General features: G+C 42.4%; 1 protein-coding gene and 1 long non-coding RNA gene across 4 annotated transcripts; one reads left to right on the top strand and one right to left on the bottom strand.

The window, feature by feature from the left end:
- Positions 1–2,104: 2,104 nt before the first annotated feature.
- LOC137630641 (uncharacterized) lies at positions 2,105–89,768 on the top strand. Its single transcript, XR_011041744.1, has 3 exons — positions 2,105–2,400; positions 59,761–59,902; positions 89,619–89,768. It is a non-coding gene; the product is annotated as an uncharacterized lncRNA (long non-coding RNA).
- LOC137630640 (uncharacterized) lies at positions 53,683–207,719 on the bottom strand. Of its 3 annotated transcripts, none has more exons than XM_068362250.1 (25): positions 206,835–207,719; positions 192,061–192,206; positions 172,234–172,323; positions 159,519–159,612; positions 155,022–155,083; positions 154,514–154,550; positions 150,213–150,325; positions 149,560–149,701; positions 148,889–149,025; positions 142,594–142,803; positions 142,229–142,393; positions 140,904–141,101; positions 140,682–140,777; positions 139,858–140,002; positions 134,872–135,044; positions 134,489–134,550; positions 124,774–124,951; positions 124,363–124,503; positions 113,851–114,033; positions 110,038–110,145; positions 109,736–109,847; positions 106,842–107,070; positions 104,157–104,344; positions 89,550–89,789; positions 53,683–59,787 (listed from the first exon to the last, which is right to left on the bottom strand). In XM_068362250.1, the coding sequence occupies exons 1-25, from the start codon at positions 207,691–207,693 to the stop codon at positions 59,741–59,743; spliced, it is 4,155 nt and encodes a 1,384-aa protein (XP_068218351.1). In that variant the 5' UTR covers positions 207,694–207,719; the 3' UTR covers positions 53,683–59,740. The 3 variants fall into 3 exon arrangements, with proteins under 3 accessions (XP_068218351.1, XP_068218353.1, XP_068218352.1); XM_068362252.1 differs by having other exon boundaries at positions 53,683–59,784; XM_068362251.1 differs by having other exon boundaries at positions 149,560–149,698.
- Positions 207,720–243,743: the final 36,024 nt, after the last annotated feature.

Raw genomic sequence — 243,743 nt, 5'->3', positions numbered from 1 at the left:
TATTTATAATAAAATTAATTTACCCCTGACTTGTCTCTCAGAGTACTACAAGTACTCTGAGAGACAAACCAATTTTCTTATCGAATTCGCAATATATATAGTGCGATAATGTTTAACTGTTTAATTGATCTATCATTAGGAAGTAAAGGTCTGTATTTTTTGGCATAGGAAAAGTGCAAAAAAAAAAAATCGTAAGAAATTATGCATTTATAAACTGAAATAAATCAGTCACCCTATTTAGCATTACATGGCCCAGAAGCAAAATTATTGACGATATTGTCTTTAAAATTCATTAAAAAAAAAACAGGAAAAAGGTTATTTAATCCACAATTATGGGGAAATTTTTTTACCCTTTCTGGCATAAGCCTAGGAAATAGATAAAACTTACGAAAAAATATATTAACTTGAATATTTAATTAATTACAGCTCCTTTAGGCTTTGGAAGTAATGATGATGTTTCTTCTTTACAAACTCAATATCAGGGACTTTTATGCCATTGCTACTTGGATGCTGCCTTCAGGATGCAGCCAGTTTCTGTATTTTGTTTTTAGATTTACAATGGTAGAAAAACATAGTTAAAAAAGCTAGGTTGTTGCAAAAGGTAGAAGCATTTTAGTTGCTTCCAATAGTGCAGTTTTATGAGCATTTTCAGCTTTTGACATCCAAAAATTTGAGAGGTCATCCTTGGTCTCAAATTTCATGCTAGTTTCACTGATGGGACGAAGTTCAATAAGCTTTTCTGCCAACCCTTCACGCTTTTCAGGCAAATCAGCCAGTTCACATTCGAAGGGATATACTGTACAACCCAGTTTATAGGATGGGAATCAAGTTATGGAAAGTAGTTGCAAAACCTATTCCTAAGTTAAGACAGGTGCCTTATGACCAATTCCTACATGTCACAAAGACTGCAAAAACTTTGCCAGGTTTGGAAAGACGGCAGTGTTATTGGCATTTACTTTTTAGTTTCAATGCTAAAGCTCTGAAACAAATGCTGAATTTTTTTTCCGTTGCTAAGATGAGATCAATTTTCTTTACTTGCAATACCTTATTCAGCTCATTTACATGTCCAACATATCGCAGCTAAGTATGCAAGAAGAGCTAGTCAAGTTGATTTTCTGAACTTGTCTGCAAGTTTGTGTTTTTGATTAATCAGAAACATTTCAAATTCGGTTTTAAAAACCCACACTATATCTTTTTAACTACGATGTAAAACACGTAATACTAGAGTAATAGACTTATTAAACAGGTTGAATATATTTTATATAGATTATTGAATATTATAATATCATATAGAGGAAGTAGTAGCATCTGATATCAAACAGTATTTCTCCATTTCTGTAGTTCTTTAGATTCGGGGCTCCTAAGTACATACTTTTTCTCCAATTTTCAAAATCGTTCAATATTACCCCCCCCCCCAAAATGTCTAAATTACCCCTTTTGGGGTAATTTACCCCTGTTCCCCGACCACTGGTCTAGACAGTACTACATTGGATTATTCTGTCTGGTACTGGTCATTTTCCCTTTGCCTACACATACACCGAATAGTCTGGCATATTCTTTACATATTCTCTGTTCTCTTACACCTGACAACATTGAGATTACCAAACAATTCTTCTTCACCTAAGGGGTTACTGCACTACCATTGTTCAGTGGCCACTTACCTCTAGGCACGGGTAGAAGAGACTCTTTAGCTATGGTAAGCAGCTAAAATCAAACCATTGTTCTCTAGTCTTGGGTAGTGCCATAGCCTCTGTACCATGGTCTTCCACTATCTTGGGTTAGAGTTCTCTTGCTTGAGGGTACACTCGGGCACCCTATTCTATCTTATTTCTCTTCCTCTTGTTTTGTTAAAGTTTTTATAGTTTATAAGGGAGATATTTATTTCAATGTTAATTTCTTGAAATATTTTATTTTTCCTTGTTTCCTTTCCTCATTTGGCTATTTTCCCTGTTGGAGTACCGGGGCTTATAGCATCCTGCTTTTCGAACTAGGGTTGTAGCTTAGCAAGTAATAATAATAATACTAATAATAATGTAAGAGATTTAAATTTCACTGTAACTACTGGAGCAACTGTCATTTAAAGGTGACTAAAGAAGAAGTGAACTGCTGTGCTGTATGTCGACTCAAATGTCAAGTTTGAGTGACTTCTTGTTTTGATTTGTCAAATTGTTGGTGTGACTTTAGTAAGAAGGTGGCCAGTTTTCTTGTACTAAGTATAAACGGAATATAAAACGGGTAATTTGAGATCACGCTCATTTAGATGATACGTTTAAATTAATCAACGAAGTATCCTTTGCTATTTGGATTGTGGATGGAAGTTTAGAAAACATGACTATTAGAGGCCAAGGATGCTTGGAACCGCCTTTGCACATTGGAAGAAATTCTTATGAGGAACCAAAGGTAATTTATATTCATTATTTGTCTGTGATAAAGTAAGCATACAATTTTTTTTTCAGGTACTCGTAAATGCAAAGCTTCCATTATAGAACCGTGCAATATTATTTAAGGTTAAGTTGTAGTTCTTGTCGGGAAAACCATTTCTAATAGAAAAAAAAAACTGTTTTCCCATCATCCTCCCTTTCTAAGGGTACGAAAATATCAATTTCAGGATTCATACGAAAGGTAACATCGGTAAAATTATATCAACGGACAGGGAAACATTTCGAACAGAAACTTTTTCCTGTAGTGATTAACGTGATTTAACCATATTTAACCATTTTAATTGCAAACAAACAGAACAATCAAGAAAACGGTGGGCATTTCTCTAGAGGGAAAAGTTGATTTTTACTAGGAAAGTTTTCTCTGTCCGTAACTATAATAAAACCAACAAATCTAACCACATCTCACCTAACTTGACCTAGTAGTTCTGCTTCATTTATAAAATGCTGCAGTATTAGTTAGGATATTGAAACTTGCATAAATGGATAGATCTTCTCAAATACCTGTACACTGTTTTCAATACCATATACTAATGGCAGAAAGCACTATTAACAAAGTTACAGATTTTGATAAATACCCGTTTTGCTTCTATTGTCGTCATAGCACATATCGTAGGAGCCTGCTTTCTCCCGGTAGTTCAGAACACTGATAAGTGGTGCTTCTGCCATAAGTTACTTGTATGAACAGAATAAAGGGCTCATTGTTTTATATTTTAAACCTTATTTATTTTCAATATTGAAGTATGCAACATATCCTATCATAGCTTTTATTTTATTGATCATGTTAATAACAAAAGGTTAGAGAAGAAAGGCACATTTGATATTTTTCAATATTAAACTTAGCCGGTGATCATATAAGCTGTCAGCTCTGCTGCCCGACAGAAAAACCTAAGGACAAAATACGCCAGCGATCGCTATACAGGTGGGGGTGTACATCAACAGCGCCATCTGTCGAGCAGGTACTCAAGTACTCCATGTAAACACAGAACCAATTTTCTCTCTGTCGTGCCACCGGCAAGACCTACTAAATACGCTGTTGCTTACTGGATTGATTTTCACAGATTTTGGTGAAGTACTCATTTCTAGTTATTAGCTTTCGCTTTGCAGAGGATATCTTCAATACTTCCTTGCATTCTTTGATTGAATTTTGGATTATTTGTTGACGACTTGGATAGATTTTGAATTCCCCTTTGACTAATTCAAGATGGCTGACCCTTCTCAAGTCCCTAAATACAGGAAGTGTAGTGCTAGGGACTGTTCAAGGCGTCTTCCGAAGGCCTCTATCGATCCGCACACCATTTGTTCCAATTGTCGGGGTAAAACCTGTCAATTGGAAGATCGATGTGAGGAATGCGTTGGGCTTTCGGAATTCGATTTTCTCGAATTCCTGAAATATTCACGTAGGCTAGAGAGAGATAGAGTCAGGAGGAGTTCATCTCGCTCAGTTGATTTTTCCTCTCCCCATGCCCCACAACCTATTCCTTCCCCTGTAGTGGTTGCTCCTGATCCCCCTTCTAGCACTCAACAACCTTCGATGGCAGATATGATGCGTGCCATCCAGGCTCTGGGTGAGAGAGTTGAGTCATTGGCGAGTGACCGTAACCAACTCATGGCAGACGTCAGGGAGTTGAAGGGTAAGAGTGCAGTGGGTAGTGACAAAGTGAGTGGTAGTGTTGTGGAAAGTGTTAGTGTTGCGCTTGAGGGTGCGTCTGTTCGTGCCTGTCGTCCTCCCAGTCCGGGACCTCTTGCAAGCTCCCAAGGCCAGGGGAGAAGCAATGTCGTACGACCAAAGGGTTCGACAGGCTTTAATCAGCGGACAGACGTTCCCTCCGTGGTTTCGGACGTATCTTGCCAAGATCGCCCCACCCAAAAGAAGACGAGAGAGCCCGTTTATTCCTCGTCTGCGGAAGATGTTTCTCGGAAGAAACAATGGACCAAGGTCTCACGACCTCTCAAACGCAAGGTCCCTTCCGCGCAAGTCCAACGGCCCAGTTGTAGCCACTGGGTCAGTTCGGACTCGCTGCAGTCTTCAGATGACTGCACACCTCCTAAGAGAGGCAAAGCGGTACCGCAACAGGCAGTAACACCGTCTGTTGCCGCACCTGCTACTGTAGACCCTAAGTGGGCTTTGCTGCAGACCATGCAGACACAGTTGTCATCTTTAATGCAGGACTTTCGTGCGGAGAAGGTTGACGCTGCTCCCGTTAGCCTACAACCAACCACGGTTGTGCGTCCAGTTGACGCTGAGGCTACCTTCTCCCGCACTCCAGCTGTGAGAGTCCCGCCACCCATGCGCACTGTACCCTGCCAGCCGCATGTTGACGTTCGCCGACGCACGGAACCCTCCGTTGACGTTAACGAGTTACAACAACAACAACCTAAGTTGTTTTGTTTTGACGCGGTGCGTCAACCTCCGCAACCCACTGTGGTTACCCCTACTCGCCCACAGCAGACTAGACAGTCGGGAGTAGACGCTTTGCGCCCCCGCGCAGCTATGGTTGTTGCCAGTTCACAGACTGACCAACAGTTCCATGACGTTGCGTCCAGTGCAGTCACGCATGCACCCGTGCTGCCGGACTCAGCTGACCAGCCAATGCCTACTCCTTTGCCGCTTCCTCCTCAGCATTCAGACGATGGACTCTCTGATGATGACGACGCTGCACACCTTGACGACCCGCACACGGACATCGACGAACCCAAGACCACGCCTCCCTCCTTGGACTTTAGGAAAGTACTTGCACTGTTCAAGGATATGTATCCCGATCAGTTTGTTTCTGCGGCCCCACGCTCACCTCCATCTGAGTTCGCTTTAGGCACGCAGTCATCCGCGCCTGCCTTTACGAAACTCGTCCTCGCCCGCTCGTCCAAGAGAGCTTTAAGGGTGTTTGGAGATTGGATGCAGTCCAAAAAGCACCTGGGGAAGACAGCATTCTTGTTTCCCCCTGCGAAATTCGCTTCCAGATCGAGCGTCTGGTATGCCACGGGAGAAGTTCTCGGCTTGGGAGTTCCTGCCTCTGCCCAGGGCGACTTCTCAAGTCTAGTAGACTCTCCCCGCAGGCTGGCCATGAGACGCTCCAAGATTTGTTGGACTCCTTCAGATTTAGATCATCTGATGAAAGGAGTGTTCAGAGCGTTCGAAGTGTTTAACTTTTTGGATTGGTGTTTGGGAGCGTTGAGCAGGAAGACCTCCCCTTCTGACAAGGAAACTTCCATGCTCATTATGTCCTGCATGGACAAGGCCATACGGGACGGTTCCAGTGAGCTTGCGGCTTCGTTCGTTTCCGGGGTCCTCAAGAAACGAGAAAACCTTTGCTCCTTCTTGTCAGCTGGAGTAACACAATGTCAGAAATCGGAGCTTATGTTTGCTCCTCTCTCGAAGTGCCTTTTCCCAGAGGAGTTGATCAAGGAGATTGCTGCCTCCTTGATTCAAAAAGACACGCATGACCTAGTTGCGTCATCTGCACGCAAAGCCACCCCTTTGCCTTCCGTGTCTAGACCCAGAATGGATACTCCAGCGTCAAGATTTATCCCGCCCTTTCGTGGCAGAGCCTCCAGCAGAGGAGGTGCTCGTGCCGAAGGGAAACGTGGGAGCAAGAAGAAAGGTACCAAGTCCTTTAGAGGCAGAGTCTGACTGCCACCTTCTTCAGACAGCAGTGGGAGCCAGACTCAAGAACTACTGGGAGAACAGGGGCGCAGATGCACAATCTGTGAAGTTGCTCAGAGAAGGGTACAAGATCCCATTCTTGCGCAAGCCCCCTCTAGCAACGACTCCCATCGACCTCTCTCCCAGGTACAGAGAGGAGGACAAGAGACTAGCTTTGAAGCAAGAGGTGTCTCTCTTACTAGAAAAGGGAGCGGTAGTCAAAGTCCGGGACCATCAATCCCCGGGCTTCTACAACCGTCTCTTCTTAGTGGTAAAGAAGACAGGAGGGTGGAGACCGGTGCTAGACGTCAGTGCTCTGAATGTCTTTGTCACCAAGCAGACGTTCGCCATGGAGACGACAAAGTCTGTTCTAGCAGCGGTCAGGAAGGAAGACTGGATGGTCTCTTTAGACCTCAAGGACGCTTACTTTCACGTCCCCATTCACCCAGATTCCCAACCTTTTCTAAGGTTCGTTTACGGGAAGGTTGTCTACCAATTTCAAGCCCTGTGCTTTGGCCTAAGCACGGCGCCTCTTGTCTTTACGAAACTGATGAGGAATATTGCCAAATTCCTGCATTTAGCAGACATCAGAGCCTCCCTCTATTTGGACGACTGGCTTTTAAGAGCTTCGTCCAGTCGTCGCTGTCTGGAGAATCTAAAGTGGACTCTAGATCTGACCAAGGAATTGGGTCTCCTGGTCAATATGGAAAAGTCCCAACTGGTCCCATCCCAAACTATAGTGTACCTAGGGATGGAGATTCACAGTCAAGCTTTTCGGGCTTTTCCGTCGGCCCCCAGAATAAGTCAAGCCCAAGGATGCATCCAGAACATGCTAATGAAGGACCGATGTTCAGTCAGACAGTGGATGAGTCTGATAGGGACGCTTTCATCACTGGACCAGTTCATTGCGTTAGGGAGACTGCACCTCCGTCCCCTTCAATTTCACCTGGCTGTTCACTGGAGAAAGGACAAGACGCTAGAAGCGGTCTCGATCCCTATTTCCGAGAAGATGAAGTCATCACTGACTTGGTGGAAGGACAACATCAACCTCAGAGAGGGTCTGCCCCTGGCTGTTCAGACCCCCAACCACGTTCTCTTCTCGGACGCATCGGACACGGGCTGGGGTGCGACATTAGACGGTCGGGAATGCTCGGGCACCTGGAACTCGGAGCAAAGAGCGTTACATATCAACTGCAAGGAGCTACTGGCAGTTCATCTGGCCTTGAAAAGCTTCAAGTCCCTCCTTCTAGGCAAGGTGGTGGAGGTGAACTCCGACAACACCACGGCCTTGGCGTACATCTCCAAGCAAGGAGGGACCCATTCTATGAAGTTGTACGAGATCGCAAGGGACCTCCTCACCTGGTCAAGAGATCTAAACTTGTCTCTAGTAACGAGGTTCATTCAAGGCAACATGAATGTCATGGCGGACCGCCTCAGTCGGAAGGGTCAAATCATCCCAACAGAGTGGACCCTTCACAAGAATGTATGCAAGAGACTTTGGGCCACATGGGGCCAACCTACCATAGATCTCTTTGCAACCTCGATGACCAAGAGGCTCCCAAATTATTGCTCGCCAATCCCGGACCCAGCAGCAGTTCATATAGATGCCTTTCTACTGGATTGGTCCCATCTAGACCTTTATGCATTCCCCCCGTTCAAGATTGTCAACAAGGTACTGCAGAAGTTCGCCTCTCACGAAGGGACAAGGTTGACGTTGGTTGCTCCCCTCTGGCCCGCGAGAGAATGGTTCACCGAGGTACTGCAATGGCTGGTGGACGTTCCCAGAACTCTTCCACTAAGAGTGGACCTTCTACGTCAGCCACACGTAAAGAAGGTACACCCAAGCCTCCACGCTCTTCGTCTGACTGCCTTCAGACTATCGAAAGACTCTCTAGAGCTAGAGGCTTTTCGAAGGAGGCAGCCAGGGCGATTGCTAGAGCAAGGAGGACATCCACTCTTAGAGTCTACCAGTCGAAGTGGGAAGTATTCCGAAGCTGGTGCAAGTCAGTATCAGTATCCTCAACCAGTACCTCTGTAACTCAAATAGCTGACTTCCTTTTATACCTGAGGAAGGAAAGATCTCTTTCAGCTCCCACGATCAAGGGTTACAGAAGCATGTTGGCAGCAGTCTTCCGTCACAGAGGCTTAGATCTTTCCAACAACAAAGATCTACAGGACCTCCTTAAGTCTTTTGAGACCTCGAAGGAGCGTCGTTTGGCCACACCAGGTTGGAATTTAGACGTGGTACTAAGATTCCTTATGTCAGAAAGGTTCGAGCCGCTACAATCAGCCTCCTTTAAAGATCTCACTTTAAAGACTCTTTTCCTCGTCTGCTTAGCAACAGCTAAAAGAGTCAGTGAGATACACGCCTTCAGCAGGAACATCGGATTTTCATCTGAAACGGCTACATGTTCTTTGCAGCTTGGTTTTCTAGCCAAAAACGAACTACCTTCTCGTCCTTGGCCGAAATCGTTCGATATTCCAAGCCTTTCTAATTTGGTTGGAAATGAACTAGAAAGAGTCTTGTGCCCTGTTAGAGCTCTTAAGTTCTATTTAAGACGAACTAAACCTTTACGAGGACAGTCAGAAGCTTTATGGTGTGCTATTAAGAAACCTTCTTTACCTATGTCGAAGAATGCAGTTTCCTATTATACAGTATTAGACTGTTGATACGAGAAGCTCATTCCCATCTGAATGAGGAAGACCATGCTTTGCTGAAGGTAAGGACACATGAAGTTAGAGCTGTCGCAACTTCAGTGGCCTTCAAACAAAACAGATCTCTGCAGAGTATAATGGACGCAACCTATTGGAGAAGCAAGTCAGTGTTCGCGTCTTTTTATCTTAAAGATGTCCAGTCTCTTAACGAGAACTGCTACACCCTGGGACCATTCGTAGCAGCGAGTGCAGTAGTGGGTGAGGGCTCAACCACTACATTCCCCTAATTCCATAATCTTTTTTAATCTTTCTCTTGAAATGTTTTTTATTGTTGTTTTTGGGTTGTCCGGAAGGCTAAGAAGCCTTTCGCATCCTGGTTGATTTGGCGGGTGGTCAAATTCTTTTCTTGAGAAGCGCCTAGATTAGAGGTTTTGATGAGGTCCTTTAGTATGGGTTGCAACCCTTGATACTTCAGCTCCTAGGAGTCGCTCAGCATCCTATGAGGATCGCGAGGCTCAGTAAGGAAGACGTACTTAAAAAGGCAGAGTAATTGTTCAAGTCGACTTCCTTACCAGGTACTTATTTATTTTATGTTTGTTATTTTGAATAACTGCTAAAATGAAATACAAAATACTTAGCTCTTAATAATGTAAACATGTAATGCTGGTCTCTACCCACCCCCCTGGGTGTGAATCAGCTTATATGATCACCGGCTAAGTTTAATATTGAAAAATGTTATTTTTATTAATAAAATAAATTTTTGAATATACTTACCCGGTGATCATATATTAAAGGACCCTCCCTTCCTCCCCAATAGAGACCCAGTGGACCGAGGAGAAAATTGGTTCTGTGTTTACATGGAGTACTTGAGTACCTGCTCGACAGATGGCGCTGTTGATGTACACCCCCACCTGTATAGCGATCGCTGGCGTATTTTGTCCTTAGGTTTTTCTGTCGGGCAGCAGAGCTGACAGCTTATATGATCACCGGGTAAGTATATTCAAAAATTTATTTTATTAATAAAAATAACATATTTAGTCTATATGTAAACAGATTGTGGAGTGCAAAGCTACTACTCGTTGTTCGTAAAGTGTGTATTTACCCCTCTATATTTGTATAATTGATAATTAACGCCAAAATACTTGCCCACGGGGCTAATGCACCCAGTGAAACATAGTCTGCTTGCCAGAACATAGGAGTACAGTAGTGAGATAATGTTTCTTCATGAGCAAAGCAAGTATATGGCAGAGTAAAAAAACGATAAATCATTAACTCAATTAAGTAACAAGGTATTTATAATATGAACACTGCTATGAACGACATCATAGCAAATGGCATGGAAAAACAAATTTTCTGTGTCTTAATGTCCTGGCAAACAAAAGCTCCAGTGTTTTGACAGTGTTTCATTACTGTTACTATGTTTTGATTACGATAACTTTTTATTATGATGACTTTTTATGATGATTGACGGAAACAAATTTCAAGAAAGTTAACTTAAATATTAACACAATTGGACAAGTACGCTATATTTTAAGATGTTTCAAACATAATAGATAAAAAAAGCATATTGCAGAGTCATGGCTTTTCAGTTATTTCTGATAACTATGGATTTCCATTAGGAATCATTATCAAAAATGTTCAAAACACCACAAAATACATTACAAACCAGTCTTCTTTTCTACAAACCTTTTGTTCTACCATTCTATAATTTTGTCGTAGTTCCCAGCTTACAGGCCTAACAAGGCCCCTCTATTCAGGTCACAAACATACCCATGTCACTAGCCTAGCCCCAGGGCAAACCCCCACCCCCCTACCCAGGCCACATACCCTAAAACTAAATTACATATAATATCTTAACTTGTAATTGAGACATGGAGAGTTGGGGATTATCAGGGTTTCCTGCTGGTCCCTAAGATTGTTGTGGAGGGTAGAGGTGACTGGCTTAAAGTGGTTAATGTGTATCAAGGTATGTACACCCGAATGAAAAGGAGAGTATACATGGGAATCATTGAATGTTAACAAACAAATGAGACATCTCAGGTTAGCCTGGCGGTAGGATGCCGATATTTTGTGTAATTTTTCCTAGATTTATTATGCGGCCTATAGAGTAGATAAGGTTAGTTATGACATTATTTGTTGATTCTCTAGTAAATTTTCCGCACCCAAAACTCCCGATTCCCAATTGAGTGGCCCCTCTATTGTATTAGGATACATTAAGGTATTTCTTACTAACTGCTAATTTGTTATAGAAATAAAGGTCATTATCTAAGAAAACGTTATTGTTTATACAAGAAAATTTTATTTTATTAGGAAGGTTTTCCCGACAGGAACTATAATACCTTATTTGGACATTGAAAATTGCATAATTGAATAGATCTTTGCAAATACACTATTTTGAATCCCATATAGGCTTACTACTGGCAGAAACCTCTATTAGTGAGGTGACAGATTTTAATGAAAAAAATGCTAGTTTTGCTTTTTGTCATCTTAGCTCAAGTCACAGTAGCCTCTGCCGGAAGTTCAGAAAACACTGAAAGGTGGTGCTTATATCATAAGTTATTTATTTGAATAGTATAAAGGTCCCAATATTTTATATTCTAAATCTCTTTGTTATTTGTTTTGAACTTTGGAATATATGACAATTTTTGGGCTCAAGCCATGTCGTCCTGATGGAAGGTTCCTATAGGTAGCTTTCTAAGGGATATTTGGCTACAGTGATATTCCCAGAGAATTTACCTTTAGGTCTCCCGAATTCTAACTCCTGGAACGAATATCCTTAAAATTTCTTAAGGATATTGCATAAAATCAGGGGACGTATATCTTGATACGACACATGGCAATCTTCACCCCAAATAGCGTGTTTGCTTCGAGGGGGAAAGTGGCGAAACTGAAGGGGAGCCGTTATCAAGGTTACCCTTCCTCCCATACTATTATATGGCTTCAAGATGGCGCTCATTCCTTATTTGGTAGCGATGTCACACGGTGGTTTTCCCTGTTGATTAACGTTCTTGATCGTTTTTGAGAGGATTTAATATGCAGTCTCCAGCATCTTCTGCCTCTGGAAAGTTGAGTACTGTATTTAATCTTTACAATGTATAATTTTTAAACATAAAACTTACCCGCTGGTTATATAAGAATGGCTTAAGTCCCTGGACGCCCAGCAGAAATATTCAAAATCTCGCGGCTATCGCAGATATGCTAGGTGTATACTATCGCCCTTGCTGTAGACAGGCCGAACTAATCCAACCACTTCAGATCTTATCTACCGCCATACTGGCTAGAACATTGGAAATTCTCTCGCAAATTACTTTGATTTGGTGATGTACTCTGTCTTTTTGTTTTTGGCTTTCGCATTAGTGATTTCTCTTTCATATTTTTTGAAATCTTTATTGTTTTGGGTTTATTTAGCTAATTTTGACCCTTGTTATTTTTTGGATCTCTCTCGTAACTTTTCAATATGGCCGACCCTTCCCCTGTATATAGGAAGTGTATTAAATGTTGTCATACTCACCTTCCTAAGGGTTCTGTTGATCCACATACAATTTGTGTAAAATGTAGGGGTAAATCTTGTACTTTTGGGGATCAGTGTGAAGAATGTTCTTCGCTAACTGAAAGTGAGTGGGTAGCTTATGAGCATTATACTCAGAAATTAGAGAGAGACAGGATTAGACGTAGTTCTCCCCGTTCTGCGGAATTACCTGTATCTGATGTCATTGATCCTATTCCTTCCCCCGCAGTGGTAGAGCAGGAGCCGAAAGAGCCTACGATGAAGGATATGTTGTCCGCTATTCAAGCTCTCGGTGTGAGAGTTGAAGTTTTAGTGGTGGACAAAAAGCAAATTATGTCTGAAATTAATTTACTTAAAAGTTGTTGCACTGGCGACCGATCAAGTGTAAAAAGTTCGACTAATGTGTTCAGTGTTGTGGAGGGTGCGTCTGCGCGATCCTGTCGTTCGTCTAGCCTAAGACCTCTGTCAAGCTCCCAGACCCAGGGAAGAAGTTATGTTGAACGGCGAAAGGGAACGAGAGGCGTCATCAATCGCACATACGTCCCCTTGAGTGTTCCTGCTGTCGTATCACAGGTCGCTCACCCTTACCGTAGGAAAGGTGAGGTTAACGCTTTATCTCCTTCTTCGGATGAAGGGTCACGTGATGAGATTGGGCATCAAGCCTCTAGACCGCCTAAGAGAAAAGCGCAGACAGTGGAACAACGGCGTGATTCCTCTCCGCAACAGCTAGGTTGTAGTCATTGGGATACACCGGAACGTTTTCGGTCCCTTGATGAGCGTTCGCCTGCGAAGCACTCTGACGTGGGTTCCGATATGGATAAAGGTTTTATTCAGTCAGATGCGGAGCTAATTCCTGGTTCGGGTGTTATGGTTTATACTCCGCCGCTTCCATCGAACTGTTGCTCGTCTCCCGAAAGCGGGGAGCGGTTTGGAAACGATGAGGAAGGCGAATTCGCTTTGGAAGAGGCGGCGCAAATATCGCCTCAAGGTGATCCCAAGTGGTCTATGTTGTTGGGCATGAAACAGCAGCTCTCGTCGCTTATGCAGTTTTATTGGCCTGCTGTTGACAGTGCGGCTGGGCGTCAGTCTTCCGTTTTAGACTCGTTGTTGCACAGGCGGCCTGTTGTCTCTGGTACTGACGTGCTATCGTACAGGCGGTTTCCCAGTCGCAGTGTTCAACGGCAGGTTGAGGTGGATGTATCTCGTCAGAGCTCTGCTTTGCAACATCTATCGATCGTGCATACAGCTGATCGTCAGTTTTCCAAACGTGACGACGCTCGCCAGGTAACGGAGCGGGCCACTGAGCGGCAGGATGGGAGCGGGCGCGAGACGGAGCGTCAGCATCAGTGGCAAGCAGACGCTAAGCGTCAGCGTGACGACACACAGCAGTTAACCCATGACGCCGCGGAGCGTCAGCGTCAGCGGCAGCCAGACGCTAAGCGTCAGCGCGACGACACACGCCAGTCAACCCATGAGGTGGCGGAGCGTCACCGTGAGCGGCACGCAGACGCGGTTCGCCATGACGTGGCGGAGCGTCAACGCCAGCCAGATTCTACCCATGGCACCATACGTCAAGCTACCCGCGACGGTTCTCGGCAGTCAATCCATGACTCCTCACGCAAGCCAATCCATGACTCTACACGGCAGTCGACTATTTTCGCAGTGCGTCAGTTTGATGCTGTTTCACAAACCGATCGTGACAGCAAACGCAAGGCTAGTGATTGTCAGTCGGATGGGAATATTGAACAGCGCATGTCAGCACTAACGCGCCTGCACAGGAACGTCGCCTTTCTGATCCAGGCACAACTCCAGCGGCTGAATTGTCGGAGGAAGATCCGGATGAGGTTTTCTCTCGGGAGGAACATTTGGATGACATTTCAGAGGGAGAAGAGGATAAGCCACCTCAACATTCGGTGGACCTCAAGAAACTAATGCTGGTCTTCACGGAGTTGTTTCCTGACCATTTTACTCCTGTTGCCCCGCGAACTCCTCCTTTGGAATTTAGTCTCGGTAAAGCAGCAAGGACATCCTTTTTCACAAAAAAGGTTCTCTCCCACTCCTCTAAGAGAGCATTGAAATTAATGGGAGTGTGGATGGATTCAAAGAAAGCGCTTGGCAAGACATATTTCGCTTTTCCGGCAGCCAAACTAGCTTCCAAGTCGAGCTTTTGGTATGAGACAGGGGAAGTCTTAGGTTTGGGAGTTCCTGCGTCTGCTCAGCGGGACTTCTCGAGCCTTGTGGACTCTTCTCGTCGTCTAGCCATGAGGAAGACTAAAGTGTGGTGGTTAATGTCGGAGTTTGACCATCTCTTGAAAGGTTTGTTCAGGGCTTTTGAGGTGTTTAATTTTCTGGACTGATCTCTGGGAGCCTTGGGTAGAAAAGTAGCGGAAATGAAGGGCACTGTCACGAGTAACCTTATCCAACTTATTTCTTGTATGGACAAGGCAGATAGAGACGGTTCTAAGGAATTGACTGCCCTGTTCACTGCAGGAGTTGTGAAGAGGGCAAATTTTTGTTCCATCCTCTCTGTGGGAGTCACTCCATGTCAGAGATTGGAGTTACTTTTTGCTCCCATGTCTTCTGCTCTATTCCCGCAGGATTTAGAGAGGGAAGTGGCTGCAGCATTGACTCAGAAGGCTACTCATGATTTGGTTGCCAAAACAGCTAGGAAGGTGTTGCCTACATCTTTCCCTACCCGTAGAGCGAAGGAAGGGACGTCATATTCCCAGACTGCTCAGCCCTTTCGTGGTAAGCTTGCCGGGAGAAGTAACTTCAAGCCCGATGCGAAGAAGTCTAAGAAAAGAGGAGCTAAGTCCAGTCGAGGCAGGGTCTGACTGTCCTCGCCTTCAAGCAGCAGTGGGAGCCAGGCTAAATTACTTCTGGCAAGCCTGGGAGGTAAGGGGAGCGGACCCTTGGTCCGTTCGTGTTCTAAAGGAAGGATACAAAATCCCATTCTTATCAAAGCCTCCTTTAGCCACAGATCCTGTGGATCTCTCTCCTAAATACAGGGAAGGACTGAAGAGGCAGGCCATGCAGCTTCAGATGTCTCTCTTGCGGGAAAAAAGAGCGATAGAGAGGTTGCGGGACTTGGAATCACCAGGGTTTTACAACCGTTTGTTCCTGGTTCCCAAGAGTTCAGGGGAATGGAGACCGGTTCTGGATGCAAGTGCCCTCAACAACTACGTTCAGAATTCAAAGTTCACCATGGAAACTCAGAAAACCGTGCTGGCAGCAGTAAGGAAAGGTGACTGGATGGTATCGTTGGACCTCCAGGACGCTTATTTTTATGTCCCAATACATCCAAGTTGCAGACGTTACCTGAGGTTCGTGTACGGGAAGGAGGCCTTCCAGTTCCGGGCCTTATGTTTTGGTCTCTGCACAGCCCCTCTGATATTCACGAAGATCATGCTGAATGTGGTGAGCATGCTGCACTCAAGAGGCATCAGGGCCTCCCTGTACTTGGACGATTGACTCATAAGAGCTCCCTCAGCCGATCGCTGTTTGAAGGATCTTCAGATGACTTTGGATTTGGCAAAAGAGTTGAGACTCTTAGTGAGTTCAAAGAAGTCACAGCTGACTCCATCCCAGAAGATTCTTTATTTGGGGATGGAGACTCAGAGTCAGGTTTTTCAGGCTTTTCCATCTCCTGCAAGGATTCAGTCAGCGCTCCTAAGGCGATTTAGGTAACCGAGATCTTGCCCTGCACTAGGCTACCTAGCCTAGGCACTTTAGTATACTTTCATACATTATCCCCGTTTACCCTCGTGTATTGTTTTATCAATTCAACAGGAGATAGTATATCTCTTAGAATTAATTATATAACTCGTTACTCGTCTCCTGTGGAGATTTAAGGGTAATCTCTCCTTCCCTCTGAGTGTCGCCATGGGCGACAACCCTATCTTAGTCTCGCCATAGAGTAGTACACTCCGGCTTGACTAGGCTAGTGTTTCCTGTCTCCCACCCTTGCCGGCGAGTATCCCGGCTTGGGTTTTCGACAGAACCTCAGAGTATTCAGTCGTTATGCTGGTGGCTGAGCTGCAGGGTGAGTAGTCATCCCCCTGCCAGCTTACAGTTGCCGGCATAGGAGGTTTAGCCTCCCTAGACCGCACCTGAGATGGTAGCATACTGCCGCCACCTTCTCCCCTGCAGTCTAGAAGACAAGTCTTGTTTCGGCAGACCCTAGGCAAAAATAGATATTCTTCTGCCGCCTAGGATGGCGCCGATATTGAAATGAAGTTTCACTCTGGTTTGGAAATGGAGGCAATCCTGCCGCCATCTCCTAACACTTTCGGAAGACCCTAGGCTGAAGAGTAGATATTCTTCTGCTGCCTAGGATGGCGCCGATATGGAAACGAAGTTTCACCCCTGTTCGGAAATGGCGGCAATCCTGCCGCCATCTCCTAACGCTACATACAAGACCCTTTCCCTGCCCCTCTCTGTCCTTTTACGATAGCCTAGCTATCGAAACTCTGTGGCCGTTGTCCTACATTCTCCCTGCTTGCCGGGTAGATTGTAGTTCCGGTCGGGTTTCTACTTAGGCGGCTTGATAACCACTCCGACCTTCCCCTACGGACCAAGGCTCCGGGAAAGGTTATGCCGGCTGTGACGGCTGCCGTTGTGGAGACCCCTTTGTCTTTGAGTGTTCTTCAATCCTCCCTTGGACTGCCTTCCACATCTCTGAATCCGGCAGTGCCGGCAACAGAGTTTGTGGATGGGTAGAAGCTTGAATGATTCATTCTTCCCTTCCATTTGAACCCTCATTCGGGAAGAAGGCAGTAAGGTTATATACCTACACCCTTATTCACTGTACAGTACATACATTAATAAGGCAGCCCTTCATTCCATGCTTTCTCTCTTTCTGTCGGCTAGTGCCGCCAGGTACTAACTCAGCCGGCGGCATGTCGGCTGGATCGGTGCCTCCAGGTACTAACCCAACAGTGCAGCCAGGTGCTAGCCTAGCCAGCAACATGCTGGCTGAACTATAATATATGATTACACAGTAGCCAGTATTTTTAAATATTAAACTTAGCCGGTGAATATATAATAGCTGACGTCTCGGACGGCTCGACAGAAACCCAAAAACTCGCGAGCGATCGCCGTGAAGGTTGCGGGTGTGCCCACCAGCGCCGACTATCGGCCAGATACCGCATATACATGTAAACAGCTCCAGTTCTTCTCTGTCGGTCTCATCGACAAGTTGATTCCGCTCGCTGTTGACCTTGAGTTTTCGTCATTTTTGGTGAACTACTTCTTTTTGGTTGTTTTGAGCTTTCGCTGTGACGGGTGTTTTTCTCTTCAATTAAAACTCTTGAACCCTTTTTTGGATAGTGTTTATTGTTGATGACTTTGGATTTGTTTTGGATTTTCTTTGACTGTTCAATATGGCTGACCCTTCTCCTATCCCTGGACCTAAATTTCGCAAATGTAATGCTAGGGATTGTAATAAACGTCTTCCCAAGGCCTCTCTCGACCCACATACCGTGTGTTCTAATTGCCGGGGTAAAACCTGCCAATTAGGAGATCGGTGTGATGAGTGCGTGGTCTTGTCGGAATTCGACTGGCTTGAGTTTGATAAATATTCTCGTAAGCTGGAGAGAGATAGGGTGAGGAGAAGCTCCTCTAGGTCGTTGGAATTTTCCTCCTCCCATGCCCCTGAACCTAATCCTTCCCCTGTAGTAGTTGTTCCTGAACCCTCTACTAGCACTCATGAACCGTCCATGCGGGATATGTTGCTTGCCATTCAAGCTTTAGGCGAGAAAGTTGAATCCTTAGCATCGGACCGTAACCAACTCATGTCAGATGTGAAATTATTAAAGTGTCAGAGTGCCAAATCAGAAAATCGTGATAAAGTGATAAGTGCGCAAAGTGTAATTAGTGTTGCGACCGAGGGTTCGTCTGTACGTGCTTGTCGCTCCCCTAGTCCGAGACCTCTTTCAGGCTCCCCTGCACCAGGGAGAAGTAATGTCGTAGGACTTAAGGGGACGAGAGGCTTTAACCATCGTACAGACGTTCCCTCTTTGGTATCGGGCGTTTCTCGTCAAGATCGCCGCTACCATAAGACGAGCGAGGCTGTTTTCTCCTCGTCATCCGAAGGCTTTCCGCAAAAGAAACCTTGGCGCAAGGTTTCTAGACCCTTGAAGCGGAAGTCAGTCCCTTCAGGACAGGTCCAGCGTCCTGGCTGTAGCCATTGGGACAGCTCTGACCCTTTGCAGTCGTCGGAAGACTGTTCTCCTATTAAACGTAAGCGTTACACGGGGTCCGAGGGTCTCGGTAAAGGCAATGTTTTGCCTTCACAGACGTTACCATCGTCTCGGCCCGTTCCGACTCCCGTTGATCCTAAATGGGTTGTCCTGCAGGATATGCAGACTAAGCTTGCCTCCCTTATAGGAGAGTATAAAGCTGAGCAGGTTCACGATGATCCTTCGCTCCGTTACGCTGATCGAGACTCTGGCCGTCAGCCGCCCAAACGAGCTTTTACTCGCCCTTTTGAAGTTACCGCTTTGAAACGTGATGTCGGTAGTTTGTCACGTCAGTCGCGTGACTTGGATCCTCCCTCGCTGCAGTCCCGTGTTGACTTTCAGCCGCTGCCGCAGTCTCTTGTTGACGTTCAGCCGCTGCCGCAGTCTCGTGTTGACGTTCAGCCGCTGCCGCAGCCTCGTGTTGACGTTCAGGACGTTCGCCAACCAGCTCGACTTGACGTTGAGCGTCAATTACCGCAGTCTAAGGTTGTTTTGACTGCTCAGTCTAGGCAGTCAAGGCAGTTCCTACATGACGTCGAGCGTCCATCAACTCCTGTTGTTGTTGTTGATCAGTCACGAGGCTTTCAGTCCTTTCAGCAGCGGCGTGACGTCGCTTCCTCTACTTCTACTGCTGCTCCTTTGCTAGTTGACATTGCTTGTCAAGCATTGCCGCCGCGGCAGGTCTCTCCCTTTCATGAGACTCGACAATTGTCGGACGAAGTTCCTTCAGATGAGGAAGTTGCTGATCCTCTGCCTACTGATTTTCCTTCGGGCATTTTATCAGACGGAGAAGAGCCTAAAGCTGCTCAACCCTCTATGGACTTTAAGAAAATCATGATGATTTTTAAGGATCTTTTCCCAGACCATTTTGTTACTTCTGCTCCTCGTTCGCCTCCGTCAGAGTTTGCGCTAGGCCTAGCTGCTGCGAAGCCTTCTTTTACTAAGCTTGTGCTCTCTCGCTCTTCTAAGAGGGCTTTACGTTTGCTAGGGGACTGGTTGATCACCAGGAGGAGTTTGGGGAAGACGGCCTTTGCTTTCCCTCCTTTTAAACTAGCTTCTATAGCGAGCGTCTGGTATGACACGGGAGAAGTTCTCGGCTTGGGAGTTCCTGCCTCTGCCCAGGGAGACTTCTCAAGCCTCGTAGACTCTCCCCGTCGCCTGGCCATGAGACGCTCTAAAGTTTATTGGTCCTCCTCGGACCTTGACCATCTCCTTAAAGGGGTTTACAGGGCCTTCGAAGTTTTTAACTTCTTAGATTGGTCTCTAGGAGCATTAAGCAGGAAGATCTCGTCGGCCGACCAGGATGTTTCCGTGCTTATTATGTCCTGCATGGACAAAGCCATCTGTGACGGCTCCAATGAGCTCGCCGCTACCTTTACGGCTGGAGTCCTGAAGAAGAGGGAGACTCTTTGCTCGTTCCTTTCGGCAGGAGTAACTCCCTGTCAAAGGTCGGAGCTTCTCTTTGCCCCCTTGTCATCTGCTTTGTTTCCTCAACAGTTGATCAAGGATATTGCGGCTTCGCTGGTGCAGAAGGATACACACGACCTGATGGCTACTTCTGCTCGTAAGGGTGCTCCTTCATCGTCTTACGTCGTGAGACCCAAGATCGATACCCCAGCGACTAGGTTTATCCCGCCCTTTCGTGGCAGAGCCCCCAGCAGGGGAGGCGCTCGTGCTGACGGTAAAAGAGGCAAGAGGAGAGGTTCTAAGTCCTCCCGTGGCAGAGTCTGACTGCCCACGTCCTCAGACAGCGGTAGGGGCCAGACTGAACAGCTTCTGGCAGGCCTTGGAGAAGAGGGGTGCAGACCAAGAGTCTGTGTTGTTGCTCAAGGAGGGGTACAAAATACCTTTTGTACGCAGACCTCCTCTAGTAACAGTTCCTTTAGACCTCTCTCCCAGGTATCGAGAGGAGTCAAGGAGACAAGCTCTACATCAGCAGGTGTCTCTGTTGCTAGAGAAGGGAGCGGTGGTGAAAGTCTCGGACCTTCAATCACCGGGATTTTACAACCGTCTCTTCCTAGTACCAAAGCATACAGGAGGTTGGAGGCCAGTGCTGGACGTCAGTGCGCTCAACGTTTTTGTTGTAAAAACAAAATTTACGATGGAGACCACGAAGTCCGTCCTAGCTGCGGTCAGAGAGGGAGACTGGATGGTCTCTCTTGACCTGCAGGATGCGTACTTCCACATTCCTATACACCCAGATTCTCAACCGTATCTGAGGTTTGTTTACAGGAATGTGGTGTACCAGTTCCGAGCACTGTGCTTCGGCCTCAGCCCTGCTCCTCTCGTGTTTACGAGGCTCATGAGGAATGTGGCAAAATTCCTTCATTTATCGGGAATTCGAGGCTCCCTGTACCTGGACGACTGGCTTCTCAGAGCATCGTCCCGCCATCGCTGTCTGCAGGACCTTCAATGGACGTTGGGTCTGGCAAAGGAGTTGGGACTGTTGGTGAACTTAGAAAAGTCTCAACTGAATCCCTCCCAGACGATTCTCTATTTGGGGATGGAGATTCGCAGTCTAGTTTTTCGGGCTTTTCCGTCTGCCACCAGGATAGAGCAAGCCCTGCTCAAAGTCCGCCTCATGCTGAAAAAAGACCGTTGCTCAGTGAGAAGTTGGATGAGCCTCTTAGGGACTCTGTCATCCCTGGAGCAATTTGTCTCACTAGGGAGACTTCACCTTCGCCCTCTCCAGTTCCATCTAGACTCACACTGGAACAAGAGCAAGACTTTGGAAACTGTTTCAATCCCGATCTCCGAACCAGTAAAAATGTGCCTGAACTGGTGGGACAGCAACATAAGTCTACGAGAGGGTCTGTCCCTGGCGGTCAAGAACCCAAATCACGTGTTGTTCTCAGACGCGTCGGATTTGGGTTGGGGAGCGACTCTGGACGGTCTGGAATGTTCGGGTCTTTGGACGTCGGATCAGAGGAGTATGCACATCAACTGCAAGGAGCTGTTAGCGGTTCACTTGGCCTTGGCGAGTTTCGAGAGTCTTCTACGAAACAAAGTGGTAGAAGTCAATTCGGACAACACCACAGCTTTGGCGTACATCTCCAAGCAAGGAGGCACTCACTCCCACACACTGTTCGTCATCGCAAGGGACCTCCTCATCTGGTCAAGAGATCGAGGCATCTCCCTGTTGACAAGATTCATCCAGGGGGACTTGAACGTCTTGGCGGACTGTCTCAGTCGGAGAGGTCAGGTGATCCCCACAGAATGGACCCTCCACAAGGACGTGTGCAAGAGTCTTTGGGTGACTTGGGGCCAACCCACCATAGACCTCTTTGCCACCTCGCTGACCAAAAGGCTCCCGACCTATTGCTCTCCAGTCCCAGATCCAGAGGCGGCCCACATAGATGCTTTTCTACTGGACTGGTCTCACCTGGACGCGTACGCATTCCCACCGTTCAAGATCATCAACAAGGTACTGCAGAAGTTCGCCTCTCACGAAGGGACAAGGTTGACGTTGGTTGCTCCCCTCTGGCCCGCGAGAGAGTGGTTCACAGAGATACTTCAATGGCTGGTAGACGTTCCAAGGAGTCTGCCTTTAAGGATGGATCTCTTACGACAGCCCCACGTAAGGAGTCTTCATCAAAGCCTCCCCGCGCTTCGTCTGACTGCCTTCAGACTATCGAAAGACTCTCAAGAGCTCGAGGATTTTCGAAGGAGGCAGCCAGAGCGATTGCGAGAGCTAGGAGAGCTTCTACCATCAAGGTCTACCAGTCGAAGTGGGAAGTCTTTAGGGACTGGTGCAAGTCATCATCCATTTCCTCTTCCAGTACCTCTGTAGCCCAAATTGCAGACTTTCTCCTGCATCTGAGAAATGTTCGCTCCCTCTCTGCTCCCACTATTAAGGGCTACAGGAGCATGTTGGCTTCTGTGTTCAGACATAGAGGCTTAGATCTGTCCAATAATAAAGATCTCCAAGATCTCCTTAAGTCCTTCGAGACCTCTAAGGAGCGTCGTATGGCAACTCCTGGATGGAACTTAGACGTGGTCCTAAGGTTCCTAATGTCCGACAGGTTTGAGCCATTACATTCAGCCTCCCTGAAGGATCTCACCCTCAAGACGCTTTTCTTAGTGTGCTTGGCTTCGGCTAAAAGGGTCAGTGAGATCCATGCCTTTAGTAAAAACATCGGCTTTTCTACAGATAAAGCCACATGTTCGCTTCAGCTCGGTTTCTTGGCCAAAAATGAACTGCCTTCTCGTCCTTGGCCTAAATCTTTTAATATACCTTGCCTATCAGAGATCGTAGGCAACGAGCTTGAAAGAGTACTGTGCCCAGTAAGAGCTCTTAAGTTTTATTTAGCTCGTACCAAATCTTTACGAGGTGGATCTGAGGCCTTATGGTGCTCAGTTAAGAAGCCCTCATTGCCTATGTCTAAAAATGCTTTATCGTATTTTATTAGATTTTTAATCCGAGAGGCTCATTCTCACTTAAGTGAAAAAGATCGTTGTTTACTTAAGGTCAAGACGCACGAAGTAAGAGCGATAGCAACTTCCGTGGCCTTTAAACAAAACAGATCTCTGCGAAGTATTATGGACGCGACTTTCTGGAGGAGCAAGTCGGTATTCGCTTCATTCTACTTAAAAGACGTCCAGACTCTTTATGAGGACTGCTACACACTGGGTCCATTCGTTGCGGCGAGTGCAGTAGTGGGTGAGGGTTCTACCACTACATTCCCTTAATCCCAATATCCTTTTAATCTTCTCTTGAAATGTTTTTAATATTGTTTTGGGTTGTACGGAAGGCTGAGAAGCCTTTCGCATCCTTTTTGATTTGGCGGGTGGTCAAATGTCGTTTCTTGAGAGCGCCCAGATTAAGGGTTTTGATGAGGTCCTGTTGTATGGGTGGTCGCCCTGGATATAACAGCTCCTGGGAGTCTTTCAGCATCCTGAGAGGATGGCTGGGCTTCGTGAGGAAAGCGGACTAACAAGGCAGAGTAATCGTCAGAGTCAGCTTCCTTACCAGGTACCTATATTTATTTGGGTTTTGTTATGATATAACTGTCAAAAACTCTAAGCATATACGCCTTTATTGTATTAATACTGGTCTCTACCCACCACCATGGGTGTGAATCAGCTATTATATATTCACCGGCTAAGTTTAATATTTAAAAATGATATTTTGATTATAAAATAAATTTTTGAATATAGCCTACTTACCCGGTGAATATATAAATTAAAGGCCCTCCCTTCCTCCCCGATAGAGACCCAGCGGAATGAGAAGAACTGGAGCTGTTTACATGTATATGCGGTATCTGGCCGATAGTCGGCGCTGGTGGGCACACCCGCAACCTTCACGGCGATCGCTCGCGAGTTTTTGGGTTTCTGTCGAGCCGTCCGAGACGTCAGCTATTATATATTCACCGGGTAAGTATATTCAAAAATTTATTTTATAATCAAAATATCATATTTGCAGTATAGTACATACTGCAGACAGAAAACTATAGTATAAAGTATACAGTAGTTACTTTTCCAACATACCCTGTGTATCCTTTCACAGTCTATTGTTGAGACCAATTCTATATTGAAAGGAAGTATTCCTTCAATGCACTGATAGTAATCAGTCTTATAACTTACCCCACAATATTAAAACCTTTAGAGAAAGGTTAGTGTTAGTATACACTTGTTCTATCCCAAGAGGTTAGAACCCCTTTCTTTTGAATTTCCTTAATAAGAAAATTCTAACATTAATATTGGGGGAAGGTCACAGCAATTGGCTGGATGGGAGACACAAGTATGTGTCTTTCCTATTTCCTTTCTAGCTTACTATCCTAAGCTATAATGGTTCAAATATTAATATTTTGCATAACCTGTTTATCAAAAGTGATAAACAACTGCATACTCATTTATTTTTCCTTTCGTTACAGGAGGAACACAAAATGAAGTGTGAGGTGATCTGTAACCACAGAAGTAGGACTTCTGTGGTCACAAGATGTGTAGGTCTCATGCCGCCTGCACCATTACCACCGAAACCTTGCGGTACTGGGACCCCCAGAACTGCAAAGTCTGCTTGGCCATGGTGGCCGAAGGTTTCGACGAGACGGAGTCGAGGGATGCAGCACGAGAAAAGCTGCGCAAATGGGTACGAGGATTCCAAAAGAACTCTCCGGGACCGTACCTACCTAATGACAGGATGCGTAACTTGCTGTTCCTTAAAGCAGGTAGTGAAGCTGTCGTGCTCCCAGCACGACCTGGACCTCCCTATGTCCAGATTCCCATCGAGACGGATCTCAGTGAGGCGTTGCAAGGCATGGACATCCACCAGGAGGAAAGGATGTCTGAAGTGTCTTCGGACACCGAGAAGGATTTCCTTAGGGAGGATCCAGAGGAGGAGTCTACCCTACCTCCTGAAGAAGAAGATGAGGCCGAGTCGGAATCCCTTCCGCCTGTGTCGGCACTAGAGCCGACACCTTCTATGTCTTCTGCTCCAATTCCTCCATTGGACAACATGAGCCAGGCAGTTTTGACTCATATCACGGCACTGATGGAGAACATTCGCAAGCAATGCGAAGAAAGGGAAGCAAAGCTTGAAAGAGAGCTCTGTGAAGCACGGATCACCGCCTCCCGAGGGTCATACAATCGACTTAGAGTCCAAGACCTCCAATCCTGCTCCGAGACGAATCCCTGGAGACACCCGGAGTATATGCCGATCACCAACGGCAAACTCTACATCTCTGAGAAGATGGGAGCCGTACCCTTAGACGACATTCGGTTCTGGCCAAGCTTCAATGCTTACCCTGATTGCTTCATTCGACTGAAGCATGAACTAGCGCCAAAAGAGGAGACGGAACCGAAGGTCGTCATGGTTTTCGACCATGATAAGGCACAGGCTCTCTTGTCGAGTAGCCTGAAGAAGGCGGGCTATTCAAATTCGAAGGTGTCCGCCTTGAGCAAGAAACACCCTACCTTTCTTGCTCCTGCTTCAATAGCCTTCCCCTTTACGTCAAAGGCTTTTAAAGCTGTTGCCAAAGCAGTGGAGGCAGGCAAACCATGCCCTGCACTAGAGGAGTGTAGGCCTCTGTCGTTAGCCCTGCCCATGGAAGAGAAGGAATGGAAGGAAGTCCACCTAACCTTCTCAGTAGGGAAGCTGGATGCAGATATCGCGGGAAGACAGTTCAGCGAAAATCTCCCTAAACTATCTGACTTTCTCTTGCGCAGGCAACAAGAGACGAAGGAGAAACTTGCTGCATCCTTATCCCTACAGAACTGCATATTGATGTGGGCAGGCCAAAAAAGCACCCCAGACATGGTCATGGTCCTGGCCAAAATGCCAGACCTGTACGCTTTCATGAAGGCTAGGAGAGCCTGTAGAGAGTTTGTTCGCTGCAGCAACATTGAAACACGAACCCAGGAAGCTGATATCTTCCAACATCTGGCGTAAAGACCTCTTCCCGAATGAAGCGGTCAAAGAGGTAGTAGAGAAAGCGGCCACGGAGAATAGGAATCTTCTCCAGAAGTGGGGTATCTCGTCAAAGAGGAAGTCTTCCCCGGATGCGGGTCCCCAACCTAAAAGGAAGACGAAGAAGCCCTGGTCTCAGGGGGTTAAGAGTACCAGGGACAAGATCGCTGTACAGCTCTCCGAGTTGTCCTCCTCCAACAGTTCCAGTGCCGGCAACAAGTTTCTCCCACCTCCTTGCGTACAGCAAAGGAGGTACTTCGAGATCTTGGAGGAGCCTTGTTTAGCTCTTCCTCTCCACCATTCGTTGGAAGAGCTTACTAGGGGAGTCCCTTTTGAGAGACTCTCCCACCGGCAGGTCTCATTCTCGGCAACCGAGATCCTTAACCAGGAGAAGGTTGCGAAGTGTGCTATGCAAGCCACTTCGTGGCTTGACATCTGGTTAGGCACCTTAGGTATCCTGATACGCTCTGAGGATTTCTCTAAAGAACGTACCAGGAAAGCTATGGAGACGTTCTTCCTCTCAGGCACTCGCACGATCGAGTTTCTGGCCCACCAAGTCTCGAACTTGTGGGCAAACACCATCCTGAAATGTCGGGATGCGGTGGCTGAGAGGTTCCATCAGAAGGTCCCTAGCACCGAGATCAATAGGCTCAGGCATTCTTCCTTAGAAGGAACGAACCTGTTTGAGCCTAAGGATGTGGAACAGGCCGCTGAGAGGTGGAGGAAGTCTCACCAAGACTCCCTTCTTTATAGGGCTTTGACATCTAAGCCCTATAAGCCTCCAGCACCCCAGCAGTCCCGTCCGACCAAGACCACAAAACCAACGGCAGCAGCGAAGACAGTGGTGTCTAAGCTCATTCCTGTCAAGGATAGGAAAGGCAAAAAGTCCTCCAGAGGAGGTAAGAATCCTAGAGGGAGCAGCCGAGGCTGCAAACGCTAGGATTGGCAGTCCTCCTGCATGTCCACCAGTGGGGGGATGCCTGCAAAGTTGCGCAGACAGGTGGCAGCAAATCGGGGCCGATTCCTGGACGATTTCCGTAATCAGTCAGGGATATCGCGTCCCGTTCACAACATCTCTACCTCCCCTGACGACGAATCCATTGTCATTGAGCTCCCTTGCCATGGGATCAGCAAGGGGACAAGCCCTTAGAGCAGAAGTCTAGACCCTGTTGAAGAAGGGCATTCTCCAAGAGGTCCTCGACGGGTCCCCAGGCTTCTTCAGTCGACTCTTTCTTGTAAAGAAGGCGTCTGGAGGCTGGAGACCAGTCATCGACCTCTCGGCCCTGAACAAGTTTGTCAAACAAACTCCGTTCAGCATGGAGACAGCAGACACGGTCAGACTAGCAGTGAGACCACAAGACTTCATGTGTACACTGGATCTAAAGGACGCGTACTTCCAGATCCCAGTCCATCCGTCTTCAAGGAAGTACTTAAGATTCAGCCTAGACAACAAAGAGTACCAGTTCAAGGTGCTGTGTTTCGGTCTCTCCATAGCACCACAGGTTTTCACCAGAGTGTTCACCCTAATATCTTCGTGGGCACACAGGATCGGCATCCGTCTCCTCCGTTATCTGGACGACTGGTTGATCCTAGCAGACTCGGTGTCATCCCTTCTTCAACACCGGGACAAACTTCTGAGACTTTGCCAGGATCTGGGGATCATGGTAAATCTCGAGAAGTCCCCTCTGCTTCCCACTCAAAGACTGGTATATCTAGGCATGATTATAGACACCAATCTCCACAAAGCCTTCCCATCAGACGACAGGATAGCAAGGCTGAAGAAGGTCGCAAGCCCTTTTCTCAGACGAGAAGAACTCCCAGCCCAATCGTGGTTACGTCTCCTCGGTCACCTTTCATCACTGGCTCGTCCAGTTCCCAACGGTCGCCTCAGGATGAGATCCCTCCAGTGGCGACTCAAGTCCCTGTGGAATCAAGGTTACGATTCCCCGGACGTCCTGATCCCTATGGGACCTGCGGAACGGACGAACCTCCAGTGGTGGGTGACAGACGAGAACCTACGAAGAGGAGTGGATCTTCTCGTACTCCCCCCGGATTTGATGCTGTTTTCGGACGCTTCATAGACATGACCTCAGGCCTGTGGTCAGAATCAGAAAAGTACCTCCATATAAATCTCCTAGAGATGAAGGCCATCTTCCTGGCCCTTCAACAGTTCCAACAATACCTGGCGGGTCACTCTGTGGTGGTGATGAGCGACAACACCACAGTAGTGGCTTACATCAACAAACAAGGAGGTACCTTTTCGAAGCAGCTATCCCATCTTGCAGTAGAGATACTGAGATGGGCCGAAATCCACTCGATTCCACAATCGGCACGCTTCATTCCAGGCAAAAGGAATGTGCTCGCCGACAATCTGAGCAGAGCGTCTCAGATAGTGAGTACCGAGTGGTCTTTGGATCATCTAGTAGCCAACAAAGTCCTGACTTTGTGGGGTTCTCCGACTGTGGACCTCTTCGCAACGGCCCTGAACTTCATGCTTCCGCTGTACTGCTCCCCAGTCCCAGACCCCAAGGCTCTCTGGCAAGATGCTTTCCAACAACGGTCGGACAACATCGACGTACATGCCTTTCCCCTGTTCTGTCTGATGAGGAGGGTGCTCAACAAGACCAGGACATCGGTCAATCTCTCAATGACCCTCATAGCTCCGCTATGGCATCACGCGGAATGGTTTCCAGACCTTCTGCAACTCCTAACGGAGCTACCGAGAGAACTCCCTCCACGGCACAATCTGCTCAGACAACCACATGCCAACATCTTCCACAAAGCCATAGCTTCGCTACGACTTCACGCCTGGAGACTATCCAGCATCTCTCTGAGAGAGGATTTTCACAAGTTGCAATCAGGGTGTCTGGACACCTGCGAAAATTATCAACAGGAATCTACCAGGCAAAGTGGAAAGTCTTCTGTGATTGGTGTCGTGGAAGGGGTATCTCTCCACTCGATGCCACTATTCCAGCAATAGTGGAGTTCCTCGTGTATCTGCGGGAAGAAATGCTCCTTTCAGTCTCGGCAGTGAAAGGCTATCGCTCAGCCTTAAGTCTAGCTTTCAGGCTGAAAGGAATGGACTCTTCTTCATCGCTAGAACTTTCTCTACTCATACGTAGTTATGAACTTACCTGCCCTCAGTCGGAAGTGAGACCTCCTCCATGGATCGTGGTTCGAGTTCTCAGGTCTCTTAAGAGACCTCCCTATGAACCATTACGCCAGGCATCAGATCGCCACCTAACTAGGAAGACGGTGTTCATGCTAGCTTTGGCTTCGGCCAAGCGTGTTAGCGAACTTTATGGTCTCTCGTATGACATCGCCCATTCAAGGGGATGGGGGGAGGTAACGTTCAGCTGCATCCCTGAGTTTATTGCTAAGACTCAGAATCCTGGAGTAGCGGATCCTCGGTTCGACTCCTTCCAGATTTCTAGTCTCCGTTCTGAAACAGATGACCCAGACCATCTCCTACTATGCCCAGTAAGGAGTTTGAGGCTGTATCTTAAAAGAACAGCTGCAGTTTGTCCTCATGTGCCAGCATTATTCGTCAGCACAGGGAGGACTAAGAGGAGAGTCACCAAGAACACCATCTCGGCATGGATTCATAGGGTAATTCATCTGGCCTTGAATCCAGATCCTCCTCTGTCATGTCGCCCTAGAGCACATGAAGGTCCCTGGCCTTCAAAAGAAATTTTTCAGTGACGTAGTTTCTTCAAGCTGGGGTGTGGAAGCGTCAAACAACCTTCACAGCCCACTACCTGCAAGATGTGACCCACAGGAGGCTTGATACGTTCTCTATCGGTCCTGTGGTGGCTGCACAACAGCTGGTTTAAAACCTCAAGCTCCTAATTGGACAAGTAGCAGAAGGTTGAGGGCATTGTTACCCGGTTTTAGTCTGCATGAATGAAAAGGTTTGTCTGGCCCTTATTCTTTTTTTCATCATCCCCTCTCTTGGGGAAAGCAGCATCCTGGGTTCTCTGCATAGCTGACCTCAAACTACTGCAGGTAAACCATATTCCCTTGTGTTCCTAGTATTAAGTTGATACTGTCACGTCCCCATACCCTGACGAGGTGGTATTGGGAAAGTCCTAGCCTACAAGTTTCCATCTTAAGAACTTCAAATCAACTTCCTAGGACGAGTCACACTTCGTTATACCTTCACACACAGCTTGCGTAGGCCGCAGTCCTTGCGTAGCAAGGTTCTAGCGAGGTGCAGGGACTCCTTATTTCTTGGGTGCCGACACACTCAAATAACGCGTCCCCTTGCAAAGCCAAAAAGCCAGTACTGGCTGGGACGTCCACCCTTCCTAATGGGTGAGTCACCCCTATTAAATAGCGTGGTTTATATTTCAGTTACGGAACAAATGACATTCGTAGATAATTTGTATTTTTCCTAACTATATAAACCTTAGCTATTTAATCAAACTTGCCCGCCAGCCCTATCCCCCTTGAAGTCCTACCTCCAAGCAAAGTGAGCTCAAGCACATGTGTGTGTGAGGGTGGGGGTGGGGGGGATAGCAAGCTACCCTCCCCTACCCCTGCTAACTAGTTCGTCATTTCAGCTACGCCGAAAGTAATACCCCTATTAAATAGCTAAGGTTTGTGTAGTTAGGAAAAATACAAATTATCTACGAATTTGTCATTTTAAATCTCAATGCAATGAGACTATATTTTTAAGGTATTTGGAACATGATTGATGACGATACCTAGCGCAAAGCCATAGCTTTTCATTTATGTAGTCGATGCACCATAACTAAAAAACTCTTGATTTCTGCCCAGAATCATTATAAAAATGTTCAAAGCACTACAAACTATTTATTGAACCATTCTATAACTTTACCAATGCAAAAACCCCATAACATGTATCATAGCCTAGCATTTTCTAACATAATTTTCAAGCATTTTCTAACGTATAATTTTCAATTGAGTATTATCAATCAGGATACTCTTGGTCGCAGTTTTGTGACATGTCTTATTTTACACACAAAAGCTTAAAAGCTGGTGTGGGTTGATCTGTGTCATAAGTATGGCTTAAATCATAATTATTCTCGTTTGAATCGAACCTTAAAATCATACTTCCAAGAATAATGGCCAATCGGTCGACCACCAATCTTGTTTGTTATTTTGGTAAGCATATGATACTTTAATTTCCGCCCAAATACATGAACCATATATTTATTCCTACGTGGATACAAACTTCCAAGTCATTTAATGGGGTTACATTTGGTTTCGTTTTCTATGGCCAGACAATCAAAAATAAATTTGGTAGATTGCCCATGCTGGGATGCTGGGCAAGTGCTCTGCATGATGGCCTACACTTGTATCAAGAGTTTCCTCACAACACTTCCGGCTATGGAGGCAGTCGAACGTTCCTGCCTTCGCTCTTATTATCAAACAGCTGCGTTGCCTACTCTTCACCCTTTTAGTGCTTGTGCACTTGTCTTGTGTCTTTGGCATTTCTTGTGACCTGCATATTCATTATTTGTGGATTAGAGTGTGTACTTTCAACTAAGTCGAATTCTATGCTTTCCTGCCTGGTTAGTATTGATCGTCATTGTGGAATCTTTATGAGCGGGGTAGAAGTAGACCATCATCCGGTATGTCCGTTGTCCATCGTGCCGAGGGAAAAGATGTGCCGTGGAATCTCCATGCGAGTATTGTAGGGAGTGGTCAACTTCCCAGAGGGATTTAGACATTGTTCTCCTATGATCAGACAGTCGCATCGCCCACTCTTCACCATTTTAGTGCTTATGTCATGTATCTTGGCATTGCTTTTTACTTGTGTATTCCTTATATGTGAGTTAGGATGTGTACTTTTGACTATCAAATTCGATGCGTTTCTGCCCAGACCGTAATGGTTGCCACTGTGGAAACTTAATGAGCCGGGTAGAAGTAGACCCTCGCCCAATATGTCTGTTGTGCCAAGGGAAAAGATGTTCGGTGGAATCTCCATTTGAGGATTGTAAGGAGTGGTCATCTTCCCAAAGGAATAGATATTGTTCTCGTTGGAAGAAGCGAGCCGAGAGAGATCGTTCTCCTCCTTATGCTTCGATGAGTAAGATACGTAAAGTAAGTTTGGCGATGAACGTCATCTCCCCACCCAGTTCTGTGTCGAGAACCATTTTATTAACATGTTATCTCCTCGTGTTAATGTGCAGCATGAGATTGATCTTGTTCTTATCGTGGATCCCTTGGCTACAGTAGCTACACTTCCTGAGCCAGATCCACTTGATGCTTCCATTCCAGATTATTCTATTATTAGTTCACTATGCATGTTGCATAAGATTTTTAAATATTTAACTTAGCCGGTGAATATATAATAGCTGCAACTCTGCGGCTCGACAGAAAACACACTCAAAAAACTCGCGAGCGATCGCTATGAAGGTTGCGGGTGTGCCCACCAGCGCCAACTGTCGGCCAGATACCACTCTTGTATGTAAACAAAACCTTCAATTCTTCTCTGTCGACGTTGACGACAAGACGTATCAATACTCGCTGTAGAACCTGGAGTTTTCTCAACATATTTGGTGAAGTACTTCATTTTGGTTTGAGCTTTCGCAGTGCAGGTGTTTTATCTTCATCTTAAATCTTGAACTCGTTTTTGGATAGATTTAATTTTTGATGACAAAGAGAGTATGGACTTTCTTTGACTTTTAAATGGCCGACCCTTCCCTTAGACGGAAGTTTCCGTGTGTTTAGGCTTTTAGCAATTATCTTATCACGTTATAAATTAATTATAGATTTTCCTCTATATATTTTATATCTCACCGCCTTTATTAGGCCTCTTCGATTAACTTTCCATTTATAATAAACATCAAAATAAATTTTAATGATTTGTTTATATGCGACCTTTCCTGAGAGTAGGCGGTCCTAACTTGGAAACCGAAGTTAAACAACGTTGAGCCCTTTCAATCGTAAATAGCTTTTAAAGAGCTAATGATTTAAAACTTTTTAAATGAATATTTTTTAATAGATATTTTATGAAAGATTTTCTTTGAATAGTCTTCGTACTGTTTCAAAGATGAACTAACGTTTAGTTTATTTATGCTACGCAGTTTGCGCTCTATCGTTACGATAGAGAGAGAGAGTATCACATTTTCACTTTGCAGAAAGAGTAAATCGATTTTGACGTTTTGTTCATTCTTCTTTCAAAGCTTAAATGTTTTAAATTCTATTTTAAAGGAACTTTTTAATTGAAAAACCTTTCAGTTTTTTCCTTTGGTCAAATAACATGTTTTTTTGACGAAACGTAAGTGGGCTCTTCTCTTAGGTGCGAAATCAAGAGAGAGAGAGAGAGATAGAGACGGAGGGAGAAAGAGGAGAGAAAACGTTCCGTTCAAGCGGGTAACGTTGTTCTCGAGTTACTCTCGTCCCTAGTCTCTGTACGGGGAGAAAGGATAAAACGTTTTTAGTTTTTTATTCTCGTCCCCAGGCAATGTACGGTGAGAGATTGAAAACGTAGTTTTGAATGAACTAGTGTTTAGTCTCTTCCCCAGCCACTGAATTTTTTATCTTAAAATATGTTTACTGTTTTTTGCTGGTATTAATGTGCTTGCATTATACGACTGATTTCGCAATTACAACCTTTTGATGAGGGTAGAATTGCGTGCTTCAGGTAGAAATCAGTTTTATTCATACCTGATGTGAATTGTTAAAAGATTCAATTTCAGTGAAATAAGTGCAAAACGGAAAATCGTAGTGATAAAGTGATATTGCGCAAAGTGTTATCAGTGTTGCGACCGAGGGTTCGTCTGTTCGTGCCTGTCGTTCGCCTAGTCCGGGACCTCTTGCAAGCTCCCAAGCCCAGGGGAGAAGTAACGTCGTACGACTTATGGGTTCGAGAGGCCTTGATCAGCGAACAGACGTTCCCTCTATGGTATCGGGTGTATCTTACCAAGATCACCCCTACCATAAGGCGAGAGAGACGATTTTCTCCTCGTCATCCGAAGGCTTTTCGCATAAGAAACCGTGAAACAAGGTTTCGAGGTCCTTTAAGCGAAAGTCAGTCCTTTCAGGACAGGTCCAGCGTCCTGGTTGTAGCCATTAGGACAGCTCTGACCCTATGCAGTCATCGGAAGACTGCTCGCCGCCTAACAAAAGCGTAACACAGACTCCGAGAGTCTTTTTGTAGGCAAGGTTTTGCGGTCACAGACGTTACCCTCGTCTCTTACCGCAACCATTCCCGTTGATCCTAAATGGGTTGTACGGCAAGACATGCAGAATAAGCTTGCCTCCCTTATGGAAGACTATTCTGCCGATAAGTCCGTTGAGCCTAGCCGTTTATCTCATCGAGATCCTGGCTTTCAGCCACCCTAACGTTCCTTTGTGCGTCCTGTTGACGTTGGCGTAGCTAAGTCACGTCAGTCAGGTTGTTTAGAACCACACTCGATGCGGTCTCGTGTGGATTTTCAGCCACATTTGGACGTTAGGCCACTTGCTGATGCTCCTGTTGACGTTCAGGACGTTCGCTAACAATCGGAGTTGACTTGTTTTGACGCTGAGCGTCAACCTCCGCATTCTAGAGTTGTTTTGACTGCTCAGTCTAGGCGGTCAAAGCAGTCTCGAGTGGACGCTGTGCGTCCTCACGCACCTGTTGTTGTTGACAGTTCACAGACTGTCAAGCAGTTACATGACGTTGCGTCCTGGTCTCTCGCACCTGTTGTTGTTGACAGTTCACAGACTGTCAAGCAGTTACATGACGTTGCGTCCTGGTCTCTCGCACCTGTTGTTGTTGACAGTTCACAGACTGTCAAGCAGTTACATGACGTTGCGTCCTGGTCCGCTACTAATGCACCAGTGCGTGTGGACTCTGCTTGTAAAGCATTGCCACCACGGTAGGTCTCTCCCTTGCTTGAGACTCGGCTATTATCGGACAAGGTTCCTTCAGATGAGGAAGTTGCTGTTCCCCCTCCTACTGATATTCCCTTGAGGACTCTGTCAGACGGAGAGGAGCCTAAAGCTGCTTAGCCCTCTATGGACTTTAAATAAGTCATGCTGATTTTTAAGGATCTTTGTCCGGATCTTTTTGTAACTGCTGCTCCTCGTTCGCCTAAACGTCAGAGCTTACACTAGGCCTAGCTACTTCGAAGCCGTTGTTTTATAAGCTAGTGCTCTCTCGCTCTCCTAGAGAGCTTTACGTTTGCTAGGCGACTGGTTTATCACCAGGAGGAGTTTGGGGGATACAGCCTTTGCTTTCCCTTCTTTTAAACTGGCTTATAGAGCGAGAGTCTGATATGACACGAGAGAAGTTCTCGGCTTGGGAGTTCCTGCCTCTGCCCAGATAGACTTCTCAAACCTCATAGACTCTCCCTGGCGCCTGGCCATGAGACGCTCCAAGATTTTACAGGTCAACTTCACAGCTGTTTTCGAGCCTTTGAAGTTTTGCTGTACAATTATGTCATGCATAAACAAGGCTTTCAGGGATGGCTCCAATGATCTGACAGCCACGTTCTCTGCAGGAACAAGTCTCTCAGGGATGGCTCCATGATTTGGCAGCCATGTTCACTGCAGGAGTACGTAAGAGGCAAGTGCGCTCAATGTGTTCATTGTCAAGACAAACTTCATGATGAAGTCTACCAGGCTGTCTTGACAGCATTTATGGAAGGCGACTGGATGGTCTCTCTCGACCTTCAGGAGGCATACTTCCACATTCCTATACACCCGGATTCCCAACCGTTTCTGAGGTTTGTTTACAGGAATGTGGGGTACCAGTTTCGAGCCCTGTACTTTGGCCTCAGTCCTGCGCCTCTCGTGTTTACGAGGCTCATGAGGAATGTGGCAAAATCCCTCCATCTATCGGGGATCCGAGCCTCCATGTACTTGGACGACTGGCTTCTCAGAGCATCGTCCAGCCTTCGCTGTCTGCAGGATCTACATTGGACGTTGAGTCTGGCCAGGGAGTTGGGACTTGTGGTCAACCTAAAAGTCCCAACTGATCCCATCCCAGATTATTCTATTTTTGGGGATGGAGATTCGCAGTCAAGCCCTGCTTGAAGTCCAACTAATGCTGAAAAGAAAACGTTTATTCAGTCAGGAGTTGGAACAGTCTCGTAGGGACTCTCTCATCCCTGGAGCAGTTTGTCTCACTAGGGAGACTACCCCTTCTGCCTCTCCGGTTCCATCTAGCCTCTCACTGGAACTAGGACAAGACATTAGAGACGGTATCATTCCCAGTCTCCGAACCAATAAAGGCATGCCTGAAATGGTGGGACAGCAATATCAGTCTGAGAGAGGGACTATCCCTAGCAGTCAAGAACCCAAACCACGTGTTGTCCTCAGACGCGTCGGGTTTGGGTTGGGGTGCGACCCTGGACGGTCGGGAATGCTCGGGTCTGTGGACCTCAAGTCAGAAGAGCATGCACATCAACGGCAAGGAGCTATTAGCAGTCCACTTGGCCTTGATGATATTAGAAAGCATCTTCGAAACTAAGTGGTAGAGGTCAACTCAGACAACACCACAACTTTGGCGTACATCTCCAAGCAAGGAGGCACACACTCCTTCACGCTGCTCGAGATCGCAAGGGACCTTCTCTTATGGTCTAGAATTCGAGGCATCTCCCTGTTGACGAGATTCATCCAGGGGGACTTGAACGTATTGGCAGACTGTCTCAGTCGGAGGGGTCAGGTGATACCCACGGAATGGACCCTCCACAAGGACGTGGGCAAGAGTCTTTGGGCTTCTTGGGGTCAACCAACCATAGACCTCTTTGCCTCCTCGTTGACCAAAAGGTTACCAATCTTTTGCTCTCCAGTCCTAAATACAGAAGCAATCTACATAGACGCGTTTCTACTGGATTGGTCTTTTATGGACTTATATGCATTCCCACCATTCAAGATAGTCAACAAGGTACTGCAGAAGTTCGCCTCTCACGGAGGGACAAGGTTGACGTTGGTTGCTACCCTCTGGCCCGCGAGAGAGTGGTTCACCGAGGTACTTCAATGGCTGGTAGACTTTCCAAGAAGTCTTCCTCTAAGGGTAGATCTGTTACGTCAGCCCCACGTAAAGAATGTCCATCAAAGCCTCCCCGCTCTTCGTCTGACTTCCTTCACACTATCGAAAGACTCTCAAGAGCTAGAGGTTTTTCGAAGGAGGCAGTCAGTGCGATTGCAAGAGCTAGGAGAGCTTCTACCATTAGAGTATACCAGTCGAAGTGGGAAGTCTTTCGAGACTGGTGCAAGTCAGCATCTGTGTCCTCGTCCAGTACCTCTGTAGCCCAAATCGCAGATTTTCTTTTACATCTGAGAAAGGTTCGCTCCCTTTCAGCTCCCACGATTAAGGGCTACAGGAGCATGTTGGCTTCGGTCTTTCGACATAGAGGCTTAGATCTTTCCAACAATAAAGATCTCCAAGATCTCCTTAAGTCTTTCGAGACCTCTAAGGAACGTCGTTTGGCAACTCCTGGATGGAACTTAGACGTGGTCCTAAGGTTCCTCATGTCAGATAGGTTTGAGCCATTACATTCAGCCTCCCTGAAGGATCTCACCCTCAAGACACTTTTCCTAGTGTGCTTGGCTTCGGCTAAAAGGGTCAGTGAACTTCATGCCTTCAGTAAGAACATCGGCTTTTCTACAGAAAAAAGCCACTTGTTCACTTCAACTTGGTTTCCTGGCCAAAAATGAACTGCCTTCTCGTCCTTGGCCTAAATCTTTTGATATTCCTTGCTTATCAGAGATCGTAGGCAACGAACTGGAAAGAGTATTATGTCCTGTTAGAGCTCTTAAGTTCGATTTAGCTCGTACTAAGTCATTACGAGGGAAATCTGAGGCATTATGGTGCTCAGTTAAGAAACCTTCATTGCCTATGTCAAAGAATTCTTTGTCATATTTTATCAGATTTTTTAATACGAGAAGCTCATTCTCACTTGAATGAGAAAGACCGATGTTTGCTTAAGGTTAAGACGCACGAAGTTAGAGATATAGCAACTTCCGTGGCCTTCAAGCAAAATAAATCTCTGCAAAGTATTATGGACGCGACTTTTTGGAGAAACAAGTCAGTGTTCGCGTCATTTTACTTAAAAGATGTCCAGACTCTTTATGAGGACTGCTACACACTGGGTCCATTCGTTGCAGCGAGTGCAGTAGTGGGTGAGGGTTCTACCACTACACTTCCCTAATTCCAATATCGTTTTAATCTGTCTCTTGAAATGTTTTTAATATTGTTTTATGGGTTGTTCGGAAGGCTAAGAAGCCTTTCGCATCCTGATTGATTTGGCGGGTGGTCAAAGTCATTTCTTGAGAGCGCCCAGATTAGGGGTTTGATGAGGTCCTGTTGTATGGGTTGCAGCCCTTGATACTTCAGCTCCTGGGAGTCTGTCAGCATCCTAAGAGGATCGCTGGGCTCCGTGAGGAAGACAGACTTACAAGGCAGAGTAATCGTCTAAGTCAACTTCCTTACCAGGTACCTATTTATTTTGATTTTGTTATATTGATAGCTGTCAAAATGAAAAAACTCTTAGCTTATACGCTGTAAACATAATTAACTCTGGTCTCTACCCACCTCCTTGGGTGTGAATCAGCTATTATATATTCACCGGCTAAGTTAAATATTTAAAAATGATATTTTAATTATAAAATAAATTTTTGAATATATTAATTAAATGACCCTCCCTTCCTCCCCAATAGAGACACAGCGGGACGAGAAGAATTGAAGGTTTTGTTTACATACAAGAGTGGTATCTGGCCGACAGTTGGCGCTGGTGGGCACACCCGCAACCTTCATAGCGATCGCTCGCGAGTTTTTTGAGTGTGTTTTCTGTCGAGCCGCAGAGTTGCAGCTATTATATATTCACCGGGTAAGTATATTCAAAAATTTATTTTATAATTAAAATATAATTTTTCATAACTCTGACCATCCTTTACATTCTGATCTCCCTGGACAATTCTATCCTGTTCATAATACTAGGCAGGCAGTTAATTCTAATAGCCAGGCCTTCTCCATCACGAGGCTCAATACTACGCAGTACTCTAGAAGTTTTATTCCAGCTGTTACCAAGTTGTGGAATGATCTTCCTAATTGGGTGGTTGAATCTGTAGAACTTCAAAAGTTCAAAGTTGGAGCAAATGATTTTTTGTTGACCAGGCAGACATGAGTCTTTTTATACTTTATTTATGACATATTTGTTTTTGATGTTGTTAATAGTTTATATATGACATGTCTGTTTTGACGTTGTTACTTATTTTAGAATGATTTATTGTTAATTTGTTCTCTTCATTTATTTATTTCCTTATTTCCTTTCCTCACTGTGCTATTTTTCCCCTGTTGGAGCCCCTGGGCTTATAGCATCTTGCTTTTCCAACTAGGGTTGTAGCTTGGATAATAATAATATGTCTAAGATCCCCCTCACCACCCACGAGCGAGCCGAGTGGGGATCTGCATCTTTCAAACTATGCAGACAAGATGTTCACCCTTATTAAAGCGTCTCAAGATTTCAAGTACTGAACTGGCAAATGTGGAGGTAGCTGCATGGTAGCCATTCATACCTGCTCGTGGATAGATCACCAAGTTCCGTATGGAGTTCCTCTACCAGAACATTTTCCAATGAAGAAATTGTGTTCTGAAGAGGCACGACACTGTCCTATTGAAATGCTCTAGGCAGCTGCCCTCTAGAGACGCTACTGTACAGTGCTTAGGAACTCTGATCTTATCACCTCTCCTTATCTCTTTCCGTCCTTGGACGTAGCTACAGATATCGGGAAGTTAGAGAGACTGGAACAGAACCCTGTTGTGAGCAGAGCAGCAGAACTTATAATGCCCACTCTCAGAAACAGGCGAAGAACTTGCATATTAGTTCATCCCCTCAACAGACGCCTTCTCCCTTCCACTAATGAACAGCAGCCTGGGAGGCAGAATCCTAGACATAACTTTCTTGGAGAGGCCACCTCTCCAGTCAAAGAAGACGTGGTGGCAGAGGTTCACGCTAGGGAGGGCTTGTCCCTAAGCTTATCACCAGTGGGGGGATGCCTACAACGCACTTGGCAAAGGTGGCATGACTTAGGGGGCTGACTCTTGGATGGTAGGAGTCCTCCTCTGACCAGGAATTGGATCTAACCATAGTATATGAAAGGGTTATCAAAAGACCTACTGTACTATTAGCAGAGAAAGTCTACAAGTTACTAAGCAAAAAAGCAGTAGAGGAAGTCTTCACGCCTCTCCAGGCTTCCTCAGCAATCTGTTTCTGTTAGAGAAGCCTACGGGAGGTTGGAGTTCCATCGTAGACCTCTCCCTCTTAAACCTCTCTATTTTGCATACAAGGTTCAAGATGGAATCTCCATCCTTCGTTCTCCAGGCCATCAGGAAGAATGACTACTTTCTGACCATAGACCTGAAAGAGGCTTACTTTCAGGTCCCTATCCGTTCTTCCTCGAGGAAGTACCTAAGGTTTCCCTTTCGTAACAAACTGTTCCAGTTCAATTTGTATTCTGATGTGGCTTGCTACTCTCGCAAAGTAAACCTAACTTCACTGGGCTTCTGTTCTGACAGGCAGTACATGGATGTGCTGCACATACCATCCACATAGGTCATTATTTCGGGGATATACAGTGGTACCTCTACATACGAATTTAATTCGTTCCACAACCAACTTCGGATGTAGAAAATGTTCGGATGTAGAAACGAATTTTCCCATAAGAATACATGGTAATTCATTTAATTCGTCCCTCAGCCTAAAAACCCATAATAAATCCTTAATAAATGGCTACACATAATTACACATAACAATAACATAACTGCATAATATAAAAGAAGCATGTAAAAAAGATAATTATAAAGAAATAATAAATAAAAAATGTGTTTTATTGCCACTTTACCTTAGAGACAGGCCAACGCAGGTGTAGGATTTGCTACGCCAGGAGGAGACGGACGATCGGCGAGAAGGTAGACATGGTGTTAACATGTTCTTTAAATAAATAACTCTCTCTCTCTTGTTCTTCTTCACTGTTAGTGTTAGAGACGTCTATTAATTTTTTCTGAGAGAGAGAGAGAGAGAGAGAGAGAGAGAGAGAGAGAGAGAGAGAGAGAGAGAGAGAGAGAGAGAGAGAGAGAGAGAGATTAAACAAAAATGTGGTGTACATATGATTTTTAACAGCGTTAACGAGTTGAAAGACAGTTAAATGTAACTAAAAAAAACAATATTAGCGAATCTGAATTCCTTTATTAACTAAAACAAATTTGTTCCGTAACCGAAATACAAACCACGCTATTTACAAAGGGTTACCTTTTAGCGTAGCTGAAATGGCGAGCCATTAGAATTTAACGAGGGTGTATTACCCCCGCGCTAGTTAGCGGGGGGGTAGGGGAGTGGTAGCTAGCTACCCCTCCTCCCCCTCACACACAGGTGAATCCTCACTTTCACTTTTGGCTCGGACTGTGACAGACGTCTCTGTCTTGGTCCTCTCTTGGCAGCCATTGTTTGTTTTGTCTTTACTTAATCGCTTACTTTTCATTTACTCAATATATATGTAAACATGTTTTCATGTTTGTATACATATTTGAGTATAGGAATCAGTAAGTTTCCTTTTCAGATTTGTGTGTGTAGTGTACTTATCCACGTGGTGTCCTCGGCAGTTGGCCGCCACGGCGCTATGGGTGGCGATCGAGTTTGACTTATGTCTTTCTCTCTCTCTCTCTCTGAGGTCGTTCACCCTTTTACTACGTGTTACTACGCCCTTGTAGCTTCCTTTCCGTGTGGGGGGGTTGCTACGCCGTACGTTTGTCTCAATTAGTTTATGAATCTAATTGTATTTGTTGATTTTCAGCTTTGTAGAACGATTCCTTTCGGGGTTTTCGTTCTTTCTTTAGTGTTCATTCATTTTTTTTTTTTTACATAATTACATAGTTACATAATTATAATTGTTATAATTCTGTTTTGGTTACAGCTCTCCTTCCGTGAGTGTAAGTGGTTGTGAGGGCACGTGCCTGTTGTGTAATTCTTGTTTCCTTTCCCTCAGGATTCCTCTTCGGAGCCTTCCCGGGGGAATGAATGTGTACTAATGTTTTTTTTGTTTTATTTTTTTACAGTTACCGATCTAGTTCGTTTCTGTAATATGGCAACGGTGTGAGCTGTCTTGTTGAGTCCTGGGGATTCGGCTGTTGCTGCCTCCCCCCTTGTGTTTTCGTCAGGGACGTGTCTCCTTCTACTGGAAGTACTCCCATGACAACGGACAGCTCTCCAGTTCTTTTTAGAACTCTCAGGAGGCTTGCCTCCTTGGGCAGGTAACTTTCCTTCCGAGGGAAGTTTTTCCTGTCCAGGCTTGAGTTTTTCCCCTTATGGAGGGTTCTCCTCTTGCCTTTTTTTCATGGGACTATGCTCTTGGTGCTGAGTGGTCACACCTGCAGTTTCGCTCAAGGGGCTGGGCAACTGCAGGAGCTCCTCTTCGGAGGATTGCTCCTTTTAGGTCACTGCTGACCAGTCTCTTCTACGAAGTGTTTCTCTTTCGTTCGCGAGAGAGTACACTCATAGAGACTCCTCTTCGGAGGTTTCTTCTGTTGCTGTTGCTGTTGGCCTCCCTCGCCGTAGGCCCACCGTCCGCCTCGTCGTAAGGGCCTCTCTTCTCCCTATAAGGGTGCTTGAGGCGCCTTTTTGAATCTCCGTTTGCAGCCTACAACTCCTTTTTCTCGATCTTCCGCCTTGGTGCAAATGAACAGCAGTCTGATCTCGTCTTCCGACGGGCAACGGTCTTCCCGACGGACAACGGTCTTCCCGACGGACAGCGGTCTTCCGACGGACATCAGTCTCCCGGCGGACAACGATCCCTTCGGGGCAAAGGGTTGCCTCCCACGGGGGTTCTTCCCTTGCGTGTCAGGGTTTCCCTGCGCGCCCTTCTGCTGTGTTCTCTCCTGCTCCTGCTCAGTGTTAACGCACAGGCGCTCTTCTGCTCATCAGCGCTCTCCTGTTCGTCAGCGCTTTCATGATGATCATCCCTGCTGTTCCTGTTGGTTCCTGTTACGCGCCCTGTGCGCCCACGTTCGCCCTCGCGATCTAGAACTTCAGTTCAGGTCGGGGTCAAGGACTCTTCTTCTATACGCAGGCTTCCACGCGTAGCCTTCTGCTCGTCAGCGATCATCAGCTCGCCAGCGATCATCAGCTCGCCAGCGATCATCAGCTCGCCAGCGATCATCAGCTCGCCAGCGATCACCTGTCTCTCGGCGATCTCCGGTTCGCCCACGTGTGTTACAGCCGGCACGCCAACGTTCTCTAACTCTTCTGAAGGAACATGGTTCGCCAGCTACTAGCTCACCTGCGCATGCTGATCGCCATCGCGCGACCCTCAACTGCGGATGCTGATCGCCATCGCGCGACCCTCAACTGCGGATGCTGATCGCCATCGCGCGACCCTCGACTGCGGATGCTGATCGCCATCGCGCGACCCTCAACTGCGGATGCTGATCGCCATCGCGCGACCCTCGACTGCGGATGCTGATCGCCATCGCGCGACCCTCAACTGCGGATGCTGATCGCCATCGCGCGACCCTCAACTGCGGATGCTCATCGCCATCGCGCGACCCTCAACTGCGGATGCTGATCGCCATCTCGCGACCCTCAACTGCGGATGCTGATCGCCATCGCGCGACCGCACACCTGCGGATGCTGGTCGCCATCGCGCGACCCTCAACTGCGGATGCTGGTCGCCATCTCGCGACCCTCAACTGCGGATGCTGATCGCCATCGCGCGACCCTCAACTGCGGATGCTGATCGCCATCGCGCGACCCTCAACTGCGGATGCTGATCGCCATCGCGCGACCGCACACCTGCGGATGCTGATCGCCATCACGCTACCCTGCGCATGCTGATCGCCATCGCGCTACCCTGCGCATGCTGATAGCCATCGCGCGATCGCCCACCTGCAGAAGCTGCTCGCCATCGCGCAACCGCCCATCTGCGCATGCTGATCACCATCGCGCGATCGCCCTCCTGCACATGCTGCTCGCGATCGCTCACCTTGGCATATTGCTCGCCAACGCACGATCGCTCACCTACGCATGCTGCTCGACCATCGCGTCGGCATAACACAACGCGCCATCGCCAACCTGCGCGTTAGCGCTCACCAGCTCACCACCGATCGCTTGTTGATCCATATCGCCAGCGGTCTTCCTCGCCCACGCGGCAGCGCGTTTCCTCGCCATCGCGCTAACGCTTGCGTTCGCCGCCTCGGACTCGCGCTCATCCACCTGCCCACCCTCACGACCGCTCGCCCGCGCGACCGCGCGCCCGCGCGCCCACACGCCCACGTGCCTGCACGTCTACGCTCATGCGCATCCGCGCCCAGGCTCTCCAATGTTCGCCCACGCGCGAACCAACGGTTTTCCATCACTCGGACGGATGGTGTTCCGTCGCGCAAACCTACAGTGTTTCTTCGCACAAACGTCGGCTTATTTCTTGCAGTATCCATTGCTCGTCTATGGGTTATCGCTCGCCGACCACCAGCTCTCGCCCTTCCTACCACGCTCGCCCTCCTTCTGCGCTCCTTAGCTCACCTTCGTTTGCGTTACCGCGCATGGGCGCTTCCACGTTCGCCCACGCGAAAAATCTTTGAATTACCGTCGCGCGAGCTCCAGGGCGATTGCGACCACGATTCCCAATGGGGTTTTCGCAGCATGGCCAGCCTGGCGAGTTCTTCTGGAGCGTATTTCCAGAACACGGCCTCACCCCGTAAACGCAGAGCATGGCACTTGCAAGAATAGGAGAAACTTACGGGAGATCTGAGCAACACTCCTCTTTCCTGAACCTGGTTAGCCCTTCCCCGTCATTCCCTGGAAGGATTTTTGGCGGGGGGGGGGGGGCTTTCCGTTTGAGATTTCTCCATCGGACAAGGGGTGACTACTTACCCCTTCCTCTGGGAGCTTACCAGGTTCTTTCCCTCCTCGGTTACGGCCCGAGGTTTGGTTCAAGGAAGCTTCAGGAAGAGCATGGGTACTTTCCTCCTCTCGAGCTCAGGCACCTTGGCCTTTCGTCGTTAAGTATCTAACTTGCGGACAAGCTCGATGTTGTACCATCTGGACGCGCTGACTGAGGGCTTCCTTCGGGTGTCTCATCTGTGGAGGTCGACGACCTCAGACACCCTTCCATCCTTGAGAAGAGTTTGTTTGTGCCCAAGGACAGAGACTTTGACAGCGGCTGTGCGGAGGAAATCGACTTCCGTTTTCACTCCTCCAAGGCGCTTTCTTCCAGACTCTGCAGGGCTCCAGCGCCCTTTTCTTTCAATCACGTCGGCCTAAGTTATCGGCTTCGACAACTGGGACAAGGTGTCCAATTGCAGTTTCCTCCTGTCAGGAACAGATGGCACGGGAGACTCCCCCGGGGGGGGCTTTGTCCTAGAAGGAGTTCACAAACTCTAGGATTGCAGGTTTTTCTCTGGGAGGATGCTTAAAGTTAACTCATCCGAATGACAGCTTCCTGATGCCCATTCCCGCACAATCTCTGTGATCAGCCAAGGATATCACGCCTGCCGTCTCTGTCAGCGAATTCAGTGTCTCTGAACCTCTATGCCATAGCGTCAGCAGAGTTGCCCGGTTGGGCAGAATGATCCATACCTTAGGCGAAGGTCTTCCTTAGGATCATCGACGGCTTCACCCCCGGCCTCCTCAGTCGATCCTTTCTTGTAAGACAGGATCTGAGAGGGGATGTCCTTAGTCGACCTCTCAGCCCTGATCAAGTTTGTCGAACAAACTTCGGCCAGAGTAGACCAGCAGAATCGATCAGACTGGTAATGAGGCGACAGGACTCCTTAAACCCTGGATCGGAAGGACGGGTACTTTCAGTTTCCATTCCTTCCATCTTCCAGGGTGCTCGTCGAATTCAGCCTAGACTGCAAGTATTCCTGCTTATGATGCAGTGTGGCTATCCCGCCGTGGCATAGCAGGTTTGTTTACCCAGAGAACTCTCCCTGCCTTCCTCTTGGCCGCTCAGGTGCAGGCTTCCGCCTCCTCTGCTGTTTGGAGGGCTGGTCAACTCTGGTAGGCTCGGGTTCGACCTTCTTCAGCGCCGGGACAAGCTTCCGGATGCTTACCACGAGTGTGGGCTCATGGTATTTTGCTTGGAGCCTTCTCTTCCTCTGCCTCAACATCTGGAGTATCTGGCCATGATATTGAGTCAACGGCCTTACCACGTTGGAAACCCCGCTTCTCGTCCGTCCAGCGAGGTTAAGCAACGTCGGTACTTGGATGGGTGACCACCTGGGGACGCCAGATTCTGTTACCACATCCTCCGAGCCTTCCTTTCGGTTGACTGTGGCAAGACTGAGGAGAGTCGCAGTACCTGTTCTCAGTCAAGCAGAGCTTTCAGCCCTACCTTGGAACGTTTCCTAGTTCTCCTTTCCTCATTGACCCGTCTATAGTCCGAACGGTCGCCTCAGGATAAGTTCCATGTGGGGCGATCCAAGTTCCGGTGGCTTCAGGCAATGTTTAACCGGACTTCCTGGCCCCTATGGGACCAGCGGAACTATTAGACCTGCAATGGGTGTTGACCTATGGAGCCTCTTGATGGTAGTGGATATTCTCGTCCTTTCCCCACATTCTTGATGCTGTTCTTGGACTCGTCAAAGGAAAGGGGGGGGGGGGGACATGTTCCGGTCCAGGCCTATGGTCAAGACCTGAAGGATACCTCTCCATCATTCAGGCAGGCTTAGGGGCCTTAGTCTGGCCCCTCTACAGATCCTACAGCTCCTGCCGAGTCGCCCCGTTGCGCGTCGACTTCATGATTCTGGCGTATTCTAACCAGAAGGGGACGCATTTTCACACCTTCACATCTTGCAGTAGAGATACCGGGATGATTGAGATTCTCTCAATACCACCTTCGGCTCTCTCATTCCAGGCAGGGGAATGTTCTCTCAGACTATCCGAGCAGAGCCTCGTAGAGAGAGTGTACCCGGGGGTCTTTGACCTTGGGTAACCAGCAAGTACTGGTCTGGGGGACCTGATCGCGACAGCTTGGAACCTCAAGCTTCTGCTATTCTTCCCCCCAGTCTCAGACCCCGAGACTCTGGCAAGATGCATTCCGGTGATGGTGGGACAACTTCGACGCCTGCATCTTCCCTCCTTTTTGTCTGTGGACAATGGTTCTCAACAAGACCAGGTTGTCTGTCAACCTTTCAATGGGAGAGCTCCACTGGGACTATGCGCAGAACGGTTTCTGGACCCTCTGCTTCCCCTGACGGAACTCCCGGGAGAGCTTCTCCCACGCCGCAGACTACTCAAGCAACCACACTGCGACATCTCTCCCGAACCGGGGCGTCGCTTCGGCTTCATGCCTGGAGACACTACGCTTCCTCCTCAAGAAGAGACAACCCGCTACAGTCGCGGTACGGAGGTCGCGTCATCTGCGATAGTCATCCACAGGGGTCTCCCAGGCAAAGTGAAGAGTCTAAGGTGGTTGGTGCCGTGGGAGATATACCTCCTCCCTTGAGGCCTCTTCTCCAGCAATAACGGTCTTTTTGCCTTTCGGCGGGAGGAAACTCCTTTCCGCTCTCGGCAATGAAGCCTGTCGCTCAGCCTTTCCCTGACCTTCAGGCTTAAAGGAATAACTTTTTCCTGCCCGCTGGATCTATCCTCGCTCATGCGAAGCTACGATCGTCCCTGCCCTAGTCGGAGGAAGACCTCCAACTTGGAGCATGGCTCGGACTTTTAGTCCTTTAAGAGATCTTCTCAAGACCCTTTACGACAGGCCTCGAATTGTATTCCGCCTTGGGTCTCCTGCTCACTCTGGCCACGGCCAGTGTGTAAGCAATCTTCTTGGTCTCTTACTACTCCTCCCTTTCTAAGGAAGAGGGGAAGGCAACATTCAGGCTCGCTCCTGAGTTGTTGGCTAGACTCAGAATCTGGGGGTCCCGGCCCTTCGGTCCGATTCATTCAAGATTTCGAGTCTCCATTCTGTATCTGATGTCCCAAGACCTTCTCTTTCTTGCCAGTAAAGGAATCGAGAGGTTGGCGCTGGGAACAGCTGCAGTTTGTCCTCAGTTGCAGCCGATTTGGGAGCACAAGGAGGACATGGGGGGAGAGTCACCAGTATACCTCTTCAGCCCGGACTCAAGGACATTCATCTCGACCTGTCTCCAGACCCTCCCCCGTCACGTCGCCCTACAGCACGATGTTGGATACATCGCAACGTCCCTCGCCTTCGAGTAATACTACTCTGTGACGCAGGTGCTACAAGCTGGAGTCTGGAAGCGTCTAATGACCTTCGCAGCCCGCTTCCTGCAGAGTGTGACCCACAGGAGTCTCGATACGTTTTCTATCGCTCTGTGGTGGCTACACAACAGCTGGTCTAACCTCAGGCTCCTTTTTGGACAGGTAGCAGAAGGTTGAGGGCATTGTTATCAGGTTTTAGTCTGCATGAACGAAAGAAGTATGTCTGGCCCTTTCTTCTTTCTTCATCATCCCCTCTACGGGGAAGCAGCATCCTGGTCTCTGCATAGCTGACCTCGAACCTCTGCAGGTAAACCATGCTTCCTTGTGTTCCGAGTATTGAGTTAATACTGTCGCGTCCCCCATACCCTGACAAGGTGGTATTGCGAACGTCCTAACCCAGAGTTCCTTCTGGAACTCCAGGTCAACTGCCTAGGACGGGTCACACTTCTTCCTTCACACACTAGCTTACGTAGGCCACATGGTTCCTTGCGGAGCAAGGAACTTGTGAGGTGCAGGGACTCCTTTTCTCGAGTGCGACTCACTCGGATTCTGAGTCCCCGGGTAAAGCCAAAGCCAGGATGGCTGGGGACTTTCCACGCTTCCTAAGGGGTAAGTCACCCTTTGTAAATAGCGTGGTTTGTATTTCGGTTACGGAACAAATGACAAATTCGAAGATAATTTGTATTTTTCCTAACCATACAAACCTTAGCTATTTACACATATTTGCCCGCCAGCCCTGTCCCCCAAGACAAGTCCTACCTCTAAGTGAAAGTGAGGATTCACCTGTGTGTGAGGGGGAGGAGGGGTAGCTAGCTACCACTCCCCTACCCCCCCGCTAACTAGCGCGGGGGTAATACACCCTCGTTAAATTCTAATGGCTCGCCATTTCAGCTACGCTAAAAGGTAACCCTTTGTAAATAGCTAAGGTTTGTATGGTTAGGAAAAATACAAATTATCTTCGAATTTGTCATATTGATACAAACACACTCGTGTGCGTATGTGGAAACACACACACACGCACGAGGAGACACGATCGGCGAGGAGGTAGAGATGGTGACTGCGATAACATACCGTAACTTACACTACGGAAATTTTAATCTAAATTAGCTTATTTATTTTTTTTTTATTTTTATATTTCATATTTTTTACATTTTTTTTTCTTTTGATTTTTTATTTTCATCACTTTCAGTGACGAGTTACGGTATGTTATCGCAGTCACCATCTCTACCTCCTCCCCGACCGTCTCTCTTACTGCGTAGCAATTCTTACACCTGTGTGTGTGTTTGTGCATACGCACACGAGTGTTTGTATCAATATTTGTTTTAGTTAATAAAGGAATTCAGATTAGCTGTTATTACTTTCTTAGTTACATTTAATTGTTTTTCAACTCGTTGACGCTGTTAAAAATCATATGTACTCTAAACACATTTTTGTTTAATCTCTCTCTCTCTCTCTCTCGGAAAAAAAAATAATAGACGTATCTAACACTATAACAGTGAAGAAGAAGATGAGAGAGAGAGAGAGAGAGAGAGAGAGAGAGAGAGAGAGAGAGAGAGAGAGAGAGAGAGAGAGAGAGAGAGAGAGAGAGAGAGAGAGAGAGAGAGAGAGAGAGAGAGAGAGAGAGAGAGAAAATTTCATTTGCTTTAGTTTTGTTAGATCGCTCGTGCGCGAGTGTGTGTTTGTGTGTGCGTGTGTGTTTGTGTGTCCGCGGTGCGCTCCGAAGAACAAGGATAGTTAGCGAATGATTGTTTGTAGTGGGAAAGACTGTCGGTATATTTGAGGTTGTTTGTTTACCTTTTTAGCTAGGTTAGGGCGGTAATGAATGTCTTGGGCGAAAGCATTGGATATTTGACTGTAGCAGGAGTCGGTTATGTTTTTTTGTTCTTTGAAAGCCGGCTGTGAAGTGATTTTTTTATATTCTGAGTAAGTACAGTTTTGTTTATCTTTGCTTGTCGTGATTGTGAATGATAGGAACAATTTATTATTTATCTTTGATTATAGTGCGATAGTTAAGTTAGTTAGGAGTGTTCGTAAGTGTTTCTCTTTTTTATTTTGGCAGGCCGTGATTCCTCCTTTGGAGAGACTTAAATTTTTGGAAAGTGGATATATTGTTGATGACCTGGCCTGTATTAGATTGTATTAAGACTGCTCTTGGATTACGCAACCGTTGATGACCTGGACTACGATTAGGATTAGGATTTGATTGCACTGAACGATTTTCTTGATTTTGATGCCATAATGACCCAGCCCGTTTGAAGGATTTTCCGTTTGGATCACTGATAATAAGGATTGTGATGATGATGATTAATGCAATTATGAAATAACATTGGTCAGTCTTACGGTAGCTAGAGAGCTGTGGTTGGGCTGTAAAAGGACAGATGGCCCTTGTGTGGACAAAGACGTCCACACATAAACAAATATTGGTTTTGGTGTATGGGATAATTTTAAGTCCGTTAGGGTTTTTGCGGGTTATATGAATGGTGCTTTTGGTTATTATATATTATGTTATTTTGTGTTGAGTTTTTGATTAGTTTTAAGTGTTGATAATTTGAATGTTTATGGTTATTGATTTAGTTTTAAGTTTTGAGAAATATAGTTTTAAGGTCATGTTTTGTTTTTGTTGCCCTTCAGTCTAAGAGTCCAGTTTATGATAACGTCAGGGGAAAGTTTGTGTTGCGGAGACAATTGTCAGAAGTAAGATTCAAGGGTGTGGGGGTTGTTTTTGTTTAGATCCCGCCACAAATCAGAGTGGGAAAAAATGACTTGTAGAACAATATCCCGGAACTTGTGCATAAATATTTGGAAGCTCTAAATTGGTTAAAAAATCCAGGTAATGATTACATCTTACATAACAAAAGCAAATGCAAACAATGCATGGGCAGTAACTCATAATCAGTCTCCCAAAAGTAAACAATCAGTCCATTTCATGTAGTGAATTCCAGTTTTGCTTGGAATTGTATTATGTATTAATCCTTTGATTTCTTGCCAAATACACGAACCTTATATTTTTTCTACTTGCTATCTTGTGTTTTATATATTTCTGACCATGATTATTATCCACTGGGTGAAGGGGGGCTTAGCCCCCATGTGGCAACTCCTTAGACTCTTGTATCCTTACCTATCCTCCCCTTACACTGCCTTATGGTTACCTACTTTCCTACTTCCCCTAGACTGCAGTATCCTTACTTGCCTACCGTGGGGAAGAATCTCCTTTTAGACTGCCGTATCCTTAACTTAATCCCAAGACCAGGTCTCAACCCTGCGTTTGCTTACCAAATGGTTTCACTCACGGCAAGGTAACACTAAATCATAATTTGTTCCTTCACTAACAAACCTTACCTTATTTATAGGGATTATCTTTTGGCAAAGCTGGAAGGTTAGCCATTAAGACTTCTAATGCGAGGTGGCAACCCTACTCGACCACTATAGGGGGCGGGTTACCCAGCCACTTACAGTATATCTACTCACTCGTCGGTGAACTACGTCACTTTGTTCTTATGGCTTGTAGAGACTGGATGTATCCACTCTTTCCTCCTCAAGGCTTGGCCATACTGACTATCGCTTTATGCAAATTCCCTTTTCTTTTTCAGGTGTGACTTTTCTCTCTTTGACGCTTTCATGTATGCCTGCCTTGATCGCGAAGGGCGCTTGTGTGGCATCTTCATGTTGTTGGCCGAGACCAACCCTCATTTGCTGTGCACAACCTGCAGGAGGCGTCGTTGCAATTTGCCCTGTAAAGAGCGTAAGGAGGGGCCTTCCTCCTAGTGGGAGAAATTTGAATATCGTAGGAGGAAGTCGATCGTAGGAAGAAGTCGAAGAGAGATCTCTCTCCCCAGGGTCGTCCTCAAGGGCAAAAAGACCTAGTGCTTCTTCCTGCACACCTGAATATCTTTCCGAAACTCCTCCTCGCTTGCCTTCCTCCGGAGGACAATCGCATAGGATCACAGACCAGTTAACTTTATGGCAACCTTGGGGTATGGGGGTGGTTGTTGCTTCCTCTAGAAGAGTACCTTCACCTCCAGCTACTGAGGAGCCTTTCTCCCATTTAGATTTGCTGCAGTTGTGGCCATCCCTGGGAGTGCCTGCACCCCCTTCTAAGGAAGCTCTCATTCAGCTCCTTCAGCGTGGGTTGCGGAGAGACCCTTCGCTGGTTGCTTTGGCAGCTGACACCCTTGAGGCTCCTACATGCGTGTCCGTGATCAGCGCTTTCGTTCGCCCATCCAACAGCGTCCTTACTGCCGACGAGTCTTCTCGCCATCTTCAGACTACGTCGTCACCTAACCAGCATCCTCTTATATCTCCCCACAGGCAATGTTCAAGATGAGACAGATGATCAACCTGTGGCCAGCGCTCCATCTGCTCGCTGATTGCCAAGACTAGATCAGTCATCCTCTCTTCTTTCTAGACGATCTCCTTCAGTATGTCGTTCGCGACGCTCCAATGATCATCATTCATGAGCTAGAAGCTCACGATGAGATAGACACTCAGGATCACGAGCAAAACGCTTACAATCACGAGAAAGACGCTCACGATCACGAGAAAGATCCTCACGATCACGAGCAAGGCACTGACGATCACAATCAAGATGCTCACAATTACGAGCGAGGTACTCATGATCATGATCTCATTGACATATGGCCCCTGAGAAATCTCTTATAGTTTCATTTCTAATCCTGTCCTACCATTTAACTCCCAATATTCTTCTGAGGGCCTTGTTCTCAGTTCTACAAATTTGTTGGATAGTTTCGTTGTCATACCACAACCCGTGGCCATACAGTAACACAGATCTCACAAAACTGATATATAGCCTGATATTTCCAAATTTTACCTAACCTAGCCATGTCTGATTTGCTTTTTCAATCTTTCATTAAACTCCAATTCTAAAAACCCTGTATTAGAGATCATAGTTGCTTAAGATTTAAATGATTCCACCTCATTAATCCTTTCTCCTTCCAAAGACATTTTATCTTCCATTGCATGAAAATTTCTTTGGAAGGAGAAAGGATTAATGAGGTAGAATAATTTAAATCTTTAGCAACTATGATCTCTATTACAGGGTCTTTAGAATTGGAGTTTAATGAAAGATTGAAAAAGCAAATCAGACATGACTAGGTTAAGTAAAATTTGGAAATCAAAATCAGGCTATATATCAGTTTTGCGAGATCTGTGTTACTGTATGGCCACGGGTCATGGTATGACAATAAACCTATCCAACAAATTTTGTAGAATTGAGAACAAGGCCCTCCGAAGAATATTGGGACTTGAATAGTAGGACAGGATTAGAAATGAAACTATAAAAGATTACTCAGGGGCCATATGTGGATGAGATCATGGTAAGGGGTAGATGGAGATGGGTTGGACATTATCCTTGCACTCCCCAAGAGAGATTAGTTCACCAAACTTCCAACTGGGCTTTACAAGGCACTAGAAGAGTTGAAAGACCCAGGCCTACATGGCTGAAGACTATGAAGCGTGAAGTAGATGATGATTGGAGAAGTATCAAAATAGAGACGACTGGCAAAATCTAACTGGGGCCCCTTTGTGTCAATAAGTGTTGGAAGAGATGATGATAATGACAAAGCAGTAAAGTTTTAAGGATACACAATGTAAGTCCTCTAAATACTATACTGATTGTAGTAAATCCTGCTGTCAGTTAGGGAGACAAATTCAACTAGCAATAGAAAATGTTTTAATTTAAAATGTACACATGTATACCAGCAACTATACAACTTGGTACAAAAAGAATAAGCTAAATCTATAAAATAAACTCTGTAACATAATTGGAGATATCCAAGATCTGTTAAGAAAAAAAAGAAAAGCTTTAATACATTTTCAAGAACTATTAATAACTGCATATGGCTAAACATTGAGTGAAACACATTATGCAATCAATAAAACTGTCTTTTCCACAAATCAAAATCACTTGAGGTTACCTTGAAAGAAATATGAAAATATTCACAGATATGAGACAAAAATACACACTTTTGCTTTGAATAGAAAGTATATACGACTTCTTTGGGAGTTGCAATATCAAATTACAAAGACATTTTTGCAAGGCTTATATACTCTCTCTGTACACTTGTTTAATAAAACCAGAACTTCTTAGGTCTGGTTACTTGCCAGCATCACTACATGTATGAAATATAGTAGAACTATTACAACAAAAATTTGCTCATTATCTTAGTATTCGATCTACAATATAACTACATGTAAAATCTACAGTAATAAATAAGCAAAATTTTTACTTGTGGTGTTATCTCCAGGAAGAAATATTAAATCAGAGAGGATTTCTCTCCTTTTATTTTGACTTACTACATTTAGACTGGTTTCTTGAGGGTAAAAAATTAAAATTCTTTTACCCTTCCCAATGGCTTCTACAAATAGTTTTCAGTAACAATTACATATATGCTATTTTTGTTTGTAGATAAAAAAAAATTAAATCCAGGTAGTTAAAATTTTGAGTCTAACTTCAATAGTACTACAGCATGTACTTGTATTTCTTTACATTGTATTAAATATCACATCCTCCGACATGATTTCTTATGTTCACTTCTGCAAATAATATTTTTCCTGTCAAATATGAACATTGAAGATGAAAAAATCTTGGAACCACGTTTTTACTACAAAAATTGAACACTTATAACAGTACAAGTCTGTTTTTTGTTTTGAGTATGGAAGAGAATGGAAAAGGATAAGGTATGCATCATTTCATCATAACACTACCACTTATTAGTGTAAACATGGTGATATAGAAAAAAAGTGCATGATATTGAAAATCGTCACCATCTAACACAAGAGCTTTCAATTATCTTGAAGCTTTCCAAGAGCAGGATGTGCTACAGATATATAAGTTCTCTGTCTGTTTTCACCTATAATAGAATTACTCTTACATTACTGTATTTACACACACAGAAGCAGCCATTTTTAAGTAAAAGAAAAAGTGAAAGTGGAAAAAACTGTCTCCCCTTGATTTTCTTGTGAGCTGGACATTTTTACTAATCTCAGAATCTGATTTCACATTCAATACACCTGGTATGAATGTGGGAAAATGTATAAATTTATACACAAAATACCAGAATAACTCATCACACAATGGAAAATTAGTATCAACTACTCACTTTTAGTAGAATCCTTTTACCTCATGGGCTACCATATATTAGTGTTCTTTCGATAACTGATGGCAATGTACTCATAATAAGAAAATACCAGTATGAACATAGACTGATATTACAAACTACTGAAGTAAAATTTGATATACAATTCTATTTGTTATGTTCACCTGACACAAAACCAATTGTAGGTGTGATATTGAACTCCATAGCACTTTAGTCTTATACATAGTACAGTACTCATGATTTTAGTTTCTATATTTTATTGCACAAGGTAATATGACAAACTAAAGTATATTGCTGATACAGTAATGTCCTGCATTTTGTTAAAAAAGTGGCCATAAAGCTAATTAACATTTTGTGATAAAAAGAACTGCCCCCTTTTTTTTAATCATATTAAATTATGGGCTGTATAATTGTGATAACTGAAGAACCAACTTTTACATTCCTCTCTATGTATGTCAAAATAAACTAAAACTAAATACTAGTCTAATCTGATTAGTGCTTATAAATGTAAGCACATAATCAGTACTGTATTATTCAAAGTATCTGTTGAAACCTACGATAGGTAAATACAAGAAATATTTACCAAAAAAGAATGTAAGCTCCAAATACTCAGATTGAAATAAAATACTTTTATTCACCTACACACATCCATGTGCCAAAGTAAGAAATTTACCAGCAAACAGCTCAATTTAGAGAATCATAAACAAGGGTAAGTGAAGAAATAGATTTTTTAATAAGTTCATCATCAAACATGGTGATTCCAAAAGAAAATCATGTTTTCTAGAGCTGAATCAAATGTGTGGGCATTTTTCAAAAACTAATAATATTACTGGAATGTTGAAATACTAACAGAAACATAATTCTTAGAATAAGGGATACTGTACAACTGTAGTCTTAAAACAAATTCTAATTTTTTTGAAAATAACCAAAATATAAGAATTATAGTACAATACTAAGCCATTCAATGTCATTATTGAATTTCTTTTATAAATTTACCTCGCCAGATGGTCTCCCTTGACTGCAGTCAACAATACTTATAACAGAAAGACATTAACATGCTAGCTTCCACAGTTAAAAAATTCATATGAACAAACTTGCTTCTGAAACCAAGGATATATAATTGGCCTTTTTATTCACTTGGATTATTTTGTTTGAAAACTTCATTTGTACACTTTTCAGAAGCACTTGCAATACAGCAAATTTCTGACTTCCATCAGAGAAGGAGACTATGATGTCATTCCTCTCAGAAGTACCTTCACTTCTTTCTCGCCTAGTGTTTCGGACAGAACAGTGTTCCCCATGTTTAAAACAGACACTCATTCGCCAGGGGAAGGCTGTAGGACTGCAAGTGGTCCCTACAGCCTTACAGAGCTAATTGGCTTCTTACTTAGTGAAGCGCACCGGGAATCAACCTATCGGCTAAACAGGAAACTCCCAGTGATCTGTTCTCCCTTTCTTAAGCCATGAGAAGTGTTTGAGATGTTTTCTGACATCCATGGGATTACAGGACGCCTGTGGCTTTCTTTATTTCAGCCTGATCAATATGGTTGATCATGCCATGTATCAGGATGATCCTAGTGGCTCCCAGAAGGACACAACCTGAGTGTTATCCCGATATGTTGGCACTGTAAGTCTAGGCCTCAAGAGAGATATACCCTGGATCATGTCTACCAGTCATACTTTCACCTGCAACTCCAACCATGAAGTTGCTTGGAATTCACAGTTGAAGACTATCCAGCATCTCCTCGGAGTGAACAGCTTTTTGCAAGGGACTGCGCTGACAATAATCTGGGTACTTACAACAGTTCTCTGCAGCTGTCTACCAGGGGTAGTGTGCAGTTTTCAGCAATTGGTATTATAGCCCTTGCAGTATATGATAGTGGTCCATTTTCAGCGATTGGTGTTATAGCCCTTGGATTATATTATTTGTATCCCATATGAGCCTTTGAGAGGATTGTCAGATAAAGGTCCAACTCTCAAGTGTCTTTTTGCTAGCCTTAGCATTGGCAAAGAGAGTTGCCGTTTCTCAGACTGTTTAATGTGATAACTTGCTCCGAGGATTGTAGGGAGGTTTCCTTTAGTTTATTACTGTAATTTGTAGGCATAGGATTATGTACTTTGAAGCAAATAAACTTTTCCTGGGCTTCAACTAAGATGTCCAAGTAGAAATACAGCAGTGGTGCATGTATGCCTATATACTTGAGGGGTTCATTGTAATTTTGTAAAGAGGTATAAATATGCAGTGCTGGAGTTCACAATATCTTTTCAAGTTTTTTCTTAAACTTAAATGCCAACCATTGCCCCTAGTTTTTTTTATCAGTGTGGCTTTGAAGCAGATCATTTTGATATTGAATTTACTTTAAGTTAATAGTGAATTTTTTACGCTAGTTTGTTTGAGCATCGTAAAAGAAATTAATTTACATTCATATTTGGCTAGCTCTATGACACATATGTTTTGTTACTGTAGATTTAAGCATTCAATGCTGATCTGGAAGAGAGCTTTGATGGTACTCAGGAGTGCTCAATATTTTGTGGAATATTTATAATCGTGATGTGAATGAAGTACTGTATGGAGATATTTATTTCTGCACTTTATCACTTTTATTCTTTTGCATTTTAATTTAATCAATTTGTATATACAAGATGTAATATATGCATTTTCATACCAACTGCGAGCACAGTTTCACCTTTTTATACTTCTAAATTTTAGTAAAGCATAAAATTCTTAAGTAAAGGAGAGTGGAAGGAAAAGTTACTTGTAAACTAGGATTCAGATCTTGACAAAAGATTTTTAAAAAATTATTTTAACATAAAAGATACCCAAGAATCTGTTTTTGCAAGGTAATACTGTATTTTTCTTTGGGTATACTGTACTGATATACATCCTTATGCACATTCTTGAAATGTATTTCAAGAATCACATAAAACAGGTAGCTTTTCAGCATATGAGGAGTTTAGTAGTACTGTACTAAAGCATTTGTCACATACAAAATAAAGGGGGAGATGCAACCCTAGTCATCAATTTGCAAGAAGAAAACTTTGTAATGAGTTTGGTTTCCTAGTTTCATGTACTGCATATACAGTATATATATTCTATTTTGTAGACCGTTTTAATCCTAAAAGAAATTTAATTATACAGTAAAATACAATACAAGTCAATAACCAGTGAAATATCTTGGCAATATTCAATACATTTCCACAAATATATGCTTTGTAAATCAGAATTTTTTTCAGCGGTATAGAAATGTTAGAGTTATTGTAGATGTGAGAACTCCAAATCTATAGTTGAAATTTTAGTTAGAGTGAAATGAGAAGCTGGTAATCGTAAATTATAAAGCAACATTCAAAATCTGTAACCCCCAAATAACTGCTAAATGCATGACATGAATGCAATGCTGTGTTATGAAACATAGAAGTTACCATAAAGCAAAGCAAAATATCAACAAACACTAAACCATAATGACTAGCTTTAGTCACCATTTAGTTCTAAAACAATCCTATAACTCAATTGTGAGATATGAAACCAGTTGATATTAGCTTGCCGACACAAACGATAACTTACGATAGTTGTTAAGCTATCAAAATTGGTTCAACATGCCTGCAACTATCACAAATCACAATAGCAGGAAGAATATGTTATTTACTAAAGAGAGTGACTGTTCCAACACCATGTCATGCCTTTGATGATGAAATTAAAATGAACATATTAAGTCAGTCTAGTAAAACTGTAATTATTAATGAGATTAAGTATAGATGGTAGAGTTAGGGCTCTCTCTCACAGCATGCCAACATGAAGCAACACATTTTCCAGTGATTGTAGCAACATACAGAAATGTAATTACAATACCTTCCACACTTGTGTTTTAAGAAACAGTAGTAGACTTTCTAATCAAACAACAGTTGTAAGTATTTGAGCAAAATACAATTGTTTGTATTGTGTGGAGTTAAAATAAAGCACCAGCAAAAGAAAATCATAAGTTGCATGATAAAGAATCACAAGGAGAGATAGCATATTAAACATTCTTGAAAGAATCTTTGACTGCAGACTATGGAGAGTTCCAGTTATGAAAAACATAAGTTACGTGTATGTCAAGGTATTTGGTCAGAAATTAAAGACAAAGGGTAAAAAAATAATGTCCTACACATATACTCAATGAACTTTGAAATTAATACAAGACTCATTTTAAAGATACTGAAACAAAGTCTGGCCTTTTCCATTTCTTATTGATATTCTGTATATCATTACCATCATATAATATAAATAATATCTATAATAAAGTATGTAAACAAAATTTTATTTGAATCCTCTTAATTTTGAACCAAATAAATTTTTAAAAATTAAATGCATTTTAAAGTACAGACGTGATAAAACAGATTACTGTATTAAAATGGGTGAATTCTCTTACCTGATCTAAAACTCAAGGTTTTAAACAATATACAATATATTAATTTACTCCCTTTTTTTTTTATTACTCCTAAGCACAATGGACATTAATCGTCATCTCCAGCTCATGCATGAATTCTGTAAAGTGGATTACAATTAAAGTAGCATACAGAATTTACTAACACTGTAAAGTACATATCCTTTCAACTCTGATCCTCTCTTGTTAAACTTATTATTCATTTAATTCAACAGATACTGGAATCATGGGTGGATCATCTTCTGAAAAAAAGGGGAGATTAAATATAAGCATTCAGGATATAAACACATCAAAGCAGTAATTAATACCTTGGGTTATGGGGGAGGAAAATACTGTACCATATTTGAATACTTGCAGGTATGTGAATTTCTTAGTTGTAATATTTTTGGGTATACAATACTATAGTAGGATTCACATTTATATAAAAGTACATAGAATAGGATTCACAATTATTTGAGTAAATGTGTCTTAACTGGAAAGAAATAAATTACACTATTAGAATACACAAGAGGTTGAACATTTAACTTGTTCTCCCTAGAGAGCTCATTAAGAAATTGTTATATAACACCAATTATAAAATGGTACTTTTACCCCCAGGCTATTTGGAACTTTCCAACCCTTAACCCCCAGGGGTTATTTTTTTTTTTTTCAAACACATTTTGCAGTATATATTTTTTTAAATTGCTCTAACAGCCTTAATTTTTGTCTTAGAGAGGTCAGGTTGGTCTCATTCTCTTGGAAAATGCCTGAAGTTTCTCAAAAAATTATCAAAAATATGTAAAAAAAAAAAAAAAAAATGTAAATAACAGTTTTTTGCAAGGACTTACCGGTATGTCCATGGGGGTAAAGGAATGAGTTTTGTGAAACGTACCAGTACATCCTTTGGGGGTAAAAGGGATAAAAGACCTAAAGGCAGTAGTAGTCACATTATATATGAGCAAATGCAGAGCAGTATTTACAATTATTAGAGGGGGAGTTGAGGAGATTTGACCATGCTGCCCCTGTGTAATTATGGGTTTTTATTATCTGTAAAGGTGATGCTCTTATTTGCAATTATAAAAAGTGAATGATTTCCAGCATTTGGTGTTATATAACTATATATACTAATGCTTTAGTCTTTTCTAGTATATCCTACGAAATGCTATAGGACATAGTTGTCTATCACACACAGTTCACACTTGAGAAATTTCATTAAAAAATCTCCTCCTCTTTCTACAGTTAACCAATGAGTCTTTGGGATTTTAACCTTTATTTCCTATTGTGTAAGAGCTATTTTAGTCTGTTTTTATGTTGTCATATCAAATCACACCTCTCTCTCTAGCCAATGATGACATTCCCTACCTGAGACAGTACTCAAACACTCCCTGACACCCCCAGCTTAGAGATGTAAGGATCCTCATATCTCAGCCCTACCTACAACTGAAATTCTTGCAATTCTAGTCCTTATTCCTGATTAAGTAAGGTCTATTTTAGTGTATTTCTATGTTGCATTTATGATCAAATCAGAAAAAAAAGGTACTACGAAGCATTCTTCAATTCTCCCCCTGTAACTCCCACCCACAATGTAAGTAAACGTAAGTAAAACTTTTCCCAGTACAGTATTGCAAGATGTTGACACGTGACTAAATTTGTTTTTCCTTGTTTTATTCCTTTTTTCTCAACTATCATTTCTACAAAATAATATCTTCATGTCTTATAAATTTCATATTAGCATTGTTCATTATTTTCACGAGTAAAATATAGCCTATTGTCATTATTTCCATTTACTGCCATTCTATGCAGCATTCGTCATTTTCTTACATACACAGTTGTTATTTCCAAGGCAGTGAAATACCCAAAACAGGAATGATCCATTTTAAAGTGATGACAGACGAACGAACAAACCTTATGTTTCATGAACTAAATTTATATTGTCTCTGTCTCTCAGAAATGTTTATTTTTGTTTATCATATTTATACCTCATAAATTGTACATTATAGAATACTTTGTGTGTCTAAGGAAACAAATGGATATTTTCATTATATTTCTGTAAAACAAAGTCCATTATTACTGTTGAGCAGTTTTATATCTTTCGACGGCTATTTATCGTGGATTCATTACAGAATAACAGAGTCACTTCAATATATATATAGTTTTTTATTCACACACAAAATTGCAGTGCTTTATCATACCACATAATAATAAAGTACATTATGAAATACTTCTTGTCAAAGGAAATAAATTTATATTTTCATTACGTTTCTGTACAATGTAAAGTCCATTATTACTAACGAGTAGTTTTATATCTTTCATCAGGTATTTATCATGGAATTATTACTGAATAACAGTCACTTCAATGAATATATGATTTACCATGATTTAGAAATCAATCTATTTACCAAGGCACTTCCCCCAATTTTTGGGGGTAGCCGACATCTAATAAGGAACTAAAGGGGACCTTTCCTCTCCTCCCAGCCTGACGAGGAATTGAGCCGAGTTTGGCTGGTACTGCTAGGGCGCCACAGCTCACCCTTCCCCGTTATCCACCACAAATGAAGTTTCATACGCTGAATCCCTTACTGCTGCTACCTCACAGGCACCAAGGCAACCGGAGGAAGCAGCAGGGCCTGCCGGAACTGCGTCACAATGGCTCACCATTCGTTCCTATTTCTAGCACGCTCTCTTGTCTCTCTCAAATCTATCCTTCTATCACTCAGAGCTTCCTTCCCTCCATCCATGCATCCACCAAAACCTTAGCCTTCCTCTTCTACTTCTCCCATCAACTCTTGCATTCATCACCTTTAGCAGACAGCCACTTTTCATTCAATCAACATGGCCAAACCACCTCAACACATATTCACTCTAGCTGCTAAATCATTTCTTTCATCCGTTCTCACCCTCACTACTTCGTTCCTAACCCTATCTAATCGGCCATACTCCTCAGACACTTCATCTCAAGCACATTCAATTTCTGTCTCTGTCACTTTCATTCCCCACAACTCCGATCCATACATCACAGTTGGTACAATCACTTTCTCACACAGAAGTCTCTTTACATTCATGCCCAACCCTCTATTCTTTACCACTCCCTTCACTGCCCCAACACTTTGCATCCTTCATTCACTCTCTGACATACATCTGCTTCCACTCCACCATTTGCTGCAACAGCAGATAGAGTACACGTTTGAATTTGACCTCTGACATTCGCTCGCTTTTACGTCTTTTTCTTGGTTTCGGCGAGAATTTCATCATGCCAAAGAGGAAAAGACAATTTAAACATAAGGAAGAAGATAATTTGCTCTAATGAGTTCATAAGTGGGTAATATTGGTGATATTAGCAGAGTTAGTGACAGAGAGAGGGGTGTGGATGGAGGAGCGACCGCCTCGCCTGACACAGTGCCCCAGACTATGATCTTATTTGAAATTTGTAGTGCTCTCCTTACATAACTTGGAAGGCATCCTGAAAACTGTGATATGGAGGATCTTTGATTTCTGTCAATGTTTTGAGGTATGCCACAGTAAGTTTATTCAATGTAGGGGTTTGATGTAGAAGGAATTAATTGCCAAAGGTATTGCTTTCAAAGTTAACTTCTAAGAATCTTGTTGATAGGTTTAAAAAGTAAATGGCTCACAAAGCTATGAGATTAAGGGCACAACCTTTAATACTACTACTACTACTACTAAGGCATGGCCTTTCATGGATTAGTCGCCCTCCATAATTCTTTATTCATGGCTGCCTCTTTTAGCTCATGACACCTTCTCAATCCCTTCAAGTCATCTAGTATCAACTTCCTTTTTTGTCCTCTGGGTCTTTGTCCTTCAAAATTTACCTAGCCTTCTAGCTAGTACAGTGGTAACGTATTTGCCTAGCATTCGCATGGCAGCAGATCCCAGCCTGGGACCGTGAGTTTAAGCTGTTTACTGGGGAGGCCACTACTGTGGTTGGACGCCACAGTGAGGGGTTGGGCTGACATTCTGGTGAGCATCTATTCTGATGAAACTGGAACCAGACACCTGATATAATAATCTCTTCTTATAATGCATCTATCGAGTTTTTCTGCCTTCTCTTTATTGTTGTAATTAGGGTTCTCTCTTCTCCAACTATTTTTAGTACTTCGTTATTGGTCTAGTGGTCTCTCCAACTTATTTTCAGACGAGCATGCACGCACTCACTCTCTCTCTCAATGAATGACTGACTGACTGACTGACTGACTTCATCTCCAATCTGCATGTTTATTGTAGGTCCTTGTCTTCATGCAATTCTCATAACCTTGGTCTTGGATATGTTTATTTCATTCCATACTTCTCTGCTGCCTTGTTTATCATACCTATTATCCTCTGTAAACCCTCTCTTGTGCTACAGCCAAATGTCTTGTCATCAGCAAACCTTATAGTTTTCATTATTTCTCCTGCCACCTTGATGCCATCATCCAGATAAATATCTTTCATCATTGCTTCTGCATGGATGTTGAACAAAATTGGTGATAGGGAACACCCCTGTCTGACTCCTCTTCTAACAGTTCCTGGTTCTGAATCTTCACCTGTAATATGTACTGTTAAGCCCAGTATACAGTATGATTCATGTATCAACCTTGTAGTGCAATAATGGTGTTCAAAAAAATTACTAACTGCCAAATTGCACTGCAACACTGCTCACTTGCTTTGGTGCGATAGTTGACCAATTGCAGTTCAGCTTTCTTTGAGAGGAAGTATTCCGATGTTTTACTCTACCAGGAGACTTTACTGTTATGATTAAAACCAATAAAATTATTATTATTAAGTGTTACTATTATTATGATTAAAATAAAAACGAAGTATTGGTTCTTGTCCACTCAATGAGAGACAGCGAGTCAGCCATTGGCACTGGAGATGAGCGTATGTCCTCCCACTTTGAATGCTGATGCAACACAGCAAACACAGAAAATCTGGCCTGCCCATCAACACGTTGGGGCTGCAGCTTCATGTGGAAAAAGTAGTTTTTTCACATATCCATTTAACACTACGCGCATCATGAATCAAGTGTGTAAGGGGCCCTAATGTTTAATTCAGATACAAAATCTTTATTAACCTTCAATCTCTCCAATCAATGGATATGTTTTTAGAATTTTCAGTCGTAATGATCACTGAACCCTAGAAAGTGCTTTCTCAAAGTCAATGAAATAAACAAACATTTCATTAACATTTAGAACTTTTTCTTGCATCATCCTCATACAGCCAATTGCCTCTTGTGTTCCACAATCTGATATAAATTGAAATTGGTCTTTTCCAATATATTCTTCAGCTTTTGCTTTTAACCTTTCTGCTAATATTCTAAGCATTATTTTTTATGCATGACTAATGAAGAGGACCTTTGCATCAATCTTTATGCATTACTAATGAAGAGGATCTTTGCGTCAATTTTTATGCATTACAAATGAAGAGGACCTTTGCGTCAATAGGTGTAGGAGGATATGATTATGAATTAAGCCTTATTGTTCTATGTTCTGGGAACTTAGTTTCTTAGGGAAGGCAATCATGGAGATTTTTGTGTTATCTTCTGGCCAGTCTCCACTCTTATAAATCATGTGGCATAATAGTTTGCCCTTCTTTGGCATATCCTTTAATGACTAGTTGCATTTCTCTCATATTACCACAGGGGCCTTCTTGTATGAATCACAATGCCAATACCTTTGTTTTCTGCCAATCCATTCTAGGGGACCTTGGGTGAAGAGTACTTTGAATTTGCCACCTAATTTTATAGCGGTACTATATGTCTACATTTAAAACCCAATTGGTGGTGTTTGAAAAGTTGTAGAGAGATCGGACACACAAGTATTTGTCAGTTATGTCCTGCTGACCAGACCATTCCTCTAAGATCCAAGTAAAGTACAAACTAATATAAATAATGCAGGTTATCCAACCCAGGTAAAACATGGCCTACAGTGTAATGTAGGTTATCCACATCAACAAAATTAATTTCTTAGAATTAGTAAGTTCTCTCCACTATCTCATGATCTGTCTTTATCAATACCATTTTTTCCATGATGATTTGGAAACACTTGTCTTCTTCATGCTGCCTACTATTCTAACAAAACTTTCTTCCTTCCCTCTCATTCCATGTACATTCTAGGCATGGTTTGGGCCTTGAGAGTGAGTCTTTACTATCACTGACAGTCAAGTCATTATATTGCTCTAAATGAATACATGAGACTTGATATTGAGAGTAGCCGAGTGTAATGAACTCTTTTACAAACTAAATTTGTTCTCTATCTATGATTTTTTAGTTTTGCTCATTCCCAATCTTTTTAACCAAATTTCCTACTAGGTATTATCACTTTTCCATGGTAGGTCTATTTCTATGCTGGGGCCAAAATGGGGTTGAAGTCCCCAACCTTCTTCCCAGGTAGATTAATTTTAATATTTTGATTTTGTGTATCATCATTGTACTATTAAATTGTGATCTCAGTATCTGTTGTTCTTTCTTATAGTACATACTTACATATACCAAGGCACTTCCCCCAATTTTGGGGGGTAGCCGACATCAAACAAATGTAACAAAAAAGGGGACCTCTCCTCTCTACTCTTTCTTATAGTGCTTTGTATTAAATGTGTTTGGCATTTATACTGTAATTGTATTTCTGTGTAGACACTATAGATATTGCCCACAGTGAAGTGTAAATATGGAAAGTTCAAAAGAACCTTTTTCATTAATAAGTTTTTAATATTAGGAGAATATATGACGAGGTGAAATATTATTTGTATCTCTCAGTGCATAACAAATAAATGATAGAATATTCAAAATTTCCTGGCTGTATTTATATATAATGGATAGAGTTTGGGGCATCGACAGGTCGGGGTTTGTTTGTCACTCTCCAGTGTATTAAGATATCTGGTCATACATTATTGGCCAGATAGTCTTGGTACAGTATGTCCCACTGAAATCTTTGCAGTGACTATACATGAGCATTTAGAAATAACTTGTTCATCTCTGCAGAATTAAAAGTACCTATGTTTGATTTGGTACTTGGTGTTGTGTAATAATTTAGTTAAGGCATTCTATATTGCCTTTATTTCAAGGTGACATGTTATTCCTTCCATGCTTCAGGTGTCTGTCACTTTCTTGTACTGATTCTAAAACAAATTCTGTGGTTTAATCCAAAGTGTCTAGACGAGTAATTAAATTATTGGCTTCATAATAAAACTACAAATTTTTAAATATAAATTTGTAATTTTTTTTCTCTAGGTATACAAACCAGTCCTATTTATGAGTCTACTCCCAAGTCGTTTTGAGACGAATAGAAAAGAAAGTGCCTTACTGGCAACTGTATACGGTTACCAACCATTTCTCCACGCTGGGTAGTGCGGTCCTGGCCTCTTCTCATTATCGTTAAGATTTGAGGGGTGAATGAGGCAGTCATTTGGATAAAAGACATGTTTGTATAACTAGGAAAAATATAGTTTTAAAAATTGAGTTGTTCCTATGCAGTTACAAATGTCTGAATCATTTATGTAAGAAGTCTTCCTAAGGTGGGAGGAAGTCTCCATTATATATGGGTATGTATCTAGCTCTTGATTAATGATACATTACCATGAGATTCAAAACTGGCTCATAAAGAGGCAAGGTTGATAGGACAGCCTCAAAATGCAAGTTAGTGACCTGACAAGAGTAAATATTCTGGTATGAACAATATTGTATCTAGAAAATCTTAATAAAATTTGTCCCATTAACACCGAGTTACAAACAAAAGTTTGATTATTCTTCAGAGTAAAGTTACTCCAAAGTGAGGGAAAGATTTAGAAGGAAGTGAAGAAAAACACTTTCATTTTTCACACCCTTTAAAGGTAAAGGTGTCCACTTCCAGTTGAAGTATCATCAGAATAGATAATCAAAGAGAACGTCAGCTGGGCAAGCCCAACTCCACCACTGTGGTATCCAAACACAGCAGTGGCCTCCCAAGTAAACAGCTTCAACTTACAGTCCCAGGCTGGGATCGACGTGCTGCCATGCAAATGCTTGGACAATACGTTAACACTGTACTGTACTAACCAGAAAACATAACTGACAATGTGACAATAGGTCAATTGTCCTACCAGAGTTTGGCCTAGATTATTTGTTGTCGTGTAACAATAGGCCCCATAGAAAAAGTATCCAGTGATCTATAGTCTATTTTATTTAGCCGTGCATATTTGCACTTGACTCACAGGTGTGCCCTTTTAGCTCGGAAAGGTTCCTGATACCTGATTGGTCGGAAGTATTTTTGTCCGAACACCTTCATTGTTCTCAAATAATTACCAAGTAATGTGAATCGAAACTTATTTACTAACCTATATTTCTCCATCAGATATATGTTTTGTCAATAAACAATGTGAAAGAATAAATATATTATAAAGTATCGTCATGGTAAGTCTAAATTTAATAAAATAATGCGCCGAAGTCAACGACAGCAGCTTACTTTCGGATGCACGATTTGTAATTTTGTAATTTTTCACATATTTTAACACAAATTGGGATAAATTACACTCAGCATAAGTTAAACATGATATTATAAACTTTCTCTGAATACCAGAATTTACCAAAAACATGGAATTAATAAAACCCGATATTTGTGAAAACTTGCGGGGAGGTAAAAGAACAGCCTGCCAGCTTGGCGGGAAAACAATCCCCGCTGACTTTCATACAGTCATTGCATCATCTTCTTAATTTATGTAAGTGTTGAAATCAATGTTATGTTATTGAGATTACTTTGAGGGCTATATTTGCAAAAAGAAAATGTCCATGCTTCTTTTCGTAGGAGCACACTAATAAAAGAATTATATTTCGGAGAAATTAACTCTTTCATATAAGTTACAGCAGACAATGCGGAATAAACAAACTTTTCATTTTCCCATTCTGTGTTCTGTTCAGGACTAATATAATGTTAACACAAGTTTCTGCGGATATTTTGAAAAGTTAAAGAATAAACCTCTACGACAAAATTAGCAACCACTTTCTATACAGACATACATCATAGGCCTACATAGACCTAGCCTAACTTATATCAAGCATCCGCTACTGTTTACTGGTACTTCTTATCTTAAAGAGTTAAGCAAAATTTAGTGTAGTTGTAAAAAAGTTATGTTAAGGTAAGACTTTATTCACAGGGTTTGCTTTATGCAGTGCAAGCATGACAACATCCGCTGTCCATAGTACTGCAGACTCCTGCTCTCAACACTCCCGAGGCACCAAGCTCACCAGTCAAAGCCGGAATATGGTTATAAGTGTCTTCAAGTTCATCGCTCAGGGAGGATGGTATGAGACGATGACCGATGTTTTAACAAACACCGCAGTTGCAACAGGCGTCTCAATGCGAATGGTTCAACACCTCAAACAATTGAATATGACATTATGTGATGGTATATTTCGCTCACCTAAACCCAAAAAGAGAACATCTACAGTTGTGGATCAGGTTGACAATTTTGACAGGGAATGTATAAAGAGAGAGATCCTTTCTTTTTATGAGAGGAGAACTACCCACGATATCCTCCTTGTTAGAAAGAATAAAAGAGCCTCCTGTAAATTTCAGAGGTTCAAGGAGTTCTCTATATAAATTAGTTAGAATTATGGGATTTAGGTTTAGAAAAGTTATGAGTGGGAGAAAATTCTTAATGGAGAGAAGTGACATTGTTAATGCCAGGAATAAATATCTTAGAGAAATAAAAAGAAACAGAGAAAGTATAAACCCCAGACCAGAAGTATATCTAGACGAGACTTGGGTAAACCAAAATCTTAGCATAGAACGGTGTTGGACAAATAAAGACGGAACAGTAGGACCTAAGCTAAAATCTGGGAAAGGAGCAAGGTTTATAATGATACATGCTGGGGGTATTCATGGTTTTATAGATGGAGCCTTTCTTATGTTCAAGTCAAAAAATGGAGCAAAGGGGGATTATCATGACTCCGTGGATTGTAAAACATTTGAATTTTGGTTTGAAAATCAGCTTCTTCCTAACATAAATAATCAGTCCATAATCATTATGGATAATGCTCCATATCACTCTAAAATATTAAACAAAGTTCCCACAATTAGCAACAAAAAGTGCCAAATACTTTAGTGGTAAGAGTCAAATAAGATTGATCATGATCCTGCTATTACAAAACTAGAACTGCACAAGATATGCAAGCTTCATAAGGAAAGAGAAATATATGAAATAGATCAAATAGCTGCTAATCACGGCCACAGAGTACTAAGATTGCCACCCTATCACTGCATGTTCAATCCAATAGAACTAATTTGGGCCCCAAGTAAAAACAGAAATTAAAAAAGGGAATTCTCATATTAGCCAGTCTTTGAAAAATGTTGAAAAAATTACGCAAGAAGCAATTAATCATGTAACCCCACAGCACTGGCAAAATGCTATGAGGCATGCGAGGAAAATTGAAACTGACTATCGAGCCAAGGATGCGGCTCTTGACCATTTGCTTCATCAATTCATAATTAATATAGAGTCCGATGAAAGCATGAGTGAAGATGAAATGTGTGTATAGATAAAAATAGTTCCATTTGATTATGTGGGATTATATAAATAACATTCTTTAATTCATTATTGTTATTTTTATTTAACCACCATTAGATAAATATTAGAACAATTTAATGTTGTTTTATGTTTTGTATATATTAGTATTGTTGTGTGTATTTTGACTTTCAACATTGTAAACAAATTAATTTTGATTTAGATAAGGTGGACATAATTAGGTAGTATTTTTTCTTAATAATGGTATCTATATTTCTGTTTATGATTTTGACTTCATATGCAAATTGTAAAATATGTTTTGTACCTTACGTCAGTATGTAAATAATAATAACAACATAAATTATATGCTGTGTAGCAAGTAGGCCTATAGCCTATTTTGTAAACCTGTTCAGTAGCTCACATTAAATCAAATGAAATTAAGCAAAGTATTTTTTTTTTCTATTCCCGCCTCTACACTATTTTAATGAGACTAGCACGCGCTTCCCTTCAGCCAACATTTTCCACAGATGATAAGAAATAAGGAATCATAGTGCGGATATCCCTCATATGAAAGAAGGGATATCGGGGAAAATAGATAGATATTAGGTTAGGAACAGGAATGTGGGAAAATACTGAGCAAAATATAATGAAGAGAGAAATTGCAATACTATTTAAACTGAAAGGAATAGACTGAACCATAATACCAAAAAAAAAAAAAAAAAAAAAACTGCATCTATGAAAGTCAGCGGGGATTGTTTTCCCGCCAAGCTGGCAGGCTGTTCATTTACCTCCCCGCAAGTTTTCACAAATATCGGGTTTTATTAATTCCATGTTTTTGGTAAATTCTGGTATTCAGAGAAAGTTTATAATAACATGTTTAACTTATGCTGAGTGTAATTTATCCCAATTTGTGTTAAAATATGTGAAAAATTACAAAATTACAAATCGTGCATCCGAAAGTAAGCTGCTGTCGTTAACTTCGGCGCATTATTTTATTAAATTTAGACTTACCATGACGATACTTTATAATATATTTATTCTTTCACATTGTTTATTGACAAAACATATATCTGATGGAGAAATATAGGTTAGTAAATAAGTTTCGATTCACATTACTTGGTAATTATTTGAGAGCAATGAAGGTGTTCGGATAAAAATACTTCCGACCAAACAGGTATCAGGAACCTTTCCGAGCTAAAAGGGCACACCTGTGAGTCAAGTGCAAATATGCACGGCTAAATAAAATAGACTATAGGGGTACATTCCTTTTAATCAGAGGGATGTGAAGGTAATCTGTTTCTTCCAGACACCTGCACTAAGGACTTGAGCCACCAAGTGGTTTTTTTCAGAATGCTAAGGTTGCAGCAAGACCACAGATATAATGAGCTCTAGGGGGCCCCTGGCAATGCTTCTCCTGAGGATTTATAGGTTCAGAAGATAATTTCATGCACCAAAAGGAGATCGTGTTCTTTGATATCTTCTTATTGGTGGATCCTGGTCTCGAAAACAGTATCGAGATTTTCTGTCGATAACGGGCAGTTCTCTCAAGATATCTCGGGACCATTCTCACAAAACGGTATAAGGTTATCCAGATCATCAATTACCACAGTGATAGCCCAGATGGTAAGAGTCGAATCTGGTGATGTTAAGGGATGGGTTCAGAGTCTGCCATGAACTCTGGAATGTAGTAAGAAAATGGCGTTCTCAACAAATGGGAGTGTGATGTAAGACGAGCCCTGACGTTTTTGCTCCACTTTTTTCACTGAAGCCAGGGCTGAGATGATGACTGTCTTCAGAGTCAGATCTCGGTCCAAGTCATTATTTAAGGGCTCACAAGGTGCCATCTTAAGAGATTGTCGTTCTTCTGATTTCTCTGAAATTTAGAAAATTCCAGTCTGGCTTAGCTACTCTCTCAATAGTTTAAGGGTTAGGTATATGAGGACTAATTATAGTATGTGCAGACCTAGGAACAGTATGTTTTACCAATTTATTTTCCCTAGAAAAATGATTAAATTCTGAACAAGTTGAAGCTCCTGAGCTAGAGGGTACCTAATTTCCAGCTGAAGTTGAAAAAGGAGCATGGTCATGAGGTGCATCAGTGCGAGTATGTACTTGGGCCGTAGCACAATTAGGTCATACATCAGAGTGAAGGTGCATTGAGATGGCAGTGCGTTTGGTTTGCATTCACTGCAAAGTCAGCATGTAATCGTGGGAGGATATTTACACGTATGGGTGAAATACTTGGAGCTGAAAAGCTCGTAGAAACTGTGATAATTCTCACTGCCAAATATCAAAAATTTTAAGTAATTTTTATTTTTCCTAACATACTTACCGAGAACTACTTTCTTAGGAGTCACTGGTGATCTCCTCTCCATCGACCAGAGTTTTGAGTAAGTTACCCTCCCACTCCGCGCTCTAAGTAGCCTTACCCCCGGCATCAAGGAATGTGCCCCGAGGGTAGGATTAAGGTAGGTCGCTTGCTTGCTGGGTCACCTTCCTCATTAAGTTCTATTGAATTAGCATAATGCTAGCAAGGGAAGAGAGGCACTCGGGGAAGGAAGGGAGTGCCATTACCCGAAAGTAGTTCTCGGTAAGTATGTTAGGAAAAATAAAAATTACTTAAAATTTTTGATTTGTTCCAACACGAATACTTACCTCGAACTATTTTCTTAGGAGACTTACACTTTAGGAGGAGGGAGTGCTATTCTGACCCACTGACCCAGCCGTGGAGGCCAAGAGGCCTCTGGATAACGGGACCTACTAGAGAGCGGAAGCGAGGGTAACTACACAAAAATTCACGTTAGTGTCTAAGTACTCACCCTTTGAAAAACTTCTTTTGACGTTCCTCCTCGAAGCGTAGCCGTGAAGAATGTGTTATTTTCTGGGAACAGACGGTACTCCCGAAGAGGCAAGTAAGCAACTGGGTAGGAGGTAGGAAACCGCACTTGTGCCTACCGGTCGCTAGTCTTGAATGCGCCTGGGGTTTTACCGTTACACCGCTTGGAGGGCGGAGATGACTGTTCCCATGGAGAACCCGTCCAAGGATTTTCTTGAGTAGTCCTTGAGGTAGTGGGCAGTAAAGGTTGACTGGTTCGACCAAGTACCTGCTCGCAGGATTTGCCCTACTGCCATGTTTTTCTCAAAGGCTAAGGAGGTGCTCAGGCCCCTGATGTCATGAGGTCTGGGAGTGCCTGGCACTGCCATGCCATCCTCCTTGTAGGTTCTGGCGATAACCTGTCTCAACCAGAAGGAGATGGTGTTTTTGGAAACTTGTTTCTTATTAATACCTGTGGAAACGAAGAGGCTCTTGATGCCTGGTCGGAGATGCGCTGTCCTTTCCAGGTATTTCCTAATTGTTTGCACTGGGCACAATTTTAAGTCTTCTGCATTGCCTGTCTTAGGGATGGCAGGAATTGAGAAACCTTCAAACCTCGGGTCCCAGACTGCTGGGTTCTGAGTCTTGGCCACAAAAGAAGGCACGAACTTGAAGGATACTTCTTTCCACCCCTTTGAGTGAGAGACGTCGTATGACAGTCCATGGATCTCTCCCTCTCTCTTAGCGAACGCCAAGGCCAGCAAGAAGACGGCCTTGAGGGTGAGATCTTTGTCTACGATATCCTTCAAGGGTTCAAAGGGGGGACGACACAGCATCTTCAGGACCTTGGCTAAGTCCCACTGGGGCACCCTCCTCGCCTGAGGGGGGCAAGACTGCTCGAAGCTTTTGACAAGCATCGCTATGTGTCTCGAAGCCCCCAGGTCGATGCCCTTCAGGAGGAAGACTTGGCCTAAGGCAGCCCGAACCCCTTTTATGGCTGGAATTGACATTCCTACTTTGTCCCTAAGAAACACCAGAAAATCTGCTATGTCTGGGACAGAGGGCTTAAGAGGTCTAATGTGCCTCTCAGAGCACCACTTCGTGAAGGAGGCCCATTTTGCCTGGTATATCGCGGCTGACGACTTTCTCAGGTATAGAGACATTCTCTTAGCCGTGGAGGGAGAATAACCTTCCTTCTTCAGGAGCCGCTGGATAGTCTCCAGGTGTGAAGACGAAGGGAGAGTGGGTTGTCGTGGAGCTTGAGAAAGTGAGGCTGGTGCAGAAGGTCTGACCTGGCGGGTAGAGGCCACGGCGGTTGACTCGTTAGGTCTTTTAGGTCTGCGAATCACTCCCTCTCCGGCCACCAGGGCGCTACCAAAGTCATCCTTAGGTTTCGGGCGGCCCTTACTCTGTTGAGCACCTGTCTTATCAACGTGAAAGGGGGAAAAGCGTACACATCCAGATTGTCCCACTTGTGCTGAAAGGCGTCTTCTAAGGCTGCTTTCGGGTCTGGTACAGGGGAGCAATAGACTGGGAGTTGGGCGTTGAGTTTCGTTGCAAAGAGGTCCATCACCGGGGAACCCCAACGCTGAATGATGAGCCTGGCTACTTCTGGGAGAAGGGACCACTCTGTCCCTACTATCTGGCCCATTCTGCTGAGGCCGTCGGCCAGAACGTTTTTCTTCCCGGGAATGAACCTTGCTAACAACACCACGTGATTTTCCTCTGCCCAATTCAGAATCTCTATGGTGAGATCGCACAACTCCCTCGATTTCAAGCCTCCCTGCTTCTTTATGTATGCTACTACCGTGGCGTTGTCGCACATCAACGCCACGGTGTTTCCCTTTAGCAGACTTGCGAAGTGTAAGCACGCCTTCTGGACTGCTTTCAACTCCAGGATATTGATGTGGAGTTGCTTTTCCCCTTCCAACCAGGTACCTCGTGCCGTTCCGTCGAGGAGATGGGCTCCCCATCCTTGGTTGGAGGCGTCTGTGAACATTAGTAATTCTGGAGGGCTGGTCCCCAAGGGCATCCCCTTGAGGGAGTTCGACTGGCAGTGCCACCATTCCAGGGAGGGTCTCGTGTCTGGAAGGACTGGAATTAGCACTTGTTGTGAGTCCGTCTGGCACCAGAGGTTCTTGAGATTCCATTGGATGGATCTGAGCTTTATCCTCCCTTGGGGAACTAGTTTCTCCAATGAGACCAGGTGGCCTATCAGCCTCTGCCAGTCTTTCGCTCTCCTGGGTTGTTCTGACAGGAACGGCTGAATGATGTGCCTGAGGTTCCTTATCCTGTCCTCCGAAGGGAAAACTTTTCCTTGAATGGTGTCCAATGTCATCCCCAAGTAGTTCATTCTGGTGGACGGGGATAGATTTGACTTCTTTGGGTTGATGACAATCCCCAGATCTCTGCAAAACTGGAGGAGACTTCTCCCTTGTTCCTCCAAGAGGGCCTTTGAGGCGGAAAGGAGCAACCAGTCGTCCAGGTATCTGATAAGGCGGATGCCTCGTTCGTGAGCCCACACCGAGACAGTCGTGAAGACTCTCGTGAACACCTGGGGCGCTGTTGACAGACCGAAGCAAAGAGTCCTGAATTGCAGGATCTGGGAACCCCATTTCACCCGGAGGAACTTCCGACTCGAGGGGTGGATCGGAATTTGGAAGTATGCGTCCTTGAGGTCGACGGTCATCATAAAATCTTTCTCCCTCAAGGACAGCAGGACTAACTTTGGAGTGTCCATCTTGAAGTCCGTCTTCTTGACAAACTTGTTGAGAGCTGACAGATCTATAACCGGTCTCCACCCCCCCGTCGCTTTCTCTACCAGGAACAGGCGACTGTAGAAACCTGGCCCTGGGAGAGGAACTCTTCCATGGTGCCCTTTTCTAACATGGAGGATACCTCCTCTTGAAGGGCGGTCCTCTTTAACGTATCTTTGGGAGCTAGCCATTCCGTCCGGTTGGCCGGAATAAGAGGGGGTGGATTCGTCAGGAACGGGAGTCTGTAGCCCTCCTTTAGGACGGACACTGTACAAGGCTCTGCCCCTTGAGCCTTCCATGCTTGCCAATGTTGTCTGAGGCATCCCCCAACCCAAGGCTTGGGCGGGGATAGGGGGCCTCCCATTCTACCTTCTTCTAGAGGGGCGGCCTGATCTGCCTCTCCTAGAAGCGGAGTAACCCGACCTGAAGGAGCTTGAGGGCGCTGCAGCTCCCCTGCGGGAGGGTTGCGGCGTTGAGGACCAGGAGGAAGAGGGGGCCTCTCTCCTCGTAGCGCTGGAAGAAGCTTGGGGCGTCGCGGCGCTATCCGAGACGGACCTCTTGTATGGAGGTCTCCTAGAAGTTGCCGGTCTGGTGACGTTGGCCTCCTTCTTTTTCGAGACCTTTTCCATTATGGTCTCTAGCTCTTTCAGAGGAAACAGAGACTCTCCCCATAGGGGCAGGCTGCGAATTGCTCGCGCCTCCCTGTCCGGTACCTTCCGAGACACTTTCGTAAGAACAGTGTCTCGCTTACGGAGAACCCAGTTGGCTGTAAGGGCGAGAGACTGATAGGTTAGGAACTTGAGGGTTTTACCCCCGGAGGTAATGAGGTCCCTCATTAGGCCTTGCTGATCAGGGTCCTCGGGGTCGAAGGAGGCTTGAACACCCACCAACGTAGAAGCCCACCAGTCCAGCCAAGAGGAGATGTTAACTAAGTCTCGCGACATCTCTTCCATCATGGAGGCCTCTGCTGGTGAGAAACAGACTGGGGCCGAAGAGGCTCTGTCGTCTGAGACGCCTTGACTCAGAATGTCCACGGCCGTTTCCACTTTACAAGGACCTGGGCGACGTCCTTCGGGCACATAGACCTTCCCTTGGGCTTTGAGGCCCTGGAGCAATTTAGAGGTACTCTGGGTCTTGGGAGCCTCGGCATTGCTGACCACTACTTTGTCAATGTACTCTTGCCCTAGAACTAGATCTCGGGCCAGAGGGAGTGCTAGGGATGACTTAGGTTGGGAGGGAGTTTGCATGATTCTCAGCAGGCTTGACCTCCAGGAATCTCCATCTGTAGCTGCAGGTTCTGCTATTTCGTGGTGCCTTCTGATCAAGCTAACCACTCTCCTGTAGGCGGAGTCCTCTGTCGGGGAGCCCTCCCCTCCGTCAGCCGAGGTCTCGGCCTGGGGCGGGGGAGCCGGTTTACCGGGCACGCCGACTGGACGCCTAGCCCTTGGGGCCAGGGGCGCCGTCCTGCCGAGGTACTGGACCTCATCTGCGGGTAAGACCGCACTAGGGGCTTGGGATAGTGTAGGCACCGCTGGTTCAGCGGGGACTCCCGTATGCCCGAAGGCTCTGGGTGCTGAGAGCGCGGTTCCCGTGGGCTGACCCGACAGCGGGAACCGTTCCTTCCGACCTGAAGGCCGCACCATCTGGGCTGGTTCGGCCCGGCTGCCTGGTAAGAAGCGCGTTTCCCCCGGCTGGGCGGGGTGAACCGGAGACCTCGAGGACTTATGCTTAATCGAGAGGTCTTTCCTGCGAGCCAGGTCGCGAGGGTCAAGGCTGTGCTTGGAGGGCGGCCGCCTTGGGACTGGTGGTCCGGGGAACGAAGCACCTTCGATTCCCGCGACGATACGTAGATCCAGGCGCCACCGGGAGATACACTTCTCCTATACTTACGGCTCGGGGAGCGGGAGCGCTTTCTGCTATAACGAGATCTCGACCGGGAACGCTCGCTCCTGGACCGCTCCCTCCGACGGCGGTGTTTCACCCTGACCTCTTCCTCTGACGAGGAATAGACGTCCGATGAGCCAGACGACACTGTGTTCACCACGTGTCGGCTGGTAGCGGGGACTGCGGGGTACTACTTCGGGCGTTGAATGCCAGAGGTCGAGGGTTGGAGGAAGTCATCGGGGACTTCCGTGGGGAGGGTTGGGAACGACTCAAACCGTTCCATGCCCGGGAGCCAGGGATCCAGGGTCACATCCATCCTCAGGGGTGACCTACCCGGCGTCTTCGGGAGCCTCCAGCCGAAGGCATCGTTACCTGAAGGTCGAACTTTCCTCTGGTTGTCTCCCCCTAAAAAGGAACCAGAAGCACAGGCCCACGAGGGCGGCGGTGACACCGAGACCGCGTTACTACCCCACAAGGGGTCATCGGAGGAAGCGTGCCCCCCAAGCACAAGGGCCGACTCTCCGGACGCACTACTGGGTCCTTCACTAGCCCTAGAGGGGCCCGCTATTGGCACTGCACTAACACTGGGCTCCTGGGAAAGGACGCCTTGTTCATCCCCTACTCTGTGTAGGGGATGGTGAAACCGAGGCCCCGTCGGACCGCTCACTGGGTGACGGTATCGGCGAGGAAAAACTAATTTTCCTGGGGGAACGTTTCGCTGATTTCCTCTTTTTGGTACCGTAGCGTACACACTGTATATCGCTCCAGTCTACACACTCGGGGCACGTGTCTGCTGACGAGCAAACTTTTCCCCTACAGGAGGAACAAAGGGAGTGAGGATCCACTTCGGGCTTGGAGAGGAACGCTCCACACGATTTCCCGGCTCTAGGCCCAGGACAACGGCGAATTTGCTCCATAACGCACACAACGCACGACACAAGCACTAAGGAAATCAATTAAAACACTGGGTAAGCACACGGTTGAAAGGTAAACGCACAGGAACACTTGGGAAAGCACACTGGAAAACGCAAGTTGCCACGCTGGGAACACGTGGGACACAGAACGCACACAAAGGATCGACGGAGATACGAGAGCGAGGTTGTGAACGCCTCGCGACCAGAGAACTTAATGAGGAAGGTGACGCAGCAAGCAAGCGACCTACCTTAATCCTACCCTCTGGGCACATTCCTTGATGCCGGGGGTAAGGCTACTTAGAGCGCGGAGTGGGGGGGTAACTTACTCAAAACTCTGGTCGATGGAGAGGAGATCACCAGTGACTCCTAAGAAAGTAGTTCGAGGTAAGTACCTAAGAAAGTAGTTCGAGGTAAGTATTCGCGTTGGAACAACTGTAAATTAGAATCTGTCCTAGACATGACTGTAGATGTTCAGACACTACCCGAGTTTTCTTGGGCGAACCAAGTACACCTTTCTGGAGAAGAATAATGTCGAGGTCTTCTCAGTGTACCAGTCGGAGAATGTACCTTCCGAGAGGTCAGCCTCGTAGGGAGAGAGATAATGTTGTCATTCACCAAGACAAAAGGTGTTTTCAATTGTGAATGAGGAAATATTTTCAATACTTTGACAGAGGATCCTCCAAATAAGAGAAATTGTCTTGATTTTGAAAATCTGAAAGGTATGGTGTTTGCCACGGAGCACGAACTAAAGATATCTGTATAGGCTCTAAATTCATGTTCACTATGCCCAATGGGCAACAAAATGCCAACACTTTTCACTAATCTGAAAAAAGCTATTAAGGACATCATCCTCAGTTACTGGAATTACAGGGAACTCTATTAAAGGGAAATTGGAGCGAGAGATCATGCGTCACATGAAGTTTTGGTTTCTTGCCCTCGAGAGGAAGAAGTGGAAGGTGATCAATCTCGCTTAGCCTTCTTCTTGCTGCAGTCAAGATACTTACTTTTTTCCCTGACAGGGTGGCCATTCTCTACAAAAATTATGTGGTAAATCAAAAGAACACAGCTTAATATTTAAGTTCGGCCATGATGGGTGTGGATCTACCTCAACTAGGCTCATGAACTTAACATGGGCTTCCTTCAAGGCCGGGATAAGTCTCCATACTACCTGAAAAACAACTTGTATTCACAAAGCACACTGAAAAAGAGAGAGTATTGAAAAGGAAAAGGACCTCTTGTAAACCCTGCAAGAATTGTAGCTTGTTACGGAGAATCAACAATGACCAGGAGAATGTGTGAGGCTGGACCTCACTAGCCAGCGTGGAAATAATGACCGGTAACCATATGCAGTTGCCAATTCATAGCAAAATGACTAAGATTGGATTATAAAATTTAGGCCACAGGCCAAAGCACTGGGGCATAAAACGCCATTCAGCTCTTTAATATACAAATTAATCAACCGTATCTGTACATGAAGGAGTGAAGGTAAAAGTGGAAGAGAAAAAGAGGGCTTTTGAAGAATGGCTACAGAGTAATAATGTAGAGAAGTATGAAAAATATAAAGAGAAAAATGTGAAGTAAAGCGCAAGGTACGTGAGGCAAAGAGGGCAGCTGACCTGAGGTGTGGTCAGGGATTGGGTCATTCATATGAAGAGAATAAGAAGAAGTTTTGGAAAGAAGTAAAAAGAGAGTAAGGAAGGCTGGCTCAAGAATTGAAGAGACAGTGAAAGATGGAAATGGAAGGTTGTTAAAAGGAGAGGAGGCAAGGAAAAGATGGGCGGAATATTTTGAAAGTTTACTGAATGTTGAGGATAATAGGGAGGCAGATATAATTGCTATTGCAGGTGTTGAGGTGCCAGTGATGGGAGATGAGAATGAGAGAGAGATTACAATAGATGAAGTGAGGAGAGCACTAAATGAAACGAGAGTAGGAAAAGCGTCTGGTATGGATGGTGTGAGAGCTGAGATGTTGAAGGAAGGGGGTGTGACTGTACTTGAATGGTTGGTGAGATTGTTTAATATGGGTTTTGTATTGTCAAAGGTACCAGTAGATTGGGTTTGTGCATGTATTGTACCACTATATAAGGGTAAGGGAGATGTGCATGAGTGTTGTAATTCAAGAGGTATTAGGTTGTTAAGCGTAGTTGGAAAAGTGTATGGTAGAGTAATGATTAATAGGATCAAGGATAAAACAGAGAATGCAATCTTAGAAGTACAGGGTGGTTTTAGAAGAGGTAGGGGTTGTATGAATCAGATTTTTACAGTAAGGCAGATATGCGAGAAATATTTAGCAAAAGGTAAGGAGGTGTATGTTGCGTTTATGGATCTGGAGAAAGCGTATGATAGAGTTGATAGGGAAGCAATGTGTTATGTGATGAGGTTATATGGAGTTGGTGGAAGGTTGTTGCAAGCAGTGAAGTTTCTACAAAGGTAGTAAAGCATGTGTTAGGATAGGAAATGAAGTGAGTGATTGGTTTCCGGTGAGAGTGGGGCTGAGACAGGGAGGTGTGATGTCTCCGTGGTTGTTTAACTTGTATGTTGATGGAGTGGTGAGAGAGGTGAATGCTCGAGTGCTTGGACGAGGTTTAAAACTGGTAGACAAGAATGACCATGAATGGGAGGTAAATCAGTTGTTGTTTGCGGATGATACTGTACTGGTTGCAGACACAGAAGGGAAGCTTGGCCGATTAGTGACAGAATTTGGAAGTGTGTGTAGAGAAGGAAGTTGAGAGTTAATGTGGGTAAGAGTAAGGTTATGAGATGTACGAGAAGGGAAGGTGGTGCAAGGTTGAATGTCATGTTGAATGGAGAGTTACTTGAGGAGGTGGATCAGTTTAAGTACTTGGGGTCTGTTGTTGCAGCAAATGGTGGAGTGGAAGCAGATGTACGTCAGAGAGTGAATGAAGGTTGCAAAGTGTTGGGGGCAGTTAAGGGAGTAGTAAAAAATAGAGGGTTGGGCATGAATGTAAAGAGAGTTCTATATGAGAAAGTGATTGTACCAACTGTGATGTATGGATCGGAGTTGTGGGGAATGAAATTGATGGAGAGACAGAAATTGCATGTGTTTGAGATGAAGTGTCTAAGAAGTATAGCTGGTATATCTCGAGTAGATAGGGTTAGGAACGAAGTGGTGAGAGTGAGAACGGGTGTAAGAAATGAGTTAGCAACTAGAGTGGATATGAATGTGTTGAGGTGGTTTGGCCATGTTGAGAGAATGGAAAATGACTGTCTGCTAAAGGTGATGAATGCAAGAGTTGATGGGAGAAGTACAAGAGGAAGGCCAAGGTTTGGGTGGGTGGATGGATGGAGTGAAGGAAGCTCTGGGTGATAGGAGGATAGATGTGAGAGGGGCAAGAGAGCGTGCTAGAAATAGGAATGAATGGCGAGCGATTGTGACGCAGTTCCGGTAGGCCCTGCTGCTTCCTCCGATGCCTTAGATGACCGCGGAGGTAGCAGCAGTAGGGGATTCAGCATTATGAAGCTTCATCTGTAGTGGATAATGTGGGAGGGTGGGCTGTGGCACCCTAGCAGTACCAGCTGAACTCGGTTGAGTCCCTTGTTAGGCTGGGAGGAACGTAGAGGTCCCCTTTTTTTTGTTTTGTTTCATTTGTTGATGTCGGCTTTCCCCCAAAACTGGGGGAAGTGCCTTGGTATATGTATGTATGATCTGTACACTCGCACCATTTGGTATCATTTCAAACTATAAAATCAATCACAACACTTTGGTACAATAACATCTAAATGTGAAATAAGAAGGGATTAAAGAATTAATTAATAAAATTAAATAAAGCTTGGATAAAATGTTATTTTTATTAATAAAATAAATTTTTGAATATACTTACCCAGTGATTATATAAGCTGCAGCTCTGCTGCCCGACAGAAAAACTCTACGTTCAAAATACGCCAGCGATCGCTATGCAGGTAGGGGGTGTACATCAACAGCGCCATCTGTCGAGCAGGTACTCAGTACTCAATGTAAACACAGAACCAATTTTCTCCTCGGTCCACTGGGTCTCTATTGGGGAGGAAGGGAGGGTCCTTTAATATATAATCACCGGGTAAGTATATTCAAAAATTTATTTTATTAATAAAAATAACATTTTTCAATATTAAACTTAGCCGGTGATTATATAAGCTGATTCACACCCAGGGGGGTGGGTAGAGACCAGCATTACTTGTTTACATTATTATGAGCTAAGTATTTTGTATTTCATTTTAGCAGTTATTTAAAATAACAAACATAAAATAAATAAGTACCTGGTAAGGAAGTCGACTTGAACAATTACTCTGCCTTTTTAAGTACGTCTTCCTTACGGAGCCTCGCGATCCTCTTAGGATGCTGAGCGACCCCTAGGATCTGAAGTATCAAGGGTTGCAACCCATACAACAGGACCTCATCAAAACCTCTAATCTAGGCGCTTATCAAGAAATGACTTTCACCACCCGCCAAATCAAGTAGGATGCGAAAGGCTTCTTAGCCTTCCGGACAACCCAAAAACAATAATAAAACATTTCAAGAGAAAGATTAAAAAGGTTATGGAATTAGGGAATTGTAGTGGTTGAGCCCTCACCCACTACTGCACTCGTAGCTACGAATGGTCCCAGAGTGTAGCAGTTCTCGTAAAGAGACTGGACATTCTTAAGATAAAAAGACGCGAACACTGACTTGCTTTTCCAATAGGTTGCGTCGATTATACTTTGCAGAGATCTATTTTGTTTAAAGGCCACGGAAGTTGCGACAGCTCTAACTTCGTGTGTCCTTACCTTCAGCAAAGCTTGGTCTTCCTCATTCAGATGGGAATGAGCTTCTCGTATTAACAGTCTGATAAAATAGGATAAAGCATTCTTTGACATAGGCAAAGATGGTTTCTTAACTGAACACCATAAAGCTTCAGACGGGCCTCGTAAAGGTTTAGTTCGTTTTAAATAGAACTTAAGAGCTCTTACAGGACATAAGACTCTTTCTAGTTCATTTCCAACCATACGATAAGTTTGGAATATCGAACGATATTGGCCAAGGCCGAGAAGGCAGCTCGTTTTTGGCTAGAAAGCCAAGTTGTAGAACATGTAGCCGTTTCGGATGAGAATCCGATGTTCTTGCTGAAGGCATGAATCTCACTGACTCTTTTAGCTGTGGCTAAGCATACCAGGAAAAGAGTCTTTAAGGTGAGATCTTTCAGGGAGGCTGATTATAGCGGTTCGAACCTGTCTGACATAAGGAATCTTAGTACCACGTCTAAATTCCAACCAGGTGTAACCAAACGACGCTCCTTCGTGGTCTCAAAAGACTTAAGGAGGTCCTGTAGATCTTTATTGTTGGAAAGATCTAAGCCTCTGTGACTGAAGACTGATGCCAACATGTTTCTGTAACCCTTGATAGTGGGAGCTGAAAGAGATCGTTCTTTCCTCAGATATAAGTAAGTCAGCTATTTGAGTTACAGAGGTACTGGTCGAGGATACGGATACTGACTTGCACCAGTTTCGGAAGATTTCCCACTTCGATTGGTAGACTCTAAGGGTGGATGTTCTCCTTGCTCTAGCAATCGCTCTGGCTGCCTCCTTCGAAAAGCCTCTAGCTCTCGAGAGTCTTCCGATAGTCTGAAGGCAGTCAGACGAAGAGCGTGGAGGCCTTGGTGTACCTTCTTTACGCGTGGCTGACTTAGAAGGTCCACCCTTAGGGGAAGTGTTCTGGGAACGTCTACTAGCCATCGAAGTACCTCGGTGAACCATTCTCTCGCGGGCCAGAGGGAAGCAACTAGCGTCAACCTTGTCCCTTCGTGAGAGGCGAACTTCTGCAGTACCTTGTTGACAATCTTGAACGGAGGGAATGCATATAGATCTAGATGTGACCGATCTATTAGAAAGGCATCTATATGAACTGCTGCTGGGTCCGGGATTGGTGAGCAAAATATTGGGAGCCTCTTGGTCATCGAGGTTGCAAAGAGATCTATGGTTGGCTGGCCCCAGGTGGCCCAAAGTCTCTTGCATACATCCTTGTGGAGGGTCCATTCTGTTGGAATTATTAGTCCCTTCCGACTGAGACAATCTGCCATGACATTCAAGTTGCCTTGGATGAACCTCGTTACTAGTGATATGTTTAGACCTTTTGACCAGGTGAGGAGGTCCCTTGCGATCTCGTACAACGTCAGAGAGTAGGTCCCTCCTTGCTTGGAGATGTACGCCAAAGCCGTGGTGTTGTCCGAGTTCACCTCCACCACTTTGCCTTGAAGGAGAGACCTGAAGCTTTTCCAGGTCAGACGTACTGCCAGTAGCTCCTTGCAGTTGAAATGCATTGTCCTTTGACTCAGAGTTCCATAATCCCGAGCATTCCCGACCGTCTAATGTCGCACCCCAGCCTACGTCCGATGCGTCCGAGAAGAGAACGTGGTTGGGAGTCTGAACAGTCAGGGGAAGACCCTCTCTAAGGTTGATAGTCCTTTCACCAAGTCAGACAAGACTTTATCTTTCCGGAAACCGGGATCGAGACCGCTTCTAGCGTCTTGTCCTTTTTCCAGTGAAAAGCTAGATGGTATAGAAGAGGACGGAGGTGTAGTCTTCCTAGTGACACAAATTGATCCACGGATGACAGTGTCCCTACCAGACTCATCCACAGCCTGACTGAGCAGCGTTCCTTCTTCAGCATCTTCTGGATGGATAGCAGGGCTGGGGGCTGATCGTCTTGTTCAGCAACGTCCTCATCAGAGGGTTCCTCATCCGAAACTGATGAGGAAACGGCAACGGAGTGGGCAACGTCTGACTCGCTGAATCCGGTCGCACTGGTGGATGCGTGACGGAGCCGGACGCAATATCATGGAACTGCTGCACAGTCTGTGAACTGTCAACAACCATGGGTGCGCGAGGAAGTACAGCGTCAACCCGAAACTGTCTAGACCGTCTGGGTTGTGCAGTCAACACCCTACCGGGTTGCTGAGGTTGACGCACTGTGTCACAACATGTCACCTCTGCTGGTTGTTGAACGTCCTGAACGTCAACAACCACCTACCGAGCGTCGCTTAACGTCAACGTGCGACTGGCAACCCACACTGGGTCGCATCGGTGGAGGAACCACCTCAACTGGCAGACGCGAGTAGGTTACCTCAGCGTCAACAGGCGCACAACCGACTGGTTGGAAGGTTGTTGGCCAGAAGGAGGAACTACCTCAACTGGCAGACGCGAGTAGGTTACCTCAGCGTCAACAGGGCGCACAACCGACCGGTTGGAAGGTTGTTGGCCAGAAGGTTTCTTCTCCGCATTTAAGTCCTCTATCAAGGACGCAAGCTTGGACTGCATGGCTTGCAGCAAAGCCCATTTAGGGTCTACTGGAGCAGGTGTGGCAACAGACGGGGTTAGCGACTGAGGCGGAAACCGTTTACCATCCCTGAAAGCCTTGTTATGTGTGACATAATAGTACAGCAAAACTTCAAAGGCTTGACAAAAGCTGAAAAGTTGACCTGTAAACAACTTGGAGTGTCTCCTGGCTAGGCGCCAGGGCGAGTCTACCAGAAATTGAGAAGTCTATCTGGGCAGAGGCATGAACTCCCAAGCCGAGAAACTTCTCTCGTGTCATTATCAGACTCTCGCTCTATAAGCCAGTTTAAAAGAAGGGAAATCAAAGGCTGTATCCCTAAAATCTCCTCCTGGTGCAAAAACCAGTCGCCCTAGCCCAACGTAACGCTCTCTAGGAGAGCGAGAGAGCACTAGCTTAAAAACAACGGCTTCGAAGTAGCTAGGCCTAGTGTAAGTTCTGACGTTTAGGGCAAACGAGGAGCAGCAGTTACAAGATCCGGACGAAGATCCTTAAAAAAAATCATCATGATTTAATTAAAGTCCATAGGAGGCTAAGCAGCTTAAGGCTCCTCTCCATCTGACAGAGTCCTCAAGGGAATATCAGTAGGAGGGAGAACAGCAACTTCCTCATCTACAGGAACCTTGTCCGATAAAAGCTAGGTTACCTCAGTGAGTCTCTCACTGGAGCATTAGTAGCAGACCAGAAGGCAACGTCATGTAACTGCTTGACAGTCTGTGAACTGTCAACAACTGAACTGTCAACCACAACAGGTGCGTGAGGACGTACAGTGTCCACTCGAGACTGCTTTGACTGTCTAGACTGAGCAGTCAAAACAACACTAGAATGCGGAGGTTGACGCACCGCGTCAAAACAAAACAACTTAGACTGTTGTTGTACCTCGCGAACGTCAACGGAAGGTTCCGTGCGTCGCTGAACGTCAACATGCGGCTGCAGGGTACACTGGAACGCATGGGTGGCGGGACTCTCTCAGCTGGAGTGCGGCAGAAGGTCGCCTCAGCGTCCACAGGACGCACAACCGTGGTTGGTTGTAGGCTAGAGGTTGGTGTCAACCTTCTCCGCACGAAAGTCCTGCATCAATGACGTTAACTGAGACTGCATGGTCTGCAGCAAAGACCACTTAGGGTCTACAAGAGCAGGTGCGGCAACAGACGGTGTGACTGCCTGATGCGGTACCGCTTTGCCTCTCTTAGGAGGTGAGCAGTCGTCGGAAGACTGCAGCGAGTCCGAACTGACCCAGTGGCTACAACTGGGCCGTTGGACTTGCGCGTAAGGGACCGACTTGCGCTTAATAAGCCGCGAGACCTTGGTCCATGGTTTCTTACGAGAAACCTCTTCCGCAGACGAGAAATAAATGGGCTCTCTCGTCTTTGTGTGGGTGGGGCGATCTTGGGTAGATACGCCCGAAACCACGGAGGGAAAAACGTCTGTTCGTTGATCAAGGCCTCTCGAACCCATAAGTCGTTCGACATTACTTCTCCCCTGGGCTTGGGAGCTTGCAAGAGGTCCCGGACTAGGTGAACGACAGGCACGAACAGACGAACCCTCGAACGCAACACTGTAACACTTTGCGCATATCACTTTATCGATTTTCTGTTTTGCACTTATTTCACTGAAATCGAAACTTTTACTGATTTCTACCTGAAACACTCAATTCTACCCTTCATTAAAAGGTAGTAATTGCGAAATCAGTCGTATAATGCAGCTCATTAATACTAGCAAAAAACAGAAAACATATATAAAGATAAAAAATTCAGTGGCTGGGAAAGAGACTAAACACTAGTTCAAATAAACTACGTTTACAATCTCTCACCGCACATAGCCTGGGGACGAGAATAAAAAACTAAAAACGTTTTACCTTCCTCCCCGTACAGAGACTAGGGACGAGAGTAACACGAGAACAACGTTACCCGCTTGAACGGAACGTTTTCTCTCCTCTCTCTCCCTCCGTCTCTATCTCTCTCTCTCTTTCTCTCTTGATTTCGCACCTAAGAGAAGAGCCCAATTATATACCGTCAAAAAAACATGTTATTTGACTAAAGGAAAAAACTGAAAGGTTTTCCAAATAAAAAGTTCCTTTAATTTAGAATTTAAAACATTTAAGCTAAGAAAGAATGAACAAAACGTCAGAATCGATTTACTCTTACTGCAAAGTGAAACCGTGATACACTCTCTCTCTATCGTAACGATAGAGCGCATGTTGAACGTCCTGAACGTCAACAACTGCGTAGTCTAAAAAACTAAACGTTAGTTCATCTTTGAAAACAGTACGAAGACTATCAAAGAAATTCTTTCATAAAACATTAAATTTAAAAAGTTTTAAATTCTTTAAAGGCTAAATACGATATAACGGGCTCAACGTTGATTAACTTCGGTTCCAAGTTAGGACCGCCTACTATCAGGAAAGGTCGCATATAAACAAAACATAAAAATTTATTTTTATATGTTTATAATAAATGGAAAGTTAATCGAAGAGGCCTAATAAAGGCGGAGAGATATAAAATATATAGATCTATAACGTGTTAAGCAAAATTACTAAAAACCTAAACACACTTCCGTCTAAGGGAAGGGTCGGCCATTTAAAAGTGAAAGAGAGTCCATACTCTCCTTGTCACCATAATTAAATCTATCCAAAACGAGTTCTATCTCTCTCTTCAAGTTTTGAGATGAAGATAAAACACCTGCATAGCGAAAGCTCAAAACTAGAAATGTGTACTTCACCAAAATATGTGAAAACCAATCCAGTAAGCAATAGCGAATTTAGTAGGTCTTGCCGGTGGCACGACAGAGAGAAAATTGGTTCTGTGTTTACATTGAGTACTGAGTACCTGCTCGACAGATGGCGCTGTTGATGTACACCCCCTACCTGCATAGCGATCGCTGGCGTATTTTGAACGTAGAGTTTTTCTGTCGGGCAGCAGAGCTGCAGCTTATATAATCACCGGCTAAGTTTAATATTGAAAAATCCAATATTCTGTAGAAATTTTTCAAGCTCTAGGTATTAAATTTTCACCCAGTATTTCTCCCAAAGGTTTGTTCTGGAGTACATGTCCTACTCCGATGATTTAAAAAAAAAAAAAGGACAAAGAGGCTGTCTCCCCCACTCTTCATTAAATAACTGGTTGGTCAATAAGCAGCCTGGTTAAAATGTCACCCCTACTACTTGTAATTCTACAAGATGACAATTTATCCACAGAAGGAATGATTTGTTTAAATATTTTACTAGTCATAAAACCCGTATAAATGACTCAAAAATATGTATCTGCGCAGGAACAAACACGTTTATCGAGCCTAAGAAGGTGGTTAGTGAAAAATCTCTAATTTCTGTAAAATTATTTAAATGTTCATTGAAACCTTCGATCCCAGGGACAGTGGTGTTTGGATAATAAAAAATGAGCTACATTTAAAAAAAAATCGTGTATAATTTCAATGAACTCAGGCGTATACAATACAAAACTAGACAGCAATGTATGTAATTTTTTGACTACTCAACTCCTTCAAATTCTGTAATTTTCACGATTGTCTGTCAAAGCCTACAGAAAGTAATGAATGCTGGGAAATAAAATGCCCATTTACTATCGAATGCATTATATATGTGTACAGTACAAAGTACTTTAGAGATTATTTAAGTATTTAAAGTACTTTATTTTAAATTTATGTATTTGGCTATTTCGAGTCAATAATTGTTATTTTACAAGCCTTTATCCATGATTTTAGGATGTCATTTTACACAACTTCATTAAATGATATATTTTCAGTTTAGGTCAATATATTCTAAACATAAGAATTTTCCTTTAATTTTAAAATAAAAATAAAATTTCAACTAAATAGTATCTAAATTCAAATATTAATAAAATTTACTGGTCAACCACTAACTCACCATTATCATCTTCATCTACATCCATACTCATGGTCATAAAGTGAGTCATATCAAATGAGTGTTCCGCAGATTCTTGTGAAGCTGGTGCAGGTGTGACGCTTCCAGGCAGCATTCTACTCAACCCTAGGGTCGATAATGCCAGTGCACTAGGAGTCATTGGATCACCACGGTATACCATTGCATCCAGCATTGATGGGTAAGCTGACATACGACCACCCTCACACAGTGCAAGATGTCGAGCTGTTGACAGACAACATATTTATAAAATGCAGAATCTTCTTGTCATGAATATGAAAGGTACTAACTTTGGTAGGTCTTAGCTGATAATCAATGGCAGAAAAAAAATGAAAAAAATTCAAGACAATTTCATAGAACAACAATTAATAGCTAGAATACAGTAGAATATGAGAGTGTAGCTGACTGTCCAAAACAGCTGGAAAATTGTAATATTTATAGTTTATACGTGTTTTGAAAAGGGATGGAAGAAAAATTAAAAAAATTATATCTGGAAAAAGCAGGGTGAGAGCTATAGAAACCTCTAGTATTATTGTAGAAAAAGTGATGTTTACCTTAAATAAAACAAATATTAAACATACACATATAATAAACAGATATTCATTATCTGTTCAACTCATTAACCAAATGCATTTTAATCGATGAAAGGTTACACATTAACATTTTTCCTTTTTCTCACACTTATTCTGCATTTTAATTGATGAAAGGTTACACATTAACATTTTTCCTTTTTCTCACACTTATTCTGCATTTTAATCGATGAAAGGTTACACATTAACATTTTTCCTTTATCTCACTTATTGTAAGGGGCAGAAAAAATCTTATTACTATACTTTACAGTTTGTCTAATGCTAGACAGCCACACAACTCAAGACTCAAAAGGAATAACATTTAAATTTTAATCATTCAATTAGTTTTCAAAAATGACAAACTTGTGACGGAGTTTGTATTTTTCCTAACATACAAACCCGAATTCTTTACTATAGGAGATATTCTAGCGTGAGCTGGAAAATACGGCAGAAAAACCTTAACAAGGTCGTTAACGACCGGGCAGGTAGTTACCCACCTGTTAGTGGTCGGTAGCTGCTGTTTACCTTCAATCGGATTCTAGCTAGGACTATTCTAGGGGGCGGTGATGGAGGGAAGATTTGTGTAAAGAATTCAGGTTTGTATGTTAGGAAAAATACAAACTCTGTCACAAGTTTGTCATTTGTTCCTACACTTGATACAAACCCTCATTCTTTACTATAGGAGACTTAGTCTTGAGGCTAGGGTGGCCAAGGAGTTCCCTATTCCTAGGGAAGATAGTCCTCAGACTAGACTCTTTTGAAGCAACAATTTTCCGTTAATCTTCTTTCTTTGTAGATCCCCATAATCTAAGCACGACTGAAGGTTTGTAGCTTCGTGGAAACAAATGTTTCAGGATGAAGTGGGTCAGGAACATTCGACTCAGACCCTTTCAAACTTAGGATTCCCCCAACCTTGAAAAGGGGAAACCTTATGACCATGAGTATTTAATTTATACCCTATGAGAGGAATCAGATGAGTATCATACCTTACTTCCATTGGCGAGTCCAGCTGAAACTGGATACAGACTAGGATCCCCAGATGGGAGGGAGAAGGAGATGAAGAAGATAGATGGATGTCCTTCTTAAAACATAGTGTAACCCAGTATCCTCAGCCAAGGCCACTGTCCCCTGAAAGGGCGTAAGGTAGGTACAGCACCCGTTGACCTGTCGCAATAGGCCCTATAGAAAAGGTGTCTAGAGACCTATGTGTCACGTCGCTCAAATAGTGAGCAGTGAATGTAGATTGGCGTTTCCAGACCCCAGCACTTAAGACTTGGGAGACTGAGAAATTTCTCTTAAACGCCAGTGAGGCAGCCACTCCCCTAACTTGATGGGCTCTGGGTTGTGCTGCCTTTGGGTCTCCGTGAAAAGACCTTGCAATAACTTTCTTGAGCCAGAAAGATATGGTGTTGCGAGAGGTTCTCTTCTTTACCTTGTTGGTACTAAGGAAGAGATGATGAAGACGTGGTCTGAAAGGTCTGGTGCGCTTCAGGTATTTCTTTAGTACCCTGACTGGTTTGTGAGTGTATTGTACCACTATATAAGGGTAAGGGAGATGTGCATGAGTGTTGTAATTCAAAAGGTATTAGTTTGATGAGTGTAGTTGGAAAAGTGTATGGTAGAGTAATGATTAATAGGATTAAGGATAAAACAGAGAATGTAATTTTGGAAGTACAGGGTGGTTTTAGAAGAGGTAGGGGTTGTATGAATCAGATTTTTACAGTAAGGCAGATATGCGAGAAATATTTAGCAAAAGGTAAGGAGGTGTATGTTGCGTTTATGGATCTGGAGAAAGCATATGATAGAGTTGATAGGGAAGCAATGTGGAATGTGATGAGGTTATATGGAGTTGGTGGAAGGTTGTTGCAAGCAATGAAAAGTTTCTACAAAGGTAGTAAAGCATGTGTTAGAATAGGAAATGAAGTGAGCGATTGGTTTCCGGTGAGAGTGGGGCTGAGACAGGGATGTGTGATGTCGCCGTGGTTGTTTAACTTGTATGTTGATGAAGTGGTGAGAGAGGTGAATGCTCGAGTGCTTGGATGAGGATTAAAACTGGTAGACGAAAATGATCAGGAATGGGAGGTAAATCAGTTGTTGTTTGCGGATGATACTGTACTGGTAGCAGACACAGAAGAGAAGCTTGACCGACTAGTGACAGAATTTGGAAGGGTGTGTGAGAGAAGGAAGTTGAGAGTTAATGTGGGTAAGAGTAAGGTTATGAGATGTACGAGAAGGGAAGGTGGTGCAAGGTTGAATGTCATGTTGAATGGAGAGTTACTTGAGGAGGTGGATCAGTTTAAGTACTTGGGGTCTGTTGTTGCAGCAAATGGTGGAGTGGAAGCAGATGTACGTCAGAGAGTGAATGAAGGATGCAAAGTGTTGGGGGCAGTTAAGGGAGTAGTAAAAAATAGAGGGTTGGGCATGAATGTAGAGAGGGTTCTATATGAGAAAGTGATTGTACCAACTGTGATGTATGGATCGGAGTTGTGGAGAATGAAAGTGATGGAGAGACAGAAATTGAATGTGTTTGAGATGAAGTGTCTAAGGAGTATGGCTGGTGTATCTCGAGTAGATAGGGTTAGGAACGAAGTGGTGAGGGTGAGAACAGGTGTAAGAAATGAGTTAGCGGCTAGAGTGGATATGAATGTGTTGAGATGGTTTGGCTATGTTGAGAGAATGGAAAATGGCTGTCTGCTAAAGAAGGTGATGAATGCAAGAGTTGATGGGAGAAGTACAAGAGGAAGGCCAAGGTTTGGGTGGATGGATGGTGTGAAGAAAGCTCTGGGTGATAGGAGGATAGATGTGAGAGAGGCAAGAGAGCGTGCTAGAAATAGGAATGAATGGCGAGCGATTGTGACGCAGTTCCGGTAGGCCCTGCTGCTTCCTCCGGTGCCTTAGATGACCGCGGAGGTAGCAGCAGTAGGGGATTCAGCATTATGAAGCTTCATCTGTGGTGGAATTGTGGGAGGTTGGGCTGTGGCACCCTAGCAGTACCAGCTGAACTCGGCTGAGTCCCTGGTTAGGCTGGAGGAACGTAGAGAGTAGTCCCCTTTTTGTTTTGTTTCTTTGTTGATGTTGGCTACGCCCCAAAATTGGGGGAAGTGCCTTGGTATATGGATGGACCCTGACTGGGCATAGTAACAACTGGTCTGTATCCTGTATTACCTTATTGAGACTGGAAAACTTTAATTCTCGAAATCTCTCATCGGTAGATGAAGGATTATGAGTCTAGCCACCAAGCCCGGTACGAAGTTGCGAGACACTTCCCCCCCCCATCCCCTAGAATGGGTGACGACGTAAGACAGACCATGTAGCTCACTGACCCTTTTAGCCGAGGACAGAGGTACGAGGAAGACAGTCTTAAGGTTTAGAAAGTAGCCTGAGGCCTTTCAGGACTCATAGAGCAACCCCTTCAGGGAACGGAAGACACGTCTCACGGTGATGGTCTAATCTCAACTGGGGGGCAAGATCACTCAAAACCCCGAATCAACCCAGGTGATGTCTTCTGAGGCGGAAAGGTCAACCCCTTCTCAGTCTACAGATGAGGCTCAAAGCTGAGCGATAGCCCTTAATCGCCGAGACTGAAAGGAGCTTTTCCTCACTGAGGTACAAAAGGAAATCTGGGAACTACTGATTCCTTCCTTTTGAGAACCCAATTGCTCCACATGGTAGCTGTTGTAGCGGTTAAGAAGTCCATTGTCTTGGCCCCAGCAGTTAGGACTGCATGGAGTCTTGGTTTGACAAGTCCTCGTGGTTCGCGAGGTAGCCAACTGTACCAGACCACGTGTCAAGCTAAGAAGGAGCCTCCAAAAGGGACATTGAAGCCGCTTCCATTGCCGAGGCTTCTGTGACTGAGAAGAGCCTGGAAGAGTAGTGTCTCTTTGAGGATTAGCCTGGTGTGAGCCTCGCCGTGAGGGGATCCAAGATCAGAGGAGAAGGGTTGATGTCTCTGATCTCATAAAGGGCTTTTGTCTATTAAACGGAAATTTATTGGATTCCTGAGACTTCAGGGAACCCGTTTCTCCCGCGACCGCCAGCGATACCTCCTCAAACGACCTGCAGGGCGAACAGACCAGGTTTAAAGGTCGCTCATGAATGGCAGAGGCAAGAGACAGTGACATTGCACTAGCAGTTAGGACAATGCCCTAGAGACTGACCATATATTATATGGTCAACGACAAAGCCTCCTCTCCAGTGGCTGCTGATGACTCAGCAGGTAGACCTATAGGCTTCGCCAAACCCCCCCAACCCTTAGCTCACAAGGATGGTAAGGTTGCAGACACTAAAGGCACTAACAAGTCTGAGCGGGACTCGAACCCCAGACTGTCAAACACCAGTCAGAGATGTTACCAATCAGGCCACAGCCAGAAGATCAATTCTGGTCTTAGGGTTAGGGGTGGACGACACAGCCTGTCTAAGGCTGGAGCATCAAGAGGTCGAGGAGACAGATGCAAATCGCCAAGGCATGAGATATTACACATAGTTCTTAGAGTCTTTAAATAGTCCTTTGACGGCAGCTCTTCCGAGGAATCCTCAGGCTGCGTTAATTCCTCGCGTGTTATTACAGGTAAAGTGGAGACGCGAGTAGCAGACAAACCTTATGTCTTGCACCTCGCATCTTTCTTATCAAAAGGTGAAGAACGGTAGAAGTCGGAGTGTCTGGAGGTAATGGCAAAGACCGTTGACGAGAGTCGGAAGACTGTCATAAGAGTAAAACTCTTGATGACGATGGTCGCGCGCATAGCGATAATTGTGTGCGTGCACGGACACTGTGCTAATTATTACGAGAGCCCGACGACTCAGCGTAACTGAAACTCGAAGGTTCCAAGTCATGTGAACTCGAAAGTCCAGCTGGACAGAGGCCCGAAGGACTCCTAAGGCCATGAGAACCCGTAGGATCAATATGACGAGAGTTCAAAGGCTCCTGATCACGCCCGCTGAAAGGGTGATCGTCACGAGACCCCGAGGAGTCAACGTGAGGAGAACCAGTAGGTTTAAAAAGACGTCTCCTTACAGCACGAGGGGGAGAACGTCTGGGATGAAGATAACTCCTCCGCAGGGTAGGTTTGTTCTCTCGAAGGAGAACGTCGTTTAAGACAAGGCTCTCGCTCCGCAACTGGAGGAGAACCAAAAGCGTAAGGGGGAGGAGCGTGGATCAGTAAACTCCTACAAGTTTTCTCTTGTGAATGGGAAGAAGGTTCTCCCGAAGGAGATCGCCTAAAACAAGCTTTCTCCCTGCTCTATAGGGAAAAGCGTAGGCGTAATAAAATCTCTCTTGCGAACGAGGGAGAAGTCCTCCCGAAGGAGGATATCGCCTAAGGCAAGTTTTCTCCCTGCTCTATGGGAAAAGGCGTAGGCGTAATAATTTCTCTCGTGAACGAGGGAGAAGTCCTCCCGAAGGAAGACATTGCCTAAGATAAGCTTTCTTCCAGTTCTATGGGAAAAAAGCATAGGCGTAATAATCTCTCCCTCGCGAATGAGAGAGAAGTTCTCCCAAAGGAGGACATCGCCTAAGACGAAGTTTTCTCCCAGTTCTATGGAAAAAACGTATGGGTAATAATCTCCCTCTCGTGAACGAGAGAGAAGTCCTCCCAAAGGAGGACATCGCCTGAGCCAAGCTTTCTCCTAACTCTTATGGGAAAAAAAGTGTAGGCGTAATAATCTCTCTCGCGAACGAGGGAGAAGTTCCCCTCGAAGGAGGAACAAGCCTTAGACTTGCTTTTCCCCAGCTCAAGGGGAGAAAGCACAGTCTTCGGGGACGAGATAGCAGAAGCAAAACTCATCGAGCTATCCGCAACTCTTCACAAAGGAGGGAAGGTTGCTGAATGGCTGAAGTGGGGAAGCTCTCCCTAAGAAGGGAGGTGGTTCTCTCACGCAGCCCAATTTCGAGGAAGGTTATCACTCCCTCATAAGGGGAGGTTCTCCATCCCCTGGAGGCGAACCTCCTGGCAACAATCTATACTTCCCAACAACAAGTTGATCAAGTTGCAGGTTGACAACAAGCGCTACCTCTTAACATGGGCAGCTCATGAGCTGCCACATGAAGTGCAGGATAACAAACAGAGCGGCCGAAGCCATCGGTATTGTGTTCTACGTCACTGCTATCTGGGTGTTTTCTTTTAGCCTCTCTAACACGTTTCCCCTTTTCCATCTGCTCTCAACCGAAGAGAAGAAGGGCCAAACCCCAGTATCTTCTTCCGAGGTTTTTGAGACTCATAATCCTTAACTCATTAGGGAGCAAAGGAACTGGGGAGGTTGTCCTGTCTGAAACACAAGAGCGAGGGATTGACCCCGCGAGTGTATGACCTGATTTTTGCGTGTGTAGCGCTAATTGCGTGTGTAGCGCTAATTGCGTGCGAACACCTTGCGTGATGGGAGTCTGAAGACTCTGCCATCAGAGTAAAATTCTTAATGGTCATGGGCGCTGTGTTGGTTGAGTGCACGCAAACACTCCACGTGACAAGAGTCCGAAGACTCTGTCAAAAGAGTAAAACTCTTGGTGACTTGTTTCACGAGAACGTGCCCCTAGAGGTTGTGTTACGAGAACCCGAAGAGCCAGAGCAACGGGAAACGTTAGTTTCCCTTGTCACGAGACCCCGAAGTGTCAGCGTAACTAAATGCACAAGAGCCCGAGGTTTCAGCAACTTGAGTTGCGTGAAAACGAAGGGATAGCGCACCGGGAAACCGAAGTTTCCTTGTCAGGAGACCCCAATGGGTCAGAGATCGAGAAGTCGAAGGTGAGAGCGATCTTTTCTGAAGATAAGGAGTGAAAGCGAGGAAAAGCGCTCTTTCGGACTTTTCTAGAGGGAACGGAGACCCTCAAACTATTATGCGAAGAAGAGGGTTCGAGGTCAGGACGTGCTTTGCCCTTGGCCACGCTCCTGGCTTCTTAGATGATCCCTCGCAAGAGAAAGACAACAGCGAGGCAGAACGAGGACGAGAGGGAGCGCTCCTTAGGTTTGTGCCAAGAGCGCTTATAGTCTCGAGGCGAGACAGAAGGCGAGGAAGAGCGAGAATGATAATGATGTCTCTTCCTATATTGCCTGTCTCTTCGGCGAGAACATCTAGGTGAAGGCGCACTAGCTCTCCTTTTCCTCTTCTCTCTCTCTCCTGACCTCCGAAGAGGGCGATGACGAGGAGGAAGCGCTCTTATGTTTGTGACGAGTGTGCTTATAGTCTTGCGGCGAGACATCTCGTGAAGAGATAGAAGGCGAGGAAGAGCGAGAACGATGATGTCTCTTCCTATGTTGCCTGTGAGAATGTCTGGGCGAAGGAAAGCGAGCTCTCCTTTTCCTCTTCTCTCTCTCCCTCCTAGTCTCCAAAGAGGAGGAGGAGGTACTGCGATGTTTGTGCTTGCGACGTTGTAATTTGTAGATGCGCAACGGAGTGCAAAGTAGGCGCTGCAGGAGCTGAAGTTACTATATCCATTAAAACTTCCGTCGGCACCGACTGAGTTGATGGGAGGTAGGCGAAGTCCGAAACTCCCGAGGGTTCCAAAACAAAAGGGACCTGAGGCACTACCTTGCCCGCGAGAAACTGGTTCTAAACTTCCTCCGAAGGAGAACCAGGAAGTCCAAGACAGGCCACACCGCTTGTACATGATCTGGAATGGAAGCAGTAACAGTCATTCCCGGTGGCGGAAAGTATTGCCCCACTGGGGGAAGCAACGTGATCCGCCTGACCAAGAGGAATGGGGGTTAAATCAATGGTGCCACTCTTCCTCGACTTCCCCCAGGAGGGAAGCAGGCAAGGAAGAGAGTAAGAGTCTGAAGGGAGAGATCAAGAGACCGAAGAAGAGGTCCGTGACTGCTTAACTTCGACGGCGATCCTGGAGGTAAAGTCCTTCTAGGACTTCCTATTCAACCTCTCTCGAACTTCTCCCACTGAGAGGGCGACCACTTCTACATACTTGGCAGGGGGAGCCTTCAGAGCACCTATGACCTCTGTACCCATAGCATAGGGAAAGAGGATCCACCTCCAGCGGCGACATAAAGGTGCCCAGAACACTTCCTCATAATAGAGGACATCACATCTAACAAAGAAAAAGAAAACAGGATTAATCAAAAATACAAAAAAGTAAGGCTAGTCTGCCAGTCAAATAAAATCAGGAGCAGCGGTGTTACCACTGCGACGGCTAGAATTCGATTGAAGGTAAACAGCAGCTAACGACCGGCAGTCCCCCCACCACTAACAGGTGGGTAACTACCTGCCCGGTCGTTAACAACCTTGTTAAGGTTTTTCTGCCGTATTTTCCAGCTCCTATAGTAAAGAATGAGGGTTTGTATCAAGTGTAGGAACAAATATTTTTTTTGGCAAATGGAAATTCTCCTACTACTAAAATATCTTTGTAAAACCCATTTCAAATTGATAAACTGTGTATATCCGCAACAAGAGTTTCAAATATATCCAAACAAGTTGTAAAGTTGTAAATTACACTAAATCAACCAAGGCTGTTCCAATATTAGTGCTGTAACGACAGCAGGTGAAAATACATAATAAAATAAATCTAATTTTAAATAATTTATATACTAGCCTGATGTTCATATTGCTTTCATCTATAACAGTTTGGTATGTTGAGCTAACGTTTGGAGTGTCCCCAAATATACTAATGCCTTGTAAAGTGATTAGACTTACTACTGTCCAACAACATCATCTTGCACATGTTTTATTGCTCTTCAACTTAAAAGTAGAAATCATTCCCTATCCTCTCGCCACCAATCGTCAGTTGGGACAATAGTAGGTGCGTATATGAACACCGAGCGAGTACTGTATATTAATAAATTCTATTAGTAAAATTCTTTTATCTCTACGAGTCTACCCTAACTTAGCATTAGTCTAGGCTTTTGGGTACTATAAACTCCTAATTGACATTTATGAAAAAACTTTACTCCCATGTAATTACACAAAGTAAAGTTACAATCTAATTGTCTAAATAAAAAGTGACTAAAAATGCAGGAGGGCAAGGGTTTTGCAATAGAAGTTTCCAAGAAACAAAATATTGGAGTCTCGTAAATCTGGTGAGGGCCATGTAACATCAGAACCCTTATTGAATGTTGGACTAGAACCACTAGCAACCACTTGAAGAGTTGGGGTATGGTTTGAAACAGACCCTTAATAAAAGAATAATTGGTCTTCTGAGAAGCTCATGTCAAATTTTTTTTATAAGTTCTTAAGTATCAAAACTAAACTCTGTAGCAAAGTCAAATGCTAGAGTGAAATTATTGTCTTTCTTCCCTATATTATTAACTTGCCTAGTCTTCTCAGAATTCCCCTGAACAGTACTGTACTGTAAATACGCTAAAAGTAGTCCTTTTCTAAAATGTATATCTATCTAAGATAATTACTGTAACAGTAAAATAAGATAAACAAAAAGACTATACAGTAGTTCACATACAAAACCACTACTGTTTACAAAGTTCTACACGGCAAAACCTTGTGCCACATGATGCAATCCTTAAGGTGTAGTCTATCAATTTACCACGGCACTTCTCCCAATTTTTGGGGGTAGCCAACATAAAAACTAAAGGGGAACCTCTTTTCCTAGCTCCTCCCAGCCTGATGAGGGATTCAGCCGAGTTGGGCTGGTACTGCTAGGGAGCTGTAGCGCAACCTCCCACGTTATCTACCACAAATGCTGAATCCCTACTGCTGCTACCTCAGCGGTCACCAAGGCGACCGAGAAAGCAGCAGGGCCTATCAGAACTGCATCACAATTGCTCGCCATTCCTTCCTTTCAGTAGTAGTGTTCAGTATTGTACATTAGGTGTACAGTTCATGTATCGTCGTCGTCGTCGGCGCCTACTCGTGTCCGAGTATTGGGTTCTGTCGTTAGCCATCAGCCTCCTATCTGCGTGGTGGGTGCTTATGCCTGATGTGGCTGTTAAGTCCTAGTCTGTGGTGGAAGAGTCGCGGACAGTGTTCACAAGGGAGGGTAGGTGGTGGGTGGGGCTGTTCTAATCGCTCTCTCCTTCTTCTCCTCCTAGCCTCCTCATTTTGTCTCCTCCTCTCCTCGAAGTCCACGGTGCCATGGTGTACTGTACTCCTCCAGGTTTTCCTGTCCCTGGCTGTTTCTTCCCATGAGGAAGGATCGATGTCAGTTAGAGCCAGGGTGCGCTTTAGTTGATCTTTATAGCGCATTTTCGGGGCTCCTCGTGGTCTGGTGCCCTGGGTCAGTTCTCCGTAGAATATTTTCTTTGGGAGCCTAGATGGATCCATCCTATGCACGTGTCCTATCCAGCGAGGCACGTTCTAAGACTTCAATGTTGGTGGTGTGGCTCTCCCAGGGGATTTTCAAGATCTGCCTCAGTTTCATTTGTTGGAAGCGTTCTAGGATTTTAATATCGTTTCTATATAGCGTCCATGTTTCACATGCATACAGGAGCGTGGAGAGGTCTACTGCCCTGAACACCATTATTTTGGTGGTCATTGTCAGTGCGTGGTTGTTAAATACGCGGCAGTTGAGTCAGCCAAAGGCGGAGTGGGCTGCCCTGATCCTGTTCTCCACGTCCTTTTTGCTTGTGGGATCTGATGTTAGGATGCTCCCTAGGTAGGAGAACTGGTCCACCTGTTCTAACGGTTGGTCATTCACTGTGGTATTGAAGTTGGGGAGCATCAGTCCTGGTGGATGTTGGACGAGGGTCTTGGTTTTGTCTGAGTTGACTTGCATCCCAAAACGTTCGTAGGCAGAGTTGTATGCATCAGCTAACGACTGCAGGTCCTCTGCCGTCTGACCTGGGGTGGCATTGTCGTCAGCATACTGCAGTTCTCGCACTGCACACAAGGTGGTCTTGGTTCTGGCGCGGAGTCTAGCAAGGTTGAAAGCGCCTCCATCCATGCGGAAACGTAGGTCGACTGAGGGTGTGTCTGGGGGAATCTCGTTGAGCATTGCTGCGGTGTATAGCGAGAAACACGTCGGGGCCAGAACACAGCCCTGCTTCAGGCCGCCGTTGATGGGGAATGGGTCTGAAAGAGAGTTCTGGTGGCAGACTCTCCCAACCATTCCGTCATGGAGGGCACGCACCAGCTTGACAAAATCGGGTGGGCAGCCATATCTTTTGAGGACAGCCCACATGGCAGGTCGAGGTACTTTGTCGAAGGCCTTTTTCTAGTTCATGTATATGTGTGCCCCTATATACACAGTATGTAACAAATCCTTATATAACTTGTCACAACAATAGTTGCTTGACAAACACTTAAGGGGAAATGCTAATAAGACTAGTCAGCTACGGAAGGCCCAACAGTTCCAAAAGTTCTACCTTGGAGGTACAGAGGAATAGTCTAGAGAAGGGATGACAGAATAGTAAAGAAAAAGCAAGCTTTCGTGAAACTGACATCAAAGCATCCTTTTGCATTCTATTAAAGAGCAATATTAATTCTACATTGATCTCAAAGGGGATTTAAAAAGTTGAGACGTAATAAGAGTGCTTCTACGCATCTTAAATTCCAATCATATGATAACAAAGCTGTTACCTAAGCTTAAAAAAACATGAACAAATTTAGTAATAACCTCTAGAGTAACCATCCTATTCATACAGGTTATTTAATCAAATAAAATTTCAGTCCTATTGGGGGCAAAACTATTTTTCAATAAGACAATGAAACCCCTACCACTGCATCTGCAATAAAGAATTTCCCATGCAAGTACCATACGCCTTGGTGACTGCTATGGTGTCAGGAGTAGGGGATTCAGCATATGATTCTTCATTGTGGTGAATAACAGAAGAGGGTGGGCTGTGGCACCTTAGCAGTACCAACCAAACTTGGCTGAATCCCTCTTCACGATGGGAGGAGCTAAAAGAAGGAAAATCCTCCCCCAATTTTTTGTTTGGCACAAAAAAATTTGGAGAAGTGCCTTGGTAGATAGATACATACATACATATACCAAAGGCACTTCCCCCAATTTTGGGGGGTAGCCGACATCAAACAAATGAAATAGAAAAGGGGACCTCTCCATTCTCTACATTCCTCCCAGCCTGACAAGGGACTCAACCGAGTTCAGCTGGTACAGCTAGGGGTACCACAGCCCATCCTCTCACATTATCCACCACAGATGAAGCCTCATAATGCTGAATCCCCTGCTGGTCCTACCTCCGCAGTCTTCCAAGGCACCGGAGGAAGCAGCAGAGCCTACCGGATCTGCGTCACAATCGCTCGCCATTCATTCCTATTTCTAGCACGCTCTCTTGCCTCTCTCACATCTATCCTCCTATCACCCAGAGCTTCCTTCACTCCATCTATCTAACCAAACCTTGGCCTTCCTCTTGTACTTCTCCCATCAACTCTTGCATTAATCACCTTCTTTAGCAGACAGCTATTTTCCATTCTCTCAACATGGCTAAACCACCTCAACACATTCATATCCACTCTAGCTGCTAACTCATTTCTTACACCCTTTCTCACCCTCACTACTTCGTTTTTCCATTCTCTCAACATGGCTAAACCACCTCAACACATTCATATCCACTCTAGCTGCTAACTCATTTCTTACACCCTTTCTCACCCTCACTACTTCGTTCTTAACCCTATCTACTTGAGATATACCAGCCATACTCCTTAGACATTTCATCTCAAACACATTCAATTTCTGTCTCTCCGTCACTTTCATTCCCCACAACTCCAATCCATACATCACAGTTGGTACAATCACTTTCTCATACAAAACTCTCTTTACTACTCGCTTAATTGCCCCCAACACTTTGCATCCTTCATTCACTCTCTCATGGACATCTGCTTCCACTCCACCATTTTCTGCAACAATAAACCCCAAGTACTTAAACTGATCCACCTCCTCAAGTAACTCTCCATTCATCATGACATTCAACCTCGCACCAGATGGAAGATTAGTTTCATACTTTTCCTAATTCATTCCTAATTAGATGCAGTTTATACCCTAACTAGCTTAGTCATTTTGTATATTTCCATAACTGTAGTTTAATAGTCAAAAGTTGGGGTTGCTTTAATTGCAGGCTCATTTTTTGTAACTAATTTCCTTAATCAAACAAGTTCCAATTACTAGTTAGTTATGAAATACAAATAAAGGTCAACTTGTGGCATCTATAACTATAGCTAGGCTAGTATAACCTCATTGAAGGTTGTCTAGCAGGTTACATGGTGAATATTATTACATTTAATGTAACTGCATTAGTTTACTGGCTTAAAGCCAGTTAAATCCTGAACTGGGTGTTCTTTATTGTGGCCTGTTAGTTCTAACCTTAGCAAGGTTAGGCTAAGGACGGGATTTGTATAGTTATTCAGATGTAATACAGTGGTTTTATAACTTAAGTTATCCATGTAGTTGATTATGAAAATAATAACCTATTTAATAGACAATATTCTCACCTACATGAATGTGTTGGAATGTTAAATATTATAAAGAGGGGTTGTTCCTCTCTCCTCCAATTAGGTATATGACCATGAAATAAAAGGGCCGGCTGGTTAGCCTTCCCTTCTTACAAGTAGTTCTTCTTGGAGGGATAGAAGACAGGTATGATAGAATCATATATAGTAAATTGGATCTTCCTATTTTAAGATTTGGTAGGCTCACCTAAGTATTTTGTTTCATAACCTTTACCATGGGTATTGGAGGGAAAGATGAGAGGTAAAATCATGATTGAATTTGTCCTCGACAAGTCTATAAACACATGAGTCCACTACAAGGGGATCACTTTTAGAGAAAAGGAAATAAGACATTTTAGGTTTTAGGATAAACGTTGAAATTTTGCTGGATTCGAGAAGAAAGCAATGTAAACATCAGGCGAGATTCATAAACATAATCAAGGGTATGCAATATATGAGTAATTGGTAAATTTCTCTATTAAAGAACATCTACTGTAATTACAAAATTTGGTTGAAATAACTTTGCCAAATCAAATAAAATTTTTAAATATCAAAAATTATAAATCACAAAAATAAAATTTTCAAATGTTAAACCTTCACTGGCTAATCCCAGAAAAAGAAAATTTTGATGTTAAAAAAATGACTAATCTCCAAGAAAATAAATGAAGGCACATTAACATTTACTTACCAAGATGGTTGCCACTACGAGTACTGAAGCCACATATGCAGTACATTGGTTCAGGCAGAACAATGGGAGGACCAATTCTGTAACACCCATTCTTAGATTTTCCATTAGGGTGAAATACCTGTGCATGCTTGCTAACCATGTTACGGCAGCAAGTTGAATATGTACATTTTGTGCACTTCTGATAGGCTCTGAAAGACATACAACAATGTATAACTCTGGTGACAGTATTATCATTTATTTTTACATTGCTTTTTAATGACCACATTTCTATGCTCTCTTAGGGACTACACAAGAGATTTGATCTTACAATACTAGTTGTAAATCGGCATGGGTAGGTTATCCAACCAAGAAATTACTTCAATATGTGAGACATGAAAGCCCATATTACCACCCTTCTCACTTAAAAAGCTGTAAATATCCTATGAAAATTTTTATTTATAATTTACAAAATAAACTTATTACAATTATTATAAGCAAAAATCCACCAAGGCAATAACATTGAGTTCCAGTGCCTAGAAAGAAATACTACAAATCTTTAATTTTTCCTAGCTATACAGAACTTATCTCTGGGGATCATGCGCAAAGTGATCTAGAGAAGTTTTCAGGTGTGTTTAGGGTGCACTTGGTAAAGTTGAACTTTCAAGTTTCTGACCTTGATAGAATGCGAACACATTCTCAGAAGGTGACCGCAGCAATGACAGTAAGAGTGAATAACAACACATACAGGCGGAGATCACACCTTAAAAGGACTTCACACGAGAAGACTGATGAGGTTGATGAGACAAACTTGCGTGTATGGCTATCCATTGAAGACTTGGCTTGTAAAGAAGATTTTTCTTGCAGAGAACACATGCAAACAGGTGGCGGCAGGCTGCTGTAGGAGTCCTCTACATGTGTTCTCATATTCAGTGAAGGGAGTCAAGGGTACTCAAAGAGCATTATTCTCTCTCTCTCTCACAGGAAGAGAAATTGTAGAAGTAACACATACATAACTCATATCGATTGGTATTTTTGGCTTACTATGTCCATAAAGGGGAAGAAATAGGGTGGAGCCCTACCATCCCACTAACCATATATGATGAGATAAAGGTGAGGAAGAAGTGGAGGAGGAACTTGAAGGTGAGGCAGAAGTGGAGGAACTTGAAGTTCTCTTTCTAAGGGTCGGTGATGCTGATGACGACTCTCAAATGGGCAAAAGATTGCAGGAACTCCTTCAAGAGATCACAACCAGGCGATACGTCATTAGCCCCATTCCGGAATCGGGGAAAACACTGAAGGAAAGGTGAAGGGTGAAATCCTTTAGCTTCGCACTCAGCGACAGTAAAACCTTCTTCCTACAACGGAGCACATCGATGTCTAAGGATTGTCAACCTCCTTAGATTTTGTCATTGTGGTCACCAAGCCACACAAGCTAGGGAATAATCAGCAATCAGGAATACTGTCCAACATAAACAAGAATGTGGATATTGGCAGGTCTGCACAGCTACAGTTATTGGGAAATGACTGAAAATCCATCCTTCCTTCAAAATATCTTTTGCTGATAACAATCTGCAAACACAATTGTCTAATAAAAAAAATTAAAACAGGAAGTCAAGGGAACCAGAAGTAAGTCTGTGCTATGTGGCTGCAGCTGGAAACAAAGTAGGGGATTAATGGCCTTCCGGGTGAGCGGAGCTTACTTGCCCCAACAATAACTATGGCCACCTCAAAATATTAATAGCCATAACCAGCTTCATATTTCTATTAAAGAGCAAGTGCTTGTATTCATGTAGGAACAAACTTTTTCAAGTGGGATATTTACACAAATATCCCTTACCTGTGACAAAATTACCTTCACACCAAAGGGAATTATATTTATTAATCAATGCAACCAGGCATCTAAATGCAATGGAGGCATATTTCCAACTAAAGTATTCTAAGATACAATGGAAAATGACTAGCATTGTACCTTTAGTATTAGCAATTAATAAACTTTTAGTACTACCCAATATTTATTGTTGTAATTATAATTCAAGCAGATATAACAGGAAATTCTAAAAAATAAACCGTATTTTGCTTAGCTATCCAAAGCCTAGTCCTCTATTTAAGAAGTATTCTTCACTATAATCTGGGAATATTTGTTGTAGTGCGGTATCGAGGTACAGTAGTTAAATGTCGGCAGCTAGGAGAGTGGTGAACCATTACCTTTATACCATTTGACCATAGGGCTACAAACTTACAAAAGGGCAGCTTAGGGGGAAGTCTATCTGAGAAAAACACAAAATATTTTGACTATCAATCATATTACTACTTTTTAGTGGGAGGCACTATGTGAAATGACTGGCTATGGTCCATTCCCTCTGGTAATAAATATTCCTGGTACATGAGAGGAGTGAGGAATAGTATTCAAGTATACCTGCCAACATTTTATACCTACTTGCTACTTCAACTCCAACAATTGATTTAAGCTTGAAGAATGAAGGTTTGCATTTGAGCAAGAACATAATAAAAGTGGCAATTTATAGAAAGATTACATTAAAATCATCAATGCAATTGAAAACTGATTATCAAATTTTAAAGCCTAAAAATTCCACATTTCATTTGCTCTCTAATTATCCTGTTCTATGTTGATTTAAAGAATACAGTAGTAAGAAATAAACTTAATGTAAGTGTATTTAAGTGAGAAATAAAAAAAAGCAACTATACCTGAAATGATGTTCTAATGTGAGATTCCCATCACACTCTATACAATAATATTTTGCATCATCTGCAACATCGATAACCAAGCTTTCTAGTCTCTTCAATGTCGTGGATATAGCAACGGTATTTGATATTTGCATGTGGACTGTTGGAGCATTACTAGTTGCACCTCTCTTGACCCACGGGCGGAACATGATGTGAGTATGTCCGTCTGGGATTTTATACCGCTGCAAGCCTGACAAAAATAAAAGAAAAGGGCAATTAAAGATATACTCTCTCCATTGCTGTGTGGGGTGGTATAACTTATCAGCTACTTTTTATTTCCCAATTATGGATTCAGGAAGCAACAGCAGGTACACCGAGCTGTTGGGATTTTAACGGTAATATAATTCATTATAAATTTAATTTCATTACGGTCTTCCTTATCGCTATCTTCTATATGGAAATTTTCCCTTATCAGAACTAATGTACAGATTACATATTCAATTATAATTTATGTCAAACTATTTTAGTTTTCCTTGAGAGATTCTTAGCACTCAGATATACTATACAGTATATATTTCTGCAAACAATACCCTTGAGCTTTAGCCTATTTTTTGGAGAAGAGGTGCATGCCTTGTAGGAGCACTCTACTGATGATAACTGCTCAGCTTCATCTTATATTCTAATGAATTCCTTTCAATAGCCTATGTATGGGGTGAATTATGGGAATATCACTGCTTGAAGGGAAAATGATGAAATTAGAAGAATGGCAGATGTTGTAAAACTTAAAAAGAGATGATATGAGTGTCATGACTGAGATGGTGTGGGCACTTGTTGAGGATGGATGCTGAGGAAGGAGTAAGGAAGACTTGGGAGGAATCTGTTATGGGGAGAATATCAAGAGGAAGGCAGAAAATTAGATGATGAGATGAGGTGAAGGGTGATATGAATAAAAGGGGTTTAGTGGAAGAGGATGCCTTTGATGAAAAGATTGGAGATGGGGCATCAGGCAACCGACCTTTTAATGTAAGGATAAAGGTGGAGAAGATATAATAGCCTATGAATGCCTCAGAAAATGTGTACTCAAATAGGTGTATGCTACATCACCAATTGTTTGTGAGCCATTTCAAACAAAGCAATAAGGATTTTTTTTTAACCTTTGGGTATGCGTACAATGCTTTGTGATGTACTTATAATGAAAAACCAGTTTATATCAGTTTTTAATGTACACATGGAAACAGGAAGGAATTTTGAAAGATTAATCTAACCTATAATTGTTTCAAAGTGCATACATTAGCCTGCAAGTGTACTTCATTGAGTCTTTGCATTGAGTAGTTTTTGTTTTTAATGTCAGGTAAGAGTAGTAATTACTGTGTAATACCTGATCTATTGTACTTCATACAAACTTTACTGACTGGTTGTGTGAGAAGAAACTATTGGCTTTTTAAGTACAGTAATAATGGGTATATTTTAATGAAAGAAATTATTTAATGGATTGTATTTATACATAGGCGGTATAATGCTCTTTCTTCAATAAATTTTGATAGTTTTCCCAATATTCATTTACACTGGGTATAACACATTAATGGCAATTAGGCTTTATACTGGGGGTAAGTTAGAATAGGCTGCAAGTTGGCCCTATTAGTCATACTTCAGTATAATTGTAATGGATTGGATTCATGTTGAAAATGAAAATTTCTTAAAAATTGAGAAGAAAACTCACAGGTGAAAACAGCAGCCAAGATTAACCATTGAAGGTTCTAAGAGCATATAATTTAAAATTAATTTTCTTAATTCTTCCTGACGTAAATTTAAGAGCATAAGTAAAGAAAGTAAGAAATAAATGTTCAGAATAGGCCTTTAAAAACTCATTACAGTATTAACAGATGTGATAGGTAATGAGTTACCCAGTAGTCTAATGAATAATAATTCAATTACCTCATCCTAGAAATTATCAGATTAATACTACCGCTAGAGAGTTATGGGGTCCTTTGACTGGCCAGACAGTACTACAGTGGATCCTTCTCTCTGGTTACAGTTCTTTCCCTTTGCCTAAACATACACCGAATAGTCTGGCATATTCTTTACAGATTCTCCTCTGTCCTCCTACACTTGACAACACTGAGATTACCAAACAATTCTTCCTCACTCAAGGGGTTACCTACTGCACTGTAATTGTTCAGTGACTACTATCCTCTTGGTAAGGGTAGAAGAGACTCTTGAGCTATGGTAAGCAGCTCTTCTAGGAGGACACTCCAAAATCAAACCATTGTTTTCTAGTCTTGGGTAGTGCCATAGCCTCTGTACCATGGTCTTCCACTGTCTAGGGTTAGAGTTCTCTTGCTTGAGGGTACACTCAGGCACACTATTCTAATTTCTCTTCCTCTTGTTTTGTTCAAGTTTTTATAATTTATATATTAAATATTTATTTTAATGTTTACTGTTTTTAAAATATTTTAATTTTCCTTGTTTCCTTTCCTTACTGGGCTGTTTTCCCTGTTGGGGCCCCTGGGCTTATAGCATCCTGCTTTTCCAACTAGGGTTGTAGCTTAGCAATTAATAATAATAATACGGCTCTAATAAAAATCAATCAATTGAGGTGATTCCACTGGGAATTCCCACAAAACTCTTACATGCAGTTAGCTAGGGTTAATATGTTCAGGGTATGCCTGAAGATAGACAATGAGGAATAAAAATAGCACATAATAGCAAACACCAATAACCTCTATAATGTACTTGCACAATACCTCAATCTCTCTCTTTTTTCCCTCTCATGGTTGACCATGGACAAGTGGATCAGAGGGAAACTGGGCACAATTGTACTATGATATTCAACTTTCATTAGTCCAAATACAAATAGAAGGTTTGAAAAGGTACGATGATACACAAAGTAATGTTTTCTATAAACAAATTCTTACCTACAACGTTAATTCGACTGACATGGTCCTTTTTCTTGTGCTCATCAAGTAAATATTTGCTGTAGAATGTCAAGACACACGATTTACATTTTCCTTGTTGAGAATTATGTTTCTGCAAGAAGATAGTAATAAATAAATATAAAGCTATTGAGGATGCATGTCTATCAGATTCTAAAATTTACAATTAATTACTGTAACATATTAAAGCAAATGTAAATTGAGAAGAGGAAAAGATGAGCTATTACCTTTACTTTGCTTTACTTTTTAAATTATTTCATAATAACAAATAACCAGGACAATACCGTTAGATGCTGCAACATTCGTAGTGAAAAGGAATACGCGGATAATGAATTGATGGTCTTTACAGATAGACAGTAATGGCACTGCACATATGGTGAACCTTTGTGTTCCTGAAAAGAAGAAAAAAATAGATATTAACATAACTAAATTTCCAATCTTTTTCTAATGAGCTAACTTCTACATTTAACCTTTCTAAAAAGAAAATCCCATGGTGCAGCCAACAACAATATTCAAAATATTCCATTTGCCTTTGAAGTAAATTTCAGTATAAAAAGACTAACCAAAATCTATCTCATCACCACAAACAAAAATCTAATTAACATTTTATCACAATCCTAATACTGTATAACCATAATAGGCACCAGAAACTATCAAGCGTGTAAAACCTGCAACACTCCACAAAGAGAAGTTATTTCTTTGCCAATACAGTATGTATCTTTTGCTATGACAAGTAAATTCTAATTTCTTTCATATCTCTCTAGTTGTGATCAGTCTTTGGTAAGCAGTTCACAAAATCAATACATGAAATTTATCAATTAAGTGTTCCTCTGGCGATATCTGAAACTAACTAAAGTATGAGACATCCTTGCTCCTAAGAAACCTCACCAGATGCCTGTACAATCCTCTGTACAAAGCCTCCTTCTCAGTCCCTATTATTATTATTATCATCATTATCAATTGCTAAACTACAGCCCTAGTTGGAAAGCAGGATGCTATAAGCCAAGGGGCTCCAACAGGGAAAATAGCCCAGTGAGGAAAGGAAACAAGGAAAATTATAATAATTCACGAACAGTAACAACATTAAAATAAAAACCTCCTATATAATCTATAAAAAAAAAAAAAAATTAACAAAACAAGAGGAAGAGAAATAAGATAGGATTGTGTGCCGGAGTGTACCCTCAAGCAAGAGAACTCCAACCCAAGACAGTGGAAGGCCATGGTACAGAGGCTAAGGCACTACCCAAGACTAGAGAACAATGGTTTCATATTAGAGTGTCCTTCTCCAAGAAGAGCTGCTTACCATGGCTAAAGTCTCTTCTGCCATTACCAAAAGGAAAGTGACCACTGAACAATTACAGTGCAGTAACCCTTTGGGTGAAGAAGAATTGTTTGGTATTTTAATTTTGTCAGGTGTATGAGGACAGAGGAGAAGATGTAAAGAATAGGCCAGACTATTCGATGTGTGTGTAGGCAAATGGAAAATGAACCGTAACCACAAAGAAGGATCCAATGTAGTACTGTCTGGCCAGTCAAAGACCCCATAACTCTCTAGCAGTAGTATCTCCACGGGTAGCTGGTGCCCTTGCCAACCTACTACCTATAAAATGAGATAGATTTCATTGGCATAAGTACAAGGGAACTGGTCCTTCAGATATTAGGAATCAACTTTGCTATCCTGGCCTTACTAGCTGTGGAAGGTAATTCACTGGTTTATATGTAGTTTAAAAGAATATCTCCAAAGGAATAAAGATTCTCAGGGTTCCTCCCCCTTACTGTTCATAAACACAGGTTGAATGAAGGACAGAGACTCTAACAAAACTTATCATGTGGAATGAGACAATGACACAAGACCCTACACAGGCCCTTCAAAACAGTAACTACCATTGCTCAAAGTTAGAGCCTACATGATCTGTGAAGACTTCACATCTGTGACTATCAAAAGCCAGGAACATTGAGAAAACAACAGAGCATGCAATTTGCTTACTCTATTAAGAGGAGACTAATGCTAATGAAATCCATATCATACTGGTAAGGACTACGGAGGCATTAATGAGAAGACAATACAGATTTCTACCAAGGTTCCTCTGGACTAAGACCAAGTTCCAGCTAGGATGTTTTGAAGTTAATTCTAGATATCCTCAGCCACAAAAGAAAAAAAGCCTTATTGATATATCTATTAATGATTTTGTGAATTACTCACCTAATGACCAGACACATGTGTACTAAATTAGAAGTTACTGGTTTCCCACCAAAAGATATGTAATGTCTTAAGAAATTTTTTTTTGCTTGGTGCAGAGGACTTGTTTAAGTTTAGCATATCTAAAGGAGAAAACAAATCTACTTTTCCCCAAATTCTACCCAAGAAATCTCACTAGAAAACACTAAATTCACAAAGCCTCTGAAAATATCTACCACCTAGGAATTTTAACACAAATTGTTCACTACTCTCAGTAAAGAAGCATGGAAATAAATGATCCTACTAGAAAGATGGGCATTCCTATAGCCCTGGTACATCAATTACATGGGTGAGGCTACCACTTTTCTAACCTGTACCATTACTGAGCGTTATCGCTTTTGTCCTCCAACCCTCAAGAGTGATTCAGGGAAGTTATAGCCATCCACTCCATTAATGCCTTTTCTGCTCTAGGTGTTATCATTATTACTACCCTGTCCCTTCCAATTCAATATGTTCCTCCTGAATAGATATACAGGTTATGTGTATATTGTCTTGATCTAAGATTTCCTCACCAATCCAATTACAACATGTTTCCCTCAGGGCTAAGATATCCAAACTATATTTCACAAATTCATTCTCCACTTGGTGTAACTTCCCAATCTGATACATGGTTCTAACATCCCAATTACCAAATTTAATTTTTTTATTTAATACAGTATTTATAAACCAGGAGATTCTTAGCATTCTGCTACCCCTGGGACTGGGGACATTCTGTATCCGTAGAGGATTTACTAACTATATCCATAGAGGATTACTGACTAAATCCTTTGAGGATCCACAACCCCACAAAATAGATTAGGCACACTATGGGGACTTACTAGTGATGTATACAGCTGTAGTACCCAGCAGTGAGTAAAATAACTGCGGGTTACTATAAAAAAAAAAGAGAGAGAGAGAGAGAGAGAGAGAGAGAGAGAGAGAGAGAGAGAGAGAGAGAGAAGAGAGAAAGAGAGAAAGAGAGAGAAAGAGAGAAAGAGAGAAAGAGAGAGAGAGAGAGAGAGAGAGAGAGAGAGAGAGAGAGAGAGAGAGAGAGAGAGAGAGAGAGAGAGAGAGAGAAAGAGAGAGAGAGAGAGAGAGAGAGAGAGAGAGAGAGAGAAAGAGAGAGAGAGAAAGAGAGAGAAAGAGAGAGAGAGAGAGAGAGAGAGAGAGAGAGAGAGAGAGAGAGAGAGAGAGAGAGAGAGAGATCCAAATTAATAAAGAATTTGTGGCGTGAGATTATAATTACTATTGAGTGGCTTTCTTTGATTTAGAAGTTAAGGAAATTTTGAGCTTTTGGAACTCATCACTATCATATTTCTCCTTGTAATGAACAGAGGCCTTCACAGTCCTCACAACGATTATTCAAATCACAATACTGTCCCTAACATGAGAAGCAAAGAAAAATGCGCATCATGAACACCCTTGAATAATCTAAGCAGTAGTTGCTAAGTTCCAGAGGAAGACATTCATAGCACTAAATTTCAAACAATCTGGAGGAAGGTAATTAATCACAACGATGAGACACAAACGGAGTAGATAAGACTACATCTCACAAATTTTTCTTGTCATTAACCACTGGATAGTCTCATTACTTTACTAGGAACATGCATCATTTGGAGAAAAATATGGGATTTCTTTTTTCAATTTAGGGGTAAATGTTGAATGATTCTAAGCTTTCAGAAAGAAACAATATGAACATTATGGGAGGTTCATAGGAACAATTAAAAGATAATCTTACTCAACTACCCAAAAATTGTAAATATGATTGACATTTAGGAGGCACATTTGCCTGAGAGGATATTAATGTAAGGCTAATCTATTATTGAGGAATTGAGGGTTAGGAAATAATCTTATTGCTACCTTACAGCCTAATACTTACAACTTTGAAGTGATTGATGACACTGTAGTACATGGAACTGGTAAAATTACAAACTTCACATCGGTATGGAAGTTCACACTCATAGTGCTTTTTAGCCATGTGATTTACAAGCTGGAATTCACCCGGAAAACTCTCTGTACAAATTCGACACCAAGTATATCTGGTGTCCATTTGCAAATGTCTCTGTAATAAAAAAAAAACATGTATTTAAGTATGATACATTTAATTGTTGTCCATGTTAATCAGCAGGCAATAAAAACTATTCAAAATTAAAAAAAGCTTTAAAGTATATCCCTAAATTGTTAAAACGTTCAACACAAAAATTTCAAATAATATCTAAACTTAATGGACAGATGGAGAGTCCAACCTTCTGGTAATAAGCACACAAATGGTATAAACCACATTGCCCCATAGTCAAGTAATTAATATCCTATCATATCCATGTTACTGAATTGCTTTTAAAATTGAATCCTTATAAAATCAGCTTATGAATTTGGGCCAGAAAGCCCAACACTGAGGCTGAGAGGCCATTCAGCACCAGTGTGCAACATGGAGAAAACCTACAGATGCACCATGAAGATAAAGTTAAGTGGTTGGATGGCAAGATGGAAGAGGGTAAGGAGATGTAACAAAATTATAAATACTGTAGAGCCAAATGAACCTGATGGACTGCATTCACAACACTGGGTGCCGGTGGATTGCTTTCCTAAAACATAGTGTAGTGTTTGAGATTAAGGAAGCATTGACAGTCTGTAATGACTTGCTGGAGTGAAATGCTTGGATCTTGCTCAGGTTTGGCTAGTATTCGTGTACGGATGATATTGTAGATTGATAAACGAAAGCCGCACCCCCCCCCCAAAAAAATTAAACATTTGAATTGATTATTTGTTAACGAGGCTAGCTTGAACCGTTCACATCTGCAATTCACAATGCCTGCATACGTGACAAACTCATCTCCTTCCGACTTGGTGAGGTTCAAGCATTGGAATATAATGTTGAATAAGGATGACTGCTCATGAAAAATTTCTTTGAGAATGCAAACCACTTCATCGGAACTGTAGTCGTGTAGCATCTTTGGAAGGATAGTTATAAAATTTGTTATGTTCAATGGACCCCAGTTAGCGCAGCGATGTTCAAACTTCCCAAAAATTATCCTGCGATGCAAATTCCACACGGAAAATGTTTTCAAAGTGCCTGAACCATATCTAAAATGTAAGACAAACTGCAAGGTCAAAATTGAACTCGGGTGACTGTGCTGGCAATTGACTCATTTGTTGGGGCACTGGTCTGCGAACTGGGAAGCTCAGCAGGTGATGTAGAAAGTTTCTGGGAAAACAACTCCAAGAGTTTGAGATCTAATTACTTTAAAATGCAAATATCTTCAGAGGACATGGTTCAAAATGATCCTCGTTACCAGATGTTATGTCTCTGTTCACACACAATCAATAACAATTGCAAAACAAATGCACACACTTCTATAAATCTGACACCCACCGCTATTGGTAAAAGACCGGAGCAACTGGCGTGCATACACTCAGATGTATCCAACTGTATGCATAAAGGCCCAGAAACCAGACAGACCAAATAGATTCTAACTATTAGAAAACAAACCGGCCAACGAGGAACGAGTAGTAGTTTTCACACAATGACATTATCAACAACAAACAAGTAGTTAAGTGTGCAAATGAGCGAACCGTGCACTATATTTCATTTTCTAAATAGTTTTTCAACAAAAACAATTTGTTTCATTGCTAAAACATAATTTTTAAATATTTATTCAAGTGCATCCAGTCCCTTATGCAACTCTTTTCTGACCAGGATACCTTATTTATTTTTTTCTTCTTCAGGAATTTGAAGAATGATATTCATGTTAGTATCCCATATAATTTAACACCACAATTTTCTCAGATTTCCTCAGAAAGAGAATTTCACTTTTCTTCTTTTTCCGATGGTATCATAAACGTTGCTGTCCATTTTTCTAAGTTATATTCATTGCTATATCTTTGTTCATTTATATATTTGCAACTTTCATATTACGGTTATGTTGAAAGATGCATGAAGGATTAGTAAAATTTGTCCAGAAGGTACACAGGCGAGAATATATTATGCAGTCAATGTCTTACTCATGTGGGCATTTGATGAATGTAGCATATAAATTCCTGGATTTGAGGTAAGGGGCTCACCACCGCTCATTAAATACCCTTGAAATACACTATGATGATTACACTACGATCCCAAATTATGCGATTCCCATTTATGTAGTCGCTAGTTCTCAAAATTAAATTTTTTTGTATCTGCGAAGCCGTTCAAAGTCTGCGAGTCAAGTACCACTTAACGTACCAAATCTATTGTCTTTTCAAGTATATTGAAAGGCCTAGGTATAGTGACTGATAATAACTATAACCAAACCATATTTACCTTACATTTTATTGGCATAATTTCATAATATATAGCCTATTTGAAGAAAAATTCCATATCAACAATGAAATCAACTGTTATCTATGAGAGCCCAGCTAACAAAATGTAAACATGAAGTTGTGGTTACATTCTCAGCAACCTTTATCTTTCTCTAACCATTAAATAAGTTTAATGGTAGTGTTAATGATGGTAGGAATAGCATTTAGATTACCATATTAATTTTTCTTTACAAATCCATCACAATTCAAATTATCCTCACTTTCTCCAGTCTTGCGCCATCTCTGTCACAATCGAATGTTATACCGGTAACCCAATAATTCGATATCTAGTCTAGTACTTTCTTCTTTTTTTTTTTTTTGGCTGGTGGTTCCATAATTGACGTGTGTATGAAATCCAACTGACTTATAACTAAAGTTAGGAAAAGTATTTTGGAAACGTAATGTACAATTATCCTTTGTAACAGTTTAGAACTAGCGTAAATTATCATGGTCATTAGTGGTAGTTTGTTATTATTGAATAAATGCAAACAAAATGGCTTTCCCGTTTTGCGACGTGCGCAGGAGTTTGTATGGATACGGTAAGTAAAATATTTGTAATAACATATTTACTAAAAGCTCTAAGTATCATTGGATTTATAAATGCGTTTTGCTTATGATCTGTGATATAAAAAAAACATATATTCCGTTTTAGGCAGCATTTAGGGAAAAAAATTGAATAAAATGTTATTTTCATTAGTAAAATAAATTTTTGAATATACTTACCCGATGATCATATAGCTGTCAGCTCTGCTGCCCGACAGAAAAACCTACGGGCGGAATACGCCAGCGATCGCTATACAGGTGGGGGTGTACATCAACAGCGCCATCTGTCAAGTAGGTACTCAAGTACTCGATGTCAACATAGAACCAATTTTCTCCTCTGTCCACTGGGTCTCTATTGGGGAGGAAGGGTGGGTCCTTTAATTTATGATCATCGGGTAAGTATATTCAAAAATTTATTTTACTAATGAAAATAACATTTTTCAATATTAAACTTACCCGATGATCATATAGCTGATTCACACCCAGGGGGGTGGGTAGAGACCAGCATTACATGTTGACATTATTATGAGCTAAGTATTCCGTATTTCATTTTAGCAGTTATTCAAAATAACAAGCATAAAATAAATAAGTACCTGGTAAGGAAGTCGACTTGAACAATTACTCTGCCTTTTTAAGTACGTCTTCCTTACTGAGCCTCGCGATCCTCATAGGATGCTGAGCGACTCCTAGGAGCTGAAGTATGAAGGGTTGCAACCCATACTAAAGGTCCTCATCAAAACCTCTAATCTAGGCGCTTCTCAAGAAATGACTTTGACCACCCGCCAAATCAAGTAGGATGCGAAAGGCTTCTTAGCCTTCCGGACAACCCAAAAATATTAATAAAACATTTCAAGAGAAAGATTAAAAAGGTTATGGAATTAGGGAATTGTAGTGGTGGAGCCCTCACCACTACTGCACTCGTTGCTACGAATGGTCCCATAGTGTAGCAGTTCTCGTAAAGAGACTGGACATTCTTAAGATAAAAGACGCGAACACTGATTTGCTTTTCCAATAGGTTGCGTCGAATATACTTTGCAGAGATCTATTTTGTTTAAAGGCCACGGAAGTTGCGACAGCTCTAACTTCGTGTGTCCTTACCTTCAGCCAAGCTTGGTCTTCCTCATTCAGATGGGAATGAGCTTCTCGTATTAACAGTCTGATAAAATAGGATAAAGAATTCTCTGACATAGGCAAAGATGGATTCTTAACTGAACACCATAAAGCTTCAGACGGGCCTCGTAAAGGTTTTTAAAATAGAACTTAAGAGCTCTTACAGGACATAATACTCTTTCTAGTTCATTTCCAACCATACGATAAGTTTGGAATATCGAACGGTATTGGTCAAAGCCGAGAAGGCAGCTCGTGTTTGGCTAGAAAACCAAGTTGTAGAACATGTAGCCGTTTCGGATGAGAATCCGATGTTCTTGCTGAAGGCATGAATCTCACTGACTCTTTTAGCTGTGGTTAAGCATATCAGGAAAAGAGTCCTAAAGGTGAGATCTTTCAGGGAGGCTGATTGAAGCGGTTCGAACCTGTCTGACATAAGGAATCTTAGAACCACGTCTAAATTCCAACCAGGTGTAACCAAACGACGCTCCTTCGTGGTCTCAAAAGACTTAAGGAGGTCTTGTAGATCTTTATTGTTGGAAAGATCTAAGCCTCTGTGACGGAAGACTGATGCCAACATGCTTCTGTAACCCTTGATAGTGGGAGCTGAAAGAGATCGTTCTTTCCTCAGATATAAGAGAAAGTCAGCTATTGAGTTACAGAGGTACTGGTCGAGGATACGGATACTGACTTGCACCAGTTTCGGAAGATTTCCCACTTCGATTGGTAGACTCTAAGGGTGGATGTTCTCCTTGCTCTAGCAAACGCTCTGGTTGCCTCCTTCGAAAAACCTCTAGCTCTCGAGAGTCTTTCGATAGTCTGAAGGCAGTCAGACGAAGAGCGTGGAGGCCTTGGAGTACCTTCTTTACGCGTGGCTGACGTAGCAGGTCCACCCTTAGGGGAAGTGTTCTGGGAACGTCTACTAGCCATCGAAGTACCTCGGTGAGTTATTCTCTCGCGGGCCAGAGGGAAGCAACTAACGTCAACTTTGTCCCTTCGTGAGAGGCGAACATCTGCAGTACCTTGTTGACAATCTAGAACGGAGGGAATGCATATAGATCTAGATGTGACCAATCTAGTAGAAAGGCATCTATATGAACTACTGATGGGTCCGGGATAGGTGAGCAAACTATTGGGAGCCTCTTGGTCATCGAGGTTGCGAAGAGATCTATGGTTGGCTGGCCCCAGGTGGCCCAAAGTCTCTTGCATACATCCTTGTGGAGGGTCCAATCTGTTGGAATTATTTGTCCCTTCCTACTGAGACAATCTGGTATGACATTCAAGTTGCCTTGGATGAACCTCGTTACTAGTGAAAAGTCTAGACCTGTTGACCAGGTGAGGAGGTCTCTTGCGAACTCGTACCATGTCAGAGAGAAGGTCCCTCCTTGCTTGGAGATGTATGTCAAAGCAGGGTGTTGTCCGTGTTCACCTCCACCACTTTGCCTTGAAGGAGAGACCTGAAGCTTTTCCAGGACAGACGTACTGCCAGTAGCTTCTTGCAGTTGAAATGCATTGTCCTTTGACTCGAGTTCCATAATCCCGAGCATTCCCTACCGCCTAATGTCGCACCCCAGCCTACGTCCGATGCGTCCGAGAAGAGAACGTGGTTGGGAGTCTGAACAGTCAGGGGAAGACCCTTTCAAAGGTTGATAAAGTCCTTTCACCAAGTCAGACCAGACTTTATCTTCCGGAAACCGGGATCGAGACCGCTTCTAGCGTCTTGTCCTTTTCCAGTGAAAAGCTAGATGATACAGAAGAGGACGGAGGTGTAGTCTTCCAAGTGACACAAATTGAACCACGGATGACAGTGTCCTAACCAGACTCATCCACAGCCTGACAGGGCAGCGTTCCTTCTTCAGCATCTTCTGGATGGATAGCAGGGCTGGGGGTTGATCGTCTTGTTCAGCAATGTCCTCATCAGAGGGTTCCTCATCCGAAACTGATGAGGAAACGGCAACGGAGTGGGCAACGTCTGACTCGCTGAATCCGGTCGCACTGGTGGATGCGTGATGGAGCCGGACACAATATCATGGTACTGCTGCACAGTCTGTGAACTGTCAACCATGGGGACGCGAGGAAGTACAGCGTCAACCCGAAACTGTCTAGACTGTCTGGGTTGTGCAGTCAACCCCCTACCGGGTTGCTGAGGTTGCCGCACTGCGTCACAACAAGTCACCTCTGCTGGTTGTTGAACGTCTTCCTAGTGACACACTGAACGTCCACAACCACCTCCGAGAGTCGCTTAACGTCAACGTGCGACTGGCAACCCACACTGGGTCGCATCGGTGGAGGAACCACCTCAACTGGCGGACGCGAGTAGGATACCTCAGCGTCAACAGGGCGCACAACCAACCGGTAGGAAGGTTGTTGGCCAGAAGGTTCTTCTCCGTAAAAAATCCTCTATCAAGGACACAAGCTTGGACTGCATGTCTTGCAGCAAAGCCCATTAGGGTCTACGGGAGCAGGTGTGGCAACAGACGGGGTTAGTGACTGAAGCGGAACCATTTACCATCCCTGGAAGCCTTGTTATGCTTTAATTAAAGTCCATAGGAGGCTAAGCAGCTTAAGGCTCCTCTCCAAATGACAGAGTCCTCAAAGGAATATCAGTAGGAGGGAGAACAGCACTTTCTCATCTACAGGAACCATGTCCGAGGAAAGCTAGGTTATCTCAGTGAGGGTCTCACTGGTGCATAAGCAGCAGACCAGATGGCAACGTTATGTAACTGCTTGACAGTCTGTGAACTGTCAAAAACTGAACTGTCAACCACAACAGGTGCGTGAGGACATACAGCACTGGTGCATTAGCAGCAGACCAGAAGGCAACGTTATGTAACTGCCTGACAGTCTGTGAACTGTCAAAAACTGAACTGTCAACCACAACAGGTGCGTGAGGACATACAGCACTGGTGCATTAGTAGCAGACCAGAAGGCAACGTCATGTAACTGCTTGACAGTCTGTGAGCTGGCAACAACCAAAGCTGTGTGGGGAAGCCTCAACTCCTGACTGACTAGTCTGCTGCGGGCGAGTGGCGGTAACCACAGTGGGTTGCGGAGGCTGACACACCGTGTCAAAACACGGCAGCTTGTGGTAGCTCACGCACGGCAACGGAGTGCTCCGTGTGTCTGTGGGAGTCAGCATGCGTCTGGCAGGGTCGACTGCGCATGGGTGGAGGAGCTCTCACAACAAGAGTGTGGGAGCAGGCAGCCGCAGCGTCTGCTGGGCGCACAACCGTGGCAGGTTGTAGGCAAACGGGTGCATCGTCAACCTTCTCCGCAGTCGGAGAGTGGGAGCAGGCAACAACCAAAGCGGAGTGGTGGTGCGTGGTGGGGACTGCCGTGGGTTGCGGAAACTAACGCATCGCGTCAAAACACGGCAGCTTGACTCCACCTTCCCACTGCTGATGCGGTAGCTCACGCATGTCAACGGAGGGTGCCGCACGTCGGCTAACGTCAACATGCGTCTGGCAGGGTCGACTGCGCATCGGTGGTGGAGCTCTCCGCAGCCGGAGTGTGGGAGCAGGCAGCCTCAGCGTGAGCTGGGCGCACAACCGTAGGCTAACGGGAGCAGTGTCAACCTTCTCCGCACGAAACTCCTGCATAACCGCAGCTAACTGAGTCTGCATAGACTGCAGTAAAGACCACTTAGGGTCTACAAAAGCGGCAACAGACGGAGCTACTGTCCGTTGTGACTGAGGGTCTAAAACAGCTGGTGCGGCAACAGACGGAGTTACTGCCTGTTGCGGTACCACCTTGCCTCTCTTGGGAGGTGTGCAGTCGTCGGATGACTGCAGCGAGTCCGAACTGACCCAGTGGCTACACCTGGGCCGTTGGACTTGGGCGGAAGGGACCGACTTGCACTTAAAAAGCTGCGAGATGTGGTCCATGGTTTCTTACGAGAAACCTCTTCCGCAGACGAGGAATAAATGGGCTCTCTCGTCTTTGTGTGGGTGGGGCGATCTTGGGTAGATACGCCCGAAACCACGGAGGGAAAAACGTCTGTTCGTTGATCAAGGCCTGTGGAACCCATAAGTCGTTCGACATTACTTCTCCCCTGGGCTTGGGAGCTTGTAAGAGGTCCCGGACTAGGTGAACGACTGGCACGAACAGACGAACCCTCGGACGCAACACTGTAACACTTTGCGCATATCACTTTATCACTTTGATTTTCTGTTTTGCACTTATTTCACTGAAATCGAAACTATAACTGATTTCTACCTGAAACACGCAATCCTATCCTTCATTAAAAGGTAGTAATTGCGAAAACAGTCGTACAATGCAACAGAAAACATAAATAAAGATAAAGAATTCAGTGGCTGGGAAAGAGACTAAACACTAGATCAAATAAACTACGTTTACAATCTCTCACCGCACATAGCCTGGGAACAAGAATAAAACCCTAGAAAACGTTTTACCTTCTTCCCCTACAGCGACTAGGGAGGAGAGTAAAAAACGAGAACAACGTTACCAGCTTGAACGAAACGTTTATTCTCCTCTCTCTCCCTCCGTCTCTATCTCTCTCTCTCTTTCTCTCTTGATTTCGCACCTGAGAGAAGAGCCCAATTATATATCGTTAAAACATGTTATTTGCTAAAGGAAAAAAAACTGAAAGGTTTTCCAAAAAAGTTCCTTTAATTTAGAATTTAAACCATTTAAGCTAAGAAAGAATGAACGAAACGCCAGAATCGGTTTACTCTTACTGCAAAGTGAAACCGTGATACACTCTCTCTCTATCGTAACGATAGAGCGCATGTTGAACGTCCTGAACGTCAACAACTGCGTAGACTAAAAACTAAACGTTAGTTCATCTTTGAAAACAGTACGAGACTATCAAAGAAATTCTTTCATAAAACATTAAAATTTAAAAAGTATTAAATTCTTTAAAGGTCAAATACGATATAACGGGCTCAATGTTAATTAACTTCGGTTCCAAGTTAGGACCGCCTACTATCAGGAAAGGTCGCATATAAACAAACAAAAATTTATTGTTATATGTTTATAATAAATGGAAAGTTAATCGAAGAGGCCTATAAAGGCGGAGAGATATAAAATATATAGATCTATAACGTGTTAAGCAAAATTACCAAAAACCTAAACACACTTCTCGTCTAAGGGAAGGGTCGGCCATTTAAAAGTGAAAGAGAGTCCATACTCTCTTCGTCACCATAAATAAATCTATCCAAAACGAGTTCAAGTTATGAAATGAAGATAAAACCCCTGCATAGCGAAAGCTCAAAACTGGAAGTGTACTTCACCAAATCGTTGTGAAAACAAATCCAGTTAGTAACAGCGTATTTAGTAGGTCTTGCCAGTGGCACGACAGAGAGAAAATTGGTTCTATGTTGACATCGAGTACTTGAGTACCTACTTGACAGATGGCGCTGTTGATGTACACCCCCACCTGTATAGCGATCGCTGGCGTATTCCGCCCGTAGGTTTTTCTGTCGGGCAGCAGAGCTGACAGCTATATGATCATCGGGTAAGTTTAATATTGAAAAATGGCATTCATTTCATTATTTTGAAGTTCTAAGAAAAAAGGAAGTAAAACAACATTTTGCAAGAACAAAATTATTGTATCATCAATACTTGGTAAGATATATTCGTTACTGCAAAAACTAACCTAAACACAAATGTGTAAATGAATTTATTAATTATGATTCGGAGATGAACGTAAACAAAACAATGATTTCCGTTTTAGGTCCCATGCTTTTTGGCTTGATTAGGTAAAGCATGATACAAAATTGCATTGAGTTAATTTTGGATTTTAAATGATAAAACAAAAGCTAGTCTGTACACATGATTTTGCAATTCACCAGTCTTCTTATAAAACAGATATGACCTAAATTCATTAAAATTTGTCCTAATTCTAGGTAGTCTTATACGTGGAAATATATAGTATTTACACTTATCCTAGGTGTAATCTTAACCTTTTTTCAAATTATATAACTTAAAAACATTTTAAATGTTTTATTTATTTATATGAATAATTCTTAGAAAAACTACAGTATAGTACATGGAAAGTATTGAAAATGGGTAGTAAAAATGTTTGAATGGGTAAGTTGCCATTGGCCTTGGCCCCTAAAGGAATTATTCCAGTTATGCATTTCAAAATGTGCGATTTTCCATTTATGCGAGGCTGTGGATTGACCAAATTCTTGCATAATTGGGGAAAGGCCATAGGAAAAATAATCAACTTTGAAAGCGAATTCTTAACATTAATAAAAAATAGATATGCTAAAAAAAATCCTATGTACAACTTTTACAGCACAGAATTCTCTTTCAAATGGTTTTTAAATGAAAAAAAAAAATTATCAAGAACCAAACAGTTGCAAGAGTTTGAAGTAACCCCAAAATAATGGGGGGCTTATTCGCACCCCTAAAATAACGTGCAAATCAACAAAATGCTTACAAATTTTTGATGATAATCTTTAGAATCGAGTGTCTCCAGATGGTCAGTGCAATAGTCACAACAGTATTTGTGATTCTCACTTCTTTGCCCAATGTGGCCCTTCAGATGTGTATAGAAGTCTATGTTAGTGGTGAACGTGTCCTGGAATAGAGATAAAAATCTATAGCTTCTTTCCAAAAGGAAGTTCATAAAATTTCTATTGCTTCTTTCCAAAATGAGGTACATAAAATCACAGCACATATATATTATACTGAAAACAAAAACTATAAAATTGTCCCTGAAAAGGATCTCTGTACCTAAACATGGTTATCCTTTACAAGAAACCATAACTTTTTAATTTGCTTTTATAACTACTTTCTAATGATTGTATTTCATTCTACTGACTAAACTGCATAAAACTTTGCAACTTACATTACATATATGACAGGAGAATGAGTAGTTATTAATTTCTCTTCCAAGGGATGGATCACCCTCTATCTGACCATAGTAGAAGGGTTCCAACTCCACAGCATCAGTTTTGGGCGATATATTTTGGTTGGTAGGGGCATTGATTGGCTTTGCTGGTAGTGCCGGGGTAATATCTCTGGGTCTGAAAAACAAAGAAAATACCTGAATCCAAGATAAGTAGAAAAATAAAAAATCATAAGAGCAATTTGTATTTTTCCTAGCTAAATAAACCTGAATCTTTTGAAATAGGGAAACGTCTTAAGCAGAGCTAGAGCGGCTGTTGAAATCATTAATGAGGCAATTAACGACAGGCGATGAGCACCAGCACATAGCCCCAGCCACTCGCCTGTCTAGGGACTGTTCCCTTTTGAACTTTGGCTCAGGACTGAGATGGATAGTTGAAGTGGGAGGGTTAACTTTAAAGGACTCAGGTTTGTATAGCAAGTAAAAATCACAAATTTTTAAGTAATTTGTATTTTTCCTAACATACTTACCTAGAACTACTTTCTTAGGAGTTACTGGTAACTCTACCTAACCGACCAGGTTTTTGTATAGTTTACCCTCTTCCCGTTTTCTACGGGGTCAAGCTCAGTCAGTGTGATACGTGCCCTGAGGCGACCCGGGGTCGGGCAGCGTACTAGCTCGGGTCGAATCGTCAGGAAGTTTCTGGTCGCGACGTGATCAACATCTCGCCGCGCTCTCTCTTACCTTGTGCGACCCTTTGTGTCCCCCGATCCTTTGTGCTTACCGCGTGTTACCCACGTGTTTCCCTTTCACTTTCCCTTTACATCCTTGTGTCTCTTGGTGTGTTAGCTTTGCTTTCTTTTTCAGTTTTCATGTGGTCTTACGTGTATACAAACCCTTCATTCTTTAAAAATATAAAGCCTCCTTTATTAGGGGGTAGGAAGTCTACCTATAACCAAAGATGTGTTCTTTTTCTTCTAGCAATCTCCTATCAGCCTAACATAAGGATAAGCAGGGTGATAGGGCCTGGCCAATACATGCTTACATACCGGAGACTTGGTCTTGAATGAATTACATGGTACAAGAGGGTTTGGTATTCATTTCACCATTCTCCCCATCATTAATAAAAGATTGGGGAGAGCTACTACTTATAGATTAAGTTTAATAAGAATGGCTCTCAGAAATGTAGCATACCAGCATCAGTGTCAGAGCCACGATGTAACGGCACAGATGTTTCATTCCCAAGTGAGAGGAAGGAAGGAATTAGAAGACATTCATTCTACCTTTTCAATAGACTTGCATCGAAGGTACTACCAAATGACATGCTTCCTGTCCTGTATGGAAGTTGGGGTGGCCAGCACAGGACAGGACCAAGTGGGATCAATTTCCATGAATTTCTAAGCTCTACTTCTAAGTGGTACCTCAACTAGGCTTATGAAAAAAAAACTTTCATTTTATTTAGGAAAAGCATTTTTTTCTTTCAATTTTTCCTTACATCCTGCTTTTAGTTAATATGGACATTTGAATCCCATCTCCCTTTTAGACTTGAGGAATTTTTAAAATAATTATATTAATGCTCACCACAATTCTTTGAAAGATATTTGGAACCTGGGATATATGAAATATTACTTAGAAGTACACTTGCTGTATAATCTAAAAATATAAAATTAGTTTTGCCATCTCTCTGACTATGATTTTTTCTTTCCTTTATTGCTGAATAATGATGAAGAAAAAAAATTTATAAAAAGAAGTGAAACTAAAATAACTATATGATAACATTAATTTTCATCAATAATTATTGCTCTTCATACCTCTCTGACCTAATGCTTCAAAATTACAGGAAATAACTGATACCAGAACTTCATGATTCAACTACATACAGTATTTATAAATGATGCACATTAACTTTAGTTCTGAAACACATTTTATTGATACGAAATATTCATGCACCATTCACATTTCCAAGGAATTATTAACCATCATAAGGTTTTCATACCTCTCTCCCTGTGACACCTAAGTCCTAATGAAGTGGAAAAATTTACTAACACCTCACATCAGTACCTCATGGGTTCAAGAGTGGATTGAAAGTTAACATTAAAACATGTTCGATGATTAAAAATATCAAAATTCTTATAACACTAATGTATGGTACCCAATCTTATATGGTTGATGGTTAAGCTAGGTTTTCCTATGGTCCCTAACTTCTATTTTTCCCCACAATTAAGATTTTTTTCTAGTGTTAAATTCCCTTGTTACACAAACTCCAAGCATATTTATTTGAATAGCATTAGCATAAATGAATGTACTAATATCTAAGTGTCTTATTTCCATAACCAAACAAGAACTACATACATACATATACCAAGGCACTTCCCCCAATTTGGGGGGTAGCCGACATCAAACAAATGAAACAGAAAAGGGGACCTCTCCTCTCTACGTTCCTCCCAGCCTGACAAGAGACTCAACTGAGTTCAGCTGGTACTGCTAGGGGTGCCACAGCCCACCCTCCCCCATTATCCACCACAGATGAAGCTTCATAACGCTGAATCCCTACTGCTCCTACCTCCGCGGTCTTCCAAGGCACCGGAGGAAGCAGCAGAGCCTACCGGAACTGCGTCACAATTGCTCGCCATTCATTCCTATTTCTAGCACGCTCTCTTGCCTCTCTCACATCTATCCTCCTATCACCCAGAGCTTCCTTCACTCCATCCATCCACCCAAACCTTGGCCTTCCTCTTGTACTTCTCCCATCAACTCTTGCATTCATCACCTACTTTAGAAAATGCAAGATACACTGCAGGGAAACATCATGTGCATCATATAGATAACTTAAGCACAGTTAGTCATTGTTTAGGGCTGAGAAGTTTTTTTTTTCTTTTTATAAAAAAAGAAAGTTCAACTTTTTACTATCCTAACCTTGACCACCTCAAAGTTTGAAATGTAAGCTCTTTGGTTGTGTCACAAAGTCAGAAAGACACTATTCTTGACACCTCTTTTTTAGTTCTACCAGCCCTTAGGAAGTAATTGACTAGGCCCTAGATGTCAAATCCTCTTTAGATAGCCCCACAGAGGCCTCATCATCATCATCTCCTACGCTTATTTACGTAAAAGGCCTTGATTAGATTTTCACGTAATCATTATCATTATTATTACTAGCTAAGCTACAACCTTAGCTGGAAAAGTAAGATGCTATAAGATAAAGGGCTCCAACACAGAAAAATAGCCAAGTAAGGAAAGGAAACAAGGAAATAAGTAAACCAAAAGAGAAGTAATGAAGAATTAAAATAAAATAATTTAAGAACAGTAACAACATAAACTTTCATATATAAACTTGGGGTGATGTTAACGGATTGTGTGTTTGGTCACGAATTCAGGCTCCAATCCAAGACACATTACTCCACCCTTTGGAGATAAATAAGATAAGTCTTTGCAACTTACCAACTCTCTTAGCAAAGCTACTTCTAATATAAAGACAGTCTTGAGAGTTAGAAGTCTGTCTGATGACCTTCCCAAAGGCTCATACAGGGCATGCATGAGACACTTGAGAACATAAGTCATGTCTACTTCTTGGCCTCAGGTCCTAGGGTGGTCAAGATTGATTGAAGCTCTTTACAAATATCAATAACTCCCGCGAGGAGGGGAGGTTATAATCTCCAGTCAGAAGATAAGGATCAAGGCTGTGCATTAGACTTCCACAGTCGTTACACATGAACTTCCTAGTGAAGCTCTGTAAGTAAGTCTGTGATCTGCACTAAAGATGCTAACATCTGGATATCACTTGGGTTGAAGTCATTTATGTTGAACTTGATTGCTCTATTGCCTGAATCACCACCTGATGTGCATCTGCTTTGTTGACTTCAAAAGAGGTAGTGTTCCTCCTTTCTAATTAACATAAGCTACATCAGTGGTGTTGGTGGTGGTCATCATTACTACCAAGAGCCTCCTTAAACCTTCTTGGAATGCTTGTCACTCCTTTACATTGATCCAGATGCACTTCTGCTGACCAAACACCAGACGGAACCAGGTGGCCCAGGTGAAAGCCCCACCCCTTCTTCTACAATATTTGAGATGTTGCAAATCTTGGGGCATGGATATCTTTGGCAAGGTTTCCTTCATCCAGCCATCTGGAAAGATTGGCCCGTACCTCTTGTACCATCTGGAGGCCAACTAGCTATCCTCCAACATCACTGAAAGGATTTGGGGTGGTTGGTTGGTTGATTTAGAATTCTCTGGCATCCTGACATCGGAGGTCATCAACGCCAATATTGATTGTTGTAAATAAAGAATAAAAGTGTATTCAATTTAAAACAATAAAAACAAGGATGTTCTTATAAAATTGAAACAGCTTTCAGAAGACCTACTTCTGTAATAAATCTAAAAATACTGCTAGCATAGTACAACACATCCTGTCCTAGAATCTTGGCAAGGATGAACCTGCCATTCTCACCTTAAGCCTCAAACATATATCTATTTCTTTCGGTACTATAAGTGGGGCATTCGATCAACAAATGTCTCATTATCAAGGGTACCAAATAGTCATAGCAATAGGGCTGGTGTTGGCCAGTTAGTAGATGCTCGTCTGTCAACCTTGTGTGACCAATGCGTAGACGACTATTAGTCTCCCACTTTTGGGGCATTATGTTATACCTCCAAGGATATATAAAATAATTATTTCTGTCAACTTATTATTAACTACCCCATCCCAATTATTGTATAAAATCATCACAGGATGGGATATCATCTTGGTAGCAACTAAAATTCAGCATTTTTTGCCAGACATCTGCTTTTTCATTTCATTCTGGGGGGTAGCCGACATCAAACAAACAAACCAAAAAAGAGGGGGACCTCTCCTCTCTACGTTCCTCCCAGCCTGACAAGGGACTCAACCGAGTTCGACTGGTACTGCTAGGGTGCCACAGCCCACCCTCCCCCGTTATCCACCACAGATGAAGCTTCATAACGCTGAATCCCCTACTGCTGCTGCCTCCGAGGTCATCCAAGGCACCGGAGGAAGCAGCAGGGCCTACTGGAACTGCGTCACAATCACTCGCCATTCATTCCTATTTCTAGCACGCTCTCTTGCTTCTCTCACATCTATCCTCCTATCACCCAGAGCTTTCTTCACTCCATCCATCCACCCAAACCTTGGCCTTCCTCTTTTACTTCTCCCATCAACTCTTGCATTCATCACCTTCTTTAGCAGACACCAATTTTCCATTCTCTCCACATGGCCAAACCACCTCAACACATTCATATCCACTCTAGCTGCTAACTCATTTCTTACACACGTTCTCACCTTCACTACTTCGTTCCTAACCGTATCTACTCGAGTTACACCAGCCATACTCCTTAGACACTTCATCTCAAACACATTCAATTTCTGTCTCGCTGTCACTTTCATTCCCCACAACTCCAATCTATACATCACAGTTGGTACAATCACTTTCTCATACAGAACTCTCTTTACATTTATGCTCAACCCTCTATTTTTTACTACTCCCTTAACTGCGCCCAACACTTTGCAACCTTCATTCACTCTCTAACGTCCATCTGCTTCCACTCCACCATTTGTTGCAACAACAGACCCCAAGTACTTAAACTGATCCGTCTCCTCAAGTAACTCTCCATTCAACATGACATTCAACCTCGCACCACCTTCCCTTCTCGTACATCTCATAACCTTACCCTTACCCACATTAGCTCTCAACTTCCTTCTCTCACAAACCCTTCCAAATTCTGTCACTAATCGGCCAAGCTTCTCTTCTGTTTCTGCAACCAGTACAGTATCATCCGCAAACAACAACTGATTTACCTCCCATTCATGGTCATTCTCGTCTAAGTTTCAATCCTCGTCCAAGCACTCGAGCATTCACCTCTCTCACCACTCCATCAACATACAAGTTAAACAACCATGGCAACATCACACATCCCTGTCTCAGCCCCACTCTCACCGGAAACCAATCACTCACTTCATTTCCTATCCTAACGCATGCTTTACTACCTTTGTAGAAACTTTTCACTGCTTGCAACAACCTTCCACCAACTCCATATAACCTCCTAACATTCCACATTACTTCCCTATCAACTCTATCATATGCTTTCTCCAGATCCATAAACGCAACATACACCTCCTTACCTTTTGCTAAATATTTCTCGCATATCTGCCTAAACTATAAAAATCTCATTCATACAACCGCTACCTCTTTTAAAACCACCCTGTACTTTTAAGGGTTACTGGAATTAAAAACTTTTACAGCCTGTAGGACACTTCTTGCATAACTAAAAATGGTAAAATTTCCCTTCTTTTTTAATGCTATTTTCTCAATAGCAGTTAGTATGCCACATAGTTTGACAGTAAATATAGATGATACTAGAGAAAGTGAACCTCTACAATTAAACGCACTATCATATACACAAAATCCAACCCCAGCATCAGATTTAGAGCCATCAGTATATACAGAAGTTGATTTCTTATCTTCGGTAACATGTTCCATAAAAAGGGACCTGGCTTGCAAGTCAGTCATGTTCTTTTTTACACCAATAAAATGTTTACAAAAAGATATCTTTGGTAATTTCCAAGGAGGAGTTGATGATATCTTAAATGAAAGCACCTTCCTTATAACTATATCAAGATTGCCTAATAATTGTTTTAACCGAAAACCATAACTCAAAATACGTTGAGTGCCTTACAATGTTTGCAGTCTGATAGGCTAAAGAATTAGGAAGTTTATGCAACCTAAATAAATACCGAACAATAAAAGACTTTCAATAAATGTCTAAAGGTAATTATCCAGCATCAACAAGAAGGCTTGGGATAGGCGAAGTTCTAAAGGCTCCTGTAGCCAATCTAATACCAGTATGGTGTATAGAATCTAAGATCCTTAAGGGGCTTGGGGTGGCTGAAGAGTATATTTCACTACCACAGTTAGTTTAAAAAGAAATTAAAGCATTGTGTAACTTTAAAAGAGATTTGCTGTCTGCCCACATGATGTATGGTGCCTAGTACTCCACTGAAGAACGAGCTTCTCCAACTAAGAAAGGTGGCTAAGACGACTTGCCAACTTTGAACAATAAGTATTATTTGTGGACAGAAGGGTTGCACTACCCCTTTAAACCTGCTGATAAGATTGTCTGATAGAAAGACTAACTGCAGTCATATCTATCAGGATGACCACACTCATACCTCTGCTTGGGTGTGAGGTATGACTTCTCCCAATTTATAATTACCCTATATTTCTGTGCATAAGACGACCTTTAAATCCCAAAATTCACCCCTGAAAATTGCGGGTCATCTTATACAACCATTATGAAAATCGCTCCTTGAATTCTAAGTGATATTTATTGGTAGTATATCTTAGGCCTTGGTACAACAATAGAAAATAAAGATAACCAAACAACACTTACCTTATACAGCATATTACTGACATGAAATTTGCGCTAAATAGCCTATTTGAGGGAATATTCCATATCAATGAAATCAGTTTTTATCTATGCGTGTCCAGCTGACAAAATGTAAACAGAATTATGGTTGCGTTCTTAGCAACCTTTATCTTTCTTTTTCTCAAACCTTTCGATAATTATAATGGTAGCTTTAATGGTGATGGTACTAACATTTAGATTACCATATTCATTTTCCTTAAAAATCCACCATGATTCAAATTATCCTCCGCCTTTTTTCCAATTTCGCACCATCTCTCTGTCACATCAAAAGTTCTAGTGGCAGCACAACTATTCAATTCCTTGGTTGCTTATATAAATTCTAATCTAAAACTAGCCCCATACTTTCATTTTTTTGCCAGCGGTTACATAATTGATGTGGGTACGAGTTAAGAATTTAAACTAAAACTGAAAAGTGTCAGTGCTAGACACCTGTGGAAGAAAACTAAGGTGTTGTATGCCAGACTATTGATAAGTAAGCTGAAGCAAGTAGGCGTGTTGTAGCAGCGAGTGCTGTAGGTGCACACACACAGGTAGCACGCTGATGTAGCATGCGCTTTGTATCGCATCCCCTTCCCTCAGGGTCAGGAGACTGAGATAAGAGCAGAGCTACCCGGCACACTCACACAGGTAGATGTGTGCTCAGGAACATTAGTGCTTCTACAATCCAGAGTGAATTGATGACTCTCAAAGAGCACATACTCACCTAGAGTGTCAGGGGAGAGAGCGCAATAGTAGATGCATTTTAGGTGGCTATCCTGAGATAGCTCTGAAGAGCTAGGGAGCTCATGCACAGGCGCACGCTGGCACTTCAGAGTTGTCTATGGGAAAGCTATGATTCCCAACACCTGCAGGCAGGTCTGTGCATTTGCATTTCTATCCTCCGTTAGGCTCCAGAGGGCCGACGAGCTCAATGTGCGAGCAGAAGTGTCTGCTTGTTTGTTGAGAGATGCATTGCTCCTTAACACTTGTGTACCTTAGAGGGAAAGCGTGGAGGTGGAGCACTCCAAAGAAGGACTCCAGCAAGAGGCTCTGTTAGAAGAGCACCTGCAGGGGCATGAAATAAGGAGGGAGAGAGACTTCTCTTATCAGCTCTGTATGGAGACGAGCTGATAACATCTCCGGTAGAAGCAAAAAATATCTCCTGTCTAGGGCCCCAATCCAGAGCCTCAATGGCTCCACCAGCCTATCCTCAGAGGCCGAACCCTTCAGGCCCATGGAAAGGGTAGGGTCTGCTGCCTAGAGGGTTTCCCTGAAGTAAAAAAAGCCATCTTTTTTACCTCGAGTATCCTCCGAAGGAAGGCGACACTCAGGAGGTGACCCCCGTGGAAGAGACCGAAGTAAGCGTACCAGGGAAAAGGGAAAGAAGTCGTATTTCTTCAACCATGAGGAAGGCTGCGAAAGTGAAGAATCATGTTTTGATTTCCTCCTCCTACCGTACGCTTCCCACTGGGAGGATGGCTAAGACTGACAATAGTCACAGGGTGAGGCCTGGCTGCAGGAGTGTTCTCTACAAACTGGACACAAAAGGTGATCATCAGTCTCCCTTCTAGACATAAAGGTACCGCAATTACAGCCCAACACAATGAGCATACACGCATTTCCAGGATTCTCACCTCACCAAACACAACCAAACATACTGGAAAAGAAAAAGTAAAAAAAAAATATTAGTGCAAGCCAGTTACTCCAGTGGTTGGAACGTTTGTTCACACCACCGGATGAAATCAAAGTGGATGTCAGTGAGCTGGCGGGGGGAAGGGGATACTGTACTTTCCCGCTACCGACTGGTAACTACCAGTCGGTTGTTCTCACCTTGTAATAAATTTCAACGGGCGCGTATTCCAGCTTCGCTGCATATCATTCCATACTTCCCCGCTACCGACAGACAACTACCAGTCGGTTATTTACACTTTGTTATAAATTTTAACGGCCATGTATTCCAGCTTTGCTATAAATCTATCCTATGTAAAGGAAGAGGGTTTGTAGATGTATTGGAACAAATAAGGTTTGTGTTCCAGAGTTAATGATGAATAAAATTTCTTCAAATAACCTACTGGCATTGTATGTATTATCCAAGAAAGAGAAAATAAAATCAAGCCTCTTTCAAATACAAAACTGTATTTGTATTCAATATCAAATAGTTATAATAGAAGACATTTCATAATGGCATTACTACCATTGTAGAATACCCTCTATTCTGCAATAGATATGAATGAATTCTATAATTATTCCTTATTTTGTTGAATTTATAATCTATAATGTAATAAAAATTACTTACGCAGTTCCTCTACTTCTTGGAGTCAAAACCACCTTATTAGTGTGATCAAGAGGTGACCGTGCCTGCAAGTGAAAAATATGACGTCTAAGTGTAAATTATTCATGTCCACATAGTATGCTAATGACAATTTTAGTAGTTTCAATTTTTTTTTTTTAAATACTTTTTAACTACCCTAACTCCCATATATTACTTCTTATTCTCTGCATAAAATTTTGCATTAGTTAAAAAAATCCAATTCCCCCAAAATAGCCAATTAAGAACACTGCTGTATTTAGTCATTCGCTCAAGAGCACTACTTACTCACTAATGATCACTAGTCACTTTGGTACATTTACCAATCTTGGCAAATAATGCGTTTCCCCCAAAATTTAAATGAAACTTACAGTGGTAGGCATATCCATTATAACCTGAGGACTGATAGTGCCTGAACTTGGGGTACTCATGATGATAGAGGGCTGTAGGGCTGGCCATGATTTTGGTACATGCTGGCTCTTATATCTCCAGTTATGCTGTGGTTTTTGAGCTACAAAGTCTAGAAGATGCAAAACACCTGGATCTGGAAAGAAACAAATTTATTCATAACAATTTCCAACCTTAAATAATGAAAGAAATCTGATTCTATAAAGAAATTATTAAATTTTTCATACAACTGTTATTGATCACTTTAGTTAGCTTGCTTTCATGGTCTATATAACACAAGAAGATAGAGCAACTCGGCTATTAATCCAATGAGCAAATGGATCCCTCAGTCCCAGCAATCAATTAAAACAATCTTTCGGTTTTCTAATCAATTATACCAAGAAATTAATGGGACTGGGAGACAAAGAATCAACAAAATACACAATGTGTTTGAAGGTTACATTCACTTCACAACAAACCCACTACTCCCATTATCATTATCATTATTACTATCTAAGCAATAAAGCTAGTTGGAAAATCAGGCTGCTATAAGTCCAAGGGCTACAACAAGGAAAAAATACCCCCGTGAGCAAAAGAAATAAGGAAATAAATAAACTACAAGAAAAGTAAAGAACAGTTAAAATAGAATATTTCAAGAGCAGCAACAACATTAAAACAGATCTTTCATATATAAACTATAAAATGGCTTAGGTCAGCAGGCTCAACACAAAAACATTTGCTGCAAGTTTGAACTTTTGAAGTTCCACTGATTCAACTACCCGATAGGAAGATCATTCCACAACTTTGTCACAGCTGGAATAAAACTTATAGAATACTCTGTAGTATTGAGCCTCATGATGAAGAAGGCATGACTATTAAAATCAACTTCCTAACTAGTATTACAAACAGGATGGTACTGTCCAGGAAGATCAGAGTGCCGAGAATGGTTAGATTAATGAAAAATCTTATGCAACATGCAGTGAAGTAATTAAATGAAAGGGCCAGAGATTACTATCTAGATTAGGAATAAAAACTTTAATAGACTGCACGTTCCTATCCCAGAGATTACTATCTAGATTAGGAATAAAAACTTTAATAGACTGCACGTTCCTATCCAACAAATTTAGATGAGATTCCACAGCTGAAGATCAAACATGCAAACAATACTCGAGACAAGGTAGAATGAAAGAATTAAAACCCTTCTTCAGATTAGAATGATCACAAAAAAACTTGATAGACTTTCTCAATAAGCTAATTTTTTTGTGCAATTGAATTAAAGATAAGACCTAATTTATTTCTCAAAAGCAAATTTGCAGTTGAGAATCACACCTAAAATTAAGACAGGTTGGTTTGTTGCCTATTTACCTTACCCAATGAAAGGCATTAGACCTAACTGTTTCATCAGTCCATAAATAAGAAGACTAAAAGGCACTTTATGTTGAAAATACAGAGTAGCTAAAAATGCCAGAACGGACTGAAAATTCTAATTTTTGCTTCACTGTTCATGCAAAAGAGATTGGCAACCCTACCCTGGCTTTAGAAAAAGATAAAAAAAAACTGTTTTAAGCATATACCTGAATATTTTAAGAAAGTGCAAGAGGTTTGTTATTTGTATACTACATACACTATGTCTCAACTGCTCTATCAAATCCCATTAGTAGTGAAGACTGTGCAGCCTGTCCTGGATATGTCATATTCATGCAAGATTTATTTAAAATCTCAAGCAGACTGGAATGGCATTTTGAGGGATCTTTTGGGCATGAATTGGTCACGATTGCATAATAATGTTAAGCCTGTTAGTCCTTTCAATGAGAATCTAGTCAACATAATTAATAAGCATATCCTTTCTGGTGTGCTAAGGTACCGAGTGAAAGAAAAACCCTAGTTCAATGATTGCAAACATGCTTATTTGGAGAAGCAGGAAGCCTATCATCTTTGCAAGGGTAAAAGATCAAATTTGACTTGGAACAACTATACTCAACTTAGGGCTTTTGCTCAGAGAGTTTATGCTTAATCAGAAAAAAGAATACAATGTAACCATAAAAAATCCATTTCTGGTACAACCCAGGAACATAAGTGGTGGGATACCTTTAAATCCGCACTCTTGGGGGTACACACAACAATTCCTCCTTTACTAAAACCATATGACTGTCACTCACTGTCCAAAAGAACAGGCAACCCTTTTGCTGTGTTTGACAGTAAGCAGAGCAATGAGAAACTCAATCTTCCTCATTCCCGTTTTCCTGACGCTAAACCAACAAGTTTAGCTTTTTGATCTTGTGAAATTAAAGCTCTCTTGAAGAGTTGATGGAAGAAGTACAAGAGGAAGGCCAAGGTTTGGGTGGATGGATGGAGTGAAGGAAGCTCTGGGTGATAGGAGGATAGATGTGAGAGAGGCAAGAGAGCGTGCTAGAAATAGGAATGAATGGCGAGCGATTGTGACGCAGTTCCGGTAAGCCCTGCTGCTTCCTCCGGTGCCTTAGATGACCGCGGAGGTAGCAGCAGTAGGGGATTCAGCATTATGAAGCTTCATCTGTGGTGGATAACGGGGGAGGGTGGGCTGTGGCACCCTAGCAGTACCAGCTGAACTCGGTTGAGTCCATTGTCAGGCTGGGAGGAACGTAGAGAGTAGAGGTCCCCTTTTTGTTTTGTTTCATTTGTTGATGTCGGCTACCCCCCAAAATTTGGGGAAGTGCCTTGGTATATGTATGTATGTTGATGAACTTTGATACTTATGGGTGTAGACCCAAATGATATTTTTCCTTTGTTTTTTATAAAGACTGCAGATTTCTCAACTCCAAAGTTATCTACTATTTTCTGAAAGTTAGCAAAAAAAGGTTCTTTTAGCACTCATTGCAGAATTGGTAATGATACTCGATTATGTAAATGCATTTGTGGTAGCTTAAGTACAGCTGATTACCGCACAATTTCCATAACTCCAATATGTAAATTTTTGGAACATCTAAATAGGTTAGATGAAGACAATCCTCTGTTCCCTAGTTTGCAATTTGGCTTTGGCTTTCATAAAGGCTTTGAAGCATGTGATGCCTTTCTTACAATCTCCAAATCTGTACAGAAATCCCTTGAATGTGGTTAGGAAGATCGTATAATTAGATTGATTTCAGTGCTTCTCCTGATCGTGTTAATCATGAGGCCCTTATTTTCAAACTCAAAACAGTTGGGAGTGGAGGGGTCTTTTCTTAGCACCATCATTGAATTTTTAATAATAGAATGGAAAAAGTTGTTGATGGGCACCATAGTGAGTATAAGAATGTGATATCTGGTGTTCCTCGGAGTAGTGTTTTAGGCCCATTACTTTTCATAATTTATAGTTATACATCACTTAGTTTGGTTTAGAACACAAACTTGTTGCATATGCAGATGATGCTACTCTCTCTACATAAATTCCATCAACTGAATGCATATCTCAGATTGCTATATCCCTTAAAAGAGATCTACCTAAAATTGGTGCAAATTATAGTGCATGAAGTTGAATTCTATCAAAAATCAAAGTATGACTGTAAGTAGGTTGAGGAGAGTAGCTCCTCAACATCCGGATCTCAGTATTGATAATGTTTCTTTAACTCTGTATGACTTATTTACAATTTTTGGTGGGATTCTCAACAGCAAATTTACTTTTCAGAAACACATTAGGTCTGTCTTTTCTTCAATTGCACAAAAAATTGGGTTATTGAGTGTCTTGTAAAATTTTCGGTTATACATCTATTCTGAAGATGTGTTTCAATTCTTTCATTCTACCTTGTTTTGAGTAGTGTTCTACTGTATGGTCTCCAGCTGCGTTATCTCATCTTAACTTGTTGAACAGTAACTTACAATCTATAAAATTTCTTATTCCTGATCTAATTAATCTCTGGCAACGCTATTCAATTAGTTCATTATGAACGTTGCAAATGATTTTTCATAATTTTAACCATTTTTTACAAGTAGATCTTCCTGGACAGTATCATACTGTTCATAATACTAGGTATGGGTATGCAGTTAATTCTAATAGTTATGCCTTCTCCATCATGAGTCTCAATACTATATAGTATTCTAAAAGTTTCATTCCAGCTGTGACCAAGTTATGGAACGATTTTCCTAATCAGGTAGAACTTCAAAAGTTAAAACTTGCCGCAAATGTTTTTATGTTGAACAGGCTGACATAAGTCTCTTTCCATAGTTTATATATGAAAGACTTTTAAAGTAGGTACAGTTCTCAAAATATTTTAATTGGTCCATTACCTCTGATATATTTTATTTATTTCCTTATTTCCTTTCCCAACTGTGCTATTTTTTTTCTGTTGGAGCCCTTGGGCTTATGGCACCCTGCTTTCCTAAAGCTTAGCTAGTAATAATAATAATAATAATAATAATAATAATAATAATAATAATAATAACAATAATAATAAGTGGAAAGTAGCCACTGAACAATTATAGTGCAGTAGTTGACCCCTTGAGTAGAGAAAAATTTTTCTCTATGTTAATGTTGTCAGAGGTATGAGGAAAGAGAAGAATGTGTACAGAGTAGACCAAACTCGCCGTATCCAGAGAGGGATTCAATGTAATGCTATCTGGCCAGTCAAACAACCCAATAACTCTCAAGCATTAGTATCGCCACGTGTGACTGGTGCCTTGGCCGACCTACTACCATTATAAAATACTGTATTCAAAATCTGTCATCAAAATGCAGATAATCAATTAATGTATTCCCAAGACAAAGTGAGCAGTGAAATTGTAGGCAATAATAAAAGAGGTTGAGCCAAATCTTGACAAGAAAATTACAACTGACAGAGCACCTACAATTTGATAAAAGGCTCAACCATGTGAAAACAAAAGAAAACTTGTTTACTAAAATGATTCACACTTAACATAAACACAAACATTGAAAGCAGGTGCCAAATCACATGATAAAAAATTTTTGTCTTTAGCAAAATTACAAAGGTTGTACGTAAAAATCAATTAAAACTTACTTTCAGACTCTCTAGCTGTGAGGTACGTAATGTGTTCTGTCATTGATGTGTAAGCCTGGGCAGCACAATGGCCAAATCTCTCACGCCAACCAAGTTCATCTAGTACAATTTGAACTTGTTGTAATGTTAGCTGCGACAGCGTGCTCTAAAATACATTGAAAACGATAACATGAGCTACAAAGACATATTAAAATAGATACAAAAATAGAGTACCCAACCATAATATATACTATATACTGTACAGTTATTCAGTCCCAACTGATCCACCATTAGGATTCATAATAGTTGCATTAGCAGATACAAGACTCAGAGGCTACTTTGTAAACAAAACAAGGCTACTATGATGCCAACCATATAACTTAAAGTCAGCCCTAAACTTCCAGATTCAACTTTGCTAAATTTGATTATTGGGAGGAAGTCTTAAAATATTATTCTGGTAAATAAAGTGAATATGCCTTCAATAAAGAGACATAAAAGCTATCATTACATAAGGGTATGAAAATTCACTTATGAATAGTAGTTAACAGTTACTACTACTTGTGACTCAATACTATCAATTACTTTCATTTACCCTCATCAGATGATATTCTTCTCATTTGCATAACAAATGCCAGAAAATCCTTCTTTTCAACTGCAAAACACCAATACAATCTGTAGTATTTAACCTCTACTTATGATATGAATACCATCTATTTTGGTTAAAAAATAAGTTTTGACATTTTTACAGCTTTAAAGATGAAACTTCTGGCTAATTCTATTTTGGTGCAACATACCCACTTTATGCTTGAGGACCCAAATTATCCGAGATACTTGAAGAACCTTACCTGGAATATTTTTGGAACGTATCTACGAAGATACGACATTATTTTGGCATTGGACTGCAGGTTTTCCTCATTATCACTGGTCTCACAAACACTGACCTAGAAGGAATTATGAAGGGAATAATTAACAATAAAATAATCATGCTAAAATTTCAGTGACAAATTATACAAAAGACTTGTTAAATCAATAAATTTCACAAAATCTTGAATAACTACAGCAATTACCTTTCCATAATTCATATTATATAAACAGTTACGGTCAACACTCTGATCACAGAGTAAAATTGCATTTGTATGGACTACGCGTTCAAGGGGCTTGAGTATACGAATAAAACGCTGCCGTGAGGATGTGCCGGGCTCTGGTTCTGATGCAAAGAGTCGATATGATTTCATTTTTCGATCATAAAGCCCTAAAATCTCGACCTGGAAAAGAACAATAACCAGAAGTGTAAAATTGTAAACATTGTCATATCTAACCTGAAATAGTAAAAATACTACAGAATACACAAATAACTGAAAGCTGCATCATCTCTTTCGTTTGAATTCGCAGTTCAGGTGCACCATCACTTTTCAAGAATCTGAGTCTGGGATCCTTGTTAATTTGAGCATAATTACTGTAATTTTAATTTTTCTTAACATCATGCATCTTTGAGTTAAGACAGCCAAATACTTAAAGATTGTTGTTGAATCAAGCTATTTCCTTGAATAAACTAGAACAAAAATATTCTCTATCACACAAAATATCATTTATCAATTTCAAACAAAAACTAAATGCCTAACTTTTTTAAGTTGGTGCACTAATCAGCTTTAAGAATGTTTTTGGTTTATGTGAATGTGTAGTCTAGATGCAATACTGGCTGATACAACAGTACCAAAATGAAAGAGCAATCAGTCAAACCACAGAATGAAAAGCAACAAGAAATTATTCAGACATACAATAAGCATAATAAAGATATTTACAACAATGATAAAATAAACTTAATAATTAGTAGAACCAGATTTGAAAAACTAGAGATAGAGGACAAACTGGTAACATTGCATTTATGAATCATAAACCAAGTTGACACTTTTTTTCAAGTTTAAATATATCAAATTCAAATTCTCTTGCAAGTTAAGTAAATATCTTTGAAAGACTTAGCGTGAAAAAGGGACAGGCGATGCTGGAGTAGTTTTCTACCAGCAGATGCACAACAGAGCGAGTGTCAAAGCTGGTACCATTGAGACTGGGAGTCTTCATTTTGAATTTATGTGGATACGTCAGAAGATCGTCTCAAGACTGTTAAGACAACTTATGATTAATTATTTGTTATGAACAAATACTGGACAATTATAATTTGGAATGCCATATGATGTCTATTTCTTTTAGAATTGCTAAAATTTTAAACATTTTCTTTTTGGCCCGTCTCTCATTAATACTGCTTTTCCAACTAGGGTTGTACCTTAGCAAGTAGTAGTAGTAATAATAATAATAATATTATAAAGGAGTGCTGATATTTCTTACTAAACATTGTGTTAGTTTTTAACCCAAGACTAAAAACCTTCATGCTTACCTTAACTGCTTTCTTTGTGCCATCTGCTGTGCTTGTTCCAAGACTGACTATGCCAAGTTCAACTGTGGTTCCATCAAAGCCAAAGTCATATACTTTATCTTGTAGCATGACTGAACATACACACCGTAAATAATTGTAAATTTTGTTGATGAATGTTTTTTCCACCTGTAAAAGGAATGTGTCAAATATCTTTTCATATTATCAATGTTTTGGTTATATTTCATATTGCAATGAATAATAACAAATAGTAGTTTCCATATTTAGAATAATATTAAACATGTAACAAAGTAAAAAGTATGACACTTAACATTTCACCACATATGAAATATTTACACAACTATACATTCAAGTGTATTATATCATACCTTCACCCAGGATTCTACGTTCATTATGGCTGTCTGACATGCCCAATGGTATATCAGCTTTAATACTGCAGTTGGCGCAACTTTATCAATCGGTGTTGATCCAAAGATAGAGCCACTGTAAACGGACACATATTTTTTTCCACAACATTCACTAATCCACACATATCCACCACTTGTTGAAAGCACTTTTGGATCAGAGAACATACCCAGCTGAAAAAGACAAGCACATTATTCAGTATGTTATAATATAAATATAGTATGTAATATACATACATACATATACCAAGGCACTTCCCCCAATTTTGGGGGGTAGCCGACATCAACGAAAGAAACAAATAAAAAAAGGGGACCTCTACTCTCTACGTTCCTCCAGCCTAACAAGGGACACAACCGAGTTCAGCTGGTACTGCTAGGGTGCCACAGCCCACCCTCCCACATTATCCACCACAGATGAAGCTTCATAATGCTGAATTCCCTACTGCTGCTACCTCCACGGTCATCTAAGGCATCGGAGGCAGCAACAGGGCCTACCGGAACTGCGTCACAATCGCTCACCATTCATTCCTATTTCTAGCATGCTCTCTTGCCTCTCTCACATCTATCCTCCTATCACCCAGAGCTTTCTTCACACAATCCATCCACCCAAACCTTGGCCTCCTCTTGTACTTCTCGCATCAACTCTTGCATTCATCACCTTCTTTAGCAGACACCAATTTTCCATTCTCTCAACATGGCCAAACCACCTCATCACATTCATATCCACTCTAGCTGCTAACTCATTTCTTACACCCGTTCTCACTCTCACCACTTCGTTCCTAACCCTATCTACTCGAGATACACCAGCCATACTCCTTAGACACTTCATCTCATACACATTCAATTTCTGTCTCTCTGTCACTTTCATTCCCCACAACTCCGATCCATACATCACAGTTGGTACAATCACTTTCTCATATAGAACTCTTTTTACATTCATACCCAACCCTCTATTTTTTACTACTCCCTTAACTACCCCCAACACTTTGCAACCTTCATTCACTCTCTGATGTATATCTGCTTCCACTCCACCATTTGCTGCAACAACAGACCCCAAGTACTTAAACTGATCCACTTCCTCAAGTAACTCTCCACTCAACATGACATTCAACCTTGCACCACCTTCCCTTCTCGTACATCTCATAACCTTACTCTTACCCACATTAACTCTCAACTTCCTTCTCTCACACACTCTTCCAAATTCTGTCACTAATCGACCAAGCTTCTCTTCTGTGTCTGCAACCAGTACAGTATCATCCGCAAACAACAACTGATTTACCTCCCATTCATGGTCATTCTCGTCTACCAGTTTTAATCCTCGTCCAAGCACTCGAGCATTCACCTCTCTCACCACTCCATCAACATACAAGTTAAACAACCACGGTGACATCACACATCCCTGTCTCAGCCCTACTCTCACCGGAAACCAATCACTCACTTCATTTCCTATCCTAACACATGCTTTACTACCTTTGTAGAAACTTTTCACTGCTTGCAACAACTTTTCACCAACTCCATATAACCTCATCACATTCCACATTGCTTCCCTATCAACTCTATCATACGCTTTCTCCAGATCAATAAACGCAACATACACCTCCTTACCTTTTGCTAAATATTTCTCGCATATCTGCCTTACTGTAAAAATCTGATTCATACAACCCCTACCTCTTCTAAAACCACCCTGTATTTCTAAGATTACATTCTCTAATCATTACTCTACTATACACTTTTCCAACTACAATTAACAAACTAATACCTCTTGAATTACAACACTCATGCACATCTCCCTTACCCTTATATAGTGGTACAATACATGCACAAACCCAATCTACTGGTACCATTGACAACACAAAATCACAAATTTTTAAGTAATTTGTATTTTTCCTAACATACTTACCTAGAACTACCTTCTTAGGAGTTACTGGTAACTCTACCTAACCGACCAGATTTTTGTATAGTTTACCCTCTTTCCGTTTTCTACGGGGTCAACCTCAGGCAGTGTGATATGTGCCCTGAGGCGACCCGGGGTCAGGAAGCGTGCTAGCTCAGGTCGTCGAATCGTCACAAAACACATATTAAACAATCTCACCAACCATTCAAGTACAGTCACACCCCTTTCCTTCAACATCTCATCTCTCACACCATCCATACCAGACGCTTTTCCTACTCTCGTTTCATCTAGTGCTCTCCTCACTTCATCTATTGTAATCTCCCTCTCCTTCTCATCTCCCATCACTGGCACCTCAACACCTGCAACAGCAATTATATCTGCCTCCCTATTATCCTCAACATTCAGTAAACTTTCAAAATATTCCACCCATCTTTTCCTTGCCTCCTCTCCTTTTAACAACCTCCCATTTCCATCATTCACTTTCTTCAATTCTTGAGCCAGCCTTCCTTACTCTCTTCACTTCTTTCCAAAACAACTTCTTATTCTCTTCATATGAATGACCCAATCCCTGACCCCACCTCAGGTCAGCAGCCCTCTTTGCCTCACGTACCTTGCGCTTTACTTCCACATTTTTCTCTTCATATTTTTCATACTTCTCTATACTATTACTCTGCAGCTATTCTTCAAAAGCCCTCTTTTTCTCTTCCACTTTTACCTTCACTCCTTCATTCCACCATTCACTGCCCTTCCTCATGCTGCCTTCAACAACCTTCTTGCCCCACACATCACTTGCAATCCCAACAAAATTTTCTTTTACTAACTTCCACTCCTCCTCTAAATTGCCAGTTTCTCTTACTTTCACTTCGTCATATGTCATTTTCAACCTTTCCTGATATTTACTTTTTACCCCCGGGTTTTATTAGCTCTTCAACCCTCAATAGCTCCCTTTTACATTCACCTACTCTATTCCCCCACTCTTTTGCTACAACTAATTTTCCTTCCACCAAAAAATGATCAGACATACCGTTGGCCATACCCCTAAACACGTGCACGTCTTTCAATCTTCCAAACATTCTTTTAGTTATCAACACACAATCCATTAATGCCCTTTCTACTACTCTTCCATTTGCCACTCTTACCCATGTATACTTATTTTTATCTTTCTTTTTGAAAAAGCTATTACTTATCACCATCTCTCGCTCAACACACATCCACCAGTCTCTCACTACTCTCATTTCCACCTGGTACGCCATACTTCCCAATGACACCTTCTACCTCTCCAGCGCCCACTCTAGCATTTAAATCACCCATGACAACTACATAATTCATTCTACCCAGTCCTTCTACACACCTACTTAATTAATTTCAGAACTCATTCCGCTCTTCTTCACTTTTCTCACTACCTGGCCCATACGCACTGACAAACGCCCAACATTCCCTACCCAACCTAACCCTTACCCACATTAACCTAGATGATATCTCCTTCCATTCCATTACTTTACCTGTCATCCATTCACTCAGCAATAAAGCCACACCCTCTCTCGCTTTTCCCCTTTAAATCCCGGACACTCTACCATACATTTCACCAAACATCACTTCACCCTTTCCTTTTATCTTCGTCTCTCACAAGGCCAATACATCCATCCTTCTATTCCTAAACATACTTCCAATTTCACATCTTTTACTCTCTATCGTACTACATCCACGCACATTCAAACACCCCAAAACTAGAATGCGGGGAGCAGTCAATCTCCCCCCAGCTCCATCTCTTTGTTGCTGTCTCACAGGATGTAGATACAGGAGAGGGGGTTCCCAGCCCCCTCGTCCCGTCCCTTTTAGTCGCCTCTTGCGACACGCAGGGATAACGTTGGCGCTATTTTAATTTTTATATGTTCCCGCGGACATATGTATTATTTCATTACATGTTTCTGTTAACTCATAATTCGTATATTTGTAAGTGTAAGAAAACACATATATTTTGGCGGGCAATTCAATCTGATTTGGAGCCAGCGCCATCCTACCTTTCCGTCCGCACCTTGTAATATACTCCCACGCACATTTGAATAAAGTATCAGTTGAATTTGGTGACGCTTGTCTCACTGTCCTTATATCTGCCTCCCTATTATCCTCAACATTCAGTAAACTTTCAAAATATTCCGCCCATCTTTTCCTTGCCTCCTCCCCTTTTAACAACCTCCCATTTCCATCTTTCACTGTCTCTTCAATTCTTGAGCCGGCCTTCCTTACTCTCTTCACTTCTTTCCAAAACTTCTTATTCTCTTCATATGAATGACCCAATCCCTGACCCCACCTCAGGTTAGCTGCCCTCTTTCCCTCACGTACCTTGCGCTTTACTTCCACATTTTTCTCTTCATATTTTTCATACTTCTCTACACTATTACTCTGCAGCCATTCTTCAAAAGCCCTCTTTTTCTCTTCCACTTTTACCTTCACTCCTTCATTCCACCATTCACTGCCCTTCCTCATGCTGCCTCTAACAACCTTCTTGCCACACATAGTTGATCTTGGTGACGCTTGTCTCACTGTCTTTACAACTGATACTTTATTCAAAATGTGCATGGGAGTATATTACAAGGTGCGGACGGAAAGGTAGGATGGCGCTGGCGCCAAATCAGATTGAATTGCCCGCCAAAATATATGTGTTTTCTTACACTTACAAATATACGAATTATGAGTTAATAGAAACATGTAATTTGACAACTGTATTTGCAATATCATAGTAGGGGATTCAGCATTATGAAGCTTCATCTGGGGTGGATAATGTGGGAGGCTGGGCTGTGGCACCCTAGCAGTACCAGCTGAACTCGGTTTAGTCCCTTGTTAGGCTGGAGGAATGTAGAGAGTAGAGGTCCCCTTTTTTGTTTTGTTTCATTTGTTCATGTCGGCTAGCCCCCAAAATTGGGGGAAGTGCCTTGGTATATGTATGTATGTATTTGCAATATCTAAAAATTATAGAAACTTAGGAAAAAAGTTTGAATAAAAGTTAATGGCAAACAGCATAATTTTCATATTTAGAGGAATTATTTCAGTGCTTACCTGAGAATCATGTGTTATTAATTCTTTCAATGATAAAGTTTGTCCGTGAAAACAAAAGAAAAATATCAAATTTTAAAATTGAATGTGTTCGGGATGAAGTGTCTGAGGAGTATGGCTGATGTATCTAGATTAGATAGGGTTAGGAACGAAGTAGTGAGGGTGAGAACGGGTGTAAGAAATGATTTGGCAGCTAGAGTGGATATGAATGTGTTGAGGTAGTTTGGCCATGTTGAAAGAATGGAAAGTGGCTGTCTGCTAAAGAAGGTGATGAATGCAAGAATTGATGGGAGAAGTACAAGAGGAAGGCCAAGGTTTGAGTGGATGGATGGAGTGAAAAGAGTTCTGGGTGGTAATAGTAGGATAGATGTGAGAGGCAAGAAAGTGTGCTAGAAATAGGAATGAATGACAAGCAATTGAGACAGTTCTGGTAGACCCTTGTGCACCTCATAATCTTGCTCTTACCTACACAAACTCGCAACTTCATTCTCTCACATACCCTTCCAAACTCTGTCTCTAATTGACAGAGCTTCTCCTCCAAGTTTGCAACCAATTCAGTATCATTCACAAACAGCAACTAATTCACTTCCCACTCAGGATCACTTTCATCTATCAGTTCCAATCCTCGACAAAGCATTCACCTCTCTCTCCAACAGCAAACAAATTAAACAACCATAGTGACATCACATATCCCTGTCTCAGCCCCACTCTCACTGGAAACCACTCACTCACTACATTCCCTATCCTAATACACACTTTACTGCCAATATATAAACTCAACACTGGTTGCAACAACCTTCCACCAATTCCATATAACCTCATAACATTCCACATCGCATCCCTATCAACTCTATCAAAAGCTTTATCCAGATCCAATGCAAAATATACCTTGTTACCTTTTGCTAAATATTTCTCACATATCTGCCTAACTATAAAATTGATCTATACGTCAGCTACCTATTCTAAAGCCACCTTGCACCTCTAATATTGCATCCTACATTTCATCCTTAATCCTATTAATTAACACTACCATGTACTTTTCCAACCACACACCATAAACACCCCTAAAATTACAACACTCATGCACATCATCTTTACCTTCGTATAGTGGAACAATACTCTAACATATACCAAGTCAACTGGCACTATTAAATAGGGGGGGGGGGAGAGAAAGACATCCAATGGTTTAAGGTCATACAATAGGCAGACAAGATACAGAACTTACAAAATGCAGATACAGAAGAAAGGCCCAGTGTTGACATAAGGAACACGATAAAATAACTGAAATTTTATGTAAAAATTAATACTGACCTTCAGTTTGAAAGGCATCTGGCTAGGTTGGAGCTTGTGTAGTGAGCAGAATTGTGAAGTTCTTATCAAACCCTCACTAAGGAGCCATTCAACAAACTCCTGAGCAGATTTCAACAGGACTGACTTAACTTTCGCATCTGAATAAATAATAAGTCATGTCAAACACACAAGTTACATGATTAAAAATATTTTAAATGTGATTTCAAATACTCTACCATTGCTTTTCTTTCAATGGAATGAACAAAGAAACACTCAATATAATGAGGGCTGCTTCCCATCTACCAAAGGTAATTCAACCAACTATATATCACTCTCTTCTTGAGAACTTAAAACCTTATTCAAACTGATAGTAAATTTCAGATGAATTTCAATCTATGCTTCTTACTGCATATATCAAAAAAAAAAAAAAAATCATTATGAAAACAAAATACTATTACTAATTATAAAAAGACCATCAGACAATATAGGACAGTCCAGAAATATATCTTATTAATTGTAATGATGCAACAAACTTGTATGATTGGTCTATTTGACCTCAAGGCAAGTGGTTACGCCTAGCTTCACCCCGTCTATTCTGTATGAGCAATTAAAATCTACAATGTACTGTATATAGGTTTATCAACTGAACATGAAAATTTAGAATATTTTCAAGACTCATGCTTCAAACTTACCCAAGTCTTTACGCTGAGCCATTGCTACAGAGGGGGGAAGATTATTCTTTGGTCGACACACTATATTAAGAAGAGGAAATCCTTTTGCCGTTACAGTATTTCTGCTGCTGGCGCTAGACGTAGAAGTAGATGCATTGGGCTGCTGAAAGATATGCCACATTAAAATAAATGTAGTTAGACCAGGATCTAGATTCTGCACATCCACATTCCTACCCAATAAGGTCTGGGTTAGAATTCAAACTGAATAATTGACTTCACTTTCAGGTTTTGTAGTTGCATGAATTTAAATGATACTATTGCCAATGTCATTCCATGCATTTGAAAAGGCCTATTGAAGTCCACTAGCAATAATGTCTGGAACAAGAGTTCTTTTAGTTTTCTTCCATTAGCATTAACCCTTTATTCTTTGGTGAAGAAACACTTGAAGGACTACTAGTCAAGGATACACTGTCAAGAAGTGATAAAAGCCCAAGAGTGAACCTGAACATTACTGTACTTCTAAATTGGTATATTTACAACATGGGTAATAAGAGTTTACCATAAAAACAATGACATACGTTCTTTACATTTGTAAAAACAAAATTTAAAAAATCAGTTTCTGAAATAAAAAAAGTGTTCTTCCTCAGGAGATGCACTGACAGAATGTTACTTACACCAGTGGACGGGGAGCCTTGGGCGTGAGAAGGCTTTCTCATTTCCTTTACCACCTGGATATCTGGTGAACTACGGCCAGAACTAACAGCCGTAGTAGAGTTTCTGGCAGATCCTGAAAATGTACAACAGCTACTAAAATCTTGTTCTTTCTACAGTAATACGTGAAAAAAAAAAAATTAGAAAGCAACAAAAACATTGATAAAAAAGTTCCTTAATGTAAAGGCTATCAACACACAATACTTTAACCCTGGATAGGTACGGTGGGTCGTACGCGACCCCGAGCGTCAAAAAAAAACAGGTTTTTCTCACGTGACTCACCCCCGTGACTGAATTTGTGGGTGATCGACCTGCAGGAGGTGTCTCCCCTACACGCTCTAGTAGTGTCCAGATGTGCATTGCTGTAGCTGTACTCCTTCCCCGATTTCTGAGACGCGTCGGGGTCGAGCGCGACCGAGTTTACCCTTCTAAGGTAATTTGCATAATTAACAAAGTTACTACGTATTATGAAATTGTCGTAGAATGGTGCAACTTGTATAGGTTATCAGTTGTGGAAAGTCTTGGTGGATTGTTTGGCTACCATGTGCATGATTTTTTTTTTAGTTAAAATGCCGTTCATCACCACGAGGACCATTTTACCGCGAGTGCCCCTTTTTCATTTTTTTTCATTTTTTTGCCAAGTCATTTTTCCGTAAGATATTGCCAAATAGTGTCGTAAAACTTTTGCTTGTTTAGTGTTGGAAAGTGTGTCTAGATGATCTGGCTACCCATGCGTGAGTTTGTTTTTGTCAGATACGACGTAGTTATTGGTATATTGGGTATTTAACTGCGGTTGCCAATTTCGGTTTTTTTTTTTCAATATTTGTAAAAATTTTTACGTAGTAAGGAATTGCCGTATATTATTCATTTTTTTTCATGTTTATGTGTTAGAAAGTGTGCCTTGATGGTTGGGCTAACACGTGCATGTCTTTTTTTTTATCTGAGATGCAGTATATTAGAATGTTGGGCATTTTACCGCGAGTGCCCCTTTTTCATTTTTTTGCCAAGTCATTTTTCCGTAAGATATTGCCAAATAGTGTCGTAAAACTTTTGCTTTTTTAGTGTTGGAAAGTGTGTCTAGATGATCTGGCTACCCATGCGTGACTTTGTTTTTGTCAGATACGACGTAGTTATTGGTATATTGGGTATTTAACTGCGGTTGCCAATTTCGGTTTTTTTTCAATATTTGTAAAAATTTACTACGTAGTAAGGAATTGCCGTATATTATTGATTTTCTTTTCATGTTTATGTGTTAGAAAGTGTGCCTTGATGGTTGGGCTAACACGTGCATGTCTTTTTTTTTATCTGAGATGCCGTATATTAGAATGTTGGGCATTTTTCCGCGAGTGCCCCTTTTTATTTGTTTTGCATTTTTTTGCTTAGTCATGTTACCGTAAGGAATTGGCAAGTAGTGTCGCAAAACTTATATTTTTATAGTGTTGGAAAGTGTTTCTAGATGATCTGGCTACCCATGCCTATTTTTTTTTTAGCCAGATATGGCGTATATATAAGTATGTGTTCGATTTTCCTGTGATTGCCATTTTTTCGTTTTTTCCCATTTCTTTCAAAATTACTACGTACTAAGGAACTATCACAGAGTAATGATTCATTTATATGTTTATTTGTCGGAAAATGTGCCTTGATGGTTTGCCTAGCACGTGGCTGAAATTTTTTTTTTCTGAAATGCTGTATATTAGAATGGCCATTTTTCCGCGAGTGTCCCTTTTTATTTGTTTTGCATTTTTTTACTTAGTCATGTTACCGTAAGGAATTGGCAAGTAGTGTCGCAAAACTTATAACTTTATAGTGTTGGAAAGTGTTTCTAGATGATCTGGCTACCCATGCCTATCTTTTTTTTTTAGCCAGATATGGCGTATATATAGGTATGTGTTCGATTTTCCTGTGATTGCCATTTTTTCATTTTTTCCCATTTCTTTCAAAATTACTACGTACTAAGGAACTATCACAGAGTAATGATTCATTTAGATGTTTATTTGTCGGAAAATGTGCCTTGATGGTTTGCCTAGCACGTGGCTGAATTTTTTTTTTTCTGAAATGCCGTATATTAGAATGTTAGCCATTTTTCCGCAAGTGCCCCTTTTTATTTGTTTTGCATTTTTTTGCTTAGTCATGTTACCGTAAGGAATTGGCAAGTAGTGTCGCAAAACTTATATTTTTATAGTGTTGGAAAGTGTTTCTAGATGATCTGGCTACCCATGCCTATCTTTTTTTTAGCCAGATATGGCGTATATATAGGTATGTGTTCGATTTTCCGGTGATTGCCATTTTTTCGTTTTTTCCCATTTCTTTCAAAATTACTACGTACTAAGGAACTATCACAGAGTAATGATTCCTCTAGATGTTTATTTGTCGGAAAATTTTGTTTACTTCTTTTTTGATTGAATATCATCAAATTTTTTTAGCTAAAATATTATATTGTTTCACATTTTTGTTTTTTTTTCGATTTTATTTCCCTTCAAAAAAATTTTTTTGCGTCAGAATTTTAATTTTATAGTCGTAAAATAATCGACAATTATCCAGCAACCCACCATACAATTTTTATGCATATCCAATAATAATTAGATTAGTAAATAACACCTTGAAATTGACATACCCTTCCTACATTTCAAGTGGCAGATTAGGGAGTCTGAGTCAGTGTGGTTGGCGGCCATTTTGTGGACATATCCGAAGCGTAAGTTGCCCTATCTATATAAATTCTTGTTCCCTATAGAATTTGTGATATTTTGGTATATTTTTACCTAAATAAATATCATATTATATATTAAATATATGTATTTTTTTACGAAATTTCTAAGTACTCAAAAAATTACCTTTAGATATGGCCCCTGATATAAATGTAATTTACAAAATAATGAAGATTTTTTTACATATTTCTATTTTAGGATAACATATGTTTATTCCCTAAAAAAATTAGCCACTTCCTATTTCATTTGGGTACCCAAAAAAATTCATGAAATTTGGACAAATTTTTTTGGCCAAAAAAAGTTACCCTTTTTTTCTCATTTCAGATCTTCACCTCCATGGGTCTGACTTCATCCAAAATACATCAAGATGTGTCCTAAACATTCAAGAATCAATTCCTAAAAGGATTTGTGTATATATGTATAAACTTTTTTTTTTATGAATTTTTATGTCAGGTCTTTTTTTTTTCTACTTAATTTTTTAAAATATTTATAATAAATAGTTTTTCTGCAGATGAGTAGTATTTATCTTTACAGTTGTTTTAAGCATTCATTGAAGTTTTTTTTTGGCAAAAGAAAAAAAGAGGTTACTGCAAAAACTGATTTTTCAAGAATTTCTTTTGGCGTCGGGGTCGTTCGCGTCCGAGTATACCCTTAAAGGGGTGTCCGAGGAGCGTACCTATCCAGGGTTAAAACTATCCAAAATGACACCTTCAAGATAAAATTATGGGTCTGTTACAAAAAGCTACAGTAATATAATAATAGATGTTTAGACTTTAATCATGGGAATTTGAGCATCATAACAATGATAATATTCCAAATGTTACATAGATTACAGTGAACCCTCGCTACTTCGCGGTTCGACCATCGCGGATTCACCACTTCGCGGATTTTTTCCATAACCCATATATATACAGTAATATATATATATATATATATATATATATATATATATATATGTGTGTGTATTTATGTATATATGTAGGTATGTATATGTGTATACATATAAATATATATATATATACACACACACACACACACACATATATATATATATATATATATATATATATATATATATATATATATATATATATATATATATATATATATATATCTAAAGTAGGAAGATGTGATGTAGTTCTAAGGGAAAAGTATGGGAAATATGTCTGGGTAATAAGCAAAGCTCTACCACCAGTTTGTTTCTACATTATGATCAGAGATAAATGTAAACAAAACATTGGTTGCCATTTTTTATCGTGCTTTTTAGCATGTTTAGGAAATGCATGATATAAAATCACCTTTAATATTTGTGCCTGTTTTAGTTTAGGGTACTGTAGTACATGCATTAAGTGTTCTGTACATTAAAGGGTAGTTTGTTAACAGTACTACGTACAAGGGAAGGTGTTAAAAGTCTGAATATACATGTTGAATAAATAGGTAAATATGGTGTCACTACTTCGCGGATTTTCACCTATCGCGGCCGCGACTGGAACCTATCTACCGCGATAAACGAGGGTTCACTGTACGCTTATGTAATAAACATTAAGAAGATTACTTACTCTGTCTTGTAGACACAGATGTATTTCCATCAGAACCCTGAAAGGTGAGAATTTACTTCAAAACCTTTTATAATCCACACACATCTCATTGTTACTCGAAAACTAACTTTAACATTAAAAACTTACAAAAGTTCAAAAACTTGTACATCACAGAACATACAAAAGAATGTCATTTATATTTGTCATCCCGAGTCTATTTTCCCTAACTGAACCTGAAATTTGTCACAGCTAAAAGAAATACAATCATCGTAACTATTAATGTACTGTTATCTGTTTACAATAAGGTCAGAAAGATTCAGAATTTTAGTTTATTTGTAAGAAATATTACACTTGAATTTTAATGAAAAAATTATATCCGAGGAAAACCAACAGAGGGCTGCCTCACTCAATACTTAACCATCATTGAAAAGGTAGGCCATCCTAAGGAATTACTGTAAAATAGCAAAAAACTAAATTCATGGTAAATCATTACTTGTATGTAACTATATTTAACACATACAGTACTAACCTTGGAAGTAAAAGTGTTGGTTGTTGAGAGTGACTGGCTCGTTGATGATGTCACAGTGGATCCTAAAAGAAATACACAACAAGTTATACAAGTGCTATCCTCAACTCAAACACCTCTAGTAAATATCAAGTAAATAAACTGAAAACTTTATAATTTGAAGTACACTCTGCAATTAAACGAATATTTTAATTAAAACTTCAAAATTAATCATTATGTATTATAATAAAACGCTTGTCACACATTGATGGCTCAATTGAGTCATGAAAACTAGGTAATTTTCAAAGGAAAAAGATGAAAATTAAAAACCATCTGTTGATGAACCTGCAGTGAATCTAACTTAAAAATAAGCACTTATGTATTTGTCTAGAATGTGAATGTAGGATTACGCCCAATCTATCTTTGCGTAGAGCAATCCATACTATCATCAATACATGATACTCAACCAAACAGAAAAAAAATTCTATCACATGGCTAACATAATAATGTGCTCAATTGAGGAAAAAAGCCTGTTATAAGACATAGACAAGTGGGTTATATGGACAGATGAGAGGAAAGACGCAAAATACAAGAAAGAAAGGACTGAGGATGAAAGGACCCTATTGTCTTGAAATGGACCTATTGTCTTGAAATGAAACAGGTGACTGATTGATTGATTTAAAATTCTTTGGCATCCTGACATCGATGGTCATTGACACAGTTTTTTTTTTATAAAAAAAAAAAAAAAAGAAGAAGAAGAGTATTCAATTTAAAACCAGAAAAGCAAAGATGTCCTTAAAACATTCAAATAGCTTTCAGAAGACCTCCTTCAGAAATAAATCTTAAAATACCGCTGGCATAGTACAACACATCCTGCCCAAGAACCCTGGAAAAATTTAACCCTACCATCCTCACCTCAAGCCTCAAACAGATATCTATTTCTTTCGGTACTATAAGTGGGGCAGGCATTCGGTCAACAAATACCTCACTTGAAAAGTTACCAACCAGTCATCGCAATATGGCTGATATTGGCCAGTTAGCAGAAATTCATGTGTCAACCGAGTGTGACCAATGCGGAGATGACAGAGTAGTCTCTCGCTTTCAGGACATTATGTTACACCTCCAAGGGGATAACATTCGTTATTTCTCTCATCTTATTTTCAACTAAACAATCCCAATGCTGTTGCCAACATCCAATTCTTAATGCTAGGTAAACAATAATTACAGAGAATGGGATACCTTCTTGGTTGCAACTCAGCTGCTGCATTCTTTGCCAGTAAAGCTACCTTCTCATTTCCAGACACAACCACTTGTGGCAGAACCCAGCAAAATCGAACTGATATACCTCACAGTCCAATAATAAAAAGCTAATCTAAAATCTTTAAATCTAAATGGCTACTGGAAATATAAACTTCAAAAGCTTCAAGGATACTCTTCGCATCAATAAAAATGATAAAATTACCCTCCTCCTCCAACACTATTTTCTCAATAGAGGTTAATATGCCATACAGTGAGGTTAATATGCCATACAGTTGGGCAGTAAATATAGAAGCAGGCAAAAATGACAGATATAATCAATATACAAGATCATGCTTTTTACTTTAAGGGTATCAGCCTGCATCCCAGAAGGTACATAAAATTTAATAAATGTAATACCAGAAATCTTTTTTGGAAATTATTTTTATAAAATATAACATATACCGTATTTCCCGTGTCATAAGATGCACTTTTTCCCAGAAAAATGCCCCCCAAAATCACATGTGTCTTAACACTAAGATAAAGTTGTATTGGGGAGTCTGGCAACTCTCATACACCTCAGTAATGACTACAAACACTCAACACATCAGACATAAAATATAAGCCTACAATTATCATTCATGTGTAATAATTAATATATTATAACACACTTTCTTTAATTATTGAAAGCAAAAAGATGTTTTTGTTTTGGTGGACAGCTGATGTCTCGCCATCTAATACAAACAAGCTAACTAATAGTATCAAGCAGGGGATGCTAGGATGTATTGCTTGATTATGCAGTATTTATCTATTTTCTAATATTTTGTTGATATTTTGTAATAAAGCAATATTTTGATAATGACATTGTTGCATATGTTCCAAATTATACAGATACTTGTTGCTGAACAAAAAAAAAAAAAAGAAAAAAAAAAAGAAAGAAAGAAAAAAAAAAACACATCTCGCAGCAAGTTGAGTGCAGTGTTACCAAGTTAGCTTTAAACTAACTAGACCTAGAGTCACATAAACAACAGGAAAAATATTCCACCAAGTGAGATTTATAGAGAATTCTTCATTTGATCATTTATTAATTTTGTATGAAATGTGTATGAGGAATTTTGGAAATATTACTGAATTTTACTTCTCCCTCAAATTTGGTCAAGAGCATTTGGCAATACTGCTTTCATGTAAACAAACACTTGAAAACATTGTTACTTGTTACAATGGTAGCAACTACGGCGTTTAGTGGTTTTCTACATGTAATAAAATTGGGATAACATGTGTACAACTAATTCATTTTCACCTCATACATTTCATATTACACCCAAAATATGAAAATTTACTGTGACAGACAAAAAATCACCCTCGAATTCACCAACGAAGAATTGCTGCTACAACATGTTGCAAAATCGTCCGTTCTTTTTTTTTTTTTTTTTTTTTTTTTTTTTTTTTTTTTTTTTTTTTTTTTTTTCAAAAATTACCTAGCTAAATATAGATTGCCTCTTGCCACTTGTAGCGTCTTATGACACAGGAAATACGGTGATTTATACAATCTAAATCATTCATTAAAACCTTATACTGTATTTATGTCCTAAAAAGCATAGGCTCGTCACACCTAAATCCAGAGAGAAAAAGAGAATTTTTCACTCCTCAGCAACCAATCCTACCAATAGTAAGGATTTGTTTCTCTTTACAAAGTTGAAAATGGAAAAAGTTTGTGTGGATAAGAGACCACTTATTATTATTATTATTATTATTATTATTTTTATCAATAGCCAAGCTACAACTCTAGTTGGAAAAGCAAGATGCTATACGCCCAAAGGCTCCAACAGGGAAAAATAGCCCAGTGAGGAAAGGAAATAAGGAAATAAATAAACAATAAGAACAAATTAACTATAAATCATTCTACAAACACTAACAATGGTTGAAGAAATCTTCAGAGCTCAGCAACATTTAGGAATGGCTGTTGCTATAATATCTGAAGACCTACTCTCTCAGAGTTCCTACTGGATATTCTCCATGTAAAAGTATGAAATAGAAGAGATGATTTAGGAATCTGTTAAAGTAGGGCTGTTTACCAAGCTTTTTCCAGATGAGGATGATAGGGGAGGTGTGAAAGGAGGGATGGTGTATATACCAACCATCTCAAGAGTATAACAGCATATATTTTGCAAGGTGGTGACGAGTCATGGTAAATCTTGGTGTTGATAACCAACCCAAAGCATGCTGACCTTGTCGATTCTTTCATGTTATCAATTAAAATGTCTAAGTGGGTATGATCAAAATGTCCCAAACATTTGAGTTTGGTTAGTTTACCTTCATACCCCCAATTTGCACTTGGGCTAATTTTACCTAAATCTCTGTCAAAGGATACAGATACACACTCAGAAGATATGATCGATGCAAAGAGAATATTATCATCCGCACTTCAACAAACTTCTTTACAATGACAAACCATACACTGTACATGAGAAGTAAAGGGCTAAGATTGCTACCCTGAGGAACACTTGAGATGGCCTTGAAACAAAATAAACCGAGTTAGAAGGATATGACGTCTTCACAGGAAATCAAATATTATGGTAGCACCAACAAAACCAGTCATAACACAAAAGTAATAAGAAATCACTAGGTTCAAATTGCATAACTATTTACCATACCATGAAATTAAAAGAATAATGTAAAAATAATGGTTAATGAAATTTAGTAATAGAAATGATAAGTGCACTGGAAAAACTGAGCAAAACACTCCTGGAATCAGTGAACTATGTTTTTGACTAAACAGAAGATCAAGAAAAAGTTGGTACCTGCAACGTAGAGTATTCTCTTTTTAATCATTGGATTCAAGAGCAAGACTAACAAGTATGGAATTTCTAGGATACAAAAATATGGCATGTATATGATATTAGGTTATTGATAAAACAAACCCAGTTGTACCAAAAAACCCATCACACAGACATATCAAAATATTCCTAATGTGAAAGTATTACTTAATAAAAAAAAACATTTTGAAATACATGTAACAAATGAAATGAACGTATGCTATACAAAAAAAAAAAAAAATCCCTAAAAAGCTAAAAGAAACTTTGATGTCCTTCCTTATATATTGTAACTTTTGTTTGTAAAAACAATATGTAGAAATAAATTTGAATGAATTTGTTTTAGAACAAAATAAAAAAATACATTTAGCAATCAAAACTACTGCAACTAAAAAAAAAAAAATAAATCAAAAACCTAATAAGCTAAAATTGACTGGGAAAAATCTGTTAGAATTTTGGACAGATCACATACCTGCTTTGGGTATCATCTGTGCACTCTGAGGAATTGAAGAGCCAATCATCTGTCCGTTCTGCAGCAACAGGAATTGTGGAATTTGTACACTAACCTAAAAGGAAAATCTTCAATGCAAACAAACTACTATTCAATCCATCCCATTACATTACCTATAGGGGAGGAAATTCTAACACAAGAATCCTGAAGTGGAATTTGTTTATAATACAGTACAGTACTGTACTGTATTTGACAGCACAAGGCAAATAATAACTTTAGAAAAAAAAAAAAATTGGAAGTAATTTGCATTTTGCCTAGCATACAAACCTGAAGCTATTTATAGGGGTATTACTTTTGGCGTAGCTGAAAGATGGGTCATGATAACTTTTAGTGAGGGATAACTACCCCATCCGTTAGTTAGCGGGTGGGGATGAATAGACTAGCTACCCAGCTCACTCATGCCTCAGGGCTGAGTAACCTCTTTGTTTAATGGAAGGACTTCTTGGGAGACAGGGTGGCAGACCAATTTGTATAAATAGCTTCAGGTTTGTATGCTAGGAAAAATACAAATTACCTCCAAATTTGTTATTTATTCCAGCGCAAATACCAACCCTCTGCTATTTATAGGGGTGATTTACTCTTTGGAGGGAGGAAGTCCTCATTAACTGGCCTTGGTCATGTCCCGGGGTGCTCTCTATTTCGATCTGTGATTGATAGTAGAAGGAATCCTACCCTCACTAAAATCAAGTGCCAATATGAGGTGATGCACTGATAGCGGCCAGCAGAAGCTTGTGTGTGAGTGAAACTAACAGTGTGGCTTGTCTTTAACATAGGAACTTGAGTACAAAACCTAAAGTTCTTAAGACTTTCCCAATACACTCCCTAAACAAGGTATTGGGGACGTAACAAAGTATTATTCTATACTTAGGAGGCACAAGGGAAATGAGTCTTACCCACAGCGAGGTGAGGTCAGCTATGGTGAGGCTTGCAGAGCTGTTTTCCCCAGAGGGGATAAGGTGAAAGGAAGAAAGGAGCCAATTCACTCCAGACTAACCCAGGTAACCTCAGCACTCAACCCTCTGCTACTTGTTCAAGGAGGTTGGGGTGTTTAGACCATTTGCTGTGCGACCACCACAGGACCAATGGAAAAAGTCTCCATGTTCCCGTGGGTTACGTCTTTGCAGGTCGTGGGCAGAGAAGGTCGATTGACGATTCCACAATTCCGCTTGCAGTACCTGCACCACAGAAGTTTCTTGAACGCCAGGGATATAGCAACACCACTGACGTTATGAGCTCTGGGTCCTAGGATGGAGGAGGGTCTGGATTGAGAGCAAACTCAATAGCCTTATGATCCAGGAGGGAAAGGAAATCCTTGTGACCCTCCTCTTGACCTTCCCCGTGCTGGTCAACTGTGCTGACACACAGGGACGAGCTGCTGTCATTCTCTTAAGGTAACGCCACAGACTCCTCACCGAGCAAAATCCCAGTTGAATTGGGTCTTCGGTTACCAAACAAGACTCTCTATCCAGAATGAACCGCGCCTAGGGTACGGCACACTCGGATTTTGAGTCTTGGCAATCAACTCAGGGATGCCGCTGAGAATTACTTCTCATCTCCTAGAGTAGGAGATGTAAGAGGAGGGATCATACAACTCGCTAACTTTCTTGGCCGAAGCCACAGTGAGTGAGTAGAAAAGCCATCTTCCACGTAAGGAAGCTATGTGTTGCCTGGCATAAAAGTTCGTAGAGAGGTACCTTCAGGGACTGAAGGACAGGAACCGCGTTCCCAGGAGGAGGTTGAGATCAGATGGGGGACGAGTTATCTCAAACTTTGTAAGAGTAAAGGCATCGAGGGGAGAGATCCCTCTTCCATGACATCAGTCACAAAGGACCGAATACTTTGCCTGGAAGACATGCTGAAAAGCATCTGAGGTGTCTAGACATCTCTTCCGTAACTCGTTGCGAAAGGCCTCTACGAGAGAGGAGGTGTAGGCCAGTTTCCAGGCGTAAAGTCGAAGCGAAGCTACGGCTTTGGAAAGTGTTGGCATGTGGCTTTTTAGAAGATCGTGTCGTGGAGGAAGCTCCGTCGGGAGCGGCAGAAGGTCCGGGAACCATTCTGCGTGATGCCATAGCAAAGCTATTGGAGTCATTGATAAGTTCTTGCTCATCCTGACTTGGCTGAGGATTATCTCACCAGACCGAACGGGGAAAAAGCGTACACCTCTAAACTGTCACACCGTTTTTGTATTACATCTGGAATACAGTCGGGGAACCCAACTCAGTTAAGACTTTGTTAGCTACAAGATGATACAAAGACACTAGGAGCCCACTATCTGAGTGGCCCTGCTCAGATTATCTGCAAGCACATTCCTGTTACCAGGAATGACACGAGCAGATGAGGGCACCTTCCTGTCCTCTGTCCATCTGAGTATTTTTACTGCTAGATGCTTCTCTAAAAGAGATACACTATATGCTGGTACCTTTCTGATTCGGGCCAAGTAACGAAAATGGAATGGTGCAGCATACTATATAATTGCTGTTCCAGGTGTTGAGGTGCCAGTGATGGGAGATGAGAATGAGAGAGAGATTACAATAGAGGAAGTGAGGAGAGCACTAGATGAAACGAGAGTAGGAAAAGCATCTGGTATGGATGGTGTGAAAGCTGAGATGTTGAAGGAAGGGGGTGTGACTGTACTTGAATGGTTGGTGAGATTGTTTAATGTGTGTTTTGTGTTGTCAATGGTACCAGTAGATTGGGTCTGTGCATGTATTGTACCACTATATAAGGGTAAGGGAGATGTGCATGAGTGTTGTAATTCAAGAGGTATTAGTTTGTTGAGTGTAGTTGGAAAAGTGTATGGTAGAGTACTGATTAATAGGATTAAGGATAAAACAGAGAATGCAATCTTGGAAGTACAGGGTGGTTTTAGAAGAGGTAGGGGTTGTATGAATCAGATTTTTACAGTTAGGCAGATATGCGAGAAATATTTAGCAAAAGGTAAGGAGGTGTATGTTGCGTTTATGGATCTGGAGAAAGCATATGATAGAGTTGATAGGGAAGCAATGTGGAATGTGATGAGGTTATATGGAGTTGGTGGAAGGTTGTTGCAAGCAGTGAAAAGTTTCTACAAAGGTAGTAAAGCATGTGTTAGAATAGGAAATGAAGTGAGCGATTGGTTTCCGGTGAGAGTGGGGCTGAGACAGGGATGTGTGATGTCGCCGTGGTTGTTTAACTTGTATGTTGATGGAGTGGTGAGAGAGGTGAATGCTCGAGTGCTTGGACGAGGGTTAAAACTGGTAGGCGAGAATGATCATGAATGGGAGGTAAATCAGTTGTTGTTTGCGGATGATACTGTACTGGTAGCAGACACAGAAGAGAAGCTTGACCGACTAGTGACAGAATTTGGAAGGGTGTGTGAGAGAAGGAAGTTGAGAGTTAATGTGGGTAAGAGTAAGGTTATGAGATGTACGAGAAGGGAAGGTGGTGCAAGGTTGAATGTCATGTTGAATGGAGAGTTACTTGAGGAGGTGGATCAGTTTAAGTACTTGGGGTCTGTTGTTGCAGCAAATGGTGGAGTGGAAGCAGATGTACGTCAGAGAGTCAATGAAGGTTGCAAAGTGTTGGGGGCAATTAAGGGAGTAGTAAAAAATAGAGGGTTGGGCATGAATGTTAAGAGAGTTCTATATGAGAAAGGGATTGTACCAACTGTGATGTATGGATCGGAGTTGTGGGGAATGAAAGTGATGGAGAGACAGAAATTGAATGTGTTTGAGATGAAGTGTCTGAGGAGTATGGCTGGTGTATCTCGAGTTGATAGGGTTAGGAACGAAGTGGTGAGGGTGAGAACGGGTGTAAGAAATGAGTTAGCGGCTAGAGTGGATATGAATGTGTTGAGGTGGTTTGGCCATGCTGAGAGAATGGAAAATGGCTGTCTGCTAAAGAAGGTGATGAATGCAAGAGTTGATGGGAGAAGTACAAGAGGAAGGCCAAGGTTTGGGTGGATGGATGGTGTGAAGAAAGCTCTGGGTGATAGGAGGATAGATGTGAGAGAGGCAAGAGAGCGTGCTAGAAATAGGAATGAATGGCGAGCGATTGTGACGCAGTTCCGGTAGGCCCTGCTGCTTCCTCCGGTGCCTTAGATGACCGCGGAGGTAGCAGCAGTAGGGGACTCAGCAGTATGAAGCTTCATCTGTGGTGGAAATGTGGGAGGTTGGGCTGTGGCACCCTAGCAGTACCAGCTGAACTCGGCTGAGTCACTGGTTAGGCTGGAGGAACGTAGAGAGTAGAAGTCCCCTTTTTTGTTTTGTTTCTTGTTGATGTCGGCTACCCCCCAAAATTGGGGGAAGTGCCTTTGGTATGTATATTACTTGCTAAGCTACAACCCAAGTTGGAAAAGCGGGATGCTATAAGCCCAGGGGCTCCAACAGGGAAAATGGCTCACTGCGGGAAGGAAACAAGGAAAAATAAAATATTTGAAGAAGAGTAACAACATTAAAATAAATATCTCATATATAAACTATATAAACTTTAACAAAACAAGAGGAAGAGAAATAAGATAGAACAGTGTGCCCGAGTGTATCCTCAAGCAAGAAAACTCTTAACCCAAGATAGTGGAAGACCATGGTACAGAGGCTTTGGCACTACCCAAGACTAGAGAACAATGGTTTGATTTTGGAGTGTCCTTCTCCTAGAAGAGCTGCTTACCATAGCTAAAGAGTCTCTTCTACCCTTAGAAAGGGGAAAGTGGCCACTGAAGAATTACAGTGCAGTAGTTTACCCCTTGGGTGAAGAAGAATTGTTTGGTAATCTCAGTGTTGTCAGGTGTATGAGGACAGAGGAGAATATGTAAAGAATATGCCAGACTATTCAGTGTATGTGTAGGCAAAGGGAAAATGAACCGTAACCAATGAGAAGGATCCAATGTAGTACTGTTTGGCCAGTCAAAAGATGCCATTGGCCTCTTTGCAGAGGTTCTCATCTGCCACCCACCATCTGTGGTTCGTCCAGAAGGGGGGGAGACTGCATAGCAAAAAAAAAAAAATAATAAAATAAAATATCTCAAGATGATGTCAAGACATACAACTGCTTGCACGTTTCTGCAATGAATGGGGGGGGGATCCTGTCCTCCCTCCAACTGCCACCCATCTAGTAAGGATTGGCTGAGTAAGAATGATACAATCCAGTAAACAAGGTAGCCAGTACAGATTATGTTACAAAAGCAATTCTCCATAGAGACTGCCTTCCGGACAAGAGACTGGTCGGTAACTACCGAACGCATCCAACTAATCCCAAAGGAAGAGATTGAGACACATCTTCAATCTATTGTTGGACAGGTAATATGCATGAGTCTATCTAAGGAGCAGTAACACTGAACTGTGATCAGGACAAGCCCACGAGCGTAGACCGACAAAGTCGTGTCCGGAACTCAGTTGGAGAACCGAGATTCATCCTTCTTAGGACAAAAAACCTTTGTATTTCTCCATCTCCGATCGGTAAACTGGCCTAAGTATCGAATGTTCTCTACTAGGGAAGATACGCTTATGAGAAGTTTCCAGTCAAAGTCTATGTAAGAAACCAAGACTTCCAACAGAGAAGAAAGGAAGGAAGTGCCTAAAAGAAGGCAAGCATAAATGCCATATGTTTGATTACAGGAAAGTAGTCGAGTAATGTACAAAATAACCTGGTTTCAGTAAGGGATATAGCCATACAACTTATTAGGTTGGAGTTCTAATTGTAAGATGCATTATAGCCCTTATTGACAGAAAATGATATTTTGATTATAAAATAAATTTTTGAATATACTTACCCGGTGAATATATAGCTGCAACTCTGTTGCTCGACAGACAACTCTACGGAAAAACTCGCCAGCGATCGCTACACAGGTTGCGGGTGTGCCCAACAGCGCCATCTGTCGACCAGATACCCAGCTCTTATGTAAACAAAGACTCAATTTTCTCCTCGTCCCGCTGCGTCTCTATTGGGGAGGAAGGGAGGGTCATTTAATTTATATTCACCGGGTAAGTATATTCAAAAATTTATTTTATAATCAAAATATCATTTTTAAATATTTAACTTAGCCGGTGAATATATAGCTGATTCACACCCAGGATGGTGGGTAGAGACCAGTAATATATGTTTACATTTTATGAGCTAAGAGTTTTTTATTTCATTTTAGAAGTTATCAAAATAACAAAAACAAAATAAATAGGTACCTGGTAAGGAAGTCGACTTGAACAATTACTCTGCCTTTTAAGTACGTCTTCCTTACGGAGCCTCGCGATCCTCTTAGGATGCTGATCGACCCCTAGGAGCTGAAGTATCAAGGGTTGCAACCCATACAACAGGACCTCATCAAACCCCTAATCTAGGCGCTCTCAAGAAATGACTTTGACCACCCGCCAAATCAACCAGGATGCGAAAGGCTTCTTAGCCTTCCGGACAACCCAAAAAACAACATTAAAAACATTTCAAGAGAAAGATTAAAAGGGTATGGAATTAGGGAATTGTAGTGGTTGAGCCCTCACCCACTACTGCACTCGCTGCTACGAATGGTCCCAGTGTGTAGCAGTCCTCGTAAAGAGACTGGACATCCTTTAGATAAAAAGACGCGAACACTGACTTGCTTCTCCAATAGGTTGCGTCCATTATACTTCGCAGAGATCTATTTTGCTTAAAGGCCACGGAAGTTGCGACAGCTCTAACTTCGTGTGTCCTCACCTTAAGCAAAGCTTGGTCTTCCTCACTCAGATGTGAATGAGCTTCTCGTATTAACAGTCTGATAAAGTAGGATAAAGCATTCTTTGACATAGGCAAAGATGGTTTCTTAACTGAACACCATAAAGCTTCAGATTGGCCTCGTAAAGGCTTAGTGCGCTTTAAATAGAACTTAAGAGCTCTCACAGGGCATAAGACTCTTTCTAGTTCATTGCCTACAATCTCCGATAAGCTGGGAATATCGAACGATTTAGGCCAAGGTCGAGAAGGCAGCTCATTTTTGGCTAGAAAACCAAGTTGTAGCGAACATGTGGCTTTTTCTGACGAAAATCCAATGTTCTTGCTGAAGGCATGAATCTCACTGACTCTTTTAGCTGAGGCTAAGCATACCAGGAAAAGTGTCTTTAAAGTGAGATCTTTCAGGGAGGCTGATTGTAGCGGCTCAAACCTGTCTGACATGAGGAATCTTAGTACCACGTCTAAATTCCAACCGGGTGTAACCAAACGACGCTCCTTAGTGGTCTCAAAAGACTTAAGGAGGTCTTGAAGATCTTTATTGTTGGAAAGATCTAAGCCTCTATGCCGGAAGACCGATGCCAACATGCTTCTGTAGCCCTTGATAGTGGGAGCTGAAAGGGATCGTCCTTTTCTCAGGTATAAGAGAAAGTCAGCTATCTGAGCTACAGAGGTACTGGTTGAGGATACAGAGACTGACTTGCACCAGTCTCGGAAGACTTCCCACTTCGATTGGTAGACTCTAAGGGTGGATGCTCTCCTTGCTCTAGCAATCGCACTGGCTGCCTCCTTCGAAAAGCCTCTAGCTCTCGAGAGTCTTTCGATAGTCTGAAGGCAGTCAGACGAAGAGCGAGGAGGCTTTGGTGTACCTTCTTGACGTGTGGCTGACGTAGAAGGTCCACCCTTAGAGGAAGACTTCTGGGAACGTCTACTAGCCATCGAAGTACCTCGGTGAACCATTCTCTCGCGGGCCAGAGGGGAGCAACTAGCGTCAACCTTGTCCCTTCGTGAGAGGCGAACTTCTGCAGTACCTTGTTGACAATCTTGAACGGTGGGAATGCGTAGAGATCTAGATGCGACCAATCTAGGAGAAAGGCATCTATATGTATTGCTGCTGGGTCCGGGACTGGTGAGCAATAGATTGGAAGCCTCTTGGTCAGCGAGGTTGCAAAGAGATCTATGGTTGGTTGGCCCCAAGTGGCCCAAAGTCTCTTGCATACATCCTTGTGGAGGGTCCATTCTGTTGGAATTACTTGCCCTTTCCGACTGAGACAATCTGCCATGACATTCAAGTTGCCTTGGATGAACCTCGTTACTAGTGAGATGTCTTGACCTTTTGACCAGATGAGCAGGTCCCTTGCGATCTCGTACAACGTCAGTGAGTGGGTCCCTCCTTGCTTGGAGATGTAAGCCAAGGCAGTGGTGTTGTCTGAGTTCACTTCCACCACTTTGCCTCGAAGGAGAGACCTGAAGCTTTTCAAGGCCAGATGTACTGCCAACAGCTCCTTGCAGTTGATATGCATATTCCTCTGACTCGAGTTCCACAGTCCTGAGCATTCCCGACCGTCTAATGTCGCGCCCCAGCCCACGTCCGATGCATCCGAGAAGAGAACGTGGTTGGGAGTCTGAACAGCCAGGGGAAGACCCTCTCTTAAGTTGATATTGTCCTTCCACCAAGTCAGACAAGACTTCATCTTTTCGGAAATCGGGATCGAGACCGCTTCTAGCGTCTTGTCCTTTTTCCAGTGAAAAGCTAGATGGTATTGAAGCGGACGGAGGTGTAGTCTTCCTAATGACACAAACTGTTCCAGGGATGATAGCGTCCCTACCAGACTCATCCACAGCCTGACTGAGCAGCGTTCCTTCTTCAGCATGTTCTGGATGAATAACAGGGCTTGACTTATTCTGGGGGCCGACGGAAAAGCCCGAAAAGCTAGACTGTGAATCTCCATCCCTAAATACACAATAGTTTGGTCAGATCTAGAGTCCACTTTAGATCCTTCAGACAGCGACGACTGGAAGAGGCTCTGAGAAGCCAGTCGTCCAAATAAAGGGAGGCTCGGATGTCCGATAAATGGAGGAATTTGGCAACATTCCTCATCAGCCTCGTAAACACGAGAGGAGCTGTGCTTAGGCCAAAGCACAGGGCCCGAAACTGGTAGACCACCTTTTCGAAAACGAATCTCAGAAAAGGTTGGGAGTCTGGGTGGATGGGGACGTGGAAGTAGGCGTCCCTTAGGTCTAAAGAGACCATCCAGTCTTCCCTTCTGACTGCTGCTAAGACTGACTTTGTGGTCTCCATGGAGAACTTCGTCTTTGTGACAAAGCCATTCAGAGCACTGACGTCTAGCACCGGCCTCCACCCTCCTGTCTTCTTTGAAACCAAGAAGAGGCGGTTGTAGAATCCCGGAGATTGAAGGTCCGAGACTTTGACCACCGCTCCCTTCTCTAGCAAAAGAGACACTTCCCGTTTCAAGGGTCGTCTCTTTTCTTCCTCTCTGTACCTGGGAGAGAGATCGATTGGAGACGTTGCTAGAGGGGGTTTTCGTACAAACGGGATCTTGTACCCCTCTCTGAGCAACTTCACAGATTGTGCATCTGCGCCTCTCTTCTCCCAGGCCTGCCAGAAGTTCTTGAGTCTGGCTCCCACTGCTGTCTGAAGTTGCGGGCAGTCAGACTCTGCCCTTAAAGGACTTGGATCCTTTCTTCTTCCCTCGCTTCCCTTCGGCACGAGCACCTCCTCTGCTGGAGGCTCTGCCACGAAAGGGCGGAATAAAGCGAGACGCTGGAGTGTCCATCCTTGGTCTAGCTGACAAGGTAGGCAAAGGGGGGGCTTTGCGAGCTGAGGACGCAACAAGATCGTGAGTGTCCTTCTGCACTAACGAAGCGGCTATTTCCTTAATCAGGACTTCTGGAAAAAGGCACTTGGAAAGAGGAGCAAAGAGAAGCTCAGATCTCTGGCACGGTGTAACTCCAGCAGAAAGGAATGAGCAGAGAGATTCTCGCTTTTTCAGGACTCCGGACACAAAGGATGCAGCAAGCTCATTAGACCCATCACGGACGGCCTTGTCCATGCAGGACATAATGAGCAAAGAAGTCTCTTTATCTGTCGAAGAGATCTTCCTGCTTAGGGCTCCTAGGCACCAGTCTAAGAAGTTAAAAACTTCAAAAGCCCTAAAGATTCCTTTCAAAAGGTGGTCCAGGTACGATGATGACCAACAAATCTTTGAGCGTCTCATGGCAAGGCGGCGGGGAGAGTCTACAAGACTTGAGAAGTCGCCCTGGGCAGAGGCAGGAACTCCCAAGCCGAGAACTTCTCCCGTGGCATACCAGACGCTCGATCTAGAAGAGAGTCTAGCAGGGGGAAAAGCAAATGCTGTCTTCCCTAAACTCTTCTTGGACTGTAACCAGTCTCCTATCACCCGCAAAGCTCTCTTGGACGAGCGTGCGAGGACGAGTCTAGTAAAGGCAGGTGCGGTAGAAGGCATGCCTAAAACAAACTCTGAAGGCGGAGAACGAGGAGCCACAGAAACAAACTGGTCAGGAAACAGCTCTTTGAAAATAGCCAAAACTTTTCTAAAGTCCAAAGAGGGTTGAGTAGACTTAGGCTCGTCCAATTCTGATTGTTGATCATCTTGATGTGCATCAACATCATCATCAGAAAGTTCCTCATCCGACAACTGATGAGGAAACGGCAACGGAGTGGGTAACGGCTGGTTCGCTGAGTCCGGTCGCACTGGTGCATGCGTGACTGAGCCGGACGCAACGTCATGGAACTGCTGCACAGTCTGTGAGCTGTCAACAACCATGGTAGCGCGAGGACGCACAGCGTCTACCCGAGACTGTCTAGACTGACTGGGTTGCGCAGTGGAAACCACACTGGGTTGCGGAGGTTGACGCACCGCGTCAAAACAAGTCACCTCTGATGGTTGTTGAACATCCAGAACGTCAAAGCCAACCTCCGTGCGTCGCTTAACGTCAACATGCGGCTGGCAACCCACACTGGAACGCATGGGTGGAGGAACTCTCTCAACTGGTGTGCGTGAGAAGGTTACCTCAGCGTCCACAGGACGCACAACCGATCGCTTGGAGGGTTGTAGGCTAGGTACTGCACTAGCTGGTACGGCAGCAACCTTCTCCGCATGAAAGTCCTGCATCAGAGACGTAAGCTTAGACTGCATGTCTTGCAGTAAAGACCACTTAGGGTCTACGGGAGCAGGTGCGGCGACAGACGGTGTTAGTGTCTGAAGCGGTACCGCTTTGCCTCTCTTAGGCGGTGAGCAGTCATCGGATGACGGCAACGAGTTCGAACTGACCCAGTGGCTACAACCGGGCCGTTGGACTTGTCCTGAAGGGACCGATTTACGTTTCAACGGTCGCGAGACCTTGGTCCAAAGTTTCTTGCGAGAAACACCTTCAGACGACGAGGTATAAATGGGCTCTCTCGTCTTATGTAGGTAGGGGCGATCTTGGGGAGATACGCCCGATACCACGGAGGGAACGTCTGTTCGCTGATTAAAGCCTCTCGAACCCATGCGTCGTACGACATTGCTTCTCCCCTGGACTTGGGAGCTTGCAAGAGGTCCCGGACTAGGAGGACGACAGGCACGAACAGACGAACCCTCAAGCGCAACACTGTCCACAACACTATCACTTGGCACTTTAGCACCTCCCACTGCACTTTGGCACTTAAGCTCCTTAACATCCGCCATGAGCTGATTGCGGTCACTTGCAAGGGACTCAACTCTCTCACCCAGAGCCTGGATGGCACGCATCATGTCAGCCATCGATGGTTCCTGAGTGCTAGGAGGGGGGTTAGGAACAACCACTATAGGGGAAGGAATAGGTTGTGGGGCATGAGGAGAGGATACATCAATAGATCGAGAAGAACTTCTCCTAACTCTATCTCTCTCTAGCCTACGTGTGTACTTTTGAAATTCGATAAAATCGAATTCCGAAAGGCCAACGCACTCCTCACACCGATCTTCCAATTGACAGGTTTTACCCCGACAATTGGAACAAACAGTGTGAGGGTCGATAGAAGCCTTCGGAAGACGCCTAGAACAGTCCCTAGCATTGCATTTCCTAAATTTGGGAACTTGTGAAGGGTCAGCCATTTTGAATTGGTCAAGGGAAAATTCCAAAAAACGATCTAAGTCATCAACAAAGAATCCGATACAAAAAAGAGTTCAAGGATTTGTTTGAAGAAAACCCCTGCACAGCGAAAGCTCAAAACCAGAATATAGTACTTCACCAATTAGATGTGAAAAACTCCAGTTTAGCAACAGCGAGTAAAGTACGTCTTGTCGACACGTCGACAGAGAGAAAATTGAGTCTTTGTTTACATAAGAGCTGGGTATCTGGTCGACAGATGGCGCTGTTGGGCACACCCGCAACCTGTGTGGCGATCGCTGGCGAGTTTTTCCGTAGAGTTGTCTCTCGAGCAACAGAGTTGCAGCTATATATTCACCGGCTAAGTTAAATATTTAAAATATAAATATATATACAAATAAAATAAAAAGAATAAACTTAACAGAATTAACAATCAAGGCAAGTCTTTGTGAGAGAGAAAGGCAGCATGACCGTCCTCTACCAAGCCTTAAAGTAAAGTGGTTAATCAGCCGAGAGGTGTGAGTGAGCGGGGTAACCAGTCTACTCCACACCACCCGCTAACTAACGGATGGGTAGTTATCCCTTTCTAAAAATTACCATGGCTCGTCTTTCAGCTACGCCAAAAGTAATACCCCAATAAATAGCGGAGGGTTTGTAATTGCGCCAGAACAAATAAACTTTAAATGCATTCTAGTCACAACATGATCATCTTAAATTGCTAATTCATTCTTCAAGGTTCAATACAATAGAGCAAATGAAAAAGTGGCTAGCCACTCAAAGCAGTCTCCTATCCTGTTAATGTTAAAAATATGTCAAAAAAGAAGTTACATTAGATTTTCCATATCTATGCCCTCTTAATATTTCTATATGATTATGTAAGAAGTCTCGTTCTTACCAAATTTGTGCCGTTGGTCAAAGGTTGAGCACCAGGGTTTCCTCCTAGTGTACCATTCATCAGAGGTGGTGCACCACCATTTTTGTCACCCTGACAAAAATAAAATTTTCTATATATTAATATATAAAAAATTACGTTTTATGATCTTTACACATTTTTAGATAAAAATTCAAATGCAGAAACAAAAATGGTAGATGCAGTCATAATGGTTTAATCTACTAAACCATTGTAACTTTTATTATCACTGATAAAAAAACTATCTTTTTTTAATTGTTAATATCAAAATAGTAATGAAAAAATATCCATTATTTAAGATGACAATGCTAGAATTAAAGTATGGCCTTAAACAATAGCATAAAAAACAGCATACAATTTAAAAAAAAAAAAAAAAAACCCTGATAAAACTGCTTGTTCATTGCAACTTCAACAAAAATTCATATAAATCATCACCACCACCTCCTACGCATACCGATGCTAAGGGCCTCGGTTAGATTTCGCCAATCGTCTCTATCTTGAACGTTTTAATCAATACTTCACCATTCATCTACTTTTCACACTTCATAGTCTTCAGCCAAGTGGGTGTGGGTCTTCCAACTGTTTTAGTGCTTTGTGGAGCCCAGTTAAAGGTTTAGTGAACTAACCTCTCTAGGGGAGTGCAAAGAACATGCCCCTCACCATGATCTCATCCAAATATGGCACTCGAGCAATCTCTCTTAGTTTCATTTCTAATCCTGTCCTGCTATTTAACTCCCAATATTCTTCGGAGGGGTTTGTTCTACAATCTAGAAAATCTGTTAGACAATGTTTCATTGTCATACCACGACTCATGTCCATATTGTAACACCGATCTCACTAAACTGATATATAGCCTGATTTTTTTATGTAATTTCAGGCAATTTGATTTCCCAATTTTACTTAACCTACCCATTGTCTAATTTGCTATTTTCAATCTTTCATTAAACTCAAATTCTAAAGATCCTGTATTATTCATCACAGTTCCTAAATACTTAGATGATTCCACCTCATTAAGCTATTTTCTTCCAATGATATTTCATCTTCCATTGCATATTCCATTCTCATCATCTGTCTTTCTTCTATTTATCTTCAGCCCAACCTCATGTGATATTTCACGCATTTTGGTAAGCTTTGCAAGTCCTGTGATGTTCTGCTAATAAGAACAGCTTCATCACCATACTATAGATCAGCAAATTTCCTGTTACCAATCCAGTCCAATCCTTCTCTGCCATCTCCAGCAGTTCTATGCATTACAAAATCCATGAGGATAAAAAACATAGGTGACATCACATTCCCTTGGAGTAATCCATTGTTCACTGGAAATTCATTTGATAGGACTCCACTAACATTAACTTTGCATTTGATATGCTCATGAACAGACTTAAGGGGACCGTCAGCTATGTCCTGCATTTTCCTTTTTTAATTATTCAAAATACACCATTTCTATATATGTTTTATACATATTTAATACCTTCATCATATAATAATTTCAAGTCATTTGATCAAAAAATTTTGATTTATTAGCAAAAATTATTTAAAAAAAAAATTTAGGTATATTTTTCTCCACTGTATTAAAAATCCTACCATCAAAACTACTTTATAAACCAAATAATTCTGTGACAGATTTTTTATTTTCCTTTTTCTTTTCTTTTTTAAATGATTTTTTTTCTTAATTTTCTTCCACTACAGGCAAAATAATCATAAAAAAAAGAGAAAAAAGGGAAATAAAAATTCTGTCACACAAAATTGTGGGATTTTTATTCCTCTTTTCAATGATATTTCTCTCTAAAATTTAACAATAAATAACAGAGAAAAATGTACCTAATTGTGAATACACATTTTTGAATTATGAGCTCTCAAAAATTTGCTATAAATTTTTGTTTTTTTTCTTACAAAAACCAAAATAAAAATATCATGATAACCTTACTTTATGCTTTTATTATTTAATCTTACATGAAGGCTCCATAAATGAGGTATTCAAACCCTAAGTTTACTAATAAACTTGGTGTGAGGGTGTCAGGAGTTGCAAGCAGCCTCTCATTGTTGTTGACAGAGTTTTAGTGAGAATGTTCCAGCTTTGTAATCTTTTTTGTTCCCACTCTTCTTGGTTCCTTTTTGTTGCTCTCTGATTACATTTGTTCTTTCTTTGACCTTAGGTAACATTGGCCTTGCTATAGAGTTCACGAGGACGTTGTGAAAACACAATGTACATACGAACTGCAAGTAAACAAACAGGCATAGAATCTTTGGAAACTCTGGATGGTCTCATAGATCATACTTTGCGTTCACCTACCCTCTACCAATGCCTTCCCTCTCTGCCAAATGTACGAAATTTCGAAACATTGCTTTATATAAGTATGCAAAAATAAACACACAGGCAATTCTGTCAAACTCAAGTCACGCAGACGACGCAGTAAGAATGGCGTCATCATTTAAAGACCGCTTTATCTTTATTACTTGTAAAAATAATTGGCTGAAACTTCTGGAGAGCTTGTAGACATGTTTCTGCATAAATAGAAACAATAAAACAATTTTCGATTTTTTAAAGTTATGTCAAACACCTTAGTGGACGGTCACCTTAATCAAATTTACATATTTAAGAGGAACATAATAATGCAAGATTCTCCACAAAATTGGCCGGTGTACACCATCAAAGGCTTTTTCATAGTCCACAAATGCCATCAAAAGGGGATTTCTATATTCTACACATTTCTGTACCAGATGTCTTAAAATAGAAATTTGGTCAGTATAAGTTCTACCTTTTCTAAATCCTGCTTGTTCACGTCTCAGCTTTTCATCAATATTTCTCTCTAGTCTCTTTAAAATGAGCATACAGTACTATATATTTTTATGACAACTGACATAAGTGTGATGCCTCTGTAATTATTGCTATCAGTCATATCTCCTTTTTTTGCCATTTTAACCAGCACTCCTAGCTCCTATTCATCAGGTTTTGCCTCTTCATGCCACATTCTACAAAATAATTTTGTATGTATTCTGGGAGTCACTTCATTTTCGGTCAATATCATCTCAGCAGTTATTCCATAGTATCCAGGGGCTTTCCATCTCATTAGTTTTTAATGATGGCTTCGACTTCAAACACACTGAATTCATTCATGGGCACATCAAGGTCTTCCTCAGCTTCAGGTATAACAATCAAATTATTACCTTCATATCATCTATTCATAACCTCACTAAAGTGTTCCATCCAACATTGCCTTTCTTCATCTTCTGTTGTTATAACAGATCCATCTCTCATTTGGATGAGTATATGATTCTTCTTCTTTGCCTCAGTAGAGAATTCATTAATAATTCTGCAAGCAATTCTTACACCATAGCTACTCCCTGAATTCATAGCTTTGTCAGCCTCATCTGCTTTCCTGTCTAAATATTCTCTCCAGTCATTCCTGGTTTTTCTTTTGACTTTATCAATACTGGAATACTTAGCATGCTCTACCTTGTAATTTTCATTACTTCCACGAAAATTTTCATCAATAAATTTCTGTCTTTGTCTTGGTGTTACAGTATCCCAAGTATCATCTGATATCCATGGTTTTCTCATTGTAATTGCATATCCCAAAAATTTACTATCAACTGACTGATATATGTTCTTAATATCACACCATTCTTCATTAATTGTCTGCTCTTCATCTCTTAAAGTCTCTAAAACTGCAAATCAATTTCTACATTCAATTGAAAAGGTTTCTCCGAGCTCATTTTCAAGAAGCTTAGTTGTATCAAACCTAGGTATTCGATCTACATTTCTGTTGGGTGCTTAGTGTGGCAATAAACTGGTGATCACTACCAATATCTGCACCTCTATAGCTTCTTACACTTCTCAGAGTCCTCTTTCTCTCTTTATTAATGGCTATGAAATCTATTTAATCTTTGTAATTGCCACATGGTGAAGTCCATGTACATTTTGGGATGTTCTTGTGCTGGAAAAGAGTACTTCCAATTACAAGATTGTTTGTTGAACAAAAAACTTATAAAGTGTGACCCATTTTCATTTGCAACTTTGCCAAGACCCTTAACACCCATCACATTCTCTATATATAGATTATTCCTTCCAACTTTAGAATTGAAATAACCAATCACAATTTTCATGTCTCTCTCTGGGATCTCTTCTATTACACCCTGAAGTTCTAAATACAGTACTGTATATAAAATTGATGTGATCACATTTCAGACTTCATAAACAAACCAATAAAAACAAATGGCAGTACAAGTTCACCATCGATAATCCAGGAATTCCTTTAATCTAATAATAATTATAGGAATCAATCAAAATTAACTAATTGCAATAAAAAAATTCATGTCTAGTAGGTGGCTTTACTTACCTTCAATGAACTATAAGAGAAAATCAAAATATGTCCCTTCTAATATATTTTTTCAATTGCAAATAAAACTAACAAAATACATGAAATTCTTTTGAGCTATTCACAACCCTTAAAATAGTATTTATGCAATACAACAAGGCTGATGCAATACAGCATTGCATATCAAGAGGAATATAGAAATAGAAAAATACCATACAAAATAATGTACTGTGATAATATACCGTATAATTCCGTGTATATGACAACCTTTGAATCTTAAAAATTCTCACTAAAAATTTGGGGTCGTATCATACTACCAAGCCATTAAAAAAAAACAACCCTGAATTCAAAGTGATGTTTATCGGTCGGCTAGCCTTGGCATAGGCACAATAATCGCCGACATACAGTACAGGAAAAGATTCATATTATGAAATACAAAATAAAGGTGATAAAATGTAGAAAGGGGGTTAATGGATTATGTGTTGATAACTAAAAGAATGTTTGGAAGATTGAAAGACGTGCACATGTTTAGGGGTATGGCTAACGGTATGTCTGATCATTTTTTGGTGGAAGGAAAATTAGTTGTAGCAAAAGAGTGCATGAATAGAGTAGGTGGATGTAAAAGGGAGCTAGTGAGGGTTGAAGAGTTAGTAAAACGGAGGATAAAAAGTAAATATCAAGAAAGGTTGAAAATAGCATATGACAAAGTGAAAGTAAGAGAAATAGAAAATTTTAAATAATTTTTTTTTTTCCTAACATACTTACCGAGAACTACTTTCTTTAGGAGATCACTGGTTATCTCTCTCTGCGACCAGAGTTTTGGATAGTTATCCCCCCGCTCCGCGCCCTCAGTGGCTTTACCCCCGGCATCCAGGAATGTGCCCCGAGGGTAGGATTAACGGTAGGTCACTTGCAGTCAGGTCAACCTCCTCATTAAGTTCTATTGCATTAGCATCATGCTAGTAAGGGAAGAAGGCACTCGGGGAAGGAAGGGAGGGCCATTACCCGAAAGTAGTTCTCGGTAAGTATGTTAGGAAAAACAAAAATTATTTAAAATTTTTGATTTGTTCCAACACGAATACTTACCTTCGAACTACTTTCTTTAGGAGACTTATACTTTAGGAGGCGGGAGTGCCAATCTGACCCACTGACCCGGCCGTGGAGGCCAACAGGCCTCTGGATAACGGGACCTACCAGAGAGCGGAAGCGAGGGTAACTATACAAAAATTCACGTTAGTGTCTAGGAACTCACTTTTTGAAAACTTCTTTTGACGTTCTTTCTCGACGTGTAGTCGTGAAGAATGTGTTATTTTTCTGGGAACAGACGGTACCCCCGAAGAGGCAAGTCAGCAACTGGGTAGGAGGTAGGAAACCGCACTTGTGCCTACCGGTCGCTAGTCTTGAATGCGCCTGGGGTTTACCGTTACACCGCTTGGAGGGCAGAGATGACTGTTCCAATGGAGTACCCGTCCAAGGCTTTCCTTGAGTAGTCCTTGAGGTAGTGGGCAGTAAAGGTTGACTGGCTCGACCAAGTACCTGCTCGCAGAATTTTGCCCTACTGCCATGTTTTTCTCAAAGGCTAAGGAGGTGCTCAGGCCCCTGATGTCATGAGGTCTGGGAGTGCCTGGCACTGCTATGCCAGCTTCCTTGTAGGATCTGGCGATCACCTGTCTCAACCAGAAGGAGATGGTGTTTTTGGAAACTTGTTTCTTATTAATACCTGTGGAAACGAAGAGGCTCTTGATATCCAGTCGGAGATGAGCTGTCCTTTCCAGGTATTTTCTAATTGTTCGCACTGGGCACAATTTTACGTCTTCTGCATTACCTGTCTTAGGGATGGCAGGAATCGAGAAACCTTCAAACCTCGGGTCCCAGACTGCTGGGTTTTGAGTCTTGGCCACAAAAGAAGGTACGAACTTGAAGGATACTTCTTTCCACCCCTTTGAGTGAGAGACGTCGTATGACAAACCATGGATCTCTCCCACTCTCTTAGCGGACGCCAAGGCCAGCAAGAAGACGGCCTTGAGGGTGAGATCTTTGTCCACGATATCCTTCAAGGGTTCAAAGGGGGGACGACACAGCATCTTCCGGACCTTGTCTACGTCCCACTGGGGCACCCTCCTCGCCTGAGGGGGGCAAGACTGCTCGAAGCTTTTGACAAGCCTCGCTATGTGTCTCGAGGGCCCCAGGTCGATGCCCTTCAGGAGGAAGACTTGGCCTAAGGCAGCCCGAACTCCTTTTATGGCTGGGATTGACATCCCTACTTTGTCCCTGAGAAACACCAGAAAAACTGCTATGTCTGGGACAGAGGCCTTAAGAGGTCTAATGTGCCTCTCAGAGCACCACTTCGTGACGGAGGTCCATTTTGTCTGGTAGACCGCGGCTGACGACTTTCTCAGGAATAGAGACATTCTCTTAGCCGTGGAGGAAGAATATCCTTCTTTCTTCAGGAGCCGCTCTTTAGTCTTCAGGCATGAAGACGTAGGGAGAGTGGGTTGTCGTGGAGCTTGAGAAAGTGAGGCTGGTGCAGAAGGTCTGACCTGGCGGACAGAGGCCACGGCGGTTGACTCGATAGGTCTTTTAGATCCGCGAACCACTCTCTCTCTCTCCGGCCACCAGGGCGCTACCAAAGTCATCTTTAGGTTTCGGGCCGTCCTTACTCTGTTGAGCACTTGTCTTATCAACGTGAAAAGGGGGAAGGCGTACACATCCAGATTGTCCCACTTGTGCTGAAAAGCGTCTTCTAAGGCTGCTTTTGGGTCTGGTACAGGGGAGCAATAGACTGGGAGTTGGGCGTTGAGGTTGTTGCAAAGAGGTCAATCACCGGGGAACCCCAGCGTTGAATGATGAGTTTGGCTACTTCTGGGAGAAGGGACCATTCTGTCCCTACTATCTGGCCCATTCTGCCGAGGCCGTCGGCCAGAGCGTTTTTCTTCCTGGGAATGAACCTTGCTAACATCACCACTTGATTTTCTTCTGCTCAATCTAGAATCTCTATGGTGAGATCGCACAACTCCTTCGATTACAAGCACCCTGCTTCTTTATGTATGCCACTACCGTGGCGTTGTCGCACATCAACGCCACGGTGTTTCACTTTAGCAGACTTGCGAAGTGTAGGCACGCCTTCTGGACTGCTTCCAACTCCAGGACATTGATGTGGAGTTGCCTCTCCCCTTCCAACCAGGTCTCTCGTGCCGTTTCGTCGAGAAGGGCTCCCCATCCCTGGTTGGAGGCGTCTGTGAACAGTAGTAACTCGGGAGGGCCGGTCCCGAAGGTCGTCCCCTTGAGTGAGTTCGACTGGCAATGCCACCATTCTAGGGAGGGTCTCGTGTTTGGAAGGACTGGGATTAGCACCTGCTGTGAATCCGTCTGGCACCAGAGGTTCTTGAGATTCCATTGGATGGATCTGAGCCTTACCCTCCCTTGGGGAACTAGGTTCTCCAATGAGACCAGGTGACCTATCAGCCTCTGCCAGTCTTTCACCCTCCTGGGGTGTTCTGACAGGAACGGCTGACTAATGTGCCTGAGGTTTCTTATCTTATCCTCCGAAGGGAAAACTTTTCCCCGAATGATGTCTAATGTCATTCCCAAGTAGTTCATTCTGGTGGATGGGGATAGATTTGACTACTTCGTGTTGATTACGATCCCCAGATCCTTGCAAAACTGGAGGAGACTTCTCCCTTGTTCCTCCAAGAGGACCATTGAGGCGGAAAGAAGCCACCAGTCGTCCAGGTATCTGATAAGGCGAATGCCTCGTTCGTGAGCCCCCACTGAGACAGCCGTGAAGACTCTCGTGAACACTTGGGGCGCTGTTGACAGACCAAAGCAAAGGGTCCTGAATTGCAGGATCTGGGAACCCTATTTCACCCGGAGGAATTTCCGACCCGAGGTGTGGACCGGAATCTGGAAGTATGCGTCCTTGGGGTCGATGGTCATCATATAATCTTTCTCCCTCAAGGACAGCAGGACTGACTTCTGAGTGTCCATTTTGAAGTCCGTCTTCTTGACGAACTTGTTGAGAGCTGACAGATCTAACCGGTCTCCACCCCCCGGTCGCTTTCTCCACCAGGAACAGGCGACTGTAGAAACCTGGCCCTGGGAGAAGAACTTCTTCCATGGCACCCTTCTCTAGCATGGACGATACCTCCTCTTGAAGGGCGGTCCTCTCTAACGGGTCTTTGGGATCTAGCCATTCTGTCCGGTTGGCCGGAAAAAGCGGGGGTGGTTCTGTTAGGAACGGAAGTCTGTAGCCCTCCTTTAGTACGGACACTGTCCAAGGCTCTGCTCCTTGAGCCTTCCATGCTTGCCAATGACGTCTGAGGCATCCTCCAACCCGAGGGTTGGGCGGGGATAGGGGGCCTCCCACTCTATCTTCTTCTAGAGGGGCGGCCTGATCTGCCTCTCCTAGAGGCGGAGTAACCCGACCTGAAGGAGCTTGAGGGCGCTGGAGCTCCCCTGCGGGGGGGGCTGAGGCGTTGCGGACCAGGAGGAAGAGGGGGGCTTCTCTCCTCGTAGTGCTGGTAGAGGCTTGGGGTGTCGCGGCACTATCCGAGACGGACCTCTTATAAGGCGGTCTCCTAGGAGTCGTAGGTCTGGGGACGTTAGCCTCCTCCTTTTTCAAGACCTTCTCCATTATGGCTTCTAGTTCCTTCAGAGGGAACAAAGACTCTCCCCACAGGGGAAGGCTGCGAATGGCTCGCGCCTCCCTGTCTGGTACCTTCCGAGACACCTTCGCCAGAACAGTGTCTCGCTTCCAGAGCACCCAGTTAGCTGTTAGTGCGAGAGACTGATATGTCAATAACCTAAGGGTTTTACCCCCGGAGGTAATGAGGTCCCTCAGTAGGCCTTGCTGGTCAGGGTCCTCGGGGTCGAAGGAGGCTTGTACACCTACCAAAGTGGAAGCCCACCAGTCCAGCCAAGAGGAGATGTTTACTAAGTCCCTCAACATTTTCTCCATCATGGAGGCTTCTGCTGACGAGAAAAAGACTGGGGCCGAAGAGGCTCTACCGTCTGAAACGCCTTGACTAAGGATGTCTACTGCTGACTCCACCTTAAGGGGCCTGGGCGTCGTCCCGCTGGTAAATAGACTTTGCCTTGGGGTCTGAGGCCCTGGAGCAATTTTGAGGACCTCGGCATTGCTGGCCACTACCTTGCCGACATACTCCTGCTCTAGGACTAGATCTCGGGCTAGAGGAAGTGCTAGGGACGTCTTAGGTTGGGAGGGAGTCTGCATGATCCTCAAAAGGCTTGACTTCCAAGAAACTTCATCCGTAGCCACAGGTTCCGCTATTTTGTGGTGCCTTCTGAAAAGGCTAACCACTCTCCTATAGACGGAGTCCTCCGTCAGGGAACCCTCCCCTTCGTCAGCCGAGGTCTCGGCTTGGGGCCGGGGAGCTGGGTTATCGGGCACGCCGACTGGACGTCTAGCTCTTTGGGGCCAGGGGCGCCGTCCTGCCGAGGTACTGGATTTCATCTGCGGGGACGTCCGCACCAGGGGCCTGGGTTAACGCAGGCAACGCTGGTTCAGCGGGGACTCTCGTCCGCCCAAGGGCTCTGGGTGCCGAGGATGCGGTTCCCGTGGGCTGACCCGACAGCGGGAACCGTTCCTTCCGACCCGAAGGCCGCACCAGCTGGGCTGGTTCGGCCAGGCCGCCCGACAAGAAGCGCGTTTCCCCCCGCTGGGCGGGCTGAACCGGAGGCTTCGGGGACTTACGCTTACCTGTAGAGTCCTTCCTACGGCTTGATCTCGAGGAGCCGGGTCACCGGGCACTCCCCATCGGGCGCTTCGGTTCTGGAATACCAGGCACTCCCTTGCGGTAGTACCGGTCTTCCCCGGCGGGAGCTCCGCACCAGGTTCGGGGGTCAGAACCGGCATCGCCGTACCGTCGAGGACTACCGTTCGTGTATTCTCTCTGGGGGACGCGGACGCGGATCCCCGTGGGCTGACCCGACGGAGGGAACCGTTCCTTTAAGTCCGAGCACTGCTGGTTCGGCCAGGCTGCCCGTAAAGAAGCCCGGTTACATCCGCTGGCGGGGTGAACCGGAAGCTTCGCGGCCTTACGCCTGCCTGAAGAGGCCTTCTCGCATTTCTCCCTGCGAGGGTTATATCTGCGTCTGGAGGATGGCCTTCGTGGTGAGAAAAACCCTGGGCTGCCGGTCCGGGGAACGCTGCAATACAGACCTGGGAGGCTCTTTCTCGGCGAGGCCCTCGGCTGCAGAAGAGACTGAAAAATACGCCAAAGAGACTGGAGAAGAATTAGGGACATTTTTCCCCCACATGGGGTCATCAGAGGAGACGTGGCCTGCTTGCACCAGGACTCCGTCTCCCCACACACTCTCGAAAGTAGCACTTACCTCGAACTACTTCTAAGGAGTTACCTTCTCCACAATAGACCAACCTCGTCTCCTACTCTGGGTAGGAGAGGGTGGTAGGGAAGCTCTGTCAGGCGAGACGCCCGGCGCTAGTCTTCTTAGGCGAACCCTTCGTCGCCTACTTCTTCTTGGTGCTATACCGCACCCACTCAAACTCCTGGGGAAGAGCAATGGGCACTTCCCCGCAACTGACTTACCTCGTGCCCTACTCTGGGTAGGGGAAGATGGCTGTATAAGAAGCTCTATTCGACGAGGCATCGGGAATTAAGTGGCGAGGAGAGGCTCGTCTTCCTATGAGCCTCTTGGATGTATTCTTCCTCTTGGTGCCGAAGTGCACTCACTGCACTACGTTCCAGGACTAGTAGTCCTGACACGTGGTTGTAGGGGAACATAAGCTGCCCCTACACGGCTAACACCGAGGATAAGGGGAGGAAGAATGATTTATTGTAAAATTGATCCCTTCAGCTATTAATTCCTTGAAGGAAATCAAGGAATACTGCTCCATAACGCACACAACGCACGACACAAGCACTTAAGGAAATGAATTAAACACCGGGTAAGCACACGGTTGAAAAGTGAACGCACAGGAACACTTGGGAAAGCACACTGGAAAAAACGCAAGTTGCCACGCTGGGAACACGTGGGGCACAGGACGCACACAAAGGATCGACAGAAATACGAGAGCGAGAGATGTTCACCTCTCGCGACCAGAGAACTTAATGAGGTGGTTGACCTGACTGCAAGCGACCTACCGTTAATCCTACCCTCGGGGCACATTCCTGGATGCCGGGGGTAAAGCCACTGAGGGCGCGGAGCGGGGGGATAACTATCCAAAACTCTGGTCGCAGAGAGAGATAACCAGTGATCTCCTAAAGAAAGTAGTTCGAAGGTAAGTATTCGTGTTGGAACAAATTGGTAATTTAGAGGAGAGAGGAAGTCAGTAAAAAAAAAACTTTGTTGGGAAGTTTGTTGGAGGCAGCATGAGGAAGGGCAGTGAATGGTGGAATGAAGGAGTGAAGGTAAAAGTGGAAGAGAAAAAGAGGGCTTTTGAAGAATGGCTGCAGAGTAATAGTGTAGAGAAGTATGAAAAATATAGAGAGAAAAATGTGGAAGTAAAGCGCAAGGCAAGGTAAGTGAGGCAAAGGGGGGATCTGAGGTTGGGTCAGGGATTGGGTCATTCATATGAAGAGAATAAGTAGTAGTTTTGGAAAGAAGTGAAGAGAGTAAGGAAGGCTGGTTCAAGAATTGAAGAGACGGTGAAAGATGGAAATGGAAGGTTGTTAAAAGGAGAGGAAGCAAGGAAAAGGTGGGCGGAATATTTTGAAAGTTTACTGAATGTTGAGGATAATAGGGAGGCAGATATAATTGCTGTTGCAGGTGTTGAGGTGCCGGTGATGGAAGAAGAGAATGAGAGAGAGATTACAATAGAGGAAGTGAGGAGACCACTAGATGAAACGAGAGTAGGAAAAGCATCTGGTATGGATGGTGTGAAAGCTGAGATGTTGAAGGAAGGGGGGTGTGACTGTACTTGAATGGTTGGTGAGATTGTTTAATATGTGTTTTGTGTTGTCAATGGTACCAGTAGATTGGGTTTGTGTGTGTATTGTACCACTATATAAGGGTAAGGGAGATGTGCATGAGTGTTGTAATTCAAGGGGTATTAGTTCATTGAGTGTAGTTGGAAAAGTGTATGGTAGAGTAATGATTAATAGGATTAAGAATAAAACAGAGAATGTAATCTTGGAAGTACAGGGTGGTTTTAGAAGAGGTAGGGGTTGTATGAATCAGATTTTTACAGTTAGGCAGATATGCGAGAAATATTTAGCAAAAGGTAAGGATGTGTATGTTGCGTTTATGGGAAAGCGTATGATAGAGTTGATAGGGAAGCAATGTGGAATGTGATGACGTTATATGGAGTTGGTGGAAGGTTGTTGCAAGCAGTGAAAAGTTTTTACAAAGGTAGTAAAGAGCATGTGTTAGGATAGAAAATGAAATGAGCGATTGGTTTCCATTGAGAGTGGGGCTGAGACTGGGAGGTGTGATGTCACCTTGGTTGTTTAACTTGTATGTTGATGGAGTGGTGAAAGAGGTGAATGATCGAGTGCTTGGACGAGGACTGAAACTGGCAGACGAGAATGACCATGAATGGGAGGTAAATCTGTTGTTGTTTGCGGATGATACTGTACTGGTTGCAGACGCGGAAGAGAAGCTTGGCCGATTAGTGACAGAATTTGGAAGGGTGTGAGAGAGAAGGAAGTTGAGAGTTATTGTGGTTAAGAGTAAGGATATGAGATGTACGAGAAGGGAAGGTGGTGCGAGGTTGAATGCCATGTTGAATGGAGAGTTACTTGAGGAGGCGGATCAGTTTAAGTACTTGGAGTCTGTTGTTGCAGCAAATGGTGGAGTGGAAGCAAATGTACGTCAGAGTGTGAATGAAGGATGCAAAGTGTTGAGGGTCGTTAAGGGAGTAGTAAAAAATAGAGGGTTGGGCATGAATGTAAAGAGAGTTCTGTATGAGAAAGTGATTGTACCAACTGTGATGTATGGATCGGAGTTGTGGGGAATGAAAGTGACGGAGAGACAGAAATTGAATGTATTTGAGATGAAGTGTCTAAGGAGTATGGCTGGTGTATCTCGAGTAGATAGGGTTAGGAACGAAGTAGTGAGGGTGAGAAAGGGTGTAAGAAATGAGTTAGCAGCTAGAGCAGATATGAATGTGTTGAGGTGGTTTGGCCATGTTGAGAGAATGGAAAATGGCTGTCTGCTAAGGAAGGTGATGAATGCAAGAGTTGATGGGAGAAGTACAAGAGGAAGGTCAAGGTTTGGGTGGATGGATGGAGTGAAGAAAGATCTGGATGATAGGAGGATAGATGAGAGAGGCAAGAGAGCATGCTAGAAATAGGAATGAGTGGCGAGCGACTGTGACGCAGTTCCAGTAGGCCCTGCTGCTTCCTCCGGTGCCTTAAATGACTGTAGAGGTAGCAGCAGTAGGGGATTCAGCGTTATGAAGCTTCATCTGTGGTGTTTAACAGGGGAAGGTGGGCTGTGGCCCCCTAGCAGTACCAGCCGAACTCGGTTGAGTCCCTTGTCAGGCTGGGAGGAACAGAGAGAGGAGAGGTCCCTTTTTTCGTTTCATTATTCGATGTCGGCTACCCCCCAAAATTGGGGTAAGTGCCTTGGTATATGTATGTATTATTGTCAATCTTCCTTATACTGTAGTCTTTTCGATGAATAATTCCACATCAATGAAATACTCTTTCTTCTATGTACGCTTAGCTGAGAAAATGTAAACATCATCAGCTGATTTTGTCATCAGATGATTCAAGCTACCGCTTTCATGGATAAAGCAACATACAAATAACGAAAGGGGCAGGGTTACCTCTCGATATGAAAGTTCCTGTATACGAAAAATTCATGATACGAAACGAGATTCGAGGACTACATTGATTGATAGACAGTTGCAGAGGACTTGTGGAGGTATCCCAAAAGGTGTTTTGCAGTTGGTCTTGAAAAGACTCTCTTTTGGAGGTACAGGATAACCTCGATCCAGTCATGAGATAGGTAGTGGACTTCATCGTGAAACTTTTTTTTACGTGGGGCTGTCATAGAAGAGTTTGCCCCTCTGTAACTTGTCTTGGAACTTCTACGAGAAGGCCCAGAATGTCCGGGTACCACTTGACAAGGGGCCACCTTGGTGCTTTCAGTGTTACTCTCAGTATCTGACACTTACTTTGTTCAGGACCTGACAAATCAGGCAGAACGGGTTAGAGGCATAAAGGTCAACCCATCCCATGGGTGCTGAAATGCATCCACTGTTGCAGCTGGATCTAGAACTGGAGAGTAACACACTGGGAGTTTGTTATTCAGATGGGTTGCGAACATGCCCAATGCTCTTTGTCACTTGAGGAAGCAAAGATGAACCCTGAATTCTAAGAGATGTTTGACCTCACAAAGTCAAAAACTCTTCATCACATGAAGAAGCAAAGACAAACCCAGAATTCTAAGTGATGTTTATCGGTAGGCTAGCATTGGCTTAGGCAGGATATCCGCTGACATACAGAACATGAAAAGATTCATATTATGAAATAAAAATAATAAATATAATAAAACCCCTTTCAATTTATATATTATTGTCAATCTTTATAATAGTCTATTCGATGAATAATTCCATATCAATGAAATCAACCTTCTTCTATTCCATTTAGCTGAGAAAATGTAAACATTGTCAGCTGATTTTGACGTCGGGTAATTCAAGCTATCAATATCGAGGATATGCAAAAATAAATAAAAAAAAAAGGATTTTTGATAAAGCTTCCAAACTTATTCAAAATATCTTATAATAACAACTTTCATACAGTTTACTAAACGCTATTAGTATTACTAGTCCTCCCAAACTGCTCAGAATGTCTGCTATTACATTCCTTTTCCTGGAATGAAGCGAGTGGAAAGGTGAACCGAGATTATTTGCGCCCAGTGATGGATCCCCACTGCTACTTAGCATAGTAGGTGGGATACTGCTCCTTGCTTGTTGATGCAAGTCACTATAGTTGAGGTAAGTTGTCGCTCATCAACACAACTGAGCGACCTTCAACGTCTCTCGAAAGTGGAGTAACACTAGGTAGGTTGCTTTCATCTCTGGGTAATTGATATGGAAGGTCTTGTCTTTTTATAACTATATCCCTGAAATTTGCTCTTCCCATAGGTATGCTCCCCAACCTTGGCGAGAGGCATCTGTGAGAAAAAACTCTGGATGAGGAACTTGGAGTGGGGTTTTGCCAAACAAGTTCTCCTCTAACTACCACTGGATATGTTCTCACTACTCAAGGAAAATTCACCAGTGCTGCAGGAGGGTCTGAAACTTCTCAGTGATGTTTTAATGTCCTGTGTAGTGAGCAAAGGTCCACCCTCCTGAAGGGAACTAACTTCTTCAAGGATGTGAGATGACCTTTAGGTCTGCCCACAATGAGCTGGGAGAGCTCCCATTTTGAGAAAGAGAGCTGCTACTTGTCCAAGTCTTTGTACTCTGTCTGACAATGGATATGCTCTGGCTTGACCAGTCAAAATCCGTGCCTAGGTAATGAAGACGACACTGAGGATTGAGACTGAACTTCCCTAGGTTCTATTGGATCCCCAAAGTCTCGGCAAAAATTGAGATCCCTGTGGAATAAAGTCTTTGCCTTTGAATTCGCTAAGAGAAGCCAGTTGTCTAGAGACCTCAGGAGTCTGACCCCCATAGTGTGGGCCCAGGCTTAGACCACATAGAATAGACAAGTAAAGACCTAAGAGGAACTGTGGACAGTCTGAAACACTGCACCTTAAAGTGGTAGATCTTATATCTAAAAGCATACCACAGGAATGGGATGGGAACCTAAAAGTAGGCATCTTTAAGATCTAATGACCTGAAGGACACTACTCTGGCTCTCCATCTTGAACCTAGTTTGGAGTACAAACTGGTTCAAGAAGGAAAGGTCTATGACAGGTCTTCAGCCTCTTGACAGCTTTTCCACTAGGAAAAGGTAGCTGAAAAACTCCTGAGACCTGTCTGAAACCTCTTCTATCGCATCCTTGACAAGCATTTGAGACATTTCTTCGTCTAAAAAAAGGTTTTTCCAGTAATAAAATAAGGGAATCGTGGCAGTCGTAATTAGAAGAGGGTGATAGGCCGTGAATGGGACGCAATACCCTGAACGGAAGCCAATTCTGTCCATGTATCAGCCAAGAAATGCCACGTTGTCCAATGACTTTGAAGGTGGTGGTAACCCCGGGGGATTGGCCTCCTTAACAGGAGCCACGATGGCCTCCGTTCTTGCATCTGGAGAAGTATCCCCTGCTGCGAAAGTAAGGTTTCTGATCCTGCCTCCTGCCGGGCTGAGCCTCAGAAGGTTCTGGTAACAGGCAGAACCCTGTCTCTGTAAAACTTGTGTAGTGAATCTAGAAACCGCAGCCCTCCTCAAAAAAGACGATTGGGTGGCTTTCTTGCACTTCTCCACAGCTGTGGAAACTTCGACAGGAAGGAAGTGTCAGGTGGTCAATGATAATTGAGTTCCTGAGGAATAGGGCCTTCCTGGGAGTCAAATGCTTATGCCTTTCCTTCTAAGAACACAATTCCTCTAAATCGAACATGTTTGGTGAAGCAAAATTTCCAAATCCTTGGCACCAGACTGCACCAATTCCTCAAATTGCCTCTTAACATCCGGATCTTTCATGTTCTGCCCAGTGGTCTAGCCAGGAGCAGGCTTGGAAAGTAGATGTAGCCACTACCTCCATCTGCATTTCTGATGCAAGAAAAGTGGAGGGGAGGTTAGAGAATTTATCACTTGGAATACCCCGTGAGAGTAGCACATCTAGAAATATGGGTAAAGGAGTAAGATGAGCCTCTGAATCCTCATAAAATTTTCTGTCTTGACAGAGAAGGAAGCAGTTTAGAAGACTTAATGAATCATAATGCATTCTCCAGTGCAGACACTTGTTTGTTCAAATGATCCATTTTGTCCCCTGCCTGAAATTAGAGATCCACATCAAACCTGTAATGGGTATTATGCGACTCAAGAAAATTTCTGTCTCTGGTTGTAAGCCTACTGGTTGTTTGGGGGTGAGGAGGGTCACTGAGACTATCAAGGTGTCTGATCAGGTTCATTACCTTCATAAAGAGAGAAGCTTCTGTACTAGAAGCCATAACTTACATTGGGGATACCCCAATGGTATCCAGGATAACATAAGGGGATGGTTCAGGGGACACATTTAAAACTGTTGTTGATGTAGACAGTCTGTGTTCTTAAAGAGGAACTACCAGGCTAAGTTCCTGCTTACAAACTGGTCTGAAATTTTTCATTTTGCTCTGAATATCTTTATGTTCTATCCTCAAAAGAGAGCAATGAGCTGAAAAATCTGAAAAGGCATGAGGAGAGCTATGATCTCTATGAGAGAGAATCTAAGTCATAATGAATCGGAGAAACCAATTGTTTCGTTTCCCTAACCGAACTGGGTCTGTGTGGGGGAAAAAAGATCTGTTGGGAGTGTCCCATTGTAAGCGTTTACACTTAGGGGCAGAGTAATATGTGGAAGGGGGAGACAGACCTTCGCTTCCGATGGAGGAACTGATCCCTTGAGGTTGAAGGCATAGCCACTCTTGGAAAAAGCAGGTAAGGTTCCACAACCTTTTTCCAGTCAAAGCTATAAAAAGGAGAAGTTTCCGGTTTCCTGGCTGTTTTAACAGACCTAGGAGCAAGTTAAGTTACTGCAAGCTGGTTCCATAAGGCAGCAGAAACACCCACTGGCATTATGTCCAGTATGAACAAAACACTACAAAATTGTAGCCACCTGTCCGCCAACAACACAAGAGGAAGTGGCAGCGTGTTCAGGTACTGAGAAAGAGAAACTTGAGTCGGAGAAGCAGCGCGTTCAGGTGGTGCGAAAGGGCGAATGCACATAGGTGAGGTGGCGCGATGAGTTCAGCTGAAGCAAGTGTAGAAATCTTGATCTTTTTCAGTTTCTGGACCTGTTTAATATCAAATTTTCTGCGGCCAAACCTGTACAGTAATTAGAATTGTAAACGTCCGGACACTACCTGAAAAAGAAAGTTCCTTTTGGGGAATCCGCTGATTCCTCCTGTGGAAAGATAGTATGTCTGGCACACCCGGTGAAAGAGGAGGGCCCAATTTGCTATGTGAACAAACTGGAGATAAAATAAGAGCCCTCCAAGACAACTGTCTGTTCGAGGAAACACCATTATCCTCGGTCACATGTCTCGGGGTCTTCCGAAGTGTACGAGAAGACATCTTCAACACTCTTAACAGGAGAAATCTGTAAAATAAAGAAATCCCATTGCTCTAAAATATCTGAAAAGGAAAAGTTTTGATCTCTGCTCAGTACATTTGTTGGGGAAGAGGGAGACCTGTTCCCACTCACATAATTAGGAACTGTACTAATGATACTTGTAACATATCACATGGTGGCAGTACCAGAGCTGATGCCAAAGGGATTGCATTACTATGAGTCAAATCAGGCTCACCTTGTTCCATAGAAGATACCATATCAATGAAATCTCAGCATGACAGCCATCCTTGGTTACCAGAGCCTCAGGAAACTTCGATAAAAAAGGATCTGAGAGGGAAATATCGTGTCACATGAGAAAGCTTCTGTTTGTTGCACTCAAGAGAGAAACAAAATGAGAACAATCTCTCTTAGCCTTCTCCGTATGAAGAGTATCATACTTCTTCCACTGTAAAAATTACAAGTTGAAGAATATGAGCACCCCTTACTGCGGCAACTCAGGCTTAAGGGATGACGGTTTACGTAAACCTGACTCATAAAAGTACCAAAAGGGTGACCTTCAAAACCAAGGCAAGTATGCATACTACCTTAAGAACCACTCATAATCACAAGTACACAAAGAAGGAAAGGCTAAATGGTTAGCTACAACACAGCATGGAGAGCGATCATAGCGGATGTCTGTTCTTTAGCACAACTAGGAGAAAAGTAAACAGCCTTGATGAGGTTCCATGGGTGAACAGCTGATAACTACACATGTTACCAGAATCCCAAGAATATTTTCTTTCTGGTCACAGCCAAACAATTTAGGAGTACACCCTTATAAATTATGAGGGTTTGTATTCGCGTAGGAACAAATTAAGATTCAGAGTCAAAGTTGGGAGCAAGGGCAGTAAAACTAATGAAGTAGAGAAGGAGAGATGGGATGATCTGAGGCTGAAAAAACAGACCAAAACCTAAAGTTGGGCAAAGCAACATATTTATAGAAGTAGCAGGAAGAACAGCAACAGGAATGTCAACAATATCATGAAAATAAGTAGTAGATGAAGATCTACACCTGGTTGGATTTAATGCAAAGAAATACAGGAAAATGCAAACAAAGAGAAAACTCTAACCCTATAAAGAGTTAATACTGCTTTTAATGATGGATGGATATAACCTCATTGTTCTCCTTGGTAAAAAATCTCCACACTTTACAGTTGCTCCCCAGTCATCTTCACTTACAGATCTTTTAAATTTTGACCAATGATGAAAACAGAAATCTGTCTGAGGTGAAAATACCAAACATTTGTTTCTTCAAATAACTATACTGTTCTGTGTATCTATTATACTTAATCACAATACTCCTCACCTGATGAGCTTCATTCCATAGTAGAAGTTGAAGTTTTGAGAGGTCTTCTTGTAATTTCTGAATCTTGCTTATCTGAGCAAAAGATAAGGTTTCTGTTTTGCAATCTAACAAGAGACTTGGCACTAAATCTGATGGATAAGGTGTTTCTGAAACAAGAATGCATTCAAAGGCTAATCATTCAACCTTATAAAATACTGTACTCCACAAAATTCAGATCATTTTGTTGATTATCAAAATCAAATATACCTAGAATAAAAGTGTACACAATAAAGCTCTGAGGAATGCAATAACATAGATTCATGCCAATCACTCCGTTCATAAAGAATATATAAGAATATGGATGCAAATCAATTGACCTCTCCCTACGAGCATTTTCAGGATACCACCTCCATTTTGGAGCAAGACCAAGGTGTACTGTATATATTTGCCATTAACTTATACACAATATTTTTATGATAATGGTGTACAAAATATCAATTCATAAATCCACAAATTATATATCATCACACACAGTTGCATATCACACAAAATTTAACACTTATAAACATCAGCTTAAAAAAAAAAAAAACATTAAGATTTGGACAAATGCTTAGCAAAATAAAAATTTTCAAGTAATTTGTAATCTTTCCCTAATTATACAAAACCAAGTCCTTAACATAGAATAATAAAATCCAAGCTGGAATACGCCCGTTAAAAATTATCACAAGGTGTCAACAACCGGCCGGTAGTTACTGGTCCAGTAGCGGGAGAAGCGCAACCACCCGCTTGCTCACTGACAAACCACTTTCACTGTAGCTAGGACTTTCTAGGGGGATGGTGATGGTGGAAAGGTAAGAGTAAAGGACTAAGGTTAGAAGAGTTATGGAAAACTACAAACTACTTCCAAATTCGTCCTTTTTTCTTACAATATACAAACCATTGTCCTTTACATACGACACTCATTCTTAGATAGGAGGAAGTTCCAGTTGCAACTGGCTGGAAACTTTTCCTGAGATATTAAAAACTTCTGTATTGTGGTGCTATAAGAATTGAATCCTAACACCATGTGAACCAGCTGATTAGCAATACCAGAGGGTATACAGCCATTGCACCAAGGGTTCTCCTGAGCTTAATACTTTGGTGTCATAAAACCTAGCTTATAAATGTAATTGATTTGTTTGAAGCTATCTGTATGGTATATATAATTATGGGTCTGCCTGGTTACATCACATTCACCCTCATAAGGGGTGTGGGGAAAAGACTCTTCTACACATTATAGAATAGCAACACACTGAATTGGGCTTAACTGCATCTCAGATCATGTCCAACTGGCAAGGCTTTTGATGCTGTACCCCAAGAAAAAGAAAGATTGAAAAAAAATAAAACTCTCTTGCTGTGCAACAGTACCTAATGATAAATTGTCTAGAGAACTGTGGGTCACATCCCGCAGATAATGAGCAGTGAATGTTTGCAGTTTCACATCCCTGCCTGTAAACCTGCGTCTCTGAAAGATTCTACAGTATTTAAAGGCTAAAGATGTGCTAACACTTCTGAATTCATGAGGTCTGACTTGGACCCTACCTGTGTGAATAGGAGGGAGGTGAAATGGTTTGGTCAATGACCTCCCTTAACCAAGAAGAAAGTGTGTTTTTAGTTGCTTTCTTCACTCTCTCTGTGCTGACGAAGATATGTCGCAGGTATATAGCACCTCAGTGCCCTCACAGGACACAATAACAATGAATCAGGATCATCGATTACATCTCTAGGGCTCAAGATCTGAAGACAAAAAACCTAGTATCGGGGAGAGATGGATTGTGGGTTTTACCAACAAACTCATGAACAAAGTTGAATGAAACTTGGGTTCATCCCCTTGAGCATTGAGAGTTCTGCCAGAGAAGAAATATCTATTCCCTTTAGTCTAAAAACCTGGCTTAAGCAGAGTGATAGCATTTTACCACTGAAATAGAGCAGAGTTTCTCCTTACGGAGGTAAAGCAAAATGTCGGGGATGAACAGATTAGTGGCTTCGAGAAGGGGGAGACCCCTTCTTTGACACTATTATTATCATTACTAGATAGGCTACAACCCTGATTGCAAAAGCAGAATGCTACAAGCCAAAGGGCTCCAAAGGAGAAAATAGCCCAGTGAGAAAATGAAATAAGAAAATAAACTACACGAGAAGTAATAAACTATTGAGAAAAAAAAAAAAACAACAACCAGAGAACTGACCATTCTGGTACAAGTCCCAGACATAGGCACTAGTGTTTAATCATGGAGGGGAAAGTGTCACTAGAAGTCCTATAGGACCTTTCTCCTAGAAAAGTATCTAAGGAAGAGTAGAAAGAGATGGAAGATTGAAATGTATCTATAAATTTGGGCCAGAACACTATATGTGCTGGGGCCGAGGCCATGCAGCACCACAGAACAAAAGGGGGGAAAACCCAACAGTTCCAGTATGAAGGATACCTTAACAGGTTGGACAGCAATTTCAAAGTGCAAGCTAAACTGGGAGAAAATCAATAACAGCAGACACCGTTCTACTTCCCATACCTTATTACGACAGTTGTTACTATAACCCGCAGTGACAAGGGGAATTAGTATTAGGACAAAGAAAATCCTTATCTCCTTACTGATATCCTATAGCGTCGCAAGGCCCAAATCTCAAAGGCAAAGCGTAAGAAAATAGGTTCATACAGACCATGATTATTCGCCCCCTTGTTAAAGCAGGATGACAGAGTAGCTCCGTCAAGACCTGAATACGGAAGAATGGGTTCTCTTTGAAAATTTTAATTGCATCGAATGTGCTACTCCTAAAGAGAGGGGAAAAAGAAATAGAAGAGTCTGATATTTTACCTTTAACTCTAGTCATCAAGAATATTAAATGTTATTCACGTATGTCCTGAAAGGGAGCTAGGATACTATAAAACTAGCTGAGCCGCTAACACACAACAGGAGTAAAACTCTTCAAGGATTTGTGGGAAACATCCCAGAGATAGAAGTAAGTGATAGTGGTCTGGTATCTCCAGACCCCAGCCTTCATAACCTGAAAAACCAATAAGTTTTTACAAAAGGTTACTAACAGGTTAATGGCCATTACCTCAAGAACTCTTGCTTACGTTGCACATTCATCCCCCTCACAAGACAAGGTATACACTGGTCTGTTTATCTTACAAAGCCAGAAAAAAATAGTGTTCTTGGATACTTTCTTCTTCCAACCAAACCTAACATAGTACATTTCTGATAGCATTGAGGCAATCCAACCAGGCATAATAGCATTTCATCCTCATCTCAATTAACAAAGTACTACGGTGTAGATCAAGAGGGACTTGAATCAAAGATTCGAAAATAAGGGTCAAAATCTCCCAGCCTACGAGTGACTAACATAATGAGATAGTCCACAAAGCAACCCTATTTTCCTTGCTGATGCTACAGCTAGCATGAATCTATTTACTCTCTTTGCTGATGCTAAAGCTAACAAAAAGACAGTTTTGAATGTAAGATACAGTATTAGTTAGATAACCTCAATAGTTTGAAATTTAGAGGTAGAATTACAGTCTTATAAATAGGAGACAGGACAACGCCCACCACCCTTTAGGCAAAGAGGTTCATGCCCTTCAGCCGTAAGATCTGGCTCAAGTCTGATTGGTGGCCTTACACAGAAAAAACTGAAGGGTGCTTCTCTCAGCGGAGGTAAATGAAGAAGTCCATGACCTGCTAAAGAGTTACTCCAACTTTGGAGCCAGGCTATCTACAACAATTGCAAAATACAGCCAACTTTCCTAGGTAAACAAGAGGCAAAGAACTTTTGTAAATACCAGCAAGAATAACTTCAAGCTAAAAGATACTAGAGAGACTCTAGCCAGGAAAAGTAAACCAGTTCATAGACTGGTAGTACCCCTGGAGATACTACTAACAGAGAAGAATTGGTCAGGGTGCTATCTCTCTTGGAATCTTTCATTAAAAGGACTAGATAATCTGGACACCACTTGTAATTCAGTAGTCACCAGGGTCATCTAGACAACTGAAGAGATCAATGGTTGATTGATCGCTCATCCATTTAAGATTCTGGGATGGGAATGCAAAAGTTTCACCTGAATGGACTTCTTGAACTGTATTGAATTTACAATTTGGTACACATAGCCTAACATTGGGGACAGGGAGACCATTCAGAACAGCTTTAACTTGGGAAAAACTCTAGTTGTAATAAGTAGAAGTAAAAAGACAGTCAGATGAAAAAAAAGAAGTGTAAATATAGGAGGATATAATGTAAGTGGAACTAGGGGGGGTGAGGGGACATTGCAAAGACCCTTTAATAATGCCTACAGTACACCACATGAGGTACACTGACAACACTGCTCGACCCTGAAAGAGTTTCATTTTGAGTAAGCGGCAAAGAGATCAATCACCAGTGAACCCCTTAACTCAAAAGGCCTTTCTCCTACATTTAGCCCCTGATGGACGAGCTACTGTATTCTGCTAGTATGTTCCTCCTACCAAATTTATGTACTTTGTTGATAGCTCTACAGCATACCAAGTTGCCTAGAAATGCACACATTTGGCACTAATAAGGAGACTAGCCCTCCATGGCTGTTGACATACACCACTACAATGGTCATCATTACAGTAGAACCTCGGTATTCAACCGTCTTGAAGCTCGAACAAATCGGTTTTCGACCAAAAAGTTAGAGTAAGAAATGCCCGTTCTCAAACAACTATTTAGTACTCGACCAGTGCGAGTAAAAGCCCGGCAAGCTGAACGTCATCAGTTATTGTTTCACATGAACATAAACATAAGCTCTGCTTCATTTTGCATATTACACAATGCTATATCTATGATTTGCATCCTTTTTTATTTATTTTGATTCATTAGCACTTAAACATAGGTCAGAAAATAAATAAAAGTAAAAGTGGTCAAGTAAAAAGGAAAACAGTGCTAACAACTATTGAACTGAAAAAGGAAATCATTTCCAAGCACAAAAACAAAATGCGTGTTTCGGATATTGCTCTCAAATAATCTATGGCTAAGTTGACAATACAGTATTGACAACTTTAAAGAATAAAGAAATAATGAAGGGAGCTAATATTGCTAAAGGAGAGACTAATTTGACGAAGCAAAGGCCTCGGGCACTTAGGGAAGCGGAGGAGTTGTTACCTATTTTTACAAATGAGAAACAGTTATGAGGTGATAGCATTAGCGAGGCATTTATTTGTGAAAAGGCACTAGAAATCTATACTAAGTGGGTGAAAGTTCAAGTTTTTGTTGAAGAAACTCTTCCTGATACTATAATAACCAATAGGGCTGTAAATCTTTTCAATGATAATGTTATCTCTTAATTACCGTAAGATTCTGCAAAAAAAGGCATAAGCAACAAACATTGGATCAGTTTTTAATTAAAGAAAAATCTTCCTCAAAGCAACAGTAAAGGGAAAAAACTCAAACCTCAATTACCAGATATTTTTATGGATGGGGAATCCTCCCATCAGCAATAACTCCTCTCCTCCGCCCCACACCACCATCCACGTACGATGCCATATCGCAACGAAAAAGGCAAGTTTTCTTATGTTAAAATTACCTTTAATGTTTTAATTTTTCAGTATTTATCGTATTAGTAAAAACTACATAAATGCATCACTTTTTTTTAACCAAATATGTCATACTAAGAGCAAATCAACTTGGACTTAGAACCCATTACTCACTTCTACATTATTTGTAATGAAATCGGTATTCGACCATCTTTTTAGAACAAATTACGGACGAATACCAAATTTTGATGAGCATGGTTAGGTTTGGGTGTGCGGCTCATCCTTCCTTTGGTGCACCTTAGAACAAAAACATCTGCAGACGCAGAATTCAGAGGAACTCTTGTCAAATAGCCACCAATAAGATTATCTCTCACCTCTTGAACCATCTGAGCAAGCCGAGAGAATGGATCCCTGGCAGTTAATCGGCAACATTTCAAAAACAACTGAAATGATCTCTAGGTATATTGATGGTGAACTTCTATAAGGGCAGATGACAGAGAAAACATAGTTGTTCCTAATTGGTACACTACCTCCTTGAATTTGTGAAGGTGAGCATATTAAGAAAACTCTCTCACTCCTAAATGTTTATCAAGAGGCTCAGGTACTTCATTTCCTACTTTTGTTTGAAGATCAGCTTCTCTCCATTAATCAAAATCCCTTGATCATGACAAGACAACCGCACCCTCAAAAATGCCAGGATCAACGAATCATTGAGTTACCTAAACATACATATCCCATGAGAGAAGGTACATGATGAAATTTGGGTGAATAAGAAAGTGATCACCCAAGAATCCATGGCAAGTCTAAAGGTAAAAATCTTGAACTGGTACACTACCCTGTTTTGGATGAGAAGGTTCTTATAAAAGAAATGATGGACAGGGATCTAAATATATGCTTCATTATTATTTACCAAAATAATTCACTACCCTCTTGAGAATAAGTAGTTACTTACAAAAGAACTGATAGGCAGTGATTTAAAAATATGCATCCTTAATATCTACCAAGATGGTACACTATCATGTTGAGAACGAGAAGGTACTTATAAAAGAGCTGATGGACAGGGATCTAAAACAGTGTCCTTAATATTCACCAAAAGCATGAAGTCTCCCTCTCTGATAGTACGGTAAAGACTTTGGTAATCAACCTACTGTATTCCGAGGAAATTCTTTCACTCTCCCATACTTTAAATTTTGTTCTCTTGTCTGGTCTTAAGCTGCTCATTCTCATCTCAATTTGTTGGACGAAATATTGCGGTCTATCAAATTCCTTATCCTTGATCTGGTTACCAATCTCTAGAAACGTCATTCAGTTAGCTGTTCGTGCATGTTGCATAAGATTTTTCATAATTCTGCTAGATTGTACCATCCAGTAAGTCATCGGCGCCCACTTGTGTCCGAGTATTGGGTTCTGTCATTAGCTATCAGCCTCCTATCTGTGGGGTGGGTGCTTATGTCTGATATGGCTGTTAAGTCCTAGTCTGTGGTGGAAGAGTCGCGGACAGTGTTCACAAGGGAGGGTAGTGGTGGGCGGGGCTGTTCTAATCGCTCACTCCTTCTCCTCCTAGCCTCCTCATTTTGTCTCCTCCTCTCTTCAAAGTCCACGGTCCCATGGTGTACTGTACTCCTCCAGGTTTTCCTGTACCTGGCCGTTTCTTCCCATGAGGAAGGATCGATGTCAGTTAGAGCCAGGGTGCGCTTTAGTTGATCTTTATAGCGCATTTTTGGGGCTCCTCGTGGTCTGGTGCCCTGGGTCAGTTCTCCGTAGAATATTTTCTTTGGGAGCCTAGATGGATCCATCCTATGCACGTGTCCTATCCAGCGGAGGCGGTGGTGGATGATGGTGGCCTCCATGCTGGTCAGCGAGGCACGTTCTAAGACTTCAATGTTGGTGGTGTGGCTCTCCCAGGGGATTTTCAAGATCTGCCTCAGTTTCATTTGTTAGAAGCGTTCTAGGTTTTTAAGATCGTTTTTATATAGCGTCCATGTTTCACATGCATACAGGAGCGTGGAGAGGACTACTGCCTTGAACACCATTATTTTGGTGGTTATTGTCAGTGCGTGGTTGTTAAATACGCGGCAGTTGAGTCGGCCAAAGGCGGAGTGGGCTGCCCTGATCCTGTTCTCCACGTCCTTTTTGCTTGTGGGAGCTGATGTTAGGATGCTCCCTAGGTAGGAGAACTGGTCCACCTGTTCTAACGGTTGGTCATTCACTGTGGTATTGAAGTTGGGGAGCATCAGTCCTGGTGGATGTTGGACGAGGGTCTTGGTTTTGTCTGTTGACTTGCATCCCAAAACGTTCGTAGGCAGAGTTGTATGCATCAGCTAACGACTGCAGGTCCTCTGCCGTCTGACCTGGGGTGGCATTGTCATCAGCATACTGCAGTTCTCGCACTGCACACAAGGTGGTCTTGGTTCTGGCGCGGAGTCTAGCGAGGTTGAAAGCGCCTCCATCCATGCGGAAACGTAGGTCAACTGAGGGTGTGTCTGGGGGAATCTCGTTGAGCATTGCTGTGGTGTATAGCGAGAAACACGTTGGGGCCAGAACACAGCCCTGCTTCAGGCCGCCGTTGATGGGGAATGGGTCTGAAAGAGAGTTCTGGTGGCAGACTCTCCCAACCATTCCGTCATGGAGGGCACGCACCAGCTTGACAAAATCGGGTGGGCAGCCATATCTTTTGAGGACAGCCCACATGGCAGGTCGAGGTACTTTGTCGAAGGCCTTTTTCAAATCCCAGAAGATGAACATTATGGGCTGTTGTTGTTCGAGGCTCTTCTCTTGTAGTTGTCGCGCACAGAAGATCATGTCTATGGTCCCGCGGGAAGGTCGAAAGCCGCACTGGGACTCTGGCAGGACGTCTTCTGCGAGAATAAGGAGGCGGTCAAGGAGAATACGAGCGAAAATCTTACTCGCGATGCTTAGTAGTGATATTCCCCGGTAGTTGTTACAGTTCTCCCTGTCTCCCTTCTTGAAGATGGTAATGATGTTTGCATCGCGGAAGTCACTGGGGGGGGGGGGTCTTGGTCTCCCATATTTTCAGTATAAGGAGCATCAAACGGTTCCTCAAGCCGGGGCCACCGTGAGTGAGGAGCTCCAACGGGATGTTGTCTGGCCCTGGAGCTTTGCCGGGCTTCATGCGCTGCAGGGCCTTGTTGAAGTCATGGATGGAGGGTGGTAGTGCCATCCAGTGACGGACGGGATGCTGCGGGGTCATTCACAGGAGATCGTCTGGGGTGTCTGCTTGGTCATTGAGGAGGTTCTCAAAGTGAGACCTCCACCTGGCCAGGATGCCCTCGCTGTCGGTGATGGTCGTGGCCCCATCCGCGTCCTTCAGGCTGCCCACTGATGACCGTGTGGGACCGAATATTTCCTTTGTTGATGCATAGAAGCTGCGCAGGTCACGTTGGTCAGCGAAACTCTGTATTTCTGCAGCTTTTCTTTACCACCAGGTGTTCTGGGCTTCACGGATCCCTCTTTGGCAACCAGCTTCAGCCACCTTATGAGCACATTTGTTAGCTGCTGTTGGTTGGTTTTCCAAAGTCAGGCGTGCTTGTCGTTTGGTTTCAATGAGAAGAGAGATGGTAGCATCATTCTCATCAAACCAATCCTGCCGTTTCTTGGTAGTGAAGCCTAGTGTTTCCTCTGCGGCACGGGCCATGGCGTTTCTGAGGGTGGTCCAGTGGTGCTCAACAGTGGCCTGACCCACGGGGTCTGCGAGGTATTGTTCGCAGGACTCCTTGTAGTTCTGTGCCACCTGTGGGTTGCGGAGCTTACTACAATCAAAGCGTTGGTGTGGTACGCTGTCAGGTGCCCTTCTGGGTGGTCGTAGGGTCGTCACGACGGAGAGTTGGGAGATGAGGAGTCTGTGGTCCGTCCAGCAGTCGTCCGCTCCGGGCATGGATCGGGTGATGCGGACGTCTCCTCGGTCTCTGGCTCTGGTCAGGACGTAGTCCAGGGTGTGCCAGTGTTTAGACCGTGGGTGTCTCCATGTGGTCTTTTGTCGCTTTGGTAACTGGAAGATGGTGTTGGTTACCACAAGTTGGTGTTCTGCACACAGACCCAGTAGGAGTTGGCCATTGGCCTTGCAATTTCCAATGCCATGGCGGCCGATGATTCCCTCCCACAGGCGATGGTCTTTGCCTACTCGGGCATTAAAGTTGCCAAGCACAACGAGCTTGTCATTGGCGGGCACTGCCTGGATGGTGCGGTCGAGCTGGGTGTAGAAGGCAGCTTTGTTATCATCGGTTGAGGTCATAGTCGGGGCGTAGACAGAGATCAGGGTGAGGTGTCTGTCCCGCGTGATGGGGATGCGGACAGTCATCAGACGCTCACTGATGGCCTTGGGAGCGAGGTTGTGCTGCTGCACTAGCTGGGAACGGATGGCGAAGCCGACACCGTGGATGCGAGGCTCCTCTAGGGCCTTGCCTTTCCAGAAGATGGTGTAGCCTGTTCCAGCTTCCCTGATGTTGCCCTCTTCGGGTAGTCTGGTCTCGCTAAGAGCCGCCACATCAACATTGAAACGGGCTAACTCCTTGCAGACGAGGGCTGTACGTCGTTCCGGGCGGTTGGTGTTCGTCACGTCTTGGAGGGTGCGGATGTTCCACGCACCTAAGGTTAATATTTTTTTCTTGTTGTTTCGACCGCATTAGTGGGATGTCCGCCAGCCGCGGTGAGCTGACCAGACGGGTTTGCCGTGTCCGATGTTTACTCCACCTTTTCTAGGGGCCTCCCCATGTGGGGTGGGCTGCGGTGTCCTCAATAGGCCAGCCCAGTCACGGGTCCAGCTGCCGAACTCTGGTGTCACGGCACCGTCACCAGAGAGCGACTGAATCTTGGACTCGCCGCCTGAGTGCAGTCGTGGGCTAAGGGCTTACAGCTATCCAGGCCTGCCCCCTTCACCCACGGTGCTGTCGCCTCAGGACTTGCTGGTGGTGATGATGATGACGACGGTGAGAAAGAGATGAAGAAGGGTGGAGGAAACGACAGAATGCCAGTAGCTCGGTATATTGTTTTGGGTGGTCGTGGCTTTGCAACGGCCACGCACACACACTTGGCCCACATCGTTTTCACCACGGCTCAAGACATATGAGACAGGCGGCTTCTCCAATGTTGGTTGCATCGGGCTGCCGGGTTCTTGTTATGTCAAGGCCCGCCTTGTTGCCTGACCGACAGGCATTGCCCTCTTCCGCCGGCGCTGGGAAGCTCCGCCGTTGGGGTCTTATTTGGTTTGATTTTGGAGTTTTCCTTCTCCTAGCCTTTGCCTATCTTAAAATAAAGGAGAAGGCCTATAGGGGTCCAGTCTTGGTCTGGTCTCTCAGAACTGGCCTTAGCGGTATGGTTTGGCCTCCCAGGGTGGATAAACTACCCCACCGCAGTAAGTAGCATTAGGTATACAGTCAATTCTGAGTTTTAACTATTCCATCAGAAGGCTAAATACGACACAGTACTCTTAGAAGTTTTATTCAAACTGTGACCTGATTATGAAAAAATATCTTCCTAATCTGGGGGCTGAATCTGTGAAGCTCCAGAAGTTCAGACTTGTTTCAAATGTTTTCCTGTTGAACAGGGTGACATAAGTCTCACCTTATAGTTTTTATATCATTTACCTTTTAACGTAATACCGATCTATTTGACTCTATACTTATTGTAATATTTCTATTTTGTCTCATTTAGTTAAGTTGTTACTTTTCTATTTCTTTTCTGCTGGACTGCTTCCCTGATGGAACCCTTAAGCTGGTAGAATTTTGCTTTAGCAATTAGGGCTGTAGCCTGGCTGGTAGTATTGATACCAATAATAATAATAAAAATACTGAACAGGGTTTGACAAATAAACCCAGTAACAGATGTCGATTATACGATTCCCATCTTCAGACTACTCCATCAGGTATTTGTTCATACAGGACTGGAGGTCATCCCCCAAATTCCAGTGCACTCTTCTCGAGCCTAACTTCCAACTCTGCTAAAAGGCCCAAAGCTTTCTGTGATCTCTGAAAGCAGGTTTAGAAACAAATTAGAAGGTAAGATAAAAGAGGCCAACAGTCCTTGAAGGATGCTCACTTGCTGCCACACTGCCTGATTGTATGACATGGATTCCTCTACTATCAGTAACTGGAAAAGAATTTTGCTCACCTAAGGTTCCCTAACTTCTTCCTTCCCCTTCCAACCCTTTCTGGACTGAGCCTGAGGGGACGTAAAATGTTTGGAATGAGTCCGACACCCTTCGCGAGAAAGTTGAAGCTAAAGATTCGGGCGGGTATAGAAGAGGCTGAAGTTTATTAGTATAAAACCTTCTACAAACCCTAGCCCGATAGTTAAGTGTGATCCTACCCCTGGGGTCCCGACGTAAAATGCACGGTGAATCAGAGGGCCCCAGTTCAGCCCTTCAACTATTTACTGCTGCCACCACATCACTCATCATAAAAGAATGAAGGAGATCCAAACACAAATCGGTTACACAGAGTGAGAACAATCTCAAACCAAACTTGACAATAGATGTGGGAAATCTTCTTTTCAAGAAACATTCTACTCGCAAGATTGCGGTTTGGTAACCAGAAAAGTTAGCCCCTTTTGCGCCGACACAACAAGATTGAAACTTCTCTAGGTCCTCCATGGAGGACAATTTTGACAATGTACTAAATTTTGCAACACTAATGGGTCGATGATCTAACCACAATAACAACAAGAGAGTCCATTGCCATCATCACAGTGGCTGAGAAGGATGTACCTTTTGCTTGAGGTTCCCTGGCAGTGCCAACACCAGTGGGTTGACCTACAGAGAAGTGAGCTCGCTCTCCACTAAGATGCAGTAATTTCACTGGCCTGGTCAGAACATAGTTTGAATATTCCAAGATCTACTGAACTTGAACAAAATCTCTCATTCAGATACCAAAGAATTCACTGGGATCAAAGCACTTGTTTCAAGATTAAACCAAGGTAGTTCAAGAGACTGTTTTTCGAGCAACAAAAAAAATCGCTTGATGGTAGATATTGTAGAAGACGAAGGTGCCGAAATCATCACACCAAGATCATTGTACTCCCAGATTATTTTAATGACATCCAAAAACTACTGTTCCACTTTAAGTTGCTTGGGATCTTGTGGAGGAGGATTGTAAGTCCTTCCAGACTACAAGCTTCCCTGGATGCTTCATACTTCAAAAAGGCCAAGGACACCAACTCATCCTGAGGATTGCCGATACTCACATGAGTGCTTATGCTGTTTCTATAACAGATCCAGGTATATAATATAGTTGGCCAGATGATAGAACTAACTAGAAAAAATCATGTTCCAATGTCCTGGCCATTCCCCTCAATCTATCCAATGACGATCCTCTGGAACAATCAGATGAATGATCCCTGGTACCACCAGTTCAATAAGAAGCAAAAGATGTACCAATCATACTTTCCTCTGGTGAGCAGGTATGCTTGTCAGAGAACTTCCAGTATTTGTGAGCACTGCAGTGTGGGTACCATCACTCACAAATATGGATTATCCATATACTCTAGATATGCAGACTATGCCTTTTCCACCTTTTATGATGAGAAGTCCAGAGCAATACTCCTGTATCTCAGCCAGGATATGGAACACCAGTCTTATTAAGGATATGCTCCAGTCGACCAATCCGGAAAGTAGTGGTCCCCAGGGAGGCTTGGTCACCCATTCAAGAATCAATCCTTGTGGATACCTTGTGACCCAAACCCATTGGAGAAAGCAGAAGCTAAAAGCCTGATGAGGCTTCTTACAGGAGTACTTGCAATTAACTCTTCTTTTTCTTCTCAACCGAAAAAGGTTTAAAAGCTGTAAAGGAGGAGGTAGAGGCGAATGAAGAAAATCACTTGCTTCTTCCTCTCAACAGTCAACATCAAGGACACTCCAAAATCAAGCCTTTGTTCTCTAGTCTTGGGTAGTGCCATAGCCTCTCTACCATGGTCCCCCACTACCTTGGGTTAGAATTCTCTTGCTTCTGGGTACACTATGACACACTATTCTGACTAATTTCTCTTCCTCTTGGTTTGTTAAATTTTTAGTTTATATAGGAATTATTTATCTTAACGTTGTTACTGTTCTTAAATTATCTTTTTCCTTGTTTCCTTTCCTCACTGGGATTTTGTCCCTGTTGTGGGGCCACTGGGCTTATAGCATCCTGCTTTTCCAACTAGGGTTGTAAGCTTAGAAAATAATAATAATAATAATAATAATAATAATAATAATAATAATAATAATCTGGTCTGCAGCTACATTCAGCAGTGATTAGGTTTGTGAGACCAAAGACAAATTTGCTTCCACAAAGGAAGCAAGCTACAGGAATTTCCTTTGCCAGAACCACTAGAGCATAGCGGAAACAGGCATGAGAAACATTAGGGCCACTCACTGTGACCAACACAGGTTGGGGACACCTTGGCCATTGTTAAGGGAGCTTGTAAAGAACTCACATAAGGGGCCAACCAGCAATGCCCAGAGGAACAAAAAATCTGAAGGCTAATGTCATCATCAACAATGGACACAGGTGGTGGCCAGCATTTGTCATGCACGGGAAAACAACTTACAAGAGGAGAGGTTTACCACTAAACAGGAAGAACAACACTTAGAGAGGTGATCGTTGTTAACCTTCTTATTACAAATACTCACCATGTACCATAAAACATAAGAAAAAGAAGAAATATAAAGATTGCCTTGAGAGGACAGATGAAAAATCCTGAAAAGCTCCTTCAGCATCAATGCAGGAGTTTTAAACCTCAAAAGGTACTTTAGAATGCTTCCTGACTGCATTCTTCAGCCCAAATTTTTCTCACTGCAAAGATGATTACTCAAACACTTAATGTTCCTGCAAAAAAGGAGTGTGCCACAAAACAGCACTAAAGAGAATGCCTGTTCTTTTCCCATACACTTAAGCATTTCAAAGTTATGCTTACCTTTCATGAGTTCATACAAACTACGAATGAGGGAAATACTCAAGAGTACAAAGTTTCTTTGCCATGGCAGTGAAGCAAATCTAATTTGACTATACCATACAGGTGGACAGGTCCACTCCACACACATCATCTAAACACCCTTGTTAGAATTCAACGGTTGTTTTCAGCGCACGCTGAAAATACAAAATACTCCGAGTAAAAGACGAAGATTTGTATTTGCGTAGGAACAATACGCCTGCAATAACAAAACCTACACTGATATCTACAAAGCTACACAATAGTAAAATTACAATCACAAGCAAATCAATGTGAACTTCTCAAGTCTTTCATGAAATGACACAAGACCACAACTACTTTTCTACTTACGATCATTTGGGTTGGCAGAAGTATTTTTAGTACGATTTGTAGTAGTTTTGGAGTTCTGGTTGTTGGTGGTAGATATCTGGTTCCTTGATATACGCGAGGAGGTCGATTTTGTAGGTCTGTAAGCCCTTAAGAGTGCTGATGTACTTATAGATTTCTTTTCAGGTACTTTGTTGGAATTAGAAGAAAAATCAGAAGAATTTTGGCTATCAGAATTACTATCGACAGCTATGACAGGATTAACTGGCAATGGAGATGCACACTGTGAATTAGTTGGAAGAGGAGAACCGGAGTTACTCCTTCCGGAAGCGTTCTTTTTATCAGAAAAAATAAAATTGCAATAATCAACGTTTATCTCATGAGTTTCACAATAAGACTTAACACTGTCAAGAGACATCATCTTTTCTCCGGTAGGAGTGACATAGTGCACTTCTGGTGGATCATTGGATCCACCTACTACTCTTTTCCAACCAGGAAGGGGTTCGTTCTCATGAGTGGTTGCTCCTGCTTCCTCACTACTAGGATCACTGCCACTTTTTGGATCACTGCCACTTTTTGGCTCACTGCCACTTTTTGGCTCACTGCCACTTTTTGGCTCACTGCCACTTTTTTCTTCATTTTCTACTACTTTATCACTCTTAGTTTCTGAAACCTCCATTGGCTCACCACCAGATTCATCTTCCTTTTTATCAGTTTCTGAGTCTTCATTATCAAAACCATTGACTTTCTGAGCTTCTTCAACACTATCTTCACTCAACACTCTACATTGTTGTGATTCTTCTTCGCTTTCTTTCATGTCAGTATCCTTTTCTACTGACTCCTGACTCTCTCTGCTACCATCAGTGTCCTTAACTTCTTCCATCTTTTCAGAAGAAAAATCTGTAAAGAAAAAAAATCTAATTTGCGCAGCTCTTTAGAAGATAAAAACTAACAATGTTAAAAAACAAATAATTTCTTAGGGCAGTCTCTGCATTCATACATTATCCTATGTAATTCAATTTTCGACGTAGGTCGGAGTTTAGCCCTATTAAATGGCTTATACATTTGTACTCTTACTGAACATAAAAAAACTATTTAAAAACTACAATAATTTTATAAAAACCAAATACCTACACTAAGCTTCCAAATGGAATACAGTACAGCACTTATTTTTAGATGTAGTAACAGACGTAACATCGGGTAAAACGGAGTAACATCAATTTTATTATTGTATCTAGCAGCTTACACATAACATCAGAACAGACGTACAGTATGTCAAACCCACGTGAAGAGGGGTTACTATGGAATTCAAGATAAAAATAACTTTTCCATCATTAGCAATTTATTATAATTTACTCTTCTACATTTTTTTTATGTCCACAAAGAATATTATTTAATAATTATCATGATCATAGCATATTATTTAACATTTTACACTCCTCACCCCAAAAATTTCAATCTTCGACCTTGCAAAGTACAGTATCCATCTTTAATCTTAAAATGCACTTAAGGTAAAAATATAAAGAATACAACTTTGAAAGCCAGTTTTTATTTTTCTAATAGATGAACCAAAGTCCTTTAAAATTTGGATGTCTCCAGCAGTGCCGGAATGGCCACTGAATCCTTAAATAGATAAAGTAGTAGGTTAACTACACGTAGCAAAAGGGGGAAGGCCCACCCACCAACTTTTCACCTAGAACTTTGACGGATGGTTCAGGTGGGAAATCTAATCTAAAGGAATCAAGTTTTTACTATAGCAAGGTAAATATAAATTACCTTTAGAATTTTTTATTTGTTCCCATGAGTATGCAAACCTTTAGTCCTTTGAAATAGGGATTCTCACATTGGTGGGAGGAATGTTCTTTTTTTCGCTGGACATGTCATCTTACATGGTCCCCCACGGGAGCGAAGAAGGGGACTCCAGCAACCTCCTAACAGGTAATCAAAAGATGTAAAAGCTGTTACAGTACTGTAAAGGCCTTGTATTAAGGTTCAATATGTTTGGATTTTTGTGGAGAGTATGAAAACTTTACATTTTTGGGAACTTTATAGTAAAAGCTATCAGAAAAAAGAAATCCTCTCTTTACGAGTACCATGTGCCCACTATCTTCGATTTCACAAAATGGCTCCTGTAAAAAATGTTTATGTCAATATTTAAGATTCAAACTAACCAAAAGCTTTCATTTTTACAGCTAAACTATAATTTTCCAGACCACGACACCCAATGGTCATAGTTGCAAATGTCTTCAGACATTTATTATGGCAGTTCTTCCAAATACATACTGATTTCATAAGACAAACTGGTTATCAGGCCATACTAAACACCAACCACAAGAACAGGCTTATCTAATTATTGCAGCAAGCCTTTATTATATATGTTAGCCTTTATTATATATGTTGAACAGTTAAACGTACCCTACAGGAAAATTGATGGTAGTTATATTATGTTTTTTTTCTTGCAGGCTCTAAACATGAGAAACAAACCACTAAGTGCTGAAGAAGGTACTTGTCAAGGTCAGGAATCTATCACCTATAGGCAATGTATGTTATGCCAGTCTGATGCTGTAAAGAACGAGTTGGTGCAACATCTACGGGCAGCCATACTAGGAGAGGGTCAGTGTGCATGATCACAACCCTTACTACACCCTTCAAATCTGCTTAAGCTGGTTAACCTCATTGATGGTTAAATACAGAACGAATCATACCCATCTATGGAAGACAATGAAACCATGTATGTTGTCAATATGCTTGACATAAAAAGGTTTGGAAAAACATGTACCAACAATCAATAGAAAGTGGCTGAGAGATAAGATACTAAATGCCTTGGCACACCTACAGTACAGTCAAGTCTTCAAAAAAATTGAAAAAAGTTTGCTGTCCTCTATTTCCCAGTGGGACTCAAGGAAAGCATGATTCATTCTGCAATGGAAAGTCACGATGATGAAGAGGACGTTATGCAGACAATCTACAGAACAGTACAGGTGATAAGGAAATCTTTAAAAAGACAGCCCTTGATACAATCACCATAAAGGTAACCAGTGACATCCACATAATTCCACCTGAACTGTATACCACGAGTAAGTAGATCCTGATAGGACCTACTAACATCTTGGAAACTCAAAGGGGGACCTTAGTTGTTGACAGAGCATTATTCATAATGAGCCAGACTTCATGTATGGATTCAAATCCAACCAACAGCTAATTTCCAATCTAAGAAGAGAATCGGCAGCATTCAAAGCCATAGGGGCAGAAAGAGCCAAGGCTTTGGCAGCTTTCCATGCAGTTACAGATGCTGACAACACTGGACCATTCTCTCTTACTGTACAGTATATGCAAAGAAACCAGGCTGCAATTCTATATAAAGCCTGACAGGGATGTAATCAGTTCTAACCAACCAAGAACATACCAGTTGCAGGCAAGTTACATATGACACAAAGCAAGCGAGCACCAGGGAATGGAACAAACTTCATACAGCGATAGGAATGAGAAAGAGGTGCATATACAATCCCACCCTTTATTGGCTCAGAGTGCTGATGTTTGGTCTGAGTAAGACAACTCAACTACTACCATTGCAAGAGCAGCAACTGTAACACTGGCTCACTCGCACTTGATTAACTTCGGATAAACTAACTAGTGGGTGTGTACTGTCACTCCCTCTTCAAAGAGGAGAACGATTGTTGAATGACCCAAAGAACTTTTACCGAAACGCCTTCCCAAACAACTATCTTCTTTGTCGCTGTATTCTCAAGAAAGAAATGTCTAACGAAGGGAATGGAGGAGGAAGAAGAGACATGAACTCTCTTATCCCTTGCCAACTATTCTTCCTTGATAGAGTAGTCGTGGTCTGGACGACCTATAATAACTGCGCTCCCTCAGAAGATAAAAGAGCTTCATCTGCCACAACATAAGCCACTCAACTCGAGGTTTTGTCACAAGGAGAGCACTGGGACAGATACTGACATTGTAACACACAGGGATCACCATTCAGGGAACATTGTCATCGACAGGTGAGCCCACCCCCAAAAAAATATTCTAAACCATCACACTCACAGGTATGGCAAAACTGTCTGAAACAGGTAACTCAACCCAAGGAAGAGAAACTACCATGAAGCGAGATGAGTAGGTAGGTAAAAAAAAAAAAAAAAAAAAAAAAAATTCAAGTAAAAATTCAGCGACCAAAAAAGCGCAAAAGTATGTCAGTAACCATTGCAGCCAAAGACAAAAGTGACTATTCTGTGACAAAAGGGTAGGTTTAAAACAGACAAAAAGAATGGAAAATTACACCAACTCCTGAAGTCTGTGCCTATGACAAATCGGGGTATCACCCTTCTTTGCTTTTCCTCCGGAAGACTACGCTCTAGAGGAAGCCAAAGAAGGAGCAGCAGCTTAAGTACCATAAGGCGAGAAGCAGGAGCTAAAGACCTTCCACTGCTTGGGCGTGGAAACCCCTGAAGCCGAGGAGTCTCTCTTCGATTTCTACCTCTTCTGACTGTACTCCAACCACCGCAAGAGGCCACTACCTGCACTCGTCAGGGGGATGACCGACTCCAAAGATTCATGCCCCCTATAAAAAGGGCACAAGAGTTTGGGGTCCATGTCCTCAGGTCATAAACCTGCCAAAATTGCTTCCAGGCTTACAGGGCAGAACTGCATGTCTACACAAGCAATATACAGTACATCAAAGGTAGAAGACCAAACACAATGAAAAGAAAACAAAAGCAAACACAATGAAAAGAAAAAGAAACAAACAATGAAAAGAAGTAACAAAGACAATGAAAAGAAAAAGAACAACAATTTAAACACCCATTACAGACACAGAGAGTACACTAGTTCTGCTAAGAGAACTGTCAGGTACCATGAATTACCCACCACCAGGTAGTAATTAACACCACCTCGTTATGAATTTAAATGGTGGAGTTCCAGCTTCATTGAGATCTTACTCCCATTAAAGTAAAAGTGTTTGTATTCATGTACAAACAATTAAGCCACCAAAACCAGATATTGAAGGTGCAAAGAAAAAGGAGTTTATTGTTAATGTAAAAATGTTATTTTCATTAGAAAAATAAATTTTTGAATATACTTACCCGATGATCATGTAGCTGTCAACTCTGTTGCCCGACAGAGATCTACGGTCGGGATACGCCAGCGATCGCTATACAGGTGGGGGTGTACACAACAGCGCCATCTGTGAGCAGGTACTCAAGTACTTCTTGTCAACAAGAACTCAATTTTCTCCTCGGTCCACTGGTTCTCTATGGGGAGGAAGGGCGGGTCCTTAAATTCATGATCATCGGGTAAGTATATTCAAAAATTTATTTTACTAATGAAAATAACATTTTTCAATATTAATCTTACCCGATGATCATGTAACTGATTCACACCCAGGGTGGTGGGTGGAGACCAGCATACATGTTAACAAAGAAGCTAAGTATCCCGTATCTTATTTTAGCCGTTATTCAAAATAACAAACATAAAATAAATAAGTACCTGGTAAGGAAGTCGACTTGAACCATTACTCTGCCTTTTTAAGTACGTCTTCCTTACTGAGCCTAGCGATCCTCTTAGGATGCTGAGCGACTCCTAGGTGCTGAAGTATTAAGGGCTGCAACCCATACTAAAGGACCTCATCACAACCTCTAATCTAGGCGCTTCTCAAGAAAGAATTTGACCACCCGCCAAATCAACCAGGATGCGGAAGGCTTCTTAGCCTTCCGGACAACCCAGAAATATTTCAAGAGAAAGATTAAAAAGGTTCTGGAATTAGGGAATTGTAGTGGTGGAGCCCCCACCACTACTGCACTCGTTGCTACGAATGGTCCCAGAGTGTAGCAGTTCTCGTAAAGAGACTGGACATTCTTGAGATAAAAGACGCGAACACTGATTAGCTTTTCCAAAAGGTTGCGTCGAAAATATTTTGCAGAGATCTATTTTATTAAAAGGTCACGGAAGTTGTGATAGCTCTAACTTCGTGTGTCCTTACCTTCAGCAAAGCTTGGTCTTCCTCATTCAGAAGGGAATGAGCTTCTCGTATTAACAGTCTGAAAATAATAGGATAAAGAATTCTCTGACATAGGCAAAGATGAATTCTTAACTGAACACCATAAAGCTTCAGACGGGCCTCATAAAGGTTTTTAAAAAAGAACTTAAGAGCTCTACAGGACATAATACTCTTTCTAGTTCCTTTCCAACCATATCGATAAGTTTGGAATAACGAACGATATTGGTCAAGGCCGAGAAGGCAGCTCGTGTTTGGCTAGAAAACCAAGATGTAGAACATGTAGCCGTTTCGGATGAAAATCCGATGTTCTTGCTGAAGGCATGAATCTCACTGACTCTTTTAGCTGGTAAAGCATATCAGGAAAAGAGTCTTAAAGGTGAGATCTTTCAGGGAGGCTGATTGAAGTGGTTCGAACCTGTCTAACATAAGGAATCTTAGAACCACGTCTAAATTCCAACCAGGTGTAACCAAACGACGCTCCTTCGTGGTCTCAAAAGACTTAAGGAGGTCCTGTAGATCTTTATTGTTAAAAAGATCTAAGCCTCTGTGACGGAAGACTGATGCCAACAAGCTTCTGTAACCCTTGAAAGTGGGAGCTGAAAGAGATCGCTCTTTCTCAGATATAAGAGGAAGTCAGCTATTTGAGTTACAGAGGTACTGGTCGAGGATACGGATACTGACTTGCACCAGTTTAGGAAGATTCCCCATTTCGATTGGTAGACTCTAAGGGTGGATGTTCTCCTTGCTCTAACAATCGCTCTGGTTGCCTCCTTCGAAAAACCTCTAGTTCTCGAGAGTCTTTCGATACTCTGAAGGCAGTGAGACGAAGAGCGTGGAGGCCTTAGAGTACCTTCTTACGCGTGGCAGACGTAGCAGGTCCACCCTTAGGGGAAGAGTTCTGGGAACGTCTACTAGCCATCGAAGTACCTCGGTAAGTTATTCTCTCGCGGGCCAGAGGGAAGCAACTAGTGTCAACTTTGTCCCAACGTGAGAGGCGAACTTCTGCAGTACCTTGTTGACAAACTAGAACGGAGGGAATGCATATAGATCTAGATGAGACTAATCTAGTAGAAAGGCATCTAAAAGAACCACTGCTGGGTCTGTTGAGAGCCTCTTGGACATCGAGGTTGCGAAGAGATCCATGGTTGGATGGCCCCAAGTGACCCAAAGTCTCTTGCATACATCTCTGTGGAGGGTCCAATATGTTGGAATTATTGTCCCTTCCTACTGAGACAAACTGCTAAGACATTCAAGTTGCCTTGGAAGAAATTTGTTACTAATGAAAAGTCAAGACCTGTTGAACAGGAGAGGAGGTCACTAGCGAACTCGCACCATGTCAGAGAGTAGGTCCCTCCTTGCTAGGAGATGAACATCAAAGCAGGGAGTTGTCCGTGTTGACCTCCATTACTTTGTCTTGAAGGAGAGACCTGAAGCTTTTCCAGGTCAGACTTACTGCCAGAAGCTTCTTGCAGTTAAAATGCATTGTCCTTTGACGCGAGTTCCATAATCCCGAGCATTCCCTACCGCCTAAGGTCGCACCCCAGCCTACGTCCGATGCGTCTGAGAAGAGAACGTGGTTGGGAGTCTGAACAGTCAGGGGAAGACCCTATAAAAGGTTGATAAAGTCCTTTCCTCAGGTTAGACCAGACTTATCTTCCGGAAACCGGGATCGAGACCGCTTGTAGCGTCTTGTCCTTTTCCAGTGAAGAGCTAGATGAAACCGAAGAGGACGGAGGTGTAGTCTTCCAAGTGACACCAAATGCACCACGGATGACAGTGTCCTAACCAGACTCATCCACAGCCTGACAGGGCCGTATTCCTTCTTCAGCATCTTCTGGATGGATAGCAGGGCTGGGGATTGATCTTCTCGTTCAGCCATGTCCTCATCAGAGGGTTCCTCATCCGAAACTGATGAGGAAACGGCAACGGAGTGGGCAACGTCTGACTCGCTGAATCCGGTCGCACTGGTGGATGCGTGACGGAGCCGGACACAAGATCATGGTACTGCTGCACAGTCTGTGAACTGTCAACCATGGGGAAGCGAGGAAGTACAGCGACAACCCGAAACTGTCTAGACTGTCTGGGTAGTACAGACAACTCCTTATCGGGTTGCTGAGGTTGCCGCACTGCGTCACAACAAGTAACCTCTGCTGGTTGTTGAACGTCTTCCCAGTGACACACTGACTCCGTAAAAAATCCTCTATCAAGGACTAAGCTTGGACTGCATGTCTTGCAACAAAGCCCAAGGTCTATGGGAGCAGGTGTGGCAACAGACGGGGTTAGCGACTGAAGCGGAACCATTTATTCTCCCTGGAAGCATGTTATGCTTAAATAAAAGTCCATAGGAGGCTAAGCAGCTTAAGGCTCCTCTCCAAATGACAGAGTCCTCAAGGGAATATCAGAAGGAGGGAGAACAGCACTTTCTCATCTACAGGAACCATATCCGAGAAAAGCTAGGTTCTCTCAGTGAGGGTTTCACTGGTGCAAAAGCAGCAGACCAGAAGGCAACATTATGAAACTGCTTGACAGTCTGTGAACTGTCAAAAACTGAACTGTCAACCACAACAGGAGCGTGAGGACATACAGCACTGGTGTATAAGTAGCAGACCAGAAGGCAACGTCATGTAACTGTATGACAGTTTGTGAGTTGGCAACAACCAAAGTTGTGTGGGGAAGCCTCAACTCCTGACTGACTAGTTTGCTGCTGGCGAGTGGCGGTAACCACAGTGTGTTGCGGAGGCTGACACACCGTGTCAAAACACGGCAGCTTGTGGTAGCTCACGCACGGCAACGGAGTGCTCTGTGTGTGGGAGTCATCATACATCTGGCAGGGTTGACTTGTGCATGGGTGGAGGAGCTCTCACAACAAGAGTGTGAGAGCAGGAAGCCATGCCGGGCGCACAACCGTGGGAGGTGTAGGCCCACGGGTGCATCGTCAACCTTCTCCGCAGTCGGAGTGTGGGAGCTGGCAACAACAAAAGCAGAGTGCTGGAGCGTGGGAGGGGCTGCGGTGGGTTGAGGAGCATGCGGTATGGTATGCGGAGCATGCTGTAAGGTATGCGGCTCATGCTGCATGGTATGCGGAGCATGCTGTAAGGTATGCAGAGCATGCTGCATGGTATGCGGAGCATGCTGTAAGGTATGCAGAGCATGCTGCATGGGCTGCGGAGAATGCCGCATAGTGCTGGAACCCGGCAGCTCTACAGAACCTTCCCACTGCTGATGCGGTAGCTCACGCATGTTAGCAGATGGTGCAGCAAGAACATGCGTCTGGCAGGGTGGACTGCGCATCGGTGGTGGAGCTCTCACAGGTGGAGGGTGGGAGCAGGCAGCCGCAGTATCTGCTGAGCGCACAACCTCGGCGGGTCGTAGGTTAACAGGTGCATTGTCAACCTTCCAGCATGATACTCCTGCATGAAGGAGCAAGCTGAGACTGTATAGTCTGCAGCATGGACCACAAGGGTCTATGAAAGACAACAACAAACGGAGCTACTGTCCGTTGTGACTGAGGGTCTAAAACCGCTGGTGCGGCAACAGACGGAGTTACTGCCTGTTGCGGTACCACCTTGCCTCTCTTGGGAGGTGTGCAGTTGTCGTACTGCAGCAAGTCCGAACTGACCCAGTGGCTACACCTAGGCCGTTGGACTTGCGCGGAAGGGACCGACTTGCACTTAAAAGCTGCAAGATTTGGTCCATGGTTTCTGCGAGAAACCTCTTCCGCAGACGAGGAATAAATGGGCTCTCTCGTCTTTGTGTGGGTGGGGTGATCACGTCGGCAACGTGTGTAGATACACCCGAAACCACGGAGGGAAACGTCTGTTCGTTGATCAAGGCCTGTGGAACCCATAAGTCCTTCGACATTACTTCTCCCCTGGGCTTGGGAGCTTGTAAGAGGTATCGGACTAGGTGAACAACTGGCACGAACAGACGAACCCTCGAACGCAACACTGTAACACTTTGCGCATATCACTTTATCACTTTTGATTTTCTGTTTGCACTTATTTCACTGAACTCGAAACTTTAAGTGGTTTGTACCTGAAACACGCAATCCTATCCTTCATTAAAAGGTAGTAATTGCGAAAACAGTATTACAATGTAACAGAAAAACATAATGAAAGATAAAGAATTCAGTGGCTGGAAAAGAGACTAAACACTAGATCAAATAAACTACGTTTAAAATCTCTCACCGCATAAAGCCTGGGAACAAGAATAAAACTCTAGAAACGTTTTACCTTCTTCCCCTATAGCGACTAGGGAGAAGAGCAAAAAACGAGAACAACGTTACCCGCTTGAACGAAACGTTTATCCTCCTCTCTCTCCCTCCGTCTCTATCTCTCTCTCTCTCTCTCTTGACTTAGAACCTGAGAGATGAGCCCAATCATATATATCGTTAAAACATATTATTTGTTAAAGGAAAAAAAACTGAAAGGTTTCCCAAATAAAAAGTTCCTTTATTAGAATTAAAACCATTTAAGCTAAGAAAGAATGAACGAAACGCTAGAATCGGTTTACTCTTACTGCAACGTGAAACCGTGAAATACTCTCTCTCTATCGTAACGATAGAGCGCAAGTTGAACGTTCTGAACGTCAACAACTGCGGAGACTAAACAAAACGTTAGTTCAACTTTGAAAACAGTACGAGACTATCAAAGAAATTCTTTCAAAAACATTAAAATTAAAATAGCATAAATTCTTAACAGGAAAAACGATATGACGGGCTCAATGTTAATTAACTTCGGTTCCAAGTAAGGACCGCCTACTATTAGGAAAGGTCGCATATAAACAAACATAAAAATTAATTTTTATAAGTTTATAATAAATGGAAGTTAATCGAAGAGGCCTATAAATGGCGGAGAGATATAAAATAAATCTATAACTTTGTTAAGCAAAATTACCAAAAACCTAAACACACTTCCGTCTAAGGGAAGGGTGGGTATAAAAAGTGAAAGAGTCTATACTCTCTTCGACACCAACACTTCCGTCTAAGGGAAGGGTCGGCCATTTAAAAGTGAAAGAGAGTCCATACTCTCTTCGTCACCATAATTAAATCAAATTAATTCCAAAAGCTTGCTAAGCTAATGATAAAGCTTCCTGAATAGCGAAGGCTAAACTCTAGAGCAAATACATCACCAAATCGTGAACAATAACTCCAGAATCAACAGCGTATCCAAGTAGGTCTAGCCGGTGGCACGACAGAGGAAAAATTGAGTTCTTGTTGACAAGAAGTACTTGAGTACCTGCTCACAGATGGCGCTGTTGTGTACACCCCCACCTGTATAGCGATCGCTGGCGTATCCCGACCGTAGATTTCTGTCGGGCAACAGAGTTGACAGCTACATGATCATCGGGTAAGTATATTGAAAAATCTTTTGACATGCAAATCTTTATTTATGAAGAAAACATTGTCATACATAAAAAATAAGAAGTTTTGATACTTGCCTCTTAAGCAGGTAATGGAATCCAAGATGCAAAAATATTTGAATGCTGCTGCTCCTAGACATTAAAAACACAGCAGGTACAGCATTCAATTCTATGAGACAATTCTCATGAATTACACAATACTTGCTATGCTGCAGTAATCATTGTACGTTCCTGTAAAGAAATTGAAGAGGTATTATACTTTTGTAACACAAACATATTATACAGGAAAAAAAAAACAATACAGGAGGTATCTGTTTTCAATACAAAAAAATTTACATGACATCTTTAATTACATCAAGCAAGGATGGAAATGAATTAGATACCAGCTGGTCACAGGGAATACACCTCCATGTTATTAATGACAAAAGATATATAAGGTAAGGCCATTAAGATGTCAAGCACAATTAGGAAAACAGACTGATGAATGAATGTACTGTAGGTGACAGTCCTATTCCTCATATCCCCATGCTGCATTCCAATAGATAATCACCAAAAATTTTAGTAAATTCCCAAATACTGTACATGTAAATAGCTAGTTCTTAATACAACTGTCCTGTTCTTTTATGTATAAAGATAGATTCTAATACAGTACTGAAGACTGATTATCCTTCAAAGATATTTCATTTTAAGATTTTGCAGTTTAAAGGATTAACCTACTAACTGTTGACATATTATGCAGTGACATTAATCAATGAACTACTGTATAACAATATTTTTCAAATCAATTTTACCGAGTTGTATATGTTGATTCGTTCATTTCTTCACTCATCTCTTAAGACAAATTTTGAGGACTGACTGACTAGGAGAGGTAAATGATTAGACAAGACCACTAGATAAGCTATATTTAGACAAAAATTCTATTAAACACTCAATTAATAAAATTACTTATTTTTCAATCTTTGATTTAACCCCACTCCTGTAATAAGCTATATCACAAAAATAACATATTTTAAAAGTAATTTGTATTTTTCCTAGCCATACAAACCTGAGTCCTTTATTTAGGGAGAATAATTCAGCATGAGGTGGAATGAATAATGAGCAGGTATCTGACCAGTGTAGGAGCAGAGCTAAGGTTTGGCTGCTGTTCCCTTCGAAGGGCCGAAGTCCTTGGAGGCAATTCGCAGTACTGTTGGCTGCATATGACTCTTCGGAAGCAGATCCATGGCACCTCACACTTTCAAGTTTTATAACACCAACGTTACCACTTGGCTAACCTGTTTTGAGAACTCAAGCATCTTGCCTCTTCAAAATTCAGTTAGCCAACAGAATAGCGGTCTGGTAAGCCAGGAAGATGATGGCATTCCCTCTGGTTAGCACAAGGCTCTTGTAATTCTCCATGGCCTCTGTGGTAGACAACTCCAACGACTTTGGGAAATCTGTTACTGCACCCGACCACTGGTCGAGCCAAGGCACAGCATATGGAGAGGACAAGGCCAACTATGGCTGGCCTTCCTGGACTTCTTCGACTACTTCCTCCTCTGATGGGAGGACAATTCTAAGTCGAAGGAATAGCACACAAGCTTCTTCCTCTTACTAGGCTTCACTTTTAGCTATGCAAGCAGAACGGTCGAGGTCAAAGAGACTATCGACGACAACATTCCTGCAAGGAGAGAAACCATGCGAGTTGCTCCAGCAGGACCCACAAAAATTGGGAACGCTGACACTAGCGAAGGTGAGGGCATACTTTCTGACACTGAGGGAAGTCACAGATACCCAAGATCCCCTGGGCACAAGGGTTGGGGTGAAGAGCAAAGGGAATGGGGCAGGGAGCACTGGCACTAGGTCAGAGATCAGGGCAACACCTTTTGACTTGGACTTACCCTTACATCTCTACTTCCAACGACCCCAGCACCTTGACCACCGGGCCTGAGGAAAATAAACCAGACTTACCAGATCTCGAGTTTCCTGACACCAAGGGCAAAACTACCTCCTCCCCATCCAGTGCCAAGGGAACAACAACTTGCAAAGAGGGTACCTGGGAAGGCAGCCTTGACAACCAACTCCCTCAAAGCAGTCCTAGAGGGTCTACTTGAAAAACCTAAGGAAAGCCCAGGTAAGGAAGTCCAAGCCTTCCTTAGGTCAAATGCATCGCCAACAATTGGCACAATTACAACAGCAGTTTCTTCACATTCCGCAGGAAAGTGACGAACACTGTGTCCCTAGCACACCAGCAAAAACTGAAAAAGATGGAGATGTCAATCCGGACTCCTCTGACTCCCACAGCATACTCCGCAAGGACCGATCAAGGGGCGTTAGCACAGGGATGGTAGCAGTAGGCACATTCCCTTCGGAGGAACCAGCAACAGCAACCCTTGCCGTTGTCTTCTAGGGCATTATCCAGTCAGACCCCAACGACGGCCCAAAGCACTTCTTCCTCTTCAGAGCATATGCCTGCCACTACACCGGAGGCCAGGATCGACACTCGGCACAAGTGTAAACCTGCATACAGACATACCCCAACTCGAAGCATAAAGGGAGTGAGCGTCTACCTACGATTTCGGCATGAAGCGTTTGCAGCACCCGCCCTTCCCATGCTAAACATGACTTTCTTATTTCCACTCACTACAACAACAAAAGTATTGGAAAAAAATCTACAGTTTTGAGTACCACACACCTCCAAATAATTCAGGGGTCAAAGCAAAATTGAATAGAAGACTTTGAGGGATAACTACTTGTTAACCCTTTTCAACTACCAATTCCAGCTGATCCCAAAGTAATCTCCCTAATTAAAGGTTTGTATGTTCTTAAAGGAACAAAGCACTTTGGAATCCAGACATCGTTCTAAGAAAACAACTTGATTATAACAGCTTCTGTAGTGCAGACATTTCACATCTAAAGATTATTTTGATTGTATCAGACATTTTCACAGAGCTTCCCGTAAAACTTCAGAACATGTGTATAGTTTTCATTGTGATCATTCAGTGCTTCCAACAGGTGTTCAGTGTTTGAAGGTGACTCTACCTCAGTTTTTTGGATAAACATATCAGTGGATTTGCAATCACTTGGCACACGTCCAGAAAACTAAGAAAAAATCCCATTGTAATCAAGTTGCGAGAGACAATAAAGAAACTTTTCTAAGCATCTCTCATCCTCTTCCCCTTGGAAATTAGATTTGCAACTAACTCAAGGTGCACCCTGCTCTTCATGAAAATGAATTGGAAGCAATTGATCTTAACCTGCTAAATTTGCAACTTCTGATTCCATTTAAAATAAGAAAGGTGACCAACCAAAATATGTAGCATTTTTCTCTTGGTTTGGTAGTTTTGGGGAATTGTAGATGAGATTAGGGACATGAGGGGGGTTCCTGTGGGATACTTTGACCCCTAGATAAGTAAACAAAGAAGACCCAGCCCCCTTAGTTCTGATAGGTGGGTGGTCTTAGGTTAGACAGCTTCCTTATTTTTACTTTCACCAACAATGTTGGGAGGAGGTTATGTTTTTGCCCGTTAGTGAACAACCTCCTGGCCACAATTTTAATCCTTTCCAAGCATTAATTGTTATAATGGGACGTGGAGGTGACTCAATTCTGAAAGTCCTAGATCAAAGGTCAAGGTCGAACCAAAGGTCAACCGAATTAATCCTAATCTTAACCCATAGTTCACATATAGTTAACACACAGACTTCAAATATGCCTAAGGTATAAATTGATTCTAGGAAAGGCAACCTGGTTTCAAAAATTAAGCTGCAGTGGCAGAGGTCTACACTCTGAGTGCTTTTCTAGTACTCATTCTGTCGACCCCCAACTGATAGTTTCAAGTCACTGTAAGAGAGGTTAGGGAAGTGATAGCAGTGAGGGTAAAGCCTCCAGGGAAATAAAATGGACTTGGCCACTATAAGTTAGGTTAGACAGCTGTTCTATATCACTCATTTTGTATTTTACCACCATCCATAAATGCCACTTTCCAACTGTGGTCCCCCATTGTTTTGTTCTTAAAGGGATCCCATATCTATATCTACTCATCTCCACCAGAAAAATCAAAGTTATTCAAAACACTGCTTATGGTGTGTAAAATATAATAACGCACTAGTAAGACACCGCGAGACACAGGAACACAGAGGGAGGATAGGGAAGCACACAAAGGGACCACGTGGGGACCGCGTGAGACACAAAGGGTCGCACTGGGTTAAGAGAGAGCGTCGGGATGTTAACGCCGACGCAACCAAAAACTTACTGGAGATCGAGACCTGAGCAAGCATGCTCTCTGACCCCGGGGTCGTCTCTGAGCGCGTATCACTTCGCCAGAGATTACCCCGCATAGAAAACGGGAGTAGGATAAACTACACAAAATTCTGGTCGGATGGGAGGAGATCCCAGATACTCCTAAAAAAGTAGTTCGAGGTAAGTACTCAGTGTTGGAACAAATATATTTTCATCTGAAATCCAGCCATAGGGGAAACTATAATTTTACCCAAATGGAATAAAATTTGAGGGTATGAATCAACTACCCTATGGGGGTCGTGTGTAGGTAGCTGGGACACCATATTTTCATCTGCCAGAATACTAACTCACACGGATAACACGCAATGCACAGCACGTACTGCTTGCCAGAACAGAGATGCAGGAAGATAATGTTATACTGCAAACACAGTGAGCTACAGCAGAGCAAAGACCAGTAAATAAATATCACAAATTTTAAGTAATTTGTATTTTTCCTAACAGTACTTACCTCGAACTACTTTCTTAGGAATATCTGGGATCTCCTCCCATCCGACCAGAGTTTTGTGTAGTTTACCCTATTCCCGTTTTCTATGAGGGGTAACCTCAGGCGGAGGGATACGTGCCCTGAGGCTAACCCTGGGTCAGAGAGCATGCTTGCTCAGGTCTCGACCTCCAGTACGTTCTCTGGTCGCGTCGCGATATCATCTCGAAGCTCGTAGTCATTGTGACCTCCTGGCTGGACTAGTGGATGTGAGGTTGCACAACTCCCTTGATCTTAATCCTCCTTGCTTCTATATGTATGCCACCATGTTGTCGCACCTGAGTGCTACCATGTTTCCCAGGAGACGATGGGCGAACCTTGCGAGGGCCTTTTGGCAGGCTAGTAGCTCGAGCATGTTGTGAAGGGTCTCCTCCTCAGGAGACCACTTACTCCGTGTTGGAACAAACAGTAATTCATTTCAGTTCTGCAGACCAACATATGCATAACAGATGTGCTTAGCAAAGTGTGAGTAGCGTAGGAAATAGGAATGATTTCTATTTCCTGTGCAAACAGTAGGCCAGGTGACCCAACAGTCTGCATCCATACAAAAGTTAGCTTTGAATACACTGTGTCCAAAACTACAACTTGCAGCAATCATTTTTATGTTAAACAGGCTGACACGAGTCTTTTCTTCATTGTTTATATATAACATATCTCTTATTTGAGGGTACAATCAGACTAATCTGTTTCCTCATTTCCTTCCCTCACTGCTATTTTCCTTGTTGGAGCCCTTGGGCTTATAGCATCCTGATTTTTAAAGGTTTTAAAAGACTATTCATGATTGGCAGAAGCAAAGGACAGTGACATTGCCTTACCAAGCAGGACAATGCCCTGGGGACTGGCCATATATAAACATGATCAGCACCCAAGTCCCCTCTCTACCAAAGCTAGGACCAAGGGGGGCCAGGCAATGGCTGCTAATGATTCAGCAAATAGACCTACAGGCTCCCCTATTATTAATATTATCATTATTACTTGCTAGACTATTACCCTAGTTGGAAAAGCAGGATGCTATAAGGCCAGGGACCCCAACAGGGAAAATAGCCCAGTGAGGAAAGGAAACAAGGGGAAAAATATTTTAGGAACAGTAATATTAAAATAAATATTTCCAATATAAACTATAGACTTTAATAAAAATTAGATAGAAAAGTGTGCCTGAGTGTACACTCAAGCAAAAGAACTCAAATCCAAGACAGCGGAACCCCATGGTACATGATACAGAGGCTATGGCACTACCCAAGACTAGAGAACAATGGTTTGATTTTAGAATCTCCTTCTCCTAGAAGAACGGCTTACCATAGCTAGAGTCTCTTGAACCCTTATCAAGAGGAAAGTAGCCACTGAACAAATACAGTGCAGCAGTTAACCCCCTGGGTGAAGAAGAATTGTTTGGTAATCTCAGTGTTGTCAGGTGTATGAGGACAGAGGAGAATCTATAAAGAATAGGCCAGACTATTCGATGTATGTGTAGGCAAAGGGAAAGTGAACCGTAAACCCTAAAACCTCCCTTCTTTAGCTCACAAGGATGGTGAGGTTGCAGTGACAAAAGGAACTGACAAGTTTGAGCAGGATTTGAACCCCATTGTGGTGATCACTAGGCATGGATGTTACCAACAAACTATCCACATGAATTGTAGCTTGGCTAGTATTAATAACATAATAGTATTATCCATTTTAGCGTTACTAATCTCAAGATATTTAATATTCTTCACTCATTACTTCTCATAATTAGTTTGTTCATTTCCTTTCTGGGATAATTTCCCTGTTGGAGCCCTTGAGCTTATAGCATCCTGCTTTTCCTACTAGGATTGTAACCTAGATGATAGTAACATGAATACCCTAGAACACTATACAAACATAAAAAGGGAATCATAATTAACCTAACCCAACCTTATCAAAATATTACAGTAACACCAAATTTAAACTACCTTTCCAGCAAACCAATTATAAATTATTGGAAATTGAGATAAAAAGTTGAATGGGTTAACCCATGCCAACAATAACAACTCGACAGACAGACAAGCTTGTCTGCCGTAGGGATTGCAGGGGAAAGAATTCTAGAAGCTGTCATCCCTCAAATATAAATCAACTGGCTGGGACTGCCTGACGGGAGGCAAGATGACAAGATTATTGCATAACTGACATCAATTAGTAAAATTTACAAATTGTATTTATATCCTTATTTGTCCTTGGCGTGAACGAGAAACGAGTTTTGGCGGTAGAGCAGAATCAAATCGACAAAAAAAACTACTGGTTCGTGATAAACGAGGGTGTTTCTGCATGTCCATGAAGCAACATACTACCTAAATATGTCTGGAAGTAAAACAAACCTTGACGAAAGGGAGAATTCCAAAGAAAGTTCACTTAAAATGAAATCTTCAGTCGAGCTTTAATCCTACGAAGCATCTCAAGCCTCAGGGACTGGTCAACACAGGCGAGTTCTATTGATAAGCCGACGGACGCGGAGTGTGACACAAAGAGCCCTCGTTCAAATGAACGCAACTTCTTCTTCGTTCTAAATACTATCAAACTATCATTTTACAAATCCTATTATCATTATCATAGTTATTATTATTAGCTAAACAACAACCCTGTTTGGAAAAGCAGGATGCTATAAACTCAAGGGTTCTCATTGGGAAAATAGCCCAGTGAGGAAAGGAAATGAAAAAACTACGATAGTATTGAACAATTAAAATAATTTTAAAAATTCTCATCATATAATCATTTCCTTGTGATTATTGATGAGTCTATGTTTAATAATCCCTGTTTACCGTATGTGAATTATGGCTGAACCTTGCTATGGAGTACAGAATGACACATGAGAGAGTAATCGATATGCTCAAGCACGTGAATTAGAATCAATGAGACACGAACACTTGCTCCCAATTAAGTCTTTGTGTGAATGGTTACGTGTAGGATACATAGCTATATAAAATGTATCTTGCCATGCTCAGGTATTCAAGGAAAGTGTGGCTTTAAGTCTTTAAACGAAAAGAATTTGGTTGAATTCCATCCGATAACTACCAAGTCAAGTATAAACACACCGAAAAACTAATACATCCTCATTGGTTTTAATCGTTTTTTAAACCCACAGACTACCATAACGCAATACTAATGATATGTTATATTCCATATCGATATTCTCCATCTTCCTTTAATACTATAATTGATAAAGAACTTTGACCTTCAAAGCGTATGCTCTGGCAACTTACACTTTATCCCCCGCCCCCTTTAGGCTACTCCTGGAAACACAACACCTGATACATCTCCCGTTCTCTCCACACCACCGATACCCTTCACAGCCTTGTTTTTTCTTATCACCTCCGTCCTTAAAACTTAATTTATTCGATTGTTTAATTACCCTCTTAGCTAGGAATGGTGATTTGATGACGTTTTTTCATTACATTGAGGGACAAACCTATTTGCCATTAAAGCCCCGGTCGTTTATCCTGATGACGGTGCGGGTTTAGTTGATCGTATTCGGTCCGGCACATCGTTGAGTGGCCTTTTAGAGGACATCTTGCTTCCATGTCTAAAACAAATATTATATGGTTTTTAATTATTAGACTTTATTCTAGCGATTGCAATTGCGTTCAAATAAATTTTACCATGGAAGTTCTTGAACTTAAGTATATGTACTCAACGCAAATCACAATAAAAATCACAAAGTTTCCTTCTATACGTAGACCTACACTACTAACTACTATGTCAATGATTTCTTATTCCACCAAAACTTAAGTAACATTAAATTAAGTTACGCCGTACAGTATTATAGGCTTACGTCAGTCAAATAATGCATACGGTAATGGGATAACTTATCTTATGGAGTAAAACCATTCATGCTGAAGACTTTTCTTCCATGATTTTTACTGGCGTCTCGGTAGTCATATATGACCAGTTATGTTGAGGAATAGATAAGCCACCAAATAAATGGTGGGACTTAACAATTAAACATATAACGCTGCATGATACTCTAAATGGCCAGGAATGTTTACGACAAACAGATCTTGCGGGGCGTCGTAATAGGACCAGTAAATTAAGATATATATATATATATATATATATATATATATATATATATATATATATATATATATATATATATATATATATATTATCTCACTACCATTTGTTTATCGGCTATTTTATTCCTCAGCAAAGATACTGTACTTAGTCTAGTAAGAGTCAGTAAAAAAATAAACATGAGTAGTTTCACGCCATAGGAAATGGATTACCTCATCGTGTGTGTGTGTGTGTGTGTGTGTGTGTGTGTGTGTGTGTGTATGTGTGTTTAATAATTAGTAGAGAAAGAAAGCACCATTCGTCCAATTGCAATGCTCTGCCATTCCTAATGGAAGAAATTCTTCAGCCACAGATTAAACTATTCAAGTATAAACGACTTTCAAAGTAATTGGTATATCATGTTTGTGCTTTATTTAATGGAGGGGAATATAAGTCAAATGTGCAGCGAAGCACTGAGAACAGATTTTTTATATTTTCTGTGATATCTATTCTTCCTATGTTTCCAGTATCTTTTTTTTCTTTTTTAGATTAGAGTATAGCAAAATATAGGCTATTGGTTTGTTGGACGACAGTAGCCTGTTTTATATGTTTTACATAGAGCATTGCTATACATAGTGATTCATGTCAGATTGTATACACTAAAATTTCACACAAAAATCAATACGGAATAAACTGTAGGCTACTTCTTTATGAGTATGCTTAGTTGAATCCCAACCATCTTCAACAATATAGAAACATGGGGCAGAATAAAAGAGATAAATGAAGGAAAGGGGAAGCATAAATGCAAATTAAGGAAAGGACTGCTGGAACAACCATTCGTAAACATGCTGGAGACTAATAGCTGAAGCAGGTGCACAGTGCATGTTTCTCTAACTCTTTATGATTCTCAATAGCCAATATACTTTTGAGCAACACATAAGATATGTGCCTTCTTCAATTACACAAAAAAATTTTTATTGAGAAAGTCTTTTAAGATTTTCGGTGATCAATCTATTTTGAAGAAATTTTCAAATTTTTTCATTCTATCTTGTTTCGAGTATTGTTCTCCTGTCTGGACTAAATCTTATCTTAATTTGTTGGACAGGAACTTGGGGTCTGTTAAATTTCTTATTCATGCTCTAAAGAATTAATCTCCGGCACTGTCATTCCATTAATTAATTATGCATGTTGCATAAAACTTTTCATAATTCTGACCATCCTTTACCATAGCATTCAGATCTCTCTGGCGGTACCTTCATGTTCATAATACCCTGTACTATAGTCCATTTCTTTTAGCGAGTCATATTTGCACAGACTCGCAGCGGTGCCCTTTTAGCTCGGAAAAATTTCCTGATCGCTGATTGGTTGGACAAGATAATTCTAACCAATCAGCGACCAGGAAACTTTTTAGAGCTAAAAGGGCACCGTTGCGAGTCGGTGAAAATATGACTCGCTAAAAGAAATGGACTATAGGTACATAGTTAATTCTGTCAGGCATTCTCCATTATGAGGTTCAATACTATGCACGGTTCTAGAAGTTTTATTCCAGATATGATCGTTGTGGAATGTTCTTCTTAATCGGGTAGTTGAATCGTTAGAACTTCAAAAGTTCAAACGTAGAAACTGTTCTTTTATGTTGAACACGGGATATTTGGATCCTGGTTGATGAAGGTGACACAAGTCTGTTTTTTAGTTTATATATGAATGGTGTTTTAATCTATCTTAAAGTATTTTTATTTTAATTGTTCATTACCTCTCATATAGTTTGTTTAGTTCCTTTCCTTACTGGGCTATTTTTCCCTGTTGGAGCCCTGGGACTTATATCATCCTGTTTTTTCAACTAGTTTTGTAGTTTAACTAATAATAATAATAATAATAATAATAATGATAAGTACAACAATAATAATAATAATAATGATAAGTACAACAACAACAACAACAACAATAATAATAATAATAATAATAATAATAATAATAATAATAATAATAATAATAATAATAATAATAATGACCAATAGAAAACAGGATTGAAAAATAAATATTGAAGATCAAAGTAGACCTTATAGACCAATAGGGTGAAAGTGTTATAGAAATATATAAAAAGGTGTGAGATATAGGTGGAAGTAAAAGTACATTAAAAGCCTTGTAAATAAAATTAGGGATGAGATAGCCAAGGAAATAGAAAATAACATAACTATAAAACAGATGTCGCCGAGATTCGCAAAGGGAATATATATATATATATATATATATATATATATATATATATATATATATATATATATATATATATATATATATATATATATATATATTGTGACGGGCCGAGAGAGGAGTTGTGAACTCAAAGGCAGATTGGAAACGACTGAGTTGTTTATTAAAGAACACTCTCCTTTATATACAAAACCTCAAGGCAACAGGACGTGACATGTTCGAGAGACAGACAATGATACAGAGCAAAACCGGAGACATGATCATTCAGGTTCTTTTTAGTGCGAGGGAAGAGCGCAGATACAAGCATAATATATACAAAAGGAATTATGTACAATTGTGTGACACATGGTTGGTACATGGCTCCCCCTCTAAAAATGACATACTGAACATGTTAAATAGGTGCCCTGAATCTGGAGAGGTAGTAGTAAAAACTGCGCCGATTAGCGACAGTAAGTGGCTGTAGAAGTCGTTGGTTTGGGTGCGAGCGAGTGGTGGATGATGGTTGGCTGTTGCCGCTCCGGCTCGTTACGGGGCAGGCGAGTGTGTCCTACGGCATTCATAGGCGTGTGTGTCCTACGGCGTTCATAGGCGTGTCCTACGGCATTCATAGGCGAGTGTGTCCTATGGCATTCATAGGCGTGTGTGTCCTACGGCATTCATAGGCCTACGGCATTCATAAGCGTGTCCTACGGCATTCATAGGCCTACGGCGTTCATAGGCGTGTATGTCCTACGGCATTCATAGGCGTGTATGTCCTACAGCATTCACGTCAGCTTCGGTTGAAGTTGAATAGGTGTCCTCTTCGTCACGAGTGGAGGCGTTGATGGAGATTTTGAAAGTCATGAAGTGGGTTCACATCACAAGTAGAGCCGTCTGCGGCAGGTTGCAGGAGAGTAATACTGGTCATTTTCCCGAGGGTGAGTGAAACTTTGGTCCCCCAACGGTTGTTGAGAGAGCTGAAAAAGCGTTGCTATACGGGTGGCTGGCGACGGCGAGTACTGCTGCAGAAGGTATGCGTTGACGGCGTCATAGTAACGGTGAGAGGCGGGGGGTGGGGGAGGCGGGAGGAGCGAGCCACTCACTGCTGCTAATCCACCAATGTGACGAAGCCGAGAGAGGAGTTGTGAACTCAAAGGCAGATTGGAAACGACTGAGTTGTTTATTAAAGAACACTCTCCTTTATATACAAAACCTCAAGGCAACAGGACGTGACATGTTCGAGAGACAGACAATGATACAGAGCAAAACCGGAGACATGATCATTCAGGTTCTTTTTAGTGCGAGGGAAGAGCGCAGATACAAGCATAATATATACAAAAGGAATTATGTACAATTGTGTGACACATGGTTGGTACATATATATATATATATATATATATATATATATATATATATATATATATATATATATATATATATATATATATATATATAGAGAGAGAGAGAGAGAGAGAGAGAGAGAGAGAGAGAGAGAGAGAGAGAGAGAGAGAGAGAGAGAGAGAGAGAGAGAGCGGATTTAATGCAAGGAAGGCTATTATAACAATGAAGACTTAAGCTTAGGATGCTAGAATTGGTGAGTGATTTTATAAGAACAAATGCAGAAGATTTAAATTGGGTTATGTTGAATACAAGAGGAAGAGACAAATCACATAACATAAAAAAGGCTTCAGTGGGATAAGTTGGCTAACACCCGGGCACACTATTCTATTTATCTTCTTGTTTTTGAAGTTTTTATATAGGTTATATTATGAAAGATCTTTTTTAATGTTGCTACTATTCTTGAAATATTTTATTTAAATTGTTCATTAGTTCTCTTGTAGTTTATTTATTTCCTTGTTTTCTTTCCTCACGGGGCTATTTTTCCTTGTTGGAGCCATTGGGCTTGTAGCATCTTGCTTTACCAACTAGAGTTGTAGTTTAGTTAATAATAATAATAATAATAATAATAATAATAATAATAATAATAATAATAATAATAATAACAACTGTCTTAATCACTTAATATACACAACAAAAGAAGTGGTTTGATATGTGCTAACGCTCGTTCATTTTAAATAGCCTTACCATATATAAAACAGCTTTGTGCATATTAAAGTAGTGTGCCCGCTATCTTCTACATCTATGGCATGAGCATCATGGAATCAGGAACCTGTCCTGTTGAAACTTTTAAAAATTTGGGTGATATTTGATTATAGTGTGTAAATTTCAGTTCTAAATCTTCCTGCAGTAGATATTTTGCACAATTATTTATCTAATACACACACACACTCTCACATGCTGTGTCTTGCTTACAATTCTGATTTATACATAGTACCAGGCAAAAAGCATTGTGTGCACCAAGAAATTGATGGTCAAGACATTTTGCCTATAAAAGGTTCCTTCTGGCAAAACTTTATCACAATACTGTATCAATGACTCAGATAATACCTTGCTTACTAAGTACTGCGCTGTAGTTATCTTATAAGATTTTATTCCTCATTTTAGTTTATTTTTGAGTGCATATGTTAGGTTTCTTTCCCACTGGGGGACCTTGGGCTTGTAGCAATTTACTTCTCCACCTAGGGTTGTAGCATGGCATGTAATAGGAAGAACTATATGCTTCCAATCAAAGGGTCCCCTTTCTGTTTTCTTTGGGTTGCCTGCACTAGTATTGCATATGGGTTGTAACACAAAAACATTCAAGTGGGTAACTAAAAAGTTTCAGAAGTACTCATAGTAAGCTATGCAGGACAATAATCATAAACCCATGAAAAAAAATTAATATAGATAAATTTGGAATCAAATAGAAAAAGGACATCAGACTACTTTTTCATAATTTTGGTAATATTTTCTTTTCAGAAATTGAAAAAAAATTGATCCCTCCTCTGTATTAGCAATACAAAAAATAGTACTACAGTACTTCAATACTTAACTAATTTGCTATATGCTGTGGCAGCAAGGTTTTGCAACAAGACAATAAGAAAAAAAGTCTCAGTGGCTTATGGCACATCATCTTACCACAAGAAACCAATGCTATTGTTGTTTATATTACTTCTCTGGGTCTAATAAATGAGGGGAATGAGGATGGGTAAATCTATGCATGTTGTCTAAGTACTGAAATGATGAATTTTAGTATTTAAAAATTTCTAAGTAATGTGTATTTTTACTAATTATATAAACCAGAATTCTTTAAATAGGACTATGCCTTCAGCATGAGCTGGATCAGCCATTGTATCTTTAACAAGGTTGGTAGGGAAGCCAACCACCTACTTAACTGTATCATGTAACTTGAAGGAGTCAGGTTTACATAATTAGGAAAAATATAAATTACTTAAAACTTTATGATTTGTTCTTACATGTAACAAATTATCCTCCAAGTGGGAGGCTTTTCCCTAGAACCCGACTGGAAGGTCTGCTTCCTTGAACATGTTATCATTCCTGGTTCTATACAGGAGCGAGCAAGGAAGGGGACTCCAGCAACCTCCTAGCAGTTAATTATAAAGATGTGAGTGATGTTTGGGGCTCAGCTAGTACTGACTTAAAAGCAAGCTAGTACTGGGTCATGTAACACCTTTCTCTATAAGGGAGACAGCGTTGGAAGTGTTGTTCCAGACATCAAGACTACAGCACTGTAATGAATTGAAGACACCATTCCATCCTCCCCCTTGTATGTTAGAGGGAGGGATTACTTCTAAGCAGAGTAGTCTGCATTACTGCCCAACATCAAGTTGTCCAGCAGCCACAAGAGAAAAACAAGAAAAGGCAGAAGGGCTAGTCATTCCACCTTTCCTCAAGACTTATACTAACTGTGTTACCTTTGATGAGAAGCATACTTGTCCCATGCGGGAGCTGGGAGAGTTACAAAACTACCAAGCAGCTACCACAGGACCCAAGAAAGGAGATCCAGAGGTAATTGGGCAGTGTCAAAAATATACTGAGGTGAAGATGGTTTGAAAATTCTCAGACACCATCTTTGGTTCAGAGCACACAACAAGTGATCCAGGTGGATACTGATAGGGATAAACTCGTTAGTTCTTCCTCGAAATGGCAGACACTCATGACTTCAAGTGCTTTTGTTGTCAGAAGACACATAGCTAGAGGAAACACCCACTGAGTGTTTTCTTTATGTCCTGCTAGTGGTAAAGAGTTTCAACACTTAAATGAGGTATGTTGATGGAGTGGTGAGAGAGGTGAATGCTCGAGTGCTTGGACGAGGATTAAAACTGGTAGGCGAGAATGATCATGAATGGGAGGTAAATCAGTTGTTGTTTGCGGATGATACGGTACTGGTAGCAGACACAGAAGAGAAGCTTGACCGACTAGTGACAGAATTTGGAAGGGTGTGTGAGAGAAGGAAGTTGAGAGTTAATGTGGGTAAGAGTAAGGTTATGAGATGTACGAGAAGTGAAGGTGGTGCAAGGTTGAATGTCATGTTGAATGGAGAGTTACTTGAGGAGGTGGATCAGTTTAAGTACTTGGGGTCTGTTGTTGCAGCAAATGGTGGAGTGGAAGCAGATGTACGTCAGAGAGTCAATGAAGGTTGCAAAGTGTTGGGGGCAGTTAAGGGAGTAGTAAAAAATAGAGGGTTGGGCATGAATGTAAAGAGAGTTCTATGTGAGAAAGTGATTGTACCAACTGTGATGTATGGATCGGAGTTGTGGGGAATGAAAGTGATGGAGAGACAGAAATTGAATGTGTTTGAGATGAAGTGTCTAAGGAGTATGGCTGGTGTATCTCTAGTTGATAGGGTTAGGAACGAAGTGGTGAGGGAGAGAACGGGTGTAAGAAATGAGTTAGCGGCTAGAGTGGATATGAATGTGTTGAGGTGGTTTGGCCATGTTGAGAGAATGGAAAATGGCTGTCTGCTAAAGAAGGTGATGAATGCAAGAGTTGATGGGAGAAGTACAAGAGGAAGGCCAAGGTTTGGGTGGATGGATGGTGTGAAGAAAGCTCTGGGTGATAGGAGGATAGATGTGAGAGAGGCAAGAGAGCGTGCTAGAAATAGGAATGAATGGCGAGCGATTGTGACGCAGTTCCGGTAGGCCCTGCTGCTTCCTCCAGTGCCTTAGATGACCGCGGAGGTAGCAGCAGTAGGGGACTCAGCAGTATGAAGCTTCATCTGTGGTGGAAATGTGGGAGGTTGGGCTGTGGCACCCTAGCAGTACCAGCTGAACTCGGCTGAGTCCCTGGTTAGGCTGGAGGAACGTAGAGAGTAGAGGTCCCCTTTTTTTGTTTTTGTTTCTTGTTGATGTCGGCTACCCCCCAAAATTGGGGGAAGTGCCTTTGGTATATGTATGTATGTTGAATCTTGCAACATACCACATCTGGGATCTTCAGTCAAATGTCTGTAGGAAGGATAAGTTCCAAAAGGAATTTGGTCTATGTAATGTATAAAACTAAGAAGGAACAGAACTCCAATCACTTAACAATAAGAGAACCTGTACATCTACCTCTTGATGCAGCAGAGAAGAGGAAGTCTTGTAAGAGAGATCCTATGATGTCCTCATCAAGTAGCAGGAACTGCATGTACTCAAGACCTAAGGAACAGGACCAACTGGCCCAAAGACCAAGTTCCATATTAGGTAAGCCTCACTGTTCCCCCCAAGGAACTTCTTCGGCAGAAGCATGAGGGAAAGTCAGTGATTTGCTGAAAAGTAGATCTGGCTGGGGAGACATGTTCTCTATGACTTTCAACATAGAATGTGTTTGTCGGGAGCTACCTAAGAGAGCAGAACAAGGCACCACTCAATTTGAGGGCCCCCAAAGTGTCCAATGGAAGGGACCATGGAGGTTGATGACACACTCCACTCTCCCTGGACAATGCATGTACTTGATCCCTGTAGGGACCATTACTGATCAGTCATACCAGGCTTGAGAACAGGCTGACCAAATCCTGGGAAATGGTTGCTAGGTAAGCTCTTTCACGCTCTGCCAAAGAAAGAGGGGTAGTGATTTCAAAGGTAGTGTGAACCCTATCCTCTTATGGTCTGGAGTGCTGGTGATCGGAGCTTAAGGGACTGCTCACCTGCAACCAGTGCTGAAGCAGGAGTTGTCACACTAGGCTCTTGCTTTGCTTGACAGAACCTGAAATAATCACTCTTCGAGTGAGCTCTTTTTACTCGCTTTTGATGGAGGAGAGTGATTCTCTAGGGGCAAGTTGCTCCTCTTATTCCCGACAGAACAGTTAAGAATGTGCGAAGTTTCACCTTCATCGAGGCCATGGAGTCAAATGTAGGATCCCAACCAGAATCTTTCCACTGCATCAAAGAATAAAACCATCATATCATGCTCACAATTGTTCAATAAGCTCCAGAGGCACTGGTCAGAGGATGAGAACTGACAAACACTGCAAGAGGGAGACCAGTTTCTAAAGGGCCAGGGCATTCCTCCTGTGTCATAATGAAAATGATGAATAAAGGAGCAATGCTTTTTATCAGTTGGCCTGTTGACTCATCAGACCAAATCCTAAAGTAATGTTCAGGGGGGTGAGATCTGTCACTCTCTTCTGAAGGAGAAAAGTACATGCTGAAAGTCCCAAACAGCATTTGCTTGAGGCTTCCTTTTCTATTACTTCTACTTCTTTCTAAAAAGAAGTTTCTGAAGAAGAGAAAGTAAGGAAAGAAGGAGCTGGACAAGAAGGAAGAAGACAAAGCAAACTCACTTTCTCTAAATCTCTTCCTTACTACCGAGAGTAGTTTAAATATTAAAACTAATCAGGAATCGATGCCCTTATTCTGAGTTTGATGATACGAGTACAAGGGAATTCCCAATAAAACAACATACACAGGTACTGTACTGGTCCTTTGCTTTAATCATAAAATATTGAGTAATCATCTTGATTTGTACTAGTAAAGACTTTGAAAAGGCATCCCAGGAGGCCAAAGCTTAACACTCAGGTGGACACATATGTAAACACCTGAGGAAATAGAGGTGCTTTTGAATGACTGAATGACTTTAAGCACAAGTCCTTTGAGTCACTAAGTACACACACTCTTCCACTCAGAAGGATGAGCTAAAGTTCTAACTGAACACAGGCAAAAAGTATTACTTTGGCAGAGAGAACTCATAAACTGATCTTTGTTACTCTTGTTGCATATATAAGTTAACCTGTTAAGATTGAGCAAAAAACCCAAGGGAGTTAATCAAGATTAGGTTGATTTTTCCCACTAATCCTACAGTCTTGTTTAGATCTGAGAATGTTTACTACCTTCTTTTCAGGACCATATTGGAAACTGCATTAATAACTTAACTGGATATATCTGATAATATACGATCTAGGCATTAGAGGAAATCCAAAACTCTAGTTAGCTCATTATTTACTAATTCAACTTTGTGCTGGATTGCAAATTTAAGATAATATAAATAACCCCTGAAAAGTCCTATTGCCTCACCACTGGAGAAAATCTCTTGAGGACACCAGCATGTTTTACCAGTGGCAACTGCACTTCTCTTCTAGTCATCCACAAAGGGGCAAAAGTACACAGGGCATTCAATATAGATTTCTGACCCACTTCCAACAAACATAGACAGACAAAACTTGGAACAGTTATTAGTCTTTCTCTTCATAGGCACCACACAAGGTTATGGATTTCTCCCATCGTTTTATGTTTCTGGAGACCTTGTTTGTAAAAGTCAGTGGGTTGAGCCTCAAACCATGACTCCACCTTGGAAATCAGGGTTTCAATCTGTGGAAAATGTGTTCCTTTAAAAATGACTTCATGGTTGGAAAGAAGTGAATGTCAGATGGTGCTAGGGCTGGAGAATAAGGGGGGTATGGAAGAATTTCATAGAATCAAGAGTGCGATATGCGAGTTGTGGACTGAAACATTGTCTTGCAGGAGTCAGACTCCTCTGGTCAGCATGCGCACCTTTTGAGTTTGATGGATTCTCACAATTTATGCAGTAATGATGCATAGTAGGTCCCAGTAATTAGGGTATCCTTGGCCTGGAAATCCGTCATCACTACTCTGTGCTGGTCCAAAAAGACGGTAAGCATGACCTCCTGCAGCTTCCTGGTTTTGTTGATACATGTCCAAAAGAGCCTTTGAACAATCCACTCATTCCTGCTCCTGAAAAGCCTGGGAATCAAACATGCACTCACCTTATGTATGCGCCAATGATTCTGAATGATTTTTTCCAGACCCTACACTTATCTTCACCATTTGGGCTAACTGCCAAACAGTTATACGGCGGTCTTCCAAATTGGCAGCCTCTACTTGATAGATGGTCTCTCATTAATGGCAGAACAGGCGAGGTTTCAACGTATGTTCAGCCACACTTGAGCTGGCGATGAGAGCGTTTTACAATATCATATGATGGGGGCTGCATATCGATAAATTTGTTTCATATCATCGAAGGTCTGTTTCAACATGCGAACTTTCAAATATAGAAAGCTCATCACTGCTCGGTACTCGACTGTGTCCATGGTCACACCTTACTTCAATCTAACACCTGTGAAAAAGGAAGCAATGCAAGTTCAGTGCTGCAAATTATCATGTGACCTATACACTAATGTACCAATACACAGGTGCAATTTCAGTCAGATATAATAATCTTATGTGGGTCAGGGGAAATTTTTAATGAACGTCCTCCGTAGGCATTCTCTGAAAAGAGTAGGAATTAGCCTAGAGAGTACTCATAGATGAAGATGAAGGGAAGAGAAGGGAATAAGACTTAAAATGAGAGGACTTACAACTTGGTTTCTCTGGTGCTTTAAATTTTTTCCAAATGCTTTTGAACATCTCAAGTTTCAAGATAAGTTGGGAAAGGTTAACTACATCAAAGGAAGCTTAGGTTGTTGAAATATTGAGAAATTCTTGTATTGGTAGGAATCATGAATCTTATACCACATTTCAGACAAGTGGCTTGTCAAATGCAAAACCTGAGGAGGCAGGAGGCTTTGTAGTTAAGGACTCCAAAAGAATCAGATGTGCAGGAAGACACAGAGGAAAATGCAAGAAATCTCTGTAGCAATGGCAGAAGAAGGATCTTGAAACACTAAATGGGGAAGAAAGGGAATAGGATCAAAAGATTTCTATATTCAAAGGAGATAGAAGAGGAAAGCCAGATGATGCAAATTCACACACGTCTTGGCGCATGAGGCATGTTAGCACCAGTCAGTAGAAGGCATAATACAAACTAAAGTATGTTGGAAACCGTAGATGGAATGGAATGAACAGGAAAAGTGCACAGCTTGGATGATGAATAAAGAATTGATGAAAAAGGTCTGGAACAGAAAAGGTTACCAGGCCAACTGCCACGGCAGAATAAGGAAGGTGCAATTATAAAAGCAGGGATAATGAAAAGATTCATGCAAGAATGGCCAGTACCCAAGGAAGATATCATGAAATGAACACTGTCTTCCTTGAGATACATTTAGAAACAGAGGAGCCATAATATTCCACAAAAGAGGAGCTATCATATCTCCCGTAAGAGAGGGATCTACAATGACATAAAAATCAAAGTCAGCAGACCTATAGTCTAACCTTGGACAGAATAGACAGTGGGAGTAACAATAAGCTCTAGTTTTCTGCCACACACTCAATTTTTGTGGTGGTTGTAGAGAATAATAATACTGAAGGAATTCAGATAAATCACATTCATTTTCCTTACAATAAATTTGAACAATTCAAATTATTGCCAAGAAGGACCTCCTTGAACCTCAAGGGAAAGAGGGAGGACACAAGACGGATGAGGAGAAAGATATTCACGAGGGTAAGATGATGAGGATGAGATGACAGACTAATCCTGAGTCATAAGAAAGTAATAGAAGCTGATTTAGATAAAATGTTATTTTCATTAGTAAAATAAATTTTTGAATATACTTACCCGATGATCATGTAGCTGTCAACTCTGTTGCCCGACAGAAATCTACGGTCGGGATACGCCAGCGATCGCTATACAGGTGGGGGTGTACACAACAGCGCCATCTGTGAGCAGGTACTCAAGTACTTCTTGTCAACAAGAACTCAATTTTCTCCTCGGTCCACTGGTTCTCTATGGGGAGGAAGGGCGGGTCCTTAAATTCATGATCATCGGGTAAGTATATTCAAAAATTTATTTTACTAATGAAAATAACATTTTTCAATATTAATCTTACCCGATGATCATGTAGCTGATTCACACCCAGGGTGGTGGGTGGAGACCAGCATACATGTTAACAAAGAAGCTAAGTATCCCGTATTTCATTTTATTAGTTATTCAAAAATAACATAAAATAAATAAGTACCTGGTAAGGAAGACGACTTGAACCATTATTCTGCCTTTATTAAGTACGTCTTCCTTACTGAGCGTAGCGGTCCTCTTAGGATGCTGAACGACTCTTAGGTGCTGAAGTATAAAGGGCTGCAACCCATACTAAAGGACCTCATCACAACCTCTAACCTCGGCGCTTCTCAAGAAAGAATTGACCACCCGCCAAATCAACAAGGATGCGGAAGGCTTCTTAGCCGACCGTACAACCCATAAAAAGTATTCAAGAGAAAGGTTAAAAAGGTTATGGGATTATGGGAATGTAGTGGCTGAGCCCTCACCTACTACTGCACTCGCTGCTACGAATGGTCCCAGGGTGTAGCAGTTCTCGTAAAGAGACTGGACATCTTTGAGATAGAATGATGTGAACACTGACTTGCTTCTCCAATAGGTTGCATCCATAACACTCTGCAGAGAACGGTTCTGTTTGAAGGCCACTGAAGTAGCCACAGCTCTCACTTCATGTGTCCTTACCTTCAGCAAAGCAAGGTCTTCTTCCTTCAGATGAGAATGTGCTTCCCTAATCAGAAGCCTGATGTAGTAAGAAACTGAGTTCTTGGACATTGGAAGAGAAGGCTTCTTGATAGCACACCATAAGGCTTCTGATTGTCCTCGTAAAGGTTTTGACCTTTTTAGATAGTACCTAAGAGCTCTGACTGGGCAAAGTACTCTCTCCAGTTCGTTCCCCACCAAGTTGGACAGGCTTGGGATCTCGAACGACTTAGGCCAAGGACGTGAAGGAAGCTCGTTTTTAGCAAAAAACCGAGCTGCAAGGAACATGTAGCCGTTTCAGATGTGAAAACTATGTTCCTGCTGAAGGCGTGGATCTCACTTACTCTTTTAGCTGTTGCCAAGCACACGAGGAAAAGAGTTTTTAATGTGAGGTCCTTAAAAGAGGCTGATTGGAGAGGTTCAAATCTTGATGACATAAGGAACCTTAGGACCACGTCTAGATTCCAGCCTGGAGTGGACAACCGACGTTCCTTTGAGGTCTCAAAAGACCTAAGGAGGTCCTGTAGATCTTTGTTGGTGGAAAGATCCAAGCCTCTGTGGCGGAAAACCGCTGCCAACATACTTCTGTAACCCTTGATCGTAGGAGCTGAAAGGGATCTTACGTTCCTTAGATGTAACAGGAAGTCAGCAATCTGGGTTACAGTGGTACTGGTTGAGGAAACTGCATTGGCCTTGCACCAGCTTCGAAAGACTTCCCATTTAGACTGATAGACTCTGAGAGTGGATGTCCTCCTTGCTCTGGCAATCGCTCTGGCTGCCTCCTTCAAAAAGCCTCTAGCTCTTGAGAGTCTTTCGATAGTCTGAAGGCAGTCAGACGAAGAGCGTGGAGGTTTGGGTGTACCTTCTTTAAGTGAGGTTGACGTAGAAGGTCCACTCTTAGAGGAAGAGTCCTGGGAATGTCGACCAGCCATTGCAGTACCTCTGTGAACCATTCTCTCGCGGGCCAGAGGGGAGCAACCAACGTCAGCCGTGTCCCTTTGTGAGAGGCGAACTTCTGAAGTACCCTGTTGACAATCTTGAACGGCGGGAATGCATACAGGTCGAGATGGGACCAATCCAGCAGAAAAGCATCCACGTGAACTGCTGCTGGGTCTGGAATCGGAGAACAATACAACGGGAGCCTCTAGGTCATCGAGGTAGCGAACAGATCTATGGTTGGCTGACCCCACAGGGCCCAAAGTCTGCTGCAAACATTCTTGTGAAGGGTCCACTCTGTGGGGATGACCTGACCCTTCCGGCTGAGGCGATCTGCCATGACATTCATATCGCCCTGAATGAACCTCGTTACCAGCGTGAGATTTTGATCTTTTGACCAGATGAGGTGGTCCCTTGCGATCTAGAACAACTTCCTCGAATGAGTCCCTCCCTGCTTGGAGATGTAAGCCAAGGCTGTGGTGTTGTCGGAGTCCACCTCCACCACCTTGTTTAGGTGGAGCGACTTGAAGTTTATCAAGGCCAGATGAACCGCCAACAACTCCTTGCAATTGATGTGAAGTGTCCTTTGCTCCTGATTCCATGTTCCCGAGCATTCCTGTCCGTCCAATGTCGCACCCCAGCCCGTGTCTGATGCGTCCGAGAAGAGACGGCGGTCGGGGTTCTGAACAGCCAAAGGTAGACCTTCCTTGAGAAGAAAGCTGTTCTTCCACCACGTTAGAGTAGACCTCATCTCTTCGGAAACAGGAACTGAGACCGTCTCTAGCGTCATGTCCTTTATCCAGTGAGCAGCTAGATGAAACTGAAGGGGGCGGAGGTGGAGTCTCCCTAACTCGATGAACAGGGCCAGCGATGAAAGTGTCCCTGTTAGACTCATCCACTGCCTGACTGAGCATCGGTTCCTTCTCAGCATGCTCTGGATGCATTCTAGGGCTTGGTTGATCCTTGGGGCCGACGGAAAAGCCCGAAAAACTCGACTCTGAATCTCCATACCCAGGTAGACAATGGTCTGGGATGGGACGAGCTGGGACTTCTCTAAATTGACCAGGAGGCCCAGTTCCTTGGTCAGATCCATAGTCCATCTGAGATTCTCCAGACAGCGACGACTTGTGGGAGCTCTTAAAAGCCAGTCGTCTGACGGAGCCGGACACAAGATCATGGTACTGCTGCACAGTCTGTGAACTGTCAACCATGGGGAAGCGAGGAAGTACAGCGACAGCCCGAAACTGTCTAGACTGTCTGGGTAGTACAGACAACTCCTTATCGGGTTGCTGAGGTTGCCGCACTGCGTCACAACAAGTCACCTCTGCTGGTTGTTGAACGTCTTCCCAGTGACACACTGACTACGTAAAAAAAAAAAAAAAAAAAAATCCTCTATCAAGGACTAAGCTTGGACTGCATGTCTTGCAACAAAGCTCAAGGTCTAAGGGAGCAGGTGTGGCAACAGACGGGGTTAGCGACTGAAGCGGAACCATTTACCCTCCCTGGAAGCATGTTATGCTTAAATAAAAGTCCATAGGAGGCTAAGCAGCTTAAGGCTCCTCTCCAAATGACAGAGTCCTCAAGGGAATATCAGAAGGAGGGAGAACAGCACTTTCTCATCTACAGGAACCATATCCGAGAAAAGCTAAGTTCTCTCAGTGAGGGTTTCACTGGTGCAAAAGCAGCAGACCAGAAGGCAACGTTATGAAACTGCTTGACAGTCTGTGAACTGTCAAAAACTGAACTGTCAACCACAACAGGAGCGTGAGGACATACAGCACTGGTGTATAAGTAGCAGACCAGAAGGCAACGTCATGTAACTGCATGACAGTTTGTGAGTTGGCAACAACCAAAGATGTGTGGGGAAGCCTCAACTCCTGCCTGACTAGTTTGCTGCTGGCGAGTGGCGGTAACCACAGTGTGTTGCGGAGGCTGACACACCGTGTCAAAACACGGCAGATTGTGGTAGCTCCCGCACGGCAACGGAGTGCTCTGTGTGTGGGAGTCATCATACATCTGGCAGGGTTGACTGTGCATGGGTGGAGGAGCTCTCACAACAAGAGTGTGAGAGCATGAAGCCATGCCGGGCGCACAACCGTGGGAGGTGTAGGCCCACGGGTGCATCGTCAACCTTCTCCGCAGTCGGAGTGTGGGAGCTGGCAACAACAAAAGCAGAGTGCTGGTGCGTGGGAGGGGCTGCGGTGGGTTGAGGAGCATGTGGTATGGTATGCAGAGCATGCTGTAAGGTATGCAGAGCATGCTGTAAGGTATGCAGAGCATGCTGTAAGGAATGCAGAGCATGCTGTAAGGTATGCAGAGCATGCGGTATGGTATGCAGAGCATGAGGTAAGGCATGCGGCTCATGCTGCATGGTATGCGGCTCATGCTGCATGGTATGCGGCTCATGCTGCATGGTATGCGGAGCATGCTGTAAGGTCTGCAGAGCATGCTGCATGGGCTGAGGAGAAAGCCGCATAGTGCTGGAACCCGGCAACTCCTGATGCGGCAGCTCACGCATGTTAGCAGATGGTGCAGCAAGAACATGCGTCTGGCAGTGAGGACTGCGCATCGGTGGAGGAGCTCTCACAGGTGTGGTGTGGGAGCAGGCAGCCGCAGTATCTGCTGAGCGCACAACCTCGGCGGGTTGTAGGTAAACAGGCTGCATTGTCAACCTTCCAGCATGATACTCCTGCATGAAAGAGTAAGCTGAGACTGTATAGTCTGCAGCATGGACCACTAGGGTCTATGAAAGACAACAACAAACGGAGCTACTGTCCGTTGTGACTGAGGGTCTAAAACAGCTGGTGCGGCAACAGACGGAGTTACTGCCTGTTGCGGTACCACCTAGCCTCTCTTAGGAGGTGTGCAGTTGTCGTACTGCAGCGAGTCCGAACTGACCCAGTGGCTACACCTAGGCCGTTGGACTTGCGCGGAAGGGAC

This window comes from Palaemon carinicauda, chromosome 38 (genome assembly GCF_036898095.1).
Source record: "Palaemon carinicauda isolate YSFRI2023 chromosome 38, ASM3689809v2, whole genome shotgun sequence".
NCBI lineage: Eukaryota > Metazoa > Arthropoda > Malacostraca > Decapoda > Palaemonidae > Palaemon > Palaemon carinicauda.
Note: the sequence above shows the minus strand (reverse complement) of the source record. Positions and strands in the feature narration are given on the sequence as shown.

Excerpts from the sequence above, each read along its gene's own strand:
- LOC137630640 (XM_068362250.1), bottom strand. The coding sequence starts at position 207,693 with ATGGAAGAAGTTAAGGACACTGATGGTAGCAGAGAGAGTCAGGAGTCA. Across the intron at positions 124,952-134,488 it reads CCAAGAAGTAGAGGAACTGC|ACCCAGAGATATTACCCCGG; the intron begins GTAAGTAATTTT and ends TTTGTTTTTCAG. Across the intron at positions 124,504-124,773 it reads TCTCCTGTCATATATGTAAT|GACACGTTCACCACTAACAT; the intron begins GTAAGTTGCAAA and ends TCTCTATTCCAG.